At 47.7% G+C, this 237,942-nt stretch overlaps 6 protein-coding genes, 2 non-coding genes and 1 pseudogene across 16 annotated transcripts; 5 read left to right on the forward strand and 4 right to left on the reverse strand.

Moving 5' to 3' along the window:
• Positions 1–18,114: 18,114 nt before the first annotated feature.
• LOC115315851 lies at positions 18,115–20,124 on the forward strand. Its single transcript, XM_029975190.4, has one exon. The coding sequence runs from the start codon at positions 18,115–18,117 to the stop codon at positions 20,122–20,124; it is 2,010 nt and encodes a 669-aa protein (XP_029831050.3).
• Positions 20,125–32,106: 11,982 nt separating this feature from the next.
• LOC115319732 (uncharacterized protein K02A2.6-like) lies at positions 32,107–34,097 on the reverse strand. The gene has a single exon (XM_040215552.3). It carries the CDS (start codon positions 34,063–34,065, stop codon positions 32,107–32,109), a length of 1,959 nt encoding a protein of 652 aa, XP_040071486.3. The 5' UTR covers positions 34,066–34,097.
• Positions 34,098–39,832: 5,735 nt separating this feature from the next.
• Positions 39,833–40,978, reverse strand: LOC115315845 (annotated as a pseudogene).
• A 25,724-nt stretch (positions 40,979–66,702) lies between these two features.
• Positions 66,703–67,821, reverse strand: LOC8040891 (craniofacial development protein 1). Its single transcript, XM_002401699.5, has one exon. It carries the CDS (start codon positions 67,525–67,527, stop codon positions 66,748–66,750), a length of 780 nt encoding a protein of 259 aa, XP_002401743.2. The 5' UTR covers positions 67,528–67,821; the 3' UTR covers positions 66,703–66,747.
• Positions 67,822–68,014: 193 nt separating this feature from the next.
• LOC8040892 (protocadherin-like wing polarity protein stan) lies at positions 68,015–171,447 on the forward strand. The gene is made up of 33 exons (XM_040215540.3): positions 68,015–71,536; positions 75,485–75,710; positions 79,487–79,686; positions 82,971–83,114; positions 86,229–86,403; positions 87,823–87,948; positions 91,735–91,912; positions 94,910–95,114; positions 98,341–98,450; positions 106,778–106,942; positions 112,270–112,424; positions 113,527–113,693; positions 114,839–114,985; positions 118,238–118,339; positions 123,178–123,340; positions 125,273–125,532; positions 125,727–125,910; positions 127,900–128,001; positions 132,709–133,203; positions 134,488–134,664; positions 139,756–139,855; positions 142,959–143,120; positions 146,066–146,186; positions 149,663–149,881; positions 152,524–152,744; positions 153,452–153,518; positions 153,846–153,925; positions 155,425–155,593; positions 158,846–158,941; positions 159,854–160,013; positions 161,558–161,731; positions 162,804–163,044; positions 170,554–171,447. Exons 1-33 carry the CDS (start codon positions 68,345–68,347, stop codon positions 170,576–170,578), a joined length of 8,508 nt encoding a protein of 2,835 aa, XP_040071474.1. The 5' UTR covers positions 68,015–68,344; the 3' UTR covers positions 170,579–171,447.
• On the forward strand, positions 144,978–145,059 carry Trnas-gga. Its single transcript has one exon. It is a non-coding gene; the product is annotated as a tRNA-Ser (tRNA).
• On the reverse strand, positions 170,307–203,380 carry LOC8040899 (ubiquitin carboxyl-terminal hydrolase BAP1). 2 transcript variants are annotated; one of them, XM_029969354.3, is made up of 8 exons: positions 203,138–203,380; positions 202,994–203,078; positions 202,789–202,918; positions 197,186–197,548; positions 192,627–192,767; positions 182,994–183,104; positions 182,149–182,481; positions 170,307–170,780 (listed from the first exon to the last, which is right to left on the reverse strand). In XM_029969354.3, exons 1-8 carry the CDS (start codon positions 203,193–203,195, stop codon positions 170,622–170,624), a joined length of 1,380 nt encoding a protein of 459 aa, XP_029825214.1. In that variant the 5' UTR covers positions 203,196–203,380; the 3' UTR covers positions 170,307–170,621. The 2 variants fall into 2 exon arrangements, with proteins under 2 accessions (XP_029825214.1, XP_029825215.1); XM_029969355.4 differs by lacking the exon at positions 182,994–183,104.
• Positions 203,381–203,390: 10 nt separating this feature from the next.
• Positions 203,391–237,302, forward strand: LOC8040894 (ethylmalonyl-CoA decarboxylase). Of its 8 annotated transcripts, none has more exons than XM_042286758.1 (6): positions 203,391–203,537; positions 216,728–217,001; positions 218,974–219,213; positions 223,861–223,934; positions 233,211–233,435; positions 236,850–237,302. In XM_042286758.1, exons 2-6 carry the CDS (start codon positions 216,791–216,793, stop codon positions 236,982–236,984), a joined length of 885 nt encoding a protein of 294 aa, XP_042142692.1. In that variant the 5' UTR covers positions 203,391–203,537; positions 216,728–216,790; the 3' UTR covers positions 236,985–237,302. The 8 variants fall into 8 exon arrangements, with proteins under 8 accessions (XP_042142692.1, XP_042142694.1, XP_042142693.1 ...); XM_042286760.1 differs by having other exon boundaries at positions 203,403–203,508; positions 216,733–217,001; XM_042286759.1 differs by having other exon boundaries at positions 203,406–203,588; positions 216,733–217,001.
• Positions 212,192–212,264, forward strand: Trnaf-gaa. The gene has a single exon. It is a non-coding gene; the product is annotated as a tRNA-Phe (tRNA).
• Positions 237,303–237,942: the final 640 nt, after the last annotated feature.

Genomic DNA, 237,942 nt, shown 5'->3' on the forward strand with positions numbered 1-237,942 from the left:
GGTTTTAATTCAAAGAGTTCATCCCCGACAGGTAAACCGATACAAAAGCTCTCAAGATGGATATTATGTTATCATAGTTTAGTAAAAACGATAACTCCACAAAAAAAATATAGACACTGCCCCCTCCCCCCCCCCCCCCCCCCCCCCCCCCCCGCCGTTTTACACCGAGGAACCGCCCCCCCTAAAATGGAGGTCTGGATCCGCCCCTGGTCCTGAGCAGGCTGTCCGAGGTCTGGTGTCGCTACGGGTTCCCCGAGAGACTGGTGAGTGACAACGCCTCGATATTTTGCTCGAAAGTCTTCGCGGCAAACTGTCAGGCTCTCGGGATTAAGCATTCTAAGACTTCGTTTTACCATCCCCAAGCAAATGTGACCGAGCGGCGGAACCGCGACATCAAGCCGCTGCTCGGGGCGTATGCTCGAAAGCAGCGGGACTGGGATCTGCATTTGGATTCGATTTCGTTTGCATTGCGGTCCAACCTCAACCGCAGCACTGGGTTCACGCCTGCGCTTTTGAACTTCGGCAGAGAACTCTCTACGCCGACCGATGCGGTTCTTCGCCCGCGACAGACCGCGGCCAGAGCGGTGCCCTCGCACGAGGATTTCGCGACGCGCACAAGAGAGCGACTGTCGCGGGCGCTGGACGCCGCCCGCGGAAACAGGGCTCGCGCGCGGGTGGAGCAGAAGAACACCTATGACAAAGCGCACCGCGATACGCAGTTCGAGGTGGGCGACACCGTTCTGCGGCGAAGTCACGTGCAGAGCGATGCGAGTAAATTCTCGGCGGCGTTGGCCCCCAAGTGGGTTGGCCCCTTTGTCATCGATTCCAAGAAGTCTCGACTGACATACACGCTGAGGGACCAGAATTCTGATCTCGTCCGCGGGACAGTTCACATCGGCGAACTGAAACCCTTTTTCCCCTGGGAAGGGGATGAGCCGGTCAAGCGGCCGCAAAGGGGCATTCGCGGGCGCCAACGATCTCAGGAGCTCCTGGGACCACCGCGGCACAGCTACAACACGCGTAGCCGGAGGCAACCCGAAGGGATCGGAACCTCGTAGAGTGCGTGGCCCGGGAAAGGGAAGAAGAGGGGGGACGATCCGAAATCGGCGTTCCGTAACCCGGGAAAAAAAAGAAGAGATGGAGCGATCCGAAATCGGCGTTCCCGGCATTCCTTTTTTTTATTGTTTTTCTTTGTGGGTGTGGGGAGGGTGCTTCGGAACCCTCAGTGTTTGTTTTTTCTTGTTTTTGCTTTGAATGTTTTTTTTTGTGTGTGTGTGTGTGTGTGCGGCGTTGCTGTTGGTGTTGGGGTACTGCTCCCTCGCTGGGCGCGCGCCTTGGACTTTTCCCATCTTGTGCGTCATCGCCCCTGCGGCTGCTGCTTCGAGTCGCAACTTGGTGTGCACCGAATGGTCCTCTCTGGGAGAAGATGAAAGGAGGAGTCGCCGTTTGGACAAACACCAGCCTGGACTGAACTCCTCGTCTTCGGGCAGCGTATTCCCCGGCCGGAACCACAGCTCGGGGAGCCTCGTTGGACGTCCGCGACGCCACACAGGACGCCGGGGGGGGGGGGGGGGGGGGGGGGGGGGCAGTTCTCAATGACATTGGACTTCCAGCCCCACATCGCTCCGGGAGGGCTGTCGCAGCTGGGTCACAACCACGGTCCCTCTCCGGTGCACCACTCTGTGGAGGGGCCAGTCTCATGGTGGCCAGGCACACTGCTCAAGGACCCCGTTGCCCCGGAGGTTGCCGCCAAGCCGAAGTCGACAAAGTCTACTGTGAGGTGTGCGGTGGACGCGGACCCCAGGTCTCGGGCGAATTGATGGACCTCGGTGAGGACGACCCATGGGACCAGCGGTGTGTGTGTGCGGGGGGGGGGGGGGGGGGGGGGGGTCTCCAGGCCAAACCAAGCGACGGTGTTCCCAGCAGCCTAGCCGTACGTCTGAATTCCGGCGTACTTCGATTTTTAGGAGAGGGGAGTATGGCGCACCGTGAATTCACGAGGGCGCCCATCAAACCATTCGGCCGATCTTGGCCGCGACCCGATCACATGGTCGTGTTGCCGCGGGGTCGATCGGGATCTCGAATTCGGCTCCCGACGCGCCGCCTTCTCTCCTAGCCACTGGAGGGCGCTGCAGGCGCCCCCATGGCTGGAGGGCGCTGCAGGCGCCCCCATGGCAGGCGAGGAGAAACCTCCTTGCCCATCGAGAGATATACTCGGTGGGGCAGGGGGCGAGAGGCCTCTAAGAACTCCGGACGCGACCGAGACGCAGGCACTGGCAGGCAAGTGGGTGGCGACCGGATCTAGGATATCGCGGGACGCGAGGCCTAAGGGCCTTCTTTGTATTTAGCTTTAGGCTTATCGTGCATTTGTAAATAATTGTGTAATGTAGCTTGTATTTGCAGTTTAGATTGAGTGTTTTGTAGTGTTGTGTTTTATTGTACCACTAAACTGGGAGCGGAATCCCGCTCCCGTTAAAGAACCAGGCTGGACTCGGGTTGTTGACGGACCACGTGGGAAACGGCGAATCGGCGGCGGTACGCGAATTCCCACACTCTTTAGCGTTCCGCCTGCTTCCTCCTCCCCAACCCGTTTTACCCTCGCCCTTCGTTCTTAGGTTGCAACGGACTATAGTGTCGTTGAATGTGCTTTTCACCACGCACCGGTGTACTGCAAAGAAGCAAACACCACGGAGTAGGCATCGCAATTTTGCATGTCTTGCTTCTCTGCAGCGGACCCTGTGTTAAGGAGAAAGCTCTCCTCCAAAGTGAAACTCAAAACAATTCCTGAACACAACTTTGGCTCGTAAATATGATGGATTACGAGATCCTGGCGGTACCTTTTTCGATTTCGAGATTTAGTAAGGGTACTTTGGTATTGCAACAGCATTTATATGTCCTCTTATGTATGTTTATTTATTTATGCCAACTCATTTGTTTAGCTATCAATTTTCTATAGGTGTGAGTAGATTAGAACTAAATTGACAGGAGCAGTGGATGAAATCTCAGGAAGAGCCTGAATGAGTTCGGCGGGTTTGTTTTTAAGTTTCGTTTACATGCCGTTTTTGCTATGAAGTTCTACAGATAAAATGTAATTTATGTCGATAATCAAATGATAATTGCTTTGTTTTTTTATCTCATTTATAAATTGAAGTTTTATTACAACCTCTAGAACTTGAAGGAAACATCAGTTTATGTGACCAATGTTATTGTACTAATTTAGTGGCATTCAGTACCTAAAATAACCATTTAAAGGAATTTGTGCTGTCCTTCATCACTCACCTTCTTGTTACCCTGTCATGGTGCTTCTCCACGCAACTGAACGCTATAGTTTTGTGTTTGAGGAACTCCTGCTACGCAGTTGATGCCAACAAAGGTTTGAACGTATGTGAGAAGGCAATGTAGACTTTGCCCTTTAGTTGGACAGGCCGACAAATTAATCTTGACGTGATGTTTGCATTGGTATGAATAAAAATGAATGTGCGCTTATGCTACAAAAGTTCTTTTTGTTGCACCATAATTGACTTCTGACTGCTCCAAGGGCTGCTCCAAAATGACTGACCAATCACATCACTGAAATCTTTAACAAAATCTGCATATCATTACTATGTTAAAATATTCCAACAAAAATATAAAATATTAGGCATAATACCATGTTTTCAATGGGCTGGAGCGATGATAGACATCGCATGCCGACCTCATTAGATGTTTTTATAAACCACTTCAAAAGAATAACAGATCTTGCTCTATTTATACACTGTGCAGGACAATAGGCCAGCTCAAGCGGAGATTTCATTGCCTCCATGCTGAGTTGAGGATGCAGCCAGAGAGATGCTGCGACATCACTGTTGCCTGCTGTGTCCTGCACAACCTGGCCAAGACATACCCCTGCAGCATGCCAAGGACTGTCCTCCCCGAAGAGGTTCCCGTCGAGCCCTTGGCAGCGGGCCGTGATGAAAGCAACGAGGCTCGGGATGCCATCGTCAGCCAGTTCTTGGGTTGAGCGTAAGTATACCAATATATTGCACATGCTGCTTTCCATGGTCTTGAGTACCAGTGCATTGCGCTTGTTTTAGAGCGCAGCTCTTAGGGGCCCGTTCCCGGCTTGAGCGGCGTCGCCGTTGGCGTCGGCGTAACCAAGGTCACGTGACCCCCCAAGGTCATCCCAAGGTCACGTGGCCCCCAAGGTCACGTGACCCCTCCCCGAGGGTCACGTGACCTCCCCGATGACGTCATCGTCACTGACGACGTCACCGGCATCCGCATTGTCATCATCACGGATTACGTCATCAGTGGCGTCACCGTCATCGTCATCGTCATCATCGCTGATGACGTCATCGGAGTCCGCATCGTCATCGTCACTGATGACCTCACCGGCATCCGCATCGTCATCGTTATCATCACTGATGACGTCACCGGCATCCGCATCGTCATCATCACGAATGACGTCATCAGTGACGTCACTGATGACATCATCGTCACGTGACCCCCCAAGGTCACGTGACCCCCCAGTACCCTTCCCTCCTCCTCCTCAAGAGCTGCGCTCTAATTCGGTGTTACAGGGAGTTGTAAACGGCTTTCACTTTTTTTAATTGATCAAACATTGGAATACCAAATGTTGCTTCTGCGTTAGGTTGGAAGAGAGTGGAATTTTCACCCACGCCGTCCCCACATATTACGCTTGACTACTGCTGCCGATTACCCCGGCGCAGCGGGAACACGAATACCGTAGGCTATGGTTCAGGGAGATACGAAGATAAATTAGGCAAATGATAAAATTAGCCAGACGATCTTCCGATGAGTACATGCAAGGCAGGCTTTTAGTCTTAGCGGCAACTGAGGCGCGTACGAGGCTGACGGCGGTACGGCCAGAGCACACGGAGATGGATGAGCAGTCAAGATTCCTTGAGCGTCGCAACTATTCGTGCTGTGACAAGGATCTAGAGCAAAAACCCTGCAAGCAGGCGGAGCCGCCGTTAGTTCTCGATAAGCAGATGAAAAACTTGTCTTCGCATGACACGTTTTGGCGCACCGATATGTTTGACGGAGCAAATATACCACATGGTTTCAAACAGGCTCGTGATTGGACCCGGCGGCGTGTAGCATTGGGCTTTAGTCCACCGTAGGACGAGACGGAGTATAGCAGATCTGAATCTAGAAATATACAGTTGCAAGTAAAATGGATTTTATTTATCAGCAGCTGTGTTGGCTTTGTTATATATGTATACATTCAAAATGAAAATTAAAAACAGCGTAATATGTCAATATTTACTCTTCTCCTAATTGTTTTTTTAACAATTTGATTTCCAATTCTGCACGCTGTGTTTCCAGTCGAATTAAATTTTTTTGGTCCTCTAGTAATTTTTTTGACTGCTGGTAGAACTCCTCGGCAGCAGTTGCTGCTGCAATTGTTGCCGTGGCAGCTTGCTTAACCCTTGCTGTGCTCTCCTTCTCCAGCAGGAGATTAGCCCCCTCGAGCTGCTGCTGCCTTTCCGTCTCCTGCAAGAAGCGCTGGGAAGCCTCCCGGCACCAACGTCGGCTGTATGGCACATTTGTTGGAGCCCGCTGCACCGCCTCCAGCGGCCGACTCTCGTGCAGCACTGCTGCACTTGCTCCGCTCCCAGAGGGACCAGGCTGTGGATCTATTCCCCTGGAGCTGTCACTGCGACAAATGCATGTGTAAAAAGCGGTCAGGTTTTGTTCTTGTCAGCATGGGCAAAGAGAACACACTGTGCAAAGTTTGTAACCCTGATAAAGACATCGATGCTGCGCCAAAATTCATTCATACGGGTTGGTGCAGAGGACAAAGTTTGCTAGCTAAGTTGGTTTATACACTGACGCACAGGCTTGAGGTCGGAGCGCAGTGTTGTTACTTCTTGCACAATTGCCCAGTACATGGTGTGGGAAAATGTGCATTTGGTTGTGAAGAGCATTTGCATGCATGTGTGCGTACACTTTCACTGCTAAAGGTTAGAATGCAGCTGTGTAGCTATGCGATTAACAGTTCATAAATTTAGTGGTCACATGTCCAGTCAAACCACGTTGCACTGCGCATTTATAGGACAACTTCAAACATTACAGCACATAGCTTCACTGGCATTGATTTTACTCACACAGGTTACCATCATGGGGGTAGTTAACTTCCCGACCAGAATGAAGTTAATGTTTGAGCCAATTTTCCTAAGTTGGTAAAACAAGCAACAGGATGGTTGTACTGTGTGTGATCTTTTAATTTGCATATTGAAAGCGTGCTACAGTTAGCATAAAAAAAAGCCATTGCCACTTTGTTGCATTTAATTTCTATAAGATGGTAATAAACAGCTTTACCACCTGATTTCTCATTGCATGCCGTGTTATTTTATGAATTTGTAGCTTCGGTGAAACTGTTTCAGCCTTGTTGAAAATAATTAGAAATGTGGTAGCGCTGGTGCCTCGTCAGATCTTAGAGTGCACTCTGGAAGACGGCTTCGTGACTTATATTTCGAACCGCCTTTGAGCTTTTGTGGTTGAAATAGAACTAAAACCAGATTCCCGGAACTTTCTTACGACGAAAAATTTAGTAGCTTTATCTTATGACAAATTTACGAACTTTTAAGTATTCCCGAAGCACAAAGTTCGTAAGTTTTGCGCAAGCTACGGATTTCGTCGGAACTTGCGCAAAACTTACAAACATTTTGCTTCGGGAATGCTTAAAAGTTTGTAACTTTGTTGTAAGATAAATTTACTAATTTTTTTGTTGTAAGAAAGTTTCGGGCATCCGGCCTCTGGTCTTTATATAAAAATACTCGGCAGTAATGCTATTCAAATGGCAACATGCCCATCTTGTTATCATCATTTGTCCTCGTCTTTTAGAACCTCGCCTGGAACGACAGTTCTGCACTTCTGTGACCGGTTCCTTAAAACCATTTACTCGTCACACAATCGGGTCTAGAAACCAGTCACCTACTCTTCCGTGTCACCTATGGTGGCCTCCAACCCGCACAGGTTGGGCGAGTCCTCGCCGATCACTTCGAGGACGGCCTCGACGAGGGGCGTCAGGGCGTGGGGGTTTGGCCCAGCACCTATGAATTAAGGCCTAGTAATTTCGTCTCGACTCTTACTTACTCGAGTTACGAGCAAAAACAAAGGAGATGGGGTTCACTGTTCAACCAAGTATGTAAATGAAACTTTCATGGGAAAATTAAAATAAACAAATACTGCATGAGACATTCTTTTAAACGTTCATTAATTGCTAGATAACACTGCTGAAACTGTGGACAGTGTAATCGTGCAATTTTTACTTACTTACAGTTTGGCCTGTCGGCCTCGACCATTCTGCTCTCTTGTAATCTGTTTTAATATTTTGTCCGAAGTTTTGGGTCTTCCACTGAACTGTTTTACAAGCTCCACACAGCCTGTGCAGAACTTGTACATAAACTGGAATAAATTGTTTTCTGATGCTGTAACACTGCTTTTGCTGCTGTTCTAGGAAGGTGAAAAGTCGACTCCCAGCAGAGGGCAAAGGTGAACGAATATACAAATGTCCACATTCACGTTTCTAGGTTTGGTTGCTCATGTATTATCACTAAAGCAATGCAATATCTTTTGAACTTAAGAACAGAATGAACTTACCGGTGCGCTGTTCATGCTTCTTGAGTAAGCTGTAGAGTTGTCTAGTCTTTTTTAGGAGGTTTCTCCAGCACTGTTGTAGCTGGTCTGGGGTCCGCAAACAGCCCATGGCTCTATAAATTTCGTCCCATGCCTGCCTTTTTGTTTGGGTCGTGACCGCAGCACTGAACTTGCCCATAATTTGATATTTCCTCTCCCCCACTGCCCGAATTAGTTCTAATTGTTCATCCAATGAACAATTCCTGTGCCGTTTCATGGTGATGCTGGCATTCGCCTGACTCATTTTAGATTTCAGATTGGTTGTGATCGTCTGCTACGTAATTATGTCTCTCTTTATAATCCTAATAAGACATCTAGTTATCTGAAACAAAATAAATTGAAGAAAGACAAGCGCAAGAGAAAATATGCACACTTCTTTTCCGATAGAAGCTTTGTTTATTTCCCAGTTGTACAAGTTCGCAGACGACAGCACCGAAGTTCGATCGAATGCCGTGCCGGCATCCGTGCCGGCAGCTTCTATTGAGGTAACGGATCTTTGCTTCTGAGGGAAGTTTTTAATTTACATCTTGCCTTCGTTGAACCGTCTCCCGCTAAAGGGGGTCGTCGGTGTTGTGGATGCGCTGCAAATACAATACACGGCGAACTCTACTATAAACCAGACTCCGCGATTAGAGGCCGTTTTTCGGAGAGAGATTTGTTGCACTAACATGCGATTGGGGCTCGAGGTAGGTTTTAAAAGTGAAAAAAAGAAAAGAAAGCTGGACGTTGATTACAACGCAAGATCTGCTGATATGAAATTTTGATAGCGGTACAATCTCATAACTTTCTCGTGAAACATCGCGGCACTTACCTAGGATATACGTTTTGAAGATCCCGCTGACTGTAGCATTCAATAAAACAAGTCCACTTCAGAGGGCGATGCGTGATCTTATTCAAACTTGACGAAACCAGTCAGGCGTGGCCCTGCTCCCACAGCATGCTCGCCGTCAACTCCGACTGTCTTTGTGTTGAAATGTTCTTTTCGTGACACGAGGATGAAGCATCTTCGTAAAAATAAATGTTCCCAAGCGTGACGAGCGGCCGTAGCAGCCATATTGGCCATATTGTCTGATGCTAGGTACTATCTTACTCCGGCGTCCCTACTCTGCAGGTCACGTGACCTAAAATTCACCCTCGTAGGGAAATCCGGTTAACCGCGGTTAGTTAACCAGCTTCGAGCAAACGGGCCCTGGTGTAGACGGGCTGGGTTCTGCATTTTATAAAAAGTTTTCAAGCCTTCTAATTCCGATACTCCGAAGTGTGCATGCACACATCTTAAAACGAAATTTGCTACCTCCATCCATGCGACAAGCAGTAACAGTTCTCATTCGCTAAAAAAAAATGCAGGCTCCAGCGTTACGTGCCCAGACAGCCTTAGACCCATCAGCCTATTGACTTCAGATTGCAAGATTCTCGCCAAAATTCTCACTAAACGCATTGAACAGGGTTTAAGCTGTATTGTGGGAAATCATCAACCTTACGGGTTTAAAGGTAGGTCGATCACAACAAACTCCCACATAATGCGGACTATATGCGAGACGGCGGAGGCCGAACAACACCCTATTGCAGTGCTCCAGGTCGATCTTAGTAAGGCCTTCGATAGGGTGTCACACTTGTTTCTTTTTACACTTCCGGAACGATGCAGTCCTGGAGGGACGTTAACAAAGTATATTAAGATTTGCTACAGGGAAATCACCACTCGCTTATTAGTCAACGGGAACCAAACTACTCCTATAAAGGTAAAATCATCAGTAAGGCAAGGATGCCCAATGTCGCCGCTGCTCCGTGCGTTATATTTAGAACCTCTATGTAAAATAATTATGACCGACGGGAACATTTAGGGCGTGAATCTTGGCACCGGCCCAACTAAAATTCTAGCCTATGCCGATGATGTTGCAATTGTATGTTCGTCTAAGCGAGAACTGGAGGTTGCAGTAAAACATTTATCGAATTTCTCCAACGCATCAGGGGCAGTCATGAATATGTCCAAATCGACTGGGGCTTGGCTCGGCCCATGGATCACAAAACCCGAGAGGTATTTGGGCATGAATTGGTCAAAGTAGAAGTTTGGGCTAGTTGGTATTTCATGATTAAAGATTAAAACAGTGCAAGGACACGGACAAGAACAAGAAGGTAGACAAACAAGGCGCTGTTTTAATCTTTAATCATGAATTGGTCGTGTTCAGTCTCTAAATATCTCGGTATTGAACTCGAAACTTTATCACTCAGCACCGGCCGAGAGGGCATTCATTTAAATAAGGTTCACGGACAAATGAGCGAATGGCACGGAAGGTACCTTTCGTTCTTTAACAGGTCCTTCGTTTGTAACTCTGTATTCTTTTCGAGTGTTTGGTATGCGGCACAGGTTGTGCCGTCCCGTCAAGTAGATATCCACAAGTTTCACAGGCTTTGTGCAACATTTATCTGGCAATCTTTGTTTGAACGGATGCGTAGAACTAATTAGTTTCTTAGCCTTACCAGAGGAGGTATGGGACTCGTTAACTTAGAACTAAAGATAAAAGTAAATTGGTTTCTGTTTGTTCGGGACCAAATCCACCCTGTTCTGGCGAGATCCTTAAAGTGCCTAGGGGGACGATACCTGTCGGCCTGGCAAGTTAGTACGGAAGAAGCCTCCAGAAGGGCTCCCGTACTTAGGTTTCACAAAGAGATTGAAGACGCTATTACTTTTTTTCAATCACGTTTTTCTTGGGACTACTTAATCCAGGCGAATAGGAAAAAGCTGTATTGGGACACTATCGACGTGGTAATACCGCCACCAATGTATCGCTCTCCGCCGGAAAGCCTAGAAGGGTCTACAGTGTTTAAAAAACTGCGTAAACACCCGGTAAAAACATGCATGAAAGACTTCGTAAAATTTCATACAGAAGTGTTGCCTGTTAAGACGTGGCTCGAGAACAAAGGGTTTTCCTTTGGCGGGGTCTGCCAATTGTCCTTTATGTCCTTTTCAAGAGACTTTGCACCATGTGTTCCTGTACTGCACAAATGTTGAAATATTTTGGTCGGAACTCCGTCATGCATTCAACCTTGATGAGGCCCAGCCGGATTGGGGCACTCTAAAATTTCTTCGTGTTACAGCTGGTGTAAACCAAAAGTGCGTAGAAGTAATTATTTATGCTCGGGATACATGCGATTTGGAGATCCCGAACGGATTACACGCTTGTTGTAGAAAAAGGCAAGCCTGCTTGGAGCCATTTTGTCGAAGGCTTTTCCTACACTAGTAACCTGTTAGAGCAAACAGACATGACCGGCTTCGAGCAGTGGTCCGTTATGCAAGCACGTTTAAAAAACTACATGGTGAAAAGGGACAAGTTCATAAATAGAAATTGTATAATGCACAACTGATCCCATGAAAATTTGATTGGGTGACTTTCTATACACGTGTGGCTTCGGCAACGGCCAAGAAGGCCAGCTTTTAACTCTGTAAATAAAAACTTTTTAAATAAAGAAAAAAAAAGAGAGCAAGCGCGTGCGTGGCCGAGGAATTACCGCGCTTGACTGTCGCGCGGAAGGTGTAGGTTCAGTTCCAGGCAGGCGACGGTCCTTTTATTTATTCTTTCAACTTGGCCTTCTCGCCAGTTCGAGAACGTTCTCGTCTGACCGAGTTCCGAAAGTTCTACACGCCGAATGATCCAGAAACCCACGAGGGTACATAAGGGACTCCGCATGGCGAGCGGAGTCAGTCTCGCCCCAGCGTTCGACTCTGCTGCTACGCCGGCCCGCGACGCTCTGTTATTATCTTTTGTACCCTTTTATTTTTGGCAGAAGTTCGCCACATTAAACGTTTATTTCTTCCTGTTTATTGTTTTTGGTCACCACCCGTGACAATATAAGCAATGGGCTTTCCATTTTTATAGTGTCTTTTGCACGCGCAGCTGTGCAGTATTTCAAACTCTGCCAGAAGAGGGCGTATTTTTGGGCTTGTGGCCGGTGCCATCTTTAGTGTTCGGTTTTCGAAGCGAAAAACACGCACGTTCTCGTCTGTGAAGATCACACGCTGGGCTGTGATTTTGTAAACCGTAAAAAGGACTCTAGCTAGATTCCTTGCCCTCTCTCTGTTTTGATTTGTTTTGCTCTGCACACACGTGTTTTTTTTTTTATATATACTATTTGTTTTCGGCACCCAGTAAGAGGTCAGAGTGGCTGACGGGGGAACGAGAGGAAACAAATGTGCCGTAGAACGCAGAAACAGGGACGTCGAGTGCGCGGTTGGGGTAGTTTATTGAATCCCTTTAAGCTGTGGTCGTGTATACATCGGCCACACTGGCTGATGCGTCAATGACCGGGCACGTGAACAGGCACGTATACTGAAATGTGACTACACCTTGCTAGCGCTTCGGGTTCCGGCGGAAAAAAAAGCTGTTCTAAAGATCCCGTGGCGTTGCTTTGTCTCGTCACTTTGACTTTTTATCGCAAACAGCGCACTACGACCCCGTTTGAGGGATTTAGACCGGGTCATTTGTAACTGTCAGCCACCGAACAAGGTTCCGGTAATGCGACCACAGCGAACGACGTTTCTCGAATGCTCAGTTGAAGATGATGAAAGAGGACTTCAAACAAAAATGAGAAAATCGTTGAGCAGGCGACATGCTATCCTTGCTAGTCTGAGAAACCTGCAAAAAAAGAAAATAAACGGACACATTTTCTTCTTCCTCCTCCTCCCCCTCCTCCCCCCTCCCCCCTCAATCCTCCACCTCCTGGCCAACACTTCCTAGAGAAGAAGGCCATAGCGCTCTGAGAGGTTACGTCACAATGTCAGAGGAAGGAAGGCAATGGTGCAACTACAGTGCAGTAGAATAGGGAGTATTCACTGGCGGCCATATCCGTGTGCGCTGCTGCTGAGCGCGTGCTGACGGCGCGCTTCCGCAGTCCTTTGGCAGCGTGCATTTAGCACCATCACGGTTGACGGTCTTAGCAGGCTATTAATGTGAGATCATTCTGAGCATGCGCTCTAAACATCGCCCTCAAATATGGCGTCCAGTGAATACCTCCTATACTTGGGTAGTGTTGGGACCGGAGCGCCTCGGCAACGGAGCTCGCGAGGGCGCGTGTATTGACAGTTCGTGGCGGCGCTGTAGTCGAGTCATCCAAAAAAAATCGCGCAGCCCGCCTTTTTTTTTTTTTTTTTTCACTTTGAGCGGTGCACGTGTCGGTACCACGATTTCATAGTTCCGTGTGTTCGATCGTAGTACGATTTAAATCCTGTGTTCTGATTTTGCGGATGGTGAACGCGTAAGCGTAGTGCCGAAATGCCGTCGGTGAGCTTGGGTGCGTATGCAGCACACGCCTGTGACTTTTCCCGATACTTTGGCTGGGCATGCACATTCGAGGCTCACGAAGGTCGCACGAGTAGTGGGTAACTACTCGTGCCGTTTCGAGCCTTCCAGTGACTATGACCCAAAGTTTTACCAAGAAAATGAACTCAGTGTCGATACGTGCGCTAAAGCAAAACATACGAAGAATAATAGTCTTTGTCCTTGGCTTGCTCCTGTTTGCTGATTATGCATTAAGATGCATTTAATTCTTGTCATTTTACACTAGTTTTATTGGGAAGCCTCTGTAGAAAGTTTTTGTACACTGAACGATAACTTATATCAATACGTTGCAAGCCCAAGGGTGCCAGCGGAATATCAGATTTTTTATCTGAGTTTTAAAACAAACAACTTAAAAGCTTCTTACTCCCATAATCGAAAAGAGGAAATGGCTACGTCCCAGGCATGTCCAATGTTGTGAGTTCATGCTTATGTAGGATATTTGTTTATTCTTAACAGAACTTTACAGAATTAATTAAAAGGAGGTAGTAGATACGTGTATGTCGTCTGCACTGTACATCCGTAGATCTCGGCGGACCCTACATGGGTGAATAACCGTTGCAATATTTTGATTACTTAGCCGAATATGGTATTAAACTTTCGAATGAACGGTTTATGGGCCATGTTGCAATTGCGGCTTTAAAGGAAGCCATTATTAAAGGCCAACCCAATTTAGAAAGTTCGCGAACAAACAACGAGCTTTGAGATATTCATCGCTAAAATTTTGCCTTTCTTCGCTTAATTAAAAAAATCACGCGCTGAGAGCGCGAATGAGGTTATGCTGATATTGATGCGTAGAAGAATGACACAGTTGTTTCTGTCCCCTCGTCACTAACTTGACAGCGTGTCTTCGGTGGACTCGCCGGTGCCACACATCAAGACGACTAAGTCACTATTCTACGTATTATTTTCATAACGCGGTTTCTGAATCAAGCGAAGAAAGGAAAAGTTTACGATAAATTTCGCGAACCTTGTTGCTTTTTCGCGAATCGTCGAGATTGTGTTTGCCTTTAATAATGACTACTTATACAACTGCAATTGCACCATGGCCAATTAGGCCGTTAATAAAAAGTTAACTAACAGATTTTGCTTAATTATTAAACATCGCAAAGGTTATTCACACATTTATTGTCCACCGAGCCCTACAGATATAACAAAAGACGGCATCCACATATCTGCCACCTCCTTTTTTTTGTAAAATATGTAAAGTTCTGTAAAGAATAAAACAAAAACACCCTGCGTGTCTGCTGCGTGAACGAGATAGGCCCCTGTGGAACCATGGGTATTTCCTTTCGAATACCCAGCTCAGGCGAGACTTATACCCTTGTTACACGGGCACATTTAACTGCAGTTACGCTAAGCCGCAGATAGCGCACAATACTTGCGGACAACATCCTGCGGCTATGCAGTCAAAGCTATGGGCGAACGTGCACTTGAGCATATTGAGCAGCTATCGAAGCAGTGGCGCGCTCTTCACTTCTTCTGATATAGCTGTCAGAGAGTATAGTGCGGTATCTGTGGTGCCGCGAAACAGCAGTTAAGCAGAGTTAACCGCGGTTAAGTGTGTCCGTGTAACAGGGGTATCACCTGGTTGTCAAAAAGCAGCTGTCGGTTAGATGTACTGTTATGAGTGTGTGAGTTTCAGATGGTTTACCCTCAAGAGGATAATGCGTTGCATATTGTAACTATGTATGCGCTGCACATTGTAACCATTATTTCAGTGCCCTGCTGTAAACTATTACAACTTTTTCCTTGCCTGATCTACGTGTGCTCAAGTTTTCTGCTCAAGATGATGTGAAATAGTTGCTTGTTTTCTTTGAATCTCATAAATCATTACTTGTTCAGCCCACGTTGTCTCAGTTTTTGGGCTAAAGTTCAATGTTAAAACGCGTGATAAAAATTGTCACGGCAGGCATTTCTTGCAAGTGTATGTCGGGTGGTCCTCGGAGGGGCATGGCAGCCATGAAGAAATAAAAGATTCTCGCCCCTTTCCGATCGTCGCTTGTGTGGTTCGTCGCATAAATGAACACAAGAATGAAAAAAAAATTGGGTTGTGTGTATGTTTATACAACCTAGAACTTGGTCTGCCTCACAGGGGCGACTAGTCTCCCAACTGTAGATGAGAAATTTAGCCAGTGCGGTACAACCGCTAGCCTGGGGTCTTTAACGTAGTGATACAGTGATACACGACCGCACGCCGGTACGATGCTCATCCAGATCGAAACGGGCAAAGGTGGGGCTCGAACCCAGGATCCCTGGGTTCTGCAGCGCGAGCTTTCGCTCCACGTGCTCCGAGTCTACAGAATGCTTACTTCGCCTTAGAAGCAACCGCTCGGAACTGGTTCGAGAACCATGAAGCATCGATCACCTCCTGGGAGCAACTCAAAGGTGAGTTGCGAAGAACATTCACGAACCAACAACAAAGAGAACGCGCGGAAGAGCTTCTTTAAGCGAAGATCCAAGGCCCTAGCGAGAGCGTCGTCAGCTTCGTGGAAGATGTCCTGTGACTCAGCAACCGTGCCGATCCTCAAACCTCCGAAGCAAAGAAGCTGAGAATCCTGATGTGAGGCGTCAAAGAAAACATCTTCGGCACCCTTGTACGAGCCCCGCCTACCACAGTCAAAGGATTCATCACGGAGGCAACGAACATTGAACGTGCCTTTCAAGCACGGGCCTCCCATTACCAGCGACTTCCCGGCGTCGCGGCCCTCTCGACTTCCAGCTGCAACAGCCCGGACCTCCGCGAGATTATCCGAAACGTCGTGCGGGAGGAAATCAGGAAGCTGCTACCTGCTGCCACAAGCCCGGCTACACCCTCAGTCACCGAGATTGACCGGGAAGAACTTCAGCAGGCGCTGCAGCCAGAAGTTCTCTCGAGCGCCCTTAGCAGGACAAGGTCACCACCACGTGAACGAGTGGGGTGGGTCGACGCAGTCAAAGGAAACAATAAAAGGAGTGCGCAGAAAAACACCGACGCCACAAAGAAAGACGATTTGACTGAGGTGCGAGAAGCCAATGAGTCCCTAAGGCAAGAGAACGTGGCGCTGCGAAAGACCGTCAATAACCTCACGAGAGAGATCGCCGAGATCCGTAAGTTGCTGCTATGTAACAACGAGTCTCTACAGAGACCCACGCCAAGCACGAGCAAGGCGGAGGAAACAACCACGAACAACCAGGAGACAGCCGTAGTGGAACCGGCCCTGAAGAAGCGAGCCGTCGAAACCACGCGCAAACAGAAAGAACACGATCGCATCGACAACCCCGAAGCCAAATTCGAGGCGAGATTCACCAAACTCGAAGAGCTAATCACGGCAAACATCGCAGCAGTAACAGCAATGAAACAAACAATGGAGACGTACCAGGCCGAGAACATGAACAAATTCGCCTACATCGAAAGGACCCTACAGCCGATCGTGAGCCATCCGACATTTGCGCCCCTCTTCGCGCAACATTCACCCAACCAAGAAACCCAGTACGCGCCAACGCAATTATGGCCGCCAGCGCAACAACAGCAGCAGTAGGCGTAACAGCGTGGCAGTGGAACTGTCGTGGCCTCGGAAGGAAGAAGGCAGTCATCCAACAGCACATCGCACATGCCGCGCATAAGCCGGACGTAATACTACTACAAGAGACACCCACCGACGCACCGTCTCTCCCTGGCTACAGGGTGCACAGGGGCCCGCCCGACGGCAGAGGCCTGTGCACCCTGGTCAGGAAGGGACTCACGTTCGTCGAACACGAGCTGCACAACAATAGCAAGATCGAGCATTCACTCACCGAAATTATCCCGGGCAAGAAGAGAAAATGAAGTATATTTCTGCTCAACATCTACAGCAACCCATCGCAGAGAAAACAGAGATTCAAGACGCTACTGCACAGAGCCAGCACCGCAGCGGGCCGCAACACGCTGCTCGCGTGCGGTGACTTCGACGCGATGAACCCAGCCTGGGGTTACAACAAGTACACAGCAAAGGGCCGCGACCTGTACCAAGACGCCACGGAACTCAACTTCATCCTCATCACGGACCCGACGTATCCGACGAGAATCGGTAACTCCGTGTCCCGGGACACCACGCCGGACCTCACGTTCATCAAGAACGACGCCCGGGGAGCGATCACCTGGAGAAACACGGGGGCCGACCTCGGCAGCGACCACACCATCGTGGAAATCAGCATACCGGAACACAACGACATTAGCACCAAAACACACAGATGGATAGACTGGGACGCCTTCCGAGACGCTAGAAACCAGAAGAGTGACGGAGACGACGAGATCGAAGACATCGACTTGCGGACGGCCGAAATCACCAAGAGCGTACGCGATGCGACCAAAGAACTTGAAACGGACGCGGAGATCGACAAAGTAGACAGCCGGCTTGCGCATCTCATCGAAGCCAAACAGTCGATACTCAATCGATGGAAGAATCAACGGCTCAACCGCAGACTTAGAAAGAAGGTGGCGGAGCTCAACCGAGCGATCGAGGATCAGTGCCGCGCGCTATGTGTGCAACAGTGGAACGAGATCTGCAACGCGGCAGACGGGCAGATGCACAGCGGGAAGACGTGGAACCTGATGCGGCACCTGCTCGACGAAACCAAGACCAAGTCGCACCAAAGAGACAGACTCGCCAAGCTCATACATCAGGCGGTCTCGGTGCACGGCGCCGACGAAGTCACCAGGCGCATCATCGACAAATACCTGCCAACTACACCCACCGAACAACACGCGCCATACGGCGGCCTACCCAACGCGAAGCTCGATCGTGACATCGACATCGAGGAGGTCCGCGCGGCCCTGCACGACCTCAACAGTCGGTCGGCGGCCGGCCCGGACCTCGTCACGAACAAGGCACTCAAGAACCTCGACGACGGCTCGATTGAGAACCTAGCAAAATACTTCAACAAGTGCTGGAGAGCGGGCGCGCTGCCGAAGCAGTGGAAGACAGCCAAGACCATCTTGATCCCCAAGCCGGGGAAGCCACCGGACATGGACAACCTCCGGCCCATCTCGCTCACGTCGTGCGTGGGCAAGGTGCTGGAGTACGTCCTGCTCAACAGGTGGCAAGACTACCTGGAACGGGAAGGGCTGTACCCGGCCACGGTGATCGGCTTCAGGCGGCACCTGAGCACGCAGGACGCGATGCTGCAACTCAAATACCAAATCATCGATGACAGCGGTAACGCCCGCGACAACAAGGCAATCCTGGGGCTCGACCTGCAGAGCGCTTTTGACAGGGTGAAACACTCGGCGATCCTGTTCCAAGTCTCCAAGCTCAACATGGGCGAAAGATCCTATAACTATATTAAGGACTTCCTCACGGACAGGATCGCCGAGCTTCGAGCAGGCGACATACAGACGCAAGAGAAGGAGCTTGGAAGTACTGGTACACCCCAGGGGTCGGTTATCTCGCCGACGTTGTTCAACCTGGTAATGATCGGAGTGGCCGAGAAGCTCGCGGACATCGAAGACGTCAGGCACACTATCTACGCGGACGATATCACGCTCTGGGTGACCGGTGGCAGCGACGCCCACATCGAGGGCGCGCTGCAAGCCGCCGTCGACGCGATAGAAAACCAGCTGGAAGGCACCGGACTGAGATGTTCGCCGAGCAAATCGGAACTCCTGATAATCCAGCCTACTAACAACGGCAGAGGCAAGACCAGACAACGCGAATACGAAAAGATCCGTATAGTAACCAAATCCGGCAACGTGATCCCCGAGGTCGGCAAAATCAGGATCCTAGGCATGGTCATCGAAAAGCACAGAAGAAACGGTGAAACCGTCGCCCGTCTCACGGCCAAAGCGGCCAACGCAACGCGACTCCTCAAACGAGTCACGTCCCGGAAGGCAGGCATGAGAGAGGAGAGCCTGATCAGGCTCGTCCAATCCTTCATCATCAGCCACGTCGCGTACATTGCGGCCTATCACAGATGGCTGCAACACGAACGCAACAAAATCAACGCCATCATCCGAAGAGCGTACAAGACGGCGCTGGGCCTGTTCGAGTCTACGAGTACAACCCGGTTCTTACAACTTGGGATACATAACACGCTCGAAGAAATAGCCGAGGCGCAACGGACCGCTCAACTGGAGCGGCTGTCCACGACTACAACCGGGAGGAGGATACTTGACGACCTGGGAATAGGACACTCGAACGAGACGGAGACGAAGCTCCCAGTCCCCGAAGAGGTTCGAAGCCAGACCAGAATCGACCCCATACCCAAGAATATGAATCCCGACTACAACAAGGGAAGAAGAGCAGCGAGGGCGAACGTCCTCATCGACCTGCATGCCAATGACGAGCACGCGCGGTACGTGGACGCGGCCGAGTATCAACGGAACGCCTTCGCAGCGGTTGTCATCGAGGCTTCCACCGGCGCCACGAGGACGGCAGCGAGCGTGAGAAGCGCCGGAGCGGAACAAGCAGAGGAGGTGGCCATCGCCCTGGCCATCGCCGACGCAGACTGCCACACGGTGCTGAGTGACTCGAGACAGGCGGTTCGAAACTTCAGGAAAGGCCAAATCTGCCGGGAGGCCGAGCGAGTATTGCGAGCGGTCGAACTCCAAGACAGAAAAGTGAGAATCAAGTGGTTCCCGGCGCACGCGGGCGACGCGTCGGAACGCAATGACAACCACAACGAGACGGCACACGCAGCGGCGCGAGCGCTAACCAACCGCGCCCCGGCGGGAGACCGTCCGACGTGGTTCGAAGCCAAGGACCGCATGACGGACTATAACGACATCACAAAGGCCTACCGCCTGGCTCGCAGGACTCTCCCACCCCCGCACCCAAGGCTGAGTCGAGCGGAGGCGGTACTACTGAGGCAGCTCCAGACCGGATCGCTACCAAGCCCACAACTGATGCATCGCATGTACCCCGAGACATACCCGACCGACAGGTGCAAGGTCTGTCGGAGGGAGACGGCAGATCACACGCACATCTTATGGGACTGCATCAAACACCCAGAGGAAGCAAGATCAAGAACGATTCCGCCGCGGCTCGAGGCAGCTGCGAAGAGCTATGATCAGGATCAACAGCTTTGGGCCGTCCAGCAGGTCCTCGGGGCGCTCGAAAGGCAGGGACCCGGCGAGCCGACAACGGCGAGCCGAGACCCGGGCCGAGTAACGGCAACTCCGAAGACGACGTAGGCCCTCGTCGGGGTGCGCGAGCGCCCAACTGCAGGCACAAATAAAGTTTATTCCAATCCAATCCAATCTCGAGCGCCGCTCCTGAAACACCGAAGCTGAGCTACGCAGCAGCTACCCGACGACCACCGCCCCCTGCTCACCCGTATACGGCGCCACCTCAACGTGAACCTCTAGCGCCGCAGTATTCTCGCCGCCAGGAAGATCGGGCGTGCGTCCGCCCAGAACAAGTTGCGCCACGAAAGACCGACGTGCGGAGGACGGCCGAACGACGCCCGTTGTGTTATCATTGCGGTGAAGCCGGCCACATCTACCGTCGATGCCCCTACCGACAACTGGGGCTGCGCGGGTTCCACCCGAATGACCCGCGCCCAAAGTACGACGAACGCCTTCGTGACATCGAAGAGTACCTCCGACGTTCGCCATCCTCAACGCCGCTCCGCCGTTAGTCCCGCTCACCGTCGCCCAGACGTTCAGCGTCTCCAGCGCCACGACCCCGCCAAGAGAGCCTGTCTTCTTTGCGCCGCCGGCAAAACTAAGTGCGGCAACGCCTGGAGGTGGCGTTGCCGAAGGCGACCGAAGTAAAGAGCCTCCAAGAACGCCGGAGCGCTCCCACTCTCTCGGCGGTACGCATCACAACGACGTCCCTGCATCGGTGTTCAACAACCTAAACATTACTATCGACCAGAGGTCGGCATTTTAGGTCGCCCTCACTCACCCTCACCCTCACAGCCACTCACCTAAGCCCCTCACTCACCCTCACCCTCATAGCTACACTCACCTTCAGTCCCTCACTCACCCTCACCCTCACAGTCACACTCACCTTCAGCCCTTCACTCACCCTCACCGAACCTCACGGCTCTCACGCCCCTCACGCACTCATAGCCCTCACGTCCCTCACGCACTCACCGCCCTCACGGCCCTCACCGCCCTCACGGCCCTCACGCACTCATGGCCCTCACGCCACTCACCGCCCTCACGCCCCTCAATCACTCATGGCCCTCACACACTCACCGCCCTCACGCACTCACACACCTTGCACCCCTCACACACTCATGCCCTCACGCCACTCACCATCCTCACGCCCCTCACGCACTCATGGCCCTCACGCCACTCACGCACTCACCGCCCTCACGCCCCTCGCGCACTCATAGCCCTCACGCCACTCACCGCCCTCACGCCCCTCACGCACTCACACCCCTCGCACCACTCACACACTCATGGCCCTCACGCCACTCACCACCCTCACGCCCTTCACGCACTCACCGCCCTCACGGCCCTCACCGCCCTCATGGCCCTCACGCCCCTCACGCACTCATGGCCCTCACGCCACTCACCGCCCTCACGACCCTCACTCACTCATGGCCCTCACGCCCCTCACACACTCACCGCCCTCACGGCCCTCACGCACTCATAATCCTCGCGCCACTCTCCGCCCTCACGCCCCTCACGCACTCACACCCCTCACACACTCATGGCCCTCACGCCACTCACCACCCTCACACCCCGCACGCACTCATGGCCCTCACACCCCTCACGCACTCACCACCCTCACGGCCCTCACGCACTCATGGCACTCACGCCATTCAGGCCCGCTTCAGATGGGGCAATTTCGACCAGAAACTTGACGTTGCAACACCAGCAACACGAGCCGCCCGTGTTCACACGCAGCAACCAATTGCTGCAATTTTCCATCATCATCATGAAATTTTGTTTTTCTTGCACTATTTAGACGCACAATTACGCGCTATAAACGTGCTTTCAACCATTTAAATCTCGCTCAGAATACTAATGCATCTTTCTGAAACAGTTTATTTCCAAAAACGATCAGTTTCAAACCCGAACCAAGTCTTTTGTTGTTATCATCACCGGCACGAGGTATCACATGAAAATATCGCGTCCCTGATTGGATGCTCCCGCTTCTAAAGCGTTTTTCAATTGCTCCGAGTTCCTCGCTTGTTTCGAGCCGGACCGGATCTCAGCAATTAGTGCCGATCTGAGGAAAGCTAGGGAACAACCCGCCATCAACATCGAAATTGCTGAGAAAGTTGCTCCGTCTGAAGGGGGCCTCACGCACTCACCGCCCTCACGGCCCTCACGCACTCACGGTCCTCACAGTACTCACGGCCCTTACTCACCCTCACACTCATGAATATTCCTGGTTCAGAAACTCACTCACCCTCACCTCACCTGTGAATATAAGGGTCAGTGAGGGTGAGTGAGGGCCCTCATGAGTGCGGTTTGCCGAGGTATGCTATCGACGGCCACGGCGCATCGGCACTCGTGGACACCGGAGCAGACTACTCAGTCTTGAGTGGGAGGCTCTCTCGTCGCCTGCGAAAAGTGACAACGCCATGGGAAGGCCCTCAAATACGAACCGCCGGTGGGCACCTCATCACACCAGCTGGGTGATGCACTGCTCGCGTCGAGATCCACGGTGAGACGTGCCCTGTGAAGTTCGTCGTTCTGCAAGACTGTTCGAGGGACGTTATCCTCGGAATGGACTTCCACTGCGAGTATGGCGTCGTCATCGACCTCGGAGCAAACCTGTTGACGCTACGAAAACCTGTTTCACCACCGGAGGAACCCAAAGCGACGTCATCTGCGGTCCAAGTCCTCGCCAGCCACGTGAACTTACCGCCACGGTCGAGTGTTTGCGTACCCATCGGGATCACCGAAGCTTTTTCCGGCGAAGTTCTGCTCGAAGGAAGCCTCCAGTTGCTTCTTGGAAGAGGAATAGGCGTCGCAAGAGGAGTTGCTGAACTTCAGGATGGCCGCACTGTAGTCCTCGTTACGAACTTCCGAAATAAAGCGCAACACCTTACAAAAGGTGCAGCCGTGGGCCAGGTCGAGGAACTTCGAAACTCCGCCGCTATCGCCGCCATTACATATAAATCCTCGCCACCTCAGCAAAACGGTACGTCGCCAACGCAGCTCGACATTGACCCTAAGCTTCCGGGCCCGAAACGACGGCAGCTGCTTAACCTTCTTGCCGAATACCGCGATTGCTTTGCGACGTCGTCGAAGGTTCGCAAAGCTACCGTTGCGAAGCACCGCATCGTTACCGAGGACGACGCGCGCCCTGTGCATCGATCGCCTTACAGAGTCTCCGTTAAAGAAAGGGAGGTGATCCAGGAGCAAGTTTAAGAGATGCTGAACGACGACATAATCCAACCTTCAAGCAGTCCGTGGGCCTCTCCAGTCGTACTGGTTAAGAAGAAGGACGGAACGCTTAGGTTTTGCGTGGACTACCGGCAGCTGAACGCGGTGACGAAGAAAGACGTCTATCCACTCCCCCGCATCGACGACACGTTAGACCGGCTGCGCCACTCTCGATACTTCTCATTGATGGACCTGAAGAGCGGCTACTGGCAGATCGAAGTCGACGAACGGGACCGAGAAAAGACAGCTTTCGTCACGCCGGATGGGCTGTACGAGTTCAAGGTGATGCCCTTCGGACTGTGCACGGCGCCAGCAACTTTCCAGCGTGTCATGGACACCGTACTGGCAGGACTGAAGTGGCAGAGCTGTCTTGTCTACCTCGACGATGTCGTGGTGTTTTCCAGCGACTTCGACGAGCACTTGCGACGACTCCAAGCAGTTCTCTAAGCCATCCGGACCGCCGGACTCACCCTGAAGTCGTCAAAGTGTCGGTTCCCTTATGAGGAACTGAAGTTCTTAGGTCACGTGGTTAGTAACGAAGGCGTTCGCCCCGACCCAGAGAAGACTCGCGCCGTCGCTGCATTTCCGACGCCGACAGACAAGAAGGCCGTGCGAAGGTTTCTTGGACTACGTGCGTACTAACGGCGCTTCATCCAGGATTTCGCAAAGATTTCCGTACCGCTCACAAACCTCCAAAAGGACGTTGAGAAGTTCGAATTGGCCAAGGAGCAGCAGCAGGCATTCGACGAGCTGAAACGACGACTGCAGACTCCTCCTGTTCTAGGACATTTCGATCAAGGTGCGGAAACCGAAATTCACCCGGACGCAAGTAGCGCTGGACTTGGCGCGGTACTGGTTCAAGTCCAAAAAGGCACCGAGCGAGTTATCGCCTACGCAAGTCGGACACTGTCCATGGTGGAGAAAAATTACCCCACGACTGAGAAAAAATGCCTTGCGGTCGTCTGGGTAATCACGAAGTTTCGTCCGTACTTGTACGGGGAGCCCGTTCCGTGTAGTCACGGACCACCACTCGCTCCGCTGGCTTGCAAACCTCAAGGACCCGTCAGGACGCCCCGCTCGATGGAGTCTTCGACTACAAGAGTTCAACATGAGTGTGGTCTACAAGTCAGGCCGCAAGCACATCGACGCCGACTGCCTGGCCAGAGCCCCCGTCGGATCAACTTTCGGCAGCAGCGACGACGTTGACGACGAGTGCTTCCTAGGTGCTGTGAACTCCGACGACATGGCACGACGTCAAAGAGACAATCCTGAGTTCCGTGCGCTAATCGAGAAGCTCGAAGGACGAGGGAGTACTGTTCCCCCTGTCTTCTTGAGAGTCCTGCCGGCTTTCGTGCTCCGACAAGGTGTACTCTACAAGGAGAACTTCGGAGACAACAGCACATCATGGCTGCTGGTAATCCCTACCGACCTTAGAGCGGAGATCTTTCAAGCCTGCCGCGACGACCTGACGTTCGGACACCTTGGTTACAGCCGTACGCTGGCCCGAATTCATGAAAAGTATTACTGGCCCAAGCTGCTGAAGACCGTTAACTTCTACACACGGTCGTGCCACGAGTGCCAGCGACGCAAGAAACCGCCGACGAAGCCGGCAGGTCTCCTGCAGCCGATTGCTCCTCCGACCGCACCGTTCCAGCAGATCGGCATTGATCTACTTGGTCCTTTCCCACCATGGACGCAAGGAAACAGATGGATTATCGTCGCCACCGATTATCTCAGACGGTACGCCAAAACGAAAGCCCTTTCTGCAGGGACTGCTGTGGAAGTCGCCAAGTTTTTTTATCGAGTCCGACGTTCTCCGGCACGGCGCTCCCGAAGTTCTGATCTCATACCGTGGATCAGCGTTCACGGCCCAGCTGACACAAGAAATCCTTCGTCTCAGCCACACTAGCCATCGGCGCACAACGGCGTACCACCCGCAGACCAGCGGGCTGACGGAGAGACTCAACAAGACCATCGCCGACATGATCTCCATGTACGTCGACGTGGAGCACAAGACATGGGACGAGGTGTTGCCGTACGTCACATTTGCCTACAACACGGCTGTGCAAGAGACCACCGGGGTGACACCCTTCCAACTGGTTCATGGTCACAAAGTAACGACAATGCTGGATGCGATGTTACCCCACGAACAGGCTGTCGACGGAAGTGACGACGCCCAGGTGGTGCAGGTGGTCGCCCAACGGGCAGAAGAAGTCCACCAGCTCGCCAGACATCGTAATCAAGCCCAACAACGTGTCGACACTGGCCGCTACAACCTTCGTCGTCGGGACGTCCTCTTTCAGCCCGGAGACAGGGTGTGGGTGTGGACACCGATCCGCCGCCGTGGTCTCAGCGAGAAACTCCTAAAGCGGTACTTCCGACCCTACAAAGTACTTCGTCGACTCAGGGATCTGAACTATGAGGTGATGCCCGACGGAACACGGACTTCATCACGCCGCCCTCCACGACCGGAAGTCGTCCACGTCGTGCGCCTCAATCCGTATTACGCGCGATAAGACTGCGAACTGTGATCTTGTGCAACGCTTGATAGGATTGTGTTTTGCCAACTTCCGTATTTTCCTATTCGTTTATTTGTCTTGCTCTGTTTTGTTGCCTTCTACGTGGCATCGAGACGATGCCTTCTTAAAGGGGGGAGTAATGCCACACTTGTCGGCGAGAGACCGCGTGAGCGGCCGAGTGGTTATCGCGCTTCACTGTCGCGCGGAAAGTCTAGGTTCGATTACATTCAGTGGAATGCTCTTTTATTTATTCTTTCAACAATTCGTTCTCGTGAGTTCGAAAACATTCTCGTCTGATGGAGTTCCGAAAGTTCCAGTCGCCGAACATTCTAGGCCGATTGTTCCAGAAGCCAACGCGCGTACATAAGGGGCTTCGCGTGGCGATCTGCAGTCAGTCTCGCCCCAGCGTTCGACTCTGCTGGTACGTCGACTTCGACGCCCGCGACGCTCTGTTATTATCTTTTGTACCCTTTTATTTTTGGCACAAGTCCGCTACATTAAACGTTTATTTATTCCTGTTTATTTATTGTTTTTGGTCGCCATCCGTGACAATAATAAAACCATCTCGGACTTTAGTATGTGCCGTTTCGTTCTATTATAAAATTTAAAAAAAGCTGCTTCCGATTTTTAGATATTCCTTTCAAGTGTCTAATGTTCGGCCTTTGCAACCAAGGAAATAGGCATTTCATTTAAAATGCTCACCATCCGACAAACCGAAAGTCACAGCTAATTCTAAGCTGAAACAACTTCCAATCCGCTTCCTTGAAGTCAGAATTGTTTTTATGTAAAGGAAGGGTAATGTAGCTTGTACCGTCTAATAGATTGAAGCATCATGTTGCTAACGATCGTGCCGCAGCGTAATTGATGCCACGGTACGACCGCTGGCAGGTCGTAGCTGTATCAGAAATCCTATGTGCACTCCACCAAATTAAGCGGCACCAAAGATTCATATTTTCGCGCGTGCAGCCACGCATGCGCACACCTTCTGGATAACGCGCCGGTGTCGACACCTGTTGCGATCAATACCACGCGCTTCAGGCGAGCCCTTCCAGTCCCAACACTACCCAAGTATTTTTAGTACACTGTAGCGCAACTACGTGAGAAAATATCTGTTATCGATGCTATCGACGTGAAAACAAATGTTTCTTGTCAAGCGGCGCGGTGGTGTCGTGCGCGTTTATCCGACATTATTATACGTTTTAAAGGCGCAGTCTTGTACGATTTCTTATATATATATAATATAATATAAACGTAATATAAAACGCGTTACCAAGGTTGAGAGTACCAAATATATATTTATGAATATCCCTCGAGGGACTACGTGCATCCCGCAGCTCCCCACACTTTTCGAAAGAACCGGCTCCGATGCTACATTGACCACATCTTCCCTCATATTGGCTCCGATTCTGGTAAATGTACGTTGTGTGTGAGCTGCTGACTGTCTGAAAAGAAACACTGAGACATTTCAGAGGGGAAGGAAACCGAAAAAAAAATCCAGTCATTGTCGCAGGGAGCCCACACGAGCAAGAGATGGGTCGACAGCGTTAAGCTTTTCGTCGCCGCTGCTCTCGTGTGTGGTGCTTTTGAGACTTGTTTCCCGTCGTATTTCTGTCGTCACCGTAGTCTCAAAAAGTTTTTTTTTTTTTTTTTTTTTTAATGTTTGCTTGATACTGCGGCATTTACGTGGATTCGTGAAACAAGTCCCGCTACGGTTTGAGTGACATGTGTGACAAATAGCCAACGATGACTCTGGTCGATTAATCGATATACCTCTCTCTCGATAGAGAGAGGCTTCTTGGAGTTCGTGTTCAAATGTTTTCGTTACGAATATTGTGGGACGTATGGATACGATCGACAGGTGAGAAACAACTTATTTACGGGCTTTCTTGGTCATGTAGGACGCAAGTAAAATGCTGCAATCGCTTTTTTTTAACCGCGCGATAGATTGGAATTTTTTTTTCTCGTTATTCGTGTGCAGTTGCGTCGATATTTGTGAATATGCGCGGTAGTCTAGTTTTCACTGGAAGGTAAAAAACAAGTTTGTGTGATTATTGAAAGTGCGTTGTTTGTGGTTGTGTGTTTATTTATACTAATGTTATTTTATTGCCTCTACCGCGTTTATACTAGAATCTTAACTGTATTAAGGTAACAGTAATATTATATACAAAATAAGTTATATTTTGTTTTAAGGCAGCTCGGGCCCATAGGGAGAAATAAATTAGTTAACTAAGTAGTAAGTTTAGTACCCCAGCCACACGGAAAAGTTAACGTATTTTCATTCTGTGATACATGATTTAATCAGCTGGCAATCTTGAGTGATTATACGAGCGCCGCAAGCGGATTTGTCGACCCCATAATGTAATTCGATCGAAATTACATTAATTTTTCCATTTGGCCGGGGTATGATGCAAGAATTCAGTGACTGCACGCGATAACGTTGCTTACATGATCGTGAGGAACAGTTGTCTTGCCTTGTCCGCGTTGACTACGTCTACCTGATTTTTAACTGATCTGTTTTGCTGTTTCCAATCCCTGCGTGTCTCGCCATTTTGTTGAAGTATTTCTGCATAAAATATGTATTCCTACAACAATAATTGCGGGACTCAATGTTTTCAAAAGACAATCACATTTTTCTATAGACGTCTTATACGCATACCTCGTGCCATTTCGTACCGATTATTTAGCGGTGTAATATATTGTTCGTGTAATAAAATTTTTCTAGACCCGTTGCTATGTGCAGCTTTCATTTTAGCTAAAAAGAAACGTGCATGTGCATGTGAGCTAGCTCATCGACTCGATTGTTAGCTTACAAATCTTTTATTCTTTCAAAACTAGAATATGCGAGAATTATTTGGAGCCCATGGCAAGATTATTTAATGGTTTTCAGAAAAGAGCAGTAAGTTTTATTCTTAGAGATCATTCCTTTACGTCGAGTGTGACAGCACTAAAAACAAGAGCTGACCTTGTTCCTTTATGTAATAGACGCAAAGTATCACGACTGCCTTTTCTTCATCGCGTGTATTACTACAACGCTGACCTTAAAAGTCAACTTTTACTACCGCCCCATAGGATTTTTCCTCGGCATGATCACCGTCATAAAATTAGGCTACCCTTAACGCACTAAGCATTTTTCAGAGTCGCCCTTGATCTTGGCTATTCATGAATGGAATGACCTCCCTGAAAGTGTGGTTGATATCTCAGACTGTGCACAGTTTAGGAGTGTATGTGAAGAATTATTTAAATCAGTTAAATTTTATACGCTCTCTGGGCCCGTTTGCTCGAAGCGCTAACCGCGGCTAAAGTTAGCCGCAGTACCTAGGAGAGGGATTTTGAGATCACGTGACTGGCTCGGTAGGGATGCGGGGAAACATGGCGGTGCCCCAGCGAGTGAGCGCCGCTCGCTTTGGAACTAATATGTCGTTGTAGCTGCAATATCGGGCGCGTTAGGCAGCAACGAATAATGCAGGAGGCTTTCGCTTTGCCTTACCTCACTTAAACCGCAAAGCATGGGCAATGACATCGCCGCATTTTTTAGATAGTGTTTCGATTCTGCGCATTCCTAAGCCTAAATGAACGCGATAATTGTAGGCATGGCAACGTCTTTGGAAAGCGGATTGTTGATAGCACACAAAACCAGACAGCGTCCCGACAGACTTTTTTCTCAATTATCCAAGCATCGCGAGGAGAACGCTGGAAGTGTAATTCTACGGTTCACGCGCGCTGGCCTTCCTCTTATAAAAGATTTGAAGTAAAAAATCATAATAAGGCACTAACGAACGCGCGGGCAAAGCAAAATTTGTTTTATACTTTTTGCTTTAGAACGGTTACTACTGCAGACGCCAGCACGTGCGACGCGTGCAACTACAGTCGTAGCATGCACCTCAGTCGTTGGATAATTTAGAAAAAAAGGTCTGTTGGGATGCCGTCTGCTTTTGTTCGCTATCAACAATCTGCTTTCCAAAGACGTTGCTATGCCGCCAATTATCGCGTTCATTTAGGCTTAGGAGTGCCCAGAATCGAAACACTATCTAAAAAATGCGGCGATGTCATTGCCCATGCTTTGCGGCTTAAGTGAGGTAAGGCAAAGCGAAAGCCTCCTGCACCATTCGTTGCTGACTAACGCGCCCGATATTGCAACCACAACGACATATTAGTTCCAAAGCGAGCGGCGCTCACTCACTGGGGCACCGCCATGTTTCCCCGCATCCCTACCGAGCCAGTCACGTGATCTCAAAATCCCTCTCCTAGGTACTGCGGCTAACTTTAGCCGCGGTTAGTGCTTCGAGCAAACGGGCCCTGGTGTGTAGCTGTTGAAAAAATTGGGTTGTGTGTGTGTTTATACAGCCTAGAACTTGGTCTGCCTCACAGGGGCGACGAGTCTCCCAGCTGTAGATGAGAAATTTAGCCAGTGCGGTACAGCCGCTAGCCTGGGGTCTTTAACGTGCATCACGCAGTAGTGATACACGACCGCACGCCGGTACGATGCTCATCCAGATCGAAACGGGCAGGGGTGGGGCTCGAACCCAGGATCCCTGGGTTCTGCAGCGCGAGCTTTCGCTCCACGTGCTCCGAGCTGGTGTGCGCTAGACCACTCGGCCACCGATCCTTTTTTTTTTTTTTTTTATTACATGGAAGTTATAGAACAAGAGGGAGCACATCAGTCAAAAACATTCAAACAGGCAAACGAGCATAGTAATATACATATAACGATGAAATGCTATTTACAGAGAACATTCAATATACAGTCAACAATAGGCCTCTTTCACGCTGATGTCTTGATTAGATTATTACACACAACTAAACAAATGATAATCAAATCTTTCAAAACTTAATGACACTAAGAACCTGTTGTGGCTTACGACCACGGTGCTTACGACAAGAGACAGGACGAGGTGCAGCCGATGTAGCTTCCAGAGCCAAACGGTTTTAAAGGGACCATGAAGGCAGTTTCGAAGTTTTATTCGACGACTGAAATGGATGTCAGGCACGTCTCAGATACTGTTGACCAAGTTCTAGCCCGAACAGAAGTTTGGGTGCTGCACCAATCGAGCAAACAGGCGCGGTAATAACAGCGCCGGGAACGATACCTGAGACCCCACCGAGGCGGCGGCAGAAAGGGGAACTAAAGTGCGCCGAAGCGTGACGACAACGAGCACCTCGTCTGGTGATTGGTTCAAACGATAGACGCGCTCTTGGTTTCGATTTCGGTGGTGAGATGTGATGAAAAATTTTTATTTGAACGTTGGATAATCTTTTGAAGTTGTAGTTGGGAATTAATATGTTTCATACCGTGTATAAAAGCATAATCTGAAGCGATCCCTCCGTTTGTCACTGGTTGAACGCATCCCGCACTGCTACCTCGGGCGCGTAAAAAGCATCCAGCAACCGTGGACAAAAAAAAAAGAAAAAGGTACGAGCGCCGGGGGCGGCGGACTTTTGGTTTTGGTTTCGTGCGTCGTCTCGTGTTCGCTTTGCGAACTGGTGTCTCACCAATCATGCCGCGTTTATGTGCAGTAGTAGGTTGCGCGAAAGGTCGGCTAAAGACGCGCGATCGATCGGGCGACGTTAGTTTGCATAAACTGCCGACCGATGCAGCAATGCGCAGCATTTGGTTGCGTGCCGTCTTCTTGCGTATAGCTGTGGACAGCGGTGTCAGGATTTGTTCGTTGCGTTTCCGACCAGAAGACCTTGAGCAGCACCTTCACGTCAGCCGGAGTCTGGGTAAAAGTGGGGCGGGGAGCCGCTCTGAGGTGGCGACCGAGGAGTTGGTGGTAGGTCTGGGGCGCCCTCGTAAAGCGCCAATCCAGAGTTCTGCGTCCTTAGCAGCATCTCCCGTTCAGTCGGCGTGAGGTCGCTGAACGGGAGCTCAAACTCGTTTGCGAGCGCGGCGTTGTCGTGCATTTCTTCCAGGTTTTCTTCGCAGACCGCCGTGCACTAGAGCGAACCACGGGAACCACACTGAGTGTGCACTAAATCCTACCGATGCCGACAGTGCTCCCTGACGTCACTTCTCTTTTCAGAGGCGAAAAAGGGAAGAAGTCTGAATGTTTGTTTCGGTTTCGAAAATTTATTTGCAGGTGCAGAAATAAGAGTCTCAACGTTCTAGAAAAAATTGTGTGGCATGCCAGGACCCCAATGCTTCCGAAAACACCTTCTTTTTAAAAAAAATTAAATTGCCTTCATGGTCCCTTTAATGTCCCGTGCATTCGTTTCGTCTCGCACATCCCAGGCGCGCGCTCACTTCTTTGCCCGCCGCCTCGCGCTATTTATTGAAACAATACTCAAACACAACACTCCTTCCCCATCAATGTTTTGGCTGACTCACACAAGAATACCTCTCTGGTGGCCTACGTTGTCGTATGCTACTTCGAAGCACTGGTGTGGTCGGTACCGCTGTCTCGGAAACAGGCTCCATATCGAGGGCAGCAGGCTCTGTCATGTTGTCTCGAGAACCACCGGACGCCCTTCGTGGTGTTGCAGCCGGAGTGTCGACATTTCTTCTCTGTGCAGACGAATGTTCGAAGTGTCTCGGACGGACATCATCCACGTGCACATACCGATGCTGATCTTGCACTATCACGACGTAGGTTGATGCACTTACTTTCTTCATAACACGTCCCACCAACCATGCAGGATCTGTCGGACGTGATCCCCGGACGAGGACTTGGTCGCCTTCTTCGAAAGTTCGCCAAGAGCCTCTTCTCATGTCGGCGGCTGTCTTGATTTGTTGCTGGCGATCTCTCATGCGTCTCTCCATTTCAGGATGAAGGAAGCTCAGACGGGTCCTAGGCTTCCAAGAGAGAAACAGCTCGGCTGGAGTTCTGTCGGTCGTACCAGTTGGGGTGTTTCTGTATGCAAACAGGAACTGGTCGACTCGATGTTGCATCGATTTCGGTACACCCGTCCGTTGCTCGTCGATTACCTGCCTCAGGAGGTCCCGCTTGACGGTTTGCACACACCGTTCCGCGCTTCCGTTTGAGGCGGGATGGTACGGAGGACTTTTCGTGTGGCGTACCCCATTCATCGACAGAAACTCTACGAACTCTGTCGCCACAAACTGGGGTCCATTGTCTGTCACTACCTCTTCTGGTAGTCCAAACGCGGCGAAAACACTTCGCAATCTTTCGATAGTACATTTTGTCGTAGTGGAACTCATTAGAAACACCTCTACCCACTTTGAATGAGCATCTACGACAATCAAAAACCAGTTCTGATCCCGGTATGCAAAATCAAGATGCACCCTTTGCCATCTGCGCGTTGGCCAACCCCACGTTAATAATGGAACACGTGGTGGCGCGTTCTGCGTTAGTTGACAAGTACTACAGTTTTTGACAGTGTTTTCGACATCATATGTTATCAAAGGCCACCACACGTGACTACGTGATAGCATTTTCATTCTGGTGGTGCCTGGATGTCCCTCGTGCAACAGGGACAACACTTTTTCCCTAAACACTTCGGGAATGATCACTCGATTTCCCCATGTTACACACCCTTGGTCAACCGACAATTCGTGACGGCGCACAAAGTACGGTTGCAATGCCTCATTATCCACATGTGAAGGCCATCCGTTCAGTGTGAAAAACAACACTCTTTTCATCACACTATCCTTTTCAGTTTCTCTCCTAATTTCACGAGCTGACAATGGCACTTCGTCCACCGCCGAAAAGAAACTGACGTAGTCTGAGCTATCGTTCACGTTGGGCAAAGGCAGACGTGACAGCGCATCAGCATTCTGAATCTGGCTACCCTTCCGATAAACCCACTTGTAACTGTAGGCAGCAAGTAAGAGAGCCCACCTCTGCATCCTGGCTGCTGACATCGCCGGAATTTGTTTTTCATGACCTAACAGCCCTGCCAACGGCTGGTGATCCGAATAGATGCTGAAATTTCTGCCATACAGATACTTGTGAAACTTTTTCAACCCAAAAACAACTGCTAGGGCCTCTTTTTCAATTTGGGCGTAACCCTTTTCAGCCTTGCTCAGAGTTCGTGATGCATAAGCAATCGGTTTCTCATCATTCCCAACTCTGTGAAAAAGAACCGCTCCCACTCCGTACGCTGAAGCGTCACATACAAGCCCCAATTCCTTTTTTGGGTCATAGAACGTTAAGACGTTTTCATGCGTAAGCCACGCCTTACTTCTGTTGAATGCGTTGTCTTCTGCCCTTGACCAACGCCATTTTGTGCCCTTCTGTAATAAGTCATACAACGGCTTCAGCTCGGTTGACATGTTCAGCACAAACTTGCCATAAAAGTTAATCATGCCCAAGTAGGCGCGCAGTTCTGATTCATTTTTGGGGCATGGGGCCTCCCGTATGGCCTTTACTTTCTCTTCCGATGGTCGAACCCCATGTTGATCTATCACATGTCCCAAATAATGAACAGACGTCTGAAAAAATCTACATTTTTCTTTGTTTAGTCTGATGCCTTGTTGGCTGAACCGTGCCAGCACGCTTTCCACCTTTTTGTAGCAGTCCTCATAAGTTTCGCCCGCTATTAGTACATCGTCTAGATAGCACGCGACATTTCTCAGCCCTTCCAGTACTTTGTCCATGACGGACTGAAAAATTGCAGGAGCACTAGTGATGCCGTAAGGCAATCTCGTGGACTTAAACAAGCCAAGGTGTGTGTTCACAGTGACCAAATCTTGTGACTCCGGATGCAATTCCAGCTGCTGGTAGGCTGTAGACAGATCAAGTACGGTAAAGTACTTACAACCACTCAGTAAAACGAACAAGTCTTCCATGAGCGGGAGAGGGTAGTGATCCGTCCGACAGACTGGGTTTAAGGTCACTTTGTAATCTCCACACAACCGGACCTGTTTGTTTGGTTTAGGTACCACTACCAAAGGTGTCGCCCACTCACTTTGCAACACTGGTACCAATATTCCTTTTGTTACTAATGATTGAATTTCCTGCTCCACAGCTTCTCTTAGCGCATAGGGCACAGGTCGCGGTTTGCAGTAGACAGGGGTGCTTTGTTCCTTCAAAACCAGTTTGACCTGTTGTCCTTTCATCAAACCCACACCTTCTCCAAAAAGTTCAGCGTACTTCTCAAGGAGCCTTGCTTCCTTTTCTTCTCTTACACTGTTTACGCATGACCAGTCTAGCCTCAGCTCTTCTAGCCAGTCTCGACCAAGCAGCGGGGTTACGTTGCCCCCTGGTGCCTTAACTACAATAAGAGGAAGTGTCTTTCTCTGTCCATTGTGCTCGACTGGTACTGACAACTTCCCAGTCACCGTGAGAAAATTCCCCCCATACGTTCTCAATTTAAGGTTGCATGGCTCCTTAGGAATGTTTGCCCAGTATTTCACACACCACGATTCTGGCACTACCGACACGGACGCTCCAGTGTCTATCTGCATTCTTACGAGCTTGTCGGCTACTTTAACATCTACTTCATAGTTACGCCTTCCCGTTTCACACGCGTACACTGTGTAAAGCTGCATATCATCAGCTCCCTCACTTGCGACGTGTTTAACGGAGTCTGTTTTGAACCTACAAACTTTTGCCAGGTGTCCGACCTTTTTACAGACATGACATTTGTACTTGCGGTACTTGCAGGGCTGTCCAGTGTGTACCTGTCCGCAGTAGGAACATGAAGACGTGGTGTCTCCCGTATGCCCGGATGTCTGTTTAGTCGTGGAAGCTCGTGGACCCTTATTTGACTTGCGCCACGGTTCCCTTTTCTGTTGCCGAACCGCGTTCACGTCGTCTTCTTCTCGTTGGCTAGACGACCTATGACGACCTGCAGTAGGCTGAAACGTGATGGTTTCCTTGCGTGCGAGCTCGATGCTTTTAGCAATGTCACACGCGGCACCAAACGTCAACGTCGTCTTCTTCAACAAGTCGGACTGTGTTTTCTTGTCTTTTAATCCCGCGACGAACCTGTCGCGCAAAGCATCATCCAAGAAACTGCCGAACTCGCAAGTCGACGCGAGCCTCTTCAGCTCCACTGAAAAAGTGGCTACCGTCTCCTCTTCCTTTTGGTAGCGACGGTTAAACTTAAACCGCTCTGCTATCACCATCGGCCTCGGAGCGTAATGACCTTTCAGAACCGACACCAACTCCTCCCAGCTTTTCTCTTCTGGTTTGACCGGATGGAGTAAAGTCTTAAGAGTCTTGTACGGTTTCTGGCCAATTGCGGTGACAAAAGCAGAGAGCCTTAGGGCTTCGCTTACCTTTGTAGCCTTTAGGTAGTGTTCGAATCTTTCGACGTAAGATTCAAAATCTTCGTCACCATCCTCCACAAATGGATCGAACCTTCCCAACCCTGCCATGTTCGTTCGTCCTTGCCGTGGCCCGGTGGATTCCTTCTACGATGCCCGTTGCAGTCGTGATGGACGTTCCATACCTCGTCGCCAATTATGTTGTGGCTTACGACCACGGTGCTTACGACAAGAGACAGGACGAGGTGCAGCCGATGTAGCTTCCAGAGCCAAACGGTTTTAATGTCCCGTGCATTCGTTTCGTCTCGCACATCCCAGGCGCGCGCTCACTTCTTTGCCCGCCGCCTCGCGCTATTTATTGAAACAATACTCAAACACAACAGAACCCATCTAAAGAACTTAGTATCACAGTGCTACATACATAAATCACGGAGGGGTTGACAATGGGCAAACAAGCAAAATGTTCAAAAATCTGGTAGACCTATGCACGCATCTAACAGTGGAAACCAATCAGGCTGGGATGGCTGTGCCGCGTAAACACTGCGCAGCTGAGCCATATTCTCCACAAAAATAGATTATGTGGTGCGTGGCGCTTCTGCGTTTCTATCTATCATTCTACATCTCCACAAACTGTGGAGGCCTAAAATTACGAATATGTCGTAAGGAACACTTTCTCCTTTTGAGAACGGAAGGAAACGAATAGTTTGATCAGTGATGTCGAGGTCTTTCTTTAGTGTTCTTTGAAGCACATCCCAGAAAAAAAAGGCGTCATTACAGTAAATGAAGCAGTGTTCTATGGTTTCTGGCTTATTGCATAGTCTACAGTTAACCGTCCACGGCACAAATATCCCTCTACTATGAAGCCAAGTTTTAACGGGCAAGGTCGAAGTGTGCAGTTTGAAAAAGAACGATTTGGTTGACGGTGGAACAGACATTTTCTTTACTCTGTAAAGGACATCATCTTGGGGATCGACAGGGAAGTGACTTCGGTAAAGCGGGATAGAAAAAATGTTTTCGATTATCGCCGCTGATAGTTTCTTGCGTGTTACACTAAATAAATATTCTAATGAGAAACGTGTCTTCAAGAATTCAATCGTGCCCACAACCTCTTTTAGGAAGCCCCAAGGTCTTCCCTGAAAGGAATCATCACTGGATACAATTAAATAATTTAAACTTGTGGCCAGTCGTAACTGAAGAACGGTTTTGAGGAAGGGATGGTCGGCATTCTTAAAGAAAAAAAACCGGGATACTAATTGCCGAACGAATAGATGACACAGACTTAGTCCACCTGCTTCCAGGGGAAGGAATAGGTTGTCCCTTTTGAGAGGCTCCCACGTCGAACGCCAAATAAATGTCGCAAAAATTCGATGAAATTTTTGAATGTTTTTGCGCGCACAATGCATTACCTGAAGTACATACATTAGCTTAGACACTAGGAACATGTTGCACACGTTTGCCCTCGTGAACATGGACATGTCACGTCCTTTCCATGCTTCGGCTTTCCTCCTCAACGAGGTTTCCATTGACGTCCAGTACGATGAGCTACTCCTGATGTGTGAGAGTGGAACTCCCAGGTATTTCAGCGGACCACGATTCCATGCAATACCGGCAAAAAAGCGGGGCGTGGTAGCCCATGAACCATACCAAAAACCATTACATTTTCCCGGGTTCATTGATGCTCCAGTAACACTACAGAAATGTTCCGTAACGTGTATGGCCTCTTCCACACTCTTTTTATCAGCACAGAAGACGGCAACGTCATCGGCATAAGCGAGTACCTTTACCTCAGCATTATTAAGTGCAAATCCTTGAATACTCTGACTTGCAAATATGCTCCGGCACAAAGGTTCCAGATATATGGCGAAGAGAAGAGGTGATAATGGACAGCCTTGGCGAACGGAAGCTTTTATGTGTATTTTATCGGAAAGCATGTTGTTCAGAATTAATCTTGTAGTGCTATTATGATAACATAAGTTAATGCCTTCGGACACTGTTTCGCCTACGTTGATGTGGCGTAGGAGTGCAAACAAAAATGCGTGGCTCACACGATCAAAGGCTTTTGACAAGCAACTTGTGTGTTACTGTCAGAGGCACACTCGAGAACCGAGCGCGCAACGTGGATATTGGTTTGAATACTTCTTCCTTTTATACCACATGTTTGGTGCTCACCAATAAGGTTTTCGATTACTAGCTGGAGTCTGTCATTCAATATTTTAGCAAAGATCTTGTAATCTACGTTGCAAAGTGATATTGGTCTATAAATTTCAACTTTTTTCCTCAGTTCCACGTCTTCCGTCTTGGGTATTAGGACAGTATGGCAGTCGTAAAAAGATGGAGGAAGCGTCTTCCATTGGTAGGAGTTATGAAAAACGTCAAGTAACACTTGACATAGTTTGTCTCGGTGTTTCTTATAAAACTCTCCACTAAGCCCATCGGGTCCTGGTGTTTTGCCATTTTGAAGAGAGTCTATTGCGGCCTCGACTTCATCTAAAGTTATAGGGCCTTCTATGATATTTTTATCGTCTTCACTAAGTGCAGGCATCAATGATAACAAGTTATCTACATCCTTTTCATTGCCTGTGTGAATAGCCTTGCCAAAAATGCTTAAGTAGTAGTTTTGAAATGCTTTAACAATCAAGGTTGGCTCCTTGATAGTTATGCCTTCTTGATCTATTTCTAATATTTCCTTTGATAGGGCATATCGCCTTTCATCATCTAGGGATCGTCTGGTGGGTTGCTCGCCAAGCAAAAACTTTTTCGTGCGAGAACGTATTACAGCTCCCCAATATCTTTCTGCCTCGAATTTTTGAAGCTGTGCTCTGGTGACATTGATGTCGTCGTTGTGAAAGCCAGGATTGATGCTTTCCATCTCATGCAATAACGAAAGAGTTTTATGGAGTTCGCGCTGTTCCTGTTTGTTTTCGTAAGATATTGTTGTAGAGCGTTCAATTGCCAAGTTTTTTACCTCTTGCTTAAAACTGTCCCATATTGCAAAGATATGCATATTACTATTCTTAAGGCTCTTTGACAGAATTAATGAAACTCCTTTTGAAAACTTCTCATCTTTTAAAAGCTTCACATTAAGTTTCCACAGTTCCCATTTGGGCCGAAAAACACGGAGGGTTTTGGTCCCGAAGCCAACAGAAACTAAACAATGGTCAGAAAAGAACACCGGTTTAACGTTATAGTTCTTCATTAAATTAAATGCATCGCCTGACACATATATTCGATCAAGACGAGCGTGTGAAACACCTTGAAAGTGGGTGAAGCGTATTGATTGGTCGTTCCGACATGCCACATCTACAAGGTTGCGCTCCTGGAGTATGTCAATGAGTAACGCAGAGCTTTTATCATACCGTGTCTGCTGTAGCGCACGTTCTTCTGCGCTACAGACACAATTAAAATCTCCCATTAGTACAACTGTTTTGTCGGTGTTCAGAAAATGTGCTAGAAACTGGAAGTAAGAAGCCCTTCCATTCACCGTATTAGGAGCATATATACAAATAAAACGCCAGTTGGTCTGTCTTAAAGAAAGGTCACATAAAATCAGACGCCCTTCCTGGTCACTGGTCAAGGAAACAGACGAATAGCCAAGCTTTTTACGAAGAAACAGAAAACAACCGGCAGAAAGGCCTACTGCCTGACTCACACATATTTCGAAGTCATTCCGAAAAGGCTCTAAAGCCTCTGCCACGTCTTCATCTGATGACAATTTTGTTTCTTGTATTGCGGCTATGTCAACATGTTCGTGATTCAAGAGCCTTAGAAGTTGGTACTGTTTCCTTTTAGACCTTAAGCCCCTTACATTTAACGTTAAAAAATGCAAAGGCAGGGCGGATTTTATGAGGGGCATTAGGGTGAGCTAAAGCCCTTCATGACCGTCTTCAAGCGTCTTATGACTACTTTGTTTTCGATACGGCTGATGTCTGGTTCCTACCTGTTTTCTATCTTTCTTCGATTTTGCGATAGGCCCTTCATCAGCTACAACCGTGTCAGACTGATAGCCGAGTCTTTCTGAAAGATCTTGCGGCTTCAGTGCGTCTGCATCCAACTCGATGGTCGTTGGTGCCACCTCAAAGGTGGTGGTGGTGTCGTCTCCACTTGCTGTAGCATCCTCCCCGACGACCGTGGTTGTTGAAGAGTGGTCGTCATCATCGTCAGGTGGGGGAGATGGTTCAGGTAGGAGTTCTGGATCGTTTTCCGTGGTTTGGGGATCGGTCACTGCTGCTGGTAAGTCACCTTCTGCTTGGGTCTTAAAGGCTTCAGCGGGTGGTGTGTGCCCGGAAGCATCGACAACCTCCGAGACGTCCATCAGGAGCTCAGACCGTTCCTCTTCGTCCTGGGATATCGTTCCGCGAAGCTTGCTTGCATAAGTTGTGACGCAGTCGTCTGCTGTATGTCCGTAGCGTTTACATTCCGAGCAGCGCGGTGTTTTGCACTGTCGGCGGACGTGTCCTACCCTGTTGCACCTGAGGCACAAGGGGGGTCTTCCCGGAATAAGGATGAGAGATTGACATCCATACACTTCAAGTAGGAATGGAATTTTTTCCGTGGTGATTCCTTCATGCAGGGTAATGTTAACTTCCCTGTTGAGGGTGTCCATGTGCTCCTAGCCGGAGCACCGCCACTTCTCCCGGCTGATGTTACGGACTGTGCCGTAAGGCGCTAGAGCTTCGATGATACGCCTATCTTCGAGGTAGTCCGGTAGCCAAATAAGCTTGATCTTGAGGTCCCGGGTGTCTGGGTCAAGGACAAGGCATTTCTTGCCTTTCACGACCAACTCACCACGACTGCAAAGCTTCTCTTTGGCGAGGGCGTTGACGCAGGTCACCATCCACACATGACTCATTTGAAATTGTCCGGTGGCCTTGACATCTTTCAGGTCGATAACATCTTTGATGGCGTCTCGAAAGTCCGGGGCCGTGTACGGCCTAGCAGTCAGATCGGCGTGGAGAAATACGGAATTGAGGACGATGTTGCCGGTTGGTAGACGTGGAAGTATGACCTTATATTCGTTGGAGACGACATCCGAAGATTTAGAAATAACTCGGCCAGTGGCCGATGCGGTGTTTCCACCAGAGAGCATTTTTCCACGGCCGTTCGCAACGGCGTCTTCTTCTTCCTCCTCGGCCACCGATCCCCCTGTGTAGCTGTTGTGTATATAGTATGCTGTGTATGTGTGAGCGATCTGTCGCGTGCTGTTTTCAATGTTAGTGTTTTCTTGTTTTTGCAGCGAACTTTTTTCTTTTTGTCTCTCCCCCCCTCATGCAATGCCTCCGGACGCTTTGAGGGAACAATAAATGAAATGAAATGAAATCCACGCGCGTTGCCTTCGCTTCGAGGCGCGCCCCCGATGGCCTTTCTTTGCGACGTCACGAGAAGAGCGCTACGGCCCGCACTTCTAGGAGGTGTTTGTTCAGTGCTCAGCGCGTGCTCCCGCTGACACAAATGCCAGCAAACGTACCAGTGGTGCTAGCAGTGCCCAGTTCGCACAGAAACGGAGCCCAGCTAGCTCATCGACCCGATCGAGAGTGCCTAGATGGGTAAAATTTGTTCTTTGACACTGGCTTTGTTCCGCGCTGCAGGGTTGGCAAAGCGATTTCGTTAGAGGCTCAAAAGCCAGTAGCTATCATTTTAACTATTCGAAACTTAAAAACATAGTCAATCAATCAGTGAAGAATGTCATCAAACGTCAAGGAACATATACAGGGTGTGTTTCTTTTGTTTGTTTTTTTTAAGCTTAACAGATTTGTTTAAAGAAAGCCGTGAAAGTTACACTCATGCCGCTTGTGGAGGTGAGTTATACGGCCAGGGGGACATATTATAGGGGGATAATCATAACGATCAGTCGTCTAATTAATTAAAATCTGTTAATTAACTTTTTAATTGATGAAAATAGACATATGGTTCCAATTAGAAACTTGCTCAGCGTCATCGAAAACCATTAAATCAGTCATTTTCAGAAAGATTTTTGGCGCGTGAGAAGCGTAGTATTGTACTAAAGTTACCACTCGTGGAGCAGGTACAAGGCTGGGGCTAGATAAGAAACGGAAAAATCGCGCGGGCGCCTTACCGCAACCTCTAGCTTTGTACTTACCTGCTCCACGAGTGGTAACTTTAGCGCACTATTACGCTTCTCACGCGCTCAAGGTCTTTCTGAAAATGACTCATTTAGTGGTTTTCGATGACGCCGAGCAAGTTTCTAATTGGAACCATATGCCTATTTTCATTAATTAAAAAGTTAATTAACAAATTTTAATTAATTAGCCGACTGATCGTTACGATTAGCCCCCTATAATATGTCCCCCTGGCCGTATAACTTACCTCCACAAGCGGCATAAGGGTAAAGCTTTAAAAAAAACACCCTGTAAAAGACACGCCTTGTCAGCATTTCGTGAATGAAAGAGCTTTTGCACGAAATAAACGTTTAAGTTCATTTTCGCTGTAAATCAGAGCGCAGCTGACATAACAGGTCAATGAGGCCAATGAAGAAGAGCCAGAAAACACTATGTCACGGAGTTTAATCTTACAGTGTGTTTTTTGTTCCCGGTCAAAGCAATCAAGCGCAAACCATGCACCATGGCCTTGCGCTTTTGCGTGTCTGTGCTTGTGGTCTTTGACTGCATTTTCATCTATGATAAAACAAGCAATAGCTGACTTTTTTTCAAGACGGATGTTCAGAAGGGCCCTCTATATAACTCATCATTTTGATGGTACTTTGATTAAACTTGATTACCAATAATCTGACCTTATAAATAACCACCCCAATATTGTTGAAATAGTACGCCGAGGTCGAAGATTCTCCATGTTCAAGAAAAGAGTAAAAGTGTATTTTTTGGCCCCAGTGAGCTAAACATTAAAATTGTTAGGCGAGTGAGTTTCAGATTTCAAAGGGCTTTTTATAGTGCTTGATTTCACTAATAATTAAGTGTATTGATAATCTGATGTTGAAAAAAAAATATAGCAACGCCTTACATGTATCTTTATTTATATATTTTTTCTGTTTGATTGCAACAGAATTTTACAATAACGCTGACATTGTATGTTAATTAATGTGATCTCAATGATGTCGATGGGAATGATTTCTATTTGAAACTTTTGATGACGTTGATATTAATTATTGTGACTACGATGCTTACCTAATGTCCATTTTATTATTTTATATATATAATTGCTTTTTATGCTGACACTGGTCCTGCACACCATTGAATGCCGTAAAAAAGGGGCTGATGGCCTGGTCAGAAGACTTTTAATGCAAAAACATTATTTGCCCCACAACGCGAAAATCCGGTGGTGTCGTCGGCGGCATGACCAAGCGATGGTACCAAAAATGGCCGACGTCGCAAAAAGTAAAAAAACGTTAGAAATGCTCGGATTGACGTCACAATTTCAACGAAGGTTCCTATAAACACAAGTAAACTAATGGCTTTGGAAATGAACTTTAGTACATTCCGGTCTGGATGGAAATCGAACCCGGGCCTCCGGGGTGCGATACGGCCACGCTTCCCCGACTCCACGGCGGCTTCACGGTCCTGGCTGACTGAGGTGTGGCCAAGTGCGTGCGTCATTGGGCACGTGATGGCGCAGCCAATGGGGAGAAGGTGGCGCCACGTCATGTGAATAAAATGAACGCGCTGTCTCCCGTGCGTCACACACCGAATCAGCAAAAATTACGCATGCCAAACAAATAAGTCGAAAGCTTTTCACCAAAGCCTTTCGCATTCCCACTCGTAAGCAACTTTAAGTGTCTGTACCGAATTTCTTTTGTACTCTTTTCCCAGAGCCCCAAGACTCATGTCTCATGATGATGATGATGATGATTAACTCACGCACACTTGTTGTCGTAATATTTATTTTTATTTTTACAACATGTACGCGGGAGAAACTCCAAGCGGTCCGGATCACTCAAAGTTTAGTCTGTCTTCACGTTCCTATGGCCGTCCTCACGTTCACGTTCAAATGGCAAAACACCATAGACCATGTTCTCTTTTCAAATGACAACGAACTGTAGACCACATGAAGGTATATGCGCGCTGTCTTCACAAAAATTGCGAAATAAAATAGTCATAAGCCTCTAAAGACTTATGAACTTAATGGATGTTCAGGCTGAATTGACTCAGTGTAAACAGTAAATACAAGGTGGTGCTGAACATTGTAACTGGTAGAAAACGCCGACATGTTATGTCTGATTTCCATGATCCGCTTCTGCTTGAAATGATCAGTTTCGACATCGAGCACCGCAGCACTACAAGTATTCTGCAGCACGAGGGACCTCGCAACTGAAAATAGCGAGCAGAATCTCATTCGGAATTTTTAGGCCACTCACGAATGCTATGCGCTGGTAGCTGGAACCAGGTGGAGCTCGAGCGGCCGGCCGCTCTGCAGCAGTGTTGGACAAAATACTCCATAAAAGTATTCAAATTAAGTTACTAAATACCTGCTTCATAAAGTATTTAAAATACTACTCACTTTACTTTCACTTTGAAGTATCTTGAGTAGTGTACAAATACTCAGATGTGTAATTCAATTACTTTTGAAGATACTGCAGCATTGAGTAATTTGCATCGACGTCAGTGACAAGCACAATTATATGGTTGCGCAAATCTGGTTTACCAAAATGTATTATTAGCACGCAAAAGACACAACACGGAAAAAAAATAAGATTGTAGGGCTATTTTACGCAGTCCACCATAGGAAGCAAAACATCGCTTATGAGTGTTACAAAACATGTCTGGGGCAAAAAAAAAAAAAAGAGGTCGCTTTAGCTATTTGCAACTTTCACGGCCTATAAGAGGCGCGCTGGTGCCTAACAAAATGGCTGTCATCTGGATGATCATTGTCGAACAGCAGTAAGAGGCTGAGTCTGCGACCTTTAATTAATTATAGTTCTTCTTTATACCAGTAGTATTAGAGCCTGACTTCATTTTTTCCCGCCAGGAAGGTGTTGGCAAGCACCTTGCATGTGAAACCGATCATCCAGGATCTAGGGAGTGCGATCCTCACATCGTGGTTCCGCCATCGCCGAAAGTTACGAATATAGGGACATCGCGGAATATCAGGTCCTGCGGCGGACCTTAGACGCATCGTTTAACTACTGCCTATACTTCTTATAAGGCGAGTTCACTAACTTGGGATACGGGAATAATCGAATGGATTACAAAGGGAGCCCACATAATAGCCACAGCACTCGTCGCACCTTCTTCAAGTACGTTGCGTTTAGAAAGGCGCTGAACGTTTGGAGACGCTTTGGTGGCATTTTGAGAGGTCATCCTGTTCGTAGTTAGTTCCCTGCCCTGTTCTCTGCTTATCAATGTTCGCTTACAGACAGTGTTTACGACAGCAATAAGTGCCGGACTGACGACAAAAAAGAAAAGTAACAAAAAAACCTGGACGTTTTGCCGTAGCGGGCTCAAATATACAACAAGCAAAAAAGGGGTCTTCTTTTTGTGTCCACTTCTTATTTTTTATACTTGTTACTTTTTTGACACTGAATTCTGCATTGTTGTCATGGGTCGTTTCCCGTTCTGCTTTGCGCCTCAGTGTGGGAATCACTACTTCCGTAAAACCACCCCTTTTGTTCGAGGATTTCTTTGCGTGGAAAATCTGGTAAAAAAAGGTGCCTATGGGAAGGCAAGGGGAAAAACCTTGCCTTCCCATAGGCACCTTTGCCTATGGGAAGGCAAGGTGCTATGGGAAATATGAGTCGCAATCGGCACAAAATTGATGTTTTCACGAGCTTAATCTAAGCCATCGAGCTTATCGGAGCTAGCAACAGGATTTCATTGCTCGAAAGAATGTTCAAGTTTTCTAGTGCCACGCCCGTGCCACTTTATACCGAAAAACTCGAAAAATGGCGGAATGTCAAACATGTATTTGAGATAATGAGTATAAGATACTCAGAAATGTAATTAAAATACAGTATCAGATACTCTCAATCAAAAGTATTTGCAAGATACCAAGATACTTCAAAAAGTATTTCAAATACAGCATCTTGAGTAGACTATTTGAGTTAGGCACAAGTCTGCACTGCAGAGCCATGGAGAGGGCTTCTTTATGGGGTGGCGTTCCTTGAAACTATGGCGCGCGCGAGCCGATGCGGAGGGCAAGTTCGTCTGCTTCTTGCGCAGGGGGTAGCGGTGGCGTCAGAACGCCGAGCCCTGATTGGCTGATCGCGACCCCCTATCTGAGCGTCGTCTGCTCCTTTGCAACGTCATCTGCTCGCAACGTCGTCTGCGTCTGTCTTACCTTTCCTGCGACTTTCGGAAGTGCAGAGGTTAGTTCACGAAACTATCTTACGCCAAAAATGTGCGTAAGACAAAACTTAAAAACGAATTCGTATTCACGAAACGAAATTTTCTTAAGTTCTGCGCAGGTTACGACGAAATCCTACGACAGCTCCGAAGCTGTCTTACGGACTTCTTACGATCAAATCAGCATGGCCGACAGCGTCACGGTCGCGACGACCCATGGACGTTTATTTTTCTACGTGCGCTTCTCACGCGTCCCGACTTCAAGCAGCGAGAAAAAAGAAAAAGGCACTTCAAACAGACCACAACGAACAAGAAAGCTGGATCCACAAATACTCGGGAAAAGCTCCAACGGCCACGATTCCACCGAAAGCGACCAAGCGAGCACGGCAGTTAGGCCTAGCAGGCACTCCGCGACTCGGCGATCGTCTGCCCACGACGGCCTGGCGTGCTAAATGGAATATGCCCGCGCTACCCTTCTGAACCCATCCCGTATTATACTTCGATCACTGACCTAAATTTTAGATTAAGAGGTCGATTTCTTCTTGTTATCTCTTTGTTTCCCGAGGCAACGGTGACTCTCGCCGGGGAAAAAGCGGTGAATCTCCGACAGACGCAGGAAAGGTAAAGCAACCATCGCTTTGACTAGCAGACGTAAAGCAGACAGCGTTAACTACGCCAACCCGCCGACGCCGTTAAAGAATGAGGGGTCTCGCCGCACACGAAAGGAGGGAAAACGTATTTGGGAGCGAACTTGCGGGCACTAACACGCTCACTCTCGGTTCTTAGCAAACAAACCTCGGCGCCTCGGGACACCTCGCCAGTGAGTCCTTTGACTTCTCTCCTTGATGCGCGTCGGCTAGTTGTTCGACAAAAACAACGTACCGCTCGAGTTATTTCGTCTGTCCTCTCTGAAAGGCGAAGTCAAGCTCGCTCGTAAAGACCTGCACTTCGGAAAGTCGCAGGAAAGGTAAGACAGACGCAGACGACGTTGCGAGCCGACGACGTTGCAAAGGAGCAGACGACGCTCAGATAGCGGGTCGCGATCAGCCAATCAGGGCTCGGCGTTCTGACGTCACCGCTACTTCCTTTCTCATGCGCAGAAGACGAAAATGAGCCCACTTGCGAGGCGTATACACGTTTGCAAGTCCGGCTTCAGGGCGCTGCCATCTTGCTTGGCTGGGGTGCGCTCGGACGAGTCATAATCCAATTACGAAGCCTTGCTAAGGCGTCGTAATCGGATTATGGCCGCGCCCAAGAGCGCACCCCACTGAAGAAAATGGCGGCGCCCTGAGACCGGACTTGCAAACGTGTATAGGAATGCATCCATCAATCCGCTGTTACAGCCCTATTGAAAATAGGTCTAAAGGGCCCTTCAAAACTTTTTAAAGGGTTTGAGGGGGCCTTCAAGAATGTTTAACAGGTTTGACATACCCCTTAAGGGAGTCTAAAGGGCCCATCAAAACGTTTTGATGGCTTTGACGTACCCTTTAGGAAAGTCTAAAGGGTCCGTCAAAACCTTTGGAAGGTCTAAGAGGTACTACAAAGATTTCTTAAAAGGTTTGAAGGACCCTTTAAGATTCATTGATGCGCTCTGTGCCACGTCAGAATCTTTCTTAAAGGGTTTGAAATGCATTTTAGAAAGTTGTAAGAGGTTTCTTTAAATGCCTGTGGGGCCTTCAAACACACCCGTCAAACAATACAAGCGACACACAGAAGTTTGTTAAAGTAAGACAAACTGCAGCCTGCCAGTTGTATTTGTATGCAATTTCTAATTCAACATCTTTAGTGCCTAAAATATTAAGCAAAATTATGGATTTGCGCCTTTCTTAAAGTAACAAAAACAAATCCAGTCAAGTAACAATTTAAGTAATCGGTTATTGTTTACAACCAGGAATTGTAGCAATTTACTTTTAATGTAAATGTGTAATTAACTACGTAGTTGAAGTAATGGTACAGTCGGATTCAATATGTGTGCATATGTCAGTCAGTTTTATTTATTTATATATTTATTTTATTTATTTATTTATTTATTTATTTATTTATTTACCCTCAGGGCCAGAGGCGTTACAGAGGGGAGGGGGTACTAAAAAGTACAACACAACATACAGCGTACAACAGAAAATATTATACAGCAGTTATGGCTCTTTACAAAAAAATATTGAAAACGGTAGTTTTAAAACACTCGATATCGGGTATTTCGGCAATGGCTCCGGGAAGGTGATTCCACCTTGTTGAGGCACTAGGAATAAAAGACTCATAAAAATGTTTAGTGCGACAAGAAGGGATGGCAACTTTATGACGGTGATCGATGCGTGCTGAAACGTAATGAGGTGTTGTTAGTAGTCTTTCTTTTAGAGTCGGATTATTATGAAATATCTTATGAAACAAGCACAGACGGAACATTTTTCTACGTTGTGAATGAAGTGGTAATGCTAGGCTAGACTTCATTGCGGTCACACTGGATGTACGATGATAATTTGAAAGGATGAAACGAGATGCGCGGTTCTGAATCGCTTCTAATTCGGAGATAAGTGATTCTTGGCCAGGATCACAAACCGAAGCTGCTTATTCCAATTTAGTACGAACTAATGTTTTATATAAAAGTAATTTTAATGAAATTTTAATGAGCTGGGAGCAAGACAAAAATTTCTTCGGAGATATCCAAGCATGCGGTTGGCGTTATTTACAATATATTCAACGTGACACGACCAGGACAGATTAGCAGATATATGCACACCGAGATATTTATACGATGATACGGTTTCGAAAGAGAGATTATTTAGACGATAAGAAGCACAAGGAGTATCAAGACGGGAAACACGCATAGATTTACACTTATTAATGTTTAGTTTCATGTTCCACAAATCACACCACTCCGAAACACTGTTAATATCTGACTGAAGAAGTGAGATGTCAGAATCATTGTTAATTTCGCGATAAATGACGCAGTCATTGACACAGAGACTGACGGATGAACATATATTAGTGGGCAGGTCGTTAATATAAATGAGAAAAAGTAAGGGCCCCAGAACCGAGCCTTGGGGCACACCTGAGCCAACTGGAGATAAATCAGAATTGATATTGTTAGCCGGTCACAAATTGGGACCGGTTAGTGAGGAAGGAGCGCAACAATGCAAGAACGTTGGTGTCTAAGTTTAGTTTAGTCAGCTTGAGAAAGAGAAGTTCGTGAGATACTTTATCGAATGCCTTTGAAAAATCGAGGAATATGCAGTCCGCCAGAGATCCACGATCAAGAATAGAATGTAGATCATGTGTGAAACACAAAAGCTGAGTTTCACGTGAAAATTACTTACGAAACCCATGCTGGGATGAATTGAAAAAAGAATTGGACTCTAAGTAGTTTGCAAGATGGGAATAAATGATATGTTCCATGATTTTACAGGGAATGTTGGTAAGTGACACGGGTCGAAAGTTATTTGGACCATGCTTTTCACCTGTTTTGTGCAAAGGAATCACCTTCCCGATCTTCCAATCCTCTGGTATACTACCAAACAAACAAACAAACTCAGGATTATAGAGCTATACATCTTAGTATTAAGCAAAAGTTTAGAGTTGATATCATTGACACCAGAGGATGACGAAATCTTCAGTTTTTCTATTGTTCTCGCAATACCAACTGTGTCAATAAGAACTGGGTCCACTGGAAAAAAACTCTTAAGTGTGACAGGTAGGGTAAGTAGCATTCACATTACTAGAAAACGCTGAAACAAACACCGCGTTGAGAATGCTAGCGCATTGACCGCTAGGAACTACTGTACAGTCGGCACGGAATGAAACGCGAACAAGGAGCGCATGGTTTTCGACCCACGCTGAGTCACCTAGAGACGCAACACCGAAGGTTTGAACGCACTGAGCAAGAGTCTAACACATCGAAGGAGGAGCCATCTTCTTGCAGCTCCCATCTGGTTCAGGTGGTGCAGCATCTAGCGAAAACCATGCACCCACTAGGTTCGCGTTTCATTCCGTGCCGACTGTACCATCTGTACATTTAAGTGTTATAACATGCTTGTCAGTCTTGTTTACAACATTTCAGAAATGTATAGGGTTATGTATGAGCATGGAAGGTAAAGTTTGACTAAAAAATGAGTATTTCGTACTACGGGGATTAGTTGAGCTAGTTGGTTATTATACATGATAGGTGGAACCAGCTGAACATTTAAGGAAGGAGACACAGAAAAAACAACCAGTCGCTGGACTACCAACTATTTTAATAGATCGTCCTCCTCTTCTACTAAATCTGATCCGTATCAATTTTTTATATTTTGTTTTCTTTCTTTTAGTTGTGTTTTTTTCTCTTATTCCTATTTTTACTTAGCAGAGAGGGCGCCCTTCAAAAAGAGCTTTTCTTGCGGCTGTAGGGTTATTGAAGCGGAGCTCACGCAGTTTTCTTCTTCGTTGTCTATAGCCAAGGCCTCCAACATCTATCTCCCTAGCAAGCTGGTTTTTATGGTGCCCTATGATGCTGGCTTGCTCAAGATTTGGTTTGCACTTGCAAGTTCTACAATGGGCAGCTAGGTGTCCTGGCCCCGCGAGATGTTTAACGTTGGCCGCATGTTCACGTGCACGGTCATTTATGCATCTCCCCGTCTGTCCAATATAGCATCGTCCACAAGTTAACGGTATGCTGTAAACGACTCCTTTTTGGCACGGAAGGTATTTTGTCTTGTGTCGGGTGTCACACCTGTCTTTCATGTTCGTCTGTGTCCGATTAATCTTGAGGCATATGCCTTAATGGGGGCCGAGCACACAACTTGAACGTTTTGCCGGTTTGCAAGGGAGATGTTGGAGGCCTTGGCTATAGACAACGCAGAAGAAAACTGCGTGAGCTCCGCTTCAATAGGGAGTTTTCGTAGATCGTTTTCGCCGTCCCGCAAGGCCCTCCGCAACCCGCTACGATAGCGGGAACTCCACAGTCAAGGCTATCGGCGCGCAGGCGCAGTAGCGACTTCTTCGTTGCGGAACGCTTAGCGGAGGGGGCAGCGCGGTCTACGAAAACTCCCTAATAGGGAGTTTTAGAATAGCGCACGCTAAAGCTTTGCGTGCGCAAAGAATAGCGCCGTCGCTACTGCGGACGCTCCGAACGCAAACCAGATTTTGCGCTTTGCGTGCGCAATTTTAGCGTGCGCTATTTCTCGGAAATAGCGTGCGTACGCAAAGAGTCTTTGCGCTTCTCCAAGGAGGATTCGTGATGAGAAGTTGGCTAAAGCCAAGACGAGCAGAGTTGAAAAAAGATGGCGGTTTCCTGGATTATGTCAACGGCTGCTTTGGCGGCGTCGTGAGTGCGACGTCGGCGGCATCCTCGCGACTGCGATTTTCAAGACAAGACGACATTGAACTCGGTTTGGCAACGATCACCGACAGCTTTATGCTTGTGACGCGCGAACATTTCTCGGCGAAGGTACGATGTGCGAAGGTCAGTACACGAGACCTCTCTTGCCGAGGCGACGCAAGCGGACACAACCGATCAACCGCTCGCGTCGCATTCTTCTGTTTAAACAAATCTAAAATTATACTCTGGACCAAAAACTTCTTTTTCTTAAGTTACAGCATTTCGTGTGTGAAATAAAAAATGTGACTGTATCTTGGTGGCGTCGCAAGCGCGAGATGCTTGGGCTTTTGCGTCGCGACGGAGAAACGCTATTCTAAAACTCTCTCGCGTCGCGTGCGCAAGCGCGAGATGCTTGGGCTTTTGCGTCGCGACGGAGAAACGCTATTCTAAAACTCTCTCGCGTCGCGTGCGCAAGCGCGAGATGCTTGGGCTTTTGCGTCGCGACGGAGAAACGCTATTCTAAAACTCTCTCGCGTCGCGTGCGCAAGCGCGAGATGCTTGGGCTTTTGCGTCGCGACGGAGAAACGCTATTCTAAAACTCTCTCGCGTCGCGTGCGAAAGCGCGAGATGCTTGGGCTTTTGCGTCGCGACGGAGAAACGCTATTCTAAAACTCTCTCGCGTCGCGTGCGCTAATACAAGCGCTAAATTTAGCGCTAGCGTGCGCTAAAATTGCGTGCGTTATTCTAAAACTCCCTATTAGGGAGTTTTAGAATAACGTACGCAATTTTAGCGCACGCTAGCGCTAAATTTAGTGCTTGTATTAGCGCACGCGACGCGAGAGAATAGGGAGTTTTAGAATAACGCACGCAATTTTAGCGCACGCTAGCGCTAAATTTAGCGCTTGTATTAGCGCACGCGACGCGAGAGAGTTTTAGAATAGCGTTTCTCCGTCGCGACGCAAAAGCCCAAGCATCTCGCGCTTGCGACGCCACCAAGATACAGTCACATTTTTTATTTCACACACGAAATGCTGTAACTTTAGAAAGAAACAAGCTTTTTGGTCCAGAGTATTATGGTATTATTTGAGATTTGTTTAAACACGAGAATGTGACGCGAGAGGTTGACCGGTCGCGCCCACTTGCGTCGCCTCGGCGAGAGAGATCGTGTACTGACCTTCGCACATCGCACATTCGCTGAGAAGTGTTCGCGCGTCGCAAGCCTCATGTTGCCGGTGATCGTTGCCAAACCGAGTACAATTTCGTCTCGCACTGAAGATCGCAGTCGCGAGGATGCCGCCGACGTCGCACTCACGATGCCGCCAAAGCAGCTGCCGACAGAATCCTGGAAGCCGCCATTTTTGCTTAACTCTGCTCGTCTTGGCTTTAGCCAACTTCTCATCATGAATCCTCCTTGGAGAAGCGCAAAGGCTCCTTGCGTACGCACGCTATTTCCGAGAAATAGCGCACGCTAAAATTCCGCACGCAAAGCGCCAAACCTGCTTTGCGTTCGGAGCATGCGCAGTGGCGACGACGCTATTCTTTGCGTGCGCAAAGCTGTAGCGTGCGCTATTCTAAAACTCCCTAATAATCCTACAGCCGCAAGAAAAGCTCTTTTTGAAGGGCGCCCTCTCTGCTAAGTAAAAATAGGAATAAGAGAAAAAAACACAACTAAAAGAAAGAAAAAAGATAAAAAATAAAAAATTTATACGCATCAGATTTAATAGAAGAGGAGGACGATCTATTAAAATAGTTGGTAGTCCAGCGACTGGTTGTCTTTTCTGTGTCTCCTTCCTTAAATGTTCAGCTGGTTCCACCCATCATGAGTATTTCGCTTCTTTTAGTGCTACTTTGTAATTAGTAGCTGCACATCGGTAGGTGTCCCAACAACACTGGGAAATTTCGCGGAACGAAACAAGCGTTTTTTCTTGTTTGACAACCTTTTCAGTGACTGTTTAAACCACGGTAATTTCCGGTTCGATCTGATGGTTCTCAATGGCATGAACGTATTTGTGAGTGAAGCCACTTCATTTTTAAATAAATTCCAGTTCATATTTATAGATCTCTCATCAAACCCTTGTAGGAACTCATCCAGAAACCGACATAGCTCACGATTAATAGCAACAAAGTCCGCCTTCTTATAATCTCTTATACGTTTATAGTGGTTATCTTGATTAGGAACAGGAATGTTCAATGTGAAGTGAAGCAAAGAATGATCGCTTAAACCTGTTAAGTAAGTTATGGGAGTGACAAGGTCTGGGGAGGTGGTCAATACAAGATCCAAGACACTTGATGATGTGGGCATAACCCGGGTTGGCTGGGTTACAACTTGCGAGAGATTGAAATCAGCACACATGTTCAAGAAATTGCTACACTCGGTAGAAAAGGGACAAAGATAAGGAGATTAGTTCGACCATAAAATATCTGGATAATTAAAGTCGCCTAGTAACATTATTGAAGCATTTGGGAAACGTACCATAATTTTATTAATTGAATCATGTAAATTGTCAACAAAAGTCGCACTGAACGATGGTGGACGATAGCAAACACCCAAGATAAGCGTTTTGAAACGCATGCGAAGTTCAACCCAAACAAGTTCCAGGCTGCTTACGACATCTACAGTAGACGAGATAATAGGGAATTTTAGAATAGCGCACGCTAAAGCTTTGCGTGCGCAAAGAATAGCGTCGTCGCCACTGCGCATGCTCCGAACGCAAACCAGATTTTGCGCTTCGCGTGCGCAATTTTAGCGTGCGCTATTTCTCGGAAATAGCGTGCGTACGCAAAGAGTCTTTGCGCTTCTCCAAGGAGGATTCGTGATGAGAAGTTGGCTAAAGCCAAGACGAGCAGAGTTTAAAACAAAATGGCGGTTTCCAGCATTATGTTATGATTATGTCAGCGGCTGCTTTGGTGACGTCGTGAGTGCGACGTCGGCGGCATCCTCGCGGCTGCGATTTTCAATACGGGACGACATTGTACTAGGTTTGCCAACGATCACCGACAGCTTGATGCTTGTGACGCGCCAACATTTCTCGGCGAACGTACGATGTGCGAAGGTCAGTACACGAGACCTCTCTTGCCGAGGCGACGCAAGCGGACACGACTGGTCAACCGCTCGCGTCGCATTCTCACGTTTAAACAAATCTAAAATAATACTCTGGACCAAAAAAACTTTTGTTTTCTTAAGTTACAGCATTTCGTGTGTGAAATAAAAATTGTGACTATCTTAGCGGCGTCGCAAGCCCGAGATGCTTGGGCTTTTGCGTCGCGACGGAGAAACGCTATTCTAAAACTCTCTCGTGTCGCGTGCGCTAATACAAGCGCTAAATTTAGCGCTAGCGTGCGCTAAAATTGCGAACGTCATTCTAAAACTGCCTAATAGACAGTTTTAGTGGATCGTACGCTATAGCTTTGCGTACGCAAGGAAATTGCGGGTAGTGAGTACGCATGCGCAGAACGCAATAAAAGGGCTAGCGTATTGCGTACGCACGCAACGCTGGAGATTTTGCGTTGCTGGTTAGCGGGCCTTGCGGGACGCTCTCGAGATATCTCGGACCCAACGAAAGCACCAGTTTCAAGATGGCGGTTGCCTCGACTGGCGCAGCAAGGGCGACGTGGTGTTTTCGAAGTTCTTTGTTAAGTGAAATTGCGTGGTGTTCAGCTTGGCGATTCTTTCTGGGACCTACCGCGGTCGAATCAGATCGCCGTGCAGCTGAAGGAGTGCACAGTGAAAATTCGCCACTCGGAATGTGCGTCGACGCTGCGATCTGCTCAAAGCTAAGCCACAGTTCATCGCCGACGGACGAACGACTCTAAAAGAAATCGCCGAAGTTCTCGCTATGCACTGGACATCAGGGTCATGAATTTGATTCCGCGATATCATTGATAAAAGGTTCCGTTTCAACGGGACGAGTGACGGAGGCTCCGTGGTCGAATTTGGCTACGCACTCGTACTCGTAGCCTCTGTGCCCGCAGAAAAGCGCCCTATGCCTTTCTATGACCATTTGAGGGTAAACGTACAACAGCCCTCTGCCTAGTTAGGATAGACAGGAAGCGAAAAATTGGGACTCTAACCAAAAATTAAATTTTCGTTAGAGTCCCTATTTTTCGCTTTATTTCTATGAACATTCAGTAGAAATGCACATACTTCAAGTGCTTTTTTGTCTTAACACTTCTTTCACAAGTGAGCATTACCGTGACTGAGGATGTCTCGTCTGCAAAACTTTGTTATTCAATGTTGCACCAGTGGAACGAGGTTACCTGTCATGCAAATAACGTCCGCCCTGTGTGCAAACCAGCCGAACAACAGCGGTAACGCATAGGGACCAGACGGGACAACGGGAGGAAAAAACGTGGCCGAACCCGTGGCATGGACCCTGTCCCAAATCGATTCCGATGTGCAAGTTACGAAAATTATGAGAACAACATTCATGACTACAACCACTTCAACTCGAAATGTTCTTATTAGATTATTTGATTACTTGACACGAAATATAATTGAACGTCGATCCAAAAGAAACCATTAATTTTCATTTTCTCTTCGTGTAACGTGATTATTGCAATGCGGCTCGTCGTTTTATTTAGTGTGCCAACTTTAACAAACGTAATAGAGTGGCTCTCAACACTATCTGAGGAAATACACGTAAATCTAAGAAATAATAGGTTCCGGCAATCCAATTAAGAAAAATATGCAAATCATATTCGCTTAAATAGTCTCAATGAAGAGTTATAAAACGATTACGGCTTTGCTCTTGTTAGTCAACTCGCGGGGGAATGATGAAGTCCCCAAAGTCAGAAAAAAGAAGAAAAAGGATGCTCGTTGCGATTGAACACACTGCGAATTTTCTTTGACTGGGGGGAGGGGGGGGGGCAGCAAGATCCCCCCCCCCCCCCCCCCCCCCCCCCCCACCTCCGGGGGGACGGATTTGGTCGGATCGCTTAAGCGCGAGACACATGCGCGAAAAATCCATCCGATCCGACGTCCGATCCGGCAATGCGACTGCCTGATCCGAAAAATTTGGTCGCTTCAGACGCCGGATCGGCGATCCGACGTCCGTCCAACGCGCCAGATAGTTTCGTACGGCGGACGGATTGTCGGATGCGTCCAGCCAATGACGGCACAGCTAGCGCCAACGTCATGATGACGCACTGAGTCTGGCGGGACGAAGCGAACGGCGAGGGGAAGCCGGAAGCGTGGATCTCGCTGACCCATTCGAGAAATATGGCTTCGGGAAAGAATGCACGCGCTAACGAGAACGAGCTTCTAACTTCGCTCGTGTGAGCGAAACCGTCAATCTAGGACCAGAGATCTGTGAACGCGGACCTCCGCTGGAGTGCTTGGATCTCCTGGGCGGAGCCGAACGGATAGTCGTGTCGCATGCAAGTTCGGAAGCGTGTGTCTCAAACTGTCGCGTGCGTCGGATCGGACGATTCTGCCGTCCATGTTTATCGGTGCAGTGCGGTGGTGGTTAAACGTTGTTTATTGATGAAAGGGTTATGTAAAGGCTTCTTGATGTGTGCCTCTCGAAATATTCACCCCGCCGCCATCTGTCGGAGCTTGCGGAAGGTGTTTCCTCGCCAGTTCCCACAGTATGTATGTACAGAATGTCACAAAAAAAAAAAAAAAACATATATATATATATATGTGTGTGTGTGTGTGTGTGTCTGTGTGTGTGTGTGTGTGTGTGTGTTTGTGTGTGTGTGTGTATTGTAACGTTCTACAAATACAATTCGAGATAGCTTACGAAATAGTGCTTTACTCGATCCGCAATTTCTATGATTCCCCCTTTTCTTCTTCTTCTATCCCTGCTCTGCCTGGTTTCTTCTTCTTCTATGTCCATCATCTAGCTGTCACATATAAATGCATATATATAAATATATATTTTTTTTTTACCGCAAAAATAAATTAGACATTGCCGAACGCTCATTCTCCGCCCAAAGGTAGCACTAGAGGCCACAATCAGATACAATCAGATGCTAAAGTTTCAGCCTGATCCGATACCTCAATCAAAACTTATAAATGATTTCTGAAAATTTCAATGGGAAATAGGCGGCCGACGGAGTTTTCCAAGACATGGGGCTCTATGGCACCAGAAACCGAAAACGGGAAAAGACGGGCTCATTTTCCTACTGAAATGTTCAGAAAATCACTTATAACTCAAGAATAAGGTATCGGATCGGGCTGAAACTTTGGTATCCGGTTGTGGACCTCCACTGCTACATTTGGACGGAGAATGAGCGTTCGGCGATGCCTATGCTCTGTTTCATACTTAGCGTGCAACGCTACTGGCGCTAGCGTGGGGCTTGATCTGGTTTATCATTTGCACGCGTTCTCGTGCAAACAAAACCATAGAGGAAGCCACGCGCTCGCGCCAGTAGCTTTGACAGCGTTGCACACTAAGTATGAAACAGAGTATAGTTTATTTTTGCGGCAAAAAAAAAACAAAGAAAACTGCAATTTTTTTTTTTTCTTTGGTGACATTCAGTATGTATGTTTGCGATGCAATCTCTTTGCATTGAGAGTCTAAAATTAGACACACCAGACTCAGGAAAAAAAATATAAAGGGTGGGCAACATATGTCCAAATCCTATGTCTAAAGCACTTATCTAAAGGCGCGTTCACACCGGCAATGTAAAACAGTCACGCAATGCGAATAGATCGCATCGCAAAAAAAAATAATAATAATAAAATAAAAAAAATTACATGGTCACTCTGGCATGCGCGATGAGCGAGTCGCTCCTCAAACACTCTCGCCCCGAACACCGCTGATTGGCTCAGTCACTCCGCGACTAGATCGCATCGCAAAAAGTCGGGCTGTGGCTGCTCAGATCGCGTCACTTTTGCGGCGAAAGTTATCGCTCGACTCGATCGCGCCGACTGTTGTCACCGGCGAACCTTCCACGATGCCTCCAACCTCCGCTTAGAGCATGCTAAATGGCGTTTGTCGTCTGTAAAGTGCCTGCTCCATGCGGCACTCCCCAACAGGCACTGGAAACCGCACCTTGCATGCGACCATACGTGCAGCACACCGTGTCCGTCACACCCGTCACACTAGAGTCGTACTTGTGTCAGTATGGTCGGGTACGCAGGGCACCACAGCCAGTGGGTCTGTGGTGCCATACCGTGGTGACGTTGCTAACTTTATATACGTGCGCTCCGAACCAGTCTAAGGGACCCTGCGATCATATTTGAAATGACTTTTTTACTTTTTCCACATAACTTTTACAATAAACCGTCAATGTTCACTGAATGCCGAACAGGCATCCGTTTTCGTCTCGGTTTATTAACTTCTACACAAAAAATTATGAAATATCGACTTTTTCTTGACCGCAAAACAAGCCGTGACGTACGATGTTTCCGGAACCGGAAGTTCTCTCTGCAGTAGGAGATGGCCGGTCGGTTTTACTGCGCCGATGTCACCGACGTATTTTCTGAATCGGCGCCTCTCTTCGCCGCATCGCAGCTGAACGAAACTCAATGAGATACGTTGCGCTACAGCGACAGCATGGGACTAGTCCCATACGCCGGTATGCCTGTTGGGAAGTGCAGATGGGAACAATTTGCCGCGGCGTTTTTCGCGGTCTCGGAGATGCAGGAGCGAGCCGACGTTAAAAAAGATACGTTTGAACTGTCAGCAAGAGCCACGTAAATACCTGTTCACACTCGGAGCGGACGCGCGCGTTTGATAAAGTGCTGTATTCGCGCTGTTGGTAAGCGCTTCGGGACCGATCTTTTACAATTGCAACTCGATACTGACGCGACACTCGGCAAAGAAAGGTTGGACCGGTATTGCACGTATACCTCCCACGAACTGTTACAGCTCGACAGTGACGTGCAGTCTGTCAGAATAAAATTGGCATACCAATAACAAAGTGTACATACCGTGCTACGAAGGTAATCCATACAGCGTTTATTTCAGCTCTATATCACACAAAACAAGGAGAGGATCGACGAGGGTCCCTTTTCGACGAGTGTTCGTCAACACTGCCTCGGAAAACAAGGGGAAGAGATTGACCTCACCTCTTAACCTAAAATTGAGGTCAGCGATCAAACTATAATACGGAAGGGTCCACAAGGGTAGCGCGGGCATATTCCATTCAGTACGCCAGCCGGTCGTAGGCAGACGGTCTTGCGACGAAGCAACGTTGCGCCGAGTCGGAGTGCCTGCTAGGCCTATATTCTGAGAGTTTCGTCAGAGCGGGATTCGCGGCTGTTGTCGCTCTTCTCGGGTGTTTGTGGATCCAGCGTTCTTGTTCGTCGTGGTTTGTTTTAAGTACATTTCTTTCTTGCTGCTTGAAGTCGGCACGCGCGAGATGAACACGTAGAAAAATAAACGTTCAGTCAGTCAGAATTTTGAGAGGAAGGAAATCAAAGGAAATAACCGTTCTAACTTGGCCCTGCCCTACTGCGCACGCGCAGTAGTTGCTTCGTTTACCACACGATAGATGGCGCTTGGCTCTAAGCATTATCAAATTTGGCAATTTTCGCCACACATCTCTAATTATGCTACAAAATGTGGATCTGAATATTATTTAACAAAACTTTTAGGAAACATTCGCCGGCTATTTATTGTTTACGATCGCGGTGCTGGTGAGGTAGGCTCTTACTCAATAGGCGATGTGGATTCGGCTGACGTGCACCGATTCTGCGTATGCATCGTAGTGAAAAGGCAGAGCTTTCGAAGGAAAGAAGTCGCAAAAGAGTCCAGTTTTCTTTTAAAAGTTCTATAGCAAATAATTTTTTTTGGCTCCCTAGTCTTGTGTTTTTGTGTTCCTTTTCACACCTTTTACGACGTGCGGTGGATGAAATTCGATTTTAAAATCATTTCATGGTCCCTTTAAGCGTCTAACTATTTTGCGGTTTCCCCGCCTCTTGGGGTTCGGGCAAGCCAGCGGGCACGGAGGGAGTAACAAAATCCGCGGAAACCTCCTTCACCTACGGGGGCGACCCGCGGTGCCGAAAGCCCCGAAAGCGAGCAAAATGTGACGTCTTTGGTCCTACTGCTGGTCAGAGCCGCTAAAAGCTTCTTTTTAGTCGAAATACAAAATATAAGTGGCGCGAGCCGTCTCTATTATTTATAAAAGTAGAAAAACGGGGGAAAGAGGGTAGCGAGGGGGGGGGGGGGGGGGGGGGCTTCGGTTTTTTTTTTTTTCTTCCAGATATTTCGGACTGTTAAAAAGAAAACAATACGGGGAAAGAGGGCGTGGTCGAGCTAATTTTAATCTGAAATTATTTATGCATATGCATAGCTACTGTCGCTCTTCACTGCATAAAAGATTGCGTAGATGGTCATTGTTAGAAACACTGATCTCTATGACAGTCATTGAGATTGAGATTGTCATTGAGATCAGTGGTTAGAAGCTAGTTGTCAGAAGGCACTACTCGTCACATGCTTAGTGGTTCGGAAGTTCAAAGCTATGCCTTTTCAACCTAAATACCTGTGCCAATAGTAAAAAAAAAAAAAAAAATACATAAATAAAAATAAATGCGGAGATAAAAAGCTGAAAAAAAAAAACTATCACGAATTCACCGGAAGTGTTGTATTCTTGCATATTTAGAGGTTCAGAACTTCGAAACAAGTTTCTTTTACCAAAATGTGTACGGGCTAAAAGAAATACTTCCCAGGAACGTGAAGCGAAAAAAAAAATGTTTTCTTTTAATGACGTGCTGAACTTGAACACTATTAGAAATCTTCTCCCATGAGTTAATTAGGTGAAAAAAAAACAATAAATACATTATTTTGTATTCTGCAGATGGCAATGATATGTACTGTCCGTGGTGTCAATTTAAATGCGATACCTCAAACAACTTGCATAGGTCGGTGTTGTGGGCACAATAGTGCATGGGCGTCAGCCTTCCTCCAACACCAGCACGCCTGTACACTTCTACTTGTCAAGTGCAATAAATAATATCAATATCAACTTAGACGAAAATAAATATCAAGTTTAGGGCATAATTGCATGTAGATACATGTTTGGACATTTCTTCAAAACTCACGTTGAATAACAATAATCACATCTTAAGACGGCACTTACCTAGGCTATACATAGATCATTCTTAAAGAAGTATAACACCTCTACCATAAATAGCTTCGGCTACAGCGCGCTTCAAATCTGGCACAAACGACGATCGTCAAAAACCCGTCGTCCTTCCTCGCCCCTTCGGGAATTTATTTCTTTAAAACTAAGCATGCCAGAACATTGAAACAAACGGCATTGTCTTTCGTAAGGAACGCAGCACCGCGTGTAAATATTCGAGAAGAAAAAAATTACGAATGTACCTCACTACTTGAATTCAAATGAAACCGTCCGCCGGTCTTTCGAAGTTCGACGAACGTCGAACTTTTACCCTAAAAGTTCGAAGTTCGTCGACCTTCTGACTTTTCAGGATTCTAAAGTTCGAAACTTTTCGAATTCTCTTGATAAATAAATTCGAAAGTTCGAAATTCATCGCATTTTTTGGTCAGTCAAGTTCGGAAGTTCGACAAGCATCGAACTTTGCAGCGCAATAAGCTCGAAAGTTCGAAAAAGATCGAAGTTTTTTGCGTAATAAGTTTGACGGTTCGAAAAGCGTCGAACTTCTTAGCTTAACAAGTTCGAAAATTCGACTTCCGTCGAATTTTACGATGTAGACAATTCGAAAAATCGAAATCTTTCGATTCTTTCGAACCGCTTGATTCGATCATCGAAACTTCGATTTGAAAAAAGTTCGCGGCATCCCTATCCAGAACATGCTTTAGTGGCGCCCTCTCGCGCCGTCGACACGGAGTGCGGCAGCCGTGAGTGTTCGATAAGCCCACTACGCCTCCTCTAGTTCACGGCCACTCAAGCAACCAAGGAAGTCATGAGGGAGGTCATTTTTTGCTTGTTTTTGTAATTTTAATTTGTCTGTTAAAATAAAGCGAATTTCGAGAAAAGAAAGTTTCACTAAGTTACTGCGTTCAGTGCGCTCAGGTTCGGTGCAAATTAAAAATCAGTAAAAAGTCCTTGCAGGGGGTCAGCGCATGTACCAAGGCGCAAATGATAACGCGTTAAAAGCGATTTCTGTTTTATGGAGAGACACTTGTATACTCTGCTTCACCTTATGTTGTACCGCAGAGTAGGCTACAAGCGCGAGGTCCTTGCTCTAGGGCAGCGGCGTAGAGTTTCCATTTTCCCGGGGGGGGGGGGGCAGACCCGGAATGTGGCTCAAAAAAAAAAAAAAGGGGGTGGGGGGGGAGAGGAGGAGAAGGTCCTTGTTTTATTTGTTCCGTGGGTTCTCCCCATAAGGGTCACCTGCAGCAGTCGGAGCCTTTACCGAGCATTTTGGTAAACCCGAGACTGGAGAAAAAGGGACAAGGACATAAACAAACGGACACGGACATTGTGACAGCTAACTACCTGGTGTCCCCAAATAAGACGCTCCGCAAAAGAATGACCCGGAAACTTCAGCGGTTTGACGCATCCAGTAGAAATATCTCTGAATACGTGTTTTACTGGCCACATTTATGCAAACATATTGCAAGACTAAACTACCAGTACAAAAAAGCGAATCTTTTTTTTTTTTCTGCAGGGGTAGTTCGGGTCTAAAATTTTGTTGCATAAATGTGACCAGTAAAACACGTATTTCAGGAATATTCCTACTTGTTGCATCAAGGATCTAAATTTTGCGGGCCATTTTGTGTGTAAAGTGTATTTTGAGATGCCCATATAGTACCAAACTCCCCGAGTGGATACGCAGGCGCACCAAAAGTGTTAATTTTGAAAATGGTGAACAGGAGAAAATGAATCTGCTGTAACCAAAATATTTTAATATTTTTATTTTCGTGTGGTACATTTATAATGAACAGACACACGAGGCACACGTTGAGCAATTCTCAATGCAACGGTTACAAAACGCTTACAATTAAAAAAAAAGTATAGAGCAAACATACAAGCATTAACGACGTATCTGCTCGCGGGTTTCATCGTACACTGCTGTTTTTGTTTAGTACATTTCCTTAACATGCTCACTCACAAAAGCAGGAAGTAAGAAAAAGAAACAGAATGAACAGATTGTAGCAATGAGAACACGTGCATAAAAGAGACAGATAATTTCAGCCTTTCGCGGAAGCACGCAAGTTAAAATAAGAATTCTTCCAAATAATATGTCAAATAATGCTACGGAAAAGGCTTACGTTTCAAGAATGTCAATGGGTTCTGAGTTTAGGTTTCCATTTGCGGTGTTCGTGTCGGCTCACGGTTTAAGTTTCAATTGAACTTCGCTTGGCCCCGCTCGTTATTCCGGGACTCCAATCACGATCCTTCAGTTGCTTCCGTCTCTTTGTCAAATAAGCCTCAACCCAGGGGGTTAATATAAAATAGTTTCCACAGGTAATAAGCTCCGGTGACCTTGCCTCAAAGGAAGTGATCAAGCACTTGCTATTCTACTGACTGTTTGCGGCGTATATGTATGAATGCCTTCCCTGGGAATGTTCGTGAAGCCTATTCAGAATAAAACGGAAAAGGGGAGCGGATTGTGCCGCCTAGCGCCGCACTGTCCATACAAACGTTTTAAAAATGACAAAAGGAACACGTATCGGGCATGATGATTATTCTTTCCCCAAAGTTGGCCTTCGTAGAGACTCCGAAGGCCCAATCGCTCTCTTCCCCACAGGCTTTTGTTTCAAAGCAGTGTCCCTTTGTTTTTGTTGTGTTTTGCGATGCTGTTATTTGGCTTCTGGTGAGTATTTTATTGTCATGTTTTGTTTATTTTGTTAACACATGCAGCAGGGGAGAGTGGGGTAATGGTGGCACAAGAAGCTTTAATTATACGACTGACTTCAATTTTAAGAGGGCCAAAAATAATTCTCAGACGGTAGCAAAGACCATTTGATACCACTATACCTTGTGCGAAGCTGGGGTTACAAATTTTTCCGCCAAAAGTTGTTTTCTGGACGAGTATTCGAGTCGCTGTTCGGTGACAAGACTGGTAGTAAAGCCCTTCACTGACCAATCAAAAATGTGTACAATATTTTCTTGGCCGAAAGGGCATTCATTTGTAGACGCGCAAGAAATTAAAATTTTTTTCTTGGCGAGCAGGTCTGCAGAATCAGTCACTGACTCACTGTGTCGGGGATGCTTCCTATTCTCAGAAGCATTTTTGTTGTCTAAAAACCGACAGAGATGTCGCGACGCTTTCAAGACTTTTTTTAGCCTGTCATAGCTGAAGCGGGCACTTCAGCTGTTCATTCAGACAACATATTCCGCGCATCTAACTCCGTCTGAGGGGAATTTTCCACTGAATGTCTGACCTGTCACTGTCCCGAGATCCACCATTTAAAAGCCTGAAAGGAAATAAGAAGCGGGAATAAACAGGCCCCTGTGAAATAGCTGCCAGTCAGGACGGCCAAAAGTCCACTGTCGATGGGCGCAGACCCAAGCCAAGCTCTTTAAAAAAAATCCCGGGCCGGGGCCGGGGGGGGGCTCTGCCCCCCCGTGAAGCCGTCCGGGGGGGGCACGAGCCCCACTGCCCCCCCGTAGTTGGCGCTTATGCTCTAGGGCACATCTCGGCTGCACAAGCTCTCGTGCGTTAAAAGCAGCTCCAAACGCTATGAGCTCGCGCTTCTAGCCTTCTCTGCGGTACAACATAAGGTGAAACGGTGATAACGTCGAGGGAAAGAGACTAAAAATACCAGCACAAGCTGGCATGTTAAAATACTGTCCAGCTAGCAACACCAAACACAAAAAGACCGGACGGCACAAGTCGATGTTCTTCCCGGCTCGGGTCACTAATAATAAAAATGAAAGACATTTACAACTCCCTATAAGGCTGAATCAGAGCGCAGCTCTTGAGGTGAGGAAGGAAGGGTATGCCCCTTCTTCACTCCAATTTAGCGATAAATTTTCGCACATTTCCCGCTAAATTCAGCGGCAAAAAGTCACCGCTAAATTTAGCGCGGAAATATTTCCGCTAAATTTAGTAGGGAAATTTTTCTGCTAAATTTAACAAGAAAAAAGTATTTTTCCCGTTAAATTTATTGGGGAACTTTTTCCGCTAAATGTAGTGGGTAATTTTTACGCTAAATTTAGCTGGAAATTTTTTTTCACTAAATTTAGCGGGAGTTTTTGTTAAATTTTTGCACTACATTTTGTGTGAAATTTCCCCGCCAAATCTTGCAGGAAAAAAATATTTTCACTAAATTTAGCAGAGAATTTTTTCTGCTAAATTTAACTGGAAAGTTCTTCCACTAAATCTAGTGGGGAATTTTTTAGCTAAATTAAGCGGGGAACTTCTTTTGCTAAATTTAGTGTGGAAATTTTTTTGCTAAATTTAGCGGGGAATTTTTTCAGATAAATTTAGATGGGACATTTGCTCCGCTAAATGAGGCGGAAAATTTTCCCGCCAAATTTTGCAGGGAAGTTACTCCAACTAAATTTAGCGGGAGACTTTTTGCGCTAAATTTAGCAGAACATTTTTATGCTAAATTTAGCGGGAAATTTTCCCGCTAAATTTATGAATTTTTTTTTGTTAAATTTAGATGGGAAATTTTTATGCTAAATTTAGAGAATTTTCCCGCCAAATTTTGCAGGGAAATATTGTACACTAAAATCGGCGGGAAAAATTTTCAGCTAAATTTAGCAGGGAAGTTTTTCCGCTAAATACAGCTGGAAAATTTTTTCCGCTAAGTCTGCGGGGCATTTTTTCCACTAAATTTATACGGAAATTTTTTCCACTAAATTGAGTGGGGAAATTTTTATCTGCTAAATTGAACGAGGAAATTTTTCAGGTAAATTAAGCTGAGAAATTTTTTCCACTAAATTTAGAGGGGAAGCTCTTCCGCTAAATCTAGCAGGAAATGTCTTCTGTTAAATTTAGCGGGAACTTTTTTTCGCTAAATTTAGAGGAAAAATTTTTCTGATAAATCTAGCAGAAAATTTTTTCCTCTAAATTTAGCAGAAAAAATTCTCTCCTCCACCTTCTCTTGTGATGTCATTATAGGAACGTCCCATAATGCAACGTGCGGTTACATTGACGTCGCTCAAGCCGGAAACTGGTGTCTAAGGGCTACGCCCTAATAATATTTCATTTGCACATAGAAAAAACTACCCTGAGTGACGTGCTAGGCTAAGCAGATAGGTGGAAACCCACACGCAATGTCACCCAGGGGACAACTTACAGCTGCACATGCACCCACAGGCACCTCTGTGACATCCTCGAGGGTCAAAGCACTCGTGTCAGGTTATCAGCCCATCCATGTGCGAGTTTATTTCAGGTCCCTTCTAGACAAGCCTGTTGACTCTCGTCTTGGCTCGAAGATTCTTTTCAATCTCGAACTGGCGCAAGTCCGCCCTCTGCAGGAATGCTTGCTTCTCGAGGTACCCGTCCTTCCCACGATTATGAGTCTGGATCTCCTCTTCAATGCCTTTCTCTTTCTTGTAGCTCTCCCAGTCCAGCTTGGACTTGTCCAGGACACTGAGCTTCTGCTTTTTGTTCAGGATCCGACTCAGGACATGCTGGACCCCAGCAGGCCGCTTCGTGCCGGGCAAGGGGGTCTCTGCTCCCGAGCCACTCCCCCTGGCCTCCTTGGCATCCACCTCCGTGTCCACCAGGACAGTTTCCCCCGCAAAGTTCATGACTTTGGTGATTTTCACTTTCTTTTCCACCGTCACTGGCACGAGCTTCGAAGTTGTTGGACATGACTGTGCCGCAGCCGGTGGGGGCCGCTTCTTGGGAAGGGGCTCCACGTCCTTGAGGAAATCGGCCCACAGGAGGTCTGCTTTCTCCTTCTCGGCGCGGGTCAGCTCGCTCGGATCCTCGGCCGCTCGGTCCTCGGGCGTTCCAGCCTCGCAAGCGCCCGCGTCCAGCTTCGTGCCGCCTCTGCGCTTCCCAGCCGCTTTGCCCGTCTTGCCTTTCTTGCTGGTGGCAGCTTCAGCGTCGCGTTCGGCGTCATTCTCGCAATCTGCGAGATCTCCCTCGCTGTCTTCACCGGAGGGAACGTAGTCTTCATCGTCCTCGCTGTCCTCGCTGTCGGCCGGTCTCGTCAGGTCATACGTCGACATAATCGAAGGTGTCCGATAGTCACTCCAACACAAAAGAGCAAAACGTTAGAAGCGCTTCGAGTTCCACGGTTGACGGTTGGCGTTGGCCACAGTTCCGGATGTCGCACAGAGAGGCTGCTTTCTTTCGGTCAGGTGGCCGACCCCGCATCTGAAGGTCAATTTGGAGAACAATCGGAGCAACTGAACCACTCGCAGCAAACGCGAACGGCGCGTACTTAGTGCCGGACGCGCCTAATGACCGCTGTCGTTCCCCGCGTTCGCTGGGCAAGCACGCTTTTCTGGAGTTTGTTTTCTCGAGAGCAGCGCGGCAGCGCCACCGGCGGCTCAAGCGGCGTGCGCCAAAACTAGGCGCCCGTTTGGTTTCGAGTTTGTTTTGCCTGTTTCGGCGAGAGGCTGGTCCCCCTTCTCAAGACCGGTTCCCGGACAATGGGGGTCCGTGGGTCCACTGGTTCCTCGGAGACGTCGTCGTCTTCGTCGCATTCCTAGCTCCCGGGTGCGCGTCCCCGGATCCTCGATGCACCGACGGCGGACGCGGCGCGACACGCGGCCCGAACCCGGAGCGCCGCTTTGTTCCAGGAGTCGGGCTTCCCCACAACGCCGATCGATGCAAGGTGTGCGTGCGCGCTGCAATTGAAGGGCCCTGCGAAGAGCCACCTACTTTTCGGGGCTGCACCAGGTGACCGCGCCATGTTTCGGGCCACGATGTGGGCAGGACTGCGTGCGGCTTCTCGGACTCGGTGGGTCAAGGCGTGCGCGTTTGTTGTGGCAGTGCACGCGGCGCTGTCGCCCCTCCACTTGCACTGCTGTCAGTGGTGACATGGGCGAGGAGGCGTGGCTGGTCGTCGCGACCTGCCTGCTGGCGGTCGCCGACGGCTTCGTGACCCAGGTCGACCACACGCACAACCGTCCGGGCCTGCGGGTGTTTGCCCTGAAACCGGCCGGCGACGCGCCCTGGACGTACGATCTCCGCGCGGAGCACGCGGATGACGCCCGCCTCTTTCGGATCGACGCGGCCAGCGGTGACGTGCTCCTGCGGCACGCCGTCGACTGTGAGACTCTATCCACGAACCCAGTGTTGGTAAGGTTACGCGCCAACGGCCCGTCGTCATCCACCGAGCTGCCGCTGCGGGTGCGTTTCGCGGACTGCGCGGTGACGAGTCCTCTCGAAGACGAGACGGACAGCGTGCTGGTGTCTCTCAGGGACGTCGGCGACGAGTGCTTCGTGCGGAGCCAACCGATCGCGAGACTCGGGGACCTACTGCCGGTCCAGTTCGATAACGTGACTTTCGGGCGTCCGTCCAGCCAATGTTGTGCCATCGAAAACGTCGCCGGGGACCTGGTGGCGCGGAGGGACTCGTGTGGGCCCCTGTCGGAGACCGTGAGGGCCACGGTGCGGTTCGGCGACGGCGGGAGCCTCCGATTGGCGGTGAGCTCGGAGAGGCGCCGTACGCGGAGGCAGGCGCCCCACTTCGAGCGCGGCCTGTACATCGCCTCCGTGCCGGAGGGCCGGGACCGGGGCTACGTGGTGGAAACGGTGAGCGCGACGTCGGCCGTCTCGGGGGACCTGTCGTACTCGCTGCACGCCGTGCTGGACGCCCGCAGCCAGGCCATGTTCAGCATCGACCCGCTGTCAGGGGTGGTGACCACCACGACAGTGCTTGACCGCGAGTTCATCGAGGTGCACTACCTGCGCGTCGTGGCCGTGGACGGGGCCACCCAGCCACCCTCGACGGCCACTAGCACGCTCCAGGTGAATGTCCTGGACGAGAACGACCATGCCCCCACCTTTGAGCAAGCCACCTATGAGGCCTCCATCAGGGAGTCCGTCCCCACCGGATTCACGGTCCTCACGGTCAGGGCAACGGACCAGGACACGGGCTCCAATGCCAACGTCGACTACTCCATCCTCAATCCGGACGGGACCAATGGTGCTTTCGGTATCGACTCTAAGAGCGGAATCATCACAACGCGCTCGTCCCTCGACAGGGAGCTGACCTCCTTTTACGCGCTCGTCGTCCAGGCGACGGACTCCGGGCCCGTGACAGACCGAAAGTCCGCCTCTGCCACGGTCCAAATCACTGTCCTGGATGAGAACGACAACTACCCACAGTTTTCGGAGCGGTCCTACTCGGTGAAGGTCTCCGAAGATGTCAACTGGCTCAACCACCCCGAAGTGGCACGCATCCGTGCCACAGATTCTGACCAGGGTGCCAACGCCGCCCTGCGTTACAGCCTGATTGGTGGCAACACCCAAGGCCACTTTGCCATGGACAGCCTCACGGGGTCCGTGACCGTCCTGTCTCCACTGGACTACGAGTCAGCACGGAGCTACCGCCTGGTAGTCAGAGTCCAGGACGGTGGCACACCGTCGCGCTCCAACACCACACAGCTCCTCGTTAATGTGCTGGACATAAACGACAACGACCCTAAGTTCTACACGTCGCTCTTCCACGAGACAGTCCCCGAAAACGTTCCCGTGGGCCACAGTATTGTGCGGGTGCAGGCCTATGATGCGGACGATGGCGCAAATGCCGAGATCTCGTACACGCTGTCTTCGTCGGAGCGTCCGGACTTGCCGCTGAACGTGGACGACGTGACGGGCTGGGTGTCCACGACCCGACAGCTGGACAGGGAGGAGAGTGCCAGCTTCAACTTCCAGGTCGTCGCGCGGGACCACGGGACTCCTTCGCGCTCTGCCACAGCCAGCATCCTGCTCCGGGTTCAAGACGTGAACGACAACGACCCCGTATTTGAGCCGCGAACGTACGAAGCGACCGTCTCGGAGGCCGACCCCCCCGGCACCCCCGTGGTGAGCGTGACCGCGTCCGACCGGGATGAGCATTCCCGCCTCGTGTACCAGATCGCAAGTGGCAACACCAGGGAACGCTTCGGCATCGTGAGCCACAACCGGCAGGCCGTGGTCTCGGTCGCCCAGCCGCTCGACTACAAGCTGGAGCGGCGGTTCGTGCTGGTCGTGACTGCCACTGACTCGGGAGGGCGCTCAGACTCTGCTACCGTCTACCTGAATGTGAGCGACGCCAACACACACCGGCCGACGTTCGAGCGTACGCCGTACACGGCCAGCATCCCTGAGGACGTGCCTGTGGGCACGACCGTGCTGGTGGTGGAGGCGCGCGACGGCGACGTGGGGCGCAACGCCCTGGTAACCTACACCCTAGAGGAGGACGTGCCTGAGTTCCGCATGGACCCCTCCTCGGGGGCCTTGGTGACGGCGCGTCCGCTGGACCGCGAGCGTGTCGGCGGCTACACCCTGGTGGTCGCGGCGCAGGACGGCGGCAACCCGCCGCTCTCTGACACCACCAATGTTGAGCTGGAAATCGCCGACGTGAACGACAACACCCCAGTCTTCCCAACGGCGGGCTACACGAGCACCGTCAGCGAGGATGCCCTGGTAGGCACCAGCGTGGCGCACGTGTCCGCGCTCGACGCCGACCTCGGCCTCAACGGGCAGATCCGCTACACGTTTCTCGGCGGGAATGATGGCGGCGGCGCCTTCGGCATTGACCCCACCTCCGGGATAGTTCGCACCAACCGCGCACTGGACCGGGAGACGGTGGCCGCGTACCACCTGGTGGCATTCGCTGTGGACCGAGGCTCCCCGTCGCTGTCGGCGTCTGTCTCGGTCGTGGTCTATGTGGAGGACGTCAACGACAGTCCACCGCGGTTCTCGGCCGACCGCATCCGGCTCTTCGTGCCCGAGAACAGCCCCGTGGGCTCGGTGGCAGGCGAGGTGCAGGCGCATGACCCGGACGAGGGACCCAACGCCGTGGTGCAGTACGCCATCGTGGGCGGCCCCGACGCGGACGCCTTCTCGCTGGTGGCACGCCCGGGGGAGGCCGCCGAGATCGTGACGCGCACCGAGCTCGACTACGAGTCCCGCCGCAAGAAGTATGTGCTGGTGGTGCGGGCGTCCTCGCCGCCCCTGCGCAACGACGTGGAGGTGGAGGTCTGGGTGACCGACGTCAACGACAACGCCCCCGTGCTCAAGGTGGGCCCCCGTCTCGTGTTGAAGCATGTTGCAGACGTCTCTTTAACGCATCGTTCCTTATACTGTTGGGTTTCACGAGAAAAGCGACAGATTAGGCTCGACCAACATTCTGGTTAAGGTCATCTAAGCAATATGTGGTTTCTCTTTTGGGATTTTAGATTGTTTTTAAAAAGTAGTAAAATCTATATCAATGCGGTCTGTGCAGGTGAATTATACGGCCATGGGGACATAATATAGGGGGCTATTTGTCACGATAAGTTGGTTAATTAACTTTTAGAGCGCAGCTCTTAGGTGCCCATTTCCAGCTTGAGCATCGTCGTCGTCGGCATAATCGCGCGCTGCATTATGGGACGTTTTCCATAATGACGTCACAAAGGTCGTGACGTCATTATCGAAAACGTCCCATAGTGCACTGCACGTGACGTCACGACCTTCACAGTGAGTGACGTCGCGAAGGTCACGACCCTAACGAGGGACGAGGGAGGGAGAAGGAGGAGGGGCATACCCTCCTTTTTGTACCCTCCCCTCCTCCTCCTGAAGAGCTGCGCTCTAATTTGGCATTACAGGGAATAGTAAACGTCTTTATTTTTTTTAAGTAGTAAAAATAAATATATGGTTCCAATTAGAAACTTCCTCAGCATCATTGAACACTACTAAATCAGTTTTAGAAAGACTTGGAGCGCGGGGATTCGCTAAAGTTACCAATCGTGCAATAGGCTCGGGCAGTAGATGCAAATCTGGTGGACATACACATTTTCGTACTGCCATCCTTGCACCTATTGCATGAGCCTCAAGTCTGTTGCGCGAGTGGTAACTTTAGCACTCCGCCATTCTTTCCATGCACTTCAGATCTCTCTAAAACTGAATTTATTAGTGGTTTTCGATGACGCTCAGGAGATTTCTAACAGACCATTATCTCCAAGCGAACTGTGCATTCCGGAAGTGGTGCCGGCTTCCCAGCTGCATAGGGCTGTGGTGGACGTACATCATTTTTTTTTTAATGCGAAAGCATTAACTGGTTGGGCGGGGTCCCATGAAGCGAGACGACGTCATCAGCTTTGAAGCCGCACTAAACAGCACCTAAACTTCTTTCTCCAAGTGAAGCCAAGATCTGATGGCTCCCAGCTTTGAAGCCGTGCGAAAAGCCTGGCCAAACGACACCTAGTTTCCCCGCTCCCAATGGACCTATTGCTATATTATCTAAGCATCAAGGAGAATGCAAGGATTGGTGTTCCACGCACCGCAGGTGCTGCCCTCAGCACTAGTAACTTTTCTAAAGCAAATAGCTAAAACAAATGGCATCTTGCACGCGCATTCGTCAACACTTTATTTTGGTTATTTACTTTGAATCGTTTATATAAGGCTTGCACGTGTGGCGCATGGAACACCAATCCCTGCATTCTCCTTGATGCTTGGGTAATATAGCAAATGGTCTTTACAGCGCAGTGAAGCCGAAATCTGAAGGATTTCGGCTTCAGTCTCATTGGCTGGCACGCGTCATAGTTTCATGAAATGAGGGTCCCGTTGGCCGCTGCACATCAGTTTCAACGACCGCCACCCCATGGTGCTGCGTGTCCGTGCCGCCAGCATGCCGGTAAAACAAAGTGTGTGGCCGCCAAGCGAGGCAACGGCTTCACGCTCGAGGCCAGCACGGCGGGGAGAGCGCGCGCTCGGCCCAATATGTGTACGGCGCATGCCTTTCCCTCCTCACCTGCACACCAAGCGGCACCACAAACTTTTCAGTGCAATAAATACTATCGCTGTAACTATCACTATCACTTAGTACGTAGCAGAAGAATGACGGCATGCTTTCTCATTCACAACTCATAAGGAGTGCTTTGGTGTACTTCGAGCCTTTTTCTTGCCCCGATATCAGCTTGGATTCTCCTGCATGTCTGTACTTCATAAGATTGTGTTGATTGTGATGCCTTAGTTTGTAAGCAAGTGCAGAAAACCAGTATGATTCATCTTATCGCTTTAGAATTGTCTTGCTGTTTGCTTCCCCACCGTCTGCTTCTTCATTTTTCTGAATGCAGTGAATTCCGAGTGAATTCACTGCATTCACGTGATGGTCCCACCGCGGCCGAGAGAAAAGCAATGAAGCCACCACTCGAGCACTCCGGCTTATCTGAGGTCTCAGTGAACCTGGAAACAAGTGAACATCTAGTTCAATGGCAAAGAACACGAAAATTTGAGGGTTTGTCGAGTCGGTGTAGCACTGTGAAACGGCATCAAATGTGTCGGGGGAAAACTGAACTTGGTAGTGCTCAGGCTTGTGCATAACGTTTAATCGAGAATGCAGAAAGAAAAGCTAAATAGGCTTTCTCAAGGAGCGATATTTCTGTAAAAGTAATTCCATTCTGGTTGACGGCCTGTGCGACAAGGTGCAGATGAACGGTGGGGAGAAGCCTGTACACAAAGAACAAAAGGCGCACCATAACAAGTTGCATCTGTCAGAAAGAAGCATCCATGCCAGATACTTTAAAACTGGGTGGAGATGAGTTTTCGTGTAGTTTCCATTCAGTTATTTTTATTTATTTGTTTTATGCAAGCTCCGAATGCTAACAATCGCTTGACGGTTGAGATTTTTTTTGCGGTTTCGAGTGGTGTTAATTCAGAGTGGATCAGTAATGCCAGCCAAAATCAAGTTGTGACATAATAGACCACCAAAAGGTGGGTGAGGTTTGCTTTTTTTCCTATTGGCTGTAAGTGTTGCACTTCTAAATTACATTCTGCGGTGTTTTCACGTTTTGTTTGAAAAAAAAATTAAGACTGCTTTAAAAAAAAGTCGTCTTTTTTTTATGCAATGCATATCGGTAATCGCTTCTCTTTTCTTAGTGATTGTCCCGATCTTTTCAAGCAGATTGTGCTTGAGACATGTCACAATAACAGTTATAACTACCAAAATACATTGAGCAATCAATGTATTAAAAACGGGCGCTGCAAAGCAGAGCAGATATATCAACAGATCGACCGTTACGGAGCGAGTGCTCAGGAAACTTCTAACGTACGGAACACTTCGGTACTCCCGACTACTACGCTGTAATCCTACAGTTTTTAACTAACACGCAATGGAGTGGATATAAATTATGAAGCAGATCGCAAAACAAATCGAAAAACACTTTTTTTTCCTGCCGCTCGATTTCGGCTGCGTTAATCTTTCTCAGCCACTCTTTTCGGGGGCTGCGCAACTCCTGGTGGCTTCGATTTTTTTAACCATATGTTTATTTTCACAAACTAGAAAGTTTGTTAACAAACTTTAGTTAATTATCAGACTTATCGTGACAGTTAGCTCCCTATAGGCCAACGGGCTGTTTACGATCAAACCCTGTTGAGGTGTGGAGAGACACGCAGTTTCCGCACGAGGTGTGGGCGCTGCGTACCCACATTCGCATTTATCTCTGTCGAAAGAAAAAGAAGAGCACGTACTTGCGCATCCCACTGTGCGCGCGTGGAAGTTCCAGTAAACCTTCAAATGTTAGTCAGCGTATGTCCTGTGTCCGTCTTCTACTTTGTGCTTTGTCTTCTGTGTGATGTTTTTCAGTATGGCAAATGATGTCTTCAGAATTTCCCCAATTTTTCGTACCAAGCTTCACCGCTTTGCACCGAAATGCTAGGAGAAACGGCTTTTGTGTCGGGGCACTTTGGTCCGCTCGATGGGCTCGTGAAATTTTGCTCGCTGTTGGGGGTCGTCCTCTTTTGGTCTGCCAATTTTAAAGTACAGTTCCAGAAAAGAAAGCATTGAGCTGTATTGAAATAACTGAGGTAGTTGTTGTTTCGCTTTCCACGTTGCACTTTGCTTTACTCAGCTCGTCTTAATGGGGCTTCTTTTCTTAATGCCAGTATCTGAAATGTTTCTTGCATTATAAAACTGTTCCATTTCGTAGGTCTAGCCTTCAAAGGTGTTGCGGATCTAGCCTTTAAAAGTGTTGCGCATGTTGCCCACAGGACTTCCGCATCGTGTTCAACAACTACCAGCACCACTTCCCGGTGGGGCCGATCGGCAGGGTGCCCGCCTGGGACGCGGACGTGGCAGACCAGCTGCGCTACCGCTTTGTGTCGGGCAACAACGCCCACCTGCTCGTGCTCAACGAGACCTCGGGCGACGTCCGGCTCAGCCCCAGCCTCGACTCCAACATACACATCAACGCAGACATGGAGGTCAGCGTCTTCGGTGAGTCTCTCGCGGCGCCGTGAATTGATGGCAGACACCGAACCGGATGTACCTACTTTACGGAGCTTCTGCATCGGTTGATGAGACCTCTGAATACAATTCCGAGACGTGTTGGAAGTCTGAGTCAGAAGTACCATTGCTTTGATTCCTACTACTGCCATATCAGCCGACATGGACAATAATAAACACATACTTATGGTATTAGTTTTACCGAAATGATTTTTGTGAAAAAGGTGTTCTTGTGGCAAATGATCACAGCCATATTGGTGTGGCTTAAATCACGATTGAAATCATCTTGATTTATATCGTTAAATTTAAATCATTAAGATTTTTTTTTTCCACCCGGAACTGAGTGAATTTGTGGTGGATTAATTTTACGCTTAAATGCCTCGTCGATTACGTGGAAAAGTGCAATGGTTGCACTTTCTAGAAGCCGGGAAGGTTTCTCATCGGAAGCCAGCATGCAGTGTGATTGATAACAGAAGTTTATTTTCTAAGATATATAAGAAGTGGAGAGCATCTAGATGTGCTTCTTAGGTCTGCCCCAGCCCTCATGCAACGTCACCCTCAACACATCGGCTCAAAAGGCCAAAGTCCCCTCCGTGCGTGCTTTCGCCGTCACAGCTCTCGCACGCGAAAAGGCACCGCAGGCTGCTGAGTGCATCTCACTGTCAAACGCCAGCTCCTCGACTAGTGGCGCTACACGCATTTTTCAAAGAGCCCCCTAAAGTTCCCGTACGGAGTGTACACATGTTTTTGTTCAGCGCTCGACAAGCTAATTCGAGAAATGACACTTGAAGAAAGCGAGACAAATAAAAATGTCAATGGTGGAAAAGAAGCGTCAGGCAGATATTTGTCTGGTGCCATACTTTGGTTTTCCTTTCTGTCACAACGCACCTGATGTTGCTAGTTTTGCCCTACCACCAGGCTACCACGGTGGAAGCTACAGCTCCACTCTCCTGCTGTGCCTAGCTTTGAAGCCTAATTTTCAGCTCACGCCAGGAGCGTTGCCGTGGTCACAGTAGCCTGTGATAACGCTGTGCTAAAACTGCTTATTAAAGTCATCGGCATGTTTAGGGGTTTTATCTATTGCTGTGTAGAAATATTTTAATATACCATACATTTGTGTACCTTGTTATTTGCAACGCTGCAATCCGATTTGCAAAACTGCCCGTTCTAGGCTTTCGTTACTAACGGCCTGCTAAGTCTACGTCGCAGACCCGCTTAAAATGCTTCGAGCATTTCTCTATTTGCCTTTGTGATTACCTGAAAGCAAGTAGCCTATGCATACTGTGTCTTTTGAAAGTGCTTAGAGCCAATGCTCACATTCCTTGTAACGGCCTTAACTCTTTCCTGACCATGAGAAAAGTAGCGATTTTCAAATAATCCGTGCAAACGCTTTTATTTTCCTAACTAACTTGGGTATAGAGCAATATGACACATCAAAATGTGGCCGATTAGTTGTTCTTTAAAAAAAAATTGAGGTTAATATAATTTGGAAAAAAGATTCTAAAATATTATTTGTTTGAAAATACAATGTATGTGCGGAAGGCATATAAATGCCAATACTTCTACGGCTATTCAAATTAAACGACAAATAGAAGAAAAACTCAGAATATAGAAAATGTGCCCCTCACCCATGCCTGTTACTTCTGAAAGTTAGTGTACTCTAACTGACGTCTATTTTTGGTTCGTCAGAGAGTTAGCCTTCGTAACGTACGCTTTTCAACGAAGGAATGCTTATATTGGTGAAACACAGATAGTACACCTCGCATCCCCAGCAGAATGCTTCCCTCGTGTTCTACCTTGGTTACGTCGTAGCCTCGATTGCAGTTCTTCGTATTTAGCATTTTCGTCCACCTTGTTGGGAACATAAAACGTGCACACCGGCTCGGAACAGGCTTGGAAATTATAGTGACGCTTACCGACAACCATCTGTCAAGCGACGCGTATAACATCGTTTAAAGTTACCCCAGAGCTCTTGAGCTCCAAAAAATGTGTCACAATACTGTTGAATTATGTCAGTAATGCCATCTTTGTTAACGAAGACGGATGCAAGCAATCAGCCATGTTAGACGTGTGCAACCACCGTTCCCAAGACTATTTTTATCAGCCCACCAGCTTGTGATAAAGCTCAACCTCTCATTGAAATTGAAACCACAGTTCTTCGGCTATCCACGAAATTGTGGAAAATAATTCTCTGCACTCAACCTAATTTCTTGACAGTGCTTGGAAACCATCGATCACCGGTGATTGATGTCTTATGGCCATCGATCACCAGTGACCGGCATGGTCAGGAAAGAGTTAAAAGGTGAACCCATTCCCTATGTCTGTTGCCCGACATACCATTGCGCTACCAGTTTTCTCCTACTTAAGGCAAAGAATGGACTTTTGGCAGACCGTACGCTAAAGCTCTACACTACTAGCAGGAGCACTTGCCGTCACCTTGAGCATAGATTGAGCTGACGACCACAAGACCAGAAATCCGTAACGTATGTGATATATGAAAAGCCCTTAATAAAATTAGACATTGCGGTCCCTTCGTGCAATGTTGTTGCGAGGCGGAACACAAGAATTCCTATTTTAATTCGCTCGCTTTTCTCGTTAAAACTGCTTTACGCACAGACATGCCGACCAGAACCATGAAAAAAACACTCCTTCCGTTTTACGCTTCTATTTCCAGGCTCCGTTGGCATTACTCGTACAAGTGTTCTCTCCACAGTGTTGTCTCTCCACAGTGTTGTCAGCTGGGGTGTAAGTCAAGGTCAGTTCACACATGCACCACAGTGTTAACTCACTAGACGAAGTGCCGATTCCACGTTATATTAGTGCTCTACCAGTGCTCCGACGCTTGTGACCCTGCGTTTTTTTGCCTACACACGCAATGCGGTACTGAGTCAGCGTTTACAGTAATGCTGATCCAGTGCTGACTGCATTATTTCAGAGCTGAGATGCATGTGGGAACCAGCCTTAAAGGGCAACTCCGCTTCATTTTTGATATTTAGAAAACTATGTAGCCCTCTTTAGTATCATATAGGAAGACCCCATGTCAAATATTACAATTTAATTCCGTCTATATATTTAATAAACTGGCCAGCAAACCTTCAAGTGAGCCAAGTCGTCGAAATCTGCCAGCTCTAGCGTGCGACGCGAGGCGCAATCGTCAGCGCAGTCAATGCGACGGAGTTGGAGCGGCAAACGTTGAGCCACTACGTCAGAGGCATGTGTACGTCATTCTCACGTTTTGTTTGTTTTTACTTCTCAGAGCGAAATTGAACGATGACGTCATGAGTTTCTCCTCCCGGTGTTGGCTGACCGGGCGTTCACGTGGTCACCGCAACGCGGATGTGCTAGTTTGCGCTGCCCTGCGCGCTTATCGGTTTGTTTCTCCGCTCCCTTTCTCTTTCGTCTTCTCCCCTTCCCCCTCTCGCCCAAGCTGTCACACCGTCCACGCCATGCGAAGCGACCTGCGCGCGTCGCGTGTCCTGTTCCTCGCCCCCCTCTCGAACGTCACAAGACCACGTGGTTCGATGGGACGTGCCCATGACTGACCACACGAGACGAATGTTGCCTGACGCAACCGAAGTTTCGATTTCGGCATCAGCTGGTGTTTTAATTAGGATTACACAAATAATATTTCACATTTCGCGAATCCGAAGACGTAGAGTTGTTGAGTAGTGCTTTGTGAAATGGAATCACATGTAAGCCTAAATTTTTCGGAATTGAGCGGAGTTGCCCTTTAAGTTCCGCTCGCACATTTTGCCGCCGCTTTGCAGACGGCATCAACGAGGTGTCAGCCATGTGCCACCTGTCGGTGCGCCTGGTCTCGGAGGCAATGCTCTTCAACAGTGTCACGGTTCGCCTCGGAGGGATCACCAAGGAGCAGTTCCTGTCTCCGCTGTACGACCAGTTTGTCAGCGGCTTGGCAGCCATCATCCCTTGCGCCAAAGAGAACGTCTTCATCTTCAGCATCCAGGTGAGAGTGGCCGTTGTGCGTGCTCACTCCGTGTGGAACTTGTTTTCTTCCATTGGATGCTGAAGGGATTGAAGCACAGTAATGGATTATGCCTATCCTTGATGTTTTTGCAATACCAAAGACCGTTGGTGACAGTATATTGTTTTTATTTCATTTATTCATCCTTACAACCTCTCTTTAGATTACAATAAAATGTTTTCATGTGCCTTAAAAAAATTTTTTCGAGCTACGCTTAGCTTTTTATGTTGGGCTTCTTTTTCTTAACTTCCACGGACAAATTTGGGGCTATTAGGGCTCCAATCTCAACACAGCTCGAGATAAACAATAAACAGATGCATGATGTGTATGGCATTATATTTTGTAACGCAAATAACTTGTTCCAATCTTACAAAATATAAAACTTTATGTTGGTGAGGGAATTACTGTAGTAGCTTTGGTGCCATCACTTCCTAGAGCAGCTTGTAGGTATGCAAATTCTCTGCTGTGGTTGACTCGTTGCAAATTGGCATGTTTCATTTTCTATGCTAAATTTCTAAAGTGAAGTGAATTGGGCAAAAAGCCTTTTGTCACTTCTACAAGGCTAGTTGTATAGACATTTGACAGTAAAAATTATTTGCTTGCTTCATTATGGCCTAACAGCTCACTTACGGGTTTTTTGCATGGCGTTTACTGAGTAAAGCTGCCAAACCCTTTTGTTTTTTCTATTTTGTAGGTTAAACTATGGGTCTTACAACTGGGTTCCTAGGAATTCTGGGGATCCCCAGAGTACCCTCAGGGGTCCATTATTTCTTCCTCCCCAGTCTGGTCTCGGTTTCGAGCAGTTGCGTATTTTGACTTTGTTAAAAATATGTGTGACACTATAGAAAAATATTGATTGGGTAATCTTCTGACAACATAATAGATTGACTGTCAAAAAATAACAAAAATCGTTTGGGGGGTGTCAGTGTCTCTTTAAAATGGTCTTTGTTTAAAATTACAAAAGTATTGTCCACGTAATGCCTATGAAACCTTACTGGGTGCACAATCCATTATAGAGCGGTTTCCTCCACGTGGTGCTTGAGACCGTTCTACATCCACTATGTCTTTCTTTGCATAGAAGCAGTGTTTACTAGAAGGAGTAGTTTCAAGTCGTGATAGACTGCGCCAGCCAAAGTGGAACATAAGTAGCGTTGGCTGGTAATCAATACTGTAAACGACTTAATTTTCGCGGGCTCAAATTTTCGCGAATCGGGCCAAGGCTGAAAATTTGAAATTATTCGCAAGCTCTAATTTTCGAAAATCCAGTGTAGCTTCCGTAGCGTTCACATATTGTCCGGATTGTTAGCGGGACGTATTTTTCGCGAATTGTAGGCGATTCGCAAAAGTTTAGTCGTTTACAGTATTTATATGTAGTACTAGTCTTCATTGGGACAAGCCACCACTCGAGAAGTCGGCTCATCGGCGGACAAAATGGACTTGGCAGAAGCCGCTGGGTGGTTCCCAGGAGGGAAGAAGTGAAGTAAGCTTGGGTTGAATAGCCCCAGACACGTTCCCACCTGTACTTAATGAATTCTTCCTTCGACTGAGCTTCTGCATTTTACCAACAGCAAAGATTACACTCAGAATTGCTTATGGGCTTGTAAATTGTGAAAAATTACACCGGCATCATCATGCTGACAGAGGAGCACAAAACAGGTCCCCTCCATATGTCGTTTGTGCTGGATTTTTCTTTTCTTTTTTATTATCAGTTTTTTTCTAGTTCTTTTTCCTATTTTTCTAGTTTATCTTGCCATTTTATTTGCGTATTTTATTTTTATTTTCTCAATTTATTTTTATTTGTTTTATTTTTTATTTTCATCCAAAACTGTTCACTGTTACCTGCAATATTTGCATTCAAATAAAAACATTAGCCCCTTCAGACCAGCTGTGCTACTACCTCAGTGGCCATAGCCTCCGACTGCCACTGCACCGACCTAGGTTCAAGCTCTGACCGGGGTTCAAACTTTATATATTAACTTGATATATAACCTTAAAGGGGCCCTGCAATCATAATTAAGCATCTACCTTTTTTGCGATTTCCACGTCTCTTGGGGTTCGGGCAAGCCAGCGGGCACGGAGAGAGAAACTAAATATCAGTGTGTCATATTTTAACCGGACGACGCGGAAACCTCCTCCACCGACGAGGGCGACCGGCGGTACCGAAAGTGCGCAAAATGTGACGTCTTTGGTCCTGGGCTTACAACTGGTCAGAGCTGCTAAAAGCTTCTTTTTAGTCGAAATAGAAAATACAAATCGCAAACCGTTTCAGTTATTTATAAAAGTAGTTTTTGTTCACTATTTTAGATCAGAAAAGAAACAAATGCAGTTCATAAGGTACGGAAACAAGAAATGACCCGTTCACATACCTACCACCAAGCGGTGGAAAAGACGGCGTATACTAAAAAGGAGTAGTGGGATCAGGCGCCGACACAGAAAGGTCCCGGATGTTCGCGGCGGCACTGCGGTCGTATGGAAAACAGGATCCGACCGGCTCCGAGCGTTCCTAAGGCCTTCGGCGAGAAGCTTTGTCTTGCGGTTTGGCCGTTTCACGGTATGGCAGCGCGAAGTGGCTCCCATTCTGAACTGATTTTTACCCCTTGTTTGCTGTCGTTTGTGGCCAAAGAAGTGTCATGCCGAATTAGTGTTTAAAATCACGCAGCAAATGCAATGAGAGCCGCTCTGGCCGCCCGCTGCATACAGCCTATCCAGAACATGCTTTAGTTGCGCTCTCTCGCGCCGTGGACACGGAGTGTGGCAGCCGTGAGCGCTCGCTGAGCTTACTAGCCCTCCTCTAGCTCACGGCCAGTCAAGCAACCAAAGACGTCATGAAGAAGATTGTTTTTTTGCCTGTTTTTGTAATATTCATTTGCCTATAGCTTTTAAAATAAAGTGAATTTCGAGAAAAGAAAAGTCTCATTTAGTTACTGCGTTCAGTGCGCTCATGTTCTGTGCAAATTAAAAACCAGTAAAAAAGCTCTTGCAGGGCCCCTTTAATGCGCATAGCTTTTTTAGTGTGTCACTCGTTCACGACGCTTGCTCTGACACTCAATAGTGATGATTTTGTCGTAGAAAACGCCGCGTAAAACATGTTCCACGTTAAGAAGCGGAAGTGGTCACGGGGTTGTCAGCGGGAGGGCCGAAGGCGACTTATTGTCGTCGTATTTTATAGTTTTCGAACTGGCTGCTTTGTTGCGTGTCCAAAAAAGACGCGGGGTGTAGGGGGCCTCTCGGGTGCTCGCATTGAACGGGTTTCCCTTTGGTTTCAGGATGACACGGACGTGGACAGCACGGTGCTCAACGTGAGCTTCTCCGCCTCGAGGGGCCGGGATGAGGACTACCTGGCCCCCCAGTACCTGCAGGAGCGGGTCTACCTCAGCAGGGCTGTCCTGGCCAGGCTTACCAACGTCCACGTAAGTGTGCACGGCGTGCCTTGGACCGGTGCCTTTCGCCTCCCGTCCCACCCACGCGCCAAAAGCGGTCTTCGACTAGCGCGTCACGCCGTCGCATGTCGCAATCCCGGTCTCCGTCGTCACAGCGTCTCAACTTCCGGCCGTCCAAGCTTCCGTGAACCGTCGAGCTGAAAGGCGACCTGCACTTGAACGGGCGTCTGTCATGCCACTGCGTCACTGCGCCGCCGCCAAGATCGCGAAAAGCAACGGCGCGACGCGAGTGCGACGTTGTTGGGCGGAAATTAAGGGACCACTTTTGAGGGGGCGCCGGTTGGAGATACGTTCTATGCACCATACCCCCCTGAGTGTTTCGAATGCTCCCTTGGAGACATATTTTCTAGCGCACGAGCGGGAAAGGGAACTTCGAACGTGTTCCAACCGTATTTAAATGTTTACGCTTCCTGCCGGGCTTATTAGTATACGTAGAGATGGTTCTTCGAAGATGGTGTCCAGAAACTCTGCAGAATCTGTTGAAACCGAGCTTGCGGCCGAGGACCCGAGAGGAGATGATATTATCGTCGTCGTCACTTATTAAACCTTGAGGGCCAATGCAGGCACTAGTCTCTAAGATGGGAGGACAAGCTACTACAAAATCTCGATAATTCGAAATTCGAGGGGATGCTAAAAAAGTGAATTAAACGAAGTCCGAAGGAAAGAAAGTTGAAGAAAAATTACACAATTCTGCTGCTGAAGGAATGGGAAAGGCCGAAAACTGACAACTTTATTTATAAAAAAGAATCAGTCACCACCTCCCATGTCTTATCTTGGAAGATATCAGCCTGTGTTCGAGTGCACGGATGTAAAAAGGGGCATCTTCACCCTCTTCATAACTGAAGAGGCACGCAACATTGAGCGTTTCCATAACCTGCGATGTACTTGGTGGAGCAGTTGTTTCCTCGTCTTTCTCATTGTTCTCGTCTTCCACAGTGATTTCTTCGTTGGCAACCTGCGCGATGAAGCCCTCATCTGTCAGGGCACCACACACTAGCGCACTGCTGGCCGCCTCGACGTAATTAAAAAAAATTGACGTCTTGCGGCACCTCGAGCGGATTTTCAAAAACCACCCGGTGTTGTCTAGCCGCCAGGCTCTTTAAATCGACCGGAAAATTCGGTTTCTTAACTTATCGCGCTACGACTTGGTGCAGCGTTGCCCACAGATGGTGCATTTTTTTTGTAAAATTTGCAAAGAGCAAACTTACCTGAGAAAAAGTAAAGAAAGAAAAAGGCTTAGTTCCTATGGAAAAGCAGCAACGCCACCGGTCTGCAAACAACACGGCGCCGTTTCGCACGGGAGACAAGAGATGGCGCAACAAACACCGCCAACGAACGAGCATACGGTGCCGAGAGCAGGCCTTTTTAGCAGACGATCTTTTCGACTCAAAAGCGGCGCGCGTTCCGCAGGCGGCGACAGTCGCGAGAACAAAAAAGACAGGCGTGGTAACAGCAAGGAACTGCAGTTCCTTGTCTGCAAAAGGGCCGGCTCTCAGCGTCGTCTGCTCAATCGTTGGCGTCGCGACCGCTTGCGCCATCTCATTCCCTTCCGTGCGAAACAACGCCGTGTTGTTTGCAGACCGGTGGCGTCGCTGCGTTTCCATAGGAGCTAAGCCTTTTTCTTTCTTTACTTTTTCCTCAGGCAAGTTCACTCTTTGCAAATTTTACAAAAAAAATGCACCATCTGTGGGCAACGCTGCACAAAGTCGTAGCGCAGTAGGTTAAGAAACCGAATTTTCCGGTCGATTTAAAGAGCTTGGCATCTCCTTGTTTCACCCTGTAGTTGGTACATTTTGTTGGATAGTCTTTTAGGCTTAGGCCTCGGCAGTTTCAACGATGTGTCGTGACGCTCTACCACGGAGGCAGGTTCGTCATTGCAAAGCGTGCGAGTCAACCATCAGTCACAATAACAATGTTTATAACTAACAATGGCGGAACTAAAACAGCGCCATTTACAACAGCGCACCAGGCTGTTGTCAATCCGGAAACTTCCGGCGTTTGGACAGTTGACCACAGGAGAGTCAAAAGACTGGGCAACTCTCGCTGCAAGGCCGACTGTGTTTGAGAATTCTCCACGTGCCCACTCTTCTTCTCGGATTCGACTCCCACCACACACTCCCGTCTTCCTCCCGGTGTCCGGGCGTTCTCTCCCTGGCGCTGGGGCTCACTGGCCAATTAGGTGCAGACCTTCTAGTCCTCCCATTCTTGGGTGTCGGGTACTAATATCTACCCGTAGAAAGGAAATGAAGAAGAGCCGTCCCATCTGGGTGTGGTGTTCTACTTCGCTGGCAACTGCCTGTGGCCGCAACGGCAACCAACACAATTTCTGCAGCAAGTATTCGGAACCATGGTACCCGCAGTTTCCACGACATTAAAGTGCCAAGGAACATACAAGCAAGAAATAGACAAACATAGTGGGCTGTTCTATTTTATTTTTTTGTCTACATTTTTAACATTTTAATGTCATTAATATTTGCTAAACTCCGTGTAGACTCTGGCATGATCGAAACATGTAAATCGATTTTTGGCACCGTCAGTCTGAATCAAAACTTGCCCAGAATACTTGCACTTTGTTTTGATTAGGAAGCATGTTGAGTCTATTGTGGGGACGTTGTGAACGTGCCAAGATTAGAGTTGGACTTTTCCTGACATCCGCGTCGCAGATTTTTACAAAAGTCCGATTGGAGTTCGACTTTTGTGGGCATGCATCAATGTCGAAAACGGGCCGATGCCACAGTGCAGAGGAAAAGCGCAATACTTGTTCGGTATATTTTTCGTTCGTTTCGCAATAATGAACTATCTAAAACATTAAAATACATGTCTTTGCTTTTATATTGTGTAAATGCTGATCATAATATTATAGAATATAAAATGAACTTTGTGAATCGTTCGTTTCCCAAAATTCGAAACTTTTGCGTAGAAGTCGGGCAAAACTCCCCATAAGTTAAAGTCTGTCAAATTTTGATGAACATTCGAAGGTTCGTCGAACCCCAGTTCGCAACGTCTCTAGTCTGTAGTGGCTCGTGCGCTTAGGGTCGGACGAGCGAAGAGTTCTCGCCTCATTCGATAGGGCCGTGCGTGCAGGTGCTGCCATTTGACGACAACCTGTGTGTGCGGGAGCCCTGCATCAACTTCGAGGAGTGCCTGTCCGTGCTCAAGTTCGGCAACGCCTCGACATTTGTGGCCTCGGAGAGTGTGCTCTTCCGCCCCATCTACCCCGTCAACACCTTCGCCTGCCGCTGCCCAGACGGATTCACGGGTGAGCTTCCGGGGCCACCCACGGAGGGCGACATTGTCCGGGAAGATGCGCCAGCCGAACGAATAAAGAAACACGTTAGTGCAACCGCGAGAAATGTTGCCTTTATTACGGTGGTTGGAACAGAACAACTATGACAACCCTGAAAGGAGCTCGTGTTTTAGTGACCCGTTATAATAAATTCTGCAAAAGAGAGCTACTCGCGATGCTTTCCTGCGTAGGACAAGGTGAGGAGGATTTAAGTTAGTCTTCATCGATGAGGCTTTCGATAAATTAGGGTAGTTAAAGAAAAAGAAACACGTGCCACAATTTTGAACTGGTTCTAGGTTATTAGTAAAAAAATTCAATGCTTGGATCCCAAGCTGAAGAGACATATTTGAGTTTTGAACAGACAACAGTTTTGTAGAGTAGAAATTTTAAAGACGAAGGCACCTTGGAGAAGTTAAAACACAAATGCTTGAGCGTGCGACTAGCTTCGTTAATTACATAATTGATGCGTGTTTGCCAGGAGGGTTTAGTGGTTATATGAATGCCTAGATCAGTGGTTCTCAAATGGGGGTCCTTGAAGGCTTTCTCGGGGTCACCGACCCCCTCAATCAGCAGTCCAGGCAAGCTATAAACCTTTTGTTTTTTATATTATTGATACTGGCTGGTCTTACAGCCAGTATCAATAATATAACCAAACCATATGCAGGCTAAACCATATAAGCCGAGAGGTTAGAGTTGATTATTCTCCGTTTCAAAGCTTCAAAGTTTGTTTCCACACATTTAGTTTTCTTTAGTAACCTTTTCATCAGCGTTTGAGAACCCCTGGCCTAGATGCTTATAGGATGCCACCTTGTCTAATGCAGATCCTGTGATGTGGCAGATGCAACCGTTACTACTGACAGGATAGCGCGAAATTCTCAATATTTCACACTTATTATTTTTGAGACTCGTTCGAGACTAGGGCTTTTTCCTGCGCAGTAGACGCAATTACCTTCACAATGAGCTTTCCCCAAATTAGGCGAGGAAGTTTCGTGAAATTGTCGGCTATCAGGGTGGGCTGAACCTAGAAGCTCCCGCAACCTTTTATTAATTTCATTGTTTATTTAACGATACTGCAGACATTGAGGGGGTCGAAGCAAGTGAGTTACATCAATAAAGAAAGCAAGATTCATGCATACATCTGTATTATAATGAAATGCATGTTTTAAACACTGGTACAGACAAAGGGAAAAGAAAACATACATGACATGGCACAGCCAACACAAAACAACAATGAGGCACTTAGTGAATAAATAAAAAAACACATATTAGTGAAACTGGGCAAATTGAAGAAACATCCGAAAGAAATCATCGGGCTGAGCAACAATGAACTATGGACCCAGTCATTGGCGTCGCATCTACAGCTGGCAATTTTTCATCGATATCATTCCGCAGGCATGAAGAGGAAGTATGACTGTGACACGGAGATCAACCTGTGCTACTCGAACCCCTGTGGTGTCAACGGAACCTGTGTGCAGAGGGAGTCCGGCTACAGCTGCATCTGCGCTGAGGGCTTTACAGGTGAGCTTCGAGACGGGCCGGGCAGCCGGAACTGGGGAAAAACCGAACAGTGGAGATGGTTAGCAGGGTATTCATGTGTGCCGTTCGTTTCGTTTCATTTACCTTATATTCCGGACTGTTGTGCAGTATCCAAAGGCAAAGTTCAGTTGACATAAGTTTTCCTTTGGGTTGTCCTAGGGTGACCACCCCTCCCGCGACTCGCGGGACTGTCCTGCATTAAGGGCTCGTGTCCCGCGTCCTGCAAGAAATACCAAAATCTGTAAAATGTCCCGCATTTCACATGGCCGCAGCATTCGACCACGCAAATTATGGCGCTTCCGAAGAACAGGCCACGGGGCTGCGCGGAGGTCGCTGATAAACGTGACAATCTTGGTGGTAGTATGTCATTTTCTGTACAAGCACTGCGGAAAGCGACCGTTGTTCTTGCAGGAGTAGGACGCACATGTGCCGTTGTGCCTCTACCCTTGATGGCAAAATATTGCGAGCGAAAATTGCTCTCCAAAAGTTGAAAATGAACTATTGTGATTATTTGAAAATCATACTGTATCATGCGAAAGGGTTTGTTATGGAAAGCTTTTTTTAGTGAAGACGGCCACACAAGGCAAAAAACCTGCAACTCTCACGGGTCGTGAAAACAACAACGTAAGGTTCTAATTTTGTGCAAGAGCATGTTAGTATAAGAGTATATATTAGTATATATATAGCTACTATATATCGATCAAGATGAAACAATAGGTCGAAAAAGTTTTATTGTTTCTTATTTCCCCTTCATGCATCGGGGTTTGCTGCAGTCGATTTATATGTTTTCAACTTAGGCACTCATAATAAAATATTTACCATTACAATTACACAAAAATATATCACTGTGATTGAAAATTATTTTAGCTTAATTGCCGCCACAAAATTTTCAGGTGTATAATATGCTTTCGGACTGCACAGGATATCGGGGTGTGCGGGGTGGTTAATTTTTAATGCTTATCTTTTGAGTTGTGAAAATACCATCCTCCTCTTACCACTTACCCCCCCCCCCCCCCCCCCCCCCCCCCCACCCCTCACCGGACAGGGTGTCACGCATTTCACCTACAGGAAGGTGGTCACCCTAGGTTGTCCTGTGCATAACCTGTACCCAGTGCCTAGTCTGCATGTAAAATATTCTCATACATGGCGCATCTTGACAAGTGCCTGCTTTATTAGCTTACAAAGAAGCTTGTATTGTATCATCACACTCTGTTATCCACAAAATCTGTCACGTTTCTCCGTAATGAACAGTCTAGAAAAAAACAAATCATTCAATAGTCCGCACCTGTAAATAGTCTGTATTATGTAACATTTTAGCTGTTAACCCATTGCACACTAACTTTCCTTTTCTTTAAATAAAGTTTACCACAAAAATGTCCAAATCGGCAGTTTGCAAAAAAATTCAATCAAACATTCACTTGGCTTCCAGATGTTCTTTTTTTGCTGTCACTATTATTTCCTGGCCATCTGATGTGTCCATTCAGTAGTGCATGTTCTGCATGGTACTGCGGGAAACCCTCAGGAAGGTAAAGAAGCAGCAAACAACATCCGGTGGCTAAGTGAATGATTTCTTTAATTTTTGTGCTAACCGACGATTTGAAATAAAGTTTTGGAGTCATCAGATAGGTTGCGCGACTTGTGATCGAGAGAACGATGGAGCATTCGTCACTTTCAAATAAAAGTACAGTAATCCCTCATAACGAAATCGCTTTTTTTTTAAATTAGATTTTATGGAAGTTGAATGTGGTCTAGACCACAATGCGCACATTTTTAGCCTCATTATTCTAAGTGTATCGGCGGCCGACCACGCTTATTACGAAGGCTGCGGGGTCGAAAGCACGCAGTTTTACACGGAAACGCACGGAGACCCTTGTGTTCCCTCCCCTTCTCCATCGAGGCAAACGGCAAACTGGGAAAACGAAGTAAACGGGTGACGGAGGGCAGAGCGCGCAGAGCTGGTGGAGCGTCGTTTTTTATGCCGACGCACGCTTATGGAAGTTTGCAGGAATGTAAAGTATGCCTCTCCACCGATGGTGTTCTCCACTGTGGCCATCACAGCTATCGACGTGCTCCGTACATAACTCGCAGAATCTCTCTTTGACTGGAGCTTCTTCTCGCAGCTGGAGAGAAGCACACCTCACCAGAATTAAAGCACGTCTCTGTGTCCTTCTCCAACACACGCAACATCTCGCACGATCATTCCACCAAACACACGTCTCTTCACACATATCTCCAACATCAATTCCACCGAAAGCAAGGAACCCATTGCCAACAATTGTACAGCACACGGGCTGAAGCCAAATCTCCTTTCTAGTGCCTTTCCACAATGCAGCAGCTACCACTTTCAATCCCAGCGCACTTTGTGTGATTGTTTCTCAAACAGTTTGTCGATTGTTAAATCAAAATGTGGAGTGAAAGTTACTCAGTTAGATTGGAACTCGTTCAAAAAAAAATTGAAATCGTAGGATTCAACTTAAAAATTGTTTTGTTGTTTCAACTGCTTTTCCAGGGTGACACCTTTAGCTCTAATAATTAAAGTGAAAGAAGTTCTCGCCATGTTTGTCACTCTTGATCCCAAAGAGGAATCTGGGTAGTCCAATGATTTATTGTATTTTATTAGTCGTTGTCAAAGAGCTGCAGGCATGACACACTCTAAGGGTATCTGCTTATGTTCGAAGCTTTTTCTGCCACGTCGACGGAAGTAGAGCCAAACGCGAGGCTTTTGGTAATAGTAGAAGTCTTAAAATGCCACCAAGGGGTATCTGGAGGTTATGTTTGCAGCTCGTGGCACTGGCATGCAAGACATTGCCACTGATTCCCTGCCCAACAAACATTTAAATAGGAAGCGGACTACTCGTATTTGAGACACCGAGGACGTAATTGGAAAGACTGAAATCTGGGCGCCATGTTTCAATGTCCCCCCTTCTTCGCCTGCACCATGCCTGGTTGAAGCGTTGCACCCTCTTTCTTTCTCATTTTTATTCTCAGTAAAAGTTTCTGCTGAGTGACATTCCCTTGCACTTCATCTTATACACCCACAGGCGGCCCCAACGTCATGCTGCTGCGATGGTGCCGCTATTGACAGGGCACATGTGCAGATGCTTCATTTCACGCGAATCTGGTTCCTGCACATGCGCAGTGCCCACACCTCGTGTTGAATCTGAGAGCGTTTGCCCACACCTGATGTGGGCTTGTTTGCAAACAGCACATTGCTCTATACAGAAATATTTGCCTAAGACTTGCAAAGCTTAAACAGCAGCTCTAGGAATCGGACAGCATTTTTAGCCAAATCTTGGAAGCATCTCGATGGCCTCGGTCAGATATTAAATTCTTTGTTGGCCCTAGTTCTGGCACATGGGTGTGTTGGAACACATCGGGGTTTAAATATGGAGATTTTTTTTCCATCCTTCTTATAGAAACATACCCCTTGTGGTGAAATAAAACTTGTTAATTTGATCAGTAATTTGTTCATTGATCAATCAATCAATGATTGAATCTTTTTCATGTGATGGAATACAACTGATTGTTTTATTGTTTTATTGACCTATCTATAAGTGGTTGATCAATTGATTGATTGTCGTGGCAAAATAAAAGTGAACTCTTGATTGATTAGTAAATTATTGATCACATGATTGCTTGACTGTCATGTGGTAAAATAAAGCTTGGTTGATTGATTACTTGACCGATCAATCGGTGGTTGATCGATCGAAACAGTTAATTGGATGATCAATAAATCACTGGATAATTGCTCGATTGATTGTTGTACAGGCCCCCGGTGCGATGCCCGCGTGCCCAACTGCAAAGGCCCCGGACTGTGCCCCGAGTGCGGGGAGGATCCCCTGTGGAGCGACCCCCAGTGCCGGCTAAGGGCACGCAGCTTCTCCAGGGGCTCCTATCTCACCTTCCCAGCCCTGAGGCAGAGGCACCGGTTCACACTTTCCCTCAGGTGGGCACGTCCCCTGCACATCCACAGACGTCCCGTGCATGTCCAGAGTTGTCCCGTGCACGTCCACAGATGTCTTATGCACGTCCACTGATTTCTCGTGCACGTCCACAGACGTCCCGTGCATATCCACAGATGTCCCATGCATGTCCACAGTCTATCTGTAGTGCTTTGGGACCTCCTGAGGGCAATCATGTGCCCTGCCAGCTGCTTGTCCTTAGAACCACCTTGTACTGCAGCTTTAGCTGCTGGAATAACAGACACAGCAAATTAGATGTGAGTTAAGGGAGGACACTACCCAAAGGGGTCACCTTTCGATCCTTTGGCTTAATATAAATGAAATTTACATAATATACTGGCAGTTGCGAGGCAGAATGCATTGCAAAGTTTAATCTGCATACGTAAATTGTAAAATAAATTATAGTCGTTTTATCAGGAACAGACTAACATTGTTTAGGAAAACTATGGTTAGAAAAGTAACATAATACCCAACATTTTTCTTCACTAGATACGCAGAAGAATACTCGAAGAGTGCAGCTGTGAAAACAAAATTTCCAAAAAGGAATTCCTTTTATGCTAACATAGCGCTGAAAATTAAATAAATTTCTTGCCTTTTATGTTGATGACAAAATTTTAACATCTTTTATAAGAAGTCCACAAAGTAAGAAAACAATGCCACAGCTGCATTGCCCATTAACTTCCACTTAAGAACACTGAGTGAGCCTTTCCTTTTTCTTGTTACCAAATGGACAGCCTTCCTGAAGTGAAATTTATGCCGAAAATGAAAGACGTTTACAGCTCCCTGTAATGGCGAATTAGAGTGCAGCTCTTGAGGAGGAGGAGGGAAGGGTACAGGGGGAGGGTGTGCCCCTTCTCCTCCCCTCCCCTCCTCCTCTCCTGCTCCCCTTCCATTTAGCGGGAACTATTCGCTACATTTCCCGCTCAATTCAGTGGAAAAAATTCCCCGCTAAATTTAGCGGTGAAAGTTTTCCGCTAAATCGAGCGGGAAAATTTTTCTGCTAAATTTAGCGGGGAAATATTTCCGCTATATTTAGAGGGAAAATTTTTCACTAAATTTAGTGGGGGATTTTTTTGTTAAATTTACAGGGAAATTTGTCTGCTAAATTTAGCAGGGAATTTTTTTTTTTTTCGTTAGATTTAGTGGGAAAATTTTTTCGCTAATTTTATTGGAGAATTTTTTCCTCTAAACTTAGTGGGTAAATTGTTCAGCTAAATCTAGCGGGGCATTTTTTCCACTAGATTTAGTGGAGAAATTTTTCAGCGGCAAGTTTTTCCACTATATTTAGCGGAGAAATTTTTCTACTAAATCTAGCGGGAAATTTGTTTGCTAAATTTAGCGGAGAAATTTTTCGCTAAATTTAGCGGGCAGTTTGTTCACTAAATTTAACGGGGAATTTTTTTTTGCTAAATTTAGCAGGAAAATTTTTTCTCTAAATCTAGCGGAATTCTCGCCTCCTCCTCCTCCCTCGTGTCGCTCGTGACATCACATGTGACATCGTTATGGGAAATGTCCCATAATGCAGTGCACGGTTACGCCAACGCCAATGGCAACGGTGACGCCGCTCAAGCTTGAAACGGGCGCCTAAGAGCTGCGCTCTAAAAGTGGAACAGAGAAAATCGTGTTCTAAGTGCTGGAACATCTACATTTTCTTTAACCTCAATAGACCAAAATAATTTATAAAAAAAAAAAAAAAATAACCATAGGGTGTAAACAAAGGAAACTTTCTGGGAATACTCTCTATCTCTTGATGTTGGTGGATCTTAAATAAAGCGCTTTTCAACATCTTTTTTTGCAAAAATTCTTTTTTCTGGGTAGTGTACCAATACCGTCAGGGTGGTCCGCCGCAGTATGGTGACTCACGTTGTAGATGAGAAATTTAACCAGTGCAGTACGATTCCTGACCCAGGGTCTCATACGGGCAGCATGCAGCAGTGATGCGCGATTGCCCGCACATACCATGTTTGTCCAAATTGAAACTGGCGGGGGGGGGGAGTTCCGCTGTGTGATCAATGCTCCACATGCTCCGAGTTGGCGCTACATTTTGTTTACCCCTAATCTGACAGTGGGATGTAAGCTACATGCTCGTTGCCCCAGTCATACGCTATCTTGCCCCACATGGTCACGCTTTCGCTGAAACTCGCACGCGGAGAGTGGAGTCGGGCAATGAAAGGGAGGCGGTTGATCGGTTCAGCAAGCATGTAGCTTTCACTGTCAGCTTTAGGGTCAATTTAGTTTAGGTATACTTACTAAACATGCAACGCTAAAGGCAGAAGTGTTTGAAGTAAGGTGGCAATATGGGCGAGTTTGTTCTCAGTCACAAAAGAAACGGGGTAAACAGCATGCAAGAGCTGAAAACGAAGTATAAGGAACTAAGAGACAAGCGCCGACTTTCGTTTAGAAGTCGGCGCTCGTCCCATTCTGTTCCTTATTGTCTGTTTCCGCTCTTTGCGTGCACACCCTTTTTAGTGACAGAAGTGGTAGTCTCCATTCTTGTCCCGAAGATGGCTGTGGCGACAGGACCACTAACTGCACTTAGAGACAATTTTATTAGTATGATCACTTCATCCCCGATGTCACCATGTCGGTCCGATGTCGCGAGTGCGACCGCTAAATGTGTCCGATAACACCGACATCCCTCTCTGCTCCCCGCATTTCGTGTGAATGCTGGAGTTGGGGAGAGAGTCCCGCCGGTTCCGCCAATCACCTACGTCACGCGCATCCCTCACCAAAAAGCTTCCCTCTTGTGAATACCTGTTTGTGACACTAGAATGATTCTCGTATGCAACACAGTTGCCCGGTGATTTTTCGTACAATTTTTGTACGACGTGTTAGGTGTGTAACCAGGGTTTTCGAGTTTGCCGCTGTCCGTTGCGTGACAAAACAGTATAGGCGTGACAGTTCCACCTGCCCTGCATTAGGCTCCAAAACCCACGAGACAGGTGGGGAGTTCTAAGCAAAATGGTGCCTTCCCCATCCAGCTTTGCGACGCTGCGTCCGGACGGCCTGCTGCTGTACAACGGGCGCTACAACGACATGCACGACTTCGTGGCCCTGGAGCTGGTGGAGGGCTCCCTGGTGTTCTCCTTCTCTACGGGGGTGCAGACCAGCCGGGTGTCTGTGTCCGCCCGGGGGGGCCTCCACGACGGCCATTGGCACCGGCTGGACGTGCAGTACCACAACAGGGTGAGCACTCCCAGGGTTGGACGCATCGCTTAAATTACGTATGTGAAGGAAAAGAAAACATTTTTTACACTGTCTGAATGGGAAAAGAATGTCATAAAATAAATTTACCGCAAAAACATTTTTTTAGGCTACATTCAGTAATTCTTCGTTATATCGAAGTCAACAGGACGGCGAAAAAATTTGATATAAACGGTAATTCATTAAGAGTTAAAGAGCCGAACAAAAGAGTGCCAGCAGTCTCGAAAGTGGACGAGAACACTGCAGAACACTTTGATTGTATATTTAATCGATCAAACCTCGGTTATGAACATCTCGCGGCAGCTTTACTGAGTAAAAACATTATCAAGTGGAGTTTGCCAATAATTTCTTCCGGGTGTTAGTTCTCCTTGAACAGCTGCAGGCATCGCAAGAACACTGTTACTGCCGCTGCACTTCACTTTGCTTCGAAGCAGCCGTAGGATGTTTCGCGTCTCCGCCGTCGTCGGCAATTTCCGAGGTGCCTCTCCGACGTCGCTTCGTGCTTACCCTGGCTGCACGCAAGGTCTACGATTGCAGCATCCATGGCAGGAGCAGCAACGGCGACGTCCGCATCGATAAGCATGAATGAATCAAAGTTATCCTCGGTGGCTTTGCCAACATATTTTTACGCACTCCTGTAGAGATCGTTGCAACTCTGGGAATCGTACGCCGGCTCAGCAAGCATGCTCGTGAGAGAAAATCCGACGGTCGTGAAGCAGTTGGCGATTTATCATCTTCGGGTCGCGGGTGCACTTTCTCTTGCATGAGAAACATCTCGAACCCATCCAATATATTGCTTGTTTTGCAAAATGGTGGACAGTGTTGAACATCCGATGCCACAATGTCGAATTCTTTGGCGATTTCGGACTTGGGCCAGCCACTTTCCTCAACCTCACATATCTAAGCGACTTTCGGTAAACACTCCCAATCTCCCATACGACGCATGTGTGCGTGTAGTACGCCGCAGGCGCACTTGTCAGTGGGGTGGGGCGGCTCCTGAAGGGATGATCTCCTCCAGGCTCCATCGCTTTTTGACCCGATTTCGGCAGGAGTCGGGCAGCTTCGGCCGCAGGTACCGTGAGTAGCGTCGGAACGTGGACGCTGCTCCCTGCCTGCGTCGGCGCATCGGCATTGGAAGCAGCGCTCTGCTCGCTCTGCCCTCCGTCACCTTTTCACTCCGGTTTCTTTTTGTCATTTTTCCAGTTTGCCGTTTGCCTCGGTGGAGAAGGAGGGGGGGAACGCAAGGGTCTCTGTGCGCCCCCGTGTGGGCTTGCGTGCTTTCGGCACCGCGGCCTTCGTAATAAGGGTGGTCACTCGTCGATACGCTTCAATTAATGCATTTAAAAATGTGTGCATTTCGGTTGAGACCACGTTGAACTTTAATAAAAGAGATAATTCGAAAAACCTATTTCATAATAACAAGAAATTACTCTATTTATGGCGCAAAACGAATTTGTACTTAGTGCCCACGGGAGCCTGCGAAAAAGTGGCAGTAGCAGTCACGTGACTGACCACTATAATCACGTGGCACTTGTGCTCTTTAGGAAGCTTCCTATGGCTTCTAAATTACTTATTAATCTTTGTGTTTTAGAGCAGAGCTGTTAAGGGCTAGTTTCCCTAGTATTGTGTCCGTGGACAAATAAATGGTGACACAAAACTCCAGACAGCTACCGCCATCTATAAGCGACGGCGGCAACCAGACAACCGGCTTGCCAGTTGTCTGGTTGCCACCGTCGCTTATCGATGGCGGCAACCTTTCCAGCCATTCCACTCTGGTTTGCGCCAGAGTGGAAAGGCTGAATTTCTCTAGGGTTCATCCCAGAAGTCACCCTCAAGGTCGTCCTAGAAGTCGTCCTTGAGGTCGTCCTAGACGTCGTCCCTGAGGTTGTCCTTGGCATCGTCATAGACGTTGTCCTCTAGGCATCGTCCTAGACGTCGTAAAGATAAAAACAGTTTTGCTAGTCCTCCATCTTCATGTGAAGTGGAAGGGCTCTAGATTTTTTTGGTTATTAGTTTAATTCAGCTTAAGATATGTTTTCTCGCTTTTTCCGACAAAATATGTGTGTTTGTGAAATCCTACTTCAGTCCGCTTCATGTTGAAGCAGAGAAATGAATTCCGAAATTTGATTTCTGCACCCGTTTAAATATTGAGGAAAAACAACGGTACTGTTCCTTAAGAAATGTGAAAGCGCTTTGGTTATATTAAATTTATAAATTATTTCGGATTCTTTTTTTTTTCCCATGTCTGGTGGTTCTAAAGCCACCTTGAAGTATAATAAAACTAAAATCAGAAACTCCACTATGATCTGCCCCGGCATCTGCCTTTGTACTAGTCTATTGCTGAGCGTCATTTTGCTTGATCTGTTGCATTTGTTTTTGGCAGTTTGACCGACCCATCTGAGGAAGTTACATGTTATCACATTTTTTTTTAACTTGTTCATATATGGTTTTTTGTCTTTTTCCTTAGATATTCCTACAATGTGTACAGTATGTCTTCTCCTATTTAGTCCCATGATGGAGTGATAGTATTTTGAAATGAGTAAACATTTGAATTGCTGTAATGCTACTATGTTGGACATGGGAAGTAGACAGTTATATAAAAAAAAATTTAAAGGAATTGATTTTAAATCTGATAGAAGAGCTTCTGGACTTCAACACAAATTGTTCCTGGAATTTTCGCAGCACTTCCTCAGCATTTTAATGAAGAAAGATTTACATTAGAAACTATCATATTTAAACGTCAATTTACGCAGTAATTTTAGAATTTTTTAAATTTTATTTGAGTAGGAATATATAGATAGATAAAAATACCCCAGCTCCAGGCATCTCCACAGTGATTTGTAGCAGGATACATTAGGAAGCCAATTTAAGTGGCCTCTTCGAAGGATTAATATGCCATTAGGTCCATCTGGTCCCAATCCACTCCTTGCCTAATTATCTCGAAGCACTCCACTGTCCAGTACATAAATACAGTCGACTCTGAATAATTCAAACTCTCTTAATTCAAACTTTCAGATAATTCAAACTCACTTGCAGATCCCATCCTACGCGCCTCTATGGGAGGAAACTCCCTGTAATTCAAACTTTGCTTTATTCAAACAAGTTTTCGGTCTCCCTCGAGTTTGCATTTACGATATTCGACTGTTTCTCCAATGAAAACAATACAAAAGGGGAATATTTGGTGAAGCTAAAGTGGCGCGTGTTCCAGACGGTGCTCCTCTCGGTGGACGGCTGCGACCCCGTGCTGGCCGACCGGCTCAGGAACCGCCCGGGAGGCTACCAGTGCGCCAACAGCACCACCCACCACCTGGAGCACAGGTGGGATGCCCTGCCCACATCCCGCTCCTGTCTGCCTCTCGGAAACTCCCTGCACTCTGCTCCGAAATTGTTCCAAGTGTGCAATATCTCTTACTAGAATGAACAGTAGGGCTAATAGTTGGTACACGTTCATGATGAAAAACAGCGCGAAACACAAGGACACAGAGGAGAGAATTACACACAGCACAGGGCATTGTTTTTTATCGTGAACACCATCATGCAATTGTCACGAACTTTCTGGAACGTGGACGAAGGGGGCCGAAGCACCCGCCGAGAAGAGACGACACGCAGCCTGGTTGAGGGTGGACGATGACTGACCGGAGCGCGTGCGCTCAACGGCGTTTATTGATGTGGTGATCAATGTTGCCCGCCGAGCCAGGCGGCTGCAGACGGGCGGACTGGAGGGGGGCGCCACTAACTTGTCACACTCCTCCCCCCCAGTTTGTTTGTTAATAAACAAAACTAAACACAATGCGCACGGCCGACACCATCTTGGCGTCTGGCCACGCAAAGTCCCGGCCTGTCGACGATGAAGGTCACCCCGGCGAGTAGCGGTCAGGTGGCCTCCTCTGCCGTGCACTCCGCCTGGGCACTGGTGTCGACGGGCCAGGTGTGGCAACGCCGGGCGCTGCCTGAACTGGTCGCGCTCCACCGGGTGGAGCTACAGGGACCGGATTTGGTTGTGGCACCGCTGCAACTGGTGCCACAGGAGTGGCGACGCTTGTCGCCTCCGGGGTGGGTGGCGCTCCGCTGGCCACGACTGGTGCTGTTGGGCCCCCTGCAGGCTGGTCCTCTGAAGCGACGACCGAGGGTGGAAGCCAGGTCCCGAGGCGAGGCCTGACATGGTCGGCGTGCCGGTGCCAGGTGGTCCCGTCGGGCATGCGGACGAGCAGCGATGAGGCGCTCGCTGGTGAAACCACATGTCCGGCAGACCAGGGTGGGCCAGGACGGAAGTTCCTGGCGTACACCGACGCTCCCGGCTCCGGCAAAGGCCCAGGACGGCACCCTCGGTCAGCAGCCAGCTTCTGCTTCAGCTGCTTCAGGAGCGCCGTGGACCGGAGGTCTGGATGCAAGACGTCCAGGGGGGTCTTGACCATCCGGCCCAGCAGAAGCTCGCAGGGGGCACGGCCAGTGACCTCATGCGGTGTGGTCCGGTACTGAAACAGTACCCGGGCCACCTGGGTCCGGAAATCCCCGGGCTGGCTCCTCTTGAGCTTGTCCTTGATGGTCTGGACCACTCGCTCGGCCGCACCATTGGAAGCGGGGTGGTACGGCGGAACCAGCATCCGGTGGATTCCATTCCTCTGCAGCCAGTCCAGGTACTCGGCGCTAGCGAAAGCGGGACCATTGTCGGACACAATGATGTCCGGCAATCCCTGCGCCGCGAAGACTTGCCGCAGCGCCGCAATGGTCGCGCTTGCCGAGGGACTGGTGACTGGCAGTGCCTCCACCCACTTGGAGAAGGCGTCCACTACCACCAGGAAGTAGTGGCCCTTGAAGGGTCCCGCATAGTCCACATGCAAGCGGGACCACGGCCTCTGTGGGAACGGCCAGGGGGTGATCTCCACGTGGCGCGAGGCTCGCTGGTGCTCCTGGCAGACCTGGCAGCTTTGCACCTGGTGCACGATGTCCTGGTCCAGGCCAGGCCACCAAACGTGCGACCGTGCCACCATCTTGGTCTTTTCGATGCCAGGATGCCCCGCGTGCAGCAGCTGCAGCACCTTGGCCCGCAGACTTTGTGGAATCACCACCCTGGAACCCCACAGGAGGCAGCCTTGCTCCAAGCTCAGCTCGGCGGTCTTGTGGCTGTACCCCTGGTGACGCAGCTCCTCCCCTCGGGAAACCGCCTTGACCACCTGAGACAGGACCGGGTCCCGGCTGGTCGCCTGCGCCACCGCAGTCCTGGTGAGCACCCCCGGGTAGGCCCGCTCCAGCAGGAAAACGTCAGCTGGCTCAGGAACGGCAGCAGGCACCTCCGGCAGGGGCAGGCGGCTCAGGGCGTCGGCAGGTCCCAGGTCCTTCCCAGGGCGGTGGACCAGCTTGTACCTGTAGGCTGCCAGCGTCAAGGCCCAGCGTACCACACGAGCGATGCTTGCACTGGGACCGCCTTGTCAGGTCCCAGCAGCCCCAGCAGCGGCTTGTGGTCCGTGACTGCCTCGAACTGCCGGCCCCACAGGTACTGATGGAAGCGCTGGACCCCGAAGAGGAGGGCCAAGCCTTCCTTGTCGAGCTGGCTGTAGCGTTGCTCCGCCGCATGTAGTCGACGAGAAGCAAACGCCACAGGGCGTTCCTGACCATCCTGACCCCGGTGCGACAGGACGACTCCTACCCCATACGGCGACGCATCCACGGTGAGGACCACAGGCTTGGCCGGATCGAAGTGCACCAGCACTGGAGCCTTAACGACGAGCTCCTTGCTGCGCTGGAAGGCCAAGTCCTGCTCCTTCTTCCAGGCCCACTGCTGCCCGTCACGAAGCAGGCGATGCAGCGGCTCCAGATGCGTCGACAGGTTGGGCAGGAACCTCCTGTAGAAGTTGATGAGGCCGAGGTAGCTCTGAAGCTCCTTCTTGCTCTTGGGCTTCGGCGCCTTGAGCACGGCCTCAATCTTGCGGGGTGCCGGGGCCAGGCCAGCCTGGGAGATGATGTGTCCCAGATACTCCACGCTGGGGGTCAGGAACACGCACTTGTCCAGCCTCAGCTTGAGACCGGCGTCCTGTAGTAGTGTCAGGACTTTGCGCAGGTTCTGCAGGTGGTCCCCGTCGTCGGTACCGGTAACCAGGATGTCGTCCAAGTACACCGCCACGTGCCTCATGCCCCTGAAGAGGTTGTCCATCTCTCTCTGGAAGATGGCTGGGGCTGAGGCCACGCCGAACGGAAGGCGTGTGTACTGGAAGAGTCCCATGGTAGTCGAAATGGTGACGTACTTCCGGGCGGCATCCTGGAGCACCAGCTGCTGGTAGGCATCTCGAAGGTCGAGCTTGGTGAACTTCTGTCCCCCGGACAGAGCTGACCAGAGATCTTCTACCCGAGGCAGCGGGTACTTTTCGACGGTAGCGACGGGGTTGATGGTGACCTTGAAGTCCCCGCAGATCCTGACGCGGCCGTCTCGCTTGAGGACTGGGACAATTGGTGCAGCCCACTCGGAAGACTTGACGGGCACCAGGATTCCCTCTCGCTGCAGCCGTTGCAGCTCCTGGGTGACCCCGTCCTTCAGGGCGAACGGCAGCGGACGCGGCTTGAAGAAGCGAGGCCGGGCTCCTTCGGGTACGTGGATGCCGACCGTCGTGCCGGCGAAGGTGCCCACCCCTGGCTGGAACAGGGACTGGAAGTCGGTCAGGAGGCTCGGGACGTCTTGCACCACGTGCAGCGCAGCTTCTTGGTACTCCGGCAGCCGAACACCCAGCGAGTGAATCCAGTTTCGGCCCAGCAGCGTCGGCGACGACCCCTTGGTTAAGTAAAGGGGAAGGATTGCCTCCCTGTCGCCAAGGCGAACGCTGACTTGGGCCCGACCCTGGACCTGGGAAAGCTGCCCGGAGTAGCTGCGCAGCATGATGTCAGACGCCTCGATGGACACGCCGGGAAAGGTCCGCTTGAACAGTTTCCCGGGCATGACCGACACGCTGGCCCCTGTGTCCAGCTCCATGGTGATGGGGTGACCGCAGATTTCGACGGACACCAAGTATGGTGGCACAGACGATGGAAGTCTGTTGGTGTGCCACACGTCGAAAATCTGCGGGTCCTCGGCCACGACGTGGACCCTGGCTGAAGACGAACCCGGGCCTGGTGCCGCTCGTCCCCGACTCGTTTTCTTGCGACGGCCACCCTGGCCGCGGGCTTGGCTGGAACCCGGGCTTGAACCAGGCTGCTGCTGCTGCTGGCCGCCGCTCGTCCTCCCCCCTCGGCAGACACGTGCGAGGTGCCCAGTTCTCCCGCACGTGAAGCATTGTGCTTGGACGAACTGGCACTGTGAGGGGGAGTGGGCAGCACCGCAGCGGCTGCAGGCACCGCTCCTTGCCGCCATCTTGTTCACCGCCGCTTCCGTCGACGGTGAGCCGGCCGCACGCGCTATCTCGCTGGCGTCTTTCGCTGCTGCTTCCATCGCCAGCGCTGCCTTCACCGCGTCGTCCAGCGAGGGGTCGGGGAGCTCCAGGAGTCTCGTCTGCATGGCGGAGTTGTTGATGCCGCAGACGAACCGGTCCCGGAGTAGCGAGTCCAACTGGTCGCCGAAGGCGCAGGTGCTCGCTAACCCTCGTAGCGCAGCGTCGAACTGCCCGAGGGTCTCCCCGTCCTGGCGGCTCCGGTTGTTGAAGCGGAACCGCTCCATAAGCGTGGACGGCGCCGGGCTGAAGTGCGAGCGCAGCGTGGCGAGCAGCTCACCCAGCGATTTGACGTGCGGCGTGGCCGGCTTGAGGAGGTCGAGCAGGAGGCTGAAGACGCGGGTCCCGCAGCTGGCCAGGAAGATGTCCCGTTGTTTCTCCTCCGGCGTGTCGTTCGCCCGGAAGAACACGTGGACTTGTTCTTCGTAGACTGGCCAGGCGGACCCATCTCCGTCGAACGGCTCGAGCCTCCCGTACAGCGGCATGGCGACAGGAGCGGGGGTGCGGTGTTCCGACTCTCTCGGCGGCGTGGGCCGAACCGTGCACGTTGGTAGCCTCCAGTGCCACGGTTCCTCGTCGCCAGTGTCACGAACTTTCTGGAACGTGGACGAAGGGGGCCGAAGCACCCGCCGAGAAGAGACGACACGCAGCCTGGTTGAGGGTGGACGATGACTGACCGGAGCGCGTGCGCTCAACGGCGTTTATTGATGTGGTGATCAATGTTGCCCGCCGAGCCAGGCGGCTGCAGACGGGCGGACTGGAGGGGGGCGCCACTAACTTGTCACAGCAATATCTCGTTACATACACCCTAGAGCAGTGGTTGGCAACCTTTTTGTTGCAGTGGCTCGAATCGCCACAAAGCTGAGATGGAGCGGGCCGTACGGAAAAATAAAATTTAGGTGTGGGGGAATTAGCCCATAGAAATAAAAGATAAAAAAAACTGTCACTGCTAAGATATTTTCTTGATTCAAGCTAACATAACGTAAGATTACCCTAGCCCCCTCTCAGTAGGATTTTGGGTGTCCAATATTGCTTGCCAAGATTGAGCCATATGACATTTTGGAGGCGCCCGTTCGTTATTTGCAAAACCCACGTATGACTTCACTGTCTTTATCTTCAAAAATTATGCTTGCAGACACGTGCTGGTGCGAACACTTTGATCAAGGCCACTGCAAGGTTTCGTACATCTTAAAACTTAAGTTCCGCCGAAAACTTAAAGACGCCATTCACTGCAAATACATTCTTCAGCTTATTGTTTGTTTGGCGATCAGCTGATCAGCAAACTCTATCTGGCGAATCGCTCGAGTTAGTCCTTCAGCTTGGGCAAGTTGGTGGTCCATGCTTACACTTCACAGTGCAGATGAACAGACACACTTCCAAAGTTCACTCACACAAAGAAAGAACACTCACACAGCACTGACTCTCACTGGTTTGTATTACACTTCTTCATCTTCTTTTACTCTTACATATAACTTGAATTGCAGCTCAAATCACTAGGTGACTTTTCCTAAAGCTGATGAAGGGGTGCTAATACATAAGCTATCTAGCGTGACAATGATCACAGTTTCTACAATTTCTCCCATCAGTTTGTTATTGCTCCTGCCTAGTATGTTGCAGTTGGCCAGAAGTGGAGAACACCCGCAGTCTTGGCAATAGATTCCTAAATAACTCGAGTCAGCTTTGATGGCATTGTTATTGTGTTCCCGAAGTCTGTCATTGAGACATCGTCCCGTTTGTCCGATGTAGTGCTTTTCACGGGAAAGGGGAAACCACTAGATGGCAGAAACCATTGCCCAGTAGTAAAGTGCGGTGTTCCTGCGTAACCAGCTGACATTGGTTCCTGCAAGATCTGCATTAGCCTTTTAAAACTTAACTCATTCTAACCTAACTTAACTGCACCCAACCTAACCTTTAATTAACAATTGTCGCCGTACATGCACTGCGGCGATGACACATTTGAAAGTGCCCGCCTCACTGAAACCGCGCATAGTACCGCAGGGGGTGTTCATATTTGTTGTGTCTATGGTAAACTATAGCTGTTAGACATAACTAGAGTTCCGCGTTTTCGGTTTTTATTTTTTCAAAATTCGGCGTACTTTTTTCGGTGTTTATTTTAAAATTCGATTTTCGGTTTTTTTCGGTGTATATTCATTCTCAAAAAATTTTACCGGTTTTTTTCGGTGAACATGAAGGAAGCACCATCGGACACGGGATCAGATGATCACTCAAAGAATAACGGCACATATATAAGCGTGGTCTTCGCTACAACTTCTGTCAGGACACACCTCAAAATCGCGGAATTCGCGGGCATAATCTTCAGCACGCTTCTTTTTCCTTCCCATTCTGACGGCGTGACCGTCTGAGGTGATGACCGTACAGAAACCAGTGAAACGGCAAAACAAAATCTATTGTATTTATGTTTTTAACCACAGGAAAGTTTGAGAGATGGTGATAAGAAGGTATCAACGGCTTTCCTCCATGTCTTCTGAAGTGCACGACACCCGAACTTTTTTTAAGAACAGGGACCTGACAAACTAAGCCCGATCACAGAAAAAACACAGATGTCCCGTGAAAGCCAATCCAAGACCTCTTTTGTTGCATGTTGAACCTTGGAAGAGGGCAATTACGAAGACGTCACACAATGTCGAACCTTGCAAAGCCCTCTCTCCCCTCCCCCCTCCCCCACCCACCTCGACGCGGCCCTAAGAGACTAACCTTTTTTGGTTATAACCGAATTTTAGAAAACGGATTAGACGTACTTTTATTGGTTTAAACCTAAAACGCTGAACCTACAAACTGACCTTTTTCGGTTAAAACCGAATTTCCAAAAATGAATTCGGCGTACTTTTATCGGTTTTTATCGGTTTAAACTGAAAACTCCGAACCCTAGACATAACACAACCTCGAAACTGCTGGTAAGCAAAAGACTATACACACTCGCACTGACTTTTTGTTTAAAGACGTTACATTCACATGGTGTTCCGCTTTGATAGGGCTATTTAGTTTCTAAATTAGAAACTCTATGTATGTGATATGCATATGATGGTTGCTTTGCATATCAGTTGCTCTGGCAGTGGTGGCAATTAGAGCGCTGGCTCTTCCAGTTGAAATTTTTAACGCTTTTCCGAATGAAATTTAGAGGATGAGAGCTTACCATCCAATGGAGAAGCCTTGTAAACTCCTTCCGGTTTGGTATCTGAACCCGCCGGAATGTCGCAGAAGCAGATGTACCAAAATAAAACCGAACGGAAGAGGGGTGACAACTTTGTGCATTCAACATTTCCACTTGATGCTTCTAGACATAAATAGCTTGTGAGTGCTGCATGTGCTCCTACTAGTGGTTCTCAAATGGGGGTTGGCAAACCCTTTAGGGTCTTAGAAGGCCTCCTCGAGGTTCCCCAAGCCCTCGCCAGTCAATCAATTCGATCAATAAAACTTACTTTTTTTATCATTGATGCTGGCTGTCCCACAAAGCTAGGTAGACCAAATCATGTGTGTTGAATAAGTAGGATCTATTCTTCATTTTAGAGCTTCAAAGTTGGTTCATATGCATTTCTTTACCCTTTTGTCGTCGTAATTGTCTAACACCCTCGTTCCCCGAGTGGATAGGGTCCCCGAGCGCTTCTGCTGATCCAGAAGGTGTTCCCAAAACATCAGTGGTTGAGGACTGCTGCACCAGATGGTTAAGAAAAAAAAAATGGTGCATTGATCTTTTTTAAGGCGAAAGCCTTATATGTCCCATTACGCGAAAAGGCGGCGTTGGCGTTGTGCCCAAACGATGGCCATAAAAATACATCATCGTGCTTGCGCCGCTCAAGGTCAAAATGTACGTGCCTCAGAAATAAAACACAAAGAAAAGCACAACAACCAACAACGTGGATGCTTCGTCACGAAAGCTTTCATAGAGAAGGCGGGGCTTGCCACGCCTGCAAAGGGGGGGAGTGTGATGTCACTGCCGTAGCGCAGTGTGAAAAAGAAAGATGTGGCACGCTGCTTGTAGGAATGCTCTCACATTCCCACACATAAGCAGTCTTAAGTGTCTTTCTTATTCTCTTTCTTCGGAAACAAAACCCAACCCCTGGGAAACATCTTTTGGGAAAAGAACTCGACCTTCCAAGGGTTGAACAGCCTTTCTCATTTGCCCTCCAGCCCTTTCTCTTTACTTAAGTGTTGCTTGCCCTGTTCAGGGTGAGAGATTGATGAGGACTGGCCCCTGACTGCCATTGGCAGGTGCTCGGACGCGATGCAGACCTGCTACCGGTTCCTGGACCTGACCGGACCACTCCAGCTCGGTGGACTGCCAGACCTTCCAACCCACTTCCCGGTGTCTCAGATGCACTTTGACGGCTGCATCCGGGACCTCCACGTGGATCAGCAGCTGGTGGACCTCAACAAGTGGGTTTCGGACCGGCCCCGATTTGAAATGCATTTTAACGGAAGCCGAGTTCAGGTTTCCGTCGCCTAGCTGTAGCCGTATGGTACGGTTGCCGAATCAATTTAGCGTGCTAATGTTCCTGCTAAATTTTATGGGAAGCCACCATGGCTCATTTGGTCAAGTTGCTGGTGCCGGTGTAAATCACGTGACTATGTGATGTGTGTTGGGCAACACTAGGTGACGTGGCATCACTGTGTCACGTCATGGTGCCATGTAACTTCAGGTCATTTGACGCCTTAAGGGGGGACATGGCCTGGGAGGGTCAACTTTTGAACCGTTTCCTTAAATTGATTCAAACTTTCAGGGTCTATTGAACCCCATTAGGATTGATGACATCTAAAGCTTCAGTCTTGTAGGGCAATTCTACAACACACAGTGCTTAAGAAGCTCCAGAAAAAAGTGACTTCAGTAGGAAATGTATTTAAAAAATATAATAATTGCAATCCCCAAAACGTTTGTTTTAATGTAAAGTAGAATACCCATAGTGCAAGTTAAGGTATAAATTAATTGTAGAAAATGCTATTCTAGAGAAAAACAATAACACTCAAAAAGTGCTAAAGATTTTAACAAAATTCTGTGTTTTAAAATATTCAGTTTTTGTCAGGAAGAAATTGGCTTTTTCAGAATATGAGTACCTTAACTTGTTCCTCAGGAAATTTCAGTCCAGGACACCACTGAATGAAATCTTTACACTTTCAAAATATCAAATGATACATTTCCTCATACCACATTTCCTGCCAAAAAGCGGAACTGAGAAAAATGCATTTGAAGTTTCCACTTTAGGTTTCTTTCTTTTCTATGAGCCCGAGGTAGGCAAAATTCACCTGGGACATTGTTAGCACCTTCCTCTTTGAGACTTTGCTGTTCCCCTGGCAATAGCTACCAGTTTGTGTCATTTGTAGGCAAGCTAACTTTTGTGGCAGGCATTTTTTAACAAATAAACTGGCAAGAACTAAGAGGCAAATCATGCTAAGGAAGAGCAGCAAAGCAGAAATATGATCTGAAGTGGAAGATACTGTGAAAGGGTGTTACTGAAGACGACACAGTATCATATCAACGGGTAGGACGAATAGTGAACCCTGTTTCGGGTCTCAACCAATGAATTGCTCATACCAAATTTTCAGGATTTTTTCTGTTTGGGTGTAAAGGGTTTTCCTGGCCATTGATACTTTTAAACTTTGAAAGTCTCTACGGGCTAAATCTAGAGTAAATGGCGCTTCAAATGAAGGTGAGATGTTCTGGCTATGTTAAACGAGTATGAAGCAGCACTAAATAAAAAACACACAAACTTGCTCCCTGCTGACTTGGAGGGCTGCCGACATGTCGAAAATAATTTATTGCGAGATAAATCCTGCATGTTTATAAATTAAATTTTCTGAAACCATTCTTTGGAAGTTAATAAACATAAACATATAATTTTTGAAAAAAACATTTTTTTCTGAAAATTTGGATTTCAGAGGCCATGTCCCCCCTTAACAGCACGTGAGAATGCAATGTCACGTTATCGCACTGTCCAGATTTGGATATATCGGGTGTTTCAGCAGAGGCTTTAAAATCTCTAAGAGTAGACTGGTTGAGAATATGATAGAAATTTTCTGGGAACAAACTGCCAGTCACGATGAACGTCGGAAGTTGCAAGAAGCACTAACTAACAAATGTAGGGGAGTACAAAAAAAATTGCAGTACTTTGTTAATCAACAGTAGTCGGAGCGATAGCTGCAACACGTCACGGCGAAGTCGTTGGGCGTTGGTGTCACATTCACGTACTGTAGTATACGGGAACAAAAGCATTCGGAACAAAATGGGCACCTGACCATTTTGTTCCGAACGCTTTTGTTTCTTTTTTGTTCCGAAGCTCATGAAAGTGTGTTTCCTGGCTCAAGCTCTTGGCATTGGCAGTGCTATGGTGGCATTTTGTTATCGTTATCAGGAAAGAAGGTACGAATGCATGAAACCACTGCACCTGCGAAAATTTAAAAAAAAATACAGTAATCTTTCTCAACTCAAACTCGGCTATTTCTAAATATCAGTTAAGTCGAAAGATATCCTTGTCATGGAATGAACTCCGATGGGCACAATGCATATTTGGAAAGGTTTTCAGGAGGGACCTCTGATATCTCAAAATCTTGTCAACAAAAATTACAGAAAAACAGGGCAGGGCACAGCAGATGATTAACATGGTGGCCCAAATACTTTTTAACAAAGAAACGTCAATAAAAAATAAAAAGAATTTAAATATTTTGCATCATTGTGTATAACAATGCGCAAAGATAACAATACAAAGTGGTGGCCCATCCATTTTTTGACAAAGAAACGGCAATCCAAAGGAAAAACAAAATGGAAAAAATGGTTTGCGTCTCTGCGTGCAACAATCCGCAAAAAAACAATACGAAGTCCCGACACGGGACTTCGTATTGTTTTTTTGCGTATTGTTTTTTTGCGGCAACTCGGTGAGCAGTGTGTGCATCAAGAATGTTCGTTGTTTTAGTTTTTTTCTCCCCCAAACTCGGCTTAGCATTCGGTTCCGCTGTTTTGCCGCTGTTTCTCTCGTGCTCAAAATTATCTTCCACTCTTCATCGCTTTTTTTGTTTGCTTTCTTCAGTTTTTTGTTTCATCTCATAACTATTGCTTGTTGATAATTTTGCTCTCCCCACAGCACCCTGTGTCTATTTGCGAGTCCAGCGACCTATAGGGGGCACCACCCCCAAACAAACGTGGTGACAGGGAACAGGTCGCGTCGGGTCGGCCGGGCCAGCTGAACGGGAGTTGCGTTCAATTTAACAGATTTTCTTGGTTCAATGCCCTATGTTCTAGATATTTGAACTGCGACCGTTAAGTGTAGCCGGTGAATCTGACCTTCAGAGCATAGTTTTGTTTTCCCAGCGCTGTGTATTCTTTTCATATCAAACTTTTGTTTCAGGAATTTCAATCAAAACTGAAACTGTGGGCTCCAGAGTGGTTGTAATTAGCTCTATTCAGACTTGATCAGCTAAGGACGGCAGTGATGGCTACGGAATTGTGCCACCGAGCTTAATTTTTAACCAACTCGCAAGCCTCGAACACACGATTCATTTGTCTGCGGAATCTAGCATTTGTGCATATCCGCATTTAATGAACAGCTCTAGTCATCGGCTCAGACAACAGCTCAAGCTGCACAAAAATTGCGAAAATTAAGCAAGTGCTTCTTGAACCGAGGAGCACGTTAACCTGCTGGCACCCCACTAAGCCGCCTATAATCGTATTCCACTTCGGGTTTTAGTGTCAATCGCGGAGTCATTTTGATGAATATGCTGGTAATGTATGAACCTACGTATCATGTCCCACTAATGGGTTGACATTTGAGCTTAGTTGCCTAGCTAGTAGGTGTACTGCAGAATAAAAGTATTTTACCAAAAGTGAGATACCACTTCAACTCGACCAAATGGCAGCCGGCAGCACAGAGGCAAACGTGGACAAACTGGAAAGAGAGTCTCCATCGGAGATCCACGCAGACTTTTGTACATCGTACTTGACTTCGAACCCCGAATGGAGACATTGAGTAAATTATGGGCAAATAAATATTTTTGGCCGGACAGCCTGAAAAATGTAGTAGACGTATATTGCCGCTGGCTGCAACGGGGCATCGTATAAATTTTGGAGGTGCAAGAACTCGTGTTGTCATGACAGCCTCTGACTTTGCATGACGCGTCCTCCACCTTTTGAAAGCAGACAATTGCCCTCCCTAATCGTACTCAGTGGGCAAGTTTTCCGAAATCACTTAATTGTGAAATTGGCCCAATTCCTTCGGTGTGCTCGGGGGGCTTTTTCGGCGGGAAGCAGCTAGCACACCGACCAGTGTTGGTGACTCGATCTGTTGGCTAATCGATCACAACCAAACTCAGGAAAAGCAGCTATCAAATTTTCGCTTTCACTTGACTGCAACACTTGTGCTTCCTCCAGCGACACACGAAGTCTGTCGCCCTTGGTCCGCTGTTCTACATCCCTATTAACCACTTATTAGTTAGCAAGTAGTTGTCACTTCGAATGTGATTCGAGACAGACAAGAACTCAAAACATTTTTTTGTGATTCCTCCCTATCCAAGAAATCAAAAAAAGGTGACCTTATGTTGTGGGGTAAGCGGGCTTTAAATTATGTGATGAAGTAAACAATCTACTGAAACTTCACCACACTAATGAACACTCAGGCACGCTTAACGAATATTCTGACTTTTGTCAGTTTACATTGTTCGCCACCGTGCCGACAACACATGTTCGCAAAAACCACCAGAGACGTGGAAAGGCGCAGAGTGACCTGTTCCAGCTGGTTTCCTGTTTTCCCGCTAGATGCCGTTAGTTTTGCTGGAGTCGTGAATCGGCACAGTTGTTGGAAGGGGTCCATTTGCAGAATGCACGATCGGTGCGATGAAAATTCGGTACCTTGCTTATCTCGAATTATTTTCTAATTTTTATGACCTCGTGTTAACGAGGGTTTACTGTAAAGAAGCAAATGCGCATCCTCAGTGGACAAATACGGACACTGTGCACTGTGCACAGTGCACAGTGTCATAGCACGGGTGCCACGAGCCAGGTGATACTTTGGTGGTTCTCCCCTCTGAACTCTCCGGCCAAAAAGGTGGGAGCCTTTCTACGAACGTTGCCCCGGCCAAAAGATCGTCCCCCAAAGGAAAGAGCGCAAGGCGTTATTTACCAGATTCCTTGTGCGGACTGCCCTGCCACATACATCGGCGAAACCAAAAACTTTAAAGAAAGACTTCGCCAGCACAAAACCGACGTGCAAAAATTCGATCATGAGCGCAGCGCGGTTGCGGAACACAGTGACTCGAATGACCACCGCATTGACTTCGACGACACACGTATCCTCGACATTGAGACCAATTCCCGGCAAAGGCTCTTCGTCGAGTCATGGCACATTCAAACCACACCGCAAAACATCAATCGGTCGCTTGGCGCTTTACCGTCGGCTTACGTCAGCGGGCTCAGCCACATTACGATCGCGAAAACATCACGTCCACCGCCGTAAAAGAAGACCACTTGCTCCTCGCGCACACAGTCGCCCCTGAAGAAGAAACCAAGCAGGTTTCGAAACGTTGGGCTCCTTTTTATTTTTGGTTGGCGTTCCGTCCTCCTCTTCTAATTGTTCTTACCCAACCAGGCAGATTTCTGCCAAATGTTTACTTTCAAGTTTCTACGAACGTGCTTTCATTTGGGATGTTGCGGCGAAGGCGACCGACCGTAAGAGAGAGGCCATCCCTGGCAGAGCCCAGAGCGGGAGCGTTGTGTTGTGCAGGTTTGTGGCCAACAACGGCAGCACGGCAGGTTGCCACGAGAAGCGGGGCTTCTGCCAGACCAGGCCCTGCCAGAACGGGGGCACCTGCTCCGAGGGGTGGAACAGCTTCCTCTGCCAGTGCCCCTTGGGCTTCGGGGGGCGTGACTGCAGTGAGGGTGAGGACGCCGTGCGCAGTCGGCTCCCTGCGACACCGTGCGCAGTCGGCTCTCCTGGCATTTTTTAACGCAGAACGTGCTACGTGGCTGGCACCTAGCAGTTTCTGGTTTCGAGTGTCTGGAAAGAGTAGAAAACACGAGGGCTGCTTCAGTGTTCAGTTGGAACTCGCACCCTCGCCGATTGAACTCAAATTCCAGCCAAACACCGAGACAACGCTGGTGTGCAATCTGTGCCCGGCCTTCAATGAGGGATCTAACCCAGCACTACGTCCTTGCTGAGGACCATTCGGGCAGCCGCGTTTGACTATGTAAAGGTGGCTGTGTTCCCGATGTTACTCAAGTTGATCGTAATTTTTCGTGAGGAAACTATTGGAATATCTACGCAGATTCATGGCTACGAATGCTAAAGTTATGCGCAAACACAGTTTGTCGACAACTCGCAATAATTTTCGCCTCTGATTTCAGTTTTAGATGTGAAATTGCACTGTTTCTTGAGCGCAAAAAAAACCTTGTCTGCAAAACTGCAGTTTCAAATTGTCGAGTTGAAGCCTCGTTTGCTTTCCCTGGTAGTCGCCAAGGGCGGCGTCGTAAGTTCACGCTGCTCTGCTCCCTCCTAGAGTGTGTACAGTTTCCCTGGATTTAGCCTCCAAGCTGCCCATTCACAAATATTTTGAGCTATTATTTAAATGCTCGGTTGTCATTATTCTTTTTTTTTTATCCTAGCAGAATTGAACTCATTTATTGTTATGCACTCCAATGAAGTTTCATAAGTGTCTTCAAATTCTAGACCCACTTCAATGTGCCGGTAAAAAAAAAAACGAGGAAGAGCCGGCTTTTTTTGCATGCAGCAATATTGTTCTCACCAGGCACTGCCTCTAGTTTGACTTAAACCATCCTACCAGTCGCAAGGCATCCGTGGTCTGGATGCTCTTGTCCAAGGCGAGGACTGTTGCTTGTCTGAGGCTGACAGAAAACAAGATGAGGAAATCGTCTTTGCTGACCTCAAGCTACATGAGCACTTTTATCCTCCCCGGCCTTAGCGTGTTGTGTGTTGGGACTGTGTGGCTGTCTGATGCGCCCGGTGGGCCTGTCCCCCGTGCAGGGGTGGAGCCCGTACGTCGCTTCGACGGGGACGGCTACCTGGTGTTCAACCCCCTGCTGCGCCCCATCCAGTTCCCCTGGTCCTTGGGGCTCACCTTTCGCACGAGGACTCCTGCGGGACTCTTGCTACATCTGCTCGTCGGTCAGGGCTCCCACACTTCCTTGCAGGTGCGTACATGCTCCCTCAGCGGTGCTCGTGGTCCCGAAGACGTCCATCGAATGTCGTGATGTTGCACAAACGTCTGTAGGACCCATTGTAATGTCCCACAAATTACTCTAAGACATTGTAACATCCCAGAGACATCTTTAGGATGTTTTAATATCCAGCAAACGTCTCTAGAATGTCCTAACGTCCACACTATAGTTAGCGACAACTCAAGAAGGTAGGGCGAGAGAAAGGAAGGTGGGAGAGGAGGAAATGGATGGAATAATGACAAGGGAAGGAGGAAACTTCTTCCCTTCGCCAGCGTTGCGTCCACTTCCTCCTCTCCCGCATTCCTTTCCCTCGCCCTACCTTCTTACCCTGCAACATACTATAGACGCACAAGACGTTGCAACAGGGAGAACGTGTTCAGTCTAACAGCCAAGCCAATCCAGCAGTAGTGGGTGGGGCCATCGTTCTTTGGGTGAGGACCAGAGTGGGTCATGACCTCCGCCTAAATTGCAGATCGTGGCATAAATATTGCACTAAAGTTTTTTTTTATTTTTTGTGGAACTTTTAAAATTAAATGTGTTCCATCTAGGCACTTCAAAATGTTTTATATTTTATTTCAGTGTTTTTTTGAGCCTTTCAAAGGCAACTTTATTTTATGGGAAAAAACTACATACACCAGGTTTTTTTTGAGGAAGAAATGTTTTGTTTTAGTGAGATGGCAAATATTAGGTCAACAAAATAGGTCTGGACAACTCATTGCCTATATGATGTCAGATCCCCTGCCAACCCTAGTACTCGCCCACTAGATTTTTGGCTCAGAGTCGTCTTGTTTCAGTAACATAAAAAAATGTATTGACATGTACCAACACGTAAATTTTCCGAGAGAAATAACTCGAGTCATGACGAATATCGTTTATAACAAAAGCATCCGTTCAGTGGATTGTACTGCCTCAGCCATATCGCATATCGTTTCGGCCCTTTCTGCGCTCCAAGCCCATACGCCACACTCGCATTGTATGCTTTTTATCTGCATAAAAATATCCAGGGTGGATATATTTTGGCTAGAATAGCCCTTTGAGAGAACTGTCCAGAAGGACTAGTCGAGCAAGGAGGTTGTTTGCCAGCGTGGGAGATGTGCCTCTGAGTTGTGCGGTTCCAGGTTGACGGCGGGCACCTGAGGTACGACGTGGACGGGGAGAGCGTGCTGCTGTCGGACGTGCGAGTGGACGACGGCCGCTGGCACCAGGTGGCGGTCAAGTGGATGGTTGGAGACGTTTGGCTCAGCCTGGACCACGGACAGCATACGGTGAGGGCGCTCATCATCATGTTCGTTCGTCAGCTCTCGGCCGTCGTCGGGAAGGAAGTGGTTGCACAAGCCCTCAGCTACTTGTGGACGTCAAGCGTGACTACGCTAAGACCAAATCTAGATCTTTGCTCACCGAAAGAAAGAACTAAACTTGCTTGTTTTGTCATTTATTTAACATTTTTCTTCTTCTTTTTATTGCCATTAATGTTCCAAAACATCATTCACTCTTTTGCATTGTGAGCCCAACTTAAAAGTAAATCCATCGTTCGCCATGAAAGATAGTAATATTTTCTGTATAATCTGTATGTTGTTTATAATTAACCAAACTGTTATTCGGCCACTCTCATTCTTGAATCTTTTTTTACTAGATCCCCTCTTCATATACAGCATAGACCACTTACAACGTAACCGCTTATAGTGCAGGACCGGGTATAACACGGTTTTTTTAAACCACCGGTTCGCCTCCCATAGAACTCCATGTAATTATATACCGCTTAAAATGCAGGCGCGCGAAGGGAAATACTGGTCATAGTGCGGTTTCTGAAACAACCCGCCGACCGCGCCGCCGACCGGCGCAGCGAACACGCTTCTTTGTGCAACACTAGATAACGGCGCTGACGCAACACGCTGACGGCGCTAGCCGCAAACGGCACTCGCGGGGCAAGGAGTTTGCTCGAAGAAGCGGGGAGAAGCAAAGAGAGAGGCTTCAGTTGCCATAGCGACGAAGGGACGCACAAACGTGTCGTTCACGTGCTTGCGTCTTTCCGCTGTGTTGGAAAACAACTGCAACGACAGACCAATCGCAGGTCGAGGTCATGGGCCGGCTTCTTCTAGCCGCAAACATGTCGTCGGTTGTGATCGGCGTCGTAGACGGCGTGGTGCAAGCTCATCGTTCCGCGTAAAAGCGCTATCCTTGACTGTGAATTTTCGTTGTGTGTCGCTATGATAACCCAGCACGTACTATAAGGGAAGATCCACCAACTCGTGCGGCGATGTCGTGGTGGCACTCTCAAGACGGCAGAAACGCCCGTGACGTCGTGTTTGTTTACTTCGACTACAGTGGTGATTTCTAAGCATTTGTGTCCTCGAACATCGCCCGGATTTCTTATTTGGCGCATTTCATGCGTGTGCTCAAGTTGAAGGTACTACTGGCGCGTACCATATGAAGGATGTGAAATTTCACGCGTTTTCATCACCGGAGAAAAGTGATAAAGGTTAGCAATCCTGAACGCCCGCAACGTCCGTCTGCAACCTGCGACGCCGTTAAAAGGCTGCGCCAGGCAAAAGCCGCTCATTTCTTTCAAAATGTGTGACACACTTGAGACAGAACTGTACTAGTCTGGTGAAATAAAGACTTTCCTTAGACTAAGCTTTATTTTTCATCTAACATAAAGAATTTACAAAGGTAAGTTGTCTCATGGCATGTATTTTGGCCTGAAAAATTGATGTTTTGGTTATAGCGCGGTACCGCTTATAGTGCGGATTTTCTTGACTCCCGCGACATATGTTATATGCGGTCTACACTGTAATGCGCTTTATTTGAAGTGCCTTGCAGAATAATAAACCGAAATCGAAACTGTAAAGCCTGCCGGGTAAAGCAGGAAAGCCGTTTGCTTCGAGATCGAACCATGTTGGCACATGGCAACTGAAATTCTAAATGTGCCAAGCATGTTTACAACCGATACGCGATGTTTACAATCGACGACGCACGGCGGTATCCACCGCCGTGCGTTGTCTACTACAGGCGCACATTCAGAAGCATGGATCTCAATGACGCAAGCCCATTTCCGGCTAAGCTAAGCCCTCCTCATTAAACGCTTCTTGTTTTTGTTGTTTCTTCCAACTAAAGGGTCTATTTTATCGTTTCACACGCATGGAAATTCAGCAAAGCAATTTAACGAAGTTGGATGCTTCCATAATCTTAGTGTTGTGGTATGTATAGAACTGCTGGTCCCACATATTATTTTTTATCTCGCACAAACCATAGCTTTTATAAAACATTGGATGTTGATTGGAGCTGTGGTTTGATTAAAAATTAATCTGCCTGATCGCTACCCTTTAATAGACTAATCAATTGATAAATTCATTAGTTGATTTTTCACCGGTCACATTAGACGTTAAAACTACACTTTTTTTAAACTATTTTTACTATGTACTAAATGGCATATTGCATTCCCATTTTAAACTTCACGTTGTGACGACTACAGAAATATGAACACGGGAAACCTTTTTAAGTGAAGTAATTTTTAAGTTATGGTATTATTTGAACACTATAATCACCCTCGATGACAATAACAAGCATGCTGAAGTGGTTTACCATGCAAGCCTGTGTCCTAAAAGAAATAAAGACATCAGAAATATTAAAGCAGGCATTTTTTACTTTTTCCTGACTTTCTCCAGCACAAGATTACGATTAAATTGCGAGAAGAAAATATTACAATTAAAGCATCACTCAAATAATCTGAAGGTTAATCAATAAACTGCAGAGTCCCGATATGAGTTAGGTGAGGGCGGAGGGTGATCGGAAGGTCTCGTTAGAGTCGTTAGCCCTCATCAGTCCCTTAAAAAAATTTTCATTGAGTTTCAATTGAGTTTTTTTATGTATTTTAATTCTGAATCCTAAATGACAGTAGTAATTTTTCGCCGTAGCTATTATTGCGCAATAAATATTGAAGACGCAATCACGTTGTTACCTTGCAGCTAATTGATGGGCGCATGAATGTTCACCAAAACTGTCTTTCTCATAAGCATTTTCTTTTGTAATCTGTAAATAGAGTTTTCCTAGAACCTACAGAGTGAATTTTGGGAAGCATTATCCCGCATGTTACTACGTTCGTATAGACGAGTTTTTTTAAGCAACTTGGAAGAAAATGAAAACAATTGTGTGGTCCCTTTAAAACGGGCAGGCCTGGTCGGTACTCTCGATGCACTCCGGCGAGCCTTTGGTTTCTTTAGGAAGCCCCGTTGTAGGTTCAAGCTACTGCAGTTGATGAAATGCTCTAAAGGCAGCTTCACACACGCATCTTGGTGCCGAGATAGTGCAAAGTTAACATGGGTCGGCGCAGCTGTGAGTGGCTACACGGCGCTGGGTTAGCGCTGCACTACGTGCAAAAGCAAGAAAACGCATGCACGTCGGAGCATCGATATAGTGCAAAGTCGGCACTGTCTCCATGGCGCCGATCTAGCGCTGCGGCGCGTGTGCGAACAGCCTAGAACGAACGGTTTACCGAGAAAGGAGCGCTCTGGCCGCAGGTGTCCCAGCAGTTTGCAGCAGCCATCCAGGGTCTGTACGTGGGCAAGGTGTCCCTGGGTGGAGTCGAGGACGGAGAGGCCAACTTCAACGGCTGCATCCAGGTATGATCCCCATGCGGCTCCGGTGTCTCGACGCGCCCGCCGTCGTTCGTCCTGCTCGCCGCCTGGTCCTAGAGCCCCAGAATAAGCTACGCTTTGGAGTTGGTGACAAGGCAGAACGATATTATCCGAGCTTTTTGATTCTATTCGCGACTCCAGCAAAACGGACGCCGCCAAGCGGGAAAACCGGGAACCAGCCGGTCCAGGTCGCTCCGCGCCCCTCCGCGTCTCTGGTGGCTTTCGCGGAGACGTGTTGTCGGCGCGGTGGCGAACAATGTAACTTGACGAAGGTCCGAATATTTCTTAAGTTCGCCTGAGTGATTATTAATGTGGTGAAGCCTCAGTAGATAGTTTTCTTCTATTACGTGTTTGAATGAATGCCCGTTTACTCCACAGCACACGGTCGCGTGCTTTCGATTTCTTGGATGGGGAGGAATCACGGAAAATCTTTTTGATTTCTTGTCTGTTTCGAATCACATTCAAAGTGACGACTGCTTGGTAACTGATACTGGATGGAACATCAATGTTGCAGTCAAGTGAATGGGAAGGTTCGATAGCTGCTTTTCTTGAGTTTGGTTGTGTTCGGTTAGCTTCAAGTTTGAGCCACCCACGCCGGTCGGTGCGTTGGCTATTCATCTTAACTGTTTTTCGCCGAAAAAGCCTCTGGACCACACTGAAGGAGTTGGGCTGTTTTCGCAATTACTTGATTCAGGAAAACGTGCTCGCTGCAAATGATGAATGAGGGAAATTATCTGTTTTCAAAAGGTGGGAAACAAGTCTCGCAACGTTAGATGCTGTCACGGCATTTTGACCTATCGCGCCTCCAATATTTATATTACGAGGATGTCGAAGCCAGCAGCAATATACGTCTACATTGGTCAGGTTGACCGGCCACAAAAAAATACTAATTTTCTCCGTTCAGGATTCGAAGCAAAGTTCAATGCAGAGAGGTTCTGCGTGGATCTTCAATACATACTCTCTTCAGTTTGTCTCCGTGCTGCCGGCCCATTTGGCTAAGTTTAAGTAGTATGTCTCTGTCTGTCAAATATACTTTTATTCAGCAGCTCACCTAATAGCTAGTCAACTAAGCTCATATTTCAACCCGAAGGATATACTAATATCGCTTTAGTGGGACCATAGTACGTAATATAATACATAACCCGCTTGTCAAAATGACTTCTCGATTGCTACTAAAACCTGAATTGAAATACGAGTATCAGCTGCTTAGTGGGGCACCGGCGGGTTAACATGGTCCTTGGCTCAAAAAGCGGTTGCTTAATTTTCGTAATTTTCCTGCAGCCTGTGTTGTTGGCCGAGCAGACGACTGGAGCTGTTTCGTAAACGCGGATACGCACAAAAGCTCGATTTCGCGGACAGATAAGTCGCATGGTCGAGGCATGAGAGTTAGCTGAGAAGTTACTCTCGGTGGAACAATTCTATAGTCATCGCCGCTTTCCTTAGATGATCAAAACTGATTTGTATATTACCGTCTCTCCGGAGCCCGTAGTTTCGGTTTTGAACGAAATCTCCGAAACGAAAGTTTGACACGAAAAGGACAAAAAAACACAGGCAAAACAAAACTATGCTTTGCAAGTTTATCTGCACCGACTACACTTAACCGTCTCAGTTCAAATAATAATAAAATTGGGCATTAAACAAAAGAAAATCTGTTAAATTGAACGCGCCACCTGTTCAGGCGGCCCGGCCGAGCCGCCGCGACCTGGACTCAGCCGCCATGTTTGTTTGGCGGTGGTGCCCCCTATAGGTCGCTGGAGTCGCGAATACCTAAAGCTCAGGAAGTCACTTTTGCGAGTCTTAACGATTGTGAATTGCACCCGCTCAGCACTAAGACCAAAATGGCAGCGCCCATGGGGAAATTGGGAAATGGAGATTCGACGCCCTAACGTGGCTTAATTAGCGGCTGCACCCATTCTCTACCGGAGCAGACTGCCGAACCGGGCTGTTCGATTAGTCACGCGGGCAAGTGTCACTGCGGAAGGGGCGCTAGTTCCGCGGCACTCGATGATGTACGGTGGTGCAAAAAACCAACGAAGCCGCACGAGCGTTTGGGTGCATCGTGCCGGCAACAACTCTCTTGTGTCCGTTGTTTTTTGCACCTTACACCATGATTTCCAACATTGACCAACTAGCCCAACTACAATTCCTAAAGAGAAACCATTTGCGCCGGGCGCCGGCCGGTTGCGAGATTCGCAGTCATCGGCATTCAGCGATCCGACCTTGCTACGTTGGATTGTGCCGTGCTCGGCCGTGCAGCTCGTAGCCGAATCTGAATGGCCGCTAATCTCGGAACCGCTCCAATCTCACCGGGATTGGTTCCCCTTGCCGCCGTTATTACATGTGCGTGTAGTCCGAGGTTGCGCACTTGTGCCACTTTGTTGGCTTCATCGACCGCTGTACACCGCCCAACACTATTGGCATTATTGCGACGTCAGCGCACATTAGCATTTTACTCTGAAAAGGTATCGGCAGGCATCAAATTTTACCGCTTAGGTTAGTGCTCCAAACGAGCCCTTTGCACCGCGCTAGTAGTTTTGATGAGGGCTCTTCGATACTAAGAAAAAAACTGGCTATCACCTGTTTGTGCTAACGGTGTTGTGCGGTGTATGTTGTGCTCCCAGAATCGATTGTGCGGCATGTTAGGAAGCAAAAATGAGTGTAAGGGACTTGGGAAGGGATGGGGAGCACGATGGTTAGACATTTTAGGAGGTTGAGGCACTGCAAGATTACAAGTGACACTGCTATGACCGAGTTGAACCGCAGAGATAGAAGTCTTAGCATTCGCGCTTTGCATTTTGTGACATTTGGCGGAGTAAACTTCTCTAATCATTGAAACGATGCACGCTGAAAAATGCCTTCACGACTCTTGTCTTGTTTTACTGCACTGTTGATAAATTTCTTCTTTCCTTTTATGCCTTCTTTATGTGTGCTTCGGGCATGTTTAGTATATTCATCTTGTTACTGCAAATGGGTCTTTGGAAATTGAAGATGTATCATACTTTTTTAACTATGGTCTCCACCCAATGTATAGTGCGAAGAAGCAAATTTCAGTTGAAAACAAAGCGTTTTCTTAGACACTCCAAACCGTGCGTAGTCTGCACATGAAACATTCTGATACACAGCACACCTTGGCAAGTGCCTGCTTTATTAGCTCATGAAGAAGTTTGTATCGTATGTAAATAGTCATTAACACACTCTGTCATATCTTTTCATAATGAATAATCAAAAAAAGGGTGCCCTTTTCACCCCGAATGTGGGAAGAAGGGAAAGCAGTAGCTGTACCATGTTCACACAGCACGGGTAGCCTCTCGTAGGGGGTCAGTGTGGGCGCGATGCCGGTTGCGAGCCACAGAAGCCAGTCGTTCCCTCCACGCTCGCTCCTGGGGCCTTGGCACAGCAGTGCCATTAGGAAGAGTCTACAGCAGCGGCGACGCAAGCGAAAGCCTAGGCTCTCCCGGTGCTGTTAAGCGGTGAATAGGGGGGGTAATGCTGGCGTTCAGTGATGAGCGGAGAGGCAGACGGACGCAGATAAATGATGCAAACCTCTGTGAGAAGGGCGGGTGGAAGGCGACGAGTTTAGGCAGAACACATTTTATGTTTCGAGTTGGGTTAGAGAACTAGACGTTATAGTGATATCGAACGTGGTGGAGGTTTCTAAAACCCTTCAACATTACGTGTAGCAACTGGATACTGCCAAAGTGGGATTTCGTATGACGGGGGTAATGTTTAAAAACACCTATTTTGGAGTTATCATTAGCAGACGACAGGGGAAGATGCTTTGCTGACCTCTCATTTCATCTCATTTATTTTCTTCTCTGGAGAGATGGGGGGAGTACAGCAGAGGTGGTCAAAGTCTCATACCAGGTAGCTTGCAAACACCCAAATTAAAAAAAAGGAAAAACATGTTATTGGCGGGTCGTTGGGGCTTTCCTTTCTTCTCTCTTCAAGCAGCGTGGCCAATGGGAACACCCGACTTCTCCCTCCTTGCGCCATAAGGGAATACAAGAAGGGTTTTCCATCTCAGCTGCAACGACAGGCAGCTACAAACACTGACACCAAATTCCTGCAAATTGTCACCCATAAAACTATCGCTTTAAAAACAAATACAGTTGAATCTTTTTAATTCAAACTCTCTTAATTCAAGCTTGCGGATAATTCAAACTAACATGGGGTCCCATCCTATGTGTCTCTATAGGAGGAAACTCCCGGTAATTCAAACTTTGCTTTATTCAAACAAATATTTGGTCCCCCCTCGAGTTTGAATCAACGAGATTTGACTGTATCATGCTGACAAAGACTGGTAGGCACACAATGTGTGATAAGTCTTCCTGGGAAGAAAAAAAGGGCATCTTAACGGCACCGCCTACGAAAGATTCTACCTCATTTCTGACTCATGCCACAAGATGTACTGCAGCAAATGCCGCAAAGTGTCCGATCGCACCTTCGCGCCAAAGAGTTTACTTTTGCGCGTTCCAAACACCGACCCTGGGTAACTCAGTTGGCAAAGTACTTGGCTCACAATCTCGAGGTGGTGAGTCCTGCCGGAGGTCCTGCCGCAGGAAGGAATTTTTTTTTTTACGGTACCCTACCGACGTAACACTTTTCAGTGTCAGTTTTTCGTACAAAACTCCAAGGAAATCTGCTGATAAAACACATTCTGCTTTAATATGCTACATCGATGTACAAGGTCCTTTCCTGTAATGGCCTGTAACGGCCGACAGTAATTAAAATAAAAGTTTAATGAAGTAAGCAGCTGTAAGCTCCCATGGCGTAGTGCAGCACATGCAGACGGCACTGTGTGAGTGGGCGTGACTTGGTTCCAGGATGTGCGCATCGGCACGAGCAAGGAGGCCTGGTTGCGACCTGTGGTGGAGCACAACGTGCGGGACGGCTGCCATGCCCCGGACCCCTGCCTGTCCGGGCCCTGTCCCGAGCACAGCGTCTGCACAGACGCCTGGGAGCAGCACCAGTGCAAGTGCGACCCCGGTGAGGGCACCCCTTCCCCTCTGCTTGTGCACCTCACTCGTCAGCGAGAGGGCCCTGCTCTCCTCGCAGCGTAGAGTTTGTGCGTTAGATGTGTACAGAGAACAAGCTCATCCGCTTCTTGCTCAGTGGGTACAGTGGCATCGGAGCACTGAACTTTGATTGGAAGGATATAGTGGGTAGACACAAAGGCTAGCTGCCGATGTCTCGACCCACTCTGTCCCTCCAATCAGAATGAGCATTGTCTGCTGCTAGTGCAGGGGAGAGGTGCCCGAACGCCACCATTGTCTGCTAGTCGTAGCAGACGACCTTTTTTACGGCTTTCAAAATCTACTGCTTCTTTATGAATTAACACTTAGCCTTTGAAATAGAGGAGAGGAATTACCTGGAAGCGTATGCTGTTTTTGTCCACGAGGAAGTGCCAGACGCTTTCTAATGAACTAGGAAATCACGTCCTAAATGTTGTCTGCGTGTCCACTGCCAAAGAACAAACAACACTTGGACGGGCAAAGCTACAACACTTTGGACGGGCAAAGCTTTATCGCATTTGTCGTTAACATAATTGTTCCCTCTCCCATGCACGAAGAGACACCTTTCGCTGGACTTGCTGTCTGGACAGGAAAGGGTCCGTCACCTTCCCACGCTTTTGGAATCTGATATTTGTGGTGTCACCGGCCAGTGTTTCTCGGTGTCTAGCCTCATTCCTTTCTCGCCGAAACAAAGCAAAGCAATGCTTCTTGAAAGAGAGGATGATGGTAGGAATGGTGGTGAGATTGCAGTGTGAGGTGACTCACTGGACAGTTACAATGGATCCATTGTGTCGCCTTTTGCATAATGGGAACTGTTAAATTCTAAAATGTTTCTTCACAATTATTTGAGTCCTGAAAAGTGTGAAGTATGGTATACTTATTGATTAGCCTATGCAGATCTTATCTATGTTTAGTTTTCCCTGTCATGACTTCCGTTCAGTCTCGTGTGGAAAAACTGAATTGCTTCACAGCGAGTTGGCCTGACTTCTTGATAAAACCGAGGAAACTTGTAAACGCAAACAGATGAACATGGAGAAGGTTGCACAGGCAAGCCCTGTTAAAAGTTTTCCTTTTCTTTTGGTGGTATTATGTGGAATGGTTTGAGGGATATCCCATCTTGTTTTCTCTCTTTCCTCTTTTATTATGCCTGTATTTTGTGGTGAAAGAAAATGACACTCTGATAACGTGAGGGGAGATTGGTAGCTGAGCACGTTAATGCACAGCGGATCTCAGCACAGCGGCTTTCAGCACATGAAGAAAAAGTTTGTGCTGCAGAACTCGGGGATTCTAAGTTCAATCCCTATCTCTGCCCATTTCGATCTGTATGAACATCAAACTGGTGTGCGGTCATATATCACTATTACACGACATACATCTGGGCAAAGAGTTAATGACTCCCCAAATGTACCTCTTCTCCTTTTGGGGCTCTATCTTAACTCGCGAAAGTTGCACGGCCTGAACCTCAGTTTTGTACGAGAGGCGTACAAACGACTCATTGAACAGACTCGGTGCTAAACAACCTGGCGACGGCATACTTTGGAAAATAATTGGGAACGTTGGTGAGGTACTTTATGGATGGTGTAGTTAACTTCTTGCCCGACAGTACTTCAAAGGTCTAGCAGTTGTACTGCACCAGCTCAATTTCTCGTCCACAGCCTAGTGTCACCGTACCCTGGCAGACTAAACTCTTCCTCTCTGGACATCTAATGACCGACTCGTTCAATAGTCGGCGCTGTATTTGCTTGCGTCCTCTACTCACATCTCTTTCTGCTCCATTCTATGTACTCTGTCGGTACCCACAGACCAACAACCGGTCTTGTTGAACTTCTCTACCAACCGGCCATTCCTCCGGCGGGTGTCGCTTGGGCCCCCTCTGTGCCGGCCTCGAAAGTTGTCTCCGTTCCAGGCTACGTGGGGTCCGAGTGCGTGCCGACCTGCAGCCTGTCCCCCTGCGAGTCCGGACAGTGTGTGGCGTCCCCCTCCATGCCAGGGGGCTTCGAGTGCGTCTGCGAGCCCAGCCGCTGGGGCCGCTACTGCGGGGAGGCCAGCAGCCAGCCCTGCCCCTTCAACTGGTGGGGGACCCCCGTGTGCGGCCCCTGCCACTGCCCCGTGCACAGGGGCTACCACGCGGACTGCAACAAGACCACTGGGGAGTGCTTCTGCCAGGTACACCCCACTTTCCCGACTGTGGCTCATGGAGTATGCACCTTTAAAAGTCGAAATGTCGCGCGGTGTGGACCATTTTTGGGGCCACTTTCGGCGCAAAACGGTAGACGCATGCATTAAAAACTTGTTCCGGAGACCCCAAATCGGCGGGAGCGTTTGTCGGGCACCTTGCCTACTCGCCCTATCTTCCCCAGGAGAACCACTACCAGCCGGAGGGCAGCGACGTCTGTTACCCGTGCGACTGCTACGCCAATGGCTCCTACAGCAACCGCTGCCACCCAGTCACCGGCCAGTGCCGCTGCAGGCCCGGCGTCATCGGGCGCCAATGCGACGCCTGCTCCAACCGCTTTGCGGAGGTTACCCTCAGGGGCTGCGAAGGTGCCACCTCCTCTCTTTCGCCGGGCTCTGCTCTTGAACCTGGCTATTAGTGATTTTCGTCGGGTGTTTTCCAACCGACTTTTGCGGCTCCTGCTTTAGACTGCCGGTCATTCTGGATATTTGATTCGCTCGAGCAAGCCGACGAGCAAACCTGTGGCCACGGTTTTTTGTTTTAGCCACCAGGTGCTTTCGGTTTTGTGGAAGTTGCGGATAGTTAATGCCGTGGGTTTATGAGAGGCTTTAGCTGTATCTAGAATCGGTTCCCCCGTTATTCGAGGTTGTGGCAGCCGCCCGCTCGTCTATTTCACATTTTCGGGTTACAGTCGCCGACGAATTGTTCGGATTCAGTTGGGATCTCGAACAAGTCTTACTGATCGAGCAGTCGAGAAAAGTTAATTCAGCCATAAAAAAACTTCGTATTGGCACTTAAGGTTGGACAAAGAGGTCGGTAGTTAGCTGGACGGCGCTTCGCCCCTTCGTGATCAGGTTGGTTTGGGTTGCAGTGGTTCGTGTTGGATGGCCGCACGACGGCCCATACCGAGTGCACCGTCCACGTCCCTAAACTTTTCGAATGTCACGATGGTGTCGGTCAAGTTGTCCATAAACTAAACTATGAACAAAGAACAGCGGCAGACATCATAGCGGTTCCCAGACGTCTATACGACCACAATCCCTTTGTGAATTCAACGGGCTTCCCAGAGGCTCGGCACAAAACATAAGTCAGAGTCGAACAAATAAAGTTAAATAATAAATCGACGCCGTTTGACACTGCTTGGAGACGCCGGCTGAAAGAACGTGCTGACCGGCGGCGGACAGTGGCCGGTCGTTAAAGACAACCATGATCCCTCTGTGGACAACACAAAGCAAAGGTGCCAATCAAATCAACCTAAGTTTTGAGAAAAGGAGGCGATGATTCTGATTATAGCCCCCAATTCAACTTCTGTATCGCCTGGACAGCTCCTCCTGGCATAGGACGCGTGTAGGATGAAATGTCAAGGCTAAATGCCAAACCGAAACAAACAGAATGGCAGCGATTCGACTTGTGGTGGCGGTACGGTGGCCGCTAAAACGTTGACCAAACCGAGCAACAAGACATACATTATCCATATTTTCAGTCTGAATCGAACAATCAGTTTTCAACGTTTAGGGTCGACTTGACTCCTTCAGGGAGCGACTAAGTCAATCATCGGATCAACTTCACAAACGTGCATGTGATAAACATGGAGCCACATATCCGAAAACGTCTGTTCTTGGAGTCGTGGCACATTCAGAAGACATCAGGGAAGAGTAACAGGTCTCTTGGGGCCTTACCATCTATTTACGTCCAGGGCCTGTGTCACGTTAACAAAACATCAATTCGGTAGAAGGTGCCAGGTCAGCACCAGTCAGCGTGCCAACACGCGTTGAGCAAGAATGATGTACATACTTTCGCATTCACAACTTAATAAGAAGTGCTTAGGTGTACCTCAACCTTTTTTTGTGTTCTTTTTTGTGGGTTTGTCTTCAGATCGTTATTTCTTTGTCAACCAATGTCTGGTCCACCAGTTCATTGTTTGCTGTGCCCTGCACAGGTTTCTTTTTTTCTTTTTTTCTTTTTTTGATTAAGATTTTGAGGTATTTTAGGTCCAGCCTGAAATCTTTTCGAGATAAGCGACGAGTAAATGCATTTTGCCTGTAGACATTCATTCTGTGACAAGGAAATCTTTCAACTTGACCAATATTTCGAGATGGCCGAGTTCAAGTTAAAACCCTCCGCTTCCGCGGGACGGATTCTACATACCTCTGGGTCGGCCTGCCAGAAACAAGCTGGGCACCTACCTTGCCTGCCACAGTCTGAAAAAAAGCATTCACTAGGCAAGCGGACCAGTGCATGGTTGCTGCGTTCTCTGCATGCTATATACTTGGGCAGCGCTTCTCTTCACACTGCATTCGGCGAGACGCTTATCGAGTTTTTTTTAATCGGCGATCAATGTGACTCGGTCTTTGCAGTGATTTACGACGGCTGCCCCCGATCTATGAGCGAGCGCGTCTGGTGGGAGCGTGCCCTCTTCAACCAGCAGGTTTCGCGGAGCTGCCCCAAGGGAGCCCAGGGTAGGTGGACTGGAAGAACCCTGACTCCACTGCATCTTAGGTGTCAATGCCTTGGAGTGTCGGGCACCAAGGTTGACAACTGGCTGTAGAGGCCGGCAGGAGCAGCCTGGACGGCTTATAACCTTCAGCTCTTCCAGCAGGGAACACCGTTTGGCTAGGAAAACGGGGTTTAGAGCAAGTTGCTTTGAAAATTGTCACGTTGGGTAGCGTTTCCTTTAAAATGAGCGATGATCACTAATTTTTATGTCTTTCGCAAGAGCCTGGGCCCTCGAGGTCTGCAGGCGTACACACGAAACAGACTTCCGCAGATACATGCTTCCTATTCCATCTGCCATCGGCCCTCTCGGTTTGTTATTGGTCGTTACATTCTCGTGGTTCATACGTCTTTTCCTGGTTTGCTGAAGAGTGTATTTATTTATTTATTACACAGTGAGGCTGTATACATCTACCCCACCATGGTTTCTTGCGTGTCATTGTCAACAAAAAACTCCCATGCCATACAGCATAGAGCGCAGTATTCGTTTCAATAAAGGAAAAGAAAATAACAAAACAAGCATCAAAACCGCCTGACGGATTATAAGGCACCTGTGAACAATGCGAAGCATGAGCATGCATTTCCCGGTACAGTTGAACCTCGATGTAACGAAGTCGGTAAAATTCGCAATTTACTTCGTTACATTGAAATTTCGCTAAATCAAAATTTGGCTTTAGCATGCGAAAAAAAAAATTCCGAAACATTTTACGGGTATGAAAACTCACCGAAAATGACATTTATTTAGGGGCAAAGTAGTCCGCGAGTTTTGCTTGTGCCTTGTCCGACAGTAGCAGCGGCGTTGGCGGCGTCATACGGCGTTCGAGCGCCCAGAGCGCTTGCACGGCATCTTGCTGCCCATGCGACGCCGTGTACCTCCTCAGTACGTCCATTGCGTCGAGCACTTTCCGAGTGCTCGTGATCTCGGCAGTTTCTTCAGGATAGCGTCCAAAACGTTTGCTTTCTCATCCAAAAAAGAACTTTACGTTTCCTTATGGCAGCAAGCACGTAAGTGAACCGCCCGGTTAAAAAATAAAGCTGTTTAGTTTAGGCGGTGCCAATGTTGCCAACCTACACAGCACTCTTGACCGCACAGTTTACTTGCCCCCTTGCGCCCACAGTGTGCTTGCGGTTGGCTTGCGCCTTTGCTTTACATCACGCTCGCAACCTCGCAAGACGATAATCGATCTTTTCGGTCTTCTCCTAGATGGCACTGCCCGTGCGGTCGCGCGGTCGCGCCATCACGTCGCTCCCCCGCTGAAGTTGGCTCCCGCGTTACAGTGGACTATGATGATCAGTGAATGTCAGTGGTGATGCTGTTATGCCGTGTTTACTTTTTGCTCGGCATTTTCTGGCCAGCCTCGCGAAATCCGCTTTGCCGCATGCCTCGCCGGCGCTACCGGCGCCGCATCCTCGGGCAGCCTAGGAACGTTGGAAGGCCTGTCCCCGTGAAGTAACCTATCAAGCGCTCGCGTTTGTGCATAATTTTTTTTTTTTTAAACCACAATTTTTTTGCGAAGTTGTTTTTTAGAGTTGATTTATTTATTGCCTTCTATGGCAATGGCGCTTCGTTATATTGAAATAGCAGCAAAATAGACTTCGTTATATAGGGACTAAAAATACATGGGGTCTATGGGCAAGAAATTATGAAAAATAAAATACTTTGTTAAATCGAGGATTTCGTTACATTGAAGTTCGTTATATCGAGGTTCGACTGTATAGATTACGGTTGCAGCTGCTCTGGGAAGGGGTTGACATTATTGGAAGCCCTCTTGTGACTCCTTATGCCAAGTGACTGGATACACCGGATTAGTGTGTGCAAAGCGAGATGGCAACCATGCGGCAGGCGTCGCAATCTACGCAAGGAATGAAGCTTGTGTCCAGCCGTATGAACTCCAATATGACCAAGTCGACTGCAGGGATGTGTGTTCCGTGAAAAGTAGCGATGGAATCATAATTTTTACGGTCTACATCTCACCGAATTATACCCAAATCTGACATTGAGTGCTTCATGCAAACACACTTCTCCTCTTTGTCAATGGATCAAGCCATACCAGTAATCATTGTCAGAAACTTTAATGTGGACATTTCAAAACCGCAAACAAGTGCTTCATTCCATTCGTCATGGAAGAGTTTGCACTCATGTGCTTCACCGATTTAACTCGGCCGACTACCATTCAAGGGGTCATGCATTAATTTAACTTTAGCTAAGATCTACAGTGAGAATGGAAAATCTTAGCGTGTATCACTCTGATCATAAAGTAGTTGTGAATGCCGTTACAAAGTAAATAAAGAGTATGCTCCACGTTGCATTGGGTAAATTGTTGTAGGTGTCATTACAGCTTCGCTGGACAAACAGCTTCACAGAGTAGAATGGCTCTACAATTTTTATTTATTTACGACATTCTAGTTGCATACATGGGGGAATGAGGCGAAAGTAACATATTTATTCGAATATAAGGCGCGGTTTTTTTCCAAAATCATTAGTCTCAAAGTCATACCCCACCTTATATTCGAAGCTCAGTGTAGCAGTATGATTATTTTTTTTATTTTTCTCGGGTCCTTCAACTGCCCCCTTGCCTTATAATCGTGACCGCCTTATATTCGAATAAATACGGTATCTCACTTTTAGTCACACATTTGCGTACTCCCAAGCATTGTGCTAACTTGTTATTTAAAAGTTTATTTCAGAAAATATTTTTTCACAACCCAATTGTAAGCTTCCGGAAACTTTTTATTTGTTGTCTTACTTCGTCTGGAAACCCTGCACGAACGATTTTGGGGGAGACGTGTGGGGTTCACCAGGGGATGTTTACGACCTTTGGAAGGGAGAAGTTTGTGCGCGGGACGGGGAGCCCCCTTTGTGGCGCCGGTGTCCCGTTACTCAAGAACAGGCCCCGGCGCGGCGGGCCGCGGCGCGTTTCGCGCCCCGCTCGGCTGCCTGCAGCTGGGGAGGCTTCGCGGCTAAGTGTTTTTCTCTGGTGGTCGACCAGTGCCACTGCTTGGGGTTGTTTGCTTGGAAAGTCGTTTGTCGCTTCCCACTGACAAGTGCCGGTCGCTTTCCTTGAAGTGTCTCGGGCGCTGTGCTTCGTCTGTCGGCACCTGTCCCTCCAGCCGGTGTTCGGAGTGCCAGGGGTGATTTGTCGTGTCTGAGGGCCAGACACGTCTGCGCCTCCTACTCCTGGCGCCGTCTGGCCCTGGGCTCGGACGCCGGATGAGAATGTTGACCCCCATGGGAAAATGGGAAAGAGGGACAGGCTGCTCTCGATAAGAGCACAGGCGAGACAAAGGAGGAGGTCTTTGGTTCGGTACCGTTGGAGAGAAAGGTGCCCGCTCTCTAGCGGCGGCCAAGTCCGGGGCTCGGGTTGTCGATGTTTGTGTTCTTGTATCCCGTATGTTAAATTGTCTTTTATTAAACTGTTGCAAATAAGTATTTGCGTAAACAGTTGTCTGGCCTGAACTGCTACACCACCGCCACCGTCCAACGCAAGCCATCCTCCTCCACACCATTGAGAAGGAACCACCGTCTACAACTTACCAAGAACCTTACTCCAATCCTTAAGACTGAACTCTTACTGGAGCCATCTTACATATCATCACGCAATGATCACATACATAAAGTCGAAATTCCACAGTGCCACACCAATACCTACTACAGATCATTCATACCTCGTCCGTCTGCTGACTGGAATCACCTTTCCACATCCATCGCTACAATTGTTATAATCCTGTTGATTTTAAAAATGCTGTATCCATACTACTGGAACTTGATTCGTGATTTGAGTGTTTTATTAACTTGTACGTTATAATCCCACCCCTTCTCTAATGCCTTCGGGCCCTGAGGGTACCAATAAATGAAATAAATTAAATGAGAACTGCGGCTAGACTAAAGACGCTTCTTGCTCGGGGACGAACGGAGGAGTTTAGGTGCTTTGGAGAACCCTCGTGTTTCGCGCAAGCAGCTCCAGAGCCTGTGCCACGGCTGACAGCAATTCATTTGAGTCGCGAATGCCTCTAGGAAAATTTGTTATGCCAGCAACATTGTGTCAACCACAACTTCCTCTCATATTCAGTCGATGGCCTCAAAGAAAACGGACAAGAGCCTCGCCTTTTTTGCGGCCAGGGCAGGCAACGGTAGGGCCTCATTGCTACGTTGCATCGAGCAGTAAAGGCCGGTTAATGTGTGCGTCCAATATCTCAGATAATGAAAAGTCAGCGCTGCACCAGTGCTGCTGTCTCTGGTGAGTCAGCATTGAGTTTTAGTGGTGCATTGTGTCTGTATGCAGGAAAAGTCCAGACACACGTAGTGGAGCAGTTATATAGCGCAAAGTGGGTGCCGTGTCAATGGCCGTGAGTTAGCGCTGCAGCGTTTCTGTGAACGGACCTTTGACCTGGAATGAAAAGGTCGTCTTAGTAGTAGTTCCCGATCATTAGCCTTTGGCACATGGTCTCTTTAAAGCTCCGAGCAAATAGGCTTAAAATTCTTTATATGTTTATGTTTGGCTTGTAGCATCAAAAGTGCTGATACACGAGGCCTATGGCGGTGAAGCACTCGTTCGTGGCACGTGTCTCACGTTTGTGCAATGACAATTGTTTAGTATCCGTAAGAAACGCGGAATGTGAATTTTATCGAGGGGTTCCAAGCCGACCGACGGCCGACCCGTCGTCTCGTGCAGGTAAGGCGACGCGTCTGTGCGACCAGGAGAGCGGCTGGCTGGAGCCGGACACCTTCGGCTGCGTGTCCGAGGCCTTCGCCCCGCTGTCGGAGCAGCTGCGCGTGCTGGAGCGGGACAAGCTGCCGCTGAACACCTTCAGCGCCGTCCGCGTCGCCCGGCAGCTGCGGGCAGCCACCAACGCTAGCGAGGGCGCCCTGTACGGCACGGACGTGCTGCTGGCCTCGCGCCTGTTGCACCATGTGCTCTCCCACGAGAACCACCTGTCGGGCCTGAACCTGACCCACCGACAGGACCGGGACTTTCTGCGCCACCTGGTGCAGGCGGCGAGCGCCGTGCTGGACGGACGCTACGCCGCCCTCTGGGGGCGCGTGGCATCCCTCACTGGCCAGGGGCCCCCCCACCTGCTCAAGATGTTCGAAAAGTACGCCCACACCCTGGCCTCCAGCCAGAGGGACACCTTCACGGACCCCTTCGAGCTGGCCGCACCAAACATGGGTGCGTGGCACGCCTCTCTCCTTTTTGGGAGCTCGCTCGGTGGCAAAGAGGTGGTGGGCAGGGCAGGGACGGCGTCTGTGTGTGAAAGCTAGTGGAGGTACGGTGCCTGGATTGTGTCTCCAGCCGGCGCGTCTACCACGTCCTCAAATCTGGTCCTTTGATCCTGTCCAATGACATGGTAGAAATGTCACGCTGGGACCCCGGTGGTAGCTGGCTCTCGGCCGGACCGTCCCAAAAGCTTCGGCAGGAACAAATTGGGACGGTGCAAGGATGGCGACACTAGCGTTTGCTCATGCTATTTGCCAGAACGTCTTCAACCAACTTCCAAGATTGTGACATCCGGCAACGTGACACACTGGTTCCCGTGATGCATCGCCACTTTGGAAGCACTTTTGCTAGACGCGCCAATCGGAGGCACATTTCAGGCCCCATAGCGGCAATCTAGTTGTGCCATTTTGCTTCCGTTTTATATAGATGGTAAAATTTGCTCTAGTACACCGACCAATGAAGCACCAACAAAATTTTGTTGAGATAATTCGCTTAAACGAAGGGGTTCGAGAGTGGAGTTTTGTGGTGGTTCCTTGCTTGGTTCGTCGGAACAGCATAGGGGTGGTATGAGATTCTCATGGAATCTCTGTTCTAGGGAACCAGCCGAGAGTAATAAAAAGATCATTCCAAGATCACCCGAGTTTTTAAAAGGTTGCATTGCTCGCACTGATCTTCAATGCCTCACACTGGCATGTGCGTTTCAAGCTACACTGCTGTGTCAGTTGTCTCAACAGGCTCAAAATATAAACGTTAGCTTATATTTCAAACTTTTCTAAAGTGGGGGTTAATGCTTATTAGAGTGTTGGCACGCGCTTGGTATTTTATGGTTCTCTGATTTTTCGTCAATAACATACGATAACATTTTACTTTAAGAAGGACGCCACCTTAAATTTGCAATTTTTTGTAAAAAAAAGCTACAATGGCTTTTGTGACATAACTCATTGCCACTTTGGGACCGCTTTCAAAACACGGGCACTATAGGAGGTATTCACTGGACTCCATATTTGAGTGTGCCGTTCACTACACATGCTTTGTACAAGGTCGCACCTACAGGCTGCCCAAATTGTCAATCTAGATGATGTGGAATGCGTGTTGCAAAAACACCGTGGAAGCTCGCCGTCGGCACACGCTCGCCAGAAACGGGCTTGACTGTGTCCACCAATGAATATCCTGGTCTATAAGGCACCGAACACGCCGGTCTGAGATGCGCACCTACAGCGTCCCTCTCCCACGCAGTGCTGGGCATGGACACGGTGTCCCGGTCGGACGTGGGCGGCCCCTTTCTGGAGCAGACGCCCGAGGGCCCCTCGGTGCTGCTCCCCAAGTACAACAACTACGTGCTGCCCAAGGAGGGGCCCAGCATGCCCTCCTTCTCCCTCTCCCTGGCCGCCCTCGGCCTGGACTCCGGGCCCGGTGAGGACCTTTCCCATCGACTCCCTCAAGAGTAGTTTCTTTTTACGGCGACAGCGATTACGGGCTCTTTTTAGAGCGCAGCTCTTAGGGGCCCGTTTCCGGCTTGAGCAACGTCGCCGTCGGCGTCGGCGTAACCGCGCGGTGCATCATGGGAAATGTCCCATAATGCACCGCGCGAGCCCCCCACCGGGGTCACGTGACCTCGTGGAGGGCACGTGACCCCCCGAAGTCACGTGACTCCCCTGAGGTCACGTGACCCCCTCCTCGAGGTCACGTGACCCCCCGAGGTCACGTGACCCCCGCCGATGTCGCGTGACCCCCCGATGACGTCATCCTCACTGATGACGTCACCGGCATCCACATCGTCATCGTCATCATCACTGATGACGTCACCGGCATCCACATCGTCATCGTCATCATCACTGATGACGTCACCGGCATCCACATCGTCATCGTCATCATCACTGATGACGTCACCGGCATCCACATCGTCATCGTCATCATCACTGATGACGTCACCGGTATCCGCATCGTCATCGTCATCATCACTTATGACGTCACCGGCATCCACATCGTCATCGTTATCATCACTGATGACGTCACCGGCATCCACATCATCATCGTCATCATCACTGATGACGTCACCGGCATCCACATCGTCATCGTCATCATAACTGATGACGTCACCGGCATCCACATCGTCATCATCACTGATGACGTCACCGGCATCCGCATCGTCATCGTCATCATCACTGATGACGTCACCGGCATCCACATCGTCATCATCACTGATGACGTCACCGGCATCCACATCGTCATCATCATTGATGACGTCACCGGCATCCACATCGTCATCGTCATCATCACTGATGACGTTACCGATATCCGCATCGTCATCGTCATCATCACTGATGACATCATCAGTGACGTCACTGATGTCGTCACCGGCATCCGCATCGTCATCATCACTCATCACTCGCTGATGACGTCATCATCACTGATGACGTCATCAGCGACGTCACTTATGACGTCACCGACATTCGCATCGTCATTGTCATCATCACTGGTGAAGTCATCAGTGACGTCACTAATGACGTCATCGGTACCCGCATCGTCATCGTCAGTGATGACGTCATCAGTGACGACATCATAGGCACTGGGGGTCACGTGACCCCCAAGGTCACGTGACCCCCCACTGGTTAGTTTAACCCCCCCCCCCCCAGTGCCCTTCCCTCCTCCTCCTCAAGAGCTGTGCTCTAATCCGGCGTTACAGGGAGTTGTAAACGGCTTTCATTTTTCCACTGCAAATGACATCCGTTGTAAATGTTGTGGTTGTAGTAGTTGGAGTCTTTGTTGACGTTGTAGTTGGCATTGTAGGGCGTTGGTCGTTGATGCCGCCAAATTCTTGAAGAAGATTGCCCGTCGCCTGCGGGTAGCAAACGTGGGTCTGCTTTATACTTGGGGTTTTCGTAGTACAATCAAGCTTGGTTATAACAAAGTCAACGGGAATCGTAAATCACTTCGCTATATCAGCTTCTTCGTTATATCTAGACTCCATAAAAGCAACTTGAAAAAAAAAAAAAAAATATATACATAACGCGGGTTGTCACGGGAATGGGCACATGTTGTTATTGAGATGTCTTTATTGAAACAATAAAGAAAAGAGGGCTAGAAGACTGGGGTTAGGCCAGTGGTGCCTTCCTGTGGTGGGTGATGGGATCTAGATAAAGTGAGTGAGATGAGCCCTCTTCACGAAGCGAAGGAGGGCGTCGAAAATTTTCTCGTGCCTTGAATTACGGCTTAGTGGGGAACGGAATCAAAGGCCTTCTTGACGTCGATTGCTGAAAGTGTTTTTGGTCTGGTGGAAGGTTGCATGGGCAGCATGGTCCTTGTGGATGAGAGTGATGCTGTCCATATTGCTGAGGCCGGGACGGAAGTCCCGGCCTCAGCACTATGGACAGCATCACTCTCATCCACCAAACAAAGTTGTTAGCAGGTGACACGAACATAACCATCACTCTCATCCACTATGGACAGCATCACTCTCATCACACCAAACAAAGTTGTTAGCAGGTGACACGAACATAACCATAAGGCGCCACAATCGCCGGTAAGATAAGACGAAAATAGCGGGGTGTTGCTGTGCACTTCCTTCTAGAAGGGATAATGGAAGATACAAATATAAATAAACACACTTCACTCACAAGTAAATACCAATAGAAGATACAAACGCATCCTGGGAAGTTGCACCGTCCACATGATGCGGAAGAACGGTCCATTCAGTTATCGTTCTCGGAAAAAAAGAAAACGTACATGGCGTTTGTCCTGCATTGAGGCATCAGTATTGTTTTATTGTGTTTAGTATTCCGAGTCTGTTGCGCTGTGTTGAATTACATATAGTCGGGGAAATTCAGTCCTGTCCGGTTTTCACTATGTTAAAGAGGATATTCAGTCGGTGAAGCTTGCGGCAGGATTTTAATGTAGAGAGCCCAGAACGGTTCAGAAGTTTCGTCACCGAGATGTTTCTACTATAAACGTGATAAATGAATCCAACCGCCTTCCTTTGTACCCATTCGATGCATTCGGTATCAGTTCCTGTGTGGGGGTCCCAGACAACGTCACTACAGGGTGAAACAAGGAAACGGCAGGCTCTTAAAATCGACTGGAAAATTCGGTTTCTTAACCTATCGCGCTACGACTTTGTGCAGTGTTGCCCACAGATGGTGAATTTTTTCTGTAAAATTTGCGAAGAGCAAACTTACCTGAGGAAAAAGTAAAGAAAGAAAAAGGCTTAGCTCCTATGAAAACGCGGCGACGCCACCGGTCTGCAAACAACACGGCGCCGTTTCTCACGGGAGACGAGAGATGGCGTAACAAACGCCGCCAACGAACGAGCATACGGCGCCGAGAGCAGGCCTTTTTAGCAGACAATCTTTTCAACTCAAAAGCGGCGCGCGTTCCGTGGGCGGCGACAGTCGCAGAAACAAAAAAGACAGGCGCAGTAACAGCAAGGAACTGCAGTTGCTTGTCTGCAAAAGGGCCGGCTCTCGGCGTCGTCTGCTCGTTCATTGGTGGCAGTTGGCGTCGCGACCGCTTGCGTCATCTCTCGTCTCCCGTGCGAAACGGCGCCGTGTTGTTTGCAGCCCGGTGGTGTCACTGCGTTTCCATAGGAGCTAAGCCTTTTTCTTTCTTTACTTTTTCCTCAGGTAAGTTCGCTCTTTGCAAATTTTATAAAAGAAATGCACCATCTGTGGGCAATGCTGCTCAAAGTCGTAGCGCGATAGGTTAAGAAACCGAATTTTCTGGTCGATTTAAAGAGCCTGCCGTCTCCTTGTTTCACCCTGTACAGTATAGACCACTTACAACGTAACTGCTTATAGTGCAGGACCGGGTATAATGCAGTTTTTTTAAACTACCGGTTCACCTCCCATAGAACTCCATGTAATTACATACTGCTTAAAATGCAGGCGCGCGAAGGGAAATACCGGTTATAGTGCGGTTTTTGGCACAGCCCCCCGACCGCGCTGACGACCGGAGCAGCGAGCTCGCTTCCCTGTGCGAAACTAGATAACGACGCTGATGCAACACGCTGACGGCGCTAGCCGCAAGCGGCACTCGCGGGGCAAGGAGGTTGCTCGAAAAAGCGGGGAGAAGCGAAGAGAGAGGCTTCAGTTGCCATAGTGACGGAGGGACGCACGCACGAGTCGTTCACGTGCGTGCGTCCCTCCGCTGCCTTGGAAACAAAGAAACAAACAACCGCAACGACAGACCAATCGCAGGTCGAGGAAAAGTGTTCGCACGCGTTGCATGCCGGTCGCGGGCCGGCTGCTTCTATTCCGCCAACATGGCGTCCGTTGTGATTGTCGTCGTAGACGGTGTGCATCTCCTCGTTCTGCGTAAAAGCGCTATCCTCGACTGTGAATTTTCGTTGTGTGTCGCTATGATAACCCAGCACATACTAGAAGGGAAGATCCACCTACTCGTGCGGCAATGTCGTGGCTGCGCTCTCAAGACGGCAGAAACGCCCGTGTCGTCGTGTTTGTTTACTTCAACTACAGTGGTGATTTCTAAGCATTTGTGTCCTTGAACGTCGCCCGGATTTCTTATTTGGCGCATTTCATGCGTGTGCTCAAGTTCAAGGTATTACTGGCGCGGACCGTATGAAGGATGCGAATTTTCACGCGTTTTCATCTCCGGAGAAAAGTGATTAGGGTTAGCAATCCTGAACGCTCGCAACGTCCGTCCGCAACCCGCGGCGCCGTTAAAAGGCTGCACCAGGCAAAAGTCGATCATTTCTTTAAAAATGTGTGACACACCTGAGAGAAAAGTGTACTAGTCTGGTGAAATAAAGACTTTCCTCAAACTAAGCTTTATTTTTCATCTAACATAAAATAAATTCTCTTACAAAGGTAAGTTGTCTCATGGCATGTATTTTGGCCTGAAAAATTAATGTTTTGGTTATAGCGCGGTACCGCTTATAGTGCGGATTTTTGCGACTCCCGAGACATATGTTATGTGCGGTCTACACTGTATACTCTAGTAGCGGTCTTACAAAGGATGTGTAGGCTACTAACTTTGTTTTGATAGTGCCATGTTTTAACTTAAACCTTACATGCATTAACAAGGACGAATATCATCATGCCCACGATTACATTTAATCGAGGGTAGATCATCCACTGAAAATAAAAGGAGTTACATATGGAACAGAGTTATGCAAACAGTCCTTCTTTCCAAGATTGATTTGACTACCAGAATATGTCGTCGCAGGAACTAACGATTCAACGTTGTATTTACCCTTTTATTAAATATTTAACATTCTTCATAGTGATATTATGACTTCTTATTGTGTACTTCTCTTTTACAATATTCCTGTATGTATACACCTATGCGATGTAGGTGTATAACTAAATAAATTGCATTTAATTGTGCCGGTTGCCTTAGGGCGCCATCAAGGCTTGCTTAAGCAAGGCGAGGGTGCAAAATGCCGAAACCCACGTGGTTGATTTCTAGCGTGTTGGCGCTCCAAGCGTACAGCCGTGTCCGTCTTTTCCAAAGGCAGTCCCGGTTTGTGAGGGAGTGCCAACCTTACAGAGTCGCTGCCTCGGAGCGTGGGTGCCAAAGCGGTGGTGGTGTACGCTTTCTACCCGAACCTGCAGGGGCTCTTCCCCACCTCCTACGACTCCAACGTCAGGTGGGTGCCTCTTCTTCGTCCCGAATTGTCTCGTCGACAGAAAGCGTGCCACGAGAGAGTGGCACCATCGTGGCGTGGCTCCTGGTAGGGCCATCTTGCATGCACATTGTGCCCGGCCACCAACGAATGACAAGTGTAACGTCAATTGTTTCCGATCCACATCAACTTACCGAGCGTCGTGCTACACAAAACATTCGAGGCTACAGTTGGCGCCAAATGTTTTTGCACTCAACGTTTTCAGCGTTGCAAATACGTCATTTGCTTGCAGATGGAGCTGCTCTTGCGAATGATGCCTCTACATCATGTATAGGCCTCAGCGATGTTCACCGCTCCTTCGTCGCGTGAAGTTTGGCTTCCGACAAATATGCGGCGGCGTGTTGTAATAGATTTTTGTGGCGCGAATTTCGCTGTTAAATTTGGCTCCACTAATTTTAGTGGAGCGAAATTTTGAGTAGCGTCAGATTACGCATGAGTCACGATCGTAGCTAGAAAAGGGCTTATGGCTGTGATGCCATCTTCAGCGCATGTATGTAGGGCACATGTACTGCTCGTTTTTGGAATCAACAAACACGTGCGTGCTGAGCGGCTAAGGTGCGAAAATCGCATAATGAGCAGTGCAATCTTCACAGCCCAGCATTTTGTAAACAAAAAGTTTCTGGCCGGTGTGATCCTCAGCATTCAAGCGTATGACGGGTGCTTTGCACGCGTTTCCAAGCGACGAGCGAGCTTGTGCTGACTTCTAAAGGTAGCATGCTGGACTGTGATTTTGTAAACATAGAAACGGTGTACAGTAAAACCTCGTTATAACAAAATGGGATATAACAAACAAATGGATATAACAAAGCAATCATAATTCCCCTTGCTTGAATAGTTGGAAGAAATGGACATTGGCTATAACAAACTAATGGTTATAACAAAGTAATTACGACCGCTCCTTCAACTTCTTTATAACGAGGTTTTACTGTATAAGCATCTTTCAAGGTCTGCTCTCCCGTATTAATCAAGCGTAAAAAGGCAAAAAAAAAAGATAGTATGGCACATTTAGCACCATCACAACACTAAGAATGCTTTCTGTTTGACTTTTTGTAATTCTTATTTTTATTCCACTTATTTATTGCTCACGTGCAATGTGAGCGAGCGTGCTGAGGTGGGGGGCATTTCTGAAGAAGTGCAGAGTGCAGCTTTGAGCGACGCTCAAGCTGCACAACCATACAAGCACAGGTAGCTTTGGCACTATGGTCTCGAAAAGTTCTGCCAAGCAAATGGTGCGTGGCACGTTCCGTTTGCTCGACACCGGGCACGGTGTGGTGCAGCAGACAGAAATCGCACACGGACCATTTTCTGGCAAAACTGATCTCGGCGGTGTCAGCTAAACAATCCTTGCCGTGAGCCGCCGTCCTTGCAAGCTCGAGAAAACGAGAAAAAGCTAGAAATGCTCTGGCTTAGGGCACTTGGTGCCCCATCTTGTTGAACTTATTGAAAATAAGTAGCGAAAACTGTCTCGCCAACTTTATTTGCACAAATGTGCAAATACATTCAGTCTTCCCGTCAGGGTCTTAAAATTAAGATCTCTAGTACAAACAGCCATATGCTTTGTCATTTTTATCTTCTAAATTAAAATTTTAATTTTAAAATTGCCTCAAAATGTGCGACAATTGAAACCATCAAATTTCTGAATTTTATTTTAAAAAGGAAATGGTACTTCTAAGGGAAAATTTAAGGGCTGTACGACCTTCATAACATCTTATGGGCTCTATCGTCTTTCGCCGCCCACCGCGGTGATTGACCAGACTACGCCGTTTGTTTCATTGAACAGAACGAAGGTTTATGGCCGCTCGAGAAACCAGAGCTCTGATCCGGAGCCGAGAAGCCAAGTGTGTAAAGAAGAGCTCTGGCTTGGCCATCCCTTTAAAAAATTCCTTCGGAGCACGCCCCTCACGCAGGAGCGCACCCTGCCGGCGCTTGCGGCACATGGGTCTGTTGGTTGGATTTCTTGGCACGTGGCGTCGGGGCGGGCGCTCATAATCTTCATAATGAACCTCCAAAAGAATCTACACTCTCGTGCATTCCTGAAGCTCGGGTTTGCGTAGCGAAATTTTTCCATTGAGTGACGAGCGGGTGAATCCTCCTTAAACCTTTTTGATTATTCACAGCTGATTCCGTAGAATGCGCACTGTGTACTCCGACCGCCATTGCCTTCTCTTCTAATGGTAGCTGGCTACTGGCGACGACAGCTGAATCCCCCCATCAAGAATATTACACGTCTTGTCGTGCATTTCTTTTATATTTTATTTGTTTACTGATACTGTAAGCCCATTACAGGGCTTTTACAAGAGTGGAAAGGAGTTTTAATAGAACAAAAAGAACCAATCGTGCACACACACAGTTCACACGAGGCCTGAAGAGAATTATTATAATTACTTACACGATAGGTGCAGAAACTCTAACTCTGGTACAGTTGATCCATCACTTAACAATGCCATTGACAAGAGCGAGCATAAAACGAGACATTTTGAAAAAAATATAATGTTGTATGCCAGATGTTAGTCAGCCTAAGTGGGCGTCTGGTGTCTCAGCCATACCGTAGACGAGACATTTAGCCAGTGCGGTATAACTGCTAGCCAGGGGTCTTTAACGTGCATCACGCAATAGTGGTGCATGACCGCACCACTATTGCGTGATGCTCGTCCAGACCGAAACGGGCAGGGGTGGGGATTGAACTCTTTTGCCCCACATCCTCTGAGCTGAAGTGCATTAGCCCACTCAATCACCAATCCCCCCTCCTTTTTCTTCTTTTCTTTTTTTTTTTTTTGCAAACAATTATTTACACAATAAAAAGCTTCAATTGTGTAAAAAAAGAATATATATATATATATATATATATATATATATATTGTGTTATAGTTAAAGTAAACAGTCCAGGTTAGTCACTAAGCACGCTGCTCTCTAAATTTTTAACAGTATTATGGAGAGAAGTAGTCGTGCATTATAATCAGTCTAAAGAAGGAAGGATTCAACGATCCACAATCCTTTTTTCGGGCTGCCTCTGTAGCGCGGTTGAGCGTGCATGCAGGATTGGTGCAGTGGGTGCCTTACGTTGCAGGCAGCGCTTTGGGGTGGAGCTCTCCCTGGGGGGCCCTGTGAGCACACTGGTGGTGCAGCCCGCCGACGCCAGCAGCCCCGTGGGGACCCTCCGGGTGCGCCTGCGCTTCCCCAGGGACGTCGGGGACCAGCCTCAGTGCGTCTTCTGGATGTTCTCCTCCAGGTACGCCATCCCCGCACTCCCCTTTCGTCTGCTCTCTCAAGTTCAGAACGCTCGAGACCGCAGCTACCGTTGCTTCTAGATTTCTTTGGTTGTGGAATGTCCCACGGACGTTGTACGACGGATAGCGTTGGAAACCGCGTAAGATTTTTCGTTGCGGTGACGCTGTCGGCGCATTGTATGCACATTGTCTGCTAGCGATAAGTTTGGACAAGTACTTCATATCGTCACAAATAGAAAAGGATTAACGAGCCTAAAACTAAAAATATGTTTTAATTGGCGTAATTGTGCTACAAACAACAAAAAAATGAGCGTCAAGAAAGCAGCAGCAAGCGTGAGTTGGCCACACTGGGCTCTTTGTCTACTGCACTCGGTATTTCAAACATTCGGCTCAGAATGTGCGAGCGTCGAGCGGGGGAAACTGATCACACACGGTATCTCAAACATTCCTAGAATGTGGGCGTCAAACTTTTGAGGCAAAGTAAATGCAAGTCGTCTAGTGTTCCCTCTCGGCCATGCACGCGGCAATAATATGAACTCTGTGCTTTATAGCAAACGTTCTCAAACTATCTCAATTAACCCCTTCTGCCTCAAATGGCAGTGGAGGAGCCCTTCCAGTCTTTTCACTGATGCAGTAAAGCAGCACAGAAGCCTATAGACCTCCTAAACACTAATACCAGGGATCAATGGCTGGTGCAGATGGACTGAAATGGTGCTTAAACTGGCAAAACAATTTACTCTGGGGAGGGGACGGTCGAGGAAATCGGGGAGCCTGAGGAACCCCTGGGGGTATTCAGGGAAGCCCTTAGGTTCCTTGGAACCCAGTTTGAGAACCAGTGCTTTAAAATATAATGAAACCGTGAGCATCCCAAGTTTCTGATGGGTTCGGAAATTTTGCTCACTCTTTTAGGTCGACATTCTTTGGTGAGGATTACATAGACCTTTTCATCTCAGTAGTTGCCTGACTGGTAGACAGAGGGCACTCACACATGGAGCGCCATAAGGTGGCTTCAATTCGGTTGGTTTCGGTTTCAGCGGGCTCACAACTGTGTTGGCGTGTTATGTCGTTTTCGCTTAGTTTTGTGATATAAATGTCACCCTTGTGGTTCAGAACCAATGGCATGGTGGTAATGAGCCATCTTCAGAACTAAGTCGTAGTTACAACCCTAAATCGTGGACGTTTTTACAAACGCCCTGACCTGATCATGTTCTTCGTTTGGCCAGGTTCGGCAACAAATTGACTGAAATGATGCCGGGGGAGGATTACGGATGTCTACGGCCGTGCTGAACATACCTGCTGATACTAGTTTTCGTAAAAATAAACTAATGAAGAGACTAATGCATGGAGGCGCAGTGAAAAAAATTATTGCATCTCCACGTGGTGAATGATGTTGATTGGGGCGAAGCTCTGGTGGTGCTGATGATACTGATTTGGTTCATAGGTAGTGCTGATGGTGCTGATTTTTTTTTTTATTGCTCATAGGTAGTGCTGAGTTCGGGGTTGCGTTTCGACTTCATTATTACTGCTTTATGGTCGGTGAAATGCAGAACCAGTGGTTGTTCTAGCGGATCAGCTTGGATCCACTAGAAGCCATAGGAACGCATCTCCATCGCTTAAGTCAACGGTCCATGCCAGAAAGAGAATGTGTGGTATGGAACGTGGTTATATACGCATTTGACCGCAGCGCCCTCTCGTCTATAAACGTTGAGCCAATGCATGCAAAGTTTAACGCGATTATATGCGCATTTGACCGCAGCACCCTCTCCTGTATAGACGTTGAGCGGCTACATGCAACGTTTCATCCATGACATCCCCAGTTCTTGAGTTACTACCACATCTCAGAGCCCCCTACTTGTCCCGCAGTCGTGGCCGAGTGGTTAAGGCGATGGACTGGAAATCCATTGGAGTCTCCCCGCATAGGTTTGAATCCTGTCGACTGCGCAAACATTTTTTCGTTTTTTAAGAAGACAGATGGGATGGCAATCGATGTGAGCACGGACGCCGGACAAACAAGGCTAGACCCTAAGGAACTTCGCCCCTAAAAGCATGTCAACAACCAAACCATGTGCTGAATTCCAGAAGACAGATTAACTTGCAAGTTTAGTGCTCACTGTTCGGTTTTCGATGGCATCAACGTTTTGCGAAAATTGCTGACCAGGAAGCCCTCCTGTGATGACGCATGGAAGGCAAAGAAGTGATATTGTCTCCATCGGTTTCCTTAAAGTACTTGGGAGATGTTTCGATTGGTCCATCCTAGACTGAGTAAGACATTTTTTCAGCTATCGACCTTGCGAAGGTATTTATTAGCAGCATTTCACAATGTTGATCTTGGGAAACTATTTGTTATACGGACATTTCCTTATAACATACTGAGAAAATGAGATAAAAAACACATCAATTGAAGACTGATGTATGTCTTCCATATAATTTGCTGAATAAAATTAAATGGCGCAAGAGAAAAACCTCCTGCAAGCTTGGCTCAAGTCAAATGCCAGGACGTCATGAATTTGGGCAGAGATATTTATTTGTTTTAACAGATACGCTTCTTACTTTGAACAGCATTGAGAGTATATCCGGCATTGACAACGCTGCACTCGAGTGATTGCCGTGCAGACGGCTTCTTTTTGGCGTCACATATTGCTTGCCTCAGGTACTTTTGTCAAGCACTCACCAGCTGTCTTGATGCATTTTTCACATGGAGAGCCCATTAACTTTCTGTGCGCGGGCACCAAAATTTTCCGGCTCGTTTTATCATGTGAGGTTTTCCCCATCTTATCCTTTATCTTACTGCGATGCCCTGAGAAACATATCACCGAGGTACTACTGTATTTGCTCATGACCAGCTCTCGGAGAAAGTTTTGGGGGCTGGACTAATAAAGCACTGGCCCGGTTCGGCAGTCATTCCACCCTGTCGATGGCACACAACGTGCGACCTCTTCCCCTGCAGTGGCCGTGGCAAGTGGTCCACCCGTGGCTGCAAGCTGGAAGCAGTGGACGCTGGGCACATCAACTGCTCCTGCGACCACCTGAGCAGCTTCGCCGTCCTCACAGACATTGTGAGCCGAGAGGTGAGGGCGCTGTCCGCTGGTCTCATGCACTTGTGCTCGCACAGTTAACCTTAATCGGGGCAGATGGTGAACGAGTTTAATTGTGGGGAGCAACAGCACACAAAGGCCGAGACAACAGCGGAAACATGCAAAAGACACTGTTTCTATTTCTTCGTCAGAAGCAGTGCCGTGAAAAAAGCAACGCCTGTCAAATCTATGGTAAAAAGAGAAAAACAAGTAGAAGATGAATACAGATGAGTCGTAAGCTAGTGCCCTTGGTTGTCTTTCTGTGCGTCTCCTCTGTCGTCCTTGTCTTTTTGCACTGTTGCTGCCTCTAGTAAATCACCAACTCGCTCAAGCCTCCCTCTTAGCAGGGTGCAAGTAGTTTCTTGCTTGGAACTTAGGTATGTGCTTGGCTCTCCCGTGATACACAACATGCAGGGGCTCATTACCAGGAGAACATATTTGCCGATCCAGGTCTGACTTTTTTCCCCTACAAAATCCAGAATATATTTGAGAAGATTTAAACCATTTGAAGTGCATTTTTCTTAAAAAAAAAATAAAAGAACCTATAGACAATACCTTTCATAACCGTTGATAAACACTTAAATAGATCGCCAAAAGTAGAGGACTCTCAGAGGCACGATGGATGTACTGTGGACATCCTAAAATAGAAGTGGACTGTGTGACACTGTTAGCGCAAACATGTCATCGTCGCTTTTTCGAGTTTTACTTTGAAATGGTATTGGTAGGCAGCAAACTTTATCGCTTAAGTGTGTGCCCCAAATGAGCACTTTCCACCACACCAGTAGCTTTCATAACAGTCTTTCTAATCCAAGAGGAAAATGAAAAAAAAAAAAACATGATAGCTTGCACGAAGTGTTGCACTATCTGCAGCATTTCTTCCCCATCAAGTCTATGCTCTAAGATCACCTATGAAAGTCATTGACGTGTCACTTCAAGTAGTGACTTTTCTCAAATATCTCTTTTACTGGTCAGACTTGCGTATTCAAATTCAAAGTCTAAACTTCGAGTACAAAATATAAGGAACTGATTTTTTAATTGGTGGAGCAACAGCTGTTAGGAAAAGATTGAGCAGCGGGATCACTACATTTAGAGATGGTGCCTTAATTGAGGATAAGCACTTAAAGGGACTATGAAATGATTTTAAAATCCAGTTTCATCCACCGCACGTCGTAAAAGGTGTGAAAAGAAACACAAAAACAGGGAGCCAAAAAAAATTATTTGCTATAGAACTTTTAAAAGAAAACTGGACTCTTTTACGCCTTCCTTCCTTCGCCTGTTCACTACGATGCATCCGCGGAAATGGAGCACGTCAGCCAAATCCAGGTCGCCTATTGGGTAAGAGCCTACCTCACCAGCACCGCGATCGTAAACAATAAATAGCCGGCGAATGTTTCTTAAAAGTTTTGTTAAATAATATTCAGATCCACATTTTGTAGCATAATTAGAGATGTGTGGCGAAAATTGCCAAATTTGATAATGCTGAGAGCCAGGCGCCATCTATCGTGTGGTAAACAAAGCAACTACTGCGCGTGCGCAGTAGGGCAGGGCCGACAGTTACTTGGGTGGCGGCCAGCGACGAACCTTTATTTTCTTTGTTTTCCTTCCTCTCAAAACTCTGACTGACTGAACGTTTATTTTTCTACATGTTCTTCCCGCGCGTGCCGACTTCAAGCAGCAAGAAAACAGTACTTAAAACTGACCACGACGAACAAGAACGCTGGATCCACCGACTCCAACGAAGCGTATAGGCCTAGCAGGCATTCCGACTTGGCGCTGCGTTGCTTCGTCGCAAGACCGTCTGCGTACGATCGGCTGGCGTGCTAAATGGAATATGCCCGCACGACCCTTGTGGACCCTTCCCGTATTATAGTTTGATCACTGACCTCAATTCTAGATTAACAGGTGAGGTCAATCTCTTCCCCTTGTTTTCCGAGGCAGTGTTGACGAACACTCGTCGAAAAGGGACTCTCGTCGATTCTATCTTCTTGTTTTGTGTGATATAGAGCTGAAATAAACGCCGTATGGATTACCTTCGTAACACGGTATGTACACTTTGTTATTGGTATGCCATTTTTATTCTGACAGACTGCACGTCACTGTCGAGCTATAACCTTTCTTTGCCGAGTGTCGCGTCAGTATCGAGTTGCAATCGTAAAAGAACGGTCCCGAAGCGCTTACAAACAGTGCGAATACAAGACTTCCATCAAGCGCGCGCGTCCGCTTCGAGTGTAAACAGGTATTTACGTGGCTCTTGCTGACACTCGTAGTTCAAACGTATCTTTTTTAACGTCGGCTCGCTCCTGCATCTCCGAGGCCGCGAAAAACGCCATCTACGTCGCTTTGCAAACGACTGACACGGGCCGGCCCTTCTGCCAACAATGACGGGGTGGTTGACTTCTGGAGTCTTCACCGGAAGACTCGCTGCACTTCCCAACAGGCATACCGGCGTATGGGACTAGTCCCATGCTGTCGCTGTAGCGCAACATATCTCATTGAATTTCGCTCAGCTGCGATGCGGCGATGAGAGGCGCCGATTCAGGAAATACGTCGGTGACATCAGCGCAGTAAAACCTACCGGCGCACCCCAACTCGTTGCCGCTAACACTCCCATTCTCCTACTGCCGAGAGAACTTCCGGTTCCGGAAACGGCCTACGTCACGGCTTCTTTTGCGGTCAGTTGGAGAGAATGAAAAAGTCGATATTTCAATAATTTTTTGTGTAGAAGTTAATAAACCGAGACGAAAACGGATGCCTGTTCGGCATTCAGTGAACATTGACGGTTTAATGTAAAAGTTATCTGGAAAAAGTAAAAAGGTCATTTCATGGTCCCTTTAATCTCGCGTTCCTCTCAGTTTGTGTTTCCATAGTGGATATTTATAGGAATTAATTAAGTTCTCAGTTGGACAAGAGCAGCAAGTGCCACCCGGGAAAAAAGGGCACTCCTTCTATCTATTGCCTAGACGTATTTTATGCAGAACACAATAGCGATATATATGCATATCTGGGCAGCGTGAAGTCACGTTGTCGCGGGATGTTACACTGTCGAGTCATGGTGTTATAACAAAGTATTGCCCAATGTCACGTGGCAGAGTGATGTGACGTCACATTACATGACGACCTGAGGCCCAGTGTTACTAGGTCTAGTAACATGATTGATACCTGTCACGTAACCCCAGAACTTTGCAGTGTGAGTCACGTCACACCGCAATGTGACATTACGTGACGAGACGGGGCCTGACGCACGTCACACAAATGACTACATGACCCATTGTGGCATCTCGCTAAATTTAGCAGGACACTGGTCGGTCAAATTTACCCGTTGGTGGCACGGTAAGCCTACGGCAACGCGACGGCTAATAAAAATCTAAGCTTGCTTTTATCGAAACCTGCTTGGTTTCAATGAAAGTCATTGAGACGGAGGCCATCATGAAGACCGTCACTTCTCCCCCCTGAGACGTGAAACTGCGCAGCACCTGGCCGAGGTAACCCCTCTGGAGGGCGCCCTGACTTGGTGCGGCCTGGTGTGCTCCCTGGGCGCCCTGCTGCTCACCTGGCTGGTGCTGAGCTTGCTGAGGGGCCAGGGCACCAACTCCCTGGCCATCCACCGGAACTTGGTGGCCTGCCTGTGGACCTCCTTGCTTCTCTTTCTCCTGGGACTCAAGCTCAGGCGTACCCTGTTACATCACGAGGTACGCCCAAGTCGCCCAGGGCCTTTACTTCGTCGCTGTTCGGATAAAGTAGTATATATGTTCTAGGCACTTGAAAATGGTGGATTTTAAGTTGAAAGCAAATAGCGGTTTGGGTCAAACATTTTCAATACAAATATTGAAGAGTTACTGCTTCGAGCCTTTCACTACTGTTACAACTTGCTTAAATTAATATCCCGCTGAACTCGTGAGGGTCGTTCCAAGCCACCTGTCCACTTCTAAGCTCGGTTAATTTTAGTCCACCTTAAAATCCCGTAAGAATGCCCACCCAAAATGGAGAGATAAATGCTGAAAAACATGGTGTGGGTTATCTTTGGGGATGCGACTGGAAAATTTTATCAAAGGTTAGTGATGAACACTGGGGCATCCACTACAAGCCATGTGACACGGGAACTTATACCGCAGATCGTGAATGCAGCAAGTTCGAGTTTTGTGGTGCAATGATTGTGCAGGAACCTGCTGCAAGCTTGCGTGTCACGCGAACCGATATCACGCGCACAGATATCGGACAAGACTTGGAATCTTGCTACGAACTCGCATGTCACGAGAACAGATACCGCAGGTTGCGAATGCCGCAAATTTGCATTTCACAATGCAACATACCTACACGCGGGAACACTTGGCGCATCACGGGTACTGATTTCGCGCGCGCACAGATTGCAGACAAAAACGCGGGAACCCGCTACGAACTTGCTTGTCACGCATACCGATACTACAGATAATGCAGTTGATGTGATTCACGTTGGACATAGCGTCGCATCCAATGCATTAGACATTGCGTCATGTCTGAAGGGAATCAGGCTGTGCAATGTTTTGGTATTTTTATGTTATGAATATTTAGTAGGGGCGTGCGAATATTGAAATTTTTGAATGTGAATCGAATCTGATTATTTGAAGAAAATAGCTTTGAATACCATGTATGTTTCAGATATGTGTGTACAATTAAGAAGTAACAAAACAAATGAAAGCCGTTTACAACTCCCTGTAACGCCGAATTCGAGCACAGCTCTTGAGGAGGAGGAGGGGAAGGGTACTGAGGGGAAGGTATACCCCTCCTCCCTCCTCCTCACGTCCTCATCCTGTCTGCTGCTCCTCCCTCCGAGCGGTGTCGCCGTCACCTCATGAGGGTCACGTGACCTCACGGGGGTCATGTGACGTCACCGAGGTCATGTGACCTAACGGGGGTCACATGACCCCTATGAGGTCACGGGACGATGACGATGACGTCACTGTCACTGATGACGTCATCTGTGACAACACCAGTGACGTCACTGATGACGTCATCATCACTAGTGACGTCATCAGTGACGATGACAATGCGGATGCCGATGACGTCATCAGTCATGTCACCAGTGACGTTAGGAATCCCACAATGAACCACGCAATTACGCCAACGGCGATGCCGTTCTAGGCGGAAACAGGCGCCTAAGAGCTGCGCTCTAAAAAAAAAAAGCAGATACTTTCTTTATTACTTTCCAAACTGAAAATGATGACAAATTCAAGTAAATGAAACTAACCATCTAGGCAGCATCTAAAAAATGTAATTGGTAACACAGCTATTATACCTTGACTAGTAATCACCTGTCAACTGTACATGAAAGCAAACAAAAGGTGCAACTGATAAGTTATACAAATTGACAAAAATAAGAGAGTACAAAACTGCATGTCTTTTTTTTTTTCTTCACTTACGTATAGCATAACTTTTTTTTTTCTATTTACTTCTCTCCCTTGTATTGTCAAAGGCCCTGAGGATATCAAAACTTAACGAGCAGCCAAACAGCCTTCGCTCAGTATCTAGCCATAATACCATGATATAATGTTGAGCACCGTGATTGCGTCAACAAGCGTAGAATAACAATGGACGGGAAGAGGTTTCGGTGTGAGACCTTCCTTATGTCCACTTTGTTGAATTTTTGGCACTCGGCACCTTAGTCAGGGGAGCGGTCGTTGTGCGACTGCAAGCAAAGCTGAGAAGGCAGAGTGCGTGCCTCTCACTCCGAAGGACGGGTTTTTGTCCCTGGCAGCGGTTGCTCTTTTCATATTTTGTCGGCTGTTCTTGGACGTTTTAGTCCGATCTCTATACACGAAGCATCATCCACTGCCAGCAGCTGTAGCGTGGTTTTTGGCCGACTCGGTGGAAAGAAAGATCTCCGACACATTTGACCTTCTATGTAGGGTGGGTCGAAGCATTCACTCGTGGAGCTAGTGGTTTGGAGTCAGGGACCTGGATCGGGAATGCTGGTTATGGCCTCTCAGAGCAGGTGTAGGCAGAAAACTTAGATTCGAGGGAGAAAGAGAGAAAGCAACTCAAACCATGGAGAGCGTTTGCAATTTAATGGCGGATACTTTCTAGGCAACTTGATCGCAAAGCCACATGCCTTGCATTGCCGCGTTGCGAGGAAGAAAGCGGGCGGAATAGCAGAGACGCTTGTGGACAATCAACACTTTCATCGCCTCCTCTCAGCTTGTATTGCAATTGCAGCCTATTAACCACGTGACCCTGGTCGAGCAGTTGGAAACACTGAAATTTAGGCCCATGAAGCCATATGTAGGCTTTGAAAGTGACAGAGAAACGCGACCGACGTGGAAGTGATTTGAACGGAGGTCTCACCCGTCGGGCGCAGTTCCCGTGCAAGCTGCTGGCGATTTCCCTGCACTACGGCTTCCTGTGCGTCTTCTCGTGGTTGTGGCTGGACGCGGTGCACCTGTACCGCATGCTGACGGAGATGAAGGACGTCAACCACGGCCACATGCGCTTCTACTACGCCCTCGGATACGGGGCCCCCGCCGTCGTCGTGGGCCTGGCCGTGGGCGTGCGGGCCGACCACTACGCCACCCACAACTTGTGAGCATTGGCGAGCACGTCTCATTCTTTTGACGCGGAGTGCGTTTCGGGGCCGGTCTTCAAGCGACGAGCATTTCGTGAAAGAGTGTCACCAAAGACCCTCGCACGGACAGTGAACCGCTAAGTTTGGCAGGCGAGAGATGTCGCGCTGCATTTAGCGCACAGTCGTCATGCTATGTGTCACGGGGTCACGCAGCATTGTCTGGATGATGCAAGTGTGACGACGTTGCGTGACCCGACGTTGTCGTCGCACGCCCACGTGATGGCATTAGTGGTTGATGTCTTGCATGCTAAATCCAACGAGCGAGACATTGCCCCATTCAAGTTTGGCAAATTTCGTTGACTCGGTATATTTCTAACTTTGGCAGCCGTTGCAAGGGCATCACCAACGCAGCGGGACTCCCTTGCGGGTGGCGTCTCACTCCCATTGGCCGGCGGAAGCAATCGTGCAACAATAGCCACGACCGACCCGAAGCAGCTTGATACATGCCGCACATTTTATGTGTGTCGACTTTATTCGGGGGAGTGAGGTGCCTTCATTAGCTCGGGTTGCAAGAATGCGCCACACATTCCGTTTGGGTCTGCCCACCCTTTTCGTAGGTGTGTTGTTCCATGGCAGCCTTTTCGAACAGAGACTGTTGTCGGAAGGAAACGCATGTGAGGCACAGTGGGGGAAAGCCTGTAAGCATTGGAACATTCCCTTCCAGCTGCTGGCTCTCCATGTACGAGAGCATCGTGTGGAGCATGGTGGGACCCATCTGCGTGATGGTGCTGGTGAGTGGCCGGCCAGTTGTTTCTCGCTTACACTCTGCGAAAGTCTGTGGAGTGCTCGATTCAAGATGAAAGGAAGAGTGTACCAGGCTCTAGGCTCTGGAGCCCAGTGTACTTTCAAGGCCTCGGTTTGAGGAACCCCACTTTATCCCCAGTCTGTCTAACAAGCTAAGATGTAGGCCCTCATTGCTTAACCAGCCGTAACAGAGTCATTGCGACAACAACATTGCTCAACCAGCCGTAACAGAATCGTTACGACAACAACGCATCTCCTGCTTGTAACTTGGAGCGATGGTGGTCAGGCGCCCCTCAGCTTGTCTCGTTCTACAGGCCACCCTGGTCACGTTCAGCCTGTCCATCCGGGCGAGCGTTCAGATCAAGGACACTGTCATGGACTTCGGAAACCTCAGGTGGGTTGAAAGCTTGACGATGTGGGATCCACAGTTGCGTGGGAACCCTAAGTGTTTGTCAGGGTAAGAGTACTGGAGAATGGCGCGAAACATGATCGGCACGACCCTTACTCCACAGCCAATAGAAGTAGCTACCAGTTATGAAAAAGACAGTTAAAATGGCTCCACCTTCCTCGTCCGACATAGTGATGCGTGCCCCTACTCTGGCCCGATTCCCCAAAATGCAGCAGCGTCAGGCACACTTTACGACGAGTAATTAGAAATTTACCGCAGTTCCTTTTTGACCCGTCCAGACGGATAGCCACGGCTGAAGGTTGGAATTAACCTTCAGTTTCGAGTGAACCAACGATTACTACCCTTAATTCTGCAGTTCTCGTTTCTCTGGGGGATTTCTGGAGTCGGAAAGTTTGCTCAATGGCTGCCGCCCTGCTTCTTGGTCCTTGGACCGGACAACCATCCATTTTTAGCTTGCCCAATATTTGCAGAAATTTTAATGGGTGCCTTCTTTGTCACTATAACTTCTGCGTGGCTTGCAACGAGCGACTCTGGCTGTCCGTCGAAAGAGGCATTAGTCTTTGGCGTTTCGAGGAACATTGTCTAAGAAAAGATACCAGCACATTTCAGCGAATATATATTCAGTGGGCACAAGAATCTCCTTGTCTCACTTTGTTTTTTCGTCAGATGCGAGCTTTTTTATTTATCTATCGAAGCATTTCGCCGACTTCAAGTGGGGTATTGATAGGACGGTGCGTCTGATAGAGCTTTCCCTGCTCATAGTTTACGTTGCCTATCAACTGGTTTGCCTTTCTTAAATATTTACCATTTTCCGAGAGCTCGAGCAAACGTTCTCGTGCTCAAAAGATGTGCATTAGTACACCTGCAGAGAACATGGAATAGGTAGGTGCCACCAGCTGTCCTGTTGTCACGCTGATCTTCGACGCACACATAGAGACTAAAGTCACTGTGTCCAGATGTGTGTATCTAGTACAGCTCTGGTGCCTGGAGCACGCCAATGACTGGCGTGTTTACCGCATTCTCGAGTGTGGTCTCTCAATCTCTGCTCAATGAAGACTCACTCATGCCATGCCATTGTTAGCCGCAATGCCGGCAGTGGTGCAGCGGCAAAGGTGATGCAACAGACGTCCGTTCTGCCGTAGTTTTGCTCTTAGGTCGACAGCCCACGAAAGTTCTTACAGCGACGAGTTGGAACGCCACGACGACGGCGGCACTTGCAATCTCGTCGCTTTTGCCCAAAGTTCTTCGACTAACCGCCAGGGTTACCCTGAAGTTGCCACTTCAGAACCCCTTTCGACGCAGTATAGGACTCTCAACACACCAGTCGAAGATGCGTTCCAGATACCGTAGGCGGGTGCCTCCGGCCATCTTGTTGCCGCGTGCATCCAGAACGGCCGAGGCCACGTGCGATGGCTTGGGGGGTGCAATTTACCTTGTTCTTAGTGCATAGACGTACCTCACGCTCGGGCGGGGCTGATGCTCAGGGTGCTGCTGTGGGTGAGTGTGCTGCTGCTGCCCCTGGTGGGGGGCTGCTGGACCCTGGCCCTGCTCTCTGTGGGGGACGAGCCCCTGGCCCTGAGGCTGGCCTTCCCCCCGCTGTGCTGCCTCACGGGTCTCTACGTTTTCCTGGGCTACTGCATACTCAACAAAAGGGTGAGGCACGCTCGGCTGACCGCTGGCAGCTACGGGTAAAATGCTTCGATGTGCGGCTTCGCTTAGCGTAATATCCCGATTCGTCACCTCCTGCCGCCTGAAATTCCCAAAAAAAGTCGGGTGGGCTGTGTCTTGGTGGGAAAGTGCAAAAAGTTCAGAAGAAGCTAAAAAGTAAAACCCATTTTTCTCTATGCATCTAGCGCAGCAGCACGGGAGGTGCACTGAACTCAAAACTCTATTTAGTTAATATTGTTTTATACACAAAACGCTCATGAAACAATATTTTACTATCGCTAAGCCTGTTGCCTGTTGGCATCCTTTCGTATTCCAGTACGGCGTGAACGCCTTTCTTGAGAGCATGTTTCCAAAAGCACAATGTTCTCTTTGTTAGACTCCCTAGCGTTTGCTGATCCGTAGGTTCAAAAATAAGTGGAGTAAAAGTGAAAGACGTTTACAGATTTCTGTAACGCGAAATTAGAGCACAGCTCTTAAGGAGGTGAAAGAGGGGAGAGTATGCCTTTCCTCCTCCCCCTCATCCTTTTGTCCTCCCGGAAACGGGTGCCTAAGAGCTGCGCTGTAAGAAGAGAAGCGACCAAGAAATGTAAAAACCAAACAGGCACAATGAGCGAGCAGGCGAAAGAAATAAAGGATGGCGAGACTGTTCCAAACATCTGCCGACCTTATTAAACATGGTCACAATGTTCCAGGAGAAAGACGAGGTATTTGCAGTGACCCCATTTCGACGGAGACAAACTTAATGGGGTCGCTTTCAGTTACTAACATAAGAAAGCATTTTTGACCTTCCAAGACATGCAAGTTGTGAGTGTGTGCTTGTCTGTCCTCTGCGTGTTTCTGTGTGATATGTTTCTGTCTTTTTGCGCACAACCTTAATCATGTTTGACCTTACCTTTTGCACTCACATTTCAGGATACTGTATGTTCCTTGACCTCACAATCTATGAATAGGTTACTGCTTGGGCTAGCTCTCTGTTTATTTTTTGTCTCAGCTTTGTGTAAACAAAGCATAGCTTTATGCTGTTATCTCCATCGTTTTCTAGTCGCACGAAAGTACTCCAACTTTGGAGTTGCAGCAATCAGGGACGATATCCGTCAACGAAGTAAAGTTCTTTTCCCTCCTTCGTTTTACTTTGTCACGGATGTCCTTTGATCGTACGTTCTGCAGTCGTGACATTCAGGGAGGATGGGTGTTGGCAGATCGGAAGGCCCGTGTTATGGTTTGTGTAGGGGTGGGCGGCCACTCCGTGTTTGTTTGGAAATTTATAGTTTGCCCAACAACTGGGGTGGGCGATGCCTCGGGGTATTACGGGTGTCTGTTTCTACTGGAAAAAGAGATAACTCTTACCTAAATTCCACGCATGCTGCGAGCTCGACGGACCTGGTGGGCGTTCCGTGGTACAGTAACCGCCACAATCAGTTGGCTTATCTAGTGACACTGTAGTGACCAAGGTTTCCCGTATTTACTCGCACAATGAACGCACCCCCCAAGTCGGCTCTCAAAATTTTTACTTTTTTTTTCACTCGCGTAATAAACGCACCCCCAACTCGGACGTCAAAATTTTGACCCCCTCCCTCCAAGCGCGCGAAATGAACTCACTTTTCTATCCTGGTGCAGCGAGGTCGCAAATGCATGGGCAGCGTGGAGGAACAAAACGCCTTGCAAAAGGCGTTAAAAAAATTCGCAAAGATCGAACGGAAGCAAAAAAAAAACATAAAAAAAAAAGCTTTTCTTTTTTTTTTTTTTTTTTGCACAGCGCAGTTTGGATTTTGGGTTTGCGCGCAAGGAGGTAAGAAAGAAAAGCGCTCTAAGCGAACGAAACAGCTTGCAAAAGGCGGCAAAAAAAAATGAACTAGGGAAACAAAAACAAAGAGCTTTTTTTTTTCTTTTTTGCACAACGCAGATTGGTTACGGGGGGGGGGGGGGGGGGGGGGGGGTCGCGCGCTGCGCGCAAGGAGGTAAGAAAGAGGAGCGGAGAAGCCCTCTAAGCAAACAAAACAACTTGCAAAAGGCGCCAAAAAAAAACAAAAAAAAAAACAAGCCACCGAACTGAGAAAACAAAACAAAAAAAAAGAGGAGCTTCTTTTCTTCTTTTTTTGCACAACGCAGTTTGGTTACGGGAGGGGGGGGGGGGGGGGGGGTCGTGCGTCGCGCGCCGCGCGCAAGGAAATAAGAAAGATAAGCGGAGAGCTCTCGCCTAAGCAAACAAAACAGCTTGGGAAAGGTGGCAAAAAAACCAAAAAAACCCAATAAACTAAAAAAAAAATAGTTTTTTTTGTTTTTTTTTTTTGCACAGCTTAGTTTGGTTACGGGGTCGGGCACCGGGAGCCGCGCAAAGAGATAAGAAGTTCTTTCGATTTTTCAGGATAAAAGGTCCCTTCATTATGCCAGTAAATACAGTAAATAGGGACGCAAAAATTTTACCTCGCGTAATGAACGCCCCCCCCCCCCCTAACTTTGCATCGATTTTTCGGGAAAAAAAGTGTGTTCATTCTGCGAGTAAACACGGTATTTATTTACGACATTTACGTTAATCGCATTATTTGAATAGATGTAGCTACAGTAATGACTACCTTCCAGACTGCAATTGGTACACGATCCCTAAAAGCAGGTACTAAAATGCTGTTTCAGATAAGTCGACGGGCGTTTGAGTCTGAAACTTCTAGGTTGAGACGTCCGCGTAAGCGAGCATTCAATGGCCCGTTCTAAAACTATTAAGCGCCCCCACATTTTCTCGATTCATTACGGCAATTCAATGTACGGTGTCTGAAGGAGTACTTATGAATAGGAGAAATTATTTGCATTTATTTACTGAGACAAAAAAACAAAAACATTCTGCCTCGTATTTAAGGGTGTTTACTTCGTTTAAAACTGTCATATTCGCAAATCTGAAAAAAAAAAAAAGAAAAATAGAACAGAATTATTTTAATAACAAAAATAAGTATGTATCGGCTTCGTTACGTGTTTGTTCCGTCTTCCCCGTGTTCCGAACCCACGGTGGCGAGAGTGAAGGGATTACGCCACTTTCGGGATTTAAGGAGCGCACGGGTCGACCCCAGCACACGTCTGAACGACCCCATTTCCTACGTGGTGCAGTGCACCGTGGGATAGCGAGAGGCCTTGCAAGATATTTTTAAAAGTTATATTTGTACTTCGTACAGTCACTTCAGTTATCTGTTCAGAGCTCGCGGCCGACCACTGGTGCCCTGTGCTTCAGCTGCTTTTCCCTGCATGCAGGTGCGGCAGCACCTGTGCTACCTGTGGGCCCGGCTGCGGGGGAAGAAGGTGCCCTACGACGAGAGCCTCAGCGGCACAAGGGCCTCCATGATCTCCGTGAGTAGCAACCACAAAGACTTCGTGTCCAAAGTAAATATTAGCGACTGAATTTCGATCAAACCATCGTACGTGGAATGGCATTTAAAGAGGAACGCAGTCGACGCTCACGTTCAATGTCTTCCTGGCTCGTGCCGTTGCGTCTTTTCGAAGCATGGCGTCATCGTCCTCTCCTAATGACGATAATAATTCCTGGAGGAGGGGACTAAGGGGGACAAAGGACAGACACAAATCTCCAAACACTGCTAGGTGACTGGTGCGGTCACGCACCAGTCACCTAGCTGTGTTTGGAAATTTGTGTTTGTCCTTTGTCCCTCTTGTTCCCCTTCTCCAGGGATTATTATCGTCATTCCTGTCCAGCTCGCTTACACCTTTGCATTAATTGCATTATCATCACATTCTCTCCTACCTTTTTTGTTGTCACAACGACACCGAGAATGCGCAGACTGAGGCAGCGGAGATTCATGTAGGGCGACGCATCCGCACACACGCATTTGTCAACACTTACGGGTGGTTATCTGTCTGGCAGGTGGCCGACTCCACTACCCTCTACTGCACCACGCTACGCATGCTTTATACAGTTACAATATCAGAGTTACCCTGAAACGCAGTACTGCAGTAATAAAGGCCCTTTAACACATACACCACAGTGCTATAACGGTGCCTCGATGCGTGTGATCTGACCTCTTGTTTACAAACACAACGCAGCGCTCACTCAGCACTCAATTAGCACTCACTCAGCACTCACTTGGTGCTCACTCAGCACTCAGTCAGTGCTGAGAGTTGTGCTGATGCATGGACGACTTTAAATGATCTCTGTGCTAAGATGCACGTGTGAAGCGGCCCTAAGCGTTCCTAGTCTGGGATGCCTCCCACCTTAGCAGAGTGTTTAGAGTGTATACCCCTTCGCAGCGCTCCGCCCTGGCCTACCACAACTCGTCATTTGACGTGCTGCACCGCAACGTGGGCATCTCAACCTCCTCCACGACGAGCCGCTCCACCGCCAAGACCTCCAGCAGCCCCTGGAACAGCAACGGCAGGCTACCCCGCAGGAGGACCCACGTCCGGGACGGTGAGGCACCTTCTTTCTTACGGGCTGGAGACGCTTTTGACCTCAATGCAAGTTTCCGTCGTCTTAAGCAGACACTTGACTCCCCAAAAGCGTTTTTGTTACGTGCTTGGATGTAGTCGCTGACATGGTGAATAGGTTGGAAGAAGCTTCAGTTGTCCTGCCTCCAGTACAAACTTTCTGCCTTAGACAACGCTTGGAGGTCTCGTTCACCTTGAGCATACGTGGACAGCCAGAGCACTGCGAAGGGCAACTAGCGCATGCTGGAAGCGTTGGAAAAAGACACCCTGTCGTCTTCACTTATATTATTCAAGTTATATTATTGCAGTAATTGACGTAACAGTTTGAAGAACTGAATGAACGGAAACTGCAGTGTTCATTGTGTTGAAGATAAGTTCTCTGGACAACAGAACGACGGCATACGGGAGCTAGCGTGAAATGCAGTGCCTTCCATGTTCACCCACAAGCCACGGAGATCCCTCTTTTCCGAGGAATTGAGAAAAAGGTATATTGTCTGCATAGTATTTAAGAACTATGCGTTAATCGACTGCCACTGTACAGACTTGCTGCTAGCTCGCCGTGAAATTCTCTCGTCATATTGATGTATCACGTTTCCTACGTGCTTGTACGATACTGCATTGCTCTTCACGCATTGACTACCTATACGCCGGTTTTATTCTGCGCACGCGACATCATTGGCGCGTGTCAGCTCGGGGCACACGGAACAAAAGGTCACGCTGCAGAAACCAGGGATCATGGGCTCAATCCCCATCCTTTCCCATTTTGATGTAGATGAGCATCGTACCAACACGCTTTCGTGTATCACTACTGCATGATGCACGTTACAGACGCCAGAAAAGCAGTCATAATGCACCGGCTAACTGAGAAACTAGACAAAAAGTTGGCGACAGAACCGCAAAACTGCCGCCTGCTCACCACAGAGCCCGCTCTGTCGTCTGCTACCGTAAGGTGATTTAGGCTCAAAACGAGGCTTCTTCGCTTGCTCAGACCATGACAAGTGATGAAAATGCTTTTAGACTGTTTGCCTACGATATTAAAAACAGTTTTAACATGATAAATAGCCTAGATATAATGAAACCACAGCTTTCTTCCATACCCAGTACGTCCACCGTGCAAGAGTCTGAGCTCTTTTGGCATTCGCCGCTAGCCGTGGAGGGGGGGCGCTACAGTTGGCGTTACTCTGCTCCCTACAGGAGCACTAGGAACGGTCAAGGTGTGGCCGTTCATAGTGGGCGCGATTGGTGACCACTACTATTTAAAAGTCAGACTTCTCAACTTTAGGTACGGTGCCTGGGAGCTCGGGAAAAATGGTCTCGCTTTATCACGGGCTGTTTTAATGCTTCTGGAGCAGGGAAAACCGTTTCCTGCGACTTCAAATAAAGATCCGAATAATCAAAAATGGTTCGAAGCACCAAGATGGCATCAGTGTCGTTACTCCGAGGTGCAGCTTATGTAGTGGTTCTGGGCGGACCTTTTCTTCCCGACTTGTTTTTGTGAACCCTGCGTTTGGTTTTTTGTATTTGCAGACCCGGACACCGGGGAGGCAACGCGGAAGCGCCGAACCACGTCGGACTCAGACTCCGAGATGTCGCTGGACCACGCGTCGCTGGACCTGGCGTCTAGCCACAGCTCGGACGAGGAGGAGGCCAAGCCCGCCTGGAGGGGGGACGTGCCCGGATTGGCCCCTGTCCGCGAAGAAGGTGGGGCTACCCGCTTGCTCAGGCACGGACGAGTTAGAGCGAAAGGCTTTCTTGCAGCCTTCGTGGGGGCATCGCAGCTCTGTGGCATCACCGCAACCTCGCCCCCTCCTACGGCACTTTAACTCCTTCAAAGAATGAACCCCAACCTCGTCAAGCAGGCCTCTTCGCTAAAGGGTCAAATTGGAGGAATCCCCAGAGTAGTCGGACCTCCCCGCCAAGAGGCTGTCTGCCTGCAGGGACTTATGCGGAACACACCTTGCTCTTCATCTTCTCAAAAAAATTGAGTTTCCATAAACAAATATTTCTGTACTGTAAGCCAAAACCATTTCAGTCGGTGTGCTACAGTCATCTAAGATGAGAACATTGGCACTCATTCTCAATCGCTGTGGTCGGAACAGATGTCCAAAGTGGTTCGGGCAGTACTGGCAGGTTTTGTATCGTCACATACTGTGTGGCTAGGAAAGGTTTCGTTGCTCCTAAGGGACAGCAAAGGCTGTAAGGAAAGCCACTCTCTAGCCCGGCTGTAACTTAAAACACTCAATAAAACCTAAAAAAATAAAAGCCGTTTTTTCGGGTTTTTTAAGGGCTTTCTAAATGCATAGCATTTAGGCCTATGCGCTTCTCCTTTTGTGGGCACAGTAAAGAGGCTATTGAAGAGGGTTTTGTGAAAATCTTCAGCCCTTCCGCTCTGGTGAAGAAGGAAGAGCGGCGGAGCTGTGGGCTTCTTCGCAGCAGAGCAAATGCCTGGCAGGAACCGTGCATTGGCCTCACTAAACCAGTTGTCCAAACCATGACCCTCCAGACCAAAGACGGCTGCATGCACTGGGGCAATAAATGCTAACACATGTAAAACAGGTGCCGGTTAGGTGCCTTAGGATGTCGTAACATTTACAATACGAGCACGAGCCAGCGAAAGCGAGACCACAAACTCTTGGCACCATTCAACTCGCTTTCTCTAAAAACCCGTCATTCCCGCCGTCGGCCCTCCAAAGGTCCCGGGGGCGAGAAGGGGCTCGCAGAGACGGTGGCCGTTCCCGCCCTAACTGCAGGTCGCCCGCGCCATCCTTTGCAGACGTGCAGCAGGCTCCCCCGGGGTCCCCGCCGCGGCGCGAGCGTCCCCACCTGGGCCCCAGCCTGTGGGACTGCGGCCTGCCCCCGCAGCTGGGCTCCCTGCCCTGCGCCCCTCCTCCCACGACGTCCCCGAGCGGGGCCTGGCCCCGAGAGGGGGACCTGCGCAACAACCTGGACCAGCCCACGCCGGGCAAGGAAGCCGTCTGCCACAAGCCCAACATGCTGGCCGCGTCGGACTCCGAGTGAGCCCCCGGGGGACGCCCCTCGAGGTACGGTGTCCGGGGCGCGTCTCCGACTGGTGCGGTTACTGCGTCCTCGTTTGTGGTCCCCTGGTTTCCACTCGGCGACATCGTAGAACCGTGGTGTAGTTGCCTGCCACGATTCTGGCCATAACGGGATGTGGCAGACGCCCGTTCTGCTGCGGGTTGCTCTTCGGTTCGGCCGCTAGTTGGGAAACTACGACGACGGCGACACTCGCGTTCGTTGACGTCTTCCGGCGGAACTTTTGGACTGTCCGCTAGGATTGCAACAAATTTTTTTACCAATTTGGGACCGCTTTCGACGCGTGGGCAGTTTAGGACGCTAAACACACCAGTCGAAGACACGATTCGGGCACCGTACCGACACTGACTGGCGCACTTGCTGGGAAATTTTTGGCGAGCCCAAGCTCGTAGACTCCGGCACTTTCGTTCCACGTTAGGCCTCATTCACACAGCCGGCGTTTCTCCCATCCCGGCACCGTCGCGAGGGGCGTTCCTGGCAGGGGAGAGGATTTTCGGCCTGGTTTTTGCCGGAAAGTTGTGCCGCGCCGGGTGCCAGGCGACGTAGGGAGCTGCTCTACGGCACCGACGTCCCGGCAGATGATGGAGTTCCACCACCATCGAAAACCGACCGATCACAAAATAGAAAAGTTTCGCTAAGTTTGGAAGATTTTTCATCGTTCGGTTGCCAACAGTCAGCCAACGCTTGTGTTGTTTTTCTTGTTCCTTTTCGGCGGGAATCGGTAATAGCTGACGGAAATCTTTAGTTTACAAAAAAAAGAAATATGCGCACTAATGTTAAGGCACAATTATCTCTTTATTTTGTAATTTATGTTGAATAAATAAGCAATCCCATCCAATCTAATCCTGTCATTGCGGCTGCCGTCCCTTTGCTTGCGCGGCCTGTTTGGACACCCTGCCGTCGTGACGGTGCTGGGATGGGAGAGGCGCCGGCTGTGTGAATGAGGCCTTGGGGCGGCGGTAGCGGCGAAGCTCGAGCGAGAGCTGCTTTGGATGCGGCCCAGCTACGCGAGCCGAAACTTGCCAGAGCTAGGAGTGCATGCCCCTAACCTCACCCCGCTATGATTCGAAGTGAAACGGGGTGCTAGAAGCTACCTCTTAGAAGCTGAAAATTGGGCCTTCTGACTGGTCGGTGTTGGCCACTCGGAAAGCTCCATCTTCAGCTTCCAGAGACATCGAAACGAAAGTTCGGAATTTCGATACTCGAGAAGCATAGTTATCCTAGCCGAGTGGAAAGCGGGCAAACTTGCTTTCTCCGAGAATGTGCAGCAAACTGCCCAGAAAGTTAGACGCAACGTATGATTTATGTGGAGGCAGCAGCTGGATTGCCACATTGCATTTGTGTAAATATGGGAGGATGAACCTGCTTGAATTGATGGTACTAAAGAAAATAAAGATCACCTATGCAGAATGGCCTTGTGCAGTTGAGCCCTTTTCTTGTCGGGGTTTACGCACGACAACGCGGATGATGGGAGAGCTTGACTGGATGAAGGCTTCATTCTCTGGATTTGTACCCCCGCCCAGACTTTCGTGGTACAGTCGAACACACGTCTAATGAAGTGAACACGAATCACAATGTTCACTGTATCCAGCATTTGTTATATCATATATTAGCAGAAAATATTATGAAATGTTACTATGCTAACTGCACATAGTTCTATTGCATATAGAACATACCTAAAAAGGTGGCTGTTGCCCTATTTTTGTAAGTTTTTCGCGCAAAGTAGGTGCAGCAAAGCTGCATTTTTTGTTTATTACAATACTCAGAAGTTCCCTTCAAAATGTGGTTCACCTTTTTCTTGTCAGGCATCTCGGGGTCGAATGGTCAACAGAGCTGGAGAATCTCTTCAATATATTCCGCGAAGGTCGTTTTCTGATTGTTGAACCTGCATGTTGAATTTCCTTTCGGCTGCGAGTTTTCGAACTGCAGGTCGTCCAAGTACTTCGTTGATTTTCGTGGTGAACTCTTCCCAGGTGTTGAGGGCGGCTTCGTGGTTCTTGAACGACAAGTTGGTGACGTCCGAAAGAGAAGACAGCGTTGTGTAACTCAGTGGCCGGATCCCATTCACTCATAAGAGTCTAACGTGTCATCAACGTCGTCGTCGCCCGCTCCAGGGTACCATTTTGGGTCTCGTTGGCAAAGTGCTCAGGGGTACACGACAGGTACTGGAGTGTCGGGAGGGTGACTGGAGTTGGAAGCATCGGGGGTACCCATTGGGCCGGCTTGCATGGTGGATCTGAGGACGCGGCTTCGAAGTTTCAGGTTCATGTTCAAGTACTGGGGATTTATTTGTTTATTTATTCTGCTTACTGTGCCCACAAACAGCTCGAGGCCTTATTAGTGTGCATATATTTCGAACAATAAAGTTCCTCGCTTTTATTAATGAAGAGTGCTCAAGGTAAGACACATAACTCGTTCAAATTTCGTTTCCAGCTCGGGCACTGTTGGAAAAACTGTCTGCATCTGCAGAACAGATACAGACAAACAAACAGGCAAGACGTGATTTGGAAACGATAAAAGGAAATAAATAAAACTACGGAGAACAACAGAGCACAGATGTTTGTCAAGCGGCCAATGATGTTCTTCTAAAATTTAAGAGGGGTGAAAACAATTCTAAATCCCTCCTATCGCGATTATAAAGGAGCTGAAGGCGTGTCATTGGGAATTGGACACCAACTTTTCGGGGGTAGAAAAGAAATTAAAATCTGATACGCTTTTGAGGAACACTGAAAGGAATCTCACTTAAAAGCAAAGGTGCATGAATTGTAGCGTTCACCATCTTATACAAAAAAGTAATGTCTCACGTTAATCTTTTGTGCAAGGGTCAAGCAGATGAAGTAAGCATTCATAATCAAAATAAATGTGCCTCCCAACCCATCTATCGCAAACAATACGTACGAGACGACGCTGCACTTTTTCTAAAATACATGATTGAGTTGATTCAATGATGTTCCATACGACTGAGTTGAACTCAAGTTTAGATGGTCGAGATCGAGGAAAGCCCCCAATTCTCCATTACTTCTTAGATGAAGAAGTCACAGTCATTTTAGTGTAAGCCAAGCATCAGATTCGAACGGATTCAGCCAGCCCGTGCCACACATGTATTTACTGACGATGATATCGGTGATGAATAGAGACTACTATGTCTGACTAAGCATGCTTATCTTCTATGTGACAGTATTGATGAAAGAAAAACTACCTTCTAAAATGAGGAGCATTTTATTTCTATATTGATTTGTCAATAAACATCTGGAACAAAGCATAGCAATACTTTTACCGTTGAGCGAAAGATTCCTTCGTACAAAGTTTGTGGCAAAAAAGTGAAATTGAGAAAAATTAATTAAAACACTGACCCTTTACTTTATTAATTTCTCACAATCTGCACCCTCTAAAAGGCTCCAGCAGAGTAGGTCTGTCCTTCAGCTGCTTTGTCTCTTGAGAATTTCTTGTAACATCCTTTGTGGGCCACTTGGAAGACTATGCCATGTGCCATCTGCTATGTTGCTATAGTTGCTATGTGCCTTCTGCTTCCCTTTTGAGACCTTGGATTGCACGTTTTTGTCAAAGTGCTGCATCTGGTGACTCCCAAGCTCTATCCCCGTCTCAAAAAGATCCCCTTCAAAGCCCTTAGGGCCCAAGTAGAACTCGAGCACTGCGAGTAGAGCAGCCGTTTCGACCGTTCTTTGAGACACAAATTCTGTCTTCATATACCACCTCTAGTCCAGAGCACTAAATGCCTCGTTCGAATTCTGAGTCTTCATTTTGGCACATCTTTCCAGAAGGTCATGACAGGTTAAATGGCTGTGCAAAGGAACCAACTCCTCTGCAATTTCCCTGGGACAGGCAGGGCTGTTCAACTGAGGCTTTCCCATTGGCTCCAGTGATGTATGGTGGTTGCGATGTCGCCATGAATCTTCTCCTTGAAGGCAAGCCCGATGCTGGGGCAATTCATCAGTACGGTTAGAGTGCAGGAGGCTGCTAAACACACTTTTCTGCATTGCTTGAACTTTTAGGGCATGCAGCTTCAGTGCATATAGTGTTTATATTTATAATAGTCTGTCGACCTTTTCATGACCACACTGGTCAACTTGCACCATCCACCGAGCCTGATTTTTTTCTTTCTTGAGGGCCTCCGATCAAGAGCTCATCTTTACATCGAGCGCCGAGAGCTGGGTGTTTGAAAATAGTTAATAATTGTTGGCTGCTCACCCAGTGATGCGATTGACCCGAGTAATTTTGTAGCATCTTTTAGAGCAGCCAAAAGTCCATTGGGAAGCAGAAAAAAGTACTTTTAGAGCACAAGCACACAAGTCTATTTTATTCATACCACTGTCAATATTATGTCAAGATTTGTGTGTTGGCCCATCCAGCTAAAAAACATACTACTAGGCAACTAAAAAATGTTCATGCTTTGACTTCACACTTCTGTGCAGTGGCAGGTTTGATTTCCTTAAGGGGAGACACTGCCCAGAAAAAAAATTTCTGCAAAAAAAGTTGATTTTGAAAAATGACATCTTGACATCCACCAACATCTAGAGAGTATTCCCAAAAAGTTTCATTAATTTTCACTGTGTAGTTAATTTTTTATAAATTATTTTCTGTCCACCAAAGCTATAGAAAAGGTAGGGTTTGGAGCACTTCGAACACATTTTTCTCCGTTCCGCTTTTTGGTATAAATTCCATTTTAGTCAATCTATCGTTTGATAACGGCAAAACAGGGAAGGCTCATTCTTCCCTTTTCCTGACTGAAATTTAATAAGGAGTGCGGCTATGGAACTTTTTTGTCACTTTACGAATGTCTTTTCTAAAATAATGTTGACATTTTGTCGAAGGCACAGAAGACCAAAACGTTAACCAATTTTGCAGAAGAGAAACTTTATAGAAATTAATTACTTTTTAGAAAAAATGCTCCATAGCCACACCCTCTAGGCAATCTGCTACATATCTAGCAAATAAAAATCTTTAATATCGCAATAGTTTTCTGACGATAGATTAACTAAACAACGTAGGCGTGTTGCTGATAGAAGCTACTCTTATTTCCTTCTCATTTAACCGACAGACCTGAAATTTTGTCATACACCCTCTAGCATGACCACCAGCCTACCCTGTAAATTTCATTAATTTTAAAACAAGGGTTGAAAAGTTGACCCCCCTAGGGGGTGTGCCCCCTTAAACACAGAACTATTGTCCGTTGCAACTCAAGAAGCTAGGGCGAGGGAAACGAAGGCCAGGGAGGAGGAAGCAGACGGAATGCTGGAGAGAAGAGGAGGTTTCCCCCTCTCCTTTTCAGCCTTCCTTTCCCTCACCCTACCTTCTCGAGCTGTAACTTACGTGACTGTACTTCTGGTCTATCTCAATACACACACCGGAAGTGTGGAGGTAAACCGAACAAAGCAAGTCTTCTCGTACGCCTCCAATGACGCGCCACTGTTGAGGCCCACCGATTTCTAGTCACTTTGCGAGAAGTGTTGGAGCTTTGGCAATTTGTTTTGTTTTTTTATGCTGCGCCTCTGCGAGTTTGTTCGTTAAAAGTGAGCTAAAATTATGTAGAAAATATTGCCGGAGGCGCAAGCGAGAATTATTGGTTATAGTATTTAATTATAAGTGGGTTTGATTGTGATTGAGCTTGATCCTTCCAACCTCGCTAGAGAAACTGCCACCGAGGCTCATTACCTAACAAGTGCAGTACAAGCGCGGAGCAGAATGCACCATTAAGTGCACCTCAATGAATTGAAGTAAAGTGCAGGAACCTGCAGCAACCAGGCACTGGTACAGAACTCTATCCGCCAAGTCAAATGAGAACCACAGTTGAAAATGCCTCGGGGGTTTCAGCAAGATGCCCCAGTTGCTTGCATTAAAACGGCGATTGATTGAAGCTTTAGCAAACTCGTCTTCACTCCCAGTTCTAGTGAGACGCCAGAGTGCAGCCGATAGCTCTAATTCAAGGAGGAGCACGAAACTGGTCTAATTCTTTCTACCGAGCTGCAAACGCCTCCTCTCTTCCGCTGACGCACTTTGCCTAACACGACACACATCGTCTTTGTCGAGGGCTCGAGCGTTGAGTGCTCTCGTGGCCATCCGGACTGGTCTGGACACACAGGGGCTCAACAACCGTTTGGACGGCACAGTCTGCAGTGGCTTTTGTTAGCGGCGGGCACGGTCAACAGACGGAGGAGTGTGCACCGCCGACTTCTGCGTCGGCCCCGATTCTCCCTAGTCCATCAGTGTTTTGATACGGATAATAAAATCGTATTTTCGGTCGCAATTGTACGACTGCGGAAATGACTTTGACGGGTATTTAAAACAATTTTTGCCTTTACGTTGCAGCTCAAATCATAATTCAATAAGCTACAAATAACCCACTACGACAAGGTGGCCAAGGAATTGCGAATGCCAGTCACCACGGCTAGAGTTAGGCTGTCCTACTGTGGCCCCTCGGTCGTAACTCTATAGCCATGGCGTGGGGTAGGATGAGAAGAAAAAAAAACTTCAAGCTGATATTCAAATGAATAAAAAAATACAAGGGGCCAATTTCGGAGGCTGTGCACTGCGTCAGGGATCGAAGAAAGTTCCTCACAGCGTATCTGTGTGCATATTTCGTGATTTTTGGAAGCATGTTTTGGATAATGCATTTTATTTTGGGGTTCCCATGAAAATCGTATCAAAGTGCATATGAATCATCACCAGCTAACTTCTCCTCTAAGTACCTTTACCATAAGCATAGTGCAGGCAAGCGGTGAAGTATGGGGGCAAAGAAAGAAACAGCTTTGGCATGAGGAACATACCAGGGTAAGACTAAGCTAAACCACTGAAACTGGGCAGTCGTGTTCAGTTTCTCACTCTGCAACGGCAAACAGCTCACGCAACACCATGGCCCCGGCCCATGTGGCCAACGAGTGCCCTATCGACGGCACCGGTGGGAGAGGCAATCGTCGTTGGTAACTGCCTCGGCTTGGACGAGTCTGGCTCGAGAAACTTGTAAGACGACGTCTCACGTGGTAGAGAAAACGCCGGTGTACCATCTCGCAAGTGACAGCGGTCGAGCGATGCACTCGTTCGAGGAAGTCGGGCCTCCTGCCTCTCTCGTGCCCGTAATCGGCTACGAGAAGGAACATTCGAGTGCATCCTGATCACAAAGAGAGTCTTCTAGAGCCAGCCATTGTCTACAGCATAGACTCCCATACTCCTAACAGCCTGACCGCTTATCAATGAGGATCAACGATTCCGTCGTAAAAATCCGGGCAGGTTCTTTTGCCTAGGTTTATTACCGCATCCAGAGAGCGAACCTCGTTAGAATGTGCGCCGCCCGGTGCGCGACGCTTAGCGAGCCGCGCCGGGGACTTGGCGAGGTTTTAGCCTCGCAACTTCGACCAGCCATGCCGGGGAACCTTTGGCTCGTTGGTCGCTGCAGCAGAAAAACCAGAGTCAGGGAAGTCCGGCACGACTCGAGGGACTCTCTCTCTGCGCAGGGACAGCAACGAGACGTCCGTCTAGGGCAGACTCCTGTACATAGCGCCGTCCCGGTGGAGAGAGAGCGTCAGCGCCTGCGCCTGGGCCGGCTGCGGTCCTTGGGGGGCCTGCGGCGGGGCTGCAGCTGCTGCTCCACCAGGTCTGCGAGCTGCCCCTGCTCGGCCAGCATCGACAGGAACGTGCAGATGAACTGGTCGTAGTTGTGCGTGCGCCGGCAGTCATCCACCTGCACACACACGCACTTCAGTGTCGCCACACTGGCCGCCAAGCAACGAAACAGCTTCACGCGCGAGAACAAGTTGCTTAGAAAGGACGCAAACGGCGCTACGGACAAGGACGAGTACAAGAGGTGAACGTCTTACCACAAAGGCTGATTCACACATTCCCTTCAGCGCTGAGGTAACAGAAAGTCACTGCTGTATCAGTGGCATTATTGTCAGTGCTGCGTTGTGTATGCAAATAAGAAGAGTTCCGTGCATCAGAGTGCCGATAGAGTGCAAAGCATTCACACATGCACCACTTAGTGCTGCGGTGCATGTGTGAGTAGGCCTCAAGTGTGAGCGCAACCAATTCTACGGGTCGACGGGGCCAATTGGAGGCGCCAAAAGTGCCACATTTGTCGTTTTTCTGCGCGTCTGCAGTCACCGGTTGAGCAAATCAAATACTGTGTGCACCGCGACCTTGCAATTTTACTTGCGTCTGTTTTTATACATCCTCATGCCTATGGCTGAGCTTTGATGAAACAAAGTTTAGCGACTGATGTCCACTTCTACTCGTTTTGGTCCGTAGCGCTATTTGAGCCTTTGCTACATTCCCCCAACTGGCCCAACAGTTCATTTTGAAGCAGTGTTGATGCAGGATGAAATATTTGAAATAAATGTTTGTCAACAGTATTATAATTTAGACAGCAAAGTGATTTCAAACATACACATATCAAACATGAATTATTTTTAAACTTCAAAAAGGACAGAAATGCAATGGTACTATTACGATAACTAGACAGTCTTTTTCTCAGTACCAAATTATACGACATTCAAACCAACCAGTCTGATGTAAGAAGCTGGTTTCTAAAGCAACTGCAAAAGTTATTTTTGAAAAGTTCCAAAGTTTCAGCTGTAGTTACTTGGGATGCACTCTAATAAAGCTAAAAGAGTTACAAATTTCTAAAAGGTGCAGTTCGAAATAAGCTTTTGTCAATATGAGAGTCGACGTGCCCAAGATTCATGGGAGAAGGATGTCATTTGTACAGTCCCATTCGTGCCTCAAATTAAATTATCTTTTGTCCTAATATTTGTTATACTGTAGTTGCTGTTCACCTACGGTTATGCCACAATATAAGCAAGTCCTACAGAATGGTCAAAGGCTTCTTTACATTGTGGTATTCATAATTCAGGAGGACAATCACCTTCCACGTTCCCAAAACCTTGCTAAAAATAATGTGTTTGTCATGAGCAGAAGTTACCAGATGTATGAAACATCCCCCGCACAGACCCGAAAGAAAGGAAAAAGAAGCGGAGATAGCATCGCAGCGTCTTTGCTATTATTCTTCTTAATCAAACTTTATTTTTTTGGGTGCCTTCTTTAATAGTGCCTCATATTTTGAGAAAAGAAAAAAAAAAAGGTCTTAGATTTGCATAAATATGTTAATCCTCAGTGAGGCTTGCCAGTATTTTGAAGGGGTACTCCGGCCGTTTTTTGAGCTACCTAAACAAATTGCATTTTCCGACTACCCGGACTTCAGTCGTCACGGTATGCTATTTATTTTCTCGAAATTCAAAATAGCAATTGAGAAAACGATAAATGAAGATGATGCCGAAACCAGCATTCAAATTTTCGCCTGCTCTTGAGTGGTGTGACGTCACATATGGTACCAACTTTCAGGTTGTGCATGTAGTTTTGAACAGAGTATGTCGAGTATTTTTTGCGTGCTTCTCAGTGAATCAGTTACCAAACATTCTTTTCCCACCATCAAACGTCTTGTAATCAGTTGGGAACATGGCTTACTGCCCACTTTGTACCATTTCTGTCGTCACACTTCAATGTTGCCAGTAGGGGCTCCCGGTTTGAGAAACGCAATGAAAACGAAGTTCGAAAATTCAATAACTTCGTGAATTTTTTTTCTTTTCACACAATACTTGGGGAACTCGTAGAGCCATGTCTATCGGTGTGTTGAGCCAGTATTGAGGCAAATCAGCGACCAAGAAAAAATCGCCAGAGTACCCCTTTAAGGTAAACAAAATGCACCTAGCTGTGGCTTACAGTGTAACACGGTCACACCGCAGCCTTAAAGTATGCTGCATCACGTCCAAGCTATGAGCAACATGATCAAGACTCAGGGTTCGCTTCACAATGGCAGGAACGACACTCGTTCATTCGAGCTTCGAAACATATCAAGGTTGCCAAAGGCACACACGGCGCTCGTCAACAGACGGCGTATGCGTGCGCACCGAACCTGCACGGCATGCACACTAGTGTTCACTTCAAAACATCCAAACTATACACTCGAGCACATTGCAAAGTATTCGGTAGTCCAAAGAGTTACTATTATGAATTTACTAAACGCATCCTCGCAACTGTCGTACTTAATGTGTACCAACAAAAATATTAGCACAAAGGCAAGAAAAGATGCCACTGGGGTGCATTGCAATACATGTTCTGGGAAAATAGATGCACGGTCATGAAATCCACAGCCCGCACTTGGACCATAGAGCAGTAGGATGCGTTTATCTTTACACCCAGGGCGATGCGTGAAAGAAATTGTCCCTGCAGAAAAACGTCACTCCAGTTCTTATGAGAGCTACACTTTGTCTCATCCTACGATGGACTAAAGGCCAAAGCTACGGGCCACCAGGTCCAATCACGATCCACGGTAAACTATGACATGCTCAACCATGATTAAAGATGAACGAATAATGCTCCTAATCAAAATGGGCTGCATCATTTCTATAGCTTTGACACTGCAAACAGCCTGTATGTCGTGGCTTTCTTTGCAATGTAAAATTGATGAGTCGCTCAGTAACGTTCATTGAAGCGGAATACCAGGCAATTTCTAAGTGGCTCGTGATTGGATTTGGTGGTTCGTAGCTTTTGCATTTAGTCCGTCGTAGGGTGAGACAAAGTATAGTAAACTGGGCAAGCTGCTAGACGGTAGATATAGTGAGGAAAACAGCGCAGAAGAACGAAGACACAGAAAAGTGATTGTGCCTTACGTGTTCCTTTTCCATTTCTTCATCCTCGCACACTGTTTTTCTCACCTTGCCCCTTTCTTATGTTCAAGCGCTAGTCTTTTAATACGGGAATTTAGTGAAATAAAAAGAATTATCGGCGTTTATGAAAAACGCAAGCACTAGTCTTTTGATACGGGAATTTAGTGAAATAAAAAGAATTATCGGCGTTTATGAAAAACAATCACTAATTTTTGGGACTCAGAAAGTTCATTAGCCACTTTGCTTACGCTTACGGCAAAAGTTAATTTCGCCGTAAAGGGGTCAGAACACAAGAATTAAACGGGTAGATTACTGTTGAAATGGAATGCTCATAAGTTACTTTGTATATATACACCGGGTTTCACTATTGCTAGAGCTCTAGTAATTGCAATAGTCAATTTACAAATGTTAATCAGTTTCATGAGGCAATGCTGGCAGAATTCTGAAGTCGCACTACCCAAGTTAGTTGCACCATGGTGTCCATAAACCATCTGATCATGATCGTGTGGTTGAACAGTCTCCCAACCTAGGCTTACCCTTGCCTAGATCACAAGCGCTGGGCATCAGAAGAATGCTTGCATAGCTCCCAATGCGAAAGCACTTCGAAATGTTATGCAAAGTCTGTTGTGCAGTGGGATGTCAGAATGTACAGGAGAATTGGCCACCAGTTTTGTTGTTCCGAAGAATCCCACGCGACGGAAGGCATGGTAACTTAACGTTGCACATGATGGCTGTGCCCCGTTAGACGCAACGCGTGCGGACCGTTTCACGACCGAGTACTCGTACGTACGAGATCATTGCGGACAACGGAGAGTTTGTCCGTGACAATATCCTCGTCGTCACCGGAGCTGGTCGTCAGCGGGTCGAAGTCAAAATGACCAGCTTCCAACACCTCGATAACAATCGCTCTCGTCGCTGCTGCGATCAATGTCGGATACGTCGGAACTAGAAGACTCCAAAGCGAGTAACGCCATAGATGCCATAGTCTCAAAGAAACATACTTGAAACGACGAGGAAGCTAAAGTGCAAGACGCCGAGAGACTCGAGTCTGAGAGTGCGTGCAAGGGAACACCGCACCGCCATGGATGGTGGGTAACGTATGTAACCGACCCAGCAAACATGGTGGCTTTCACAAATGGGGTGGATCTGAGGGTCCCAGAACGAAATCCATTTAGGCACGAAACTAACGTGCCATTTTCGAGACAAATATAGAAAAATAGAATAAGATTCAATGGGCCCTAGCACTTTAGTTATCTCATTTTATTTTGAATGCCGTAAGAGAGAGCTCAGTAGAAGCTACTAAAGCGGGGCAAGGTCCTCGTGCGTGTAGGATAGCAGCAGGCCTTTGCCATGGAAACGCGACCCAGTTAAAGAAAGGAAAGGTTATTCGAATTTCGTATGGCGACAGAATCGAGGTTGCACGGGCATTTTCCGCACACACGAAGGAGTTTCAAAGAAAGAAAAGTTGCACGGAAAACGTAGCCAAGTTACAATTGCGGTGATGGAAGTGGTTTGACCTTTTGCAGCAGTTCCTGTAGCAGGCAAGATACTGGTTTGCAGCAGCCACTGACGCTTTTGGAGTCGATGCCAACATCAGTTGGCACATCACTCAATATTTAAAAAGTCATTGCGTCGCTAAATAAGTCCATCCATGATAATGACCGCAGCAGGCTGGGAACCCCTACGGCTACGGTTTCCAGCCTCGGCCTGCTACGGGGAGAAGCCCACTCGGTCGTTTTCAAAAGGTAAGAACAATGCGCCACCACATCCGTCGGCAACATAACCCAACGATATCTCGGAACAACCGCTACGGCGATCAACAAGGTCATGCAAGCCGGTGCAATGTTTCCATTTTTTGGCGAGTCAGACAACAGTCGTTCTCCCTCTTCCCCCCTCACTCCCCTTCCACGTTATATGTGCTGGCTCGACTGAGGGAATGAACTTGTCAACCTACCAGCTTGTCTGTCTAGCGCGGTCTTCGGGGCACTGTGGCATTGCTACGCAATGGGTGCTCAACAAATTGCTGAAAAATTAATGATTGCGCACGCAACACTTCAGATGGAAAGAAGCCTCTACCCTCCCATTTTTACACCCGGTAGTTTATTTAGCCTGTAAATATAGTTTCTGTAAAATGACTAAAAACCATCATACGAGCGTATGTCTATCAATAAAAATGCCCCCCCGTTTTAAAAACCCACCCAACTCGATACTCTGACATTATAAACAGCAAAAACAACCACCCACAAGTATTAAGAAAACCTACACTTGCACTTTAAAATTAAGACAAAGTTTGCTCCCTTTTCGACCGATAGCTGCACAGAAACTACCTTGACTACCATGTTTATTCAAAAAAATATACCCACTATTTTTTTCTTCTCGTTGTTTTTTTTTTTTTTTTTTAGATTAGAGATCAATTTAAAGTCAAGACAAATAAAGGTAGACATGGAACAGTTTTGATCATAATTTCCAAGCCTATCGCAATAACCCAGGCACTCACCCATGTCAGCCACTGCTCCTAGCACTCGGGTGCAAAGTGGTAAAGTTCAACGTGCGCTCTGGTGAGCGGCAGCGCGGAAGCACGTGGCAGACATGACAATCGAGTGATCTCATCAGGAGTACAAGGTCCTGGTTCTGTCTCGTCAGAATAACCGCCATCCTGCTATTTTGCAATGTTTTCTCACGACTTTTCGCTCCTGACATTGCCGACATTGTCCGACATTGCCAGCGCAGTTGATGAGCAATCTCTAAACCTTTCTTCACCTTAATTCAAAGCGCAGCCGACGCCGTGAGCCAACGGGATCAACCAAACAGCGTCAAAGTGCGACATTGTGGCATTCCTTCATCTTTCTGTGCGTGGTCTTTCATCGACTAAAACAATCAAGTACAGGGAATGTCTCATGACACGCTTTTGCATGCTTGGTCGTAGTTATATGTGTTAAAGTCTCCGACTGTGCTCTGACTTAAGATTAAACAAACTATACGGTGAGTAGAGTAGAGACACTGTGAAATATATATTGGTACTATTTTACTTTTCTTGTACTTCTCTCAATAATAGAGTCAACCAATAATCAACTGTTTTTATGTTTCAAACATCAACATATGTCAAAACATCTTCGCGCAGGTTTGGCGCTAGCAAAAATGGAATTTTGGCGCAAGATGTAGCAGACTTTCGTTCATGGCACAATTTGGCGCAAATGGCAGAGCGCTTCCACACTGTAATTGCAATCGATGAAATTTTAATGAAACATGAGAAACATTTAGTAGTTACTGAAATTGTAACTAATTAGTAATTAGGGTAACTTGAATGAACTATACTTCTAACTGGTTAGCTAAAGCTCCATTTCAATATTTCAATGCTTGGTAGCCAATTTTAAGTTTTCGAGCACATTGAAAGTTTTCAACTTCTGCAAGTTTGTGCAAAGTATTCAATGTCCACTTGAGTTGCGCAGAAAATATACTGCTATGACAAGTAAACGGCAGGGCTCTTGAACGATCCAGTGAGCGTGCCATTTCCAAGGTTAGTACTCGTGATGGCACAGACTTTGTGCAGCGGCCATGAACATTTCCTTTGCTTCATCCTTATTCCTAAAAAAACGCTCAAATGAAAAAACAACATTTTTTTAAAAGGCCTCATGTGACACGTATACTTTTTTCTCATTTTTCCGCCGAATTTCTTTTTCCGCACGTTATTAAGTTGTTGGACGCAGTTTAGGTGGAGGTCACGGCCCGCTCTAACAGATCAGTGACCCTTCCCATTACTACTGGACTGTCTTGGCTGCTTGGCCAAACACACTCGCAAGCCTAGTGTTTCCCTGCCACCATGTCCGGTGCTTCTAGTCTGGCGCCTCACCCCGCCTGCTAGTCTAGACTTTAGATAGCGGTAAATCATAACTTGGTCCACCGGGAATCAAACTCATCCAACACAGCACATGGCCGCCGATGGTCTGAGCACTAGCACGCTCATCTAAATTTCGGAATTCGAGACATCACGATCCTCCATCCATTGTGTCACGTCGTTGCAGCTGCACGCTCCGTGTTAATCAGCACACTACCATAATATCCCGAGTCATCGCCCATCCTTGAGTCATCGCCCACCTCACTTTTTGGGCCATATTGATTTCAAAAAAAAAAAACACCAAGTCATCACCCACCCCTTCAAATACCCCAACGCTGACTCCGTGATCCGCGAACATTCATCCTACCCGAATGGCGCGGCCACGGATCTTACAGTGGGAGGACATCCGTGACAAAGTAAATTGAAGGAAAGGAAGACACTTCTTTTTTTTTTACGCATTTCCTTCGCGAGCAATCTCAAAATCAGTGTATCCGTGCGAAAAAAGAACGATGGAGACTACAGAATGAAAGTTTGTTTTGCTTACAAAAAAATCGTACCGACAAAAGAAAAAAATAAAGTTGGAAAGATAACACAAGCAGTAAACCATTCAGGGATCACGAGGTAAGTGAACGCTCCATATCTTGGAATGTAACCGCGTAACGTCAAAGTTTCTCTGTCGAAGTAAGCTTGCTGTGAACCTGATTCTTCTCCCGGCATGTTGCGACAGCGGTTTGCAATGTTTAAGAAAAAATCAACGGGTAAATAAAGCTTTGCGGGAACAACGCACACAGACGTTTGTAGAGCGTCCCATTTCGAGCTCCGTGTTTGTGGTGCCATCCATGCCATGCAGCAACGCCGCCTTAACCCGCATTGATAGCACGCCATGCACAAACGCACGCATGTATACACCAAACAAGAAAGTTGTGCAAGAGCTTGCAATTGACAAAGCGCCCGACTTGGCTCAATGCCAAAGTATTTACCAACGCGATCGCCTGCTTTTTCGCTCTCCCAGCATCGCTCTTCGTTGCTTCTTTGGTCCACTCGCTCATGGCTCCAGGTTGGTTTTCCTATTTTCTTGTGGACTTTTTTTTCACTAACCAGGAGAACATGGCGGTGTAACGTGCTTTCACGAAACAAATGTTCACGCTGTATGTCGATCGGCGGCGGTGTCGATGGCGCTTATGCAAGCAACAGACTTCGCGGTAGTAAAACATTCTTTCGTGAGCATTTTTTTTGCATAAAACAATAAAACTAATTCGAGTTTTGAGTTAAATGTATCTCTTCTGCAGTCGCGCTAGATACGCACAAAAAAAATGGGCGCTTCTTTCCGATTTGTTTTTACTTTTTATGCTCACCCATTGAGACATGACCCACCCCACTTTTTTTTTTTATGAATGGCAGGGGGTGGGCGATGACTCGGGATATTACAGTGGGTGCTGCAGACTGGTACGTCCCCCCTTAACGAGAAGTTTTCCCTGGCTTCCGCTTCTATGGTGGATGTGTGTAGCGCCTCGCATTCTTAGTACTCTCGGATTTTTAGAAGCCCCTCGCGGCAAATGACCTAAGTGAATCGCTAGGGGAGGAGTTCTATCGTGCCCTTCACTTTATCGATCGATTTTCATCCGAAGTTCCGGCGTCTTACACCCGCTGCGCCATCCCTCGGTAAGTTAGGATTCACCCCGTGATGTCGTAAGTTCACGCGGGAAGCTACACCTTGTCGGGAACCAGCTTGTGTCAACAGTCACCTGCAGATTAAGTGTGCCGGATGAAGTATTGCTCGCCGCCGACAGTGGCAAGCAGGCTATTTTCCGTTTCACTTTAAAGGGGTACGGAAACAAAAATTGAAATATTCAAAGTTTGTTCGGAAATGAGTCAAGCATGATGCTCTCCGTTCGCTTCTCTCCGAGCGCTTGCTCGAGTGTACCGTTTGGAACGAAAAATGTAGCCAATCGTTCAAAATACAAACGTGCGATTATCATTTACGGTTATTATCCGTCATGCTTGACTCATTTCCGAACGAAATCTGAATATTTAAATTTTTGTCTCCGTACCCCTTTAAGCCCCATTGCAGCCGATGCCAAGATTCGACGGAGCCAATAAAGCGGTGCCAAAAGTGCGTCGCCACAGCGCTAATCGTCTTTGTAAGATTGCCATCACCGATGTGGAAAATCCTACACACACTCGCCGACGAGCTAGCTCTCACGTGGTCCGCCGCCAAGCAGAGCGGACCGGGCCTGTTTGTTGACTACGCATTCAAAACGTATAAGAAATGGATAAATGTGCGAAACAACCGAGGAGCGAAGTTCCGCACCTGTTTATCGAACATTCACAAAACTCGAGGCCAGCTATGTCAGTCGATAAGCAGTGGGAAGCGCATGCAAGGTGAGTAACCTGGAAGCTTTCGGAAGCCGACGACACAAGTCAGATTCAGAACAGACAAGCCGTTAGCAGACAAGACAAGCTGGGACGAGATAACCAGATGAGACAAACCATGAAAAAAGACCATATGGCCGATGTTAAAATCGGGCAGTGGATCAACATCAAAATTCTCATGAAATTGAAGAAATCTGCGAGCGAGTGTTTGAAATTGTTGCAGGAGGTATATAGTGGTAATGTGATGTCACGTACTTGAGTGGTACAAACTATTTCCCACGGGACGAGAAAACGTTGCTGACGACAAACGACCGGGTCGCCGTGTTGCGACAACAACCAAACAGAACATTGTGAAAATTAGTGAAATTGTTTACAACAATCGTCGGTTAAGCATTCAGATGACAGCAAACAATGGTGCACATTGATAAAGAAAGTGTATGACAAATTTTACATGAGAAATTTAACATGCACAAAGTCTGCACCAAAATGGTGCCAAAAAACCTCGGTCAGGTGCAAAAGGACGCGCAGATTCAGATTTGCACTGACTTCATAAAATGACACGCAGCGGAACCTGACTTACTGGAAAGTATCATCACGTGTGACGAGACGTGGATTTGTCAGTACGATTCAGAAACCAAAAGGCAATCGATGCACTGGAAATCTTTTACGTCGCCAAAAATGAAAAAGACAAGAATGAGCAAGTCGAAAGTGAAGGCAATGCTGATTCTTTTCTTTGATAAGTTTGAATGGGTACCACAGGGTCAGACAGTTAATCGGCAGCATTACCTTGAAGTTCTATCCAAGCTGACGGAGCGAGTGATGAAGAAGAGGCCCATGTTGCAGTAGAACAATGCGTGGATTCTGCACCACGACAATGCTCCAGCTCACAATGCTTTGTCCGTAAAGCAGTTTCTAGTGAATAAGAATATCGCGATGCTGGACTACCCACCTTACTCGTCCGATTTAGATCCGTGTGACTTTCACTTGTTTCCCAAGGTAAAATCCGCACTAAAAGGAACCCATTTTCAGACTGTGGACGATGTAAAGGAAGAAACGGCAGTGTTGCTGAGAAGCTTGACACATGATGACCTGCAGCACTGTTTCCAACCATGGAAACTTTGTGTGCGACGGTGCATAGATAGGGGAGGGGAGTATGTTGAAGGGGATGAGTATTAAGGGCTTAATAATAAATGACACTTTTGCCACCAGTCCCTTTATTTAATAGCCACATCTCATATATGCCACTAAAATTACTGCCCTGCACAAGCGGTTAAAACGCGTAATACAGTAAAAGTATGCAGACGATAACAGGTTTTTTTGTTTTTTATTGCTCTGAATTTATCGAGCGATAAGAGTTTTCTGGCTTTCCCCCATTTTCAAAGTTTTCGAGCATGCTGATATGATATTTTGAATGCTAGATCAAACTTACCTTTGCACCAATACATGAGCAAAGTGTTATAATACAAATGTCATTTATTGCAAATTGCACTCATTACTTGGCTCTCACTTTATTTTGATTGACTAGATGCACAGGTAGGTGCTTATCCGGTGTTAGTACATAGTTTCCGACGTCTCTCGATTTACAAGATACCCTTCATACCCTTCATTGCTTTGGTATATAACCCCACTGCAAATTGCCAATGCCGCGTTTGCGCTAGCAGTGTCGACAGTGTATATAAATGCATGTATAAAGCTATTTTTGCTACGTGTTTAAAGCCATTATTTGACAGAAAAAAAATCTCTGGTCAATGTTTTTATCAATACAACTGAGAAATGTTCCAAGCTATTACAAAAGAATGCTCGGTAATAGCATTTGCTTTAATAATCGAGCGAAGACAGAAAATGCGCTCACCTTTTGCCACAGATATGGATTACTGGAATTCAATTTTGGACTGGTTGCCGTCTGCTTCAATTTGAAACCGCACACCAGCACCAGCTGAACCTCCAACAACGTACATCGTAATAACTCTGGCGCAGACGCACCGCACTCCGCCCGGGAAAACTCAAGCATAATCTCGGGCCCACGCTCAAACCGGGCATCATCAAGAACAGGGAGCGTTTGGCAAGATACAGAAGGGGGAGGAGCTTACTACGGCCACGCCCCGAACGACCGCACCTAAGAAGGTGCGCCTCGAAGGACGAGTCGCGAGGTGCAGAGCGAGGAGGCTTCTGGGACTCACCACGTACTTGCGCCGCCTGTCGAGCTCGTCCCGGAGGGCAGCCTCGCAGGCCCCGATCTCGGCCTCGACGGTCTTGAGGAGGGCGAGCAGGTCGTGGGGCGCAAAGGGGTGCTCCTCCCCCAGCCGCACCACCACCAGGCGGTCCAGGTCCCCGCCGGCGGCCCCCACCGGCTGGGACGCCCCGCCGGGGGGAGAGGCCCGCACAGGCGAGTTGAAGGCGCTGCCGGCCTCCGAGGCCGTGTCCGTGGAGGACGAGCTGGCCGCGGGGGAGTGTGCCTCCATCAGGGGGCTCTTGGCATAGTTGTGGCCATCCAGGGCCGGTTGCTCGCGCACCTGCACGAGGGTCTCTATCTGAACATCCTTAGTAGGCTCGCGCGCCCGCGTGAACCCGGTTCGGGGCAGGACTGCGAGCACCGACGGCTAGAGAAACATGGGGCATGGCTCGTTACGCTCGCGCACTTGCAGAAGAGGACAGCAGTCTCGGCGGACAAGGGTGGGACTATGGGCACCCATGACTTAAATGGACCTCCAGGAAGGAATTGGGGGTCTCGATACTGAAGGACGATGGGGAGACCTTTAGCCCCAAGAAGATGGAGTGACACCACCCGACGGCTCCTCATACAAGGATCACGCGACCGCTTCTGAACTTTGTTGGTACCACATAGACTGAGGTGCGTCGTTCGCAATTCCCCTTTAATTCGCTCATTTGAAAAAGAGTTTAGGGTTGCTTTTGACCTAATTTTTTCGTCATACTTCTCGTCAAAATTAAACTCAAACGGCGTGACAACGGTCCCGTCGCGGCCTACAGAACGTGACCCAACTGACCCAGCTTTATGTTAACGTACTGAACACGACCGAGTCGGTCGTCGTCGTGGCTTCGAAGGCTCCTCGAGTGACCAAACGGGTCCATTCCGGGGCGGCGTGGCTCCTGGGGTGAGTTTTCCTTTTTTTTCAGCCTGTCGGAAACGGACGGAGCAAACAGAGATCAATCGCAAGGATGGCCGAGCAGGCGTTGAACTTGGCTTTCCGATCGCCTTTTTTTTTTGCAGTTTGCTCGCTCGGCTTTGAAGCTGTTGTGGCCCATGAAAGCTGATTGAGTATTGAAATGTCACACACGCACGGCATCACCGTGAAAGTACCTACAGCAGTAACTTTTAGGGCTCAAAACTGGCGCAGTGATGGAAGCAGCATTTGACCCTTTGGAGCAGGTTTTGTAGCAGGCAAAATATTCGTTTGGAGCAGTCACTGATGCTTTTGGAGGAGATGCCAACATCTGTTAACATATCACACAAAAACTTAAAAAAAAAAAAAAATTTATTGCATTACTAAATGAGTTTATATTTGATAATGACTGAGGGTTTTTCTTTGATACTGGAGTATATTACTTATTACCTTTTGTAATAAAAACCAATAGGGCACAAAAGGTACTATCGGGGAAAAATGCAATGCGAACAGAGGAGCGCGTGGCTCATGGTACAGGCTGCGCCGCCTGCAAGTGAACCTAGGGGCGAGGGTGCGTGGCCTACTTCAATGTGTTCACGCACCTCGATTGACGCCCCCCCAGCTTCGGCAGTGCGCCTCTTAGTGCGCTGAAAGCTGTCACCGCTATCTTTGCCTGCTCGGCGAGTGCGGCAAGCTTCTTTGCACCGCACGCGCTGAGCCAGCAAACACAGCGGTGACAACTTTCAGCGCACTAAGAGGAGCACTGCTGAAGCTTGGGAAGCGCAGAGGGAGGGGCGTAAACACGTCAGAGTAGGCCACGCACCCTCGCTCCTAGGCTCACTTCCAGGTGGCGCAGCCTGTACAGCGAGCCACGCGCTCCTCTGTTCGCATTTCATTTTTTCCCGATAGTACATAGAGCTTTTGTTTTAAAAATAAAGCTCTGTTGAGAGTAGGTCCTATTTACCATGGGTACTAATCAAATTAATGAGAAATGAATTACACTTCAGTTAGGTTAAAGCCTCCCTCCCCTCCCACTTCTACACTCGGTAGTTTATTTAGCCTGTATGTATTATCTCTGTAAAATGCCACCAAAACCAACATAATCGCTAACATGTCTATCAGTGAAAATGCACCTCCCAAATTTGATCGTTACCAGACTCAAGACTTAAATATTATAAACTGGAAAAGAAAAAAAAAAAAACACCCACCCACAAATGTTATGAAAACCTATTCTCGCCCTTACATTTATTCAAATAAAGCACCACATTTTTTTTTCTTTCTCGACGCAGCATTTGAAAACAAGATCATATAATTGAGATCAAAGGATGTGGACTTGCAATAGTACTGAGCATAATTTACACGTATATCGTGCAAAACCAGACGCTCACCCATGCCAGCAGCAGCTACTCCAAACACTCCACTGCAAGGCGGTGAAGGTTGACGCGTGTGTGCTGGTGAGAGGCGCCATGGAGGCAGACATAATAATCAACTGATCCCACCAGGAGTACAGGAGCCTGGTTCTGTCTTATTGCAGTAGCTGCTATCCTACTGTGTATTTTGCAATGTTTTGTCGCGACTTTTGGCTCCTGACATCGCCGACATAGTCTGAAATTTTAGAGGATGTCGGTGATCAAGTTGTTAGCGCATCAACCGGCCAATGCGGTGGTCGAGCAATCTTAAAACTTTGTTTCACCTCAATTTAAAGCACAGCCGACGCTACGAGCCAATGGGATTAACCAAACAAGGTCAAATCGCGACATCGAGGCATCCAACCATCTTACTGTATGTGTTCTTTCATTGATTAAACCAATCAAATGCAGCAAATGTCCCGTGACCTGCGCTTTTACTGTGTGTTCATATTGTACATGTTCGAGCCTCCGACTGTGCTCCGACCTTAAAAGAAAACACTGTATACGGTGAGTAGAGACGCTGTGAAATACATATTTCTACCGTTTTTCTTTCTTTCTACTTCTTTGAATATTAAAATCAACCAATAAAAAATATATAAATTTTTTTTACCCATCTTGGCGCAGGTGTGGTGCAATTCTTGGCCAAAATGGCACCTTGGCGCAAGATGTAGCAGACTTTCGCTCAAGGCGCAATTTGGCACGAATGGCGCAGCACTTCCATCACTGCTGACGTGCCGTTTGGCGAAAGAAGCATTGGTTCGCTATTGCGTAACTAGCGTAGCTACTGAGACATGTTCTCGCTCGATCAGTGTTTTGGTGTTTGTACCGCAGTCGCCTCGAAATAAAAGAGACATGCACGAAAAATAAGGTGTATGCACCACATGATGCTAGGGTAATCCTTGCCGTGTTTATTTCAGCTGCACGTCAAAGAAAGCAGCATTCGAAAGAGAACAACAAAAAACAACACATTCTCCAAAATTCATTCTCTCTATAATGTGGTCCCCTGCATGTGGATTAATCACTCTTTTTTTCCCAAAGTATTTCTGCCTCTCTCTTTTATATATATATATATATATATATATATATATATATATATATATATATATATATATATATTTTTTTTTTTTTTTTTAAGATTTATGTAATAACTGGACTTAGCATGTTTCTCTAAATTAACTAATTTATTTTGATAAGTCTTAAGAGCCTTTAGGTCAACGTCTTTTTTATATATATTTTTTTTTAAGGGATGCTGAAACAAAATGTTTTTTGTCCCTATATTATTAGGAAGCTCCTTAGACATCCGACGCTTAGATATCTTTTTACATTGTTTGACTGTATTGACTTGGAAATCCTGGTCATAAATATTTTGAGATATCTCTAGAAATTAGACATGAGGAAGATACATAGAAAGGGGGGACGGACAACGAAGTCTTCGTTGTCCGTCCCCCCTTTCTATGTATCTTCCTCATGTCTAATTACCGTTACCAACACGCTCGTTTTGTACTTAATCTCTAGAAATGTTTACACGCGAGGTTGGTGTCTCTGCGAACAAACCGGGTTCCAGACCACTGCGCCTAAAGACATTTCAAAGCTTTCTAGCGTAGTGTCTGTTACATAGGTAGTACTCGTCGCTGGGCATTTCTTAGGTTTCTGAGGTTTATTTATCAACATAAATACTGATAAATGATCACTGACGTCGGTGCTGATAGTGTTTGCAATGATTGAGGATCGATTGTAGTTGCTAACAAAAAATCGGTCAAAGTAGAAGTTGTGCATGTGATCCTTTTCAGTCATGTTCTTAATCTTTATTAATGATAATTCAGTACATATTTTTTTCTGTACAAGGTTGTTCCCTGATGACTGCATTGTGTATAGAAAAATTAAGAGTGAAATAAATGATGAAAAACAGCACGAAAAACACAAGGACACAAAGGAGAGAATTACACAAAGGACAACACCTTGTCTTGTGTGTAATTCTCTCCCCTGTGTCCTTGTATTTTTCACACTATTTTTCATCATGAACGTATGCCAACTAGCCCAACTGCCCATTGTAGTGAAAGTGATGTCACTGAGTTACAAGAGGACTTAGACCATATGCACACCTAGTGTTCTGAGTGGAAAATAGATTTGAATCCCAAAAAATGTGTACAACTATGTTTTACAAAGAAAAAAAAAACTAAAAACTTGTAAATCACTATTATTTAATACGAATCAAGTAAGCAACCAACCTGCACACAGGTATCTAGGCGTTATTTTATTCACTGATTGTTCATGATATGCTAATGTGGATGATCTGATTGCTAAAGCTGGTAGGGCACTGAACTTCATTCAGAGAAATCTAAAGAGCTCAGAAACTGCATTAAAACATACTGGCTATCTAGCATGGGTCAGGCCGATTTTAGAATATGCTTGTGCCGTTTGGGACCCTGTACAAAACACCGATTGATTAACTGGAAAAAAATAGACTAGAGCTGCTCGGTTTGTCTTAGGACAGTACGGGCGGAAGGACAGTGTCACTAAAATGAAAAATGAATTAAATTACGTATCACTGTCCTCACGACAAACAAATTGTGACTAAAGTTCTTTTCAACATTTAGTAACAAAACAGGAATCAGTGTCGCAACTAATCTGAGAGAACCATATTATTATAGCGCAATTGAATGCAAAGGTGCAAGCGAGCTCGACAAGAATGACGAGAATAATCTCTGGAGAAGGGGAACAAGAGGGACAAAGGCCAAACACAAATCTCCAAACGCGGCTAGGTGACTGGTGCATGACCGAACGATTGAATGATGACGTGTTTGTGTGTCCTTTGTCCCCCTTGTTCCCCTTCATCAACCACATTATGTATCTCATCGGAAGGACCACGTCTCTAAAGTCAGAGAATGCCACGTCAGGACGAACATTTATACAAATTCATTTTTTGTTAAAACCATTGTACAGTGGAACAGGCTGTCTGAAGAGCAACTCTGCCAGTGAAGACTGTGTTTTTGCAAAACTGTAACCCCCCTGCTTTGGGCAATGCGGGGTAATCTTTGAATAAAGAAAAAGAAATGTTGCAATAAGTTCAAAACCTTTGAAATCGATTACTGCTCCTGGAATCCTTGGATCGGGCGGCCTTCACCAAGGATTGTAGTTTCGACTATGTATTTTCTTTTGCTGCTTGAAGTTGGGAAGAGTGTAAACAGCAAGTAGAAGAATGCTTGTTGGTCTCCACGGCAAGGTATCCGAGCAATGGTGGTGGCCATGAAGCTACCGCAGGATTCCATCGCAACCTACACAAAACTGTTTCGCTTGGCGTATTTGAATTTGTTCTTAGGTATCGTTGTATGCATGTTTTGCGCCATAGCAAAAACAAACTTCATATATACAGTAGTGCAAGAGGACAGAAACATGAAAGGGACAGGACAAGCGCTACTCACAACCGGTACTTTATAGAGGAAGACGACAAGGGACCGTGGAATGTGACAAATGAAAATTGCAGAAAAAGAAGCTTGATTGATGGACGAAGAGCATGTTGGTGCGGGCCAAGATTAAAGAAAGAACAAAGGTGCACAAATCACCGACTCTAGGAACATAACACCGAAGTTTCCAAAACTTCATCGGATTCCTACTATCCCATAGTAATGCAAGCCAGTTCCTGCAACAACTGCAAGCCTCATTTTAAACAGACAAGAATCCTAGGGGGCATACCAGCAGATATGGCCGGGAGATTATAGAGTCATTCGCCATGAACAGCGCAAACAATGTTTCTAATCCCTCACTGTTGCCGACAAAAACTGCAGCTAAATTTCTGAAATTGGAGACGACTCTGTCAACCTGGCTTTGCATTTTATCTTATCGCTTCTTCCCTCCTTCCTCTCTTAGTTACTTTCACTTTCCTCAATTTTCCCACCTTTAATCAGTTGCTCGTTATTGGAATTCTTATATGTCCGTTGCTAGTTGAAAGATGTGGTTGTGTTGTCTTCGTCCTACATGTTTATTCTGTCTTTAATCTTGAAAAAATGTAATGTTGCAGATAGACGTGTAACACTAAATTAAATCATAAAGATATTTTTAAAAAATTTAAAATAATCAAAAACAAAAACTTTGATAAAAGAGGAAAGATAAAGATGAGTAAAGATTAAGGAAAAATTAAAAACCTTTAAGAGGACAGAAATAATTGCGAAAAGAGTTAGAGGAGTATCAGCTCCTTACCAGTCAGTACACCAATGGCATACTGATGCACTTGTCACACACTTTAGAACTTTGGTTTCAGAGCACAAAAGCACGCATTTGCAGTCTCCAACATGTAAAGCCAGGAGTCCCAATGGTGATGACCTGGAGTTCGCGCTCTCAAAATCCTACGTTTACGCGGCGGCCAGATTGTCCTACGTACACCTTCTTGCAGGAAAACGGGATATCATGTATGACCCTTAAGCAGCAGTTTACATACTTATTGGTACGTTAAACCTCGCACTGGCCTTCCTGTCCATTCGGCGAGTTTATCTGGGGCAATTTTTTTAGTTCCTTCGGTGCTGATAATGCAACCGGTGCTTTATACCTGGAGGCTACATTTTTTCAAGTTGTGGAAGACTCTATGGATGTAAGGTAGAATCACAGGCCGACATTTCCAGTCAATCTTTCTTTGCTTAGTTTCATTTTGTGTTTGTGTGCGTTCAACCGTATAAAAAACTAACGATTTTGGATACCCAGATTCTTGTAGCCTTTGCACTTGTGCACCAAAACTGGTCTTTGTCGCGTGCTGACACGACTTCAACAAGGCCGCTTTTAAGCAACTTCACATTATTCCACGTCGAGTCGTACGGAAGAAGGCATTTTTCGGAGCATGGCGAGTACAGTCCAACATGGGTGACCGTCTTGGAAGGATAGCTGGAGGTCCAGAAATTGAAGCACGCTGTTAGTTGGCAATTCAGAAACAAACATTAGCTTGTGCCACAAATGTTGTACGTGGGTTGTTAAGGGGGGACACTACCCAGAAAAACAAAATTCTGCAAAAAACACTGATTTTGAAAAATTACATATTTACATCCACCAACATCCAGAGAGTATTCCCAAAAATTTTCACTAGTTTAGACTGCATAGTTAATTTTTTATAAATTAATTTCTGTCCACCGAAGCTAAAGAAATGGTAGGGTTTGGAGCACTTTGAACGCGTTTTTCTCCGTTCCACTTTTTGGTATAAATTCCATTTTAGTCAACCTATCGTTTGATAATGGCAATAGAGGGAAGGCTCATTCTTCACTTTTCCTGACTGAAATTTAATAAGGAATGCGGCTATGGAATGTTTTTGTCACTTTACAGATGTCTTTTATAAAAATTGTTGACATTTTGTCGAAGATACAGAAGACCAAAAAGTTGACCAATTTTGCAGAAGAGAAAATTGATAGAATTAAATGACTTTTTACAAAAACCTTTTTATAGCCACACCTCCTAGCCATTCTGCTACACATCTAGCGAATAAAAATCTTGAATATTGTGATAGTTTTCGAACGATAGGTTAACTAAACAAGGTAGGCGTGTTGCTGATAGAAGCTGCCCTAAATTCCTTCCCACTTAACCGACAGACCTGAAATTTTGTTATGCACCCTCTGGTATGACCACCAGCCTACCCTATAAATCTCATTAATTTTAAGCCAAGGGTTCAAAAGTTGACCCTCCCAGGGTTCAAAAGTTGACCCTCCCAGGGGGTGTCTCCCCTTAACCGCAGCCACGCCTCTCAGTTCAGGTTGTTTGAAAAGCAGAACGATATGGTCGTCTACATATCTGAACGTACCTGAGGACACACATTGGGTTAAGAATATATCGCGTAAAACAGGAGCCACGCAGGAGCCTATACATATTCTCTCCCTTTTTATAGGCATTGTTATTGAATGTGGTTACTGTAGATGAAAGGTAGAATCTCGGGAGTTTCAAGAATGACTGTACCGTTATGCCGCATTGATTTGGAAAAGAAATTATTTATTCCATAGGATGTTGCTATCCTGGCAGTTGGGGCTAGCAGTTGCATCAAAAAGTATGAGCGAAGGTGAGCGTCACTGTCGTCGCAGGGCCGCAACTCCCGCCTGCCAAAGCTTTTGCGGACCGTCAAGCCGGAGAGAGTGACACACAGCGGAACAAGCGTCTGCCACCTCCACCTTCACTGCCGCAACACCACCAGAATGGCGGCACGGCAACGACATGGCACTGGAGACGCGTTTCACGCACCGTGGTATACCAAGCTGCACAGTCTTATCTTTTATCATCTGTGACGGAACTAAGAAAATACGCAAATAAAAAGCAATATTTTTACTAGGGGGCCTTTTTGGAAGCATAAATACCTCGTCGGTATATCCCTCTATCCGATGCGGCGATCGGGCAAGGGCCTTTAATGCGCGCTTGTTTTTTCGGACACGCACGCCACGTCACTTGGGCGGTGGAAATGCCCGCCACGGGCACCGCATCGAGGTGGGGCAACACACCGTCCCTTGACCTTCCGGACACCCAACGGCCGAAAACGCGGCATCGAGGTCCTTAGATCACCCGATCCGGAACCTTTTCGACTCTCTATGGAAAAGCTTTCCCTAGGGACAAATAGAAGCACCGAAGATGCGTTGCCTGCGCTAGGTGTCGACCAATCAAATCGCTCAGTAAGCCTATTGGGTGGGCGCGAGTTCGGAGAAGCCACCACAAAGAAAGTCGCCCAACGCGTCGTCTTTCGCAAAACCCCACGGACTTGTTGAAAAGATGGACAACTGGGGGGCCACGCGAGACGGCAAGACAAAGCAAGCGGCGACGTCACGGTCCCTTCGTCCTGCCTTGTCCTGCCATCTCGCATAGCTCCCCTCGGAATCTATACTCAAGACCTAGGGGTCACATTATTTCGGAGTAATTGAAATGCTACAAAAAAGTAATAAAACATCTGCTTCAAAAATTTAACCCTCTCATGCATCACGTCCACACATGACGACAGATGTTTTTAGTTTTTTTTTTTTTTTTTCTCAACAGAATATGTTCTCATGCCTTGCCTTCCTGCATGGTGTCCTCAAATGAAAAAGCTTTCCTAGACGGCTGACAGATGGCAGCGCTTGCCGGATCTCGCACAGAGGGCATCATACCTCATCTTCATTCATGAAGAAGCCATATGCAACAGTTCGTAAAAGTAATTATTTTTTACTAGCAAAACTTTGTATGCAAATTGCAAGGAAAATTAATTTCAGACTGTTCTAGACACACTTTATGTATTAGCAATGAAAGTTTTGAGATAGTTTCTCCAGATTTTTCCTTTTGATGCCCGCTATATCTGTCCTCAAATAGGGACATCAAACAGGACCACTGCTTTCCTCTCATTGCGCTTCGCGGACTTTCCGGCATTTCCGCGCGAAAAATTTTGAGCTACGTATACGCTTGCCGCTTGCATATTTTTTCTTACTAACTCTTCAGTGTCTTTAGCTGAATGAAAAGGTCTCGGCAGAAGTCCTCTCCTCTGCAGCCGGTGAAAAAACGAGCCAAGCATGACGTGCCACTTGAGAAGAGGCTTGACGTTGGTGCACATTACCCCAGAAAAATGACTGAAGAATGCGCAGCGCTGTCGCAGTAAGAACTGTCGCAGCAAGACGCGGTACACCTGTGGGCGTTGCGGTGTTCCTCTCTGCCCCGAGTGCTTTGCAGAGTTTGAAGCCTCGTGAGATGTTCACTTTCGTCTTTTTTAGCTGAGAGCTTTTTCTTTAGCATTGTGGAACAGAAATGAAACAGTATTAACGTGTTCTAGCCCGAATATGCTCATTATTTTGATTAAAATGACCATTGCTCAAATACCAGAAATTGATTCACTTGACCACTGGAATGCACAATGTCCTCAAATGAGGACAGGTAATAAGTTCTGCTATAGTAAATAGGGTTGAATTTTTAAGACATTTCTTTTTTACATCATTGGCGGTTCACATGAATGCCACAGCACGGTATAAAATGTTTCTGACATAGTGGTTATAATTCATGCATGAGAGGGTTAATTTGTTTTTTTGTTTTTTAATATTGGAGTTATTTGAGGTGAAACAATTTCCGAGGGTGGACCAAAGTTTCCAGACCAAAAGGCAGTTTGTCTAAAGACGGTGTCAGAACGCTGACCCATGAGGAGAGGGCACCCACCATGTGCTGCAGGGCCTCCAGCACGATGCCCCGGTTGGTCTTGAGGGTGCGCAGCTTGTGCTCGTAAGCCTGGCGACGGTCCGGAACCACCGCCATCAGGTTGAAGCGGATGTCCCCGCCCCCCAGGCGTTCCGTTATCACCTGCGCCACACAGACCGGTCACTCCGCACGCTGCCCCAGGATGTTTCGAGTATGTTGTCTGCTTTGCCTTCAGCTCGTTACGCGAGCGTGTAATTCGCTTCGAGCACATTTTGACGCAGAACGTGTTCGAGGGCCGGGATTACGAGGAGAGTGTGATGGAATGCCATGGAATCCGTTACGAATTGTCGAATGCATACTTCAGAGGACAATCTGTACCAAAAAGCGGGAAAAAGACCCTTTCGAAATGCGGGTTGGCCACTTCGATGACCATCATTGCCCAAGTTGGTCCGTCGTCGGTGCGACGAGAGTCGTAAGCTTTCATGTGCTGCGCATCAGAGGGTGTCCTTTAAATTCTTAGAATGGTCACGTTCGGCACACCCCGGACGGCTCGTGACAATGAAACGTGGCGAATTTTATAAGATGCCTTATTCGGGCAAGTGCTACGTGCAAAGTGGTAGTTTCTTGTCACTGTCGATACTGAAATGAATGCGCAGAGCAAGTCGTCTGCTTCTTGGACGGGAGTTGCAGTGACCTCAGAACAATGCCGAGCTCTTATTGGCTGATCGAAAAAAATAGTGGGCAGATCTCAATGCTAGGCGCTTTGAGGTCTACCCACTATTTGTTTTTCAATCAGCCAGTTTGAGCTCGGCGTAGTTCTGACGTCACCGCGACCCCTGCGCAAGAAGCAGACAACTTGCTCTCCGCACAGAGAAAGAACTGCGCAGCAAAGAACACCGTCTCCTTCGTACATCTGCCGTCAACAAACAGATACTAGATTTTCACTGCTATTAGCGTACCAATATTTAGACTGATATTTAAGCCACTAGATGGCTCTGAATTTCTCAAACGGTCTATCAAGAAGATAGAATGAAATTCTAAATGCATCCCAACGGGAATCGAACTCGAGACCCCATAATTGTGAGCTCGACATTCTATCCCAGTGCCAGGGGGGAGATTGGCGAAGGGATAAAACCGATCTACACCGAGGGCGGGAAGAGCGTACGTCGTAACTTACGTAGCCTCCTTTAGCTGTCGCAATGGAGGGATTGCAATCAACTCAGACAGAAATCGAGGAAGAGATGAACGTTGGAGCACCGATACGCTCTCGTCTCATCAATTCCATCAGTTTTTATCCATATGGGAAAAAACAAGAAGTTCAAGACATGCCCGCCATCGCATAAAAAAAGCCAGTTTAAAATAAAAGAACAAGCTAGAACCAAAGTTGTTTTTTAAAAATGCAATGTTCACAAATCTTGAAGAACGCCACGGACAGACGTTCTGTGTGGTTACGGACTGGTAGGCAAGTTTGTAACGTATATTTTTAAAAAGTCACCCCTCTCCCATACTGGCGTGCAAAGGCAGTGGTGACATGGAATGTGATATGTTAGTGCAGAGAAACTGTGTAGGTACATATGTGGAGAGTAGATGGCACGAAGCGGCCGTATGTCGCACAAGGTAAGTGCACGAGAACTTCATGGACGCTTTACTTGCGGGTGCCATCCTCTGCGGTTGCAGTCTAAGTGCGACTGTCTCGGAGCCTGTTTGAGCACGAGACTCGGTAGACGGAGCATGCGGAAAATGGGACGATTAGATCATGGCAGTGCCGAGCAGAGCCCTGGCACCAGCTTGCGGCAAAAGAGAACTAAACACACGAAACTGCTTTTACCCGTCATAGCGAAGAAGTCCGCTCTTTTTTTTTTTCCACTTTTACGTCGCTCTCTCCGCCGCTCTTTCTCTGGGGAAGTCCAGAGCAAGCTTGTTTCACGAAGAAAGAGTGCCAGCCATATAACGCATTGTGCGGTAATAAATATGCCACTAAAGGATGAGGACACGTAGAAGAAGGGTCAGAACACCCACTTGTCCCATCTTGTTCTCTAAGTAGTCCTTGTCCTTTCACGCCGTGTTTATCTTAACATTTCTTCGGACTTTCAGAACAAAAAGGTACAATGGCCGACTTTTGGGTGCTATGTCTCTCAAATATGGTCCCCAAAAGACAGGACGGGGGCAACCGCTCGCTGCCCTTTCCCACTGTGTATCGCGACCAGTTAAAGGTCTCGATCACCAAACTGCCAATCGACGTAATCGATGCGCAGTCTGTGACATAGCATGAACTGCCGATTGCCAGTTTTTTGTGCTTGCTTCGACAGTTGGCAAGTAGCAAATAATACTACTACTAGCGTTGGAGAATGTGTTTTTGTGGAACGGCAAACTGGGCTGCTGCTCCACGTGTTGCGCTTGATACTAGCAACTTACGCAAATATGATGTGAAGAAGTGCTCGCGTCACATTGGCATGGCGTGGTGCTTTGCCGTGGAATGACGACGGACTGCCAGGCATGTAACAAACTACTGAATGCCTCTCGCCTATACACCTTTCCGAGGAACACTTGGCCCTAGGGACAACAAACCAATTTCGAGCCCAGTTTCTAGGCTTGAGGCTAGACTCCCACCGGTGTCCCTGCTAACCCTAACCGAGCGGACTGTAATTTCGATAGGCGCAGCATGCGTAGGCACAGTTTCAAACACTGCTGGTGGCTAAATTCTCATCTTTTCCCGCTGTATTTTATGCTTCATGGTGCATGTATTTTCCCGAAAACATTGAAAAAGCATTGTACCACATTTCAAAAAAACAACAAAAAAAACTGTAAACTATTTTTGTTGGGTATGCGCATGACAGAACGTATGCGACTGGAATGTTAGTTGTCGCGTTTTTTTTATACGTTTCGACGGCACCGCTTGATTAGCCGCGTGTCAAACGACAAAGCGCTTAGCTGTCGAAAATAATTTACAACAGAAGATAGTCAAAAGGCATGCATTTTTTATGCTCACAAATAATGTGTTTACCAACGGTAGCGAGTGTTAACATTCAAACAATATATTGTACGCACCACATGATGCAGCGTTATCTGAAAAGAAGTTATTTAAGAAAGATCTCAAATAACACAGTCACAGTCGACGATAGTCACATGTTGACAATCAGACAGATTCCAAGATGCTTTCGTTTTGGGGAGAGCTTCCTTTCTTCACACCAGCACCAAGACAAAGGAATGGGCACGAATGACTCCAACCTGAACAACTTTTTTTGGCTATAACTGAGAAAGACTCTACATGAATTATCTCTGGGAGGGAGGAAAACAATTGTCATTGTTTGCAAAATTGCAATGAAGGCCGTTCGACGTCCTTCCCTTCCTTCGTTTTCCGTGAATGTCGAGCAGAGACGCTTACCAGCCCTATTTCTCATAGTGGAAGATAACAGAGAAAGGGTTCGCAGCATGCATCGGAAACTTTCAAGAGGGGCCAGAAAACGTTGAATGCAAAACTGCGAAACATAGGTAGAGAATCACACTGAGTGGGTTTCCACAGTCCAAGAGAGTGGCAGAAAATGTCTAGCTGATAGGGGGCGCGAGAGCTGCACCAGCCGCATCAGCATCAGCAATCTGGCGGCGGCCTAGGGGCGTTTTTTGGAAAGGTGTATAGCTGGGGGCTGCTTGGTAGGAACTTTGACGCTTCTTATGGTCGGGGACAGGTTATGAATTCGGTAGCTCTTTCCCCACTTCAAGTTTTTCCGCTCTCAAGTAAGTAGCATACCGTAAGATTCCGAGGGATGCCCCACCCTTAAAAGATAGCCGTTTACGCAAAATTTTCCGTTCATGCAGAAGTGCCAAGATAGCCCAGTCCTAGGAATCACACTGTCCAGGTGACCACGGCAGTAGCAAGGCAGCTTTTTTCATCACGCCATCTCGCTATATTTGCCTCGGTGTTCAAAGTTCTCGTTGGGACCGCCGGGAATTGCTTGGTGACGACATTCGGTCGACGAAGATTATTTCGCATCTAAGCCTTTCGCAGACAGCACTCACATCCAAAGAAACGCAGCCGTGCCGTAGCCGCTGTCGGAACTAACGGCAATCATGGCAGCTATAGTGAAACTAAGGCATCCAACGTAGCAGGGGTGGCCAGACGGACATTTACAAAGAGCCATAAAAGGACCCATTTCAAGGGGAGCTTCGGCAAAATATTGATGGTCGTAGATTTTTATAGAAGTTTCACCACACACTAAATATCCGCACCCGAGTATGTCTACCAATTATCTCGGCAAAATAAGCATTTTCTTTCTAGTGAACTGATTTTGAAGTTTACATGCACACTTCCAAATCGCTGGCTGCCGCTTTATTGGTAACAAGCAGGAGCGCTTGCGACATCAAATGTTGTATCCCAGCCACCCTCCACACCGTTATGCATCGTAGGGATAGTGAGCATCTGTGGTTTTGCAGATTGTGCCAGGTTTAGGCTATCTGAGGCATGCGATGGAGGGTGGAGAGGATTGGAGATGTGCTGCGGGGTGCGGTAACGCCACGAAAAAAATTAAGCGAAGTGACAACTCGTCGGTTACCGACCGACAAGTCTGTGTCCCCGTGCTCACCATGCGGAACTTGTCGGTCCAGTCCTGGCCAGGCTGCCAGGGCCCGTGGTCGATGGGGAAGGGCTTGAGCCCGTCCAGCTCGTAGAGGCGGCCGTCGATGGGCACGTAGCTCACGAAGTGAAATGCTTCCAGGGTGCGCCCCGTGGCCACGCCATGGCCCTTCTCCTGCGGAGGCTCGGGCTTGGCGTGCGTGTTGTGTGCGCGTGCCAGCTCGGGGGTGTTGCCAATGGCGTGGCCCTTGTTCTCCGGGTCCATGTGCCGCGTGTGCTCCTTCAGCCGCGTCAGCGTCGAGCCCAGGTAGATCTTGGAGCAGTTCAGCAGGATGCTCAGCAGCGAGTGAGTTGCGCACGAGTTGGGCACGATCTGGAACGAGATTAGGGGGTCACGTCTCTCTTTGGGTTGGACTGGATGTGACGGCTTAACCCTTTACATCGGGTGATAACTGTAGAAAAAAAACATGATCTAACCCCCCCAAAAAAAACATTACGAAGAACCCAAACACGAATGTTGTGATACCCTTCCCTCTTCAGAGCTTTTCCCCATCAGTCCTCTAACTTACGTTTCGTGACTTCTGCTGCTTTGAGGACACCTGTAGTGCGACCAGAATCACACTGTCCAACAATCGTCGGCACGGTTCGCGCATCGCCACTGCACGTCGTTGGTTCCTCTCACGCCGGTTTCAAATCTCCCAGCCCCAGTGCAAAAGCATAGTCAGTCACATTGGGTGGCACTAGTGGCCTCAGCTCGCAGCATTCCATCATGACATGAAGTGCTGTCTCCTCCAACCGGCAGCATAGCTGACAGATAATGTCCATCCCTGCCGTGTACTTGTCCCTGAGGAGACGTGTCCATGGTAATCCACTCCGAGCTTTGCACACCCAAATGCTACCCTGCGAGTTGTCAAAAAAATCTACATGTTCGACTTTTTTTCTTTTCTTGCATAATAGACAGCAACAGACGGTCGCATGCAGGCCACGGCAACCCACCTATCTGTTTGTCTCGGACTCCGCTATGCGTTCCCGGACTTGTTTGGCAATCCCCGATGTTGCAACCTTGTACAGCAGCACCCGTGGTACCTCATACCACTCCATGAGCTGTCGCAACCTTTCTACCCACCGGGTGTTGATGCTTCATAGGTGGATGTACTCAAACATTTGGCATGCCCACCTTTCTTCTGACAATGCGCATAAGTGCCGCTCGAAAATCAGTTTGCTGGTGGCCTCCAGGGCTTCCAAGCATGACCAGCCCATGTTGCCCTGTTCACTCTCACCTGTTGTGTTTCAGTCAGTTTGAAGTGCCAGGCGACCTACTTCTCATTGCCTCCAGGTGTTCTATTGTGTGCACTGACAGGCAGAGCACGACATTGGCAAAGGTCACTTTCAGAACCGCCACCATTTTTCCAGAGCGCATGCACAGTTTCATATCGACTGAAGCTCCACATGCCCCTGCAACCCTGGTAGCCCTTTCGTGTGTTCGCCATGGCTTCTAACGTGGTCTCATGTTGCTTGAGGTACTGTCGTCCCGGCTGCAATGCCACCTCCAGATATTTGTATTCGCTTTTCCAATCGATCTGGCCCTGGATAGTCACCTTCTGTGTCAGTTTGGTTTGAGTATTCGTTAATCCCTGCACATCCAGCAGCTCCATATCCATCCTGAGGACTCCAGACTTACTGGGGTTGAAGACCAGCCCCAACCTACCAACCCTAACCTGGTTCTCTCTCCACAGGTGTCCAGTAGTCCCTGAAGGTCCTCAAGAGACCCTGCTATAAACGCTATGTCATCTGCGTAGATTAAGGCAAGAATCCTCCATACCACCTGCCTCCCTTCGTCACTGTAGTTCATGCAAAAACCTCCTACACTGTCTTCCAGCACTCTTTCAATCCAGGCAATATACAACACAAACAATAGTGGAGAGAATAGACACCCCAGCCTATTCCCCGCGTTGTCCTAATCAGGTTGGCATATCTATAACCCCACTGTACCATAACACCATTGTCTTTGTATATCTCTTGCAGCATGTCCCTCCACTCCCCCGACATTCCAAGCTGTTGAAGACTGATCCATAGAAGTTTATAGTCAACCTAATTGTAAGCCTTAAAAATGTCTAAGAAGCCCAGGTACAAAGGTTTCCGCTCTTGGTTGGCGATTTCCATGGCCTGCGTTTTCACGAACAGGTTGTCCTCTAGCCGCCTTTCTTTCCTGAATCCATTTTGGAGCTCCCCTAGAATTCCTTCATGCTCAGTCAAATGCAGTAGTTAGCACACGCATGAAAATCTGGTAGAGCACTGAGGCCACAGTTACTGGACGATGGTACTTCAGGATCAGCTTGCCTCCTTTTCCCTGTTATAACATCCTGACCTGGGGTCTCTCCAGTCCTCTGGTATCTCACCTGGGGTCATCACGCAGGGTAGCACCTCTCAAAGTCGTTCCCTGGATTTCCTTCCCATTTTCTTCAACAGCCTTGCTGGGATGTCATCTAACCCCGTTGCAGTGTGAATGTCTGTGTGTTGCAAGGCTCTGCTCCACTCACCCTGCGATATTGTGGGACGATGTGCGACGTTTCCCATACTTCCCTTTTGTAGGTCACTTTGACTCTCGGCTTTAAGTTCTCTGAAGATGTCCATCACTGCTAGAGTAACATAGTTGACACATTCCTGTCCAGTGAGGACTGCTTCATTTATGGTATCCTTATTGCTGTTGGGGTGAGCTCCGCCCACCTCACCTCCCCTCTGGCATGTTGCCAGAAAGTTCTTGGGGCGCTTCTGCCGCTGTGTCGAAGGGCCTCCAGTAGTTGTCTGTCTACAGTTTTCACCTTTCTCCGCACGATCGCCAAGAGCTATATCCTTTTCTCTTTGTATTCCTTTCATGCCTTAAGAATTGATTCCTTTTGCGCTCTCATCTTAAGTGCTTCTCTGTGCTTCTTGCATGCCCGTCTCCTCCGGTTTGTTGCCTCTGCCACTTTGCCATCCCACCACCTTTTTCTCCGTCGACCAAGGTTCTGGCGCTTACTCCTTTTTTTTTTTCTTCATTTTTATAATCTCCCTAAGCATCCAATTCACATCTGTATTCTGCTGGATAGGTGCATTTTCAGCTCCCTTTTCCAGCTCCTTTGTCACTATTTCCACTTCCTTATTGGTCAGACCTTTAGGTGGAGATTGCCTTACTGTACATGACCCAAAATTTAATGTCAATTGACGGTGATCACTTTCAAGTCTTGCTGTGCCAGTCTCGTCTATTGGCATGCCCATTAGGGTCTCATATAACAGCGGTTGTTTGCACATTCTTTTATCTCCTCTCATTTGTATGAATGCTCCTATAACCGTATGTTCAGCTAATTCATCCCCATGCATAACCAACTAGCTCAGCTTATCCCTGTCTTCCCTTGACATTTGACTGTTCCGTTCACCATAACTAACCTCATTTTCTCTATCAAACTTAGCATATCCCGACCGGTCATGTATGTCTCGTCATCCAGTTTCTCGATATGCACATTAAAGTCACCGAGTAGGATGGTGGGAAGATTCAGTGCCTCCATGTTGTTTTCTAGGCAGCCCAGTGTTTCTGTGTTTGTAGCATCAGGCCTGTTTCCTGTCCAAAGGTGCACTATTCTGAGTGTGACTTTCCTCTTCTCTATTGCCCGTCATCCACAGGTGATCTAGACAGTCTTCCCACTGTCTCTTTAACTTGTCTTCACAAAGCCCATACCTCTTCGCTTGCCACCTCTTCTGTTCTGGTCTCCCCATGTGAATTTATCATTTGCCGTTGGTAGATTGCCTCCGCATTTTACCACTCCCCATTCTAATCAGATGCTCCTCTTCCATTGCAGCATACAGCTCCTCCCATTTGGCTGCTTGTCTTCCTCCTTGCATGTTGAGGAACGCCAAAGTTTGCCGCCCATGCTTCCGTCCCCTGCGTGTTCTCTTAGTTGACTGCTAATGATAACCATATGGTAGCCGTAAGGTCTCCAACTCTGGTTGATGTTTGTACTCACACTGCATCGGTGTTCGTAAGTCTGAATTGCCCGTGATGCCGTCAACTCTTTCGGTTGGACCCCTGCCTGTTCCGCCTCGCAAGCCCTTGCCCCATCATCTGGAGCAAGTTTATGTTGTGGCATCCACACAGGGACGCCAGTACAGGGTGCAGCAGTCTCGCATCTCTGAATATCGACGTCTGGGGTGGTAATTGTGTCGGACAAACCAGAACCGGGATACGAGAGTGCCTACTCACCTCACGTATCCTCCGAACAGAAAGTCTGTTTGTAGTTGTTTGTAGTGTTGATTCTCCAGAGACCACAAGTCTTCGGTTTAGTGCTCTTGGAATCTCTGCGGCCCTCTTGCCGACTCGTAAACCGAGCCCAGTCGTGGAAGATTGCTGGGGTAGTCCCAAGATAGCTGCATGTCTTTCGTGGGTGGTGCCTGTTGGTATCTTGGTTCCTGGTACAGTAGCCATGGTTCCAGGAGCAAGTAGCAAAGGTGATGCTGTCCAGTGGACATTGTTCCTGCTTTTTATACTTTCAGTTTGTTTGTGTGATCTTGCATTTGGTCTGTGTGGTCATGTCTGCTATATCTAGTCTAGGATGCCTCCTTCCCCTCCTAAAAAGAACAGCAGGCTGCTGCTCCTAATTTGTCCATCACCACTCGCACGCCTTGCTTGTAGTAGTGTAGGCCATCCTTCCCCATTGCGTCTTCTTTTAAGTCTCAACTGAGATCTAGGAACCTTGCCCTTATGTCTTTAGAAAGCTTTTTTTCAACTTGGCATTTAACAGCCTTGTTAAAGATAGAATGCTTTTACCTTTGCCTTTGATCTCTGGGACTGAGCACATTATCAGTGCTTTCCAGCGGTCTGAACCTGTTCGTCTCAGACACTCTGCAATCACATCGGGCTGATCACCTTATAGAATGTCAATCACACTGGCATGCAATATATACATGCGGGATACTTCTCTCGCTTTTTCCTGGTACACGTCAATCAGATGGTGAACGTCTTCTGTCGTTCCCCTCCATTAAGTATGCCTTCCATACTGTGGTAGTCCCCAACCTGATCGAGGATTGTTAGTGTGCAATGTTGCTATCACCAACCAAGATTAGTTCTTGTTGCGTCGCAATCGGATCTCTTGAGCCTCGTTCCCCTACTGAATGTGATGGCCACTGGTGCCGTCATGTTGGTGATGGTGCCTCCCAAACAATAATAATAATAATAATAATAACAATCCCAGAAGCCTCTGCCCCGCAAGGTTCTTGGACCCTCCTGTCATCCCACATCAGCTTGCGTTCGCGCCGGGTGAGGGCTAGGTCTCCACTGACGCTTATGGGAATCCCTGGGCGCCTTCAATTGTGTCGTCACTGAGGATTTCCTCTTCTACCTTTTCTGCATCGGGTTCGCTATTCTCTGCATGTTTCACCAGTTGTGCAGGGACATCTCCCATTGTTAAGGAGGCGGCCACTCTCCTGGTTGGGCGACTATACTTACGATGGACGATTGCCAGACTGGGTCGTGTTAACCAATAAGCTATTATGCACTTTCCCATGGCAGTTACCGGTCCCAGAGTGCCACGAAAGTGTGGCACCGTTGTTCGGAGACCCACGAACACAATCGAGACTCGCCTGGTGCGCGAAGAAGATGGAGTTGACGATCTCCTCCTTCTCGACAAATTTCTCCTCCTGCACGACCACCTTCCGCCGCGAACGCCTCTCCTCGATCCACTTGAAGAGGAAGATGAAGCCGTACACGGGCCTGCGGGGAGGGGAAACACGTCGTTGTTCGCCTGACCCGACGACGAAGGACGGCAGCCCCAGTTGCGCTACTCACCCTTCGATGGACTTCTGCAGGTCGTAGATCTCGTCCACCTGGACCCCCTTGACGCCGAAGTCCTCGAGTAGCAGAGTGAACAGGCCTGCGCGGAGAGCCCCGTCAGCGGGGCCGGCTGGAACCGACGGGGTAGGGGGTACCTACCTGGATCGCTCTCCAGCTGCAGCCAGCCATCAGCCAGGCGGTTCAAGTCCACGGGCATCGTTCAGCAGTCCGGCACTCGCCGATGTCTTATGTGCTGCATGCTGACACGCTGGCCCCAGCGGCCCAGCAGCTTCTTCGCTCGCGTTGTCGTGGCTGTCGCAGCTGCTTCGCCTGCAAGTGCGTTTCGCCGTCAGCCTCGGCACATGGTTGCCTACTGGCGCTGCGCACGGCCGCCAAAATAGGTTCGTATGGCACGACGTGAAACGTTAACGACGTCTGCTTGTGGTCTGCTTGTGTGCTCCACCAGTTCCGCTCCAACCAGCTCCAACGGCTCCAACGCCCTAACGCTCCCAAGAGTTGTCTCCTTCAAAGTGTGTGCTCCACATCTGGCATATTACAGGTGACTCGAATGGACAAACGCCGAGACTGAGGACAATGCAAACACAACAAGGTATCAATCTCAAAGCACGATGCACCAGTCGATCACGTCACTGTCTCGTTTTGCTTGACGAGACTACCAGACACCTGACAACACCAGATTAACCAACCACGTGGTCTCATTCAGCTGCGTTTGGACCTTGTTGGGTGTGCATTGTCATGCGTGCGCGCGTAACCAAGCTATGCCCTTTTCCTTACGTTTCAAAACGCTCCTCATTGGACAAAAACGATACTATTTTGATGACGCGTCAAACACCGTAAAAGAGTGTCCTTCTTAACTAACCCGATCTTTTCGCCGCGGTCATGAACCCACTCCCCCAAAGCCACTGTCCTTTATTTACACAAATATAAGAAGCGTGATATCTAAACAAGACGAGATATGTAGCCTAATTGCATCTACCGATTGTGACATTATTGCGCTTACTGAAACATGGCTGTCATCATCGGTAACTGATACAGAAATTTTTACGGGCACTTCTGGGTTCAATATATTCCGCAAAGATAGGGAAAGTGGCCGGGGAGGGGGGGTCTTGATTGCGATAAAAGATAGTTTTGTGTGCAACCTAGTAAGCTTGTCTTCACCGTTGGAAATGCTATGGCTTTCTTGCACGGTTCAACACGCTTCGCTCCTTATCGGTGTATGTTACCGACCCCCTCACAGCGATCCATCTTTTCTAATTAACCTCAATGACGCTTTCAATGAATTGTACCTTAAATATCCCAAATCCAGTATTCTGCTTTTCGGTGACTTTAATTACCCCTCTATTGATTGGCCCGCCTTATCCGTTTCGGTCCCTCTTGATACGAGTGAAGCGACTGGTTTCGTTAACCTTTGCTTCAATTTCGATCTCTCGCAGCTTGTAACGAAACCCACACGATCAACCACCCACTCTTCGAACATCCTTGACCTCATCCTTGTTTCTGATCCTGACTCTCTAAAGTCGATAAACTACCTACACGAAATAAGTGACCATAAAGTGATTTACTGCACATTTTCTTTAAATATTCAGTCAAAATCGAAGCGGAAGAAAACCGTAAAACTATACGAGAAAGGGAATTATCAAGGAATGAATACTGAGCTAGGGAAATTCTTAGATGTCCTTTTAATAGACTTTGACAATCGGTCCGTCTGTGAAAATTGGACTATGTACAAATCTAAAATGCAACAACTAGCTGAAAGCTTTATCTCAACTGTGACATTTTTCGAAAGCGCTTCTGCTCCATGGTTTAATGTTACCCTGAAACGTTTAAGCACGAAAAAAAAAGAGACTCTTTCGTAAAGCCAAAACCACGGAGCGCAGCTCGGACTGGGATAAGTTCTATAGTTCCGACAGACAATTCAGAAGCGCAATCAGAACACAAAAACGAGCGTTTTTTAATGTTGATCTCCCATGCATGCTGCAGAGCAACCCAAAAAAGTTTTGGAATGTCGTTAATCCTAAACCTGAAATAGTAATCAATCTTAAAAACGACGATGACTCTTTGGTTCCTGATGACGAATGTGCAGAAAAATTCAATGATGTTTTTTGTTCAGTGTTCACACAAGAGTGCAATGATATGTTTTCTATGGTTCCTCCTGCCTTTCCTACATCCATGGATAGGATCACGTTTGAACCGGCTGGCATTGTGAAAATCATCGACACCCTTAAGATTTCTTCATCACCCGGTATTGACGAAATAAATGTAAAAGTGTTGAAAAATACTAAAGATATATCTAGCGTAATATTGGCAAAGCTTTTTGCACAGTCACTTTCTACTGGTTCCTTGCCATACGACTGGAAAGTTGGGAAGATCGTCCCAATCTACAAAAACGGAAACAAGTGCTCCCCTTCTAACTACCGTCCCATCTCCCTAACAAGCGTGTCGTGTAAAATAATGGAACATATCATCTACTCCAAAATCATTCATCACTTGTTAGAAAACAACTATATCCATTCCGCCCAACACGGCTTCCGAAAAAACTTCTCCTGTGAAACTCAACTCGCGTCTTTCGTCCATGACCTGCATGTTAACCTCGACTCTAACATTCAAACTGACGCCATCTTTCTAGACTTTGCTAAAGCTTTTGATAAGGTCCCTCACAGACGTCTCATATACAAGCTTAATCAACTTAACTTAGACCCCGCGATTTTGAACTGGATCATTAGCTTTCTTACGCATAGACATCAATTCGTTACCGTTAACCAGTCATCATCCTCTATTGCCGAAGTCACCTCAGGCGTTCCTCAGGGATCGGTCCTTGGACCACTCCTATTTCTAATATACATTAACGACCTACCCGTATCAATCACGTCGCATATTCGCCTCTTCGCTGACGATTGCGTCATCTACCACCAAGTAACTAACCCTTCGGACCACCAACTCATTCAAGATGACCTCATACGAATTCAAGCGTGGTGCGAAGAATGGCAGATGTCTCTTAACGTCCAGAAATGCCAGCTCGTGTCATTTACACGTCGTGTAAGCCCCTCCGTGTTTTCCTACTCACTTAATAACGTACCTCTGCAGAAAAGCCTTTCCTATAAATATCTCGGAGTCCACCTCTCATCTGATCTTTCCTGGGCTACTCATATCAGTCACGTTATCTCCACTGCTAATCGCTCACTAGGCTTCTTAAAACGTAACCTTAAGCTAGCCCCTCCTCACCTAAAGCTGCTTGCCTACTCATCCCTTGTCCGTCCTAAATTGGAGTACGCATCTGCCATCTGGGACCCGCATCAGGCCTATCTCATCAATAACCTCGAATCACTCCAGAATCGTGCAGTACGTTTTATCTACTCAGATTATTCTTCCTTTTCTAGCGTAACTAATCTTAAAATCCGTGCAAACCTCCCTGTCCTTTCTGTCCGTCGTAAACTTGATAGGCTATCTCTTTTTCACAAATTTTACTACAGTCAGTGCCTCCGGTCATCATACATCATATCTTCAGAATACCGGCTTCGTCGTACGGGACATAACCTCGGCGTAAGACGCCCCAAAGCAAGAACCGTCACCTTCCAGAATTCATTTTTTTCACGCACTGCCATTGATTGGAACGATCTTCCCGAGAACGTCATCATCACTCATGACCCGATAGAATTTAAGAAACGCTTGCTAGACTCCCCACTTTAGGTTTGTACGAACCATCTATATGTGTACAGTTTGCCTTTCACATTTGTGTGTTTTTGCTCTTTGTACGCGAGTTGTTTTTGGCGTGTTTTCTACCCTTTTGTTTTACGCTCTGTACCCACCCCTTATGTAATACCCCCAAGGGGGTCCTTAAGGTATCTAAATAAATAAATAAATAAATAAATAAATAAATTACATGCTGCGTCGAACGCCTTTTCGAGAATTGTTAAGTAGCAGGACAATGGGAAAGATCACGGAAGCATGGCCTGCAAACGCCATCTGCTCGGTGCCCCGACAGGAGTGACCAGCGTAAAAATGTGGGAACGCCCGTAGGCAGTGCGAGCAACAAAGTGAGCACCGTCGAGGTTATTGCCAACGAATTTGTGCCCCGTCATGTTTTGAGGCTGTACACGCCGCGTCCCCCTGCTTTTCGGCGCCACGATCGTGTCTGTAAAGTACAGTCCAGACAAAATGGTCCCAGCTGTTGGGTAATGTACAGCGTCCGCCCCAAAAAATTTACAAGTTTTTACAGCAGAGCTAATCAGGTATAGTTTCCCCAGGATCGTGTCCGCCAGCAAACAAATGGTGACACAAAATTCTGGACAGCTTTTCGCAAAAGTAATTTGTGTTTTATTTAACGCTTATTCTCTGCCCAAGTACTCAGGGTCCAAAAGTCGTCTGACACAAAGTTGGAGCCGAAAGTTAGCAGAGCTCGTCGATTGAACATTGGCACCAAAGCATGTACAGTCTCCGGCGATATGAAAGACCCACTGGGAGCGCGTGGCCGAGGCGGTGGCTGGCGGGGGCGCTGCGAGCGCTCCGGGCAGTTCCGTTCTGCTTCAAGGGGAGGACGCTCACTCGGGGCTCAGCTAAAGCGCGCGCTTATCAGTTTGTGCTGAGCCCCGAGCCGTGGCCCCGAGTGAGCGTCCCCCCCTCGAAGCAGAATGGAATTGCCCGGAGCGCTCGTAGCGCCCCCGCCAGCCACTGCCTCGGCCACGCGCTCCCAGTGGGTCTTTCATATCGCCGGAGACTGTACAATCGGTGTGCTCCATGAACTTCGGCCCCAACTTTCTGCTTGACGAGTTTAGAGTTCCTGGTGGTCTGAACCAGCTGCCAAAGTTGCACCCTTAACCGCTATCTTATATTCAAAACTTGTAAGGGATCTTCTCAAATTTCCTATGGGAAAATGGAGCCCATTTTTGCTCCATTGGCCGCCATTTTCCCAGTGAAAATGTCAGAAAATCGCTTATAACTTTTGAATAAGGTAACGGTTTGTGATGGAACTTTGGCATCTGGTTTGGTCCTCTTGCGCTACATTTGGGTGTAGAATGAGCGTTCGGTGATGCATAGTTTATTTTTTGCGGTAAAAAATGTGCGTAAATTTTTTGCAAGTTCCATGTACAGGGTGTCGCAAAATAAAAATTACACATTCTTTTTTACCACAAAAATAAACTATAGTCGGTTACAAGTCAAGAAGGTAGGAGAAGCTCCTCCCACAAGCGTGAGGTCCCTGTTTCAAATCTCTCCGCGGTCGAAAGAAGAGTTCACTGGAAACGCTCCTTGTTCCGCTTCCATAAATTCTAACTTGTTTCTGATCCCACTTTTTAAGAAAGCGACCTTTGTATTCATTGCGGGGGGAACCGAGCCCCTCAAAGCAGCCTTTGTATCCATCGGAGGGGGGAGCTAATCCCCGAAAGTCGTATTTGTTTTCATCGGAGGGGCAAAACTCTAATCTCCTTCTCGTGGCTTCCACAATGCTAAGTCAAAGTCGAAAGATAAAGCAAATATGTACAAAAGGCAAGACCCTCCTTGCGCGTTGGCCGCGACGTCACGGAAACGATGGGACGCTATTGGATACGGAGGTGACGGAGGGATATATGATTCCCTTTGAGAGGCATTTGCCGCTACCTTCTTAACCTGTAACCGACTATAGGCATTGCCGAACGCTCATTCTCCGCACAAAGGTAGCGCTAGAGGTCACAACCAGGCGCCAAAGTTTCAGCCCGATCCGATAACTTAATCAAAAGTTATAAGTGATTTTCTGAAAATTTCAATGGGAAAATGGCGGCCGACGGAGTTTTCGAATACACGGGGCTCTGTGGGCACCAGAAACCGAAAACAAGCAAAAATGCTCGTGGAAGTGGAGCGTGCTGGTTACGTCACAGTGTTTGTTACACTGTTTGGAGAAATGTGTCGTCTGGTTTTCATCCTCTATGTTATTCTCCACAAACACCGGGCAAAAATGGGCTCCATTTTCCCATTGAAATTTTCAGAAAATCACTTGTAACTTTTGATTAAGGTATCAAATCGGGCTGAAACTTTGGCATCTGGTTGTGACCTGTAGCACTACCTTTGGGCGGAGAATGAGCGTTCGGCGATGTGTAGTTTATTTTTGCGTTGAAAAAAAACCCTGTAAATTTTTTTTTGTGACACCGTGTACATCTAAAAAGTGCTTCAAGTGAAGTACAAAGTAAATGAGAAGTTATGTGCTTGAAGTAACGTAGTAGCTGTACACAGGGCACAATGTACTTGAAGTAAAGTTCTATTAATATGATGTACTTTCAAAGTAAAGGACTAGCTGTTACAAGTACACAATGGAAAAAGCATGACGTCAGCCTCGTAGCTTCCGCAAGAAACCTTCTCGTGGAGGACCGAGCGAGAGTTCAAAATGCTGCAGGAAAGCCGCCTTTGGTACAAACGGAGCAATGTGACGTTAGCTCGCATTTCTGGTGAAGGTAGAGAATCCCTCCCAGTATTTCTTAAGGGTTTACAAAGCTTCATTTTGTAATACAAACTTAGCAAGACAAAGTTAAGAAATGTACTTTGAAGTTGGGAGTTGTACTTTCCTGAGAAAATACCAGCATAACAATCATTTAGCGATACTCTGTTTCCTGACGCCCACTTCGATGGCGCCAGGGGTGGATGCAGGAATTTCCTGAGGGGGGGGGGGGGGGGGGGGGGGGGGTCAGGTGTTGGTCGGCGTACCATATGTCTAGAACCCCCCCCCTCCCTCGTTTCACGCCCTAAATTTTACACATGCAAAAATCAAGAGGGGGTCAGGACATCGGGACCCCCCCTCTAAATCCACCCCTGGATGGCGCTCTTCATCAGATAGTTTAATGCATACCATATGTCTACACGTTCCTAGAATGAAGCGATACTACAAACAATTGGGCTGATAAACCTGGCAATCTTTATGAGCCTTCCATATTCGAGCCCCCTTTCTCAGAGCACACAGGTGGTCAAGCTCCCCCTCGCCTACCCAGAACATGATCTCCCCGTTAACCTATCAACATCAAGTACCCGACTCCTCTCCTGCCCATCAACCAATCAGTGTCGAGCCTTGAGGCCACGCTTTTATCTAGGCTTCACGTTTGGGCTTCAGGAAATGCCGAACACCTAGCGAAAGAATGTTTCACATTAAAGTACTTTTGCAAAGTACAAGTACATACTCAGATAATGTACTTCAATTAAGTGCACAATCTCTAAACCTACTTAAAGGGGCCCTGCAATCATATTTAAGCGTCTACCTTTTTTGCGGTTTCCATGTCTCTTGGGGTTCGGGCAAACCAGCGGGCACAGAGAGAGTGACTAATATCAGTGCATCATATTTTCACCGGGCGACGCGGAAACCTCCTCCACCGACGGGGGCGCCCCCGCGGTACCGAAAGCGTGCGAAATGTGACGTCTTTGGTCCCGGGTTTACTACTGGTCAGAGCCGCTAGAAGCTTCTTTTTAGTCGAAATACAAAACATAAGTGGCGCGAACCGTTTCAATTATTTATAGAAGTAGTTTTTGTTCAGTATTTTAGATCAGAAAAGAAACAAATGCAGTTTATAAAATACAGAAACAAGAAATGACCCGTCGACATACCCGCCACCAAGCGGTGGAAAAGGCGGCGCATACTAGAAAGGAGTAGGGGTGTCGCGAACCGGCGGAGGTTCGAGTTCGACCAGGTTCGACTTTTTCTAACTTTTAGTGGAAATTTCAACGAACCTTATATTGAGGTGCGACTCGTGTGCGCATGCACGACAGGCTGGCCAGTTGGCTTCGGATTGGATGGTGATGGCTAAGGGATGAATCAAGGGCTGCGCTGATTCGTTATTTCAGTTAATAGTGTATGAAGAATTAAGTTATTAACTTCTTTAGTGATTAGAACTGGTTTCTTTTAATTGCAACTGTTAATAAAATGAAATAACCTCCTGCATAAAAAAAAATTCTCCAAACCTAGACATGCTTGTATCAAGGTCTGGCCACACTGTCCACAAAGTTGAACCGGTCGAATCTGGTGAGAAGTTTGAAGATTCGCCGAACCGGTTCGACCCAGTCGAACCCCGAAAGTTCGACCTAAAAATCCGGTTCGACAAAAGTTCGCGACACCCCTAGGAAAGAGTAGTGGGATCAGGCGCCGACACGGAAAGATCCCGGATGTACGCGGTGGCGCTGCGTTCGTTTACGGACTGGAGGATCCGACCGGCTCCGAGCGTTCCGAAGGCCTTCAGCGAGTAGCTTTGTCTTGCGTTTTGGCCATTTCACGGTACGGCAGCATGAAGTGGCTCCCATTCTGAACTGGTCTTTACCCCGTGTTTGCTGTCGTTTGTGGCCAATGAAGTGTCATGCCGAATTAGTGTTTAATCGTGCAGCAAATGCAATGAGAGCCGCTCTGGCTGCCCGCTGTATACAGCCTATCCAGAACACGCTTTAGTGGCGCCCTCTCACGCCGTCGACACGCAGTGCAGCAGCTGTGAGTGCTCGCTGAGCTGACTATCCCTCCTCTAGTTCACGGCCACTCAAGCAACCAAGGACGTCATGAGGGAGGTTATTTTTTGCTTGTTTTTGTAATTTTAATTTGCCTATAACTTTTAAAATAAAGCGAAACTCGAGAAAAGAAAAGTTACATTACGTTACTACGGTCAGTGCGCTCAGGTTTGGTGCAAATTAAAAACCAGTAAAAAAGTGCTTGCAGGGCCTCTCAACACTGTCCCAGGTAAATTTTGCAGTATAGTTTGCTTACTATAATTGGAATAAAAACAAATATTTTTGATAATGCAATAATTACAAAAGTGCAAGCGAGCTGGACAAGAATAACTATAGTAATCCCTGGAGAACGGGAATAATGGGGACAAAGGACAAACACAAATCTCTAAACATGCCTAGGGGACCGGTGCGCGACTGAAAAAATCCGCCTGGTCCTGGTATCAAACTAGGGACCTCTCCATTTTTGGTGAAGCGCTCTACCAACTGAGCTAACCAGGAGTTGGATGTCAGTAGAGCAAGCAAATTTTAACACCTGCCATCAGTCTTACACCAACAAGGGTGAATGGCATGCATTTTAAGGTATGATGATAATGCAATTAATGCAAAGGTGCAAGCTAGCTGGACAAGAATAACAATCATAATTTCTGGAGAAGGGGCTCCAAACATGAAACAATGCCAATTATCCTTGTTGGTGTTAGACTGGTGGCAGCTGTTGAAACTCGTTTAACGTTTGCTCTACTGACATCTAACTCCTGATTAGCTCAGTTGGTAGAGCGCTCCACTGAAAATGGAGAGGTCCCTGGTTCGATACCAGGACCAGGAGGATTTTTTCAGTCGCACACCAGTCACCTTGCTGTGTTAAGAGATTTGCGTTTGTCTTTTGTTCCCCTTCTTTAGGGATTATTATTGTTAAAATATTTTTTCTGAATACTTAGGTTATAAAACATTAACGTTTTTTTTTAATTATATCCAATATAGAACACACTGCATGCCAGTAGCTGAACCTTGGAGAAGGGTAAAGTATACTATAAAAATAATATCAAAGTATACCCCCCAGGCAATATTGGCTGAAACACATGATCTGGGGGTTTGCTGCACCTAAGGTTTCCACAAGCTTCATTATTTCTTAGATTGTAGAAGAGTTTAAAGATAGGACCTATATGTTCCAAATCAAGTTTAATTTAATGCTTGAAAAACTGGCAGGAAAGCCCACAAAGCACAGAGGGCTGTCTCATATGTTGTAATGTCCGCAGTAGTTTATATGTCAGATAATGTACCTAAAATATTTGGCATATTCAGCACGAGACAAAAAAAAAGTGGTTCCATAACACACCATCACAATATGTGTGTCCGATTTATAGGGAGTATTCACTGGCAGCCATAGCTGTGTGCGCGTTTGCTGAGCGCGTGCTGATGGCGAGCTTCCACAGTTCTTTTGCAACGTGCATTCCGCACCATCAAGAGTGCCGGTATTAGAAGCCTATTGATGTGAGCTCGTTCGGAGCATGCGCTCTGAACATCACCCACAAATATGGCAACCAGTGAATGCTCCCTATTATGTTCAGTCGTGGACGATGTGAAGGAAGCTAGTTGGGGGCTTACAAGACCTGCAGTGCTATTTATCGGAAGAACACTCAACCGGTATTGAGGCTTTAGTGGTTTTTCAATTTTTTGTTTTCACTTCCCGCTTGACCACTGCAGCTGTGGCCGAGTTAATGCTGATTTTGCTGAATATAGAGTCGTTCCGTGACAATAGGCAAAATCAATGTTGCTAAATCCACTGGGTTGGCAGGCTAAGCGATCAATTTGTGTGTTTGATAATAAGTTGGCGGAATAAATGACGTCAAGCAGTTTTTATTTTATTTCACCAAGCACTAGTGCTGTCGGCGTTGACTCGGCAGTCTTTGACTTCCAAGCAGGGAGTAGCGACAAAAATCAAACAGCCACTGAAATACCGCTCATTCACACAATAGCCTCGGTGATAGCTCAGCTTTGTTCTGTTAGATAGCACCGGACGTCTTCGGAGTCCCGCCTGGGCTTTTTCACACCGTCCTAGACTGTAGATAAAATTTTTGTAGCTCCATTGCACTCATTCGAAATTTAAGAAAATACTTTCGCAAGGTGCGACTATTTTTATCCCACACCTATACTATGCTTCACTAAAGTCAGAGTGCAGTCGACGTTACAAGTTGATTGAAGCAGTGCTGAAAAGAAAACATGCTAATGGCATTTGTCTACTTTTCTTGTGTTATTACCGGTAAATCCAGTCAAGCGCAAAGAGTGTGTCGCAAGCTCGCGCTTTTAGTCTATGCGTTCATAACTGTAGTGACTTCCGGGCTCCAACTTTATGCAGTGCTCCCACCTATGTGAATAGGAACCATTAAGCCACATGAGCATTAATAGAAAATTAAGTTTTGGGCTCCTTTAGTTGTCTAAAATATATCACGAAAAGCTTGATTACGTTAGAATATGCATTGCACGTGCATTGAATAAAGCTTCAGAGTAGTAGTCTATTAACACTATGGAAGAGTGCCCAAAGAGTCAACGAATCAGTTTGGGCCATTTTGCCCTGTTTTACGTTTGAAACCATTTTGTCCAGAACATTTTGCCTGGGGCCAATTTTTTCGGGACCATTTTGTCCTACTCTCGTAAAGTAGCGCGTGATTTTGATGGTGCAGTGGCCTTTTTGAGTGAACCGTAGAAATTCGTTTTCTAACAGATTGCAATGTATACTTCAGCACAAAAGCTTTTTTTTTTTTTTTTTTTGAAGGATAAAGAACGAAAAATGTATCCTTCTTATGAAAATGCCTACCCCTGTGAAACCGCCGGCGACATGGCTGTCCACTGTGGCATTTATTTGGGTAAATGAGAGAGACAAAAACCAGATTTGTTTCCTTTTTTTTTCTATCTGTTTTGTCATAATGAGTACCACGTTGGTCCACAATGTTATGCGAACAGCAAGCCCACCGAAAACCGTCTGTTCACACACGGGAGAGGTGGTGTGTTGACGTATGTGACGAAGCTCTACCCCTGCAGTCGTCGTTTGCTTGGAAAACCAGAAATTTTCAGGGAATTCAAAGAGTCTGGAAAGTCGGCTACCCTAATCGGCACCGGTAAGGGAATTAAGTTGTCCTTTCTTTTTCTGAGCGACCGCAAACGACGGATATATGAGGTGCAACATGCATTGCAAGCGACTCTGCTCAGAAGATATACGCCTTTCCAGTGTACCCAGAGTTGAAAGTGCGATCTCCACAGCCCAGTACCCTGGGGTTGGTGGTTTTGAGATGCGAGGAAAGCAAGTGCCATGCACGCAACCTCTGACAATGGCGCCTGCCAGAAGCTCTTTATCGGAATGGTCTATAGACCATTCCGTTTACCACTCTCAGGGTGGTGCCATTTTGTTCAACCGCAGCTCTTTCTCCACACATCCAGGAAGTTTAGCAGGTTCAGCAAGGTAAAACGAGAGAGAGGGCACATGGCCGATTCCGCTAGCAGACTACAAACCAGGAGGTTGCCGTTCTCCATCTTTGGGCTGTACCGGTGGGCTGTACCGAACATCGAACCCTCGCTCCTGGCTGCCGTTGTAAAGTGGTTTGCGTTCTCAGAGTATTTATGGCTACTCCAAAATCAGCCTATAGCGCTCTGTTGTTTTATTTCAGTAAATGATCAACTAGCGTATCTTAGTTCTGCTACTTCAATAGCAGTGGAGTCAGCCAGCAGTACTACCCTCAACCGCTGTGCCTACTGTATCAGGAGAGCATGTTTTTATTTATTTATTTAGACTTCTAGTTATTGTCGCTAAATGAGTACACTGCAGGTACAATCTTTGTATAGTAAAGAAGCTACAGCAACTGGACTTATTTTAGCCGGAGAGACCAGCCACTCTGACACAGTTTTCCCATTTCCTCTTTTTTATTTGCACGCAGGTAACAGTGCTATTGGACTGGATTAGTCTTTTTATCAATCATAGCATGACACAATAACTTGCATATGTATCAAAATCCGCGCATCTAATACAGCTCACTCGGCAAAGCAGACAACGCGCGGGGTGAGAGGGGGAGAGCATTTTCTCTTTCTGCGCTCTTGCTAGTGGAATGGTCTATACTCACTGAGTTAGTGAAAATGGGTTTGGGACACCTGGCCTCCAGCACATGCTCCATGCCTTCTGCCATGCGCGCTTGAGGTGCACAAGACGCAGGGAACACAGGAAGCTGGTACTGGAGGCGGGGCAACAGAAGCTCCTCCCAGCTATTCTCACCTTGTCAGTGGCTAGACTTGGCGGAACCCGGAGATTCGACCCAAATCGCCTCCAATTGAAGCATCTCTACCAAGACGAACATCTCTCCTTACACTCGCACTAGTATGTTTGCTCGGTGGTTTATTTTAAACTGGCCGTTTATTTGACAAAAAGTATCGGTGAATAGACCTTGCGAGATATCGGAATCTGGTGCCCGACCACCGCCCTTTTTGCCCTCGGACGTACCAGTGATTTCACATACAAGCGGCACTTTGGAGTTCAAATGTGTCCTCTTAAGGATCGGTTGGAAAATTTTGGTAAAATACTTTTCGAGGCAGGCACGTAGCCAGGGGGGGGGGGGGGGCCCCCTTAATCTTCCATTTCGCTGGGACCTCCTCTCCCCCCTCCCCCTCATACAGCATTTTGTCATGGGTGCCCTCCCCCCCCCCCTTTCCCCCGAAACAAAATCCTGGCTACGTGCCTGCTTCGAGGTATTTCTTTTTTCCTTTCTAGAAGGCTAAATCCTCGTTCGTAATAAACAGGTGGATTTTCGAAAGCTGTAGAAAAGGAAAGACAGCTAGGTCTAGCAGACGACGCCAGCGTTCCGTATCCGAATGCTAATTCTAATGCCACTGCCACTTTGTACGAGCAGCAAACGGTGCTCTTGCCTGCTCTGATTGGAGGGGTGGAGTGGGTAAAAGCAAAAGCGGCTAGGCTTTCCATCTACCCACTCTCCTTCCAATTGGAGCTCGTCGCTGCGACGTAACTGTACCAGCTGTGCAAAAGGCAGGCAAACTTGCTCGCTGTCTCTGACGATTTTGTAAAAAAAAATTCATCCATAAGGAAAAACATTATTTTTTCCTTTAGACTCGAGTGAGTTCATATTTTCATACTCTCAAATATTGAGTGCACCACCTATGGGTGCAAGTCGTTATGTGTTATGTTAAAAAGCTATTGTCCTTTTAAAGGCCCATCACACCGTCTGAACGACGTAAAAACGGTGAAAGGAAGCACGCCCTCTGTTTTGGCAAGCCAGTTCAATTCCTTAGCGCAGCTGACCCTGCCAGCGCCCCGGCGGTAGCTGACCGTCCACCCGGCACAGCGGAGACGCAATGACTTGGATGGCCGCTCGCGCAATGCCGCTTCTCCGGCTGCACGCTGGCTCGAGGTCGGCGGGCCGCCGAGGCATCTCTGCACTGTCCCAAGAGACCCGGACCAAGTTCCTGGGCTTCCGCGGCGGCTCCGTATCCCTTCGCAAGGACGACGCTTCGGGCATCGGCGAGCTGGTCTTCAGCCACCCGGGCAAGCGCAACTCCTTCTCAGGTACGCTGGGGGCTGCCTCGGTCGCAATTGTACTTGGCTATTTTGTACCACATTGTCGAAACTAGCATAGCTTCCACAGTGCCACAGCCAAGCACCACCACCGCGAGAGCGTGTAGCTTTCTTCTTGCATCTCATTCACTTGAACTCGTGCTACTATACTCCGTTTCACAATAACTTGGCGAACTGTGGAAGCTGGGGCTCTGCGACCCAATAAGAGCATCGGAGCGAGGCACATGACCTGATGTCACGGAAGCATTTGTGTCATTGCAACAAATGCGAGGCGTGAGGCCCAGAGGGACCGGTTGTTGTCTGCTTGCCAAAAATTGTCTGCTCCGAAACAAACCAACTTCGGATGAACGTCCACCGCAGCAACATTTCCACCCGCTAAAATAGCGAGCACTTCGGAAGCAGTTCATGACACAACCATACGCTCAATTTAGCCACGAATCTGTGACGGTTGCTAGTGCCAGGGCACAGTGCAATGTTTAAAGAGGAAACAGTCAATTACACAGTTGTGATTGCCAATGGCCACGGCACTACAAGGCGAAAACAATTGAGTGGATACGGATATGGCATCACTTTTTTGGTTTAAATGTAATTGAAACTCATAAATTTGTGATTATTTATTCTTTATTCTTCATGTCATCTAGTTATAGATAGAATTGCGCGAGTTCAATTGTCTTTAAAAGAAGCAGCAGCCAAGAACTACTTTTTGTTGTGGAGGGCTCTGTTGCTGTGGCGGTAACGAGGCCTCGGTGGCCTCAACCATGGAGTGTTATCACGTGCCTTGCTCTGGCGCCCTTATTGGTCCATGGGGGCTGCAGCCTCCCCAGTTTGCCTAGTTATCGTGAAACGGAGTATAGCTTTGACAGAGTTGGAGCGTTGCGGAAGCTATGCTAGCCTCGACAATGTAGCACAAAATAGTTGAAGAGATAAGCTACGCTTCAAAGTAACCACACTTGAGTCACCTTGTTACTTAGAGTCATTGTTGGCAGTTATCTGAAGATCACAGGAAGTGCTTTTCCATCCCCCAGAAAAAACACGACGGAGCAAAGCGATATCACCAGAGCTTGCCTATGCTGCGTCCAAAGCTTGAGTTGTGACTATAGCCAATTGCACCCGCTTTGTTTCAGACAACAAAATGGAGGCAGCTGTCGAATGGAGTGTCGATACTCCGAGGCTACACTTAAAGCTAAAGCACTAAAGTGGATTCCGGGTTTTTTTTTTATGGCACAAACTCAATCTAGTTGACCTAAGCATCGTAGATGACGCAAAATCACCGTCACGGAGGGCCTTTATTCCTAATTAAAGCACACCCAAACGTAGCAAAGCACTTGTGATATAAACTTCAGAAAAATTTTATTTTGTTATGTTTGGTGGCATTTATAGTGGAAAATATTTATGGCAAATATTTATGGGAAACATTCTAGCATCACAAACGTTTGGCGATGCTCTGAGTTTCCAGATGCCAGACGCCTTTGTTCTTGGCACTCTTGATAAGATAGTCTAACACGTACCACGTGTACACTTGATAGTTGTTCCTAGAATGAAGTGATACTACCACTAATCGGGCTGGCGATCCTTCAGAGCATTCCATACTCTCGAGCCCCTCTCCCTCAATGCGCGTAGCTGGTCGAGCTCCTCACTTACCTCTCTGGTAACATGATTTCCCCGTTAACCAATCAGTGTTGAGCACCTTACTCCTCCTCTCTCACCCGTCAAGCAGTCAGTGTCGAGCCTCGCGGCCACGCTTTTATGCAGTCTTTGCTTTTGGGCTTCACGAAATGCCATACACCTAGCCAAAGAATGTTTCACGTTAAAGAAGCTATGCACGATTGTAATTCTCGACTTTCAACGATACTTATGGGCACATAGATTGAATGCTATGAAGAAACAATCTCGGAGCCCACTTCAGTGCCCCTTTGAGAAGAGGCCCTAGGGGCAACCACGGGACGCCCGTCCGGACGCGCAGGGGAGATGATGGTGGCACTGCACGACGCGGTGGCGGAGCTGGAGGCCTGGCCCCTGGGCAGGGCACTGCTGGTGCTGAGCGAGGGGGACCTTTTCTGCTCGGGAGGGGACCTGGACATGATGCGAGCCCTGGACTCGCCCGAGCAGGGGGCCCAGATGGCCGCCCTCATGCACGACGCCCTCACGGCCCTGCACGACCTGCCCCTGCTCAGTGCCTGCCTGGTCCAGGGAAGGGCCCTTGGTGAGTTGGTCCCGGGGGCCACCCCATAGCCTACACCGGCCGAAGCGCATGAATGGGTTTGTGCTTGTGGTCCGCGCGTGCGTAAGCGCAACATTACGCTACGATCACCAAGAGATAAAGATGCTCTCTTGGCGAGCTTTACTTGTGACAACGCCAGGTAAAGTGCATGATCTTCCGGGATCAGGGTTGCCCTCCGGACGCTGCGACATGGACGGCAGTTTTACGTCACTTACCACGACTGTGCAGGGCACACAGGTCCTGCAACGATACTGTGGCACACGTCGTTCTAGATTATGCAAATCTCCAGCCTATTCGGCTACAGGATAATGGCTCACATTTGTGGAAGTCCATGGCACTCACCGAGATGTTGGACTTCCTTATACCAAAGGGACAACCTCAGCAACCCAATGAAACAGAGAGAGGAGTACAGGTAGCCAGCCCTACTATCAAGTCAAAAGTGATCTCCAGCAGACTGCACAGGCCCACTGTAGAGGCCACCAAGGAAAAACTAAAGGACTGGTGGAAGAAAGTTTACCTCAGGGGCCATTCAGACTCATAAGGTCCCAGTCTTAAACACAAACTTGGTTTGAGCCTGCCCATTTTAAAGGGAAAAAGCTGCAATGTCATTGTCATCATCTTGATGATGGTGATGATGACGCTGGCTACACCTCCCTTTGTTACCGAAGAGAACTTTGCTCGCACTCTACTTTGCGTCATGGCTTTTTCGGCACTGTCTCATACTTCTCATGCTGGGAGTGTGGCATCTTTGTCTCTGTTGGGGAGTTGTGGGTGCAAAGATGCCTTCGCTTGCAATGAGCTGTTGGCCATCCTTGTTAGCCACATTGTAGGTTCTGGGTGCTGGGGACGACGGCTGGTGACCACTCCGAGGTCTTGCTGTCCAACGGAGAGACCATAAGAGTATCCTTATGTGTTGCTGTCACCTGCTGGGGTGGTGGCATCCAGGAGCTTGTGGTGGGGGGGTAGCTGTATTCTCGTCCTTCTATCCCATCAGGCATTGAACTGGAGGCTGAAGGAGCTTGTCTCTTAGTATGTTTCTCCCCTCCAGTGGGGAACAGAAGAACTCTGCCACATCATAGGGCACCTTGCTCAGCAGCTTTTTTGCCTCCTGTACGGCGCTTACCGTCATTCCATTTCAACGGGGGTAGTGGGGAACTGATGTTGCGGTAACAATGTCGCAACATGTATTGCAACAACTTATAGCTGTTAAATGAAGGCCCATTGTCACTCACCAGCTTGGGGGCAAGACCATGGGTGGTGAAGGCCTTTTGGCACAACTTTACGACAACTTCTGTCATTCTATGCTTCAAGTATCGCACTTCAAAACAAAATGAGTAGTTATTAACAATCATCACATACTCCTCTCCTGTTTGGTGTAAAAGCTATATATATCAACAGTTTGCCAGGGTGATTCTGATATATTGTGGCTCATCATGGGTGGTTCTTAGTTCTTGGACCTATGTTAATTTTCCGCAAAGCGTGCACCTCTTGGGTTTCTCTTGGATATCTGCCGACATACCCAGCGAAAAATTGATATGTCTCTGGTACGTCGTTACACGTTTTTTGTTCCCCTCTGCGCTGCTTGCAGGAGGTCCATGACACAGTTCCTCGTGCTGTTGGGAATGACCAGTTTGTTTGGTCTGAAGAGGAGATTATCTTCTGTACCAACCTTGTCTCTATATGGCATCAGTATGCGGGTATTGTTTCCGGGATGGCAGTGTTGTCTTCAAGCCAAGACATGCTTGCATACTGGGTGCGAAGGTTCTCATCATGGCGCGTTGCGATCTTCCGAAGTTTTTCTGCAGAGACTGCTGGCGGAAGCTCCATTCACTTGGAAGTGTTCTTCCTTCAACACCTCCTCTTTTGACGGAAACTGGGACGGGCCCGGGCACCTGCAGTTAACATTTTCTTCTCAGACGCGTGTACTTAATCTGTAGCGAGTACTTCGGGAGAGTCAATACGCATTCTTTGAATACTAAATAGACATTGGTGTAGAGGTTTCAAGAGGACAATGGTTGCTTTTTACTAGGTTGCTTGGCCGGGTAAATGGTGTAGTCACTAAAGATGCAGCTTTGTACAATGGCTAACATTTCTTTTTTAATTTGTGCGTACCCCCCTTGCACTTCGTTCAGTGAGAAGAGTAACCTGGGAATTCTCCAGTCTGCAGGATGATTGCTCCAACTGCACGCTGACTAGCATCTACCTGCAGCATAAGTGGCTGCATTTTGTCATGGTACACTTTCCTTTTGGGGGTTAGTTCATACCCAAGCATTGTTCTTCAGCAGATTTTCAAGAGGAGCACATATCTTCGGGCTGAACCTAGCAACAAACTAGAAACGTCTTGACTTCCTTTCCATTTTCCAATACTTGGACTGCAAGGATGTCTTCTGCACTGTTCGGGTCTACTGAAAGTCCTTTGTTGTTTAGCACACACTCGAGGTAGCGCACCTTTGTTTTACAGAACTGGAACTTTACCAAGTTCAGCTTGATGTTCACCTTTTGGCACTGCTGCAAGACACTGCACAGGTGTGCATCACGCTCTTCATTTGTGTGGCCCACACTAGTGTGTCATCCATGACTGCTTCAGCACCACCTTGGAGAACTTGTTACATTGGTGTTTGGAAGATCTTTGGGGCTGTTGTAATCCCAAATGGCATATGAAGGGATCTGTATCTTCCATAAGATGTGCTCGTGATGCACAGGTATGAGCTGAACTTGTCCAGCCTGGTCTGCCAGAACCCTGTGCAGCATCCAACATAGAAAAATACTTGCCATCCTCACTGTTTGTCTAGTGTCATCGAGTGTCAGCATGTGGTAATGCTCTCTTTTGAGAGCTTTATTGAAATCGACAGGGTCCAAGCATATTCCTATTTTCTCTTTCTCGACTGTCAATGCCATCTGACTGTCTTGTTCAGTTTTTTTCAATGACAGGGGTTATTACTCAGTTTGCTTCCATGCAATTCAAGCTCAGCTTTGATTTGATTCCAAAGAGCCAGTGCATCGCTACGAGCTGGCTTGACTACGCCCCATAGGATTCTTGGTGCCCTCTCATGTGGTACACCACACCACAGATAGCTCACCTAGGCACTTCAAAGCCTCTTTGAACGGGCATGCTGCCTCGTAAAGTCGGCCTTCCTCTCGTTTTAGTCACAAGTCAGGCGAAGCTTAGCCAGGCTTGCACTGGTCCTTGTGCAGTAAACAACTGTGCCCGAGCACAGTTCTATGTTTTCTGCATGTTACGTACCTTAGCAGCAGCTTTCTTTTCCCGTCTGAAGAATGTGCTTAGGAGTGCACTGCTTGGTTTCACTGCCTTGCACATGATCTTTGGTTCCTCTAGTAATATCACTGAACAGCTTGGTTGCTCATGGTTGCAAACCACTGGCTTGCCTTGGATCTGTAGTTTTGTTTTCCAGTTTCCACCCTTCTGAGTGTGCCCTGACAAGAGAGTATGCAGAAAGTAGCTGTCTCTGCATTCTGTCTTCTGTCAACCTTTTGGGGCTTCGCCTGTCCGGGACCTCTCTTACTCGGTTTCTTTGGCCAACACAATCTTGCAGAGTGTTTGGGTTTGCGCACTGCTTGGATTTCTTGCCTTCTGCAGGACAGGCTCGATTCCTTGTAGTCCACGTAACCACACTTTACGCACACTTTCGTTTTTAGTGCGGTTTGCTACTCCAGAGTTGCCCTCACGCTTATCGGCCTCCTTGGGTCATTTTCTGAATCTCCTGTACCCGCTCTTTGCCCTTCTCTCACGTGCGCCAAATTTCCACGACCTTGCGCAAGCTGGGTTTTCTGTTGTTCCCGCCCGTCTTTTATGCCCAGTGTGATGCGGCTCTTCAGCTTCCTCTCTTGGAGTTGTCCACACTCACAGACCTGGATCAGCCGTCCGTTGAAGCGTTCGCTTGGTTTTTGGTCTTTTGAACCGAAAATGATGTCGCAATACGCAAAATTGATGACAGGTTTACAATGGAACCACTGTACACATGGTAGCTTTAGCTGCCATAGTATCTACACGACGCAAAAAGACCTAGATACGCAGCATCAAATGCACTAATGGTGATCTCTATTTTGGGCCTAGAGTTTACCATGGTAACTGAGCTGCTAACGGCACCTGGTGGCCTTTCTATTAGTGTGGCTCATTTTATCTCTTCATCCGTTCATTAAATGCAACAAAAGTGAGTAAAAGCGGTCGCCATATCGGTACAAACGTATCTGAAGTGCATGGTCGTCATACCGCTACAAAAATATTGTTTGCCTCACTCACTGTATGTTGAACGCATGTGGGGATGCACATTGACAATTTGAACTTAGTGCTATTCGAAAAGCAAAAGACACAAACGACAGGTACACCGGCAGCGCCTTGCTCGGCTCTGTCGGTTGCTATGGAAACCGAGCCAGCTCTGCCTGTTGCTACAATACCGTGCATCACCAATTACAGCGAGAGGTGGCAGGGGGACAAGCATAGCACTACCCTGGTTGCTGCCATATGCAGTGGCTCTAGTTTACAATGCTCCTCAACCTTCTTGAAAACCTTGAACGCCTCTGTTTTGAAATCAATATCTCGCGAGCCTCCCGCCGCTGAGCCACCCCTGCCTGCACCTGGCAAAGAAAGTGTCTCGTTGCCCCCGCCAGGTGGCGGGGCCGAACTGACCACGGCCTGTGACTTCAGGCTCATGCTGCCCAAAGCCCAGATCCAGTTTGTCCAGGTGAGGAAGCCGTCACTTTTTCGTCCAAAAGTTGGGTTTTGGGCTCGTAAAGGGGGCCGTCTCACCGCCAAGAGTAAGGGTTTATTTATTTATCTATTTATTAGTACCTTGAAGACCCTGGAACAGGCATCATACGAGGGATGGGCAGCTCATATTTGTAGAACAATAAAAAAACATAAACACTCATGAACCACAAAACAAAAGAGCATCAACAAAAGATGGAAAACAAAATTTGACAAAAAGTGCAAGCACACTTACATTCAAAAATACTGGTCCGTAATGAATTCCATAAACTTGCCTAGAATTTATTTTAAATATGTCTATATCGTTAGCTGTGACTATGTTATCGGGTAAAGCCTTGCATTCAAGTGTTGTGAACGGTATGGAATAAGCGTACTAAGTGGTGGATGCATATATGGGTTGTATTTTACAGCTGTTGTCTAATCTCAGAAAAAACAAAGTGGGAGGAAGAAATAGTTTACAGTATAGACCACTTACAACGTAACCGTTTATAGTGCAGGACTGGGTATAATGCATTTTTTTTAAACCACTGGTTCGCCTCCCATAGAACTCCATGTAATTACGTACCGCTTAAAATGCAGGCGCGCGAAGGGAAATACCGGTTATAGACCGACACGCGGGCTTGACGTCACGGAGCTGCGGCGGCGTTGCGATCGCGCCGGAGCCGGCTGGTGTGGGCAAAAGGGCGCACGTTTCGCATGGGCGTCATAGCATTTCAGCATGCCGCAAAGCTGTTTTGCCATTAATTGCACCGAAATATACAAGAAAAGTGGCGGATTGAGTTTCCACAAGTTCCCAGCGGAAAGAATGCTCGCCTCGAACGAGCGACCGTTTGTGCAGCAAGCACTTTCTTGAAGGCAAGTGCGGCTTCCATTTCAATCTCCGTCCCGAGGCTTGCTTATGTGGAGGGAAACCGTCGTCTGATCGAGACCACCCGGATTTTGTTTCCACGGTGTTCGTGCACAAAGCACCAGCCAAGCACTCGTCGGAGGCTCGCTACACCCGTACTACCCAGCAGAAGGGGACCGGCGACAAAACGGCAGTGTTGTAGGCGTTACCAAAAAAAAAGTAACGAAATACGTTACTCGTTACTTGCAAATAAAAGGTACGGGTTACCGAGCTACGTTACCTAAAAATAAATGGAACGCGTTACCGCTACCGATAAAAAGTGACGCACGTTACTTCTGCGTTACTTCTTAAATTATGATGTAATACATTTTACGGTTTTGGATGATACAGGTATGCATAAGTTCATATACCAAAAAACATTATGTTCATGCAAAAACTTAACATAATTATTTTATCTCTTTTTACGGTTTCACCTAAATATTCACGAATAAAACGCAAAGAAAACATGGCTTGACGCCTAAAAACACGGAAAAGATTTAGGTGTAATTTCTTTAAGACTTGGAAACTAGTCATGTAAGTACGTTACCCGTTACTGTTTCGAAGAAGTAACGAGTAGGTTACTACGTTACTGAAAAAAGTAACGCGTTCCTGGTAACGCCGTTACTTGTAATGTGTTACTGCCAAGACTGCAGAACGGACAAAGCGTTACCGCTTATCATGCCTTGTGGTCATGAGGGTAGGAAAAATATTATAACTTGACTTCAAGACACTGTGTGTATTTAATCAATTATTAAATACACTTCCGTTGACCCGCAGTCTGCTGATCCCGCCGGCAGTGCGGAAACAGACTCGAAGCAATCGTACGCCTCGAGAGACTTGCGCGCCTGCACCGTGACGGCCGTCAACTGGCTTGGCGAAAAAACTAATTAAACGACGACGTGAGCCGTCGACTTCGGTGGCAGCAACTTCACGTCGGAAGTCCAGCAGGCCTTGTTTACGGCGTACGGACACTCGTAGGCAACGCCGTCCACGCACAGTTTGTTTCGGTAACACTGCCGTTCAGGCTTGGGTTGCGAGCTCAAATAGTCGGGCATAGCATACGACATACGTTGTCAGGAAGTACGACGCACAATTAAAGCTAGAAACGTCCCTACAACGTCAACAACGAGCGCACGCCACACAACGCAATGGCAAAAACACGGAGAGCCGGGCGGCTTTTGCCCACACAGCTACCGCGCATGCGCGGCCTTCCGGCCGTGTTGGTAAACAGAGCCGCTGCGCGTGTCGGTCTATAGTGCGGTTTCTGGAACAGCCCGCCGACGACCAGCGCAGCGAGCACGCTTTCCTGTGCGACACTAGATAACAACGCTAGCCGCAAGCAGCACTCGCGGGGCAAGGAGGTTGCTCGAAGAAGCGAAGAGAGGGGCATCAGTTGCCATAGCGACGGAGGGATGCACGTGTCGTTCACGTGCGTGCGTTCCCCCGCTGCATTGGAAAGGTTAGAAACAACCGCAACGACAGACCAATCGCAGGTCGAGGAGAAGTGCTCGCGCGCGTTGCATGCCGGTCACGGGCCGACTTCTTCTATTCGCAAACATGGCGTCGGTTGTGATCGTCGATGTAGACGGCGTGGTGGAAGCTCATCGTTCCGCGTAAAAGCGCTATCCTTGACTGTGAATTTTTGTTGTGTGTCGCTATGATAACCCAGCACGTACTAGAAGGGAAGATCCACCTACTCGTGCGGCGATGTCGTGGCAGCACTCTCAAGACTGCAGAAACGCCCGTGTCATCATGTTTGTTTACTTCGACTACAGTGATGCTTTCTAAACATTTGTGTTTTCGAACATCGCCCGGATTTCTTATTTGGAGCACTTCATGCCTGTGCTCAAGTTGAAGGTATTACTGGCGCGTACCGTATAAAGGATGCGAATTTTCACGCGTTTTCATCACCCGAGAAAAGTGATTAGGGTTAGCAATCCTGAACGCTCGCAACGTCTGTCCGCAACCCGCGACGCCGTTAAAACTTAAAAGGCTGCGCCAGGCAAAAGTCGTTCATTTCTTTTAAAATGTGTGACACACTTGAGAGAGAAGTGTACTAGTCTGGTGAAATAAAGAATTTTCCTCAAACTAAGCTTTATTTTTCATCTAACATAAAATAAATTCTTTTACAAAATTCTCATGGCATGTATTTTGGCCTGAAAAATTTATGTTTTGGTTATAGCGCGATACCGCTTATAGTGTGGATTTTCGCGACTCCCGCGACATACGTTATATGTGGCCTACACTGTATTTCTAATTGTCGGGTTATGGTGGTCAAACTTGTAAAACAGTGTCGAACCAAATACTTTTTGCCTTAAGGTCATTTTAGGGAGGTTTGCTCGTTTACGCAATTCCGACACGCTTGTGTAAAAAGAATAATCGGAATAAATAACTTATAGTGCTCTTTTTTGGACACTTTCTAGGGCGTCTATGATAATTTTGCCACGGAGACCAGATGGATGCAACATATTCTAGTTTTGGACGTACTAGGGGTAGATAGGCAATTCGCTTTACAGGTAATTCGCTTTACATTGGGGGGGGGGCATAAGTTTTATTGCTAAAAACCAAGTGTGTGTGGGGGGGGGGGGGGGGGCTGTTTGCCTTAGCAACGATGTGATTGACGTGGGTGGTCCATGTTAGATCGATGGTTATATGAAGATTAAAGGGATACTTCAACGAAATTTGAAATATTCCCGTCGTGTTCAGAAATAGGTTGAATATGATTCACAATATCCGTAAATGACAATCGCACGTTTGTATTTTGAGCCTGGTGGCTGCATTTTTCGTTATAAACGGCCCACTCTGGCAAGCGCTCGGAGAAGGCCCAGTTTAGAGCACGTGACGTCCAACGCAATCGTGACGTAGGTCGTCTCAAGACGAGCAAAGCTACGGCGAGGCTGACGTCGAGAGGATGGCCTAGTCCTTCCAGCCACCGAAGCGGCTGCTTTTGTATGAATTTTTTAGTGACGGGTTAATCTTCTATAATCTTCTAGGGGGACAATAGCGACTTCTGCGACACACAAAAGGGATTCTCAGGAGGAGGGGAGTTCCTCCTTCCTCCCTTCTCTCGTTGTGGCCGGAGACGAGACAACCTCCGTCACTAGCTGTCAAGGTTCCTAGACGAGCATTACAAGCGAGGCGTTAGCGACATCCACCAGGTGCTCTTTGCTAATCGTTTAATTCGTTTTAAAATTCTTTTTCGAGACTTTTTTAACAAGATATTGGTATGTTCCGTCTGATACTGCTCTTTTGAACACATATAGACCAAAAAATGAGCGCCGAAATTTCGTTGTAGTATCCCTTTAAGATATGCATAAGATGAGGATGAACTGAGTGTAATGTCATTAATACCGTGGTTATAAGAAACGGTGTCAAAAGACGAGATTAGGTGAGAACTTGGCATTTATCTAGGTTCAGTGACATCTGCCAATTATGGCACATATGTGCAACGGATGGCAAGTCAGTTTGAAGGGACGAATGGTCCTCGGGGCACGAGATAGTGCTGTAGATTACGCAGTCATCTGCGAAAAGGCGGATTGTAGAAGAAACACAAACACATATGTAGATTAAAAAAAGAAGTGGTCCGAGCATGCTTCCCTGAGGAACTCAGGACGTTACGCTCGATTTAGATGCCAATGATACATTGAACCCGATCAGAAATAAATTCAGAAATCCAAGCAATTGTAAAGTGGTAAATTTTTAACTGGTGAAGTTTCATTAAAAGGTGGCTATAAAATACTCTGTTGAAAGCCTTAAAAAAAATTGAGGTAGATTGCGTCGGTTAGTTGTTTATGTTCCAAATTTAAATGAATGTTATGCACAAATTCAAGGAGCAGGGTTTCGCATGATAATTCTTTTCTGAATCTGTGTTGGTTTACGGTTACAGTTGAACCTCAATTTAACGAAACCGGACTTTACAAATTTTCCGATTCGACGAACAAATTTGGATTCCCCGTGCAATTTTTGCGCGAGATCTTCCTTCCTCGATTTTATGAAGTTCCAGATTTAAAGGGACAATGAAGACAACTTTATTTAATTCTTTTAAGTGGTGTTTTTAGGGTTCTTGGGAACCTAGCATACTGCCCAATTTTTTGTAGACATTTGTGACGCGTATTTCTGTGCCTACGAAAGAACTGAAGAAACCGAAACTAAACTATCTCCATTCTCATTTCTGGGCCTCCGAAAACGGCGGTGACGTAGGGAGTGATGTCAAGTGTGAATAGTCGGTATCGGTAGCATTTATGAGATCGAGGCTCTGGTTACCGCGGTGGGTTATAGCAGCGCGGTGGCACGGTCGTTTCGTCGAATCTGTCAACATGGACGACAATGCCGCTTTCGCGAGCAGGTTCAAGCTTCCGTACAGTGACCTAACATTAACAGAACAGGAGTATGTGTGTGGCAGCCTTCACCATCACCCGAGTGAGACCACCCAGCCGGCAACGAGCGTCCCGCAGGCTTCGAAGCAGTGAGCAACATTCGCGCGGGCGAGATGAGAGCGGCGTGTTGCCGAAGAACAGGGACGCGGGTGAGATGCCGGGGGGAAAGCGGCAGCGACCAAGCCGTTCCGGGAACCGGTTCCTTTGCGGGGGACGCTCCCCAAGGAGAAAATAAACAGCGCCATTTTTGGTTCCCACCAAAGTCGGACGTCCTCTCTTTTCGTCGTTAAATAACACGAACAGCAACCCGCACGTGAAGACTAGAGTCGCCCGAACGAATACTGGTCTTCAGTCGACCGTTAGAACAGCCATCTACAGCGCACAAATTTGGCATGACTACCATTTTGCAGAACCTTTCGAGTACCGTGTTTCCAAAGTAAACACGACACCGACATTTGAAACCAAAACTAAGCGTCTCCCGCGTGTTCTTTTTTTATTTTATTTTGTTTGCCCATAGTTGCTCGTTGCCCGTTTCGCATCCAGCATAGCAAAGAGAAAAACAGTTATGCTGTTTTATTTACGGTTTAGGAATCATTTTCGGTCCGATTTATACTTTTCATGGTTATTATAACGGAAGTTAGAACAATATTCCTAAAAATTGTGAATCAAAACGTGATTGAGGGCACGTCTCTCGTTTCGACCAATCGCTGACGCGTCTCTTGTGACGTCGCGCTTCTTGGCCTTGCACCGGTCACGTGAGCTCCGCTTCTCCTGGCTTCTCCCGCAACTCTCGGGGCGTCACCCCGGTCGATTTGGTACGATTATTACTACTAGGATTGTCGCAAACTTTTGTCAAACCGGATTTTTTGGTCGAACTTTCGGGGTTCGACTTCGAACTCCTCTCCAGATTCGACTGGTTCGACTTTGCGGACAGTGTGGCCAGACCTTGATACAAGCATCTCTAGGTTTGGAGAATTTTTTTTTTTTTTATGCAAAGGGTTATGTGAATTTTGTGAACAACTGCAATTAAAATAAACTAAATTTAATCACTGAAGAAGTTATTAACTGAATTTTTTGTACTGTTCTAACTGAATTAACCAATCAGCGCTGCCCTTAATTCATCCCCTAGCTATCACCATCCAATCTGAAGCCAACTGGCCAGCCTGTCGCACATGCACACTCAAGACAAACCTCAATACAAGGTTCGTTGAACTTTCCACTGAAAATTAGAAAAAGTCGAACCTGGTCGAACTCGAACCTCGGCCGGTTCGCGACGCCCCTAATTAATACCGCGGCCGTTTAATTGATTTTCATGGCACACAAGCGCCAGTTTCGGCTGAAATTTGGGCATCGTGGCCTGAGACGTGCCTGGAACCCAGTTCAGTTGCCAAAAAAATATCCGAAATTGCCTTCATTGTCCCTTTAACGAAATAATTAGTGGGTCCCGGTGACTTTGTTAAATCGAAGTTCAACTGAGAAGGTTCTTAGATTCAATATATCTAATAACATTAGAAAATAGTATATGTTCCAAGATTTTTAAAGGAATCGTGGTCAGTGATATAGGAGGGTAATTTAACCCTTTGGAGTCATGTGTCGGGTGACCCCCGACAAAAAAATATTCAGGTTCTGGTCAAATGTCGGGGCTCCCCCGACAGGCCCATTTCTCCTTTGCGGTCAGGTGTCGGGCGCGCCCCGACAATTTCAACTTGCGCCATCTGTCATAAGAATGTAAACTAGACTTTCTTAGTTTCTTCACCCTCCGAAAGGTGCCGCAAGTGACGCTACACATTTTTTTTTTTTTTGCAAATTGCGCGGGCGAGAATGTTGCGCGCCCTTTTACGAGTTAAGCATGGCAGCCTTTACTCCATCCGCATTTTACGGAAAGGCTTGTGGCTCAAGCGACAGTGAATGTGATTTTAGTGGAGAAGACACCTATGATCCAAACGAGGCCTCTGAGATAGCCTCTGATGTGTCACCAGAGAGTGACGGTGACAGCACCGAGAGTGAGGAGGAGACGTGCGCCGACGCTGTCGCGCACGTCTATTTGTTTGGTTGCTGGAAGTGGGAGTCGTCAACAGCTACATCCTCTTCTGCCTCGAAAAAATCAGCCAAGGGAAGCAAGCGCCGCGGCACCTTACGTTTCGGAAGGCGTTGATAAAGGGCCTTGTTGGAAATGTCCGCTACCAGCCAAGGAAACAGGGGCGCTCTTCCGATGGAGATGCGACTAGAGACTGGTTGGAAAGAACCACTTTATTTATAAACTCGATGGAAGCAAAAGCAAGGGCTGCGCCGTCTGCAGCGACAGAAAAACCAAGGGGCAACGGCGCGAAACAGTGTTCTACTGCAAAACCTGCACTCGTCAACCTGGCCTGCACCCTCCAGCTTGCTTTGAAAAGTACTACACGCTGCGCAAGTACCGCTAGCATTTCAAGAACTGAAAGCACCCAAGAGATTGAAAGTTATTTTCAGTTGAACATATTACTATATTAAAATAAAAACGTTAAATTTGAAGTCATTTGTTGCTTGCATCACTTTTGCATAAACTAATTCTGACCTGAGGGGCCAACAAGGGGAAGGCTCACATGACCCCAAAAGGTTAAAGGTGAATTTCGGTTTCGAGACTTATGTAAGGGGTTGGCACGGCTGATTTTTCAGTCCAGAGGGACATTATCAGAGGAAAAGGATTCACCAAAAATATTGGTTAAAGACAGAGATGACGCATGCTTTGTATTTTTTAGTATTTTTGCGTTGATGAGGTCATTGCCAGAACTTAAAGAATGTTTTTGATTTTCAATGGCATTGATAACCTCAGAATAGTTGGCAGTTCTTACTTTTTATTAATTTATTTTATAGTATTAATACTGCAAACTCATTTGAGCCCAAGCAGGAGTTAACGAAGCAAAAAAAAAGACACCAAGACGACATCAAGACCAGCATATACGAGGGCGAATCAGAAAGTCTTTGCCTTATTTTTTTTTTTGCCAAATTATGGCTTTAAATGTGAAGTCAACATTTCCATTTTCAGCGGGGGAACTTCCTTGAACGAGCACTGCCCGGCCTCGGCGAAAGCGCCGAGGGATTCTTGATGTGGACAATGTGGTTATCCTCCATGACAATGCGAGGCCACATGTGGCAATCAGAACCGCCGACAAGCTTCGGTCATTTCACTGGGAGAGTCGGGAGCACCCACCATACAATGCCAACCTCGCCCCTAGTAGTTTCCACGTTTTCGGTCTACTGGAGAAGTTCTTGGCAGGACAGCGACTCACGCGCAACAATGAAGCCAAGACAGCAGTCCGTCTGTGGTACCACAGTCAGCGGGGAGAATTCTATCACAGGGGCATCTCAAATTTAGTGCTGCGATGGGACAAATGTCTGAACCGGGTTGGGGACTATGTGGACAAATAGTGTAAAGTGCGTAGAATAGTATGTATGTTTGTAATTATTTGTACGTACCTCATTTTGGCTAATAAAAAATAGGGGCAAGGACTTCCTGATTTCCCCTCGTAACAAGGTATTACGAGAGCACCACTTTCGAGTTTGCAACGCATGCTTCGACATTGGTACTTTCAACGTCGAAGAGTCTTTTTCTTCTGACACTTAAAAATCAAAGAAACTCAAGGTTGCATGTATGAGATATAAAAAAAAGTACTTGGAATTCAGAAAGGTCGTTGCTGGTTGTATGGGTTCATACTCTACGACTCGGAGTCACCTAAGATGATTGCGCAGACTAGGAACCTAATTTCTAGGAACCAAATTTTCTCGACTGACCCTGCCCTATTGTTAAGTGTTCTTTGCACTCTGAACCACTTACCAAGGGATAACTATGAGGTAAGCACCCCCAGTACTCGCATTACTGCTTACGAGGTTGGTACGTCTTTGTACCGTTGTATTGCGTTGATGTCGAGCCCGGAAGGGGTTCCTCTGCCCTCAGAAGCGTCGGAGAACCCCGCAGGGAGTGGCATACCCAAGGACCGACGGTTTCCCCCAGGTGCGCATGGGCCTGGTTCCCGGCTGGGGAGGCACGACGCGCCTGGTGCGCCTGCTGGGCCCCTCTGCAGCGCTGGAGCTGCTGTCGTCGGGTCGCAGCGTGGAAGCGGAGGAGGCGTTGCGGCTGGGGCTGGCTGACGGGCTGCTGCAAGAGTCGGAGGACCCCGTGGCCCAGGCCAGGGACTGGCTGCGGCAGCACGCACGGGGAGACCCCCACGTACTGCAGGTGAGGCTGCGTCAACACACACTTTTTCCGTTCACTCGGCGGTACCCTCCGGAGTCGAGATTAAAGGCCGATTTGCGCATTTACATTCGACTGGGATTGACCGCACCGCGACCGCTCCGGCAGCTTTTTTTGACGGAGTATCGCGGCGGTCCCAAATTTTTTACTTCAAGTATCGTGGCAGAAGTGACCGTGACAACGTGGGACAGCACTTCACCGCACGTGCACCGTCGTCTGTCTCCCAGGTTCCTCGGAAGCGCACGCACGGTGCATCGTGAATTGTTGTACAGTGTAAGCTCATTACAACAGACCTAATTACAAAGGACAATTGGATATAACATACCGATTTGTGAAGTTCGGTTGGTTTTCCTCTACATACCATTGACTCAACTTCCTATCTGCGTACAACATACTCCTCTTACAGCAGACCAAAACCTTGGTCAAAATCAAGGTCTGTTATAAAGAGCTTAGACTGTATCGTCTGCTCGCACGTGGTCGCTTTGAAACGGCACTCGTGTCGTAAAAAGAATGCAGTTACGCGTATCTAAGTGATACACGCAATGTCCAAAAGTTCGAGAAGCTACCCGTTTGTCGATGTGAGATATATGTTTCGCAAATGCGGAGCGAAAGCGCGTCCCGCCCCAAACCCGGCGCTCGCAAATCCAGTTCCCCGCAAGTGCCGCATTCGAATTTGGCGCGCGCTACCCCTCTTTGCCATTGGGGAGTCGGCGGCGAAAGGAAAGGGAAGGCGATATCCTGGCTTTTTGTTACTCTAGGCGAGACGACATGCCGGCGTTATCTGTCGGGTAGAAGGAAACAGTGAGCTAGAACGATAGGGACAAAACACGGAGAGGGAGAAACAGAGAAACATACACAGAAATGCCTTTGCGCGCGAGATTTTCGAGGCCCTGGCCATTGAGGAAAGCGCCGATGACTGCATGAGCATGCCCTCCTTCACGGTCAGCAAGAAAGCCTGGCAGTTTTTGCAATGTGGCACGGCCCCGTGAAAGGGAATAAAAGGGATATGTGTCAGGCAGTGGTTTGTGGGTTGGGTCAAGGAGGTGTAAGTGACCAAATTTAATCATTTAATTTAGTTTATTTTAATTTAGTAGTAAGGATTTAGGGTGATTTTTTGGCATCACTTTAGGTGTGAATCTTTGGCTTAAAGTGATGAAGTATAAATTCTTCGTTGATAGTCAGCGGTGTGTGTCTGTCTGTGTTTTGTCCCTATCATTCTAGCTCACCGTCTCCTTTTGCATTATGTACCAACTAGCTCAACTTCAGCCTGTTATCAAGTAGTCCCAGAACACTCGGGATTTATGCACGTTTTGCGCATCTTTCTTCCGTCTTGAGCTTGGAATAATTCTTACAATTATGTAGGAGATAATTTCTCGTAGATAGCACATAGATTTTATCCCTCGAGTACCGGAAAAACTTGAGAGGTCTATAGTATGCCAATTCTCAAACAGAACTCTACAGACCTTTCGAGGTCCCCCGAAAGCCTCCTTAGGATCCCCGAAGCCCTCAAACGTCGATTGAGCGAAGCGATACAATTTGTTTTATCTGCGCCGCTATTCTACGAAGTTAAATCGACCAAACCGCGCATGCTGAATAAGTGGGGCCGATTATTATCTGTCTCAGAGCTTCAGAGTCTCTTCGAAGTTGACTTTCGTCATTGCGATTGTCTAATACCCCCTCTCCCGTCACAGTGGATGGGGTCCCCCGTCACTTCACCCGATCCAGAAGGGGTTTGTGAAACATTACTGGTTCACAACTAGTACCTAGGTGCTCCACCTGGAGTGCAAGCTTTTTGCCTGTGATAAGGCTTTGTCAGGCGCGCAACTAGCACCCGGCGGAAGGCAACGAGCACATGCTGGAGGTGGAGCTGGTGGATCTTCTACTGGCTTCTTAACCTGTCGTCGACTGTGGCTATCAAAGGGATTCTATTCGATAGGTGGTGCCAGTGTGTTCATAATACAAGGTCGTGGCACAGTCAATCGCAGTAAAACACAAATGTGTGAACCAGCCTTAAAAGAACGCTGAAATTAAATATTCATTTTTTTAAAAGGCTCAAACGGGGCACGATTGGCGATCATTATAATTAAAAAATGCGACTTCCTGAGCTTTGGATACAGTGTAGGGAAGCTCGGGCGATATTGCTTTGTCCTGTCACAAACTGTTTCAACATTTTTGGAGAATGAAAGAGTGTTTTCTGCGATTTAAGATAATGATAATAATGACAATTTATTGACAAGTGCTGATTGTTGGGCAAGTTGGTATGATACGTTAGAAAACATGATTGCGCTTTGAAGACGGGGACATAGGAAGGACAGACACTACAGTGCGCTAGCTTTCAACTGATTTAATTCAAGAACCTCAGCGTAGAAACACACTGCGTCACCACACCACATCTCAACCAATCCGTGGCCCCGCCACGGACCGCAAGTATGCCAACTCCTTATCCGCCGAGCCTTGAGTCTGACTGAACAAGACAAACGCTTGCAGCGTGCCGGATTTCCAAAGGCTGTGATTGTATCCGTAGCAGAAGGCGTCCTTAAGAAAATTAGAAAGGACGTTAGCCCGCGCCCAGAGGCAGGTTAAGCGAGACAAAAAGTTGCAGTTGTGCCGTACATGCACAGAACAGCGCACTATCTGGGAAAGATAGCAAAACGTGTAAACGTAAAAGTTGTTTACTCTGCACCTGAAAAACTCGCAAAAATGTGCAAGATGACAGACCCATTCCGCAAAGCGCCGACGGGCTGCCCAATCAAGCACAGGAGTCCGTTTGTCGCGTGCACGGAAGGGGTGGTATATCAAATTCCGCTTTCATGTGGCAAGATTTATGTCGGCCAGACAGGCAGATGTTTAAATGTACGGCTAAGGGAACACTACCAGAAAGTGAACGGGGTTCGGGATGGCCATCTGTCGTGTCACTGTCATGACTGCGGGTGCAAACCATTATTTGCTTCGTCTACTGTTCTTGCTAGGCACAAAGATAGGACTGTTAGAGAGATTATGGAGGCTGACGCTATAAATAGTTCCGGCACGTGGTGTGTCAGTGTGGAGTCAATTGACTTGGCAGATAAGGAGTTGGCGTACTTGCGGTCCGTGGCTGGGCCACGGATCGGTTGAGATGTGGTGCGGTGAAGCTGTGTGTTTCTACGCTGAGGTTCTTGAATTAAATCAGTTGAAAGTTAGCGCTCTGTGGTGTCTGTCCTTCCTATGTCCCCGTCTTCAAAGCGCAATCATGTTTTCTAACGGACAATTTATTGGTTCAGGAGAGCCGCGACTCCGCAGACAGGGAACGGCCCGTACCATGCAGGCCCACAATGTCGCGTCTAGATGGTGACGATGTGACGATATGATGATGCTTCGGACAACCGGAAACATAGGTTGATTTCCAGCGTCTGGTTGCAGACCCTCAAGCGGACGGTGGTGAAGGCGAGGCAGCTGTCGACGGCAGAAGCCCTGGCCGAGGAGCGCCGGCTCTTTGCCACTGTGTGGAGCGGTCCGGCCAACAGGGAGGTCCTCAATCGCAAGGTCAAGCACTGACCAGCCCCTTGACATCGGTGGATTCTGCCACTCTGTTGCCGAGTTCAGCGGGTGTCCTTCGACTGAGCCTCTAAGAACAGCCCACCAAGTGCCGGCAAGATAGGCGTAACGGTTTCCCACTTTGTGTACAGACCAATGGGACTATTGCTTGCCATAAAAAGAAAGAGAGAAAAAAAAAGGAGCATTGTGGCATGTTCTGTTCTCTTAGCGGCGCATACAGCCAACCGACAGTAACGATGCCTCTTTTCGTTCGTTGTCATCTTTGAGCACAGCTCTTAGGCGCCCATTTCCGGCTTGAGGGCCGTCGGCGTAATTGCACAGTGCATTGGATGTGTGATGTTGCTGATGATGTGATCACTGGCGATGGCGATGTCGATGACGTCATCAGTGACAATGACAATAATGTCATCAGAGACGTCACTGATGACGTCATCGTCACGTGACCTCACGGGGGTCACGTGACCCCAGTGACGTCACGTGACCCCCGTGAGGTTACGTGACCCTCGCAAAACGACGGCGACGCCGCTCAGAGGAAGGAGTGGCAGACAGGATGAGGAGGGAGGAGGGGCATACTTTCCCCTCAGTACCCTTCCCTCCTCCTCCTCAAGAGCTGCGCTCTAATTCGGCGTTACAGGGAGTTATAAACGGCCTTCATTTTTGTCTTTTGGTGTACGTGGACAGCTTTCTGGGCCAGCATGCACAACCGCCTTCTCGTGTAGCTCATTTGACACGTCCATGCTTTCTAGCAACAGCCTCGCACGTTCCGTAGTTTTCAGACTCTAATCCATGGACTATGCACATCTAAAAGTTGGAAATGTTACACGGTGCGGATATCTACAGGTGCATGCTACACAAAGATGTTTTTCCTAAATTGTTCGTTACGGCACGACATAACGGATGTCATAAATAACAAAAGTGTCTTAAAGGGATGCTGAAATTAAAATTTAAATATAGTACT

Source organism: Ixodes scapularis, unplaced genomic scaffold, assembly GCF_016920785.2.
Source record: "Ixodes scapularis isolate PalLabHiFi unplaced genomic scaffold, ASM1692078v2 PGA_scaffold8__174_contigs__length_109621045, whole genome shotgun sequence".
Taxonomy (NCBI): domain Eukaryota; kingdom Metazoa; phylum Arthropoda; class Arachnida; order Ixodida; family Ixodidae; genus Ixodes; species Ixodes scapularis.

Excerpts from the sequence above, each read along its gene's own strand:
- LOC115315851 (XM_029975190.4), top strand. The coding sequence starts at position 18,115 with ATGCTGCAACTCAAATACCAAATCATCGATGACAGCGGTAACGCCCGC.
- LOC115319732 (XM_040215552.3), bottom strand. The coding sequence starts at position 34,065 with ATGATTAACTTTTATGGCAAGTTTGTGCTGAACATGTCAACCGAGCTG.
- LOC8040892 (XM_040215540.3), top strand. The coding sequence starts at position 68,345 with ATGGGCGAGGAGGCGTGGCTGGTCGTCGCGACCTGCCTGCTGGCGGTC. Across the intron at positions 95,115-98,340 it reads ACGTGCAGTACCACAACAGG|ACGGTGCTCCTCTCGGTGGA; the intron begins GTGAGCACTCCC and ends CGCGTGTTCCAG. Across the intron at positions 153,519-153,845 it reads CCATCTGCGTGATGGTGCTG|GCCACCCTGGTCACGTTCAG; the intron begins GTGAGTGGCCGG and ends CTCGTTCTACAG.
- LOC8040891 (XM_002401699.5), bottom strand. The coding sequence starts at position 67,527 with ATGTCGACGTATGACCTGACGAGACCGGCCGACAGCGAGGACAGCGAG.
- LOC8040894 (XM_042286758.1), top strand. The coding sequence starts at position 216,791 with ATGACTTGGATGGCCGCTCGCGCAATGCCGCTTCTCCGGCTGCACGCT. Across the intron at positions 217,002-218,973 it reads CAAGCGCAACTCCTTCTCAG|GGGAGATGATGGTGGCACTG; the intron begins GTACGCTGGGGG and ends CCGGACGCGCAG. Across the intron at positions 233,436-236,849 it reads GAGACCCCCACGTACTGCAG|ACCCTCAAGCGGACGGTGGT; the intron begins GTGAGGCTGCGT and ends GTCTGGTTGCAG.
- LOC8040899 (XM_029969354.3), bottom strand. The coding sequence starts at position 203,195 with ATGCCCGTGGACTTGAACCGCCTGGCTGATGGCTGGCTGCAGCTGGAG. Across the intron at positions 203,079-203,137 it reads GCAGCTGGAGAGCGATCCAG|GCCTGTTCACTCTGCTACTC; the intron begins GTAGGTACCCCC and ends CTCTCCGCGCAG. Across the intron at positions 183,105-192,626 it reads TGGAGGCCCTGCAGCACATG|GCTGAAAAAAAAGGAAAACT; the intron begins GTGGGTGCCCTC and ends CGTTTCCGACAG.